This window comes from Homo sapiens, chromosome 6 (assembly GCF_000001405.40).
Source record: "Homo sapiens chromosome 6, GRCh38.p14 Primary Assembly".
In the NCBI taxonomy this organism is placed as follows: Eukaryota; Metazoa; Chordata; class Mammalia; order Primates; family Hominidae; genus Homo; species Homo sapiens.
Window position 1 is genome coordinate 92,578,756 of NC_000006.12, and position 288,358 is coordinate 92,867,113.

The 288,358-nt window shown below is 35.4% G+C and overlaps 1 protein-coding gene, 1 long non-coding RNA gene and 1 other non-coding gene across 4 annotated transcripts, besides 7 other annotated features; 1 reads left to right on the forward strand and 2 right to left on the reverse strand.

Annotated features, from left to right (window-relative positions):
* Positions 1–6,238: 6,238 nt before the first annotated feature.
* Positions 6,239–145,071, reverse strand: LINC02531 (long intergenic non-protein coding RNA 2531). Of its 2 annotated transcripts, NR_189297.1 has the most exons (3): positions 144,567–145,071; positions 54,751–54,843; positions 6,239–10,577 (listed from the first exon to the last, which is right to left on the reverse strand). It is a non-coding gene; the product is annotated as a long intergenic non-protein coding RNA 2531 (long non-coding RNA). The 2 variants fall into 2 exon arrangements; NR_189296.1 differs by lacking the exons at positions 54,751–54,843; positions 144,567–145,071 and adding an exon at positions 11,023–11,350.
* Positions 38,983–40,182: an enhancer, noted in NCBI's record as "BRD4-independent group 4 enhancer chr6:93327456-93328655 (GRCh37/hg19 assembly coordinates)". NCBI's record gives its function as "activates an origin of replication core promoter dependent on BRD2, P300/CBP, MED14 and CDK7 cofactors, and independent of BRD4, by STARR-seq in HCT116 cells {active_cell/tissue: HCT116}" and the evidence as "EXISTENCE:reporter gene assay evidence [ECO:0000049][PMID:35650434]".
* Positions 39,879–40,048: an enhancer, noted in NCBI's record as "experimental_97159 CRE fragment used in MPRA reporter constructs". NCBI's record gives its function as "activates a minimal promoter by MPRAs in K562 erythroleukemia cells, with activity observed for the introgressed 6:93328437 variant allele {active_cell/tissue: K562}" and the evidence as "EXISTENCE:reporter gene assay evidence [ECO:0000049][PMID:34662402]".
* Positions 65,503–66,419, reverse strand: LOC124901495 (putative protein PRAC2). Its single transcript, XM_047419663.1, has one exon. It carries the CDS (start codon positions 66,048–66,050, stop codon positions 65,718–65,720), a length of 333 nt encoding a protein of 110 aa, XP_047275619.1. The 5' UTR covers positions 66,051–66,419; the 3' UTR covers positions 65,503–65,717.
* Positions 123,014–123,562: an enhancer, noted in NCBI's record as "H3K4me1 hESC enhancer chr6:93411487-93412035 (GRCh37/hg19 assembly coordinates)". NCBI's record gives its function as "activates a minimal SCP1, AML or CMV promoter by ChIP-STARR-seq in naive H9 embryonic stem cells {active_cell/tissue: H9 hESC(naive)}" and the evidence as "EXISTENCE:reporter gene assay evidence [ECO:0000049][PMID:30033119]".
* Positions 175,816–176,376: an enhancer, noted in NCBI's record as "OCT4-NANOG-H3K27ac hESC enhancer chr6:93464289-93464849 (GRCh37/hg19 assembly coordinates)". NCBI's record gives its function as "activates a minimal SCP1, AML or CMV promoter by ChIP-STARR-seq in naive H9 embryonic stem cells {active_cell/tissue: H9 hESC(naive)}" and the evidence as "EXISTENCE:reporter gene assay evidence [ECO:0000049][PMID:30033119]".
* On the forward strand, positions 211,698–211,910 carry LOC124901507 (small nucleolar RNA U3). Its single transcript, XR_007059938.1, has one exon. It is a non-coding gene; the product is annotated as a small nucleolar RNA U3 (small nucleolar RNA).
* Positions 268,489–269,081: an enhancer, noted in NCBI's record as "OCT4-NANOG hESC enhancer chr6:93556962-93557554 (GRCh37/hg19 assembly coordinates)". NCBI's record gives its function as "activates a minimal SCP1, AML or CMV promoter by ChIP-STARR-seq in naive H9 embryonic stem cells {active_cell/tissue: H9 hESC(naive)}" and the evidence as "EXISTENCE:reporter gene assay evidence [ECO:0000049][PMID:30033119]".
* Positions 269,082–269,673: an enhancer, noted in NCBI's record as "OCT4-NANOG hESC enhancer chr6:93557555-93558146 (GRCh37/hg19 assembly coordinates)". NCBI's record gives its function as "activates a minimal SCP1, AML or CMV promoter by ChIP-STARR-seq in naive and primed H9 embryonic stem cells {active_cell/tissue: H9 hESC(naive and primed)}" and the evidence as "EXISTENCE:reporter gene assay evidence [ECO:0000049][PMID:30033119]".
* Positions 270,266–270,857: an enhancer, noted in NCBI's record as "OCT4-NANOG-H3K4me1 hESC enhancer chr6:93558739-93559330 (GRCh37/hg19 assembly coordinates)". NCBI's record gives its function as "activates a minimal SCP1, AML or CMV promoter by ChIP-STARR-seq in primed H9 embryonic stem cells {active_cell/tissue: H9 hESC(primed)}" and the evidence as "EXISTENCE:reporter gene assay evidence [ECO:0000049][PMID:30033119]".

A 288,358-nucleotide genomic window follows, 5' to 3' on the forward strand; every position in this document is an offset into this window, starting at 1 on the left:
TGAAACCAATTTGGAAAACATACTTCAGGATATCATCTAGAACTTTCCCAACCTAGCAAGACAGGCCAACATTTAAATTCAGGAAATGCAGAGAACCCCAGTGAACTCCATGAAAAGATCATCTCCCAAGACTGGTAATAATCAGATTCTCTAAGGTCAAAATGAAAGAAAAAAATTGAAGAGTAGTCAGAGAGAAAGTCCATGTCACCTTCAAAGGAAAGTTCATCAGATATAGTGGACCTCTCAGCAGAAACCCTACAAGCCAGAAGAGATTCGAGGTCAACATTCAGCATTCTTAAAGAAAAATATTTGCAACTGAGAATTTCATATCCAGCAAAACTAAGCTTTGTAAGCAAAAGAGAAATAGGACCCTTTTCAGACAAGGAAATGCTGAGGGAATTCATTACCATCAGACCTACCTTGCAAAGGCTCCTGAAGGAAGCATATTAAATATGGAAAGGAAAATCCATTACCAGCCACTACAAAAACACACTGAAGTACACAGATCAGTGACACTATGCAGCAACCACAAAAGCAATTCTGCAAACTAACCAGCTGGCATCATGATGACAGGACCAAAAAGACACATAACAATACTAACCTTAAATGTAAATGGGCTAAATGCCCCTGCCCCAATTAAAAGACACAGAATGGTAGCTGGATCAAGAACCAAGACCCACTGGAATACTGTCTTCAAGAGACCCATCTCATATGCAAAGACACACACAGGCTCAAAATGAAAAGATAGAGAAAAATTTACCAAGCAAATAGAAAGCAGAAAGAAGCAGAGGTTGAAATCCTAATTTCTGACAAAACAGACTTTAAGCCAACAAAGATGATAAAAGACAAAGAAGGGCATTATATAATGGTAAAGGGTTTAATTCAACAAGAAAAGCTAACTATCTTAAATATATGCAACTAATACAGGAATACCCAGATTCATACAGAAAGTTCTTAGAGACCTTCAAAGAGACTTAGATTCCCAAACAATAATAGTGGGAGACTTTAACACCCCACAGACAATGATAAATGGTTCATCAAGGCAGAAAATCAACAAAGATTTTCAGGACCTGAACTCAGCTCTGGATCAAATGGATCTGATAGATATCTACAGAACTCTCCACCCCAAAATAACAGTATATACATTCTTCTTGTCACCACATAATGCTTACTGTAAAATTGATAACATAATCATAACTAAAATACTCCTCATCAAATGCAAAAGAACTGAAATAATAAAAGCAATCTCTCAGAACACAGTGCAATCAAATTAGAACTCAATATTAAGGAATTTACTCAAAACTGTATAAATACATGGAAATTGAACAACGTGTTCCTGAATGACTTATGGGTAAATAATGAAATTAAGGCAGAAATCATGAAGTTATTTGAAACTAAGGAGAACAAAGATAGAATAAACCAGAATCTCTGGGACACAGCTAAAGCACTGTTAACAGGAAAATTTATAGCACTAAATGCCCACATCAAAAAGCTAGAAAGAGCTCAAGTTAACAACCTAACATCATAACTAAAAGAACTAGAGAAGCAAGAGCAACAAACCCCAAAACTAGCAGAAGACAAGAAATAAACAAGATAAGAGCTGAACTGAAGGAGATAGAGATATGAAAAACCCTTCAAACAATCAATTAATCCAGGAGAAGTTTTTTTGAAAAAAATAAAATAAAATAAAATAGATCGCTAGCTAGACTAATAAAGAAGAAAAGAGAGATTGGTTTTGAAATTTCCAAATTGGTTGTGTTCAAATAACCACAATCAGAAATGATAAGGGGGATATCACCACTGACTCCATAGAAATACAAACAACCATCAGAGAATACTATAAACACCCCTATGCACATATAAACCAGAAAATCTAGAAAAAATGGACAAATTCCTGGACACATACAGCCTCACAACACTGAACCAGAAAAAAAAGACTACCTACCAAAACTACCTACCAAAAAAGCCCGGGACCAGATGGATTCACAGCTGAATTCTACCAGAGGTGCAAACAAGAGCTGGTATCATTCCTACTGAAATTATTCCAAAAAATAAAAAAAAAGAGACTCTTGTTTAACTCATTTTATGAGATCAGCATCATTCTGATACCAAAGCCTGGCAGAAATACAACAACAAAAAGGAAAACTTCAAGCCAATATCCTTCATGAATATAAATGCAATATTGTGAAAATGACTATACTGCCCAAAGCAATTTATAGATTCAGTGCTATTAAACTACCACTGACATTCTTCACAGACTAGAAAAACTTATTTTAAAATTCATGTGGAATCAAAAAAGAGCCCAAATATCCAAGGCAATCCTAAGTAAAAAAACAAAGATGAGCAGGGTGTGGTGGCTCATGCCTGTAATCCCAGCACTTTGGGAGGCCAAGGTGGGTGGATCATGATGTCAGGAGATTGAGACCATCCTGGCTAACACAGTGAAACCCCGTCTCTACTAAAAATACAAAAAAAATTAGCTGGGTGTGGTGGCGGGTGCCTGTAGTCCCAGCTACTTGGGAGACTGAGGCAGGAGAATGGTGTGAACCCTGGAGGTGGAGGTTGCAGTGAGCTGAGATCCTCCCATTGCACTCCAGCCTGAGTGACAGAGCAAGACTCTGTCTCAAAAAAAAAAAAAAAAAAAAAAAAACTGTAGGAATCATGCTACCTGACTTCCAAGTATACTACAAGGCTACGGTAACCAAAACAGCATGGTACTGGTACAAAAACAAACACATACGCAGCATGGTGGATCATGCCTGTAATTCCAACACTTTGGGAGACTGAGGTGTGTAGATCACTTGAGGTCAGGAGTTTGGGACCAGCATGAGCAAGATGGTGAAACCCAGTCTCTAGTAAAAATACACAAATTAGCTGGGTGTTGTGGTGTGTGCCTCTAGTCTCAGATACTCTGGAGGCTAAGGCACAAGAATTGCTTGAACCTGAAAGGCAGAGGTTTCGGTGAGCCAAGATTGCACCACTGCACTCCATCACTCTGGGTGACACAGCGATACTCTGTCTCAAAAAGAACAGACACATAGATCATGGAAGAGAATAGAGAATCCAGAAAGAAATAAGACTGAACACCTACAACCATCTGATCTTTGACAAACCTGACAAAAACAAGCAATGGGGAGAAAATTCCCTATTTAATAAATGTTGTTGGGAAAACTGGCTAGTCATATGCAGAAAATTGAAACTGGACTCCTTCCTTACACCATAAACAAAAAAATAACTCAAGATGGATTAAAGACTTAAATGTAAAACCCAAAACTATAAAAATTCTGGACGCCAATCTCGGAAATACCATTCTAGACATAGGACCTGACATGGATTTCACGACAAAGAAGCCAAAAGCAATTGCAACAAAAGCAAAAATTGACAAATGGGATTTAATTAAACTAAAAAGCTTCTGCACAGCAAAAGAAACTATCAACAGAATAAACAGAAAATCTATAGAATGAAAGAAAATTTTTGTAATCTATCCATCTGACAAAGGTCTAATATTCAGCATTTATAAGGAACTTCAGCAAATTTACAAGAAAAGAACAAAAAAACCCATTAAAAAGTGGTCAAAGGACACGGACAGATGCTTTTCAAAAGAAAACATACATGTAGCTAACAAACATGAAAAAAAGCTCAACATCACTGATCATTAGATCATCACTGATCAAAACCACAATGAAATACCATCTCATACCAGTCAGAATGGCTATCACTAAACAGTAAAAAAAAAAAAAAAAAAAAAACTAAACAAAAAAACTACAGATGCTGGTGAGGCACTGGAACAAAAGGAATGCTTTTACACTGTTGATGGGAGTGTAAATTAGTTCAACCACTGTAGAAGACAGTGTGACACTTCCTCAAAGACCTAGAGGCAGAAATACTACCATTCAACCCAGCAATCTCATTACTGGGTATATACCCAAAGGAATATAAATTGTTTTATTATAAAAATACATGCACAAGTATGTTCACTATAGCACTCTTCACAATAGCAAATACATGGAATTAACCTAAATGCTCATCAATGGTAAACTGAATAAAGAAAATATGGTATATATAAACCATAGAATAACAGGCAGCTATACTTACATGTCCTTTGCAGGGACATGGATGGAGCTGGAGGCCACTATCCTTAGCAAACTAACACAGGAACAGGAAACCAAATACCACATGTTCTCATTTATAAGTGGGAGCTGAATGATGAGAACACATGGACACATAGTAAGTAACAACACAACACTGGGGCTTGTTACAGGTTTGGGGGTGGAAGGACAGAGAGCATCAGGCAGAATAGCTAATGGATGCTGGGCTTAATACCTAGGTGATGGGATGATCTGTGCAGCAAACCACCACGGCATGTGTTTATGTATGTAACAAACCTACATATCTTGCACATGTACCCCTGAACTTAAAAGTTGGAAATTTAAAAATAATAAAAATATATATAAAGTGTGTATGTGTAACAAACAGTATTTATCTCTTAGTAGTGAGAATGCCACAGATTTTTATTTTTATCCCTGTGAATTTCTGTATGGTCCAAGTTTTCCTAATGAGTATGTACTAATTTTGTAATAATTTATTAAAGAATATAATTTACTTTTCACAAAAGAATGGAGGACCGTACTCAGTACAATGAAAAAGGAGAAAAATATATGAAACTGGTCTCTGTAAAGAAAAATAGATCGGGAACGACTTGGGGGTGGAGGCAGGCAGGGGAATGCAGGGTAGGAAGAGAACTGGGTGGCAGGAGGGGGATGATGTGTAGAAGAATGGAGTTTTACTAGTAAAAATAATAAATCGGGAGAAAAGTAGAGAACGGGTGAAAGAATGAAAACTAACTTTTGGACCTGACAAGTTTGAGGTGATACTGAGACAACCATGTGCAGTTACATATTCATATAAGATCTAAAGCTTGGGAGTTTTTGGAATATTTGGTGGACATTTTGGTCCATTTTTGAAAATCCCAGTTTTTAGCAATTAATGAAAGTCAATATGTAAGTTGCAAAGTTGGATGTGATACTGTTATAAGAAACATGCTTTTTATTTCATAGTATATATATAAGGAAATAGATTATAGCATGAGTTTTAGGTAAGAAAATTGATAAGTAAGAATGTTTGCATTACAGTTGGGCAAACACACTCCTTCGATCTCGGCTCCTAATAAATAATGCAGAGACTACTTGGCTTTTCTAAGAACATTCATCAAGAGTTAATGCCTTCTCCATTACTAGTTTTTCTTACTTTTCCAGGGTCTCTACCGAGAGGGTAGATACTTTCTCTTCACAATTGAGCTGTGCTTTTTTCTCTTTAGGAACCTACCTACCAGAATTAGCATTCAATCCTGGGCTTTTCATTGTTCATGAATACACCTACTCCCAAAGATGGGAAAGCTTTAAGAGATTACAATGGTTTATTTCTCAAGCAAATAATAGTGAGTGGCTCCTTCCTTGGGAAATGTTGAAGTGGTTTACTTGAAAATTCTAGCTAAGCTTTCTTTTCCCCTGACAATAAAAAAATCATGTATGTATCCATAACTTATAATTCATATAAAGTTAAAACACACCTTAATTGTGTGCACATTGCTCAAGATTTTCAAGCATATTAGGACAAACAGAAGGTGGATAATAACTTTTTTCAGTGGGTACAAGAATGAATATTGAAAATAACTATTTTTCTTTCAATCAGTGCATTGTATTTTGTAGGACATAATAATAATATACAGTGGAGTCATGTTTCTCTGCTCGTCACTTCACATATAGAATCCCAACATAACACCACCCAGCAAGCAATGTTATGTTTGTTTAGGCAGCAATATAATATGTTTCTTGAAGTTTAAAAGGCAACATATTTTGCATTTGTACATTCAATTTTAAATCAAAAATAAAGTTTGAGTGGGAAAAGATTGAATATCAGATCTTGATTATTTTTTGTCACTGGGCCAAAGCTTGGAAATCATCTCAAGTGGGCCTTTATTTCTACCTGCAGCCTCCAAGTATAATTGAATTGCTTGTTTAGGAGCTCTCACACCATTCAGTAAGGGGACGAAGGCAACAACTGACATTATAACCTACCAGGTATGCACAACTTCTCAGTGAATGTAGTAAATTAATGTATAAATAACAGTCAAAATTCAGACATTAGGTCAGAGTTTTATGCATATAAATGTTATATGAAGAAAAAGCGATGTTTTTTATATTTTTTGATAAGTGAAACATATTGAATAACACTTTAGTTTTAGAAAAAAATCTTAAAATTAGCATCTTTATTAGACTATATTTGTAAGTACTATTTTCTTGATTCTTTGTTTAATTAAGAATAGTTATAAAACAAACTTTTATGGTTAATTTTTAAATGTATACAAAGATTTCAATAAAAATACATAAAAAGATTTTTATACAAATGTCTATGTATTTTTGCTTTAATACCCGGTAAAGAATACATATTGCTAATGAACACATTTTATAATGCTGTATATAATTCACAATAATCAGTAGTTGTTTATGATAATAAAGTGAGAATGTATTTTTCGAGGGAACGAGGAATAAACAAAATGTGAGATCAAATACACATTCTTAAATTTCATGGAACACCATTATCTGATTTCTATTGGTGTAGTGTAAAGTACACCTTCTCCTATCCATTTGCTCTCTTACCCACAGTATATATAGTTTACAAATGTTTCAAGACAAGATTGATTGACAATTCACAAATTTTAATAGGTCTACATCCAAATTGGTGCAATAAGAAAAGAACTATGTGCATGGCTCAGGATTCACATTGACAGCATTGTGTAGTTACATATCTTCAGACAAGTGAATAGCATTGTTGGTGACTCTGTGTGTGTGTGTGTGTGTGTGTGTGTGTGTGGTGTGTGGTAAAGCCCACTAGCGTGAAGCAGGACTTTCCTTTCATTGTGTCAGTTCTATTGGATTTTTATCTGTCATCTTAAAAGGCATAACGATCCTTATTTTAAGCCTGTCATTTGGCTTATTATAATTTCTGCAGTGGGTCTATCATTCCCATTGTTGGAAAAATATACAATTCTTTATTTGAAAACAATTTTACAAAGTTTTCACAGTTAAGTGTAAAACTATTATAAATTGAAAAGGCTCCTGGAACACGAATCAATGATACACAGATTAAACATCAGGACAGAGGTGGTTACAGAACATGAATGTTGCCCCAATTGTTTCAGTACTTATGGCAACAGACTTTTCATGTTCTGAGCTGTCAAACCTAATGTAGAGGCAGGTATGTCAGTAGGAATTCCAATGTCTGAAATCTATTCCTAAGCTATTTGGCTTTCTTAAAAAACATTCTAAAAAAAAACCTAGTAACTTTTGGAGAGCACATGGAACTAAGAATAATGCAGGTCTGGTCTCCGAATTAGTTGTTAGAGTTGACGAAGTGTTAACTATGTAGCCTTACGAATTGCTCCATGGTACGAGGTACAAGAAATATTTTTTTGTTTCAAGTTTTTCAAAATCAAATTAAATCTGTCTCTGAGTTTCCACTTGAGAGAGTTCGTGCGGAATCTGATATCAGTTCTGATTGCTCTCACTTTTCTTCCCCTGCCACCCCTGCGTGCCTCCAGACCACCTTGGCTATTCCCAGTGGTCTGTGTGCCTCCCATTCCTCCTTCTGCTAAACAGAGCAGCTGTCCCTGGTGTCATTCACCGTGTTCTGAGCACTGCTGCCTCAGAGAGCATTGCTGCTGCCTTTATTCCATCCTGAGCAATTTCCTCTGATGTCCTGCTTCCCCTGAAATGAGTCTGCTTGGGAGCGGGATTCTGTCCTCTGCCACTTGCAAATCCCTCAAATCCAGACAAATGTCTACTGTACAGAAGGCCAAAGATTTGACAACTCAAGGAAAAAAAAAAATTCCAACCGCCCTTCCTGTAAGGGCAGGAGTGGGAGGGGATTATGTTTTCATCATTATTTTTTGAGTCTACAGCAGAAAAAAAAAGACAATATACCAATTAATTCACCACTGATTCTTTTTGGCACAAAAATCACGTGACTCTTCTATTTTCATCTTGCTTTTTTTCTCACTTCCCCTATGGAGCTGCGACTTTAGTTAAGGAAGAATGCTTCTCTTTCCTTCTTTGGTTGCTGTACAGTTTCCACATTTCTTCTACATATTTTGATCCCTCTGGTCCCTTAAATCTCTGTGACTTGCAGACAGACACTGCTTCCACAGCTCATATAAGAAGGTTTGATTTAGATAAAAATCTGAAAAAAGAATAACTATGCCGAACCTAACATCAAACTGGCTTCTTACTCCTCTTCACTCTCAAGCCCTTAAAAGCAAGCATCCTATCAAACAGTTAAGTCCTGAATTCTTTACTATTTCTTATCACTACTTTGCCAAAGTTGAGGTTACAATATGGGAAAGAAAGAGCAATGATTGCTGCATAGAAAACCAATAGTCAAGATTATGTTGAATAATTAATAATAATAAGGGTCTAAGCGAAGGATTTCACTAGGGGCTGGAACTGTAAGAGACAATCTGATATAGAAAGTTTTTGTTCATTTTAAGCAAGATGAAACATTTTAAAAAATGTCTCTGTACTTCAATTGAAATAAAAAATGTTAAAATACATTTGAAGAGCAGTTTTATTTGTTAGTTATGGTGATGACAAGCTTAAGTCAACATGCAATTAATCTCAATATTGTTTACCTGCTATTGAGGAACAAAGTTAAGAATTATGTGGTTTAGTTTCTGTATTAAGGGCACACATTAAAATTTAGAGTTGAATATGTAGGTGGCAATGAATGAATAAAACATCTTGCCCAATGTGTTATTGGGTTTTGCTCCTAGTCACTTCTTTATAAATTCTAAACTTAGACACCAGCAGTAAAACAAACTTTTCCTTTATTTGTCTAAGCCTAATGCTGATTTACCTTCACTTTAACAAGATGATTCCCATTTTGGCATTAAATCAAAGAAACGAAATTCCACAGGACTTAGGTAGGACTTTATGAAATGCTATTGGATTGTTCTCAAGTGTTGCCTTAATATAAATAACAGTTGAATCACCTAACCTCAAATCCACATTTACCTATCTTAAATAAAAACAATCTTAGAATTTCAAGATTTATCTATAGTGATAGATAAAATAAAACACATCAATTTCTCCAATTCAGTGACTTGAATTTATTTCTGTTGGAAAAGCAAATTTTGCAATTATCTCTTATAGATATAACTACTTTGCCTCTGATAGAATTAGCAAAGTAGCATGCCAGGAGGTCTGAAACTATAGGAAAATGTGGCAAAGAATCAAGAAGTAGCATGGCATTTTTGAATTTAAGGATATTATTAATGATGTGTATATGGATGGAGTCACAAAGACTTCAAGTATTGGTAATAAATGAAAGCTTTGTAAGAAGGACTGAGTAAGGATTGATGATGCTTTAATGAATAAAGAAAATATTGCCTCTTTTTCTCCAGACTAAGGTTTGTTTAGTTTTGTCTCTGCATAATACCCCAGTTAAAAAAAATGTTTTCACTAAGACCCAGGTATGGGCTAAATTGATTTATGGCGAGAGCAGAAACCAAGATACTGGTGCCAAAATAGTGGTAAGATAATAAAACAGTAAGCTTGAACGGAATCCAGATTGCTCAAATATGATTTGAAAGGAAACTGTTGATAAGCTAAGATAGACCACAAAGGCTGGTCACAGGTTCCACTATTAGCAAGAATTATGGGACTCAGAGTCATTTTTAGGTTGATTTCACTCGTTTTCTATCTGCTCATTCAAATGGAATACCCCAAATTGAGAATATACAAATAGTCCCCATACCTTGTGTTCCTTGTTTGTTATGAAGAATGTTTTAAATTCAGTTGTCAATCCACAGCTTTGCAGAGCACAGAACCATTAGGCTTACTGCCACTTAGGCTAGTGAAGGCAGCGCCAGCATACAGTAACTGCCATACCTCATAAAGAAATCCTTGCCTCCATAACGCTACATATTTCTGAGTTCTAGTTCTACTGCTTCATTGGGCATACAAAATATCTGACTATGGATCCCCACAGCTGTTTCTCATAATAAAACAAGACTCAAATGTTTTCATATTTTGGAAATACTCTCCTCACAAGAAGAGTAGCTGGACTTCAGAGTGCCAATTCTCATCCCCCGAGGTTTGACTTATTTTGACACCTTTTAATGATCAATTTCATTTCACCATTGTTCGCTGCATTACAGCACAATCCAGACCCAAGCATAGATTGTGGCTTCTCCCTTTATGTCCCACTTTGCAGTTTAAGTCAAGCTGGAATATCTAAAACCTAGTGATATAGAAAGGGGAATAAATATGAAGAGAATATGCATCTTAACGAGGTGCTTTACAAAATGCAGGTTACTACTGTCACTTTGTCATTCATTCCAAGGGCACTGTCTCTTTAATCCCAGCCTGCTCCGTGTGACACTGGTCATCTTCCTCCGTTGCCAAAAATTCCCTTCAACGTAGGTAGACCACTCAAAGTCCAGACTTCAAAACAAAAGCCGAGATAAATTACAGGATTCATCTGACAAACCCCTTAGTTCCTCTGTGCTTTGATTGCCTCACCTGTAAAATGGCATGGAATTAAATAAACATACTCTTCAGAAAGAAATAAAACAAGCCATGACTAATTGAAGATTTTGGATGGTACAAGCAGATTCATCATTAAAAATAATGCTAAAAGTGTTTTAATGTAGTCAACTTCAAAACATTTGTTTAATATGAACATTCTATGCTTAATGTTAAATATTAAGCAAATATAAACTCAGAACTACATAACAGTCTTTTAAGTAGAGACTACCATCATCAGCTAGTATATTCACAGGCAGAGACAGCCACTGAGAACCAAAAGGGCAGTTGTCATGCCCGGAATCATGCGGAGCTAAACTTTAGGAAAAACACATAACCATTTTACATAGACAATAGAAGGTGAGATGACTGCAAGGTGGTCAGTCAATCTGCCACTGTGTATAAACTGCAAGAACTTGGATAGTCAGAATGTTGGACTTACCTTTCAATCTCTGGTCATAGATAAAGCCTTGCTTCTCTGGCTATGATATTCTATTTGGGGTAGAGCTGGGAGACAGGACCATTGGGTTTCTGACTTCTTCTGGGTCTGAGGCTTCCATCCTCTCAGGCATGTCCCTCTGACCCACTTACTTCAGCACTAAAATGACATATTCCTAGTCCCTGGAGTACTGATTGATTCCCTCTCCCTGGCACCACTCTCTTTCCTCAACCCAAATATTCTAGAAAAGTCAGCACCTGCTGCAAGGACCAACTTGTTAAGCAGCACTTTGTTCTAACATCTACCCTCTTGAACTTCTGGGATTCTACTCAGAAAGTGTTGGACTAAATGAGCACAGTCAGTAAGTTCTGAGCAAACATTACATGTGGGAATTCCATTCCCATTTTGTCACTTACTGGCTGTGATGCCTAGAGCATACTTTGACCTCTCTGACCTCAAACGTCATCATCACAAAACAGAAAATAACAGTAACTATCTAATAGTGTTATGGTGATGAAATAATGCCATGGAAATGATGCTAGACAAAATTCTTAGCCTTGTGTCTAACAGAGAGTAAATTCTCAATCAATGATAGCTAACATTTTCTAGCAGAATAAAAAGCCCTATCTCAGTGGTTCCTCTTTATTTAGCATCCCTCCTTCACCTCCTTTGGTCCAATGGTCCAGGTACTTATGTTTTTATGTTTTAAGCTACAGTGTGAGTTGGGAAATGATAACTAGAGTCATTATCTAACCTCACAATATCACACAGAGGTTTGCCTTAAAAATATTAACTTCTATAAATTTATTCCCAAAGCATAAACATGCCATTTTATTTTTTTGACTAAAAGGAAACATAAGCTAGTACCACAGCCTGTCTGGCATTTTTTAAATGCATAAACATGTGTTTACTATTGTGTAAAACAGCTGTAATTTGACTGTCATTGATTAATTCTAGTTATGTTTGGTTTATGTCCTTCATGCACAGTCACAAAGAATTTACTTATATGCTTTTGTATGATTTTTTCAATTGTCCTAAGAAAGCAATTATGTGTGGAAATTTTCTTCTTCCTTTTAACTTCATTATTGTTTAGAAAAGCAATTGAATCACTCAAAGTGGTTATTGATTCTATAATCTACCAAATTCATGAAGATGGTATTATATCTTTAAATGTGTCAAAATTTAGAAGGAGATTAACTGCTTCAAGTCATCATTTTATTGCTATTTTAGTGCATTTACAAAAGTCTACTGATGTTTCTGATGCTATAAATATAGGATGTGAGAAATATTACTATTCCAACTTTAAAAGAAAGGAAAATTAAAGAACTTGGTGAATCAAAATGAGTCACTGGGGACTGCTAAGAAAAGAGTATACGCAGACATCATTTTGGTACTTTTTTCCCCTTTCTAATGTCTTTTCTCTCATCTTTTTTCTTCCTGAATTCATTTATTGCTACACCTTCTTATATATTTCTTTCTTTTTTTAAATCATCATAGCTCAGTATTTTTCTAAAAATCAAATTGCCATTTTAATAGTGATTTAAGAAAAACTCCAAGGTATATGTATATAATACTATTTTAATGACTTTTCTGTTCATTTTCTGATAGAGAAACTCAATTTTTATAAAGACTGTAATTGTGTTGATCTGGCTACTGTTGAGCTCATAAAAGTAAGATTCTTGGGTAGCTTGCAAATTAATATGCCAGTCCAGATTTTTTTGGCATAATAAGAACATCTTTTATGTGTCAGAACAGGTTTTGATTATAACTAAATAAGTGAAAGAACAAGTATGTTGATAGGGTGACCTTTATCAAAAAGTTTGAGATTAATGATCCAAAGTACTTTTAGAGCAGGCAAAAGTTAAATAAGAATAAAATGTGTGAGTCATAGGACTACCTGTCTGTATAATTCAAATAAATAGCAATGTTTATGTTTGAACAAAAATAGCAATTTCAAAAACAAAATGAAAACAAAAGTCCATAAATATGAAATGTCCTCACTTAATGCTTTTTTTTCCCCTGCTAAGAATAATCAAGATTACTATTTGGCTAACTCAGGCCTTATAATCACAGATATTTTTGTGCCATAAGAAATTAGGGCATTTGGAAACACAGCATTTATAATGGCTTATAGCTAGCTCATAGAAAGCATTCTTTATTTTTTCATTTATTGTTAGTGATAGCAAACAGTATAATGTTCATTTTGCAAATGTAATATGAACAAGAAATTAAAACAGACTTATTTGTATGTTTTGGTCAAATTTTGGATAGTATATTCTGGTATCATAGTAGAATGTAACATTTTCAAGGGAGACTATGTCCAGGAGACATTGTACTTAAGCCCCTTTCCAAGGAAATAAAATACAATACAACTCTATTTAAAAATAAAATATTAGAAACTCCCTGTCTGCATATTATTGAATTTGGTTTTGTAAATGATGCAGGAAAGCAGTTTACCTCAACATCTTATAGATCTTTTTTGTGGAACTGTTTTTGTTAATTTTTTTTCATGTTATACTTTGTATCTGGTATGCTTTTCCCCCCCAACTATTTCCTCACCATTTCTCTCTCTTTCTCCATGCACTTTCATTTTTAAAGGCAAAATCCAGTGCCATATCTTTTATAAAAACTTATTTGAACTTCCTCCTGTCATATATATTTACTTATTTTAATTATTCATTGTAATTTATTCATATTCTCTCTTAGAGTGCTATTAGACTCATAAGAATCATCTCAGTGCCTTACGAGATTACAGTGTTTCATTGGAGTGCAATGTTTAGGAGGACGTAAGCCTTGGTACTTTGTTTATGGCAGGTAATCAGTACTTATTGAGTGCAGATGACATAGTGCAGATCATACCTCATGGTCTGGAGGCTTTGCCTGAATCTATCATTATCTTGTATGTAGTAATAAATGAATAACAAAAACTTATTACATGTATGCATGCATATACTTACACAATCACTTACAATACTGACAATTTGGTACTGATGACAGTGTTAGGTAGGTAGTTATTTAATTTGGTCACTGAAACTGATGAAATTACTTCTTGACTGTCATTATTTTAACATTTTATTCATAGTAATTTGAATTGGTTTCTTAAAGTTTATTTAACAAGTATTAAAATTCAGTACTAAAATACAGTCATGAGATTTTACTATATATCAGGACAATGCTTCAAAACAATCTATGACAAACTAAATGGTAATCAAGCATATACTATATTTGTTCTTATGTCCAGTATGGTATTTGGCCTAATTTCCATAGGTTTCACATAAATAGAAATGGAAAAAAATTATGAATGTAAAATATATGAATTATTTTTAATTAATACTAGTACACCACCACAATTACCGGAAGTTGTAAATATTGAATAAAATGTAATCTACTTTAAACTTTCATGAAACTATAGAAATGTCAACCTTGAGTCTTCAATAGTTATGCCTAAATAGAATATTGAAATTTCTACTTCGGACATAGTCTTCATTGCTATAGCAATAGTTTAATCATAAAGTCAGTCACAAGATAGAATTTTATAACTATGGACACATGGCTACTCCCTTAATTCATTCTCCGTTCCTTCCAAGTATGCAAGGACAGTGCCAGAACCATAATGAGAAAATGTTAATGAAAGAACATCATGCAAGAACACAGGCTATTATCTCCACAGGATTCTCAGAGTTATCTGAAGTCACAGAGTGGTATAAATTCTGTAACACAGAGAAGCTGAAGTACTGCTGAGAATGTTCCATATTACCAATAGAAAATAGGACAATGGAAACCAGAATCCATACTTTATCTATATCATCTGCACTCAATTAATACTGAGTCAAATTCTTGTTTTATTTTTTTCCTTATGACAAATAAACAATTAATTGGATGTTTCCATTTTGTGGAACTGGGAGTTTTATTCATATTGAAATTCACAATCATGGCTTTTCATATGGAAATTTCTACTTCTCAAGTATAGAAGGATAAAAATTTAGCTTTTACTATTTCAAACTTTGTAAAGAGAGAACAGATCTTACTATTACATAACGCATAATGCATCCTTTACAAAGATTTCAGATTGGAAGGAAAAATTATTTACCAAAACTATTGTGATGATTTCTTTGAAAACAAGGGCAATATTTTATAATTGAGTCATAATGGATCTAAATATCTATAAAAGATATCTTAAGTCATATGCTTAATATTATGTTGTATAATGTATTATTAATAGTATCAATATACCACTTACTAGTCCCCTAATTTATCTCCTGTCTCATAATCATGCTTTAGCTTAAGCTTCCTTTATCCTGGATAGTGCATTACCCACACTGTCTTAAAACTATTAGCTATGTCTTATTATATTACAGTAATGAAATAAAGAGTTATTAACTAATGAATACAGAAGAATGGCAAGCCTATGTTTTAAGTTGTTTTCTTAACTTTATATTTGCATATTGCACATTGAATAGTAGACACTTAAAATCATACCAGAATTGTTGGAATGAAAGGGCATGTAAAAGTCATTTAGCCAAGCAATTTATAACTTTACTCTACCAGCAGAAATTTTTTATTTAAATAAAATTGGATATAGAACCCCAAAATACAAAACAGATGGGAAGTGTAGCAGCTCTGGTCTAAGAAAGAAGCAAGCTTGGCCTCATCCCCTGCAGTAGAACTCTGTAGTGCCCCAGCTTGGTGACCGTTGATCTGGTTAATTTGCCCAATCTGTTCAAAGTCTTTTTAAAACCATTTGTTTGACAGATGATAATACTGCCTCTTCTACAATATTTCCAGAAACAAAGGACTTGGTAACTTATAACAGAGGCAATTTTGAGGGGTAAGGAATGTATCCATTATTATAAAAAGTGATGAAATATATTAAATAAATAATATAAAATAAGAATGTATCATATAGTAAACATCCAAATAACATTTTCCCTTTATCTTATTCTTGTTATCTTTGTTGGTTATTTTGTAAAATAATCCTTCAAATATTTGCTGACACTTAGCCCTATACCCTAGATCACTCTAGGCAGAAATAAACTTCAATAAGATTGTTAAAACTTTCCTTCTGGAGGAGTGAAGTATGTTCTGGTCCCTGCTTTGATATCCCTCGTTGATGCTGTGTTCAGGAGAAAGGGTAGCTCTGTCCTTTGGTTGTGGCCATGGAACAAAATGAAATCATATAGCAAAAGGTACATGAAGTTTGAGTTCTGATTAAAGCAGCTCCAGGGAAATATAAAGTGACTAATATTTTCAAGTCTTGGGGTCAGACAGAGATTGAAAACCAGACTCAAAGCAAGGGGGACTGAAAAGGGAAATAGATAAGACAAAGAAAAACACTTTGGGAAACAAAATATATAGAGATCAAAAGTTAAATCCCTGTAAAGAAGGGGAAAAACATGTTATGAAGGACTTCATCCCATGAAGAAGGAACATGCTAATTAAGTATGATAATATGTTTATATGTTCCATCCACTCTGAGAATCATCAGTGTAACAATAAGAGTCTTTCCAATCCATATAGTTATCAGTAGTCATACTTGCCACCCACTTGCTTTGGATAGTAACTCTGACATTGAAGTTGTCAGCCCAGTACTTTTCAATCTGCAGTAGTGCCATTTGTACAAATAAAATATTTCCCATCTATAACCCCAATCCTCCCTTGTCATGAATTCTCAACTGATTTACTGGCATCAAGTCCTGTTCTATCTACTTTCATTTATGCCACCATTGCTTTCTCAGGAAGTGAGGTTGGAGCTTACCTCATACGGAGAAAAATACCAAAAGTGGTTATATTTTCAATATTTAAGAATAAGCAAACAAAAATAACAACAGAAAATCCAGGAGCAATTTAAGTCTTGTGAGAGACACTGGGACACAGGAGAAAGACCAAAGCACAGATGAGGATGGGGAAGAGCATCATTTCATCAGTGTTAGCACTGGTACCTATGGAACATTAACTATCTATTAGGTCTCTTGCTTGACTCCGAGTTTTGGACATTAAAATACCTATTTTAATTATTAATACTCTATACATTTTATAAGTGAGTAAATAGAATTGAGTGCTGGAGAAGTCCAATATCACAGAGCTAGTAAGTGGTAAAAAGCCAAAATTATAAAACAGTCTGACTTCCGAAGCTCAAACTTTCAATTAAGACTTTTAACTTTGAAAAATGAGCTAATACCCAAAACAGAAGAAAATTGTACATAACTTACATTTTCTCGTCTGAAAAAGTAAAAATATTTGAAATCTAAAATAAGAGATAAAAATTGATAAAATAAAAAACTTAAAGAAAGTGGGACCTGGGGGAGAGGCAGGCTGGAAAAAAGGGAGGAGAAAATATAAGTATAGGCTATAAAGGCAAAAGCATAATTATGAATTGCCAGCTATATTAGGAATGCTTAAATCAGAACTGGTATGCATAAACTTAAGTATATGATAAGGAGAGCTGGGAAGATGTTCCAGGATGTAAGAAATGGGTAAAAGTTTTTTTAAAAAATGGGAGATTTAGTACTAAAAAGAAATGAGCTATCAAGCCAGGAAAAGCATGTGGTACTTTAAATGCATATTACTAAGTGAAAGAAGCCAATCTGAAAAGGCTACATACTGTATCATTCTAACTATATGGCATTCTGGAAAAGCAAAACTATAGAAACAGTGAAAACATTAGTGTTTGCTGGAGGATAATGGGGGCCAGGATGAACAGGCAGAGCACAGAGGATTTTTAGGCAATGAAAATACTCTATAGACTATAACGGGGAATGCATGCCATTATACATTTGTCCAAAGTCACAGAATGCAAGTACAACACCAAGAGTGAGCCCTAATGCAAACTATAGGCTTTGGATGATAATGATGTATCAATGTAGGTTCATTAATTGTTATACCTGCACTATACTGGTGGGGGATATAGGTAATAAGAAAGGTACAGGTAGAGGACAGAAGGTATAAGGGAAATCTCTGTATTTTTCTCTCAATTTTGCTATGAATTTAAGATTGCTCTAAAAAATAAAATCTTTAGTAAACGAATTTTAAAAATCAGAGATAAAGAAGACAGAAAACAGAGATAAATAATGTAAATTTAATTCTCACATTTGACAAGAACCAACAGAACAGAAATGATAATCAAGAACATTATAGGAGATAGGTCACCTGAAACAAAAAAAATTGAATAATACAGTATGAATTCTTCATCATATATCATAAAATTAAATTAAATAGGAATTTAGACACACCAGAGTAAATTATTTTACCTGAGTCACCCAAAATAGTACCCAAATCAGACTGACTTGACTTTATTTGAAAGAAAAAGTTTTGAGTTCCAAAGGTTATATAACAACCATTAATTGCCATTAATATAGAAAAGAAAAGATAACGATAGATGTAAAAAGGCTGAAAAAGTAAAATTTAACTGCACAGTTTTCTTGAATCAAAGGAACATTTTTAGTCATAGAGAATCAAAATAAGGACAGCAGAACCAGATGAATAATAATACGATAGGATCAATAATGAGAATTGAAATCATTCAATGTGAAGTTGAGCCTAATTTATTATTATAAATATGAATAAAACTATGCCATTGTCAAAAATAATTCTATTTATTGCATAAATATAGTAGCATGATGAGAATTAGTTTGGAGTATATTCTTCCATATGTTAGTTACAAATGTCTGGAATTCAGAAAATCTAGTAAACCCAAAGCATATTTATATTCTCACATTTGCTAGGAGGAAATCAATAGATGGTGTTTATATTTTGAAGTCTATATTAGAGAAGTACAGATGTGTATAATCCGTTGTTAAGGAAGTGACTAGTTGAAATAAATAAGTAAGGATACATATGTCCTTAATCACTAGAAAAAAAAGTGAAATAAGGAAAGAAGATTGAGAACTACTGACAACACAAAAAAGAAAAAGCACACTGAGGCATAAAAATCACAATATATAAATGAAAATAAAATTGTATAAGTAATATTCAAGTTTAAAAACAATCTTAGATCTGGTTCAAAAATATAAATTGGGAAGAAAAGCAAAAGATTAACAGTAGAAAGATGGCTATTAGGAAGCCAGGCAAATATTTTTTAATGTCAATTTTCATTATCGGCATAGGTATTACAAAATAAACACTGTCAAATAATTTTTGTGTGTCACCTAGTTTTTTTCTAGTCTATGCTGTGATAACAAGAAAATGCTAGTGGTTTACAAAATCTGTATTGCATGTGAAAAATGATTCTGCTATTCCACACTTGGCTTCATCATTCTAAGGTGCAGAATAAAGTAGCAGACCTTATCTGTAACACGTTCTTGTGCTAGAGGGAAAAAGTGTACGGGAGTAATACAACAGCTCTTAAAGCTTTTGCTCAGTTCTTAACGCTCAGTTTTCATTGCTGAAGCAAGTTACACGGTCAAGTCTTAAATACATAAGTTGGAAAAGGCACACAAAAGTGCCCACTGGAAGAGGCACTGCACATGAAAAAGCAAGAATCACTCAAAATCAACTACTCATTGGTAAACAACAAAATCATTTAATACCCACCCACCCACCCACACACACACACACACACACACTTTCAATAATGGAGATCATAACACACTGCACTGCACAACACATGGTAAAGAGAGTGAGTGAAGAATCCTCTTACCTAGGAGGCAGTAAATAATTTTGGACAGTAATAAAACTTCTCATAGTAGTAAGAACGTCAAAAAAAGGCAAATGTCATGAAAGGTCAGTTATCAATATGTATCAAAGTCTTTACAGTTCTTCAACCTCTTGAACTAGTAGTTATTTTCCTGGAATTTGATCCAAATGGAAACAATAATGGGATAGATATTCATAAATAATGATTTAGCATAATTTAGGAGTAAATTAAAATATTATTCATAGTAATAGATCCTTAGCTAGATAAATTATATTTTCATGTGACTGGTTAGCCTTTAAATTTATTTAATGATATACAATATCATATATATATATACACACACACACACACACACACAAATGTTCCCTGATATCTGTTAAGTGTGTGTGTGTGTGTCTGTGTGTGTGTGTGTTTTCATCATCAAAGAGATTTGTAAGTTTACCAATGAGTAGTTGAATTTGGATTGATTCTTGATTTCTCATTTTTTATCTTCCTAATACAAAATTATTTGTTTTGCAAGTTGGAATTAACAAATAAGGGGATCATGTTAGTTATTCAATAAATAATGAGTTTAAATCAACAAAGATAAAAAAGGCAAAGAAGGGCGTTACATAATGGAAAGGGGTTCAGTTCAACAGGAAGACCTTGTTGTTCTAAATATAACTGCACCCAACACAGGAGCACTCAGATTCATAAAGCAAGTTCTTACAGGCCTACCAAGAGATTTAGATAAACACACAATAGTGGGAGACTTTAATACCACACTCTCAGTATTAGACAGATCATCAAGGCAGAAAACTAAGATATTTGGGGCCCCAACTCAACACTTGACCAAATGGACCTAATAGACATCTAAAGAACTGTCCACTCCAAAATAACAGAATATACATTCTTCTCATCTGCACATGGCACATACTCTAAAATCGATCACCCAATCAGCCATAAGAAAATCCTCAGCAAATTAAAAAATAATAATAATACCAAAGACATTCTCAGACCACAAAGCAATAAATATAGAAATCAATACTAAGAATATCACTCAAAATCATGCAACTACATGGAAATTAAACAACATGCTCCTGAATGACTTTTGAGTAAACCATGAAATTAAGGCAAAAATCAAGAAATTTTATGAAAATAATGAGAAGAAAGATACAGCACACAGAATCTCTGGGGCACAGCTAAAGCAGTGTAAGAAGGAAAGATTATAGTGCTAAATACCCACATCAAAAAGTTAGAAAGATCTCAAACTAGCAACCTAACATCACACCTAGAAGAGCAAGAGAAACAAGAGCAAACCAACCCCAGAGCTAGCAGAAGATAAGAAACAACCAAAATCAGAGCTGAACTGAGGGGGATTGAGATGTGAAAAAGCATACAAAAGATTAATGAGCCCAGGAATCGATTTTTGATAGAATAAATATGATCGATAGACTACTAGCTAGACTAATGAAGAAAAAAAGAGAAAAGAACCAAAACCCCACAATCAGAAATGACAAAAGGGACATTACTGTTGACCTCACAGATACACAAAAAACCCTCAAAGGCAATTAGAATACTTCTATGCACACAAGCTAGAACACCTAAAATAAATCCATAAATTCCTGGAAATATACCACTTCCCAAGACTGAACCAGGAAGAAACTGAATCCCTGGACAGAACAATAATGAGTTCTAAAATGGAATCAGTAACAAAAAGCCTACCAACCAGAAAACCTGAGGACCAGACGTATTCACAGTCAAATTCTACCAGATGTATAAAGAAAAGCTGGTAACATTCTTACTGATACGATTCTAAAAACTTGAGAAGGGATTTCTCTCTAACTCATGATATGAGGCCAGCATCATTGTGATATCAAAACCTGGCAGAGACACAACAAAAAAGAAAGCTTTGGGCCAATATCCTCGATGAACTTCGATGCAAAAATTTTCAGCAAAACACTAGCAAACTGTATTCAGCAGCACATCAAAAAGCTAATTCACCATGACCAAGTAGGCTTTTTCCCTGGGATGCAAGGTTGTTCAACACACACAAATCAATAAATGTGATTCATCACACACACAGTACTAAAGGGAAAAACCACATGATCACTTCAATAGATGCAGAAAAGTCTTTCAATAAAATTCAACATGCTTTATATTAAAACCCCTCAACAAATCAGGCATTGAAGGAACATACTTCAAAATAGTAAGGGCCATCTATGACAAACCCACAGCTAACATCATACTCAATGAGCAAAAGCTGGAAGCATTACTCTTGAAAAATAGCACAAGAAAAGAATGTCCTCTCTTACCACTCTTATTCAACATAGTTCAGAAATTTCTAGCCAGAGCAATCAGGCAAGATAAAGAAAATAAAAGCTATCCAAAGAGAAATAGAGGAAGTCACACTGCCTCTATTTGCAAATGATATGATTCTATACCTAGAAAACCACATAGTTTCTGCCCAGAAGCTCCTTAAGCTGAAAAACAACTTTAGCAAAGTCTTAGAATACAAAATTAATGTACAAAAATTACTAGCATTCCTATATACCAACATCCAGGATCAGAGCCAAATCAAGAATGCAATCCCATTCACAACAGACACAAAAAGAATAAAATATGTAAGAATGCATATAACCATGTAGGTAAAAGATCTTTACAACAAGAATTACAAAAAAATTCTCAAAGAAATCAGAGATGACACAAACAGAAAAACATTCCATGTTCATGGATAGGAAGAATAAATATTAATATTCCTATCAAACTACCAATGACATTCCTCACAGAACTAGAAAAACCTATTTTAAAATTCATATGGAACCAAAAAAGAGCCTGAATAGCCAAGGCAAAACAGAGCAAAAAGAACAACGCAGGAGACAATATGCTACGTAATTTCTAATTATACTACAAGGCTGCAGTAACCAAAACAGCATGGTAATGGTATATATACCAAAAAAAAAAGTGCTTAGGCCAAAGGAACAGAATTGAAAGCCCAGAAATAAGGCTGTACACCTACAACCAACTGTTCTTTGACAAAGCTGACAAAAGCAATGGGAAAAGGACTCCTTATTCAATAAATGGTGTGAGATAACTGGCCAGCCATATGAGGAAGATTGAAACTGGACCCCTTCCTTACAACATATACAAAAAAAAAAAACTCAAGATGGATTAAAGACTTAAATGCAGAACCCCAAACTATAAAAACTGTGGAAGACAACCTAAGAAATACCATTCTTAACATAGGACCTGACAGATTTTTCAATAAAGAAGCCAAAAGCAATTGTAACAAAAACTGACAAATGGGATATAATTAAACTAAATAGCTTCTGCACAGAAAAAGAAACTATTAACAGAGTAAACAGACAACCTACAGAATGGAGGAAAATTTTTGCAAACTATTTGAGAAAGGTCCAATATCTTGAATCTATAAGGAACTTAAACAAATTAATAGGAAAAGAACAACTTCAATCAAAATTGGGCAAAAGACATGAATAGACACTTTTCAAAAGATGATAAGCACTTGGCCAACAAGCATATGATAAAAAGTACTCAACATCAATAATTATTAAATAAATGCAAATCAAAACCATGTTGAGATATCATTTCATACCTGCCAGAATGGCTACTATTAAAAAGCCAAAAATAACACACTGGTGAGGTTGCAGAGAAAAGTGAATGCCTGTACACTGGTGGTGGTAATGTGAACAGTTGTCATTGTGGAAAGCAGTGTGACAATTTCTCAAGGAACTTAAAACGGAAACACTATTTGATCCACAATCCCATTATTGAGTATATATACAAAGGAATATAAATTGTTCCACCATAAAGATACATATGTATGTTCATTGCAGCACTACTCACAATAGTACAGATAAGGAGTCAACCTAAATGTTCAACAATTGTCAACTGGATAAAAAAATGTGAGACATATACACCATGGAATACTATACAGCCATAAGAAATAACAAGATTGTGTCCTTTGCAGCAACAAAGATGACACTGGAGGACATTATCCTAAGCAAATTAACACAGGAACACACAATCAAATATTGCATATTCTCACTTACAATTGGGAGTTAACATTGTGTATACATGTACACAAGGAAGGGAACAATAGACACCAGGGCCTACTTGAGGGTGGAGAGTGGGAGGAGGGTGAAGATTGAAAAAACTACTTAAGGGGTACTATGCTTATTACTTGGGTGACAAAATAATCTGTACACCAAACCCATGTCACAGGCAACTTACACATACAGCAAACCTGCATATGTATGCTTAAGCCTAAAATAAATATCAAATAAATAAATAAATAGTTGGATAAATAAAGGCATAAATACATGAAGAAAAGGCATTGAAATTGTGTTTAAAAATAACCAGAGTTACATATGTAAAATGCACAAATTTCTTACCACAGAATATCATAAAACAAAATGTGATTTGATTGCCAACAGTCAAGGGACTACATTGACATACGCTAAGCTATATCTTCAGACAGCTTGAACAACAATACACAGTGATACTTATCAAGTGCTTTCCATTTCCCAGGCATTGTGTTAGTATCTTTACACACAATGACACATTAAAGCTTCTCAACTATCCCATATATTAGTTATTTCTATTACAATTCTCTTTCTAAAAAATTAGCAAACTGAGGAAGCTCAGAGAGATAATAACTGTTTTCAAGTGTTTGATATTTAGTGAGTAATACAGCAAGAATTCTAAATCAGGCAGTTGATTCCAGAGAGTTGCTGAAACATTGTCCTAAATTTACTCATGTTCTTTTCAGGGAAGGTCTCCAATCATTTAATCTTGATATTATTTAACACTTGGCAAAAATCGCTTCTGGGGTAGCTTCTTACAAGTGAATTATCTCATTAATTAAATATTTTTTCCCTAATTTTATACTTCAAAGTTATTTTTCAAATTTTAAAATTGTGGTTATCTTGGTGCCACACATGTGCATATTGCCTCCACATTCATTCATCGATTCTTAACTCTCACATTCTACTTGTAACTTCACTTTATAGACCTCTTCTAGCCTTCCCCATACCAAAAAAAAAAAAAAAAAAAAAAAAAACCTGATGGATTTCATCAATACCAGGCCCATCCTACAAGAAGTACTAATGGGAGTACATCAACCAGAAAGAAAAGGACATTAATGAGCAGTAATAATCACATGAAGGTACAAAACTTACTGGTAATAGAAACGACACAGAAAAACACAGAATACTATAGAACTGTAACTGTGGTGTGTAAACTACCCTTATTCTAGGGGACAGTCTAAAAAAATCAGAAATAATAATAACAATAACTTTTCAAGATATACTCAGTACAATAAGATATAAGTGAAAACAACAAAAAGTTAAAAAGCTTGGAAATAAAGTTAAGGCAAATTTTTATTCTTTTTCTTTTTGCTTGTTTGTTTATGGAAACACTGGTAAGTGGTGAGGTCAAAATTATTGTTTATAAGATAGTATTTACAAGACTCATGGTAACCTCAAACCGAAAAACATACAATAGATACACAAAAATTAAAATGAAGAAACTAAATCATATCACCAGAGAGTCATCTTCACTCAAGAAAGACAGGAATGAAAGAAAGAAGAAAGAAAAGAATACAAAACAACCAGAAAACAAATAACAAAATCGCAGGAGTAAGTCCTTAATATCCATAATAACATTGAATGTAAATAGACTAAATCCTCTAATCAAAAAACATCAACTGGCTGAATGGATGAAAAAAAATAAGACCCATTGATCTGTTGCCTACAAGAAAGACATTTCACCCATAAGGACACACATACACAAAATAAAGGGACGGAAAAAGATATTCCATGCCAATGGAAATCAAAAAAAGAGCGGGTGTCACTATACTTACATCAGACAAAATGATATCAAGACAAAAACTCTAAGAAGAGACAAAGAAGGTCACTATATAATGCCAATGGGGTCAATTCATCAAGAAGTTATAACAATTTTAAGTATACATACACCAAACACAGGGGCAACCAGATATTTAAAAGATATATTATTAGAGATAAAGAGAGGGATAGGCCCCAGTGTAGTAACAGATGAAGACTTTCAACAGCTCACTTTCAGCAATGGACAGATCTTCCAGATAGAAAATTAACAACAACAACAAAAAAATCAAACTTAATCTGAAATATTGAACAAATTGATCTAGTAGATATTTACAGAACATTTAATCCAATAACTGCAGAATACACATTCTTTTTCTCAGCACATGAATCATTCTTAAGGATAGATCATATGTTAAGTCATAAAACAAGTCTTAAAACAGTCAAAAAAAATGGAAATAATATCAAGTATCTTCTTCAACCAAAATATAATAAAACTGAAAAATAACAAGTAAAATTTAGAAATCTATACAAACACATGGAAATTTAACAATATGCTGCTAAATAACCAGTGGATCAGTGAAGATATTAAGAAGAAAATTGAAAAATTTTTGAAACAAATGATAATGAAAACACAATCTATCAAAACCTATTGGATACAGCAAAAACAGCAGAGAGAAGCTTATAGTTAAAAATGCCTACCTCAAAAAAGATAAATAACACCAAATAATCTAGAGATTCATCTTAAAGAACTTGAAAAGCAAGAACAAACCAAACCCAAAATTATCAGAAGAAAAGATAATATCAGAGCAGAAATAAATGAAATTGGAATAAAAAAATATATATATAAAAGGTCAAGGAAACAAAAAGTTGGTTTTTTGAAAAGTGAAACAGAATTGACAAACTTTTAGTCAGTGTAAGAAAAAAAGAGAATATCCAAATGTGCAAAATTAGAAATGAAAAAGGAAACACTGCAGACATTCAAAGGATTATTGGTGTTTACTTTGAGCAACTATATGTGAACAAACTGAAAAATCTAGAAGAAATGGACAAATTACTAGACCCATACAACCTACCAAGATTGAACAAGGAAGAGATGTAAAACTTGATGAGACCAATAACAACTAGCAAGATCAAAGCTATAATAAAAAATCATTCAGTAAAGAAAATTCTGGGACCTGATAGCTTCACTCCTTAATTCTAACAAACATTGAAAGAAGAACTAATACCAATTCTACTCAAAATATTTCAAAAAATAGAGGAGGAGGGAATACTTCCAAACTCATTCTACTAGGCCAGTATTACTTTGATACCAAAGCCAGACAAAGACACATCAAACAAAGAAAAGTACAGGCTAATATCTCTGATAAATATTGATGCAAAAATCCTCAACAAAATGATAGCAAGCCAATTTCAATAATACATTAGAAAGATTATCAATCAATGTGACACATCATATCCACAGATTGAAGAATGAAAACCATGAGATCATTTCAATCAGTGCTGAAAAGGCATCTGATAAAATTCAACATCTTTTCATAATTAAAACCTTCAAAAAACTAGGGATAGAAGGAATATATCTATGTTTTTTATTAAAAAGCCATATATGACAGACCCACAGCTATTATCGTAGTGAATGGGGAAAAACTGAAAGCCTTTTCTCTAAGATCTGGAACATGACAACGATGCCCAGTTGCCACTGTTGTTCAACATATTAATAATATTGGAATTTTTAGCTACAGCAATCAAACAAAAGAAAGCTATAAATGGCATCCACATCAGAAATCAAAGAGTTAAATTATCCTTGAGGATGATATGATCTTATATTTGGAATAACCTAAAGACTCCACAAGAAAACTGTTAGAATGGATAAACTCGAAGAAGTTATAGGATACAAAATCAACATACAAAAATCAACAGCATTTCTATATGCCAAAAGTGAACAATGTGAAAGACAAATAAAAAGTAATCCATTTACAATAGTCACACATAAAATTAAATACCTAGGAATTAACTTAACCAAATAAGTGAAAGGTCTCTATATTGAAAACTATAAAACACGGATGAAGGAAATTGAAAGGGAAACACACAAAAAAATAAAAAATATTCCATGTTCATGTATTGGAAGAATCAATATTGTTAAAATAGCCATACTCTCCAAAGCAATCTAGAGATTCAATGCAATCCCTCTCAAAATACCAATGACAGTCTACACAGAAATAGAAAAGAAACCATTCTAAAACATATAGGGAACCATAAAAGTCCCAGAGTAGCCAAAGGTATCCTAAGCAAGAAGAACAAAACTGGAGGAATCCCGGCAGGGCGTGGTGGCTCAGGCCTGTAATCCCAGCACTTTGGGAGGCCGAGGCGGGCGGATCACGAGGTCAGGAGATCGAGACCATCGTGGCTAACACAGTGAAACCCCATCTCTACTAAAAATACAAAAAATTAGCCGGGCATGGTGGTGGGCGCCTGTAGTCCCAGCTACTCAGGAGGCTGAGGCAGAAGAATGGCGTGAACCTGGGAGGCAGAGTTTGCAGTGAACCGAGATTCCGCCACTGCACTCCAGCTTGGGCAACAGAGTGAGATTCCATCTCAAAAAACAAAACAAAACAAAACAAAACAAACAAACAAAAAAACCGGAGGAATCCCATTACCTGAATTCATATTGTACAACAGAGCTATAGTTACCAAAACAGCATGGTAATGTCATAAAAACAGACACACAGACCAATGGAACAGAGTAGAGAACCCAGAAACAAATCCACACACCTACACTGAACTCATGTTTGACAAAGGTGCCAAGAACATACACTGGGGAAAAGATGGTCTCTTCAACAAATGATGCTGGGAAAACTGATTAGCCATATGCAAAAGAAAAAGTAGACCTCTACCTCTTGCAGTATACCAAAATCAAATCAAAATGACCACCAAGACTTAAATGTAAGACCTCAAACTATAAAAGTGCTACATTAAAGCATTAGGGAAAATCTCCAGGAGATTGATCTGGGCAAAGACTTCTTAAGCAATATTCTACAAGCACAGGCAAACAAAGCAAACATAGACAAATGGGATCACATCAAGTTTTAAATCTTATGCACATCAAAGAATACAATGGACAAAGTAAAAATACAACCCAGAGAATGAGAGAAAATATATGCAACCTGCTCATCTAACAAGGAATTGATAACCAGAATACATAAGGTGCTCAAACAACTCTACAGGAAAATATCTAATAATCCAATAAAAAATGGGCAAAAGATTTGAATAGACATTTCTCAAAGGAAGACATACAAATGACAAAAAGGCATATTAAAAGGTGCTCCACATCACTGATGAAGAAATGCAATCAAAACTACAATGAGGTATCATCTCACTCCAGTTAGAATCGCTTATATCCAAAAGACAGACAATAGCAAATACTGGCGAGGATGTGGAGAAAGGGGATCCCTAGTACACTCTTGGTGGGAAAGTAAATTAGTTCAACCACTATGAAGAACAGTTTGGAGGTTCCTCACAAAAATAAAAATTGAGCTACCATATGATCCAGCAATCTGACTGCTGGGTATATATCCAAAAGAAAGGAAATAAGTATATCAAAGAGATATCTGCACTCCTATGTTTATTGCAAAAATGTTTACAATAGCTAATATTTGGAAGCCACTTAAGTGTTCATCAACAGATGAATGGATAAATAAAGTGAGATACAAATACATAATAGAATACTATTCAGCCATAAAAAAGAATGAGATCCAGTCATTTACAATATCATGGATGGGTCTGGTGATAACTATGCTAAGTGAAATAAGCCAGGAACAGAAAGACAAATGTCACATGTTCTCACTTATTTGTGGAATCTAAAAATACAAACAATTGAACTCAAGGTCATGGAGAGTAGATGGATGGTTACCAGAGGTGGGGAAAGGTAGAAGGGATTTGCAGGGAAAGGCAGAGATGGTTATGGGTACAAAAAGTTAGAAAGAAAAACTACTATTTGATATTACAATAGGGTGACTATAGCTAATAATAAGTTAATTGTATATTTGAAAATAAAGAATGTAATTGAATTGTTTGTAACTCAAAGGACAAATGCTTGAGGGGATGGATACCCCATTCTTCATAATGTGTTTATTTCACCTTGCATGCCTGTATAAAAACATCTCATGTACCCCATAAATATATACACCTACTATGTACCCACAAAAAATGAAAAAATAATTTATTTTTTAAATGTCTCTTCAGCCATGCTTAGAAATAAATATATTAGTGGAAAGATCATAGAAACAAAACACAAATATTCTTCTATTTTTACCTTCAGTTTGTGTGTGTGTGTGTGTGTGTGTGTTTGTGTGTGCGTATTTTAGCTTCTGTGTCTACGGTTAATACACAATAGAAAAATTGGGAATGTTAACTGTCTCTGTCTTGAGGAAACTTAGTCATGGTTTATCAAAATTCATTACTTCTGGAGAGTTTGACTAGCTATAGGATCAAACCACTATGCCTTCTTTTCTAATTTAGTTATGGCAGGAGTTGTAAAAATACTTTCATTGTGGCAGCCAGTGATTTTTTTTTTCACAAGCTTTGTTTATACAGAGGAAATAAAACCAATGAATTGAGTCAACCAATTAGTCAGGGAGCTGGGCGTCATGAATATGAAACGACTAGCTCATTGACTATATCATTCATTGTCATACGATTGTTTTGGCATTGAAAAGTCACAGCCGTGGCTTTTCCAAAGTAACATATGCCAATGTATGTTATGAGTGAACGTTTGTCATTCAAATTAGAAACAACAGCAACAAAGACAAAACACATTTCTTTCTGGTCTACCCCATATGGGTAACTGATATTATCACAGCTAGAGTTGAGCAGCCTAGAATATGTAATTTCTTTTTGTAAAAAAATATTTTATCTTGGGGAAAAGCAGTATTTGGCAATGCATCAATTCCTCTACTTTTGTTCATCATTTGTTTGAACAAAGGTAATTATGTTCACAACAAATTAAGCATCAGAATTTTTCTTTTTGTTTCTGGTAGAGTCTCTTATAACCAACTACCAGTTATATCATTACATCTTTCTGTTTTTCATTACTGTCATCAGAAAAGCAGCATTCATTTTTAAAAATTTAGATATAACCTGCCTATAATTTTGCTTTATTAATGAAAACTAATAAGCATCATATCAAAAAATCTATACAAATGCATCAAAAATAATTACTAAATATTTATGAGTATTGATTTTGAGGTAAATTTTAAACGAGTAAATCTTGAATAAATATTTATTAAATTTTAATTGAATATATTAAATGTGTTAAGATTATTAGACACCATACTTTAGTATCAAACTGAACTTTACATATTTCAAATAATAGATACCATTATGGGAATCTTATAATCCCTGACAAATTCAATAAGCATTTCTCAGTTATGACTTGTAATCAAATTTTGTGATTCAAGATGTTGAGCTTTAATACTGATATTTTATTAATAAATTTCTACCAGTTTTTCACTGTAACTTTAATATGGATAGATTAAAACTACTAAATTTTATTTTGGGTAACAACTTCAAATTCAACTTTAAAAGGTCAATTACAACTTTTTTCTTAAATTTTTAACAAGTTTAAAAACAAATGTTTGATGTTAGTTTATCACTATTTGACTTATAAAGCCTCAGTTTAATTTGCCACAAAATTATAGGCATTTAAAAGAACAAGACAGGTAATTTTCCTAGGTTCAGTTTTTCTATAGGGCAGCTATATAAAGATAATATTAATACATCATGTATCTATTATGAAAACATATCATATGGTTTATTTACTATGTATCACTTTTTTGAAGTACTGATCATATTGGGGTATAATAATAGTACCTTCCTCATAGGGTTATTAAAAGCATTTTATGATGAACATATGTTAAGTCCTTAAGACAATACTTGGCACATAATAAGTAAGCGTTCAATAAATGTTAATGTTTCGCCTTCTCCTCCTTATGATCCTCTTTCCTTCCCCTCCTTCTTCCCGTCTTTCTTCTCCTCCTTATGATCCTCTTTCCTTCCCCTCCTTCTTCCCGTCTTTCTTCTCCTCCTCTTTGTCCTTCTTCTCCTCCTCCTCCTCTTTCTTCACCTTTTCCTCTTCCTTCTTCGTCAATTTATTTGGCTCACTTACTTTTCTGTAGGGAATTTTAGTAGTACCATATTTCTACTCTTATACAATAGTGTCCCCAAGGTATTAGTGGAGTTTATGAATTTTATCATATGCTGTTACTCCGTCTATGATATTTTCATATGATTTTACTTCTTTAGCGTGTGGATGTGATGGATTGCATTAACTGATTTTCAAATGTTCAAATAGCTTGGCATACCTGGAATAAATCCAACCTGGTTGTGGTATATACTTTTTTTTGTACATTGTTAGGTTAAATTTGATCATATTTTGTTTAGGGTTTTTTCATCAATGTACATGAGAGATACTGGTCTGTAGTTTTCTTGTACTGTCTTTGGGTATAATCCAGCATATAATTATATGGATTCATGGAATAAGTTAGGACAATACCCTCTGCTTCTATCTGCTAAAAGAAAGTTTGACTTGGTATGATTTCTCCCTAAGCTGTTCGATAAAATTTATCAGTGAACCTACTTGATCCCTTTGCTTTGTTTTGGAGAGTTACTAATTATTGATTAGATTTCTTTAATAGATGTAGACCTATTTAGATTGTCTATTTACTCTTGTGTGATAGCTATCAAAATGCATCTTTCAAGGAATCATTCCATATCATCTAGGTTATCAAATTTATGAACAAAAAGTTATTCATAGCATTTTATTATTCTTTTAATATTCATGGGATATTTACGGTGTTCCTACTTACATTTATGATCTTAGTTAATTATATGCTTTCTTTTATTTGTTTGCCTTGCTAGAGGCTTGTCAAAAAAAAGTGTTGGGTTTCATTGATTTTCTAAATTGATTTTCTTTTTAAAATTTTATTGATTTCTGCTCTAATTTTTATTATTTCTTTTTTTCTGCTCATTTTGGATTTAATTTGCTCTTCCTATTCTAGTTTCTTAAGGTTGGACTTTAGATTATGGATTTTATATTTTTCTTGTTTATCTAATATATGCATTGAATGCTATAAATTCATGTTGTCACAAATGAAAAGATTTCTTTTTTTTTTTTTGGCTGAATCATAGTCCATGCATGGATACAACACATTGTAAAAAAAAAATCTATTTAACATTTAATGAACATTTGGGTTTTCTTAATAGCTTGCTTGTTGTGAATAATGCTGCAGTGACTAGGGAGATGCAGATATCTCTTTGAGATCTTGGTTTCAATTTATGGGATATCTACACAGAAGTGGGATTGCTGGATTATATGGAAGTCCTTTTTTTAATTTTTTTTCCTTCAACTTTTAAGTTCCAGGGTACATGTGCAGGATGTGCAAGTTTGTTACATAGGCAAATGTGTGCTATGGCGGCTTGCTACACAGATCAACCCATCACCTTAGTATTAAGCCCAGTATCCATTGGTTGTTTTTCCTGATGCTCTACCTCCCCTCACCCCTCCCTTCGACTAACCCCAGTAAGTGTTGTTCCCACACCCGTGTGTCCTTATGTTCTCATCATTCAGCCCCCACTTGTAAGTGAGATCATGTGGTGTTTGGTTTTCTATTCCTGCATGAATTTGCTGAGGGTAACAGCTTCCAGCTCCATCCATGTCCCTGCAAAGGACATGATCTCATTCCTTTTTAAGGCTGCATAGTATTCCATGGTGAGTATGTACCACATTTTCTTTATATAGTCTATCACTGATGGACATTTGGATTGATTCTGTGTCTTTGCTATTGTAAATAGTGCTGCAATGAACATACAAGTGAATGTATCTTTATAATAGAATAATTTATATTCATTTGGGTATATACCCAGTAATGGGATTGCTAGGTCACATGCTATTTCTGCCTCTAGATCTTTGAGGAATTACCACAGTGTCTTCCACAATGGTTGAACTAATTTACACTCCCAACAACAGTGTAAAAGCATTTCTTTTTCTCTGCTACCTCGCCAGCATCTGTTGTTTCTGGACTTTTCAATAATTGCCATTCCGACTGGCATGAGATGGTTTCTCACTGTGGTTTTGATTTGCATTTCTCTAATGATTTGTGATGTTGAGCTTTTTTTAATATGCTTGTTGGTCTTGTGAGTGTCTTCTTTTAAGAAGTGTCTGTTCATGTTCTTTGCCCACTTTTTAGTGGGTTGTCTGCTTTTTTCTTGTAAATTTATTTAAGTTTCTTGTAGACTCTGGATACCAGACCTTTGTCAGATGGAGAGATTGCAACATTTTTCTCCCATTTTGTAGGTTTTCTGTTCACTCTGATGATAGTTTTTTAATTATTTTTATTTTTATAGGTTTTGGGGGAACAGGTGATGTTTGGTTGTATGAATAAGTTATTTAGTTGTGATTTCTGAGATTTTGGTGTACCCATGATCCAAGTAGTATACACTTTACCCAACTGGTAGAATTTTATTCCTCACCCCATCCCACCCTTTCCCCAAGTCCCCAAAGTCCACTGTATCCTTCTTATGTCTTTGCATCCTCATAGCTTAGCTCCCACTTATGAGTGAGAACATACAATGTTTGGTTTTCCATTCCTGAGTTACTTCACTTAAAATAATGGTCTCTAATTTCATCCAGGTTGCTGCGAATGCCATTATTTCATTCCTTTTTATGGCTGAGTAGTATTTCATGGTATTACATCACATTTTCTTTATCCACTCATTGATTGATGGGCATTTGGGCTGGTTCCATATTTTTGCAATTGTGAATAGTGCTGTTATAAACAACCATGTGCAAGTATCTTTTGCATATAATGACTTCTTTTTCTCTGGGTAGACACCTAGTAATGGAATTGCTGGGTCAAATGGTAGATATACTTTTAGTTCTTTAAGGAAACTTCACAATGTTTTCCATAGTGTTTGTACTAGTTTACATTCCCAGCCAGTGTTAAAAGTGTTCCCTTGTCACCACATCTATGCCAACATCTATTATTTTTTTCATTTTTTGATTATGGCCACTCTTGCAGAAGTGAGGTGGTATTGTGGTTTCAATTTGAATGTTCTAAATAATTAGTGATGTGATCATTTTTCCATATGCTGGTAGGCCATCTGTGTACCTTCTTTTGAGAATTGTCTATTCATGTACTTAGACCACTTTTTGATGGAATTGTTTGTTTTTTACTTGCTGATTTGTTTGAGTTCGTTGTAGATTCCAGATATTAGTGTTTTGTCGAATGTATAGATTGTCAAGATTTTCTTCCACTCTGTGGGTTGTCTGTTAACTCTGCTGATTATTTCTTTTGCTCTGCAGAATGTTTTTAGTTTAATTAAGTCCCATCTATTTAGTTTTCTTTTTGTTGCATTTGCTTTTGGGTTTTTGGTCAGGAAGTCTTTGCCTAAGCCAATGTCTAGAAGGGTTTTTCCAATGTTATCTTCTAGAATTTTTACGGTTTCAGGTCTTAGATTTAAGTCTTTGATCTATATTGAGTTGATTTTTGTAAAAGGTGAGAGAAGAGGATCCAGTTTCATTCTTCTACATGTGGCTTGTCAATTATCTCAACACCATTTGTTGAATAGGGTGTCCTTTCCCCACTCCATGTTTTTGTTGGCTCTGTGAAGATCTCTTGACTGTGGGTTTATTTCTGGGTTCTCTGTTCTGTTCCATTGGTCCTTATGCCTATTTTTATATCAGTACCATGCTGTTTTGGTGACTATGGCCTTATAGTATAGTTTGAAGTTGGGTGATGTGATGCCTTTGCGTTTGTTATTTTAGCTTAGTCTTTTGGCTATGTGGCTCTTTTTGGTTCCATATGAATTTTAGGATTGTTTTTTCTCTGTCTGTGAAGAATGATGGTGGTATTTTGATGGTCATTGCATTGAATTTGTAGATTGGTTTTAGCAGTATGATCATTTTCACATTATTGATTCTATCTATCCATGGGCATGGAATGTGTTTCCATTTGTTTGTATCATCTATGACTTCTTTCAGCAATGTTCTGTAGTTTTCCTTATAGAGGTCTTTCACCTCCTTGGTTAAGTATATTCCTGATTTTTTTTTTTTTTTTTTTTTTTTTGTCAGCTATAGTGGAAGAGGTTGCATTCTTGATCTGATTCTCAGCTTGCTCATGTTAGTGCATGGCAGGGCTACTGATTTGTGTACATTAATTTTGTATGCTGAACTTTGCTTAATTTCATTTACCAGTTCTGGGAGCTTTTTGAGTGAGTCTTTAGGGTTTTCTAGGTATAGATGTATATCATCAGCAAACAGCCACAGTTTGACTTCCTCTTTACTAATTTGGATACTCTTGATTTCTTTCTCTTATCCAATTGCTCTGGCTAGGACTTCCAGTACTATTTTGAAGAGGAGTGGTGAGAGTGGTCATCCTTGTCTTGTTCCAGTTCTCAGGGAGAATGCTTTCAACTTTTCCCCATTCAGTATAATGTTGGCTGTGGGTTTGTCATAGATGCCTGTTATTACCTTAAGATATGTCCCTTCTATGCCAATTTAGCTAAGGGTTTTAATCATAAACGGATGCTGAATTTTGTCAAATGCTTTTTCTGCATCTATTGAGATGATCATGTGATTTCTGTTTTTAATTCTGTTTATGTGTTGTATCACATTTCTTGACTTGCATATGTTAAGCCATTCCTGGATTCCTGGTATGAAACCCACTTGATCATGGTGGATTATTATTTTGATATGCTATTGGATTTTGTTAGCTAGTATTTTGTTGAGGATTTGTATATATATGTTCAACAGGGTTATTGGTCTGTAGTTTTCTTTTTTTGTTATGTTCTTCCCTGATTTTGGTATTAGGGTTATACTGGCTTCATATAATGATTTAGGGAGGATTTCCTCTTTATCCTGTGGAATAGTGCCAATAGGATTGGTATCAATTCTGCTTTGAATGTGTGATAGAATTCAGCTGTGAATTCGTCTGGTCCTGGATTTTCTTTGGTTGGCAATATTTTTTATACAATTTTAATCTTGTTGCTTGTTATCAGTCTGTTCAGAGTTTCTATATCTTCCTGGTTTAATCTAGGAGGGTTGTATATTTCTAGGAGTTTATCCATCTCTTCTAGGTTTTCTAGTTTATGCACATAAAGGTGTTCATAGTAGACTTTAATAATCTTTTGTATTTCTGTGGTATCATTAGTAATATTTCCTGTTTATTTCTAATTAAACTTATTTGTACTTTCTCTTTTTTCTTGGTTATTCTTGCTAATGGTCTATCAATTTTATTTATCTTTTCAAAGAACCAGCTTTTTGTTTCATTTATCTTTTGTATTTTTTGTTTGTTTCAATTTCATTCAGTTCTACTCTAATCTTTATTATTTATTTTCTTCTGCTGGGTTTGGGTTTGGATTGTTCTTGTTTATCCAGTTCCATGAGATGTGACCTTAGATTGTCTATTTGTGCTCTTTCAGGCATTTAATGCTATGAACTTTCATCTCAGCACCACTTTTGCTATATCCCAGAGGTTTTGATAGGTTGTGGCACTATTATTGTTCCATTCAAAGGAATTTTAAATTCCTTTCTTGATTATATTGTTGACCCAGTGATCATTCAAGAACAGGTTATTTAATTTCCAGGTATTTGCATGGTTTTCAGTGTTCCTTTTGGAGTTGAGTTCCAATTTTATTCCACTATGATCTGAGAGAGTACTTAATATAATTTCAATTTTCTTAAATTTACTGAGACTTGTTATGTGGCCTACCATATTTTGGAAAATGTTCCATGTGCTAATGAATAGAATGTATATTCTGTAGGTTTTGAGTAAAATGTTCTGTAAATATCTGTTAAATTTGTTGTAGAATATAGTTTTAGTCCATTGTTTCTTTATTGACTTTGTGTCTTGATGATCTCTCTAGTGGTGTCCGTGGAGTATTAAAGTCCCCCACTATTATTGTGGTGCTGTGTAATTCATTTCTTATGGCTAGTAGTAAATTGTTTTATAAATTTGGGAACTCCAGTGTTAGGTGCATATATATTTAGGATTGTAATATTTTCTTCTTGGACTAGTCCTTTTGTCATTATATATTGTCCCTCTTTGTCTTTTTAAACTGCTGTTGCTTTAAAGTTTGTTTTGTCTGATATAAGAATAGCTACTTCTGATCACTTTTGGTGTCCTTTTGCATGGAATATCTTTTTCCACCCCTTTATTTTAAGTTTATGTGAATCTTTAGGTGATGCTTTTGAAGATAGCAGAAATTTTGGTGAATTCTTATTCATTCTGCCAGTCTGTATCTTTTAAGTGGAGCACTTAGGCCACCTACATTCAACATCAGTATGAGATGTGAGATACTATTCTATTGATTATACTATTTGTTGCCTGAATACCTTGTTTGCTTTCTTTGTGTTATTGTTATATAGGTCCTGTGAGATTTATGCTTTAAGGACATTTTATTTTGGTGTATTTCAAGGATTTCTTTCAAGATTTACAGGTCTTTTTAGCATTTGTTGTAGTGCTAGCTTGGTAGTGGTGAATTCTCTCAGTATTTGTTTTTCTGGAAACGACTATTTTTTCTTCATTTATGAAGCTTTGTTTCTCTGGATAGAATATTATTGGCTGATAATAGTTTTGTTTAATAAAGGAGGCTAAAAATAGGACCACAAACCCTTGTAGCTTGTAGGATTTCTGCTGATAAATCTTCTGTTACTCTGATAGGTTTTCCTTTATAGGTTACCTGATGCTTTTGCCTCACAGCTCTTAAGATTCTTTCCTTCATCTTGACTTTAGATAACCTGATGACTATGTGCCTAGGTGATAATCTTTTTGTGATGAATTTCCCAGGTGTTCTTTGAACTTCTATTTGGATTTCTAGATCTCTAGCAAGCCTAGGGAAGTTTTTCTCGATTATTACCTCAGAGAGGTTTTCCATACTTTTAGACTTCTCTTCTTCCTCAAAAACTCCAATTATTCTTAGATTTTCATGTTTAACATAGTCCCAAACTCCTCGGAGGCTTTGTTGATTTTTTAAAATTCTTTTTTGTCTTTGAGGGATTGGGTTAATTCAAAAGCCTTGTCTTCGAGCTCTGAAGTTCTGTCTTCTGCTTGTTCAATTCTATTGTCAAGACTTTCAAGTGCATTTTGCATTTCTCTAAGTGTGTCCTTGATTTCCAGAAGTTGTGATTGTTTTGTATTGATGTTATTTCACTGAAGATTTTTCCTTTCATCTTCTGTATCATGTTTTTCATTTCTTTAAGCTGGACTTCACCTTTCTCTGGTGCCTCCTTGATTAGTTTAATAATCAACCTTCTGAATTTTTTTTCTTTTTGCAATTCAGAGATTTCATCTTGGTTTGGATCCATTGCTATTGAGCTGGGGTGATCTATTGGGTGTGTTAAAAAAAAAACTCATTTTGTCGTATTACCAGGATTGTTATTCTGGTTCCTTCTCATTTGGGTAGACTATGTCAGAGGGAAGATATGAGACTCAAGGGCTGCTGTTCAGATTCTTTTGTCCCACCGGTTGTTCCCTTGATGTGGTGATCTCCCCCTTCCCTTAGGGGTGGGGCTTCCTGAGAGCTAAACTGTAGTGATTGTTTTTGTTCTGGGTCTAACCACCCAGCAGAGCTACCAGGCTCTGGCTGGTGCTGGGGAGTCGATACAAAGAGTCCTGTGATGTGGTTCATCTTCAGATCTTTCAGCCACGGATACCAGCACCTGCTCTGGTGGAGGTAGTAGGGGAGTGAAGTGGATGCTGTGCAGGTCCTTGATTGTATTTTTGTCTAGTTTTCTGGTTTTGTGTTGGTTGGCCTCCAGCCAGGAGGTGGCACTTTCAAGAACACATCAGCTGCAGTACTGTAAGGAAAAAGCAAAGTTGCCCTAGGCTGGCCTGGTAAGTATTCAGGTTTCTCAGGCAGTGGGCAGGTCTGGAGAAGTGCTCTCAAGAGATTATGACTTTTGTCTTTGGCAACCACGGAAGGTAGAGAAAGACCACCAGGTGGGGGCACAGATAGGCCTATCTGAGCCGAGACTCTCCCTGGGCAGGACTTGCTCCGGTGGCTGTGGGGGATGGGGGTTGTGGTTTTCAGCCCAATGAAGTTATGTTCCCAGGGGAATTATGGCTGCCTCTGCTGAATTATACAGGTTTCCAGGGAAGTGGGGGAAAGCCGGCAGTCACAGGCCTCACCCCATTCCCACACAGCCTGCAGTCCTAAAGGCTGGTCTCACTCCCACTGACCCCACAACAGCACCAAATCTATTTCCAGGCAGCCAGTGACCAAGCCTTAGAACTTGCCCCAGACCACCAGCTTCCCTCAAGAGAAAACAAGCAGACTCACAATTTTTTGGCATCTCAAGGAGCCTGCTGCAGCGATCCAATTCCTTCAAAGGGTCTGTCTGTGGATTCTCTCAGCTTTCCTTGTATGTTCCTGTGATGGTTCTTAGAGTAAAAGTTCATGATGTTAAGTCTCCTCATGTTGCTCTTTCTGTCTGAGTAGGAGCTGCAAGCTAGTCCTGCCTCCTATCCGCCATCTATTTTTAATTATTTTCAGGAATCTCCATACTGTCTTTCATAATCACTGCATCATTCTACATTCCCAGCAACAGTCTATAAGGGTTCCAATTTCTCCACATCCTTGCCAACACTTTTTTTTATGATAGCCATCTTAACAAGTGTGAGGTGATATCTCATTGCATTATGCTAAGTGAAATAAGCCAGTGACAGACAAACACTGCATGATTCACTTACATAAGGTCTCTAATATCATCAAACTCATAGAAGTAGAGAATAGAATGGTGGTTACCAGGAACTAGAGAAAAGAAAAATGGGGAATTTTTTTCATTCTTTCTTAGAATGCTCATCTGTTTTTGCATGCTGCTGACTTTATCTATTTGAGCTCTTAGCATATTATATTAATATTAGTGTTCATATTAACATAAATTCCAACATCTCTGCCATATGTGAGTGTGGTTCTGATGCTTGCTCTATCTTTTCAAATTGTGCTTTTTGCTTGTGAGTGTGTCTTGTAATTTTTCTTGATACCCTGATATGACGTAGTTGGTAAAAGTAACCTGGCACACTGGTTTCTGCTAATGCCTTTTTGCCCTGTTAAGTTGTGAATCTCTGTATTTGTATGTATATCTTTTTATTTTGGGGAGCAGTGGTTTGCCTGGCAAACTCACTTCTCTAACAAATATAATAAGAGTTGTTGATTCCTTAGTTTTTTCAGCTTTTTAATTGTTAAGATGGAATGACAATTTCTAAGCTCCTCAAAACGCTGGACCAGAAAACAGAAGTTAAAATTTCCTTTAAAAAAGTTGAAGATAATCTTTTAAGATCTGTCTTTGCAAATGATATGTAAATAAGGTCCACACTGTGGACAACAGAGTAGAGGTTGATTTAAATCATCTAATGTCACCCTTATTAAATATCATTTTTAGTTTTGGTTCTATAGCTTAGTTACAATGCTAATAGTCAGACTCTCAAAATAATCACATTCCTACAATTTAAGAAAAAAATATATGTAACTAACCTGCACATTGTGCACATGTACCCTAAAACTTAAAGTATAATAATAATAAAATAAAAAATAATAATAATAAAAAATAAAATAAAATAAAATAAAATACATAGAAAAGTAAAAGCGTTACTTTCATTCCATTTTAAGGCATCTTCACACAAAGAAAAAATGTTTTAAAAATGTTCCTATATTCATAAAAATAAAGTAGTTAATAATAGCACTCAATCTACACATTAATAATGATAATCTTATATCCTTATATATAGTTACTTACTACTTCACATATTTCACAAGGGATTTGTGGGGATTAATTTTAAACATAATTTATATTAATATTTACATACTCTCGAAAAAAATAAAACACTACATAAATGTCAATTGCTGCAATTAAGGGTCCTCAATATTAAAATGCTATGTTAACACAAAATTTGAAAAGAAAGAAATCATTTCTTTAAGAAAAAGAGGAACCTAAAATTTGGTGAGAAAAAAAATATTAGAGACAAAAGAGTAATTAAATTATTGATACCAATAAACAATGTTATTTTAAGGACAAATGGACAAGTATGAGACCATTCATAAGTTTATGCAATTTCTGTTAGTAGAACTAATAGAAGACATCTATAAATGATAAAAAATAATTTAAAAGCACCTGTCATATACTTCAAATTATTTAAATAATTTGATAGTGAATGAATTATTCATTCATAAATAGTGCCAATTAAGGATCTAAATTTATTTGCTATTTTGTATTATCAACAGATGATTCCTATTTTCAAACATTCCATTGATATTATGATTCCATTAACAAGAAAAATCCCTAATACTGATACATAATGCTTATTACTTGCTCACAAAAATATCCATTAGAATTCTTCCTTAGGTTTTTCAGGTACCTACAATATTGGTAATATAACAAATAAAAACATGTTAATGCAATCATAAACTAATTATATACTTTAATGGAGTTGTTCATCATTTTTTAAAAAGGTAAACAGTTTGAAATTGTGAGGTGCCATAATGTTTTCTTTGAGTTGAACTGATCAGATCTAAATTTTCAGTATTTACTTGAGCCATGATTTTAGAAATGCATTTATGCCTTTTCTTTCTCCACCACTCTAATTAATGCAATTGTGGATGACTCAGTTTTAGAGATAAACATAATTACCTAAAGAGATTATTTGTCTAAAATATCATAATCATTTTATTGAGATAAGTTTAATTTATTAATAAGAGATTTCCTGGCTTATAACCTTCCATTCAACCCTAAGGCTGATTGGAAAAACCATATTATGAGAAACTTAAATGACCCTAGGAACTAGTGTACTCACTAAGATGATGGGTTGCAACTTTCAAAAACAATTCTTCAGAGAAAAGAAGAGAAAAAAGCCAGTGTGCATGTGTATATTTTTATATGTGTGTGAGTGTGTGTATGTATGTATAGTCATTTTTATACAAAGCGTTAAGTTATATACGTATAACTGTTTTGCTTCTTTATTTGTATTAAGATATTGTCTGCATACAGTTTCCCCTAAGCTGTATTTTGTGCTCTAAGAATAATGATGATGAATGTTAAAATACAATTGATAGTTAAGGAACTCACGCCAACCCCAGTAGCTCTTATCTGGATCAACCAGTTACTGGTAGTACTCAGAGTGTTATCTGGGTTCAAGATGTCTCACCTTAGTTCTGGCTGAAATAGTGAAGGGCAGTGACTAGAACTGGAAAACTGATTATTATAAGTAACATGCTGAAGAGCTGGTATTTTTTTTCCTGGAATATTGACTTCATGAAGAAGAAAATAAATCTGTCACAAAAGGGGATTTCAGAAGTTATGCTAGTATTAATATAAAAAGAGAGATGTAGCAAAAATATTAAAGATAGATATTGTCAAAAGCATAGGTATTTGTATATATGTCTGTGTGTGTGTGTATATATATGATAGACGCATAGATACATATGTAGAAATATTTTATGTCATTACACATACTAAGCATGTCATCTGATTATAATTTAAGTCATTTTTCCACTTCACTATATTGTTTGCCATTTAGATAAAAAGTATGAGACAGAAGAATTAGAAGGGAGAAGTTTCAAAATGAATAGTTGTATGAAAAAAGACTTTCTGGCATACAAACCAAAATATTTTTATTAAAAATCAGCCAGTATTTCAATGATGAGCAATGTTACCTATTTTAATCAATTCGAATAGCACATAAAATTCATTGTGGGATTAACAAGTACACCATTTACAATCCCGAGTGTGGGCATTTTCTATATACTTAATAGCTCTTCAGTAAGCAAACCCTGTGCAGGTAATTTTGAAAGATATATACTATGTACAACCTAATTTAAAAGTAATGAGGGCAGAGCAATCCATCACAAAACTAAATTCACTCCTCAGCAGGTGTGTTTCACGGCCTGGGTAGATACTTTTATTAGGGCAAGCATTATTAGATTATTTTTAAAAATTGGTAAGTAGAATTGTGTCCTATTTTTGTTCCAATTCAAAAAGATAAGCAGTTGTGTGGCACTGGAAGTACAATTGATCATCCTTGATCTTCTCAACATTATATCAATTTTAAGCCTTAAGTAAACAAAACAAATGTAAACACACTCATATTACATTTAAAAATTAAAATTAAGCATAAGCTACTGTAAATTCTAGAGTTTTTAAGACAAATGCAAAAACAGGTTTCACTAGTTCAGCTCAACAAGAGCAAAATATTTATGTACTCAATATCAAAATCAATGTAGGAAGAAAATATATAACGTGTTGAAAGTAGTTAATTATTACTGTGTCAACTAGTCGCACTTATTTTTGGTACCATTTATTACAGGGTAGCTTTTATCAGAATAACACTTTTGCAAGGAGATACATAACACTACAGAACATCCTATACAAGCCGGGCGCGGTGGCTCATGCCTGTAATCCCAGCACTTCGGGAGGCAGAGGCGGGCGGATCACAAGGTCACGAAATCAAGACCATCCTGGCTAACACAGTGAAACCCTGTCTCTACTAAAAATATATAAAAAAAAAAATAGCTGGGCGTGGTGGCGGGCACCTGTTATCCCAGCTACTCGGGAGGCTGAGGCAGGAGAATGGTGTGAACCCAGGAGACAGAGCTTGCAGTGAGCCGAGTTCGCGCCACTGCACTCCAGCCTGGGCGACAGGGTGAGACTCCATCTCAAAAAAAAAAAAAAAAAAGGAAAAAAGAACATCCTACACAGGAGGATCTAAAGAAGTTACACTTTTTAAAAATAAAACAAAAGCACATACTTTGAGCTCTGCAGTCCTTGCTTTACTTTAGGGTTCACTCTTGGTGGTGTATGTGCTACGGGTTTGGATAAATTCCAAATGACATGTATCCACTATTATGCTATAATACAGAGTAGTTTAACAGCCATTAAAATCCTCTGTGTTTGGCCTATTCATCCCTCCTACCCTTCAAAACCTCTCGCAATCACTGATCTTTTTCGTGTTTTCGTATTTTTTACCTTTTCCAGAATGCCATATACTTGAAATCACAAAGTATGTAGCCATTTATGATTGACTTTTTTCACTTAGTAAATATGCATTTTAGTTTCCTCTATGTTTTTAATGGCTTCATGGCTCATTTCTTTATAGCGCTGAATAACATTTCATGGTCTGGAAGTGGTAAGTTTATTTATTCAGGCACCTACTAAAAAGCATTTTGGTTGCTTCCAAGTTATAGCAGTTATGAATAAAGCTACTATGAACATCTGTGTGCAAGTTTTTGTTTGTTTGTTTGTTTGTTTAGAGACAGTGTCTCACTCTGTTGCCACTCTGTTGCCCAGGCTGAAATGCAGTGTCACTGTCATGGTTCACTGGGCTCAAGAAGCCATGCCGCAGCCTCTTGAGTAACTAGGACTACAGAAACACAGCCCCATGCCTCGCTAATTTTTCTACTTGTTTTGTAGAGACAGGGTATCACTGTTGCCCAGGCTGGTCTTGAACTCCTGAGCTCCAGTGATCTTCCCACCTCAGCCTCCCAAAGTGCTTACATTACAGGTGTGAGCCACTGCACCTGGCCTGTGTACAGGGTTTTTTCTGAACATAAGTTTTCAGTTTCTTTGGATAAATACCAAGAAACACAATTGCTGGATCACATGGTAAGAGTATGTTTAGTTTTGCAGGAGCCTACCAAACCGTTTTCCAAAATGGCTGTACCATTTTGCATTCTCTCTAGCAATGAATGAAAGTTCCTGTTGCACACATCCTTGCCAGCATTCTACGTTGTCAGTGTTTTGAATTGCGAATATTCTAATAAGATCGTATTGTTGTTTTAAGCTGCAATTCCCTAATGATATATGATATTGAACATACTTTCATATGCTTATTTGCCATCTATATATCTTCTTTGGTGAGCTATCTGTTTAGATCTTTTGTCCATTTTAATGGGTTGTTTTCTTGTTATTTTAAGAGTTCTTTGTATATTTTTAATACTGCCTTTTATCAGATATGTCTTTTGCAAATACTTCCTGCCAATTTGTATCTGAACTTTTATTTTTTTTCTTTTTTTTATTTAATATATATATATATTTTTATTATACTTTAAGTTCTAGGGTACCTGAGCAAAACGTGCAGGTTTGTTACATATGTATACATGTGCCATGCTGGTGTGCTGCATCCATTAACTCATCATTTACATTAGGTATATCTCCAAATGCTATGCCTTCCCCCTGCCCCGACCCCACAACAGGCCCCAGTGTGTGATGTTCCCCGTCCTGTGTCCAAGTATTCTCATTGTTCAATTCCCACTTACGAGTGACAACACGCGGTGTTTGGTTTTCTGTCCTTGTGACACTTTGCTGAGAATGATGGTTTCCAGCTTCATCCATGTCCCTACAAAGGACATGAACTCATCATTTTTTATGGCTGCATAGTATTCCATGGTGTATATGTGCCACATTTTCTTAATCCAGTCTATCATTGTTGAACATTTGGGTTGGTTCCAGGTCTTTGCTATTGTTAATAGTGTTGCAATAAACATATGTGTGCATGTGTCTTTATAGCAGCATGATTTATAATCCTTTGGGTATATACCCAGTAATGGGAAGGCTGGGTCAAATGGTATTTCTAGTTCTAGATCCTTGGGAATCACCACACTGTCTATGCAGAATGGTTGTACTAATTTACAGTCCCACCAACAGTGTAAAAGTGTTCCTATTTCGCCACATCCTCTCCACCACCTGTTGTTTCCTGACTTTTTAATGATCGCCATTCTAACTGGTGTGAGATGATATCTCACTGTGGTTTTGATTTCCATTTCTCCGATGGAGAGTGATGATGAGCATTTTTCCATGTGTCTGTTGGCTGCATAAATGTCTTCTTTTGAGAAGTGTCTGTTCATATCCTTTGCCCACTCTGTGATGGGGTTTTTTTTTCTTATAAATTTGTTGGAGTTCTTTGTAGATTCTGGATATTAGCCCTTTGTCAGATGAGTAGATTGCAAAAATTTTCTCCCATTCTGTAGGTTGCCTCTTCACTCTGATGGTAGTTTCTTTTGCTGTGCAGAAGCTCTTTAGTTTAATTAGATCCCATTTGTCAATTTTGGCTTTTGTTGCCATTGCTTTTGGTGTTTTAGACATGAAGTCCTTGCCCATGCCTATGTCCTGAGTGGTATTGCCTAGTTTTCTTCTAGGGTTTTTATGGTTTTAGGCCTAACATTTAAGTCTTTAACCCACCTTGAATTAACTTTTGTATAAGGTGTAAGGAAGGGATCCAGTTTCAGCTTTCTACATATGGCTAGTCAGTTTTCCCAGCACCGTTTGTTAAATAGGGAATCCTTTCCCCATTTCTTGCTTTTGTCAGATTTGTCAAAGATCAGATGGTTGTAGATGTGTGGTATTATTTCTGAGGGCTCTGTTCTGTTTCACTGGTCCACATCTCTGTTTTGGTACCAGCACCATGCTGTTTTGGTTACTGTAGCCTTGTAGTATAGTTTGAAGTCAGGTAGCATGATGTCTCCAGCTTTGTTCTTTTGGCTTAGGATTGACTTGGCAATGTGGGCTCTTTTTTGGTTCCATATGAACTTTAAAGTAGTTTTTTCCAATTCTGTGAAGAAAGTCGTTGGTAGCTTGATGGGGATGGCATTTAATCTATAAATTACCTGGGGCAGTATGGCCATTTTCACGATATTGATTCTTCTTATCCATGAGCATGGAATGTTCTTCCATTTGTTTTTTTTTTGTTTTGTTTTTTTTTTTTTTTTTGAGACGGAGTCTCGCTCTGTCGCCCAGGCCGGACTGCGGACTGCAGTGGCGCAATCTCGGCTCACTGCAAGCTCCGCTTCCCGGGTTCACGCCATTCTCCTGCCTCAGCCTCCTGAGTAGCTGGGACTACAGGCGCCCGCCACCGCGCCCGGCTAATTTTTTGTATTTTTAGTAGAGACAGGGTTTCACCTTGTTAGCCCGGATGGTCTCGATCTCCTGACCTCATGATCCACCCGCCTCGGCCTCCCAAAGTGCTGGGATTACAGGCGTGAGCCACCGCGCCCGGCCCTTCCATTTGTTTTGTCACCACCAGGTCTGCCCTACAAGAGCTCCTGAAGGAAGCACTAAACATGGAAAGGAACAACCAGTACCAGCCACTGCAAAAACATACCAAATTGTAAAGACCATAGATGGTAGGAAGAAACTGCATCAACTAACGAGCAAAATAACCAGCTAACATCATAATGACAGGATCAAATTCACACATAACAATATTAACCTTAAATGTAAATGGGATAAATGCTCCAATTAAAAGACACAGACTGGCAAATTGGATAAAGAGTCAAGACCCATCTGTGTGCTGTATTCAGGAGACCCATCTCACGTGCAGAGATACACATAGGCTCAAAATAAAGGGATGGAGGAAGATCTACCAAGCAAATGGAAAACAAAAAAAGGCAGGGGTTACAATCCTAGTCTCTCATAAAACAGACTTTAAACCAACAAAGATCAAAAGAGACAAAGAAGGTGATTACATAATGGTAAAGGGATCAATTCAACAAGAAAAGCTAACTATCCTAAATATATATGCACCCAATACAGGAGCACCCACATTCATAAAGCAAGTCCTTAGAGACCTACACAGAAACTTAGACTCCCACACAATAATAATGGGAGACTTTAATACCCCACTGTCAACATTTGACAGATCAATGAGACAGAAAGTTAACAAGGATATCCTGGAATTGAATTCAGCTCTGCACCAAGCGGACGTAATAGACATCTACAGAACCCTCCACCCCAAATAAACAGAATATACATTCTTCTCAGCACCACACCACACCTATTCCAAAATTTACCACATAGTTGAAAGTAAAGCACTCCTCAGCCAACGTAAAAGAACAGAAAGTATAACAAACTGTCTCTCAGACCACAGTGAAATCAAACTAGAACTCAAGATTAAGAAACTCACTCAAAACCGCTCAACTACATGGAAACTGAACAACCTGCTCCTGAATGACTACTGGGTACACAACAAAATGAAGGCAGAAATAAAGATGTTCTTTGAAACCAACAAGAACAAAGAAACAACATACCAGAATATCTGGGACACATTTAAAGCAGTGTGTAGAGGCAAGTTTATAACACTAAATGCCCACAAGAGAAAGCAGGAAAGATCTAAAATTGACACCCTAACATCACAATTAAAAGAACTAGAGAAGCAAGAGCAAACACATTCAAAAGCTAGCAGAAGGCAAGAAATAACTGAGATCAGAGCAGAACTGAAGGAGGTAGAGACACAAAAAACCCTTCAAAAAATCCATGAATTCAGGAGCTGGTTTTTTGAAAAGATCAACAAAATTGATAGACTGCTAGCAAGACTAATAAAGAAAAAAAGAGAGAAGAATCAAATAGATGCAACAAAAAATGATAAAGGGGATATCACCACCGATCCCACAGAAATACAAACTACCATCAGAGAATACTATAAACACCTCTATGCAAATAAACTAGAAAATCTACAAGAAATGGATAAATTCCTCAAAACATACACCCACCAAGACTAAATCAGGAAGAAGTTGAATCTCTGAATAGACCAATAACAGGCTCTGAAATTGAGGCAATAATTAATAGCTTACCAACCAAAAAAAGTCCAGGACCAGATGGATTCACAGCCGAATTCTACCAGAGGTACAAGGAGGAACTGGTACCATTCCTTCTGAAACTATTCCAATCAATAGAAAAAGGGGGACTCCTTCCTAACTCATTTTATGAGGCCAGCATCATTCTGATACCAACGCCTGGCAAAGACACAACTAAAAAAGAGAATTTTAGACCAATATCCCTGATGAACATCGATGCAAAAATCCTCAATAAAATACTGGCAAATCCAGCAGCACATCAAAAAGCTTATCCACTATGATCAACTGGGCTTCCTCCCTGGGATGCAAGGCTGGTTCAACATATGAAAAATCAATAAATGTAATCCAGCATATAAACAGAACCAAAGACAAAAACCACATGATTATCTCAATACATGCAGAAGAGGTCTCTGACAAAATTCAGCAGTGCATCATGCTAAAAACTCTCAATAAATTAGGTATTGGCGGGACGTATCTCAAAATAATAAGAGCTATCTATGACAAACCCACAGCCAATATCATACTGAATGGGCAAAAACTGGAAGCATTCCCTTTGAAAACTGGCACAAGATAGGGATGCCCTCTCTCACCACTCCTATTCAACATAGTGTTGGAAGTTCTGGCCAGGGCAATCAGGCAGGAGAAAGAAATAAAGGGTATTCAATTAGGAAAAGACGAAGTCAAATTGTCCCTGTTCGCAGATGACATGATTGTATATCTAGAAAACCCCATCATCTCAGCCCAAAATATCCTTAAGCTAATAAGCGACTTTGGCAAAGTCTCAGGATACAAAATCAATGTGCAAAAATCACAAGCATTCTTATACACCAATAACAGACAATCAGAGAGCCAAATCATGAGTGAACTCCCATTCACAATTGCTTCAAAGAGAATAAAATACCTAGGAATCCAACTTACAAGGGATGTGAAGGACCTCTTCAAGGAGAACTACAAACCACTGCTCAACGAAATAAAAGAGGACACAAACAAATGTATCTCAACTTTTAATTGTATTGACAATATATTTGACAGCAGAAATTCTTAATTTTTATGAAGTACACTTTAATGATTTTTTCTTATCGATTGTGCCTTTGATGTTGCATCTAAAATATCAGCACTAAACCCAAGATCATCTAGATTTTCTTCTATATTATCTTCTAGAAGTTTTATAGTTCATATTTTATTTTATTTATTTTTATACTTTTGAGACTGAGTTTTGTTCTGTCACCCAGGCTGTAGTGCAATGGCGTGATCTCAACTCACTACATCCTCTGCCTCCCCGTTTCAAGTGATTCTCCTGCCTCAGCCTCCCAAGTAGCTGGGATTACAGGTGTGTACCACCACACCCAGCTAATTTTTGTATTTTTAGTAGAGATGAGGTTTCACCATATTGCCCAGGCTGGTTTTGAGCTCCTGACCTCAGGTGAGTCACCCACCTCAGCCTCCCAAAATGCTGGGGTTACAGGCATAAGCCACCATGCCCAGCCTAATTTTGTATTTTACATTTAGGTCTGTGATCCATTTTGAGTTAGTTTTAGTGAAGAATGCAAGGTCTGTTCCTAGATTCTTTTTTTTTTAGGGGGGGGAGCATGTTGTTCCAATGCCATTTGTTAAAAAGAATACCTTTTCTTCACTGCATTGCCTTTGCTCTTTTGTCAAATATTAGTTGATTGTATTTATGTGGGTTTATTCCTGGTCTCTCTCTTTCGTTCCATTGCTTTATTTGTATGGTCTTTTGCCAACACTATACTGTGTAAATATAGTAAGGCACAAGGTCAGGTAGTTTTACTCTCTGACTTTATCATTATTGAGTTTGCTATTCTGGGCCTTTCGTTTGCTATCAAATAGGTTTATTGCTATCCACAAAATAAAATACTAGGATTTTGATTGCAGTTACATTGAATCTATAGATCAAGTTGAGAAGAACTGACATCTTGGCAATATTCAAATTCTGATGAACATGGCATACCTCTCCATTTATCTAATTTTTTTTATCACTTTCATCATAAATTTCTAGTTTTCTTCATTAAGCTCTTATATATATATATTTTGTTATATTTACACCAAATGTAAATGATAACGTGTTTGTAATTTAAAATTCCACTTGTTCATTGTTGCTATATAAGAAATTGACTTTTATACACCAACCTTGTATCTTGCAACCTTGTCATAATTGTTTTTTAGCATCAGGTTTTTGCGTTTGGGTCAATTAGTTCAGATTTTCTACAGAGATGTTCATATTATCTGCTAGCAAAGCCTTATTTCTTGTTTCTCAATCAGTATACATTTTTATTTCCTTTTCTTATTGCATAAGCTAGGATTTTCAGTAAAATGTTAAAAAGGAGTGGTGAGTGGGAACATTTTTTTCTCATACCTGATCTTAGTGAGAAATCTTGTAGGTTCTCACCATTAAGCATGATGTTAGCTGTTAGGTATTTTTGTAGATATTCCTTATTAAATTGAAAAAGTTCCCTTCTATTCCTAGCTTCCTGACAGTTTTAATCATAAAGGGTATTGAATTTTGTCAAATATTTTTTCTTCATGTGTTAATATGATAATGTGATTTTTCTTTAGCCTACTGATATGATATAAATTAAATATATTAATTGATTTTTAAAATGTTAAGCCAAACTTGCATACCTGGGATAGATAAATCCTACTTAATATGTTATTCTTTTAATATATAGTTGGATTTGATTTGATAATACTTTGTTGAGGATGTTTTATGTTAATAAAATAAATTAGTATGTAGTTTTCTGGTAATATCTTTGTCTGGTTTTGGTAGGAGGGTGACATTAGCCTCATAGAATGAGTTAGGAAGTATTCCCTCTGCTTCTATTTTCTGAAAGAGATTGTAGAGTATTGGTATAATTTCTTGCTTAAATATTGGTAGACTTCACCAGTAAACCCATTTAAATCTGGTGCTTTCTGTTCTTAAAGGTTATTTATTATTGATTTGTTTTCTTTTGTAGATATAGGCCTATTTAGATTGTCTATTCTTGTATGAGTTTTGCCAAACTGTGTCTTTCAAAGAATCTGGCCATTTCATCTAGGTTATTAAATTTACAAGCATAGTATTTTTCATAATGTTCCTTTATTAATTTATAACATTTATTAGACCTGTAATAATGTTCCCTCCTTCATTTCTGATATTAATAATTTGTATCCTCCCTCTTTTTTTCTTAGTCTAGCTAGAGGCTAGTTGATTTTATAGTTTTTTCAAGAATAAACTTTTGGTTTCATTGATTTTTCTGTATTAATTTTATTTGTTACTTCATTGATTTCTGCTGTAATACTTTTTATTTCAATACTTCATTTCTTCTCCTTTATAACTAATAAGAAAAAAATTGATAATAAAACAAGAAGAAATTGGCAAATCCACACTCATAGTGGAAGATTTCATACACTTCTCTCAAAAACCAACTAAACCAATGGAACTAACCCTAAAATAAGGATCTAGGAGAGTTGAACAACAAAACAACAGCAATATAGAATTATGCCTCCAAAAAAGGGAAAGCATATGTTATATCTACATAAGAGAAACCATATATTATATATACAAAATGCTTATCATCATTTTTTGCCCTAATGGACATATTAACAAATACCAAATGACAACAACAAAGAAAACAGGCCAAACACATTCAACATAATGGAAAACAATGGAAATCAACAACATAAATTGAGCTGAAATTCAAACCAAATCATACTTCCTGTACTCATTTCCCAGGGCTTCTATAACAAATTACCACAAACTAGGTGACTTCACAAAACAGAAATTTATTCTCTTACTATTCTAGAGCCTAGAAGTTTAAAATCAAGCTTTCTGCAATGCTGTGTTCCTTCTGAAGATGAGGGAAGAACTTTCTTCTTCTGTTTCTGGTAGCTCTAGGCATTCCATGGCTTGTGGTAGGATAACTCCAACCTCCGCTTCTGCTTTCACATAGCCTTTTCCTCTTCTCGCTTCATTTCTCCTCTCTGTGTCTCTTAAAAGGAATCTTGACATTGTATTTAGGGCTTATCCAGATAATACAGTATGATTTACCTTAAGATCTTTAATTTTATTTGCAAAGATCCTTTTTCAAAAAAATATCACATTCACAGTTTCTAAGAATTAGGACATGGACATATCTTTTTGGGTGCCACCACTGAAATCACCATGTTCTCATTACCAGCACCTTCCTTTTATTTTGTCTTTTAAAAGCCCCATCCACATTCATTTGGTGAATGCAAATGAGCAGAATAAGCTCCAGCATACAAAGATAAGCTTCAATAATATGTCACCTCTCACATCTAGCCAACTACCTTAACAGATTGTCAGTCTTGTTCATAGTCACTCAATGCATAGGCCTCAATTATTGTACAATCTGTGGCCCAAGTGATTCAGAAATATTGTCTGCCTCTCATTTCCACAAAAAAGTGGTAACTTTAGCCCATGAGCTATGAACAAAATGAAAGTTGCCATTTAGGCTAGCCATTAGAAAACACTGCATTATATCTTTTCACCAGATTACCCAGGTGGAATTTTCAAGGAAAACTTGGAAATTAGTTTAAGTCCAACTCTCATTTTCAGAAAAAAAAAAAAATCCAGTCATTTATTTCAGAATTGCCCATCACTCATGCAGAAATCAGAGAGGATTAGCTAAGCATTATTTTCTTCTCCTAAAATGCCCTTGAAAAAAATAATTATATCCTTTTTTTTTTTTTTTGCACAGTAACCTAGTTCCTGATTTCTTTCCTTTTGACAACCACTTCTCCCTTTCTTCACTTCTCCCTGGTTTAAACCATACTCTCCCATGGCAAGATTTGTTTTTGTAATACATAAAGTAATAGGGCAACCCCATTTGCTGCAAACCCTCAGCTTAACCACTGTTGGGTCCTCTACCTTGCACAGAAATGTGTTAGAAGATTTAAAGTTATACCAATAGCGTCTTTTGCTGAAACATCCCCTTCAGCCAGGACCTAAGAATTCAACCCAAACTCTGGTAGCACAGGATTTGGTAACACAAAAGAAACATTTTAAGAAATAAGAAAGTCAAAGAGTTGTGTTATAGCATTAATCCCACCCTCTGTTTCCCACCCTAAGAAACTTTCCAAGGAGACCCCCTCCCACTTTTTTCATTTTCACATATTTATCAGATTGTGCAAGCCAACACATTTCTCTTTCTCCATATTTTTGGCATTAAATATCTTAACTTCACATTTAAAGTTTCTATAAACCCACCACTCTGAGGTGATAAGCAATGTGATACTTACAAGCAATGTTGCCTCTTCTTAGACCATCCCTGAGTATTAGTCACTTGTGAAATGGGTGTCTTAATCCAAGTAAGTAAAAATGAATGCTCCAGAGTGAAATGCCACGTTTTTCCAATCTAATCCTTTAATAATATTTTATCTCCATCAATTTTCTATTTTTCTATTTCTCAATCTACTTATTTAAAATTTGAATTTTCCTTGTTGTAGCAGTAGAAACATCACATTGAAATAACATTGAAGACGGACTTATTTATTCTGGAAATATCTTTAATGTGCCTTTTCAGTTCTGTAGATATAAAACAATGTCAAAGATATTCTGAAAGAGAAAGCATATCAAGACATTCCTTGCCTTTGAAAAACCATGGGAAGGCCAGGCACAGTGACTCATACCTGGAATCCCAGCACTTTGGGAAGTCAAGGCAGGAGAATTGTTTCATCTCAGGAGTTCAAGAACAGCTTGGGCAACATAGGGAGATCTCAGCTCTACTTTAAAAAAAAAAAAGAAAGAAAGAAAAAGAAAAGGCATAGGATTACTTATGGTAGTGAAAAAAATGAGACAAATCCCTTTTCCTCTACATCTCTGTGTATATGCACCTTTATCTGGGATTACTTTCAAATGATATGGTTGAGGCCTGTTCCCTTTGAGGTTCAATGCTTTAGAACATTTCTAAGGGAAGATAGCGAAACAGGACAAAAGCTCTCTCCACTTCCCCAAAGAAACTTATTATAAGAAAGAAATAAATCTGTCTGGTCCTCTGGATGCAGTTCTAGGTTATGGTCTTCTATAGATGACAGCTTCTTACAAGGACTCTAGATCCCTTTGGAACTTATTACAACTAACTTATGCTGTATAACTATTAGGGTAAATGACTGTGTATTCATTGTGTATAGGGCAAAGGAGCCGAGTCTACCTTGTTGTGTGACATGACTGGGTTTCATTTTGTATGTATGTGTTTGTGTGCCATGAAGCTAAAGGATTGTACAACCCATGTTTTTGTGTTATAATCAATAAATGAGCAAAAGGAGAGAAGACTTGCCTGCAGACAGGAAGTGCTGAAAACTTGTTCAAGAGAAATTTGAATAGATTGAATGAAGACAAATTATGCAGAACCAAGGGAAGAGAAGAGAAAGTTTCAGATTGATGAGGCAGCAACTGAAGGCAGCAAAGTTTGTTAAAGTGTATAATACACCATTAAGGTGTGTTTAGGAAAGATTGTCTTTGGTGCGACACAAAGATTCTTGAGAAAAGAAGATAAATTACTTAATTTCTGTGCACCTTAACGTTCTTATCTGTAAAATATGGTGAGTAATAATAGCCACCACATTCATAAGGTTTTGGTGAGAAATAAGTGAATTAATATATTTAGATCACATAGTAAAGTGTTCAATAATGTTATCAGTACCACCCACAACCATCTGCACCATCCTAACCAAAACCATAATTTTTTGGCTTTCCAAAAAAGTACGTGGTAAAATAAAAGATGCCTAAAACAAAGAAATAGATGTTTATTTCTAACATCTATTTTTATGCTTTTTAACATGTTTTTGCTCCTTAAAATTTTTTTTTAACATGTTTATGCTCCTTAAAATTTTTCATAGGTGATGCTGCCAATTTTTATATCGTGGCTGGAGCAGGAGGTGTTAGACAGGACAGCATGGTGATGTGAGCTGCAATTTGTTTGAAACAGATGAATTTTCACATAGACCTATGTTCACATGTATGCATGGAAATACAGTCTGAAATTAAATTATATTTAATTACCTATCGTAAGGCATGTTATTCATACCTCTTTTCTCTGACAATGTCCTAGAGATTTATTTTTTTTCCTTTAAAATGTAAAGGTGTCTGAAAATACATCTAAGTCACTATTAATAGATCATTTTAATTCTTATTTCCTCCTATGATTTTGCATTCACATAACATATCACTTAACTGAGATACAAAAAAGTTGGGAATTAATCTTAAAATAAAAAATGAATGAACCTGGAGTTTTCATTGTGCTAAATCTAAATAATATTCAGATACTCAGATGGACATCTTGTGTGTGTGTGTGTGTTTGTATCTGTGTGTCTGTGTGTGTGTATACAATGCTCTTCTTTCCTTAAATTATAACACTAATGTTACTTTTCCATAAAATACTTCATATGTAAAGAAATACTTAAAATTATTCTATGTTATTTGTTTTTGTAGCAGAAGTTATGGAGATTTTCCTTTTTTTCTACATATTCATTTACTTACAGTAATAAAATGTCTCTCCCTCAATTTTATCCAAATTATTTATTTAAAAATTAATATATTTTGCTTTTGTAATTGGTTAGTGTAAATTAACAGAAATTCAAAAACATTAGTATATTTCCATATTCTTCATTATTATTAACCGCACAGCATAAATATAATGGAATAATGCATTTTTAGGAGCACAGAAATTAGCCCTACCAGCCAATACCATTCTTCAGTCAAGCTCAACAGACCTTATTACCTAGATTTGTCTCTGTACCTTGAGGCATATTATAAGCCACATGAGCAGATGATTGAATAGGAAAAAAAAATCTCCATTAAGAAAAAAATTGAGATTTTTGATTCGACTGCCTGTCCATTAGTGACATAAAGTGCTGACAAGCAGAACAAACAGTGAGCAATGTAATGTCAAGGCCTCCAGTGAAATGAAGTTTCATAACTTCACTAGAGTTGATGGATGGGTAATAATGACATTTTCAAGTGTAAGAATATACTCTATTAGGAACATCATATAATTTTTCTGCACAAAGTAGTTGTTACAGCTTGGTTGCTCAGGGAAGATGACTCTATAGAGCAAGAAAACAGTCATGCGCTTATAAATATTTAATCAGGTTAATATTCTGGTGTTCTTTACCATGCCAAAGAACGTCACTTATTTAAAGCATAATAGTTTAGAATAGAATTGTCTTAGACAGTGAAAAGATGATAGAGAATTCTACAATATCAAATACTCAAATATTTGACATTAACAACATTGTAAATCTGACATGAACAATTTAGCAATTTACAGGGAAACTTTGCAAAAATGCATTACTGAGGGTGTTATCTGAATAGTAAATAATGCTTTATGGCTTTGTAAAATGCAATCTACCTTACTCTTTATAGATTATATCAAATATATAAATACCATCTTTCAACCAGTCAGTTGAGAAGGAACTGTATATTGCTAATGTATGTCTTATCCAAAACAGAAGAACAAAGAAACAAACAGGTTATAGTAACACGAAGAAAAAATTGCATGATTTTACCAGCTATATGTTCGTGTTTACACCATTTAGGCTTCAAGGATAAATCAGGGAATCTTGTTCTTTTAGAAAGCAAGGAAGTCTTGCTGCATCGAAACTCACCTCAGGGTACACAGAATCACAATTTTTAAAAACTATTCCTAAAAAGCATAGAATATCTATGTTTGAATGTTACATGGCTATTCAGAACTTTCTGGAATTATAATTTTCAGTAAGCAGATAGATATTTCAATAATATCTGCATTAAAAAACCATTCAATTGGGAATTTTCATTACAGTTTTAATGACACTGTTCAGGGCAAGAATTTTATGAATAAGATCTGAAAACGAAAGCAAAAATAGACAAATGGGATGACATCAAACTAAAAAGCAGTGTGCAGAAAAAAAAAGAATCAACAGAGAGAAGAGACAACCTACAGAAAAGGAGCAAATATTCTCAAACTATGCATTTGACAAGAGGTTATATTAATGCAATAATATCCAGAATATATAAGCAACTTAACTCAATAGCAAAATAATAACACAAATAATAATCTAATTAAAATGGATTATCTAGGTGCATAAGATCTGAATAGATAGTTCTCAAAAGAAGATACACAAATGGCCAACAGGTACATGGAAAAATATTTGACATCACTAATCATCAGAGAAATGCAAAACAAAACCACAATTAAATATCACCTCACTCCAGATAAAGTGGCTACTACTAAAAAGACAAAAAATAACAAATACTGATGAGGATATGAAGAAAGGAAAACTCTTATACACTGTTGACTGGAATGTAAATTAATACAGCCATTATGGACAACAATATGGAGATTTGTCAATAAATTAAAAATAGAACTACCTTATGATCCAACAATTCCATTACTGGATACATATCCAAAATAAATGAAATCAGTAAGTCGAAGAGATATCTGCACTCCCACGTTTACTGCAGTACTATTCACAATAGCCAAGATGTGGAATCAACCTTTGTGTCCATCAATGGATAAATAGATTAAAAATGTACCATAAAAAAGAACAAAATATTTCCATTTGCAACAAGATGAATGAACCTAGAGCAGTGGTCTCCAACATTTTTGGCACCAAGTACCAGTTTTGTGAAAGACAATTTTTCCATGAGGTCGGGGAGCGGGGCGGACAGTTTCATGATGAAGCTGTTCTACCTCAGATTATCAGGCATTAGTTACATTCTCATAAGGAGTACACAACCTAGATCCCTCACATGTGCAGTTCACAATAGTGTTCCTGCTCCTATGAGAACCTAATGCCTCTGCTGATCTGACATGAGGCGGAGCTCAGGAGGTAATGTTCCCTTGCCCTCTGTTCATCTCCTGCTGTGTGGCCCCTAACAGACCACAACCAGTAGCAGTCTGCGTCCCAGCAGTTGGGGTACCCCTGACCTAGAGGACATTACGTTAAATGAAATAAGCTAAACACAGAAGGACAAAAAACAACATGTCTCCCTCATATGTAAAAAAGTTGATCTCATAGAAGTAAAGAGTAGAATAGTTGTTACCAGAGGCTAGGAAGAGTAGGGAGAAGAGAAGGATGTGGAGAGATTGGTACAAAGTTACAGTCAGATAGAACAGAAAACTCTGGTATTCTCTTGCACTGTAGGGTGACTATAGTCAATTATAATGTTCAGTATACTTTTAAAAAGCTAGAAGGGAGGATTTTGAATGTTTTCACCACAAAGAAATGACAAATGTTTAAGATGATAAATATGCTAATTATCCTGATTGGATCATTATGCAATGTATATATGTATCAAAACGTCACAGTGTACCTCATAAATATGTACAACTGTATGTCAATTAAAAACAAAATAAAACTTTTTAAAAAGTTAAGTGAAACTCTCAGAAAACATTAGGTAACATGCTATGTATTTTAGAAGCTATATAACTCAGTTAAGTCTTACTGCCGCAAAATAGCATTTTTATAATTTATAAACTTTTATCTTCTAAAAAATGTTTTATTTAACCTTAAAATTGAAAGAATATTTTTGTGGATGTTTTTCTAGAGTTGAGGTTGCTCAATCACTCCTTTAGTCTTAAGCTAAGGAAAAATAAAGGTCATTCAAAGATTTTAAATTACTTTTTCCTTCCTTCTTTCTTTCTTTCCTATTTCCCTATTCGCTTTCTTTATTTTTTCTTTCATCTTTGATTACTGCTTTCTATCATAGGTACAACATTCATTAAATAATGCCCTCATTACATTTGAAATGAGGGAGAAAAAGCTATCAATGATACCTTTGAGTTTTACATGCATTATTCTATTCTGTATTTACAAATGGTAGCTTCATATTAAGGTTTGGGATCTTCTGTAATTTAAATGTTCATTATATACTGATCCAATAATTTTGTATAACCCTTGTATCTATTTTTCTCTATTACAGAGCATGCCAACAATGAAGGATTTCTCAGCGTGAACAATATTCTCAGGAGGAATTCAGGGCTGGAATTGCCAGGAGTGTTGCAGGCAAAGCTTTCATTGAGAGGGAAATGAAGCCAAAGCTCCATTGCCTAAGTAAATTAATTGATTTAGGATATGAGAAAGAAAAGAAAGGGAAAATTCTGTTAATACCGACTATTTAACTCCATCTGGAAGAGATGGTTTGAGGCAGCAAGTGTTTGAGAGTTTCCATCATAGGTGTTCTTCTCGTTCTTATCTCTACCCAGAGTGATTAGTGTTAACTGCTCTGGGGTATGCAACTGGTTTCTCCCTGCTCAGGCCATCACGTATGTTTACAATTTTTGTTGCTGAAACATCAAACTCTGTTCCTTAGCAGGCCCCCTGGACTAACTTCTTAGTGATATCTGTAGCACTTCTGTAGAAATAGCAAATTGAATCTAGAGTTAATTTTTGAAATGATATGAAAATAAAAAGTTCACCTTGGAGAAATCTATCTTCTAAAAATCTACTGGTATTGACTACATGTCTGTTGATGTCTCTTTCACTATCAGCTGTTTTCCTATGTCAACTATAAAATACCTTTAAACGCTTTAAGAGCTATTCAGCAGTTGAAATTGCAGGACATTACATGACACTTGTGAAAAATCTCTATTTTGTGAAAAGTTAGGTGTAAAATATAATCTTCCAGAACTGTTTGATAGATATCTCTGTACATATATGCGCATAAGACTTTGAAATTCCTCATTCAAATATTCAGTTCATTATGAGAAAAAAAAGTTAATCATTTTTCTACATGAGAGCATGATGAGATGTATGTAGATACAATTCTGTATTTATCAAAACAAAATATCATATCGGTCTAAACTCTAAGTTGCATTTAAAGAGAGTAAATTCAAACCTTCTCAAAGGGAAAACGGAAAATAACAGCTCACATGATTCAAAAGTCCAGGGGTATGTATCTGGCTCAGCTCACTAAAGGTGCTCATTGGATATCTCTCTCTCATGCTTTCTTTTTGAAATGTCTTCCAGGACTTACAGAGTTTTCTTTGTTCGGTGTTTTATAGTAAGTTATAATTGTTTACTATACAGATGCTAAAGTTTTCATGTTTTCTTATATAAAAACATTCCTATGGCTTAAAAGTAAAAAAAATATGAAAAGTACTCAGAGAACTCTCACTTGCACCACTGTATTCTTCTACGAGTTCCAATCTATCGTCCCCTTTCATCACCATGTTGACTGGTATTATCCACTTCCTTCAGATTTTCAGATTAATTTGCATAAAATGGCATAAAGTAGACTTTTGGAATTTTTTTAGTTTCTGTATTTCAAATGTTATTATCTCCTTTTCTCATTGCTTGCTTTCGTTCCTCTTTTTTGACTAGTGTAAATAGTAAGTGTCTCACTGATTTTTTTCAAAGAGCCAGCCTTTGTATTTATGCATTTTTTCTGTTTCTATATTTTCAAATTCTTGACTCAGATTTTTAATTCTTATGTATGCCTACTTCGTTCACTTTGTCCTTTTTCTTTTTTTATTATACTTTAAGTTCTACGGTACATGTGCACAACATGCAGGTTTGTTATATATGGTACATGTGCCATGTTGGTGTGCTGCACCCATTAACTCCTCATTTACATTAGGTATATCTCCTAATGCTATCCCTCCCCACTCCCAATAAATGGTGCTGGGAAAACTGGCTAGCCATACGTAGAAAGCTGAAACTGGATCCCCTCCTTACATGTTATACAAAAATTAATTCAAGAAGGATTAAAGACTTAAGTGTTAGACCTAAAACCATAAAAACCCTAGAAGAAAACCTAGGCAATACCATTCAGGACATAAGCATGGAGAAGGACTTCATGTCTAAAACACCAAAAGCAATGGCAACAAAAGCCAAAAGAGACAAATGGGATCTAATTAAACTAAAGAGCTTCTGCACAGCAAAAGAAACTACCATCAGAATGAATAGGCAACCTACAGAATGGGAGAAAATTTTTACAACCTACCCATCTGACAAAGGGCAAATATCCAGAATCTACAAAGAACTCAAACAAATTTACAAGAAAAAATCAAACAACCCCATCAAAATGTGGGCAAAGGATATGAACGGACACTTCTCAAAAGAAGACATTTATGCAGCCAACAGACACATGAAAAAATGCTCATCATCACTGGCCATCAGAGAAATGCAAATCAAAACCACAATGAGATACCATCTCACACCAGTTAGAATGGCAATCATTAAAAAGTCAGGAAACAACAGGTGCTGGAGAGGATGTGGAGAAATAGGAACACTTTTACACTGTTGGTGGGACTGTAAACTACTTCAAGCATTGTGGAAGACAGTGTGATGATTCCTCAAGGATCTAGAACTAGAAATACCATTTGACCCAGCCATCCCATTACTGGGTATATACCCAAAGGATTATAAATCATGCTGCTATAGACACATGCACATGTTATGTTTATTGCAGCACTGTTCACAATAGCAAAGACTTGGAACCAACCCAAATGTCCATCAATGACAGACTGGATTAAGAAAATGTGGCACATACACACATGGAGTACTATGCAGCCATAAAAAGGATGAGTTCATGTCCTTTGTAGGGACATGGAGGACGCTTTGTCCTTTTTCTAACTTTTTGAATTGTATGTTTAATATGTCTATTTTGGGTCTTTTTCATCTTTATTAATATAATTACATAAACTTACTGATTTTTCTATGATCATTGCTCTAGATACTGCATAGATTTTGATATATAAGAAGGGCATGATAATTATGTTCTAGAAATTTTGTAAGCTAAGTTTGTACTTCTCCTTTGAACCAAAAATGTTTAATGGAAAACTGTTTTTTAACTAACAGATGTAAGTATCTTTTTTATCTTGTTATTAATTTCTAGTTTTATTACATTACAATTAGACGGTTTTTGTATAATTTCCATATTACAGACCTTATTGAAGTTCTCTTTATTTCGTGGGAGGCACATAGGAAATTAAATAGAATATATTTTTACAATATTTCGTGAGAACTTGAATGCAGTGTACCTATTATCTTTCTGTTGCGGAGCAATGTATGCATGTGTCTTCATAAAAAATCTGCCTTACTATGTTACTTAGGTCTTTTGAGTGCTCAATTACTTTTATATACCCGTTGTATCTTCTAAGATTGACAGTTATTTCAAAGTCCTATCTTATTTGTTTCTGTTTTTCCTAGCATCTCCATTGGTTTCAATGTTATCAAGATGGCCACTGTGTGAATATATTTATAAATCTTAATTTTTCATTGTGAAATGTAGCCCTTTGTGCATTATAAAGAATTCTTCACCTTATGTAACGTTCTTTATGTTGAATTCATTCTGACAGATACCAAGATCACAAGCCCTGGTTACATTTTGTCTCATTTTCAGGTGACCTTGGCTCATTTCTTCATTTTCAGCCTTTGAAATCACTTTTTAAATACATAATTGTATAAAGCATACAACTGAATTTGGATTTGACCCAATTTGAAGGCTTTTCTTTAGTAGGTTTGTTAGGCCAATTATATGTATTATATAATGCATCTGCTTGTCCTCAAGTTTTGTTATCTTTTGTTTTATCATGTGATATTTATTGTGGCTCTTTCACTTTTTTTTTGTAGTTTGTTTTTGCTTAATGTTTGTTTTAATTTTGCTGTAAATGCATTTAGTTTTGTTTTAATTTCTTCTGGTAATTATGAACGTTACTATTTTTATTTTAGTAGCTATTTTTATTCTAGTGTCCTTATAGAATGCTTTTTTCTTTACCTCTCTTCTTTACTTAGACCTCTATATGTTTTCTCAACTTTAAAGTACGTACTTTAATTTCCATCATCTTTTATCCCAAAGACAATAAAATATCTAATGCTTTTTTCACTTTTGTCTCTTTCTTCTTTTCCGATGTTTTTAGTTGCAATATTTCTATTTTGTTAGCCTCTATAACAAATAACATATTCTCCCACGTGTATATCCACATGTGTTTTAGTCTTAGGTTCTCAATTCAACATTATTTAATACTTATCACCAACTCTTTTGCTGCAGTTCCCTTAACTGTATCTTGGTTGGAGGAGGGTCATTTCTTATTGTGCTACTAGCTCTGCATATTTTGACATTTTGTTTGGGATATTTGTTGGATGAAAATCATATTATCTATTTGCTTTTATTTTTCTACTTCCCAGTAGCCCCTACTCTACCACTGGGTCTCAAATTTGTTTCTAGTATTGCCATCTAGGATTGAATCTTCCCTTGGGGGTAAATCCAAATTAATATTATTTACATTATATTATTACTCAGATTCTGCTGCAGTCTTCTTCTGGTCAGTCCCTAAGAAGAAATGTTATTTTAAAGATTGTCTTTTTATTCTGTAAAATTCAGTCTTCCTTAACCTATAACACTCCTAACCTTAATATGAAAGTATCTGTTACAAAGACTTCCTTTTACCATAAAGTTTACAAAGATTTTAATTAACACAAGAAGAAAATAGAAAGCATTAAAACTGCGATCATTTAAATTCAAAGTTGTGTAAATATGGTTATTTTACAATATAAAATTTGATACTTTTAACAATAATTCATTTCCAAAGTACTCTCAGTGTTTCTGGCACCACCTGTTTACCTCAGGGAAGAAAAATCCACATTTTCTTTGTGTTTAAGTGGATACTACAATGATTTAAAGTGTGTCACAGGAGCCAGGCATGGTGGTAACAGCCTATAATCCTAGCTACTTGGGAGGCTGAGGTGGGAGAATTACTTAAACCAGGAGTTTGAGAACAGCCTGTGCAATATAGTGAGACCCTGTCTCTAAAAAAATAAAATAAAATAAAATAAAATGTGTGTCACAAAGACAACATTTTAATATCCCAATTTGTATTTACAAATGCTTTATGACCAAGTGTCTATTAAATAAATGTGAAGGGGAAAAAGCCAAAACTCAATAAAAATAACTCTGATGGTAGTTTCTTTTGCTGTGCAGAAGCTCTTTAGTTTAATTAGATCCCATTTGTCAATTTTGGCTTTTGCTGCCATTGCTTTTGGTGTTTTAGACATGAAATCCTTGCCCATGCTTATGTCCTGAATGGTAATGTCTAGGTTTTCCTCTAGGGTTTTTATGGTTTTAGGTCTAACGTTTAAGTCTTTAATCCATCTTGAATTAATTTTTGTATAAGGTGTAAGGAAGGGATCCAGTTTCAGCTTTCTACATATGGCTAGCCAGTTTTCCCAGCACCACTAATTAAATAGGGAATCCTTTCCCCATTGCTTGTTTTTCTCAGGTTTGTCAAAGATCAGATAGTTGTAGATATGCGGCGTTATTTCTGAGGGCTCTGTTCTGTTCCATTCATCTATATCTCTGTTTTGGTACCAGTACCATGCTGTTTTGGTTACTGTAGCCTTGTAGTATAGTTTGAAGTCAGGTAGCGTGATGCCTCCAGCTTTGTTCTTTTGGCTTAGGATTGACTTGGTGATGCAGGAAAAAGGCCACAAGAGGGGCTGCCATGGCCACTAACGGAGATGGCCCTGGTAGAGACCTTTGGGGGTCTGGGACCTCTGGAGTCCCCATGCTCTAACTCCCACACTCTGCTATCAGAAACTGAAACTTGAGGGTTTTCTCTGTTTTTCACTCGCAATAAATTCAGAGCAAACAAAAGATGTGGAATCTGAGAGATTTATTCCACTAGTGTGCTAGGACCATTAAAAAGACAAGGGCGCCCCCTTCCGGCAGAGGCTGACCACTCCAGCAGAAACTGCGGACAGGCTTTCATCCCCGGCAGAGCTACAGGCTTCCAGCAGCCTGGGGCCTCGTGGGTACTGAGCTGCGTGTGGGGGTCCAGGACCCGACGTCGCCTGCCATTCGGCCAGGGCATCGGCAGATGTATTGGTCCAGCCCCCGAGAGACCCAGGAAGAAGGCAAGGAGGTTCGGTACGAGCGATCTCGAATGGAAGAAGAAGGCAGTCCGTCTGCGGGAGCCAGGCCGCAGCGCCATCCACCTTCTGTCCATGTCTTCTTTAGTAATACATTTATCTTCCTCGCCATAACAATTCGCGGTGTGGACGACCCCCTCCCCCTCCACTTTTTTTCGGATTTACTTGTATGGAACCTGTGCAAAAAATATTTAATTTCGTTTTGTATTAAACCCTTCATTGGGAATCCCTTCCCAATTTTAGTCTCCCACCTATCCCCGGACGACTACATTGAAATCTCTCTTATTTGTGTTTAAATCACAACAAAATCTACAAACCTATATTCGCCTGCAGCTATTTACTTTTAAATAAGGGCTATGTTAAGCTACAGGAGGAAATGTTTTGCTTACCATTCGGACAAATGTGTGAACACAACTACAAAATGGGAGAAAATTTTTGCAACCTACTCATCTGACAAAGGGCTAATATCCAGAATCTACAATGAACTCAAACAAATTTACAGGAAAAAAAGAAACAACCCCATCAAAAAGTGGGCAAAGGACATGAACAGACACTTCTCAAAAGAAGACATTTATGCAGCCAAAAAACACATGAAAAAATGCTCACCATCACTGGCCATCAGAGAAATGTAAATCAAAACCACAATGAGATACCATCTCACACCAGTTAGAATGGCAATCATTAAAAAGTCAGCAATCAACAGGTGCTGGACAGGACGTGGAGAAATAGGAACACTTTTACACTGTTGGTGGGACTGTAAACTACTTCAAGCATTGTGGAAGTCAGTGTGGCAATTCCTCAGGCATCTAGAACTAGAAATACCATTTGACCCAGCCATCCAGTTACTGGGCATATACCCAAAGGACTATAAAACATGCTGCTATAAAGACACATGCACACATATGTTTATTGCAGCACTATTCACAATAGCAAAGACTTGGAACCAACCCAAATGTCCAAAAATGATAGACTGGATTAAGAAAATGTGGCACATATATACCATGGAATACTATGCAAACATAAAAAAGGATGAGTTCATGTCCTTTGTAGGGACATGGGTGAAGCTGGAAATCATCATTCTCAGTAAACTATCACAAGGACAAAAAACCAAACACCACATGTTCTCACTCACAGGTGGGAACTGAACAATGAGAACACATGAACACAGGAAGGGGAACATCACACTATGGGGACTGTTGTGGGGTGGGGGGAGGGAGGAGGGATAGCATTAGGAGATATACCTAATGCTAAATGACGAGTTAATGGGTGCAGCACACCAGCATGGCACATGTATACATATGTAACTAACCTGCACATTGTGCACATGTACCCTAAAATTAAAAGTATAATAATAAAAGAAAAAAAAAAGGAATGACCTCAAAAGAAAACTCAATATAAATATGAATCAGAATAATTTCAGTTCCTTAAGTTTTCAAGTTTTTGCTCAGTTTTCCTTGACACTCATTGAAAGGGTTACGCTTTGTGTCTCCATCTAAATCTTGAATTGTAATCCCCAGATGTTTAGGAAGAGACCTGGTCGGAGTGACTGGATAATGGCGGCAGTTTCTCCCATGCTGTTCTCGTGATAGTGAGTGAGTTCTTGAAAGACATAGAGTTTTCTGTTTGGCAAGTTCCTCCTTTGCTCACTTTTTCTTCCTTGCACCATGTGAGAAAGTCCAAGCTTGCTTCCCCTTCACCTTCCGCCATGATTGTAAGTTTCCTCAGGCTTTGGGTCAATTACTCTTCCCTTTAATAAATTACCCAGTCTTGGGTATTTCTTTATAGCAGTGTGAAAACAAACTGAAACATTCATTATTATTTTTGAGTACTTAAAAATAATGTTTACTAGGAAATCTCTAGATAGCAATAATGTTTTTGTAATCAGTGACGTGATGGAATGCTTTGTGATTCCTTTGAAATTTAGAAAAAACTAAAACCCATTTTTGTTCAAGTAGGCAGCTGAAACCACTTCTTGTGTCTTATAATTCATATTTCATTCTCTAACATGGATATTAAGAATATAGACATGTGTTAAGGAATGTGTTTTCTCTTTGGAAGTGTGAAGTGGGGAGAAAACAATCTGCAACCCAGTGGTAGACATCAATTTGCCTCAGATTTCTTTGGAATCAGAAAAGGTAAATTGAATAAAAGCATGCATTATGTAAGTAAGTACAAAGTTGTCTATGTATATACGCACATAATAGCAAATAATATGAGACCTAGAAGTATTGCTGGAAATAATGATTTTAGAATAAATTCTTTTACATTATTTTTGAAAAGTAGTTTTATAAGCTAAATTTTCCTTCAACATTTTTCTTCCTAAAATTGTAGTTATTATTTTAAAAATATAGTCTTTGTACTTTGGGAGGCCAAGGCAGGTGGATCACGAGGTCAAGAGATGGAGATCATACTGGCTAACACGGTGAAACCCCGTCTCTACTAAAAATACAAAAAAATTAGCTGGGCATGGTGACGCACGCCTGTATTACCAGCTACTCAGGAGGCTGAGGCAGGAGAATTGCTTGAACCCACGAGGCGGAGGTTGCAGTGAGCCAAGATCGCATCACTGCACTCCAGCCTCGGTGACAGAGCCAGACTCCGTCTCAAAAAAAAAAAAAAAAAGAAAAAAAGAAAAAAATTACATACATAGTCTTTGTAATAGCTAACAGATATTAAGATAAATTAATTATACCAATGAACACAACAAGATTACTTCAGCAGCACAGAAGAATGATGACTTACTAGAAAAATGTCTGTTTCATTTCATATGCAGGGATTATTTTCCAGGGTCAGAAAACCATGTAAGCAAAATGTTTACAAAGGTCTTTTCAATATCATTGTCTCTTCTGTACTCTCTCCCCTTCAAACCTAACAAATGAAACATGCAACATAAATATAGTTCTAGGAAATATACATATGTCTAATTTTTGTTTTAACTTTGTAAAAGTAATGGCCAGAAGATCAAATCCTGATAACCAAGTTAATGATGTATCGTAGTACAGGTAATGTCGTTCTAAGAACATGCTGCATGCAGAAGTGTGACTCATGAACCAAGCACTTGACTTTGATCTTTAATCAACCTCTGCCATGCTGCAAGGCCGTAGGTCCACTGCCAACTCCTCCATATCTCAGTTACATCACCTCGTTTTTGTAATAATAAATTCCTTGGATATTTCTATATATCGTGGTAAATTTCAAGTGGAATGGCTGTTCTGAAAGCAATTTAAAAATTTAAGGCACTCCACAGATACTCAATCATGTTTGTAGAGTCCTTTGTTTTCTTATGCAGTAGGAACTAATAGATAATATTATTCAACCCCAGGGTGTCTTTATAGATTTTGTTCCCTCAGTTCTTAGATACAAAGAAATACTTGAAATAATGTTCACCTCAAATTAATAATAGTTATCCCTGGATAGTGGAATTGTAGATTTCTTTTTGTTCTTTCCTTCGTATTTACTGTACAGTTAGTATTTTTCATGAAGCATAAATTACTTTCACATATAATTACTTTTTTCTGACATTAAACTTGAGCACAATTAAAATACAAAGAAAAAAATACATATTGTAGTATCTATGAGAAATTTTAATCACTATAAAATACTTCTCTATATCAAAAAGTTGAATGTCCCAATGGACAATTCACGTGAAGGATATATGAATGATCATAATAAATATAAAATGTTGCTTTTCTATAATCAAATAAATGCAAACATGTAAAATTAGGTTTGTCATTGTAAAACTGTTGAAATCCAAAGTCAAAATGAAGATCTCAGGTTGGGGGCAGTGCACATTAACTGCAAATTAGTAACAACAGTAGGAGTGACAGCTGGCTTTTCAACATAAACAATGAAAGCCATAAATTAACAAGCTGATTCTAAAACTCACGGAAATGCAAAGAAGCAACAATTATAAAGGCAATTTTGAACATGGAGAAAAAAAACTGGAAGATTTATGCTCCCAGGTATTAAGACCAATTTTAAAGATCCATTAGTTAAGACAATGTGATACTCGTGCAAGGAGAGCAAAATAGGCTATTAAATAAAATTTATGGGATGCCATTGTTTTGGACTAAGCTCCTACACTAGGCTCCAGCAAAACAGATCTAATCAAAATGGAGTCACTTATTCTAAGGTTCCATGTCACCAAATTAAAACAAAGTTGTTTATCTGACCTTCTGAGAAATGGAAAGTGAAATGATATCCAAACACAGGAACAAGACAGTTTTATCTAGAGTGACGAGGAAGTCCCTTCTGCTTTAACCTTTACAAAGAAAGTAACCAGAAGTAGCCTGATGTTAACTAACCTATTTGTTTGTTTGTTTGTTTACACATTTTTCTGGTTCCCGCTCAAGCTACCTTATAAAAGCTAGCTCTTCTGCCGGATCTTTAATGGGATGATGCCTGATTCATGAATCACAATAAAAGCTAATTTAATCTTTAAACTCAATTTGTTATAATTTTATTTTTAAAAAAGTCTAATGAAAGAGATAAAACAGAAACAGATCCATGTTTACAATAACTTAAGTTTCTTATTTTATATTTAAAATGTGAGGCTGTAATGCAGTGGATAAAGGATGGAATACTCTATAAATTGCACTCGATCAATTTTATTCATTATAATATGTTGACTAAGACTCTCTCCTTTGACTAAAAAAAAGGACTCAGACTCCTTCAGCTTCTCTACTTGACTAGGACCATACTCAGTCTTGCCTCTCCAACCTTTTATAATTCATTTCGAGGAAGAATCCAGCTAAATCAGTTTAGTGAAAATCCACCCTTAGTATCTGACCACTCTATATATTATCACCTTGGCCTGCCTTAAGCAAGAATTCTGTTGAGTCAGTCTAGCAAGAATTACCCTTAAACCCGATGTTTCTTGTTAGTAAAATTTCCGTCACTTACCCCACCCTATTCCTTTGCTATACATCCCCACTTGTTCCTGCTGGAGTCAGAGTTGAGTCCAAACTCTCCCCTTCACCGACAGACCTAATTGCCTCACTGCTATGACCCTTACAGTTATCACCATACCACCCCAAACCCTTCAATAGAGTCCTACTTACTGCCTTTACCGAGTGTAATGAATAACTTTCCTATAACAATACTTTTATACTTCGAAAAACCTTTCTAGCCTACCCCACACAATACATAAAAATAAATCGCATATGGATTACATCTAATGTGAACAGTATAACAATAAAAAAAATAAAAATACCTTCACTAAAAGTAAGTAAAGATTTCTTAAGAAGGACATAATAGTACTAACAACAAAGAATAAAATAAGAATAGTTGTCTAAAGTTAAGGACTTTTTTCTATTTCTTAAATGACATCAGTAAGAAAATAAAGAGCAAGCAATAAACTAGAGCAGAGTATTTTCAATATATTTATCTAACATAGGATTCATGTCCAGGACATACACAACTTTCATATAAATCAATTTTTAAATGGCAGGCAATTCAGTACAGAAATGAGGAAAAAGACTTGGATAGATGCTTCATACAACAGAATATCCAAATAACCAATATACATATTAAAAAGAAGTTGAACTTTATTAGCTATAAGGACATCCACATTAAAACCATAATGAGATACCACTACATACTGACTGGGTTTGGGACATACTACCCCCATATCTGACATAGTAGAATCTGAGAAACCAGCAGAAGCAGGAAAGTCATTCTCACCTTCCATTGCCCTTCTTCCCTGCAACAGGTTAAAAAGCCTTCATTCCAGAGATACTCTCCCTATACCTGGAAAAAAAAAATCTTAAGCCTCAAAGGCACAAATGTATCAAAAACAATCTGAAGAAACAGCACTTTCTAAGTGTGCCCCAACCCCTGGTTTATCACTATTATTAGATCATATCCCCTTTGTGCAATCACACTTCCCCTCAATTATCCACTTTATCCAACTCAGCACAGAAGTACATAGACTTTGTCGTTTCTTAGAGTCTTCATTTCTGAAGGTTCCCCTGTCATGTAAAACTTATGTTAAGGAAATTTATACGCTTTTCTCTTGTTTATCTATCTTTCATTATAGGTACCTCAGCCAAGAACCTTGTGATGACTGAAGAAATATTTTCTTCCCACTATGATATCCACCAGAATGTCTACAATGAAAGCAACAGACAATACTAAGTGTTGGCAAGGATGTGGAACAAGTGAAATACTCATACACTATATGTAGAGCTTGGATAAACTGTTAGGCATTGTCTAGCTTACAGGAACATACATGTGCTCTATCACCCATCAATTTTACTGTGACATGTATACTAGCAGAATTATATACACATATTTACCAAGTGGCAAATATGGGAATATTCATAGTATCAAATTCGTAATAGCAAAATTTAGAAACAACATAAATATTCATTAATAGTAAAGTAGATAGATAAATTGTATTATTGGTATGCAGCACAATTCTTTTCTTACTTTTTTTTATTATTATACTTTAAGTTCTAGGGTACGTGTGCTCAATGTGCAGGTTTGTTACATATGTATACATGTGCCATGATGGTGTGCTGCACCCATTAACTCCTCATTTACATTAGATATATCTCCTAATGCTATCCCCCTCCCCCCACCCCACAACAGGCCCTGGTGTGTGATGTTCCCCATCCTGTGTCCATGTGTTCTCATTGTTCAATTCCCACCTATGAGTGAGAACGTGTGGTGTTTGGTTTTCTGTCCTTGCGATAGTTTGCTGAGAATGATGGTTTCCAGCTTCACCCATGTCCCTAAAAAGGGCATGAACTCATCCTTTTTAATGTTTGCATAGTATTCCATGGTGTATATGTGCCACATTTTCTTAATCCAGTCTATCATTGACGGACATTTGGGTTGGTTCCAGGTCTTTGCTATTATGAATAGTGCCACAATAAACATACGTGTGCATGTGTCTTTACAGCAGCATGATTTATAATCCTTGGGGTATATACCCAGTAATGGGATGGTTGGGTCAAATGGTATTTCTAGTTCTAGATCCTTGAGGAATCGCCACACTGTCTTCCACAATGGTTGAACTAGTTTACAGTCCCACCAACAGAGTAAAAGTGCTCCTGTTTCCCACATCCTCTCCACCACCTGTTGTTTCCTGACTTTTTAATGATCGCCATTCTAAATGGTATGAGATGGTATCTCATTGTGGTTTTGATTTGCATTTCTCTGATGGGCAGTAATGATGAGCATTTTTTCATGTGTCTGTTGGCTGCATAAATGTCTTCTTTTCAGAAGTGTCTGTTTATATCCTTCGCCCACTTTTTGATGGGGTTGTTTGATTTTTTCTTGTAAATTTGTTTAAGTTCTTTGTAGATTCTGGATATTAGCCCTTTGTCAGATGGGTAGATTGTAAAAATTTTCTCCCATTCTGTAGGTTGCCTCTTCACTCTGATGGTAGTTTCTTTTGCTGTGCAGCAGCTCTTTAGTTTAATTAGATCCCATTTGTCAATTTTGGCTTTTGTTGCCATTGCTTTTAGTGTTTTAGACATGAAGTCCTTGCCCATGCTTATGTCCTGAATGGTATTTCCTAGGTTTTCTTCTAGGGATTTTATGGATTTAGGTCTAACATTTAAGTCTTTAATCCATCTTGAATTAGTTTTGGTATAAGGTGTAAAGAAGGGATCCAGTTACAGCTTTCTACATATGGCTAGTCGGTTTTCCCAGCACCATTTGTTAAATAGGGAATCCTTTCCCCATTTCTTGCTTTTGTCAGGTTTGTCAAAGATCAGATGGTTGTAGATGTGTGGTATTATTTCTGAGGGCTCTGTTCTGTTCCGTTTGTCTATACCTCTGTTTTGGTACCAGTAACATGCTGTTTTGGTTACTGTAGCCTTGTAGTATAGTTGAAGTCAGGTAGCATGATGCCTCCCATTTTGTTCTTTTGGCTTAGGATTGACTTGGCAATGCGGGCTCTTTTTTGGTTCCATATGAACTTTAAAGTAGTTTTTTCCAATTCTGTGAAGAAAGTCATTGGTAGCTTGATGGGGATGGCATTGAATCTATAAATTACCTTGGGCAGTATGGCCATTTTCATAATATTGATTCTTCCTATCCATGAGCATGGAATGTTCTTCCATTTGTCTGTGTCTTTTATTTCATTGAGCAGTGGTTTGTAGTTCTCCTTGAAGAGGTCCTTCACATCCCTTGTAAGTTGGATTCCTAGGTATTCTATTCTCTTTGAAGCAATTGCAAAAGGGAGTTCACTCATGATTTGGCTCTCTGTTTGTCTGTTATTGGTGTATAGGAATGCTTGTGATTTTTGCACATTGATTTTGTATCCTCAGACTTTGCTAAAGTTGCTTATCAGCTTAAGGAGAATTTGGGCTGAGGTAGTGGGGTTTTCTAAATATACAATCATATCATCTGTAAACAGGGACAATTTGACTTCCTCTTTTCTTAATTGAATACCATTTATTTCTTTCTCCTGCCTGATTGCCCTGGCCAGAACTTCCATTATGTTGAATAGGAGTGGTGAGAGAGGGCATCCCTATCTTTTGCCAGTTTTCAAAGGGAATGCTTCCAGTTTTTGCCCATTCAGTATGATATTTGCTGTGGGTTTATCATAAATAGCGCTTATTATTTTGAGATATGTCCCATCAATACCAAATTTATTGAGAGTTTTTAGCATGAAGGGCTGTTGAATTTTGTTGAAGGACTTTTCTGCATCTATTGAAATAATCATGTGGTTTTTGTCTTTGGCTCTGTATATATGCTGGATTATATTTATAGATTTGGGTATGCTGAACCAGTCTTGCATCCCAGGGATGAAACCCACTTATCATGATGGATAAGCTTTTTGATGTGCTGCTGGATTTGGTTTGCCAGTATTTTATTGAGGATTTTTGCATCAATGTTCATCAGGGATATTGGTCTAAAATTCTCTTTTTTAGTTGTGTCTCTGCCAGGCTTTGGTATCAGGATGATGCTGGCCTCAGAAAACGAGTTAGGGAGGATTCTCTCTTTTTCTATTGATTGGAATATTTTCAGGAGGAATGGTACCAGCTCCTCTTTGTACCTCTGGTAGAATTTGGCTGTGAATCCGTCCGGTCCTGGACTTTTTTTAGTTGGTATGCTATTAATTATTACCTCAATTTCAAAGCCTGTTATTGGTCTATTCAGGGATTCAACTTCTTCCTGGTTTCATCTTGGGAGCATGTATGTGTCGAGGAATTTATCCATTTCTTCTAGATTTTCTAGTTTATTTGCATAGAGGTGTTTATAATATTCTCTGATGGTAGGTTGTATCTCTGTGGGATCAGTGGTGATATCCCCTTTATCTTTTTTTATTGTGTCTATTTGATTCTTCTATCTTTTCTTCTTTATTAGTCTTGCTAGCGGTCTATCAATTTTGTTGATCTTTTCAAAAAACCAGCTCCTGGATTCATTGATTTTTTGAAGGGTTTTTTGTGTCTCTATCTCCTGCAGTTCTGCTCTGATCTTAGTTATTTCCTGCCGTCTGCTAGCTTTTGAATGTGTTTGCTCTTGCTTCTCTAGTTCTTTTAATTGTGATGTTAGGGTGTCAATTTTAGATCTTTCCTACTTTCTCTTGCGGGCATTTAGTGCTATAAACTTGCCTCTACACACTGCTTTAAATGTGTCCCAGAGATTCTGGTATGTTGTGTCTTTGTTCTCATCGGTTTCAAAGAACATTTTTATTTCTGCCTTCATTTTGTTATGTACCCAAGTAATCATTCAGGAGCAGATTGTTCAGTTTCCATGTAGTTGGGCAGTTTTGAGTGAGTTTCCTAATCCTGAGTTCTAGTTTGATTGCATTGTGATCTGAGAGACAGTTGGCTATAATTTCTGTTCTTTTACAGTTGCTGAGAAGTGCTTTACTTCCAATTATGTGGACAATTTTGGAATAATGCGATGTGGTGCTGAGAAGAATGTATATTCTGTTGATTTTCTGTGAAGAGTTCTGTAAATGTCCATTAGGTCCACTTGGTGCAGAGCTGAGTTAAATTCCTGGATATCCTTGTTAACTTTCTGTCTCATTGATCTGTCAAATGTTGACAGTGGGGTGTTAAAGTCTCCCATTATTAGTGTGTGGGAGTCTAAGTCTCTTTGTAGGTCTCTAAGGACTTGCTTTATGAATGTGGGTGCTCCTGTATTGGGTGCATATATATTTAGGATAGTTAGCTCTTCTTGTTGAATTGATCCCTTTACTATTATGTAATGGCCTTCTTTGTATTTTCTGATCTTTGTTGGTTTAAAGTCTGTTTTATCAGAGACTAGGATTGCAACTCTTGCTTTTTTTTGTTTCCCATTTGCTTGGTAGATCTTCCTCCATCTCTTTATTTTGAGCCTATGTGTGTCTGTGCAGGTGAGATGGGTCTCCTGAATACAGCACACTGATGGGTCTTGACTCTTTATCCAATTTGCCAGTCTGTGCCTTTTAATTGGAGCATTTATCCCATTTACATTTAAGGTTAATATTGTTATGTGTGAATTTGATCCTGTCATTATGAAGTTAGCTGGTTATTTTGCTTGTTAGTTGATGCAGTTTCTTCCTAGCATTGATGGTCTTTACAATTTGGCATGTTTTGGCAGAGGCTGGTACTGGTTGTTCATTTCCATGTTTAGTTGCTTCCTTCAGGAGCTCTTGTAAGGCAGGCCTGGTGGTGACAAAATCTCTCAGCATTTGATTGTCTGTAAAGGATTTTATTTCTCTTTCACTTAGAAAGCTTAGGTTGGCTGGATATGAAATTCTGGGTTGAAAATTCTTTTCTTTAAGAATGTTGAATATTGGCCCCCACTCTCTTCTGGCTTGTAGAGTTTCTGCTGAGAGATTTGCTGTTAGTCTAATGGGCTTCCCTTTGTGGTTAACCTGACCTTTCTCTCTGGCCGCCCTTAACATTTTTTCCTTCATTTGAACTTTGGTGAATCTGACAATTATGTGTCTTAGAGTTGCTCTTCTTAAGGAGTATCTTTGTGGCATTCTCTGTATTTCCTGAATTTGAATGTTGGCCTGCCTTGCTAGGTTGGGGAAGTTCTCCTGGATAATATCCTGCAGAGTGTTTTCCAACTTGGTTCCATTCTCCCCGTCACTTTCAAGTACACCAATCAGATGTAGATTTGGTCTTTTCACATAGTCCCATATTTCTTGGAGTCTTTGTTCATTTCTTTTTACTCTTTTTTCTCTAAACTTCTCGCTTTGTTTCATTCATTTGATCTTCAATCACTGATACCTTTTCTTCCAGTTGATTGAATCGGCTTCTGAAGCTTGTGCATGTGTCACGTAGTTCCCGTGCCACGGTTTTCAGCTCCATCATGTCATTTAAGGTCTTCTCTATGCTGTCTATTCTAGCTAGTCATTAGTCTAACTTTTTTTCAAGGTTTTTAGCTTCTTTGCCAAGGGTTCGAACATCCTCCTTTAGCTCAGAGAAGTTTGTTATTACTGATCTTCTGAAGCCTTCTTCTCTCAACTTGTCAAAGTCATTCTCCATCTAGTTTTGTTCCACTGCTGGCGAGGAGCTGCATTCCTGCGGTGCAATTCTTTAGAGTACCCAGAATGAACACACTATTATTACATGTACGAAGGTGAATGAGTTTCATATGCATAATGTTGAATAAAAGAAGACAGACACAAAAGAGAACACAATATTTTATTCAATTTTATATGACTTCAGATTAAAAAATAATTAAAACCAACAGAATTTGGAGTCAGAATACCCATTAATCTTGGGAGAAGTGACTGAGTGGTGGCACAAGGACGCATCTTGGAAGCCAGTAATGGTCTATTTCTTGGCCTGGATGGTGTTTACATGGGTATATACCCATGTAAAATGAATATTCACTTTGTAAAACTCATGGAGCTATTAGCAAGTCATCTGGCATATTTCAATTTAAAAAAAAGGAAAAACATTCATGGAGTACAGTTTTCCATTTATCAGATTGATACTCTTTTTCATGACTATATGTGTAGTTATAAATGAAACAGGAAATTCTGTAAGTCAATGGAATGGAAATTGATATCTATTTTCTGGAAATTATTGGATGATATCCACAAAAGCTTAAGAAATAGATATTATTTTATCAACTTAATTTCCAAGACTTTTTCCTATAGAAAGAATCAAAGATATGAACTTAGCACTATGTGAAAGAATATTTTCTACAATATAATTCCTATATTTAGGCATGAGAAACAACCTAATTATTTAGGGATTAAATAAATATATCATGGCATAGTTTTTGATAAAGTGTTCAGAAGCCATTTAAATTCATTCATTCAGACAGCATTTTGTGAACTCCAATCCTACAATTAAAATATTAAATGGTGAGCTAGTTACAAAGCAGCATATAAAGTGACTCAAATTACACTTTGTATAAAAATATATTTATTATGGCAGTATTTTCTCTGAGTGAGAAATTTATTGGTGATTTTTATATTATTTTTTCTATTTTCTTAGAGTTTCCAGCTCTAAAATAAATATATGTTACCTTTATATGAATATACATCAGGCATTTTTCACCAGAAGGAATCTAATATCATTTTTAAAAATCAAACATTCATAAAAGTATACCACTTACATACATTATTTTTAGCATTACTTCTTTTATATTAACGTAGGCCTTCATACGTTCATTCCATACTGATGTGCCATACCTCACTAAGCTTTTTAAAAATATTATATCCAATACAAATTATTTCTAATCTATTTTGGAATTTTGTACATATTGCAGAGAATATATTCCAGATATAGTTTTTGCTGCTGTTAAATTAGTTCCTTACTAAAAATTCCCAGAATTAGAAATCCTAGCTCAAGAAGTATAAATGGAATAATCAGCAAAATTTAATTACTGAACAATATTTACTTAATACTTAAAAAGTGTTCAAGTATTTCCCAGGTGTTCAGAAAGTATGAAAATCTGAGTGTTGTAATAGTTCAGAGGAAAACAGTGAGGGATGAGATCAAATCTGTCCATGAGTAAGTCAAAAGTAGTTGGTGGAGGAGAATCCCATGGTGTTCAAAAGAAAGCGAAAAACAAACATTTAGTGTATGCCATCTAATTAAACCCCTCAGCACAGCCACTTTGCTCATTGCTAAATCAAGCCCTAAATAAACTATTATTCTACCTTTTTGTGTATTGTTCTACCTCTACACGTGTATTAGATATTTGTCTTTAACTGTTACCAGATTTCATTCAATTCAACGTCCCAAATCTTGTGTAAGGAAAGCTGTTATCTTTACATTTGGGAGATACGTGCCTACCTTTTGTAGTTCCAAACTGCACTGCCTTTATTGTCATCAGGTATCAAGTTTGTATCAAACGTGCGATCTGCCAATTTCACTGCCTCACCTATATCTCTCAGCTTTAGCCCCCAGTTGAGCTCTTTCCTTTAGATTTGTCTTTCCCAGGTGTATTACCTTGTTTTCCAGGATGTGTCTAATTTGGTTATGTTCTTTTATATCTCACACTAGCTGATCACTCAATAAGTATAATATAATTGTTTGAAATTTGCTGCTATACTTTGTTTTGGAATAGTTCCCTGAACTCTAAATACTTGAACGTGAAAATAATTAAGGTGAAGTATTGAATAACTTGATTTCTTGTACAAAATATTCAATATGGTCTATAGATTTAGGGCCACTAAAAAGGCTTCCTCTGGGTGACAGTGAAGACTATTTTGTTGCTATGCACATTCAGTAAATCGTACTGCTTATGCATTTATTTTCATTGACAAAAGCATATCATATATTTATTCTATTCATGTTATCTATAATTCTCTTAGGTTAGAATTATGTTAGAATTGTTGCTGGGCATGGTGGCTCACGCCTGCAATCCCAGTACTTTGGGAGGCCGAGGCAGGTGGATCATCTGAGGTCAGGAGTTCAAGACCAGCCTGGCCAGCATGGTGAAACCCCATATCTAGTAAAAATACAAAAATTAGGCAGGCATGGTGGCATGCACCTGTAATCCCAGCTACTTGGGAGGCTGAGGAAGGAGAATTGCTTGAACCCAGGAGGCAGAGGTTGCAGTGAGCCAAGAGCATGCCATTGCACTCCAGCCTGGGCAACAGGAGTGAAATTCTGTCAAAAAAAAAAAAAAAACAAGGATTTTGTTAGAAATGTCTCGCAAACTGAGTTTTCACAAACATGGTTATAAGGAATTGGAGAAAGAACAATGATATTGAAACTTTTTTATGTTACTGAAAAAGCAATCAGTGTTTTCAGGGTCCAGTCATGGAGCTCTGACAAGGAGACAATTTCAACTCAATCAATTTGATGGACTTATGATGTTGGGCCAATTTATTTATATTGCACAGGGATGAGCCAGTTGATTTTCAACAATGAAGAAGTTGATAACATCATTAAATTCTAAAACAATTGCATCACATTCCATATCAATCTATGATAAGTACAGATTAAGTCTGATGTTTCTTTGTTAATTTTCTGTCTGGAAGATCTGTCTAATGCAGAAAGTGGTGTTTGAAGTCTCCAGGTATTACTGTATTGAAGTCTATCAATAATAAGTACAAATGACATATTTCTTATAAAATTATATCCAGTATTAAGAAAGTATCTATTCCTTAGAGATATATCTTGATTTGAGCCCCATAAAACATCTCAATGGTGAAGATAAAATGGAACACTGCAATAATGATAATGAACATTGATGAGGACCCCCTCACTCCTTTTCTTCCAGAACCCTTCATGCCCTCTGTTTCCAGGATACACATACCCACTGCCACCTTACGTTTCCCCTACTCAAAGAAACGTATGACAAGAGAAAAGAAAAAGAAATTCTTGACTACATAGAGACCCAGTAGCTCAAGCTACTGATCTATATCTGCATAAGATATATAAAAGATCATTTGTAACTTCAAGTTACAAAGAAGACTGGAAAACTGAGCAACTCCTAGGTTTGCTTTTAGTTTTTCCTTCTTACAAACAGATTAGAGGTAAAATAAAATCGTTAAATCAAAATGTGTCTGTAGTCTTTATTTCATGACTATAGATTTTGTTACATGATAGCTATATTTCCATATAAAAAGGTGGACTTACAACCACTTAGAGTGTGGTTCTACAGTAAGGAATACTAGGAAAAAATATTTCAACACTCACTTTCAATGGAATGAACTTTGAAGTTTTGCTATAATTTGAAGTAAAAAATCAAATCATTATTAGAATCAATGTAAATTGTTTTTCTATTTAGAGTATATGATACTACAATAAATAGCTGGAGTAATTTAATTGTGAAGTTCTTTTGCGAAGGGAGATAATATATTCCCAGTTATTGACTCACTTTTCATACATGCATGAGAATAATTAGAATTTAAAATGGATAAAATTAATTTATATGAAATCATGTGATCTAAACAAAAAGTCATGTTTTACAGAATGAAATACACCACATTTTCTGCAGCTGCACATACTTGATTATCATTTTGGGGCATGGCTTTAAAATAATTAATAACTTTGAAGATAAAGTTGCTGCTAATTTATCATATTTTTGTTTTCTGAATTTTATGTGCTCAGTGATATCAATACACTTTTACTGGAATTGTGCTCACACGTACCTCCAGTGATTTCCCACTGACCCTGCTTGTGCACTTTTTGCACCTCTCCAGCATTGCATGGGCCATGGCATTATTGGTTGGTATACTAAGTGGGTGGCAGAGACAGCAGTGTCTAATACTTCTACCATCACCTGAGATCAGAGTTGACTCCCTTTAGCTGCCTGTGTTCAAGGACAATTCATTTTATCAGTAAACACCTTACAATGCTATCCTTCAAGGGACAAGTTAGATAAATTGTATCTGGAAAGTACTGAAGAAAGAGAGACAGGTTAATGCTGGTTGTGTTTCACATTTAATCATGTGTTAAAGTAAGCACTCTGCTCTCAGCACATGCATTGCACATACTAATAGAAGAGACCATGGCAGAAACTGAAAATGTAAAATACCACAGCAATTTTGACATACTTCTATAAAACTAATAATTTTTAAAATAAAATAATCTAGACAAATGCTACTAAGGAAGATAAATTCAGACAACAAAAAATAATAAGACTGTTGGGGAAGTGCAACATATGTTCACTCTATCCAATACTCACGAAGCTTCCAGCTACTTAAGTTACTTATCTTCCTCTAAAACATGCTATTAAGACATCCAATTGTATTTTGCCTCCCATCCTGATTTCCTAGTTACTCATTATCACTGGTCCCTAAACTCTCTCTCTTATATTTTATTTGGGTGTATGTCCCTGAAAGTGATTTAATATTCCATGCCGTGTCATTCTCCCAAACTATTACCCTGTGCTCTTTGAAATATGCAGTCAATCCTCAAACTCTTCTCTGTTATTTCACATTTTTTTGCCATGATGTAAACCTGGATGTAGCCCAGTAAGACTACTTCCCTCATGGCCTCTTGTAGTAATGACTATTTTACCCTATACCTCTCATGTAGAGAATCCCATGATCTGCAATTGGAGTTAGGTTCCCCTTCGCATGAAGGCTCTTTGAAACCATTTTTTAGTAGCTTCTCTTAAAATCTCCAAATTTTCAAAGACTGTGACAGCAAACTATACCACTTGCTTTTCTTTCTTGTTGTAACCATGCATGTACCTCATTCACCAATGCCTTGGTATTGAATGCCTGTCAAGGATCATTTGGCCCAGGCATCCCAAACCCCTTTGACTAAAAACGAAATGATAAAAATAATAGGATAAAAAATTTGAACTTTAATTTATTTAAACTTTAACTCTTATGAATAAGAGTATATGGTTTCAGACTTTAATTTCTTCAACTTTAATGTTTTAAAATTTTAACTCTGAAGAAAATTTAATTCTTGAACTTTATTTTTTTTCCTCGAATTCATTTGAAAATATTACATGTGAATTTGAAGCAATGTGCATCGTTGGCATTTTATTATTGGAGCTTTTATACATTTGGGGTATCAATGTTGTCATTTCATTTTGGTGTCTCCAATGGGCTTTATTTGATAACACAGCTGGATACAATTTGTATTGTATAATAACATAATAGCGAATGGATTTTCAGCTTTGGGTAATTTAATTAATACCATATTTTGGCCTACATCATAGACTCCTAGGGCCAAAATCTATGTTTCTTCAATATTGTTGAACAAGAAGTAGTTGTTGATACTAGGGAGGCACCTCACAAAGGTTGGAGAGGAGTCTCTTCAAACTTTGTTGATTTTCCCCTTTCCAAGGGGAGGAGGCACACCTGTCATTGTCCTCAGACTTAATGATAAAGCCCAAGTTGATAGCAGCATACAAAGCTAGAATATTCTTAAACACTATTCCTCTCTCCTAATGATTCCTTCCATGTACAGTGCTATCCGTTGTCACAATCCTAACACTTTCACTTACTTTGTTAACATTTAGTGAATGCTATGAGCCAGGACTCTTCTAAGTGCTTTTTAAAAATTAACCCATATAAGGTACATAGGATGTCAGCAATCTAGTGTGTCAACAGCATAGAATGTTATTACCTCCATACTATAATTAGAACAAGACACGGGACGTTAAATTACTTACCAAGACCACTAGTGATAGTTGTGTTGCCAAATCAAATCTCCAACTCTTTATCTCCAATACATTCAGCATCTTATGAGCTTTCAACAATGACCAAATAACTACTTTCCCCCCTCAGTTTCTCTAATCCCACCAACTTCTGGTTGCCTTATTTTCTCAGCAGCCAGTCCCTCTCAGTTTCCTTTGGTGGTTTTACTTTACAGTTTTATCTGTTAATATTGCAACTCACTGGAGCCCTGTCATGCCCCCTATTTTTGTTCCTATCTACCTTCCTTTTCTGAATAATCCAAATGTAGATGGCATAAATATTTATATTACCGGCTCTCATCTCCCCCTTGAAAGCCAAAGTGCATATCCAAATACTTTATTGCAATTTTAATGTAGGTTTTTAAATATATTAATACATTCAAATTACATCTATAAATTTTCTACCACACACTTCCATCCTGCATCCTGTTCATGTCAAAACAATTTAGAAGTCACCTATGATTCCTCCCTTTCCATCATATAAATGCATGTAACAGCATATAAAATATATACCAATCTAATAATACTAATATTATTGTAATAAATGTATTACCTTTAGGTTGTGTACATTGGTCGGGAGAGAAAAGTGTGTTGTGTATGTAAGAGAAAATGATAAAATGAGACTTTTACTTTTGTAATCAGTATGCCCCCTGATTAACAGAAAATTATTAAATAAAATGTATTCATATATCACTTTATAATTTAAAAGTATTTTAACAATCTCTAAATTGTTGATCAAATCAACAAGAAAGAAATAAGACTTTCAGCAGTTTTTAATTAATTCAATAAATACGTGCAATATACATACTTTCTGCCAGTCAATTCTCTGGTAGCCACAAATACAATACTGAACACAAAGTTCCTTTCCTCAAGAAACTCACATTCTGGTAGTAATTACTAAAATAAAATAAAATGTTTACATATATATGCACAAAGTAATTTCAACTGATGATAAAAACTGTAATGAAAAATTAAACAAGTGAAGGTGATGTCGGGTGTGTCTGTGTCTGTGTGTGTGTGTGTGTATGTAATTTAAGTGTTGTGGTCAGGGTAAGCATAAAAGGGAAAGATAAAATAAATAGAAGTTTTACCACAGAGATAAAAGAGGTAATTTGGGGAACAAAACCCATAAAAAAAGAATGAGATATTATATTTAAAAAAGAAATGGAGAACACAAAAGTGCTCGTTTGTTTGTTTTGTTTGTTTTTGAGACAGTCTCGCTCTGTTGCCCAGGCTGGAGTGCAGTGGTGTAATCTTAGCTCACTGCAACCTCTGCCTCCTGGGTTCAAGTGATTTTCCTGCCTCAGCCTCCTGAGTAGCTGGGACTACAGGCACGTGCCACCATGCCCAACTAATTTTTGGGATTTTTAATAGAGATGGGGTTTCACCATGTTAGCCAGGATGGTCTTGATCTCCTGACCTCGGGATCCGCCTGCTTCGGCCTCCCAAAGTGCTGGGATTACAGGCGTGAGCCACCGCGCCTGATCAAAGGTGCTCTTAAACATTAGAAATAATAGCTGAATAACAAGGTTAGAAGATAAGGTGAAGCAGCCTCACTTTGTGGCTCACTGTGGCTTTCAGGAAGAGTAGAACTCTTGTACTTGACATTCAAAGATAAATATTGCAGGTCCATTTTTTAGCCTTTCTTCTGACAGTTTACTACTCCAAGAAAGCTATTTTTTAACCTAAAACATGGCTTGTGCTTTTTTGCCTCCATAATTTTCCTCACGCTTTCCTTTTTTAAATTATTACTATCAAAACTGCATTCCCCACATAATACTCTGAATGTAAATGCCAACCATCTTTAAAAGTCCAAAGTTCCTCTCCATCTGAAGCTTTCATAGAATGTTTTCTTTGTGAGCTGCTTTAGAACTCATTTCAGTACAACTAATATATCATTTTTACATATTACACTGCTTTATAATTATTTGTGTATACATCGTAAGACTCCTATCTGATGTCATGTTTGGGGATGAAATAAATCATCATCAAAACACCCAGCGTAACACCAGTCATACTGAATGTCCTATAAATAAGTATTAAATGAATTAATGCAGTTTTCCTTAGACAAATCAAATAGGGCTTCCTTTCATTTTAAATGTTATCAAAACGTATATGATGAGACCATTGACATTTTGCAGTACAGATTTACCTTTAAAATATATTTTGTTGAAAAAATAGCAATAATATTGAAATGTACTTACATTTATAAATCTCAATCAATATGCATGATAACATAAAAGCACTGCTGTCCAAAGATGTTCCCTCAGAGAAATAAAAAACTAAACAAGCATCAGTCAACTATTTACAATAAAAAATTTAAACATTCAGCAATTACATAATTATGTATACCTTTCATTGCTCTGCAAGGTAACACAATTGCAGTCCCTTCAGTATTAAGTCAGATAAAGATTCTAAAGCACAATGCGGCATACTCTCTGGAATAATCATATGAGCTTAAACCTTTTGCCTTGAATTCTAACCCTGCAAAGAATGCTATTATGGCCCATAAAATTATATGGAACTACAATAGCCTTCATATATAAAGATAAGGTTCTTCATCTGTTGTCAGTAAAATATATGGTGGGTGTCATTTACATATACATTTTCTACTTGTGAATAATGATATTCACTAATGAAATCATTGTTTGCCTTCAGATGAAATGTTAGTCAAACAAATGTTTCTGGTAGAGACATCTGAGCACTAAGAAGTACTTACTGATGTTTAAATATATTTTCTCTTTACCAAGATGAAATAAAACTAAAACATTTAAAGATGAATATTCCCTAAAATGACTTGCCTGGCGCTTGATGACTGCTCTCCTCTCTATGGTGCTGTCTTTTCTCAATCACAATTCCTCCTAAGCCTTCATGAAAACTGCTGGTTGATACATTCTTATGACATGGAATTCCCATGCTACCAGAACATACTTATTGTTTCCTGATGAAAAAAGTCTCCTACAGGACGACCATTCCAGGAATATTTAAAAGGACTATTGAGAAGTAAATTTTTATGAAATAAATCATATTAAGGTTAAAAGCATTTTAGAACATTATAAGACATACTAGAAGACTATATGTGTGATATGTGAACCCCAAAATAGCACATAATTGAGAAGAAAACTTTACATAAATAGTAGAGAAAGGAAATGGCATTGGCTCCTAATTAAATCTAAAATGTGATATTTTCAAATTCTTAGACATTGCTGTAATGTTGCTGGCAATGTAGGGCTACAATGAACATTTTCTGACAAACGAGTTTATTGAAGATAGAGACGAGATTTTTTTCTATCGACCAAGCTGACCTTGTTTTTATGTCTCCCAGGCCACTCATACACTGATAATACATAAATAGTTTCAAAAGTGAAAACATCTTATGTTCTACTACATTTCAGAAAGCAACCAAAACATGGCTTAAAAATTTAGATCAGAATATAGTTCTAATGGAAGCATGCTGGTACAAGACATCTACTGCTTTCACATTAATATCAATTTTTCATATATAAGCTATGTACAGTCATAAACTCAGAACCCAAACCTTCAGAAAACTTCATCAAATATATGTAGCATGTATACATCATAGTTATTTAAAAGAATATTTCTCCTTTTCTTGTCCATATCTACTTTATTCGGGAATCAATTCTTAACTGAGTTCATAGGTTAGACTTGCATAATTTTAGACATGCTTAGATTCTGAAGATTTGATCAGGTTACAAAAGAGCAAGAAATAGCATGAGGTTAATTTGAGTGTTTTTTTTTCTTTTTTTGCCTAGAAAACTGTAAACACTGTATTGCACTGAGATTTTATAGGCATCTTTTTGTTTCATAGTGATATAACACAATGTGACTCAAGTAGTAGTTTACATGTTATAGAGAAGTGGATCAATTTTCTTGTGACATGGGCACATCAGTTGAGATAGGATGCCTAAGAAAACAGACCTTCTCCCTCTCTCCCATAGTACCTGTGGCATTCCAAAAGGGCACCAGGCCAGATAAAAGAAACAGGAGATGTTGTCACTTTAGGCAGAGTACACTATCATTCTCCAACATGTCCACTACCAACAAGAAAAGCTGCTATGTTCATCCTTTGTAAACTCAGTCAATCCTATCACTTTTAACTATTTGGAAAACTGAGCTACAGATTAGTCTGAATTTCTTCAAAGTTTCATATTATTTGACTAAGAGAACAATGAGATTTATATGTTTTCTCCTGATCAATGACAGTGTAAAAATACCATCATATATTGAATAATGTATATGAAAAATTGTTACCCAAGTAAATTTTCAAGAGCTAAAGATTATATAAAAATATACTTATAAAAGCCCTGACTTCCAGTTTATCTAACAATAACTTGTCTATCCACCTATCTTCTGTCCATCTTTTCATCTATCAGTTAGAGATTATAAAAAACTAGCATTATGGAGATCTATGTAACATTCAGAATTCCATTACTGACTCAGCCTGTGATCCAAAAAAAAAAAAAAAAAAAAAAAAAAACCATGTTCTAGAAGCAGTGAATTAAAAGTAATCATTAGAATTATGCTCAGATAGATTTTCTTTTTCCGCTGCAAGCTTTCTATCTATTTCTCCAATCCTTATTAATATTAATATAATAACCCTACCTGACCTAGAGCCCCAGGCATTCTAACCGAATCTGCATCTTCTGGGCACAGTGCTACAAATTTTAGGTATGTGAAATTAGCAGCAGTTGCAGTGAAAGGGAGATCTGCCATAATTCACTCATTCTCTGAGCTCCCCTCACTGAAGCAAGAAAAAGGGGTCAGGAGTGTGGGATAATCTTAGGTCCTGAGAGCCAAGGTGAGAAAATGTGGATATAAAAGGAAAGGAAAGAACCAAGGTAGTTCACAGCAGGTTAAGCTAAGACACCACGAGATCAAATCTAAGTTAAGCAAGTGGTCACATATAATAAGTACTGCACATTAACTTTTAATTTTTATTATGTCACTTGAAAATGAATATGGCTACCCACAAGGAATAAAAATATTCAGCGAGGAAATCATTGTTCATCAATCTGTCTATAACCTAGCGAGGGGGGAATTTCTATGAATCTTTGCTGATTTGTTTGTTGAGCTATTGTTCTGACTTACTGTACCTATATCTCTGGTTTTACCAAATATTGGCTCTCACATTTTTCCTCATCCCTCTAGGGTTCTCAATACAAAGAAAAAATATGTGCAAAGCACTAATATGTATCATATATTTCTTCTGTGAAACATTTCAAGAACAGCTACCCTTCTGCTGGTTAGCACAGCTGTCATAAACCTTACGGGAGAAACTTTCCCTTACTTTGTGAAAATGACCATCATGCTGGCTATAATAATAAATAAGGCTGTATGAAAAGTAAACATATTAAAGTCTAACTTACTCCCAAGAGGCTCAATAACTATTTTAAAATGAAGAAAATCACAGGAAAGGTACAAGTTTTCACATAAATATATAAAAGTTAAAAAGAAAAAAACATTTGTCATAAATGACTGAATATATGCCTTGGGCTATAAAGCAAACCTAAATACTGAACAAAATATTAAGATGTATACAAATATTCACATTTGGGTGATTGTTGAAAGGTGGATATTTTAGAAATAAATTCCTATTCCCAGTCCCCTAGATTTATAGGGATAAAAACGCCTAACGTGCTAAGAAATTTAAAGTGAAAGAAAGAATCTTTGTCCTCATAGCCAACATACTTTCCCCATCATGTCACATTGCGCTATTCTGGCTTTATCTGCCAACCATTCAGTAGTCTATCACAGACAAGATTGCTGCTCACTGCGTTCCATTCAGTCGAGCATTTGAACTGCTTATTATCTTGGCTACCAATGTGTAGGGTGCCTGTTTTTGTCTTGAACCAGATATACCCTATCCTGCACACTTGATTGCTGAAAACTTCCAGAGACCTCTATTTGCAACAGACTCACATTTGCATGTGTAATTCCTTACTGGTTTGTCAAACAAGGAACAGGATAAATATACTGATTGATAAAAATTATTCTAAAACAGAAAGCAAAGACTCCTGAGTGAGGAAAGTTTATTAAGTGAAAATTGCAACTGACATTCAATGATTTTAATAAAATGACTCTCTTCATTCCAAGTCTTCACATTTTGTGGTATTCTCTAATCTTCCAAAAATTTTTTTAATGACATTTCATGAAACCCATAAGAAAATTCTTCAGTTTTATGAACCTGGCATGGAGGTAGACTTTAGTGGAATTTCAACTATATTTCTTACATTTGGGGACTATTATATATTTTATTTGTATGCTTATTCTGTTACTTTCCCTTTGATGTACTAGGGAAGGCTAAAACATGTAAAGAAGGACCACCGTATTACTTACTATATAGTTCTTCAATTCTTAGCCCTGGCTACACATTTGAATCACTTGCAAGGTATGCCCCACCTTGAGAAATTCCATTTTAACTTGACTGAGATATTTTCAATACCTAGGATTGACTTGATATAGTTAAATCCTAAACCAATAAATATGAGACTTCATTGCAATCCAGAGTAACTAAATACCTCCAAAACTAAAATAAATTATTCCTACAGTGCTAATCTCTCACTGAGTATTAAATGTCTGTTGCCTCTATATTTATTAATATTCCACAAATGAGGATTTTCTATTTGGCTGTTGCAGTAGGAAGAAACATGGTCCCATCAAAGATGGCCATGTCCTAATCCTTGTAACCTGTGAATATGTTAGCTTACATAATAAAGGGTTAAGGTTGCAGATAGAATTAAAGTTGCTAATCAGCTCTTTTTAACTAGAAAGATTATCCAGGATTACCTGGGTGGATGAATATAATTGTGAGTCCCAAGAAGTGGAAAATTCAGGCAGAAGAAGAGGATCAGACACAGATGTTAAGACAGAAGCAGAATCAGAGAACCTCAATGTGACTGGCTTTGAAGATGGAGAAAGGGGACTGTATGTCAAAAATGTGGATGGCCTCTAAAAGGTAAGGAAACAGATTTAGTCCTATGGCCTCCAGAAAGGAAAACACCTCTGCTGGCACCTTGATTTCAACTCAGTAGTAACTGTGTAGATTTTTAACTTACTGAACTATGAAATAACACATTTATGTTGTTTGAAGCCACTAAATTTGAAGTAATTATTTATAGAAACCTTACAAAATTAATACAACTATTTTATCATAGACATTTAAATTTTGCTTGCTGACATTAAAATCACAGTGTAATATAATTATGGTAAAGAATTTAGAGCAACTACTCATGAATCAGAATTAATATAGTTGCCAGTTCATAATCTAGTCAGTAAATTCAATTTCATGTTTAAAAAAATAGAAATCTTCACGTATGTGAGTTATTTAATCAGTATAAATTTTTGGATATAAATGAATCAAATATTAATTGCTAATTTAATATTTTTTTAAAAAATAGAGATATAAAAAATAGATGCAGATGGCATGTATATCATAACCTGGAATGCAAGATGATACAGATTACAGCACTAGGCTTGCTGTTTAAGTGAAAAAGAGATATATACTTATACAATTGTTCTGCTAAAACTAAGAAGACCTATTATTTTCTACCTATATTGGAAGCATGTAAGTGCTCAACAGGGAGCAAAATGATTTATGATAGTGGAGGTAGCACAATGTTCTGGTAAAGAAATTAAGATAAAATTAGGCTGAATATCAGAAACTGCCTTGACAAAATGCAGTAATCTTCCAAATAAATTGGGGGATCTGTACCACCTAAGAACTTTATATAATAATCATTTTTAAAATTAAATACTCTTTGAAGTATTGTCGAAGACTTGAAAAAGACATTGCTTAGGCTCATGAAACCACATACATTCTATTTACAGTATAGAGGTGCCTCTTCATATTCAGACCAGAATCTGGAAGTAATACACACACACACACACACACACACACACACACACACACAGACACACACAACACATATACATTTTAACAGTTTTTTTTATCCTAAACTATTACCATTGCACCTTCTAGAAACCACAAATTAGGGCATAGGCCATCCCGCTAAGCCCTATGCACATGTCTCTGTAAATATATTTTGTCCTGCTTATATAAACTGTACTGCAAATAAAGAAAATTTACCTTTACATTGACTTTGCAAATTAATGTTCTCCACCAAAGAATAATATCCATGTTCCTGTGGAACAATGAATGTCATATAAATCTAAATATAACCACACCTGCTCTCAAATTTATACAGATCAAAAGGGCAAAGAATAGTGCTTACTTCCAGCAGACATAATTGGGTAGAATGCTCTGAAGGGTCTTGTCTCAGTCACGTGGAATATTTAGCCAAAAAAAGACATGTGCCTTGATTTAAATATGTCTCCAAAAAGCGTGTGTTAAAAACTCAATGGAACAGCATTGGGAGGTGGGGCTTAATGGAAGTTGTTTGTGCCAGGAGGGCTCTATTTTCATGAATGAATTTATGCCAGTTTTAAAAGAGCTTGCTGCTGTAAGTTAAATCTCTTGCTCTCTTTTACCCTCTCACCTTCTGCTATCAGATGACACAGCAAGAAGTGCCTCATAAGGTGCCAGCACCCAGATATTGGACTTCCCAGCCTCCCAAGCTGTAAGAAATAAGTTTATTTTCATTATAAAGTACAAGTTTCTGGTATTCTCTTACAGCAGCACAAAATGGACTAGGACAACATGGCTCTAGTCCTGACTTAAAAATTAAAAACAAGACCCTAAAATGATCAATGTTTCCAAGTAACTTGAATAAATTCCAGAAAGAAGCTTAAGGATATCCATGGAAATGCAAAAATATTCAGCACCTAACAAAGTACGGTTCACAATGTATGGCATCTAATCAGAATCATTAGGCACTCAAAGGAACAGGAATATATGATCTATAATGAGTAGAAAGAACAAATCAATTGAAACAAAAATAGAACTGGAACATGTTAAAATACCAGATAAAAACAATCAATTATTATCACTCTATGTCAAATGATGAGTAGAGACATGAAATATTTTATGAAGGCCTAAATCAAACTTTCAGAAATGAAAACTACAATGTACAAGCTGAAAATTAAACTGGATGGGAATAACAACAGAGCTGACATTGCCAAAGAAAAAAAAATAGTGAACTTGAAGCATAGCTATAGAAATTACTCAAAATAAACACTGAGAGATAATTTTACTTCTGCAATGATGAAGTAGACATGTATTTCCCTATTTTTACCTCTAAATTAAGCCCAAAACCCTAGGTATTATATAGGAAATGAATATTTAAAAAATTTGACTGAGACTCTCTCCTATTGAGAGAGATCTCAATATCCCACTGAGAGATCTCACAAAGTGAAGTTCAAGAAAGAGGAAGTGGTCAACTGTGATGAAAGTTGTTGAAAGGTTGAGTAAGATGGAGTCAGAAGAGTAAACATTAGATTTGGCAATGTGGGAATTGTTGGTAACCTGGACAAGCACAGTTTCAGTGTCATGGCAGGGCAGTTGCCAAGTGGAGCAGGTGGAGAGAACAGGGTGGAGACAAGCCTTTCAAGAGGTTTTGTTCATGAGAGCAGAAAAATAGGACTGTGGCTGGAGGGGCATGTGGGATTAGGAATAGCTGGAAAGGGTGGATGGAAAACGCTAAGGTATGCTTTTATGTTAATGGCAATGATGCACTAGAGACGGAGAAACTGATGATGTAAAGCAACAAACATATAGTTAGGGAACACAAGAAGGCATGGGATTCAAAGAAAAAGGCAAGGCTTGACTTAAGATGGAGCAAGGCCACCACAACCATTGTAATACAATATAGGGTAGAAACTACAGGTGCAGAAAAGGACGCCCTCTGCATTTGATGGTAAGAATTAGAGGAAGTCCTGGCTAACACGGTGAACCCTGTCTCTACTAAAAATACAAAAAATCAGCCAGGCGCAGTGGCGGGCGCCTGTAGTCCCAGCTATTCGGGAGGCTGAGGCAGGAGAATGGCATGAACCCCGGGGGCGGAGCTTTCAGTGAGCCGAGATAGCACCACTGCACTCCAGCCTGGGCTACAGAGCGAGACTCCGTCTCAAAAAACAAAAAAAAAAAGAATTAGAGGAAGTTCCCTTCCAATACCTTATTTTCTCACTGAAGCATGAAGCAAGGTCATCAGATGAGACTGAGGTGTTGTAGCTTTAAGGAGAGAGGACAAGTTATGAAACAGTCATTTTGGAGAGTGGAAGAATGAACTTACTATGGAAATGTCAGAGGACAGTCAGTTGTTCTTTGGAGAACTGTAGTCTGTTTAAGAGTAATAAGTTACAAACTTTTCTCTTGCCATGTATAACTGCTTTGGTTGCAGAAGAGGTGAAGAGTTGGGCTTTAACAAAAGTTACCAAGGGTATTAAAACAAACGTTATTAAAAAAAAAAAATTTGAAAACTAGAAAGAAAAAGGCAGCCTGGCTAAGGACCTCAGGACCAAAGGTAAATCCTGGCAGGAAAAGATCCTCCGCCCAACCACCATGGACAATGGAGTTGGCATAAAGAGCTGCTTACAGAAGTGGTAGGGGCAGCATGCCAGCCAAGGTAGAGCCTAGAGGGTTTGGTGTGGGAGTGTCTGTAGCAGAGCATGGCCAAGGACACACATCCCTCTAGGCTCCACTTGCCCCCATAGGAGACTTTAGCCTTAGGAGAGCTGTCGGATCTGAATTCTGCAGAGCAGTCTTGCCCATTAGATGGGGCCAGTCCAGCCTGAGCACCCTTTGGTTGGCTGGCCTTGAAGATCAGAATGAAAGATCAGCTCACGAAGATGAGAAAGAACCAGTGCAAGAACTGTGACAACTCAAAAAAACAGAGTGCCTTCTTTCCTCCAAACAATTGCACTACCTCTCCAGCAAGGGTTCTGAACTGGGCTGAGATGACTGAAATGACAGCAATAGAACTCACAATACAGATAGGAACAGAGATCACTGAGATGCAAGAGTGTGTTGAAACCCAATCCAAGGAAGCTATACACACACACACATACACACACACACACACACATATATATATACGTATATGATCCCTTAAAGAGACCAAATCTATGACTTATTGGTGTCCCTGAAAGAGATGAGGAGAATGGAACCAACTTGGAAAATATATTTCAGGATATCATCCACGAGAACTTCTCCAACCTAGCAAGAGAGGCCAACATTCAAATTCAGGAAACACAGAGAACTCCAGTAAGATACTTCACAAGAAGAACATCCCCCAGAACACATAATCATCAGATTCTCCAAGGCCATAGTGAAGAAAAAATGTTAAAGGGAGCTAGAGAGAAAAGTCAGGTCACCCTCAATGGGAAGCCCATCAGACTAACGGGTAACTCTCAGTAGAAACCCTAAGACAGAAGAGATTGGGTGCCAATACTCAACATCAAAAAAAAAAACAATAACTTTATATATAGCCAAGCTCAGGTTCACATGTGAAGGTTCACATGTCCCTTTCAGACAATCAAATGCTGAGGGAATTCATTACCAACAGACCTTCCTTACAAGACCTCCTGAATGAAGCACTAAATATGGAAAGAAAAGTCAGTTACCATCAGCCACTACAAAAATGCATGAAGTACACAGACTAGTGACACTATAAAGCAACCACACTAACAAGTCTGCATAATAACGAGCTAACATCATGATGACAGGACCAATCTACACATATCAGTACAAACCTTGAATGTAACTGGGCTAATTGCCCTAATTTGCGTGAGCTGGATAAAGAATTAAGACACAATGGTGTGCTGTCTTCAAAAACCCATCTCACATGCAATGACACCCATAGACTCAAAATAAAAGAATGAATAATCATCCACCAAGCAAATGGAAAACAGAAAATGGCAGCTGTTGCAATCCTAATTTCAGACAAAACAGACTTTAAACTGTCAAAGATTTAAAAAAAAAAATACAAAAAGGGCATTACACAGCGGGAAAGGGTTCAATTAAACAAGACCTAACTATCCTAAATATATATGTACCCAACACAGGAGCACCCAGGTTCAGATAGCAAGTTCTTAGAGACCTTCAAACAGACTTAGAGATCCATATAATAATAGTGGGAAACTTCAACACCCCACTGTCAATATTAGACAGGTCACTGAGGTGGAAAATTAACAACGGTATTCAGGACCTAAACTCAGCACTGGATCAAATGGATCTGATAAACATCTACAAAACTCTCCACCCAAAAAACAACAAAATATGCATTCTTCTGATTGCCACATGGCAATTACTTTAAAATTGACCTCACAACCAGACATAAAACAATCTTCAGCAAATGCAAAAAAAAAAAAAAAAAAAACCACACCCTGAAATTATAACAACCACTGTCTTGGACCACATCACAATAAATTTAGAAATCAAAGTTAAGAAAATCACTCAAATTCACATAATTACATGAAAATTAAATAACTTGCTCCTCAATGACTTTTGGGTAAATAATGAAATTAAGGCAGAAATCAAGAAGTTATTTGAAACTAAGGAGAGCAACATACAACATACCAGACTCACTGCTAAAGCACTGTTGAGAGAAATTCGTAGCACTAAATGCCAATATCATGAAGTTAGAAAGATCTCAAATTAGCATCAAGACATGAAAAACCACTTAGATCAATGAATCCAGGAGTTGGTTGTTTGAAAGAATTAATAAAATAGATGGACCACTAGCTAGACTAATAAAGAACAGAGAAGAGCCAAATAAACACAATTAGAAGTGACAAAGGGGATATTACCACAAACCCTGTAGAAATACAAGTAACCACAAGAGAATATTATGATCAACTCTATGCACACAAACTAGAAAACCTAAAAGAAATGGATACATTCCTGGACACATATGCCCTCCCACTACTGAACCAGGAAGAAATTGAATCCCTGAACAGACCAATAATGAGCTCCAAAATTAAATCAGTTATAAATAGCCTACCAACCAAAAAACATTCAGGACCAGAGAGATTCACAGCCAAATTCTATCAGATGTATAAAGAAAAGCTGGTACCATTCCTATTGAAACCATTTCAAAAAATTGAGGAGGAAGGACTCCTGCTGAACTTATTCTATGAGGCCAACATTATCCGGATACCAAAACCTGGCAGACACAGTAACAACAAAAAAAGAAAACTTTAGGCCAGTGTCCTTGCTGAACATTGATGCAAACATCCTCAACAAAATACTGGCAAACCAAATCCCACAGTGCATCAAAAAGGTTATCCATCACAATCAAGTAGGCTTTATCTATGGGATGCAAAGTTGGGTCAACATATGCAAATAAAAAAATGTGATTCATCACATAAGCAGAACTAAAGACAAAAGCCACATGACTATCTCAATAGATGCAGAAAAGGCTTTCAATAAAATTCAATACCCCTTCATGTTAAAATTTTTCAATAAACTAGAACAAGGTATTGAAGGAACATACCTCAAAATAATAATTGCCATCTATGATGAATAAATTGCCAACATATTGAATAGAAAAAAGCTGCAAGCATTTCCCTGGAAAACTGTCACAAGACAAACTTGCCTGCTCTCACCACTTCTATTTGACATAGTATTGGTAGTCCTGGCCAGAGCAATCGGACAAGAGAAAGAAATAAAGGGCATCTACATAGAAACAGATGAAGTCAAACTATCTCTGTTTGCAGATGATATAATTCTATATCTAGAAAGCCCCACAGTCTTGGTCCAAAAGATCCTTAAGTAGATAAACAACTTCAGCAAAGCCTGAGGATACAAAATTAACAAACAAAAATCACTAGCACTCCTATACACCAACAACAGTCAAGCTGAGATCCAAATCAGGAACCCAATCCCATTCATCATTTCCAGAAAAAGAATAAAATATCTAGGAATACAGCTAACCAGGGAGGTAAAAGACCTCTACAATGAGAACTACAAAACAGGAAGGGGAACATCACACACCGGGGATGCCGAAAGCAACTGCAACAAAACCAAAAATTAATACATGGCATCTGATTAAATTAAACAGCTTCTTCCACAGCAAAAGAAATTATCATCAGAGTGAACATACAACCTACCGAATGGGAAAAATGTTTGCAAACTATGCATCTGACAAAGGTCTAATATCCAGCGTCTATAAGAAACTTAAATTTACAAGAGAAAAACAACCCCATTAAAGAGTGAGCAAAGGAGAAGAATAGACACTTCTCAAAAGAAGACATACATGTGGCCAATAAGAATATGAAAAAATAGCTCAATATCACTGATCATTAGAGAAATGCAAATCAAAACCACAATGAGATACCATTTCGGGCTAGTCAGAATGGCTATAATTAAAAAGTCAAATAACAAATGTTGCAGAGGTTGTGGAGAAATAGGAATGGTTATACACTGTGGGAGTGTAAATTAGTTCAACTATTGTGGAAAGCACTGTGCCATTCCTCAGAGATCAAAACATAACTACCATTCAACCCAGCAATCCCATTACTGGATATATACCCAAAGGAATATAAATCGTTCTATCATAAAGACATATGCACTGTATGTTCATTGCAGCACTATTCACAATATCAAAGCCATGAAATAATCCTAAATGCCCATCAATAGGAGACTGGATAAAGAAAATGTGGTACATTTATACCATGCAATACTATGCAGCCATAAAAAAAGAATGAGATCATGTAATCTTTGCAGGAACATGGATGGAGCTGGAAGCCATTATCCTTAGCAAACTTATGCAGGCACAGAAAAGCAAACATGGCATATCCTCACTTATAAGTGGGAGGTTAATGATAAGAACACATGGACACATAGAGGGGAACAACACACTGGAGCCTATTGGAAGGTGGAGGTAGGAGGAGGGAAAGGATATGGAAAAATAACTAATGAGTACTGGGCTTAATACCTGGGTGATGAAATGATCTGTACAATAAACCCCAATGACATGAGTTTACCTGTATAATAAACCTACACATGTACCCCTAAACTTAAAAGTTAAAAAATAGCATCAATTTTACAATCTTTTCCAGAAAAGACAAAAGGAGGTAATACTTTTTATGATGTCAGTGTTGCCCTGCTACCAAAACCAGAAAGAGATAAAATAAAGAATACCGGTAATAGCAAATGCTGCTGAGGATGTGGAGAAACTGGATGTCTTACGCATTGTTTGTGGAGATGTGAAATGGTACAATGACTCTGGAAAGCAGTTTGGAAACTTCTTTGAAAAACAAAACATACACTTACCATGGGACCCAGCAATTGCACTCTTGGGCATTCATTGCAAAGAAATGACAATTAATGGTAGTTCATAGCAGCTTTGTTTGTAGTAGCCAAAAACTGGAATAAATTTAAATGACTCTCAAAGGGTGAATGGCTAAACAAAACACGGTACATTCATACCATAGCATACTACTACTCCACAATTAAAAGGGACAAACCATTAACATACAGAACTTAGATGGCTCTCAATGGCATCGTGCTGAGAACCAAAAAAAAAAAAAAAAAGGAGTCTCAAAGGATCATACAATGTCTAATTTAATTTACATTACATTCTTGGAATTACAAAATTATGGAGATAGAGAGACTGTGGTTGTAAGAGGTTAGCAATCATGGGTGGGAGGTGCTAAGAGTGTTAACTAAAATGAAATGGAACAAGAGAGATCTTTGTGATGATGGAATCACTCTGTATCTCAATTGTGATAATGTGACAGTAGTTATGCAGATCTACTCACGTGATAAAATAATATAGTATTACATACATAAACACAAACATATTTTACTACTGACATTTTCCTGAGTATATTATTGAACTACAATTATGAAAGATGTGACTATTGGAGAAAGCGTGTGAAGGGAATTCAGGACCCCTCTGTAGTATATTTAAAACTTCCTGTGACTCTATATGTATGACACATAGAAAGCTAAAAATATAAATAAGTAAATAACCTAAAAATATATAAATAGATGCATAGAGTGATAGAGTATTGATGACTTGTGGGACAACTTGAAGTGGTTTAATATATGCGCACTTAGAGTTCCTGAAGGAAAAGAGTCAGGACAGAAAAACATTGAAGAAGAATTACTGAAATACATTGAAATTTAATGAAAACTATAATCCCATAGATTCAAGAAGTTCAATGAATTATCATACACAAATGTCATAAAATCTACAAAAAAAAACTGGACATATTCAATAATATTTTAAGGTCTCAGGATACAAGATCAATATACAATAAGCCAAATGTGTTTCTGTTTACTGGAAAGGACAACTAGAACATGCCATTTTCTTAGCATTGAGAAATATGAAATATTTAGAATTTGTACAAATTTTGCTCACTGAAACCTACAAAACAGTCCTGAAAAAAATTACTGATGACCTATATAAATGGGGATATATATCCTGACCATGAGTCAGGTGACTGAATACTGTTAAAATGTCAATGCATCATAAGTTGATTTATAAATTTAACACAACGCCAATAAAAATTGAAAAAATTGTTTTTTATAGAAATTTGACTTTCTATAGAAATTGGAAAACCAGTTCTAAAAGCCATATGGAAATGCAAAAAACCTAGAATAGCCTAATAAGTGAAAAATAACAAAGTTGAAGGATTAACACTACCTGATATCAAGACATTATAAAGCTGCAGTAATTAAGTATATGTAGTATAGGAGACAAGCTTGACAAACAGATTAATAGAACAGAATAGAAAGTCCAAAAATAGGCTTCACATTTATGGATAACATATTTTCAAAGATGTAAAGGCAATCAAATGGAGAAATTATAGTATTTTCATGAAATAGTGTTAAAACAATGCAATCTCTATGTAAAAACAGTTAATTTCCATCCACATCACACTCATAAATTAACTCAAAATAGGTCATAAAGTTAAGTGTAAAACCTATGACTATAAAGTTACTAAAACAAAATGAAGGAGAAAAATTTTCTGAGTATGTGTTGGCAAATATTTCTCAGCTATAACATAAAAAATAAAACCAATAAAAATTGGTAAGTTTGACTTCCTCAAAATACACTATGAGAGCATGAAAGGACAGCCTGCTGACTGGGGAAAAATGCCAATCATATGTCCAATAAAATACTTGTATCCAGCATATAGAAAGAATTTTAAAACTCAACAATAAGAAAGCATACAACCAGTAAATAAAATGGGCAAAATAGTTGAATAAACACTTATCCAAGAGGACAGATGGATGGCAAGTAAACAAATAAAAAGATGCTCAACATCAAAAAGATGTAAATTAAAACCAAGATGTAACACACATCTATCAGAATATTTACAGATAAAACTGATCATAACATGTGTTAGTGGGATTTGGAAAAACCAAAGCATACACTGCTAATAAAATGGCACAACCACTTCGGAATAAAGTTTTGTAGTTTCTAAAAGTTAAGCATTTACGTACCATCTGATCCAGCCATTTCACTCCTAGGTATTTACCCAAGAGAAATGAAGACATATTTCCATACCAAGCCTCGTTCATGAATGTTGGTACTGGCTTTATTTGTGAAAGCTTAAAACTGGAAACAAGCCACATGCTCAGCAACTGTTGAATTGTTGAATGATTAAACAAAGAGTAGTGCATTCATGCAATGAAATACATCTCAGACGTAAAAAGGAATCATTTATTGCTGCACACTACAATACAGATAAATCACCAAATAATTATGCTGATTGAAAGAAACCATGCAAATAAAAAAAGAAAATACTATGTGCTGCTGTCTATGTAAAATTCTAAACGTTGTCAATTAGTGTATAGTGACAGAATGGAAATTAGTTGATTGCAAAGAAGCATAGAAGCATAAGGAAACTTTTGAAGGTGATAGATAGGTTCATGATTTTTATTGTGGTGATGTTTTCACAGGCATATATAAACATCAAAACTTATTTAACTGTACACTTTGAATATATGCAGATTATTGTGTGTCAATTATACTTTAATACAACTCTCAATAAAAAGGTAAATAAGCAGACTAAATATAATTGCGGAAAACTGTAGTAGAGGCCAGGCGCAGTGGCTCACGCCTGTAATCACAGCACTTCGGGAGGCCAAGATGGGTGGATCATTAGGTCACAAGTTCAAGACTAGTCTGGCCAAGATACTGAAACCCCATCTCTGCTAATAATACAAAAATTAGCAGCTCATGGTAGCATGCGCCTATAGTCCCAGCTACTCATGAGGCTGAGGCAGGAGGATCACTTAAACTCAGGAGACGGAGGTTGCAGTGAACCAAGATCGCTCCACTATACTCCAGCGTGGTGACAGAGTGAGACTCCATCTCAAAAAAAAAAAGAAAAGACAAAGAAAAACTACAGTAGATAAAGAAAATAGTTTAATTACTCCATATATGAATGGCTGTTTATAACAAGTCATGGGAAAATATATAATAATGACTTATAATTATCAATCAAAATAATATCAATATCAATTATAAACAATAATAATAATAGCCTGTATGTCTCCTAAGGTAGTTACATATGTGTAAATCAAACCTGAGTCTGATCAGTCCTTTAGGTCTAATTACCAATTTACAGAAAATACAGATGACATAAAAATATGCTAAGTGATGCTGAGGGGTAAGCAATCCCGTAATGTCTATGAGAATATCTACTCTGGACCTGACGGATGTAACTAAATAATGTGAGAGAGGCAAGTGATAAACACAAGCCTTTAGTTTAAAAGAGACAAACTAAAAATACGCATATCCTTTGACTCAATAATTACGTTTTACTTGTAACTTCCCTGAGGGGAGGGTGGAATTACTCAAGACTATAAAGGGAAACATACAAGTCTTTTACATAATTTCAGTAACTATCAAAATTTACTAATGTCTACAAACATGTAATGTCAACAATTACATTACATAATATCAAGTAATTGTACATTAGTTGAATAACAAACTAAATTTTATTGTAATTTCATGGAATATTATGTAACCATTAAAGGAAAGAGAGTAGTTTTTTTAATACTAACATGGATATAGATCCAAAATATATTATTGTTAATAAAAAAGAAAACATAACAATTACTGCACACAAACACATACATATGAATACATACATGTGTAAGGTCATAGAAAAATGTCAAGGAAAATATACAGTGAACTTATTACTGTAGTTATCTACCTCTCCCAGGAATGTGATGGCTTTTAAATAAATATACATATATCTATAAATAATGCAGAATATTATTTGTTGTTTTATATATTCATAAATGGTAACCAATTATACATGTTCTGCCACTTGCTTTAATGTTTTAAAGATCTGTATTTGTAGTGTATTCTGTTCCTTTTCTAAACAGTCATGCAAGTTCCATTTTATGACTAGACTGTATTTTATTTACACAGTGATGATAGTGGTTTAGGCTGTTCCCCATAATTTGGTACTGCAAACATCATCCCATTGAATATACTTTCACAAACTGCCTTGTGTATACATATGAGCATTTCTCTAGGCTATATACCAATAAGTGGAATTGTCATCAGTTGAGTAGTAAATGCAGATTTAACTTTATGAATCTTGCAAATTGTTCTCTAAAGGTACTGTTCCAATTTATACGTCCACCAAGACTGGAAGATTCTCTTCCCAAATAATCACCAAAAGTTAGTATTGTCATACTTTTTTTTACATTTTATAAGATGAATGAATAAAAACATTGCTTTTATTTAATTTATATTAGTTAACTATAACCTGTAAGGTTGACCAACTTTTCACATGGTGTCTCCTTTTGCACTAACCTGAACTTTTAAACACCATTTCACTGTGACCTAATTTGTTAACCATGGAAACAGGAATCTTGTACTGATTAATCTATCTGGATATTTTCCAGCTAATAAAATGATTAACAATGGAATATGTATTAACATGAACATTAGCCCTAAATTATATATTAGTCATAATGTAAGTATGTCTATATGCAATGACTTCTAATCCTTTAATTTAAAGTCACCTCTAAGAATACCTGGAAATTACATCAACTTATACTGTTGAAAAATTCTAATATGATGTTATATTTTCAGAAAAAAACATTAAAGTACTTTTCTTTTGATTTTAAATGAATATTTAAAACTAGTTTTCTTACATTTTAAGAAGAATGTCTCAAGCTAATAGTACATAGTTGGTAGATACCTGTCAAAAGCCAGTTACCATGGGACTTCTTGATGTAGGAGTTCTGATACCAACTGTTTACATTTCATCATCAATCTAACACTCAGTAATTTGTACCATAAATTCTTGAAAATACAAATATAATTCAAAGAGTAAAAATGTGCCATAAAAATGCCAATAAATGCCTTTTGTTTTTATGCAGTAGACTTTTATATTAGAAATACACTATTTGTGTCAGGTTGTTCATTTAACATTGCTTACTTTCATTTTACACTCTCTTGTGTGACTAATGAGAAGGGCAAGGAAATGAGCAGAGTAATTTTAAGGTAAGCTATCCTCCTTTCCAATTTTCTTTTCCACAGTTTTACAGGCCACTGATATTCAGCATGATTCATATACGTGTTAAAAAATCCCCAGAGCACAGCATTCCCTTGTTTATCTCTAGGAACCCTGATGATCCTTTTGATTAATTCCAAATTCAATTTACAGAGAGCTTTAACAATGCAAAGGTATGGTTTCGATTTCTCCAGATCTATTTATGGAAAACCTTGCATAATCTCTGCTAAAATATCAAGTCTTACCTTTGATAGGTAATTCATGACCAAGGTCAAAGAGAGAGCAGTGATCCCTGAGGGACCACCCACCTTGGGCTGACTAGAGTAATACATTGTGAAAAAATGATTTGAATTATGCATGCAGCAGTACAGGCATGACACTGTCATTTAGTTGGTGCTAAAAAAAGATCTGGTGCACAGTAAATACAACTGATTTTTATGTATCTTGGAAGATGACACTTTATTATGAAGTATGTCACAGTCATCCTCTCTGGCTGCTAAGACATCTAAAGTCATGTCTGTTTTGCAACCTTCCCTCCAGATTACAATTCTGAAGGGCAGTTAGTGACAAGTGAGCAGTGTTTTGTCAAGCTATTCAGTTTATACAGATGGAATGCTGTTTTGCTCACGAAATCCATTACAAGTGCAAATATGTGACTAAATGGACCGGTGTTTTAGATGGGAGTGCAGCCAGTAACCAGAATATTTTAAAGAGTAACTTTATTGAACACAACTCAACCATTCCTCATTTCTTTCTGGTGCTCACCTGTTCCTCCTACCCCATTCTAGCTTACATTATTTTGAGTGTAGCATTAAAAGAACTAGTTCCCATAGGAACTCTCTTACGGATACAAACCCATTCGGTTCCACATATGAAAGGCTAGAATGGGCCTAGCCTTTTAGTATAGGTATAGTATCATTTTTTTCTTCTGATGTTAAAGGGTACGTCAGAGATTTCCAAGCTCTAGTTTAAAAGTGATGATTTAAAAAAACAGTTCTTAAAAATCCTAGGGAATAAAATAATAAATATGATGCACAATAAAAAAAATAAAAATGATCTTGCTCCTTTCAAGGGAAAATATTGTGTTTTACTGGACATCAGTCATGAAGAAAGGATGGTAGTCAGATCAGTCATTTAAAACCTTGTTTCCATTATACTGCCAACTAAATCAAGAAGCAGAGAGTAATGCAAAAGGGAAAACAAATGGTTGTCCCTTAATACAGAAAATGCGTGGTAAGCACCATGCTGGCGGGTTCTAGTGTCATTAATCTTTTCCTACAGTGCAAATTGTCACCATCACAGCTCCAGTGTCACACATGCTCCCAAGTCTGCATTAAGGATGAAGAATAACTTTGTAATGTTTTGAAAGCTGTCTAGCTTCATGAGTAGATTGTCCTTTCTCTCCTAGATAAAAATCAAAACATATCCATGATAATGGATAATGGATTTGAATTTTAAAATATTTCTTCATTTTTTAAGTGATGTAGCCCATTTTCTTTCTGAGGAGCTAAGATTCCTCTGTCTTAAAGGAAACTTACATTAAAGTTTGGCAGGGCCTCAACTAATGGTATTCAAGAAAACTAAAAAATGATCTTGCAAGATGTTTTATCTTTAGACCATGTAGATGGAATGTACTCTATCTCCCAAATCCATGGCATGGATAATTTTTCTTAACAAAATGACAATGCCAAAGATTTCCCAAATTGCTGAAAGCATTTTCCAACCAAGACTTCATTTTAAAGATGTCTTTATTACTAAAATATTCTTAATTGAGTAATAATAATATGAAAGTGTCATAATCATAAGGCATTTTGTTCAGGGTTCTGTAATTTGTCCTTTTTTTCTAGTTATCTATTCCTTCCTCTGTTTCAACAGTCTATATCATCAGAGAACCATCAGGGTGATGAAGACCATACTGAGTCAGAGTGATGAATTACAGAAGCCTCAGAAAACCCTGCCAAAGTATACACTATATAGTCATAGCCAAAATGGCCACTCTTGCTTTAAAGCACAATTGCATAAATCCCCCCGATTTATTTGTCCAGGAAGTTAACTGTGGAAAAATAATGTGACAGTAAATTGGTGAGAAAGCAGAACACTTGTGGAAAGAAACTGAATTGAAAAATGATGAAGGTAACAGACATTTATGATAATATAACAATATGAAACTCATTGGGCTATTAGCCTCAGGAGAGGGTCTAAAACACAAGCCTGGATTTCTTCATAACAGCAAGTACAGAATTCACAGAACCTTGAGGTGTGTGTGTGTGTGAAGACAACTTAAATGTGTTCAATAAGAAAAAAAACTGGTTGTGTAATAAACAAGTATAGAAAACTCAGTTAATTCAATTAGATCAAATTCTCCAAAAGAAGTCTATGTATTTATGTATTTTTCAGTACAAACTGAGCATCAAACCCAAGATGAGTATTTCCTATTTTCCCCGTTATTAGGTAAGCTGGGATGAAACTTGCCTTAATTTGAATGCTTAGTCCATTTATCTGTACCAATTTTAAAAATATAGATTTTCAAAAGTATTAATCTCCAATAAAAGTAATAAAATAAAATAAAATAAAATAGAGGAGGGAAAAAGCAAAGAATGGTAGAGTAAAAGAAAAAATGCTACCTATACCTTATCTTAAGGTTGAGCTTAAATAGCTTTCGAGATGCTTTTACAATGCCTCACAGAATTATGTCAGATATAACACATGGAAAGAGTGAAAAAAATACGGCCTCTGGTGCAGTTCAGCTGGCTTCCAACCCTTAGAATTGTGAGTTCAAAATGAAAAAAAATGAAAGTATTCAGGAACAGAGGAAAGATATACCAATCATACTAGGGAAGACTCATTAAGAAAAAAATATTTTAACAGTCTCAGGGCAGAAAGGACTTCACAGTAATAAGAAAGGGCAAACAAACCACATTTACATAACTGAGCCTTAGTTATAAGACAAATCAGGTAGAGGATAAACGCAGCACATAGTCTGTTCATGTATATCAGCAACACGGAATATAAACAAGACCATTCTTCTGGACCTGAATTCATAAGTCTTCAAAGGAAGGGGAGAAAAATGTTATTTTTCCCAAATCCAAATGAATTACATGCTATTAATAAATGTGAGCAGGTGCCCTACAGCACCTGGCTTCACAAAAAAATTAAGTTTGTCTTAGGAAAACCAGACAAACAGCACTTGCAAATCTGTATATACCAAACACATGGTGTATCTATTTTTGACAAAACTGGTGCAACCATACTACCCAAGAACTAAGTGGTCTTCCACAAATACCCAGTCCTTCTTTATTCTCCCTTTTCCTGCCACAGTTTCCCCTTAAACTACTCTTCCTGAGACCCTCTACTTTAACAGTCTTTTTCAACCGGATGCAGAACCACAAGAAACATGGACTTTGCTGAGTTGTAAGAACATTCAAAATACAAAGAATTTTCTTCCTGAACCTCAAGTTCAGAACCCAGCAATCACAGCCAACCTAACTCTCAGATTCTTACCATACTTTGAAGTATGCTGACTTTTTTGTTCTCAATTATGTCCTAATAGCACCCACATTTTACCAATTTTAATATTAATATATGTCACTTTCTCATAAGGAATGTATAACCTAACATCTTTAGTCTTTTGGCTTTATACATTACTTTGGCAAGTGGTATTTTCAGCTTTCAAACAGTTTTGAGCAGTAATGCATTTATCTGTAGATTGGCAAAGGAGAATAAGAAAGATGAGATGTGTGGCATTAAATCAAATCCTCTAACTGAAGCTCAAATTTTTAGGAATCACTAACATAAACATTTCAGTTTCTCAAAATGTCCTGCCAAAGCAAATACAAAAAATAATTTTAAAAGAGTAGTGTACACATTAACATATATAATTTATAGAGACTTACTCTACTGGATCAGAAACATTATAAGTCTATAGTTAAATACAACCCAGTAGGTAGTGTTTTTTAAACTCTAATAAAGTCATATTAAACTACAGTAACTACCTGTAGAGGCATTTCACTTGTTTGCCCCTCAGTGCCAAGTTGTTTTCTAATTTCACCACCTTCCTGAGCATCTGCATCATAATTCCAGCCACCTGTGGATATTTCTAACTAGCTTTTTTGCCAGAATCTCAATTTCGACATAAAAAGGAAAAGCGGCCATCATTTTCTGAAAATAAACCTGCTCATCCTCCTGTAATCTGTGTCTTTATCACGGGCAGAGCCACTGTTCTTTTTATGTGACTATAAAAGAAAGTGTGATCTCTGCCTCTTCTTTTTCCGGGTATCAGTGCTGAAATTTTGGGGTATTATCTTGGTGGCTTCTCTGAAATCTTCTCCCTCATTTTAATTCCTGGCATCCTTTTCTAATAAGGAGTTCAGTTTTTCACTGAGAATATGTCTAAAATCTCTTTCCACTCTGTGTCATCATTGGTTACTAAATGTCCAATAAACATTCAAATATCTTCTGGACACTTGCTATGTAATGGTATTGGACAAATATTGAATTACACAGAGATGTTACTGTCTCTATGGAGCTCAATATCTAGTGAAAAGAACAGACAAGCAATGAATCTTTCACTTAGCTAATTAATCAATAGGCAAATGAATAAATACTGACAATGACAAGAAATGGTGACAAGTGTCATGAAAGTGGTCAGGAATAGTCTTTCTGAAAAGGCAGACACTAAGTTGAACAATAATAAGAATTAAACAAAAATAAGGAGACAGCCAAACAAAGAGCACTAAGTAAAGTATTACAAGGAAAGAAAGAAAATACGCCAAGGCCCTTAAATTTGAGGAAATGAAAGCGGGTCAGTGTGGCTAGAGGACAGAGAAAGGGGAGAGTTGCAGATAAGGAAGGAAAGCTTGTGAAGGGCTGAATCATGTAAGGTCTTACTGGGTAGAAACAGGAGTTGATATTTTATTGCAAGTAAATAGGTCTTTGGAGTGCTACAGGGAAAGAAATATAATTTCATTTATATGTACAATTATTCTGTCTGATATTAGAGTATATGGACAAGTCTAAAGTCAAAACACACGGCAGATAAATTAAGCCATCTGATATTTCAAATCACTCTGTGCTCTCCAATGTGCTTGCCTACAATGCTCAACATTCTGTGCCTGCTAATATCAAACTCATCATTCATATTACAGTCTATAGGAATCCCCTGAGCACTAAACTCTAATCAACATTTACATTATGTATCAATTATAGCATTGATTGCTTTCTTCCTAAATACTCCAGTTATGTATTAAACTTTGTATTGGAGATTCCCTCCCCACTTCCTCTCTTCTTGATTCCTTTCCTTCCTTCATCCATCACCCTCTCTTCATCCATCCTTCAATTTTTTACTGAGCATTACTATGCTAAAGGCATTATTCAAGTGCAGGGTCCTTATAAAATCTTATTTCTATATCACCTACACAGTGGTTTGCACATTTTAGTTGAAAGAAACTTTTAGTATTCTAGTGAAAATTATTGAACTGACTTGTTTATATGTGCCAGTTATAAAATTAAATTGTATTTTCCACTAGAAATATTAAAAGAAACTCAAGAAATGCCATCAATTTAGTATTTTGAAATCACTATTTTAATATAATTTTTTAAATTTATATTTAATTTTCTTCATGATAAGTGGAAAAAGTAGACAGAATAGAAATACTTCTTAAAATAACTTTTAATTCTGAAATCAGTCCAATTTTCCCAAAAAGTGATGTCTATGGTATATTTTGAATAAATATAAAAATTGACCCTCTAGTCTTAAAACTTGAGAAAGTTAGTTGTCTTATATGAGTTCCTTTCTCGGGAAACCAACCTCTGGCCTCCTAGATGGTGTCAAGGAACTGAAACTTACCAAATCATCACATCTGGACAATGACATGCCAGATGCCTCACCCATCATGACTGCCTAACTGACCACCTGCTTCCTGTTGACAAACTCCTTTTCCTTTCCCCTCCCTCATTTGCTTTCCCACACGTTTATGTTTTTTCCCTGCAATATACAACCTTAATTTTAGTCCATTATGGAGACAGATTTCAGACTGATCTTCAATCTCCTTGGCCACAGTACATGAATAAAGCCTTCTTCCCTGTCAATATTCATTGTCTCAGTGATTGGCTTTCTGTGCAGCCAGTAGCAGGACCAAGGCAGAACCCCTGACAATTTGGTAATAATTCTACAACAAGTAATTGTGTTTTTTCTATATTTTCTTATGGCTTTGCATATATATATATAAATGTGTATATAATATATGTATATATTAACAGATTTCTCACTATTGGGAATATACTAAGGATACAGTTGTATACCTTTTTCATTAACATTTTATCTTAAGAATTTTTCTAGAAATATATATAAAATTTTTCTCTAAAATGACTTACAATTATTTAATTTCTTTGTTTTCAGGGAGTTTTAGTTTATGTCCAGATTTCTTATTAGAAATAATTTTATAAGAAAATATTCTGATACATAAATCACGTCTTTGATTTTTCCCTAAAATGCAGAAGTATGATAAAGGTGAGGCACACATTTTTAAATTGCCTTGGCAACAGGGCCCATGTCTCCCCATTCCCCTCTCTAGCCCCCTGAGTTGTAGTGCCTTGAACAGACTGACCACTCCAACTGAATGAAAGAAAGAGGGATAAATACATGTTTATCTAAAAATATTGTTTTTTCCTTTAAATAAACTAGTGAATATTTCCACAGTGTCCTAACAGACTGGTATATAAAATTTAAACCCTCCTCCTAGTTTTCCTATTAATCCACTATTATCTGTGTTCTTTCTAGTTCAGCCTCTTCAATAGTACTTTTTCTTGGGAAGAAACACATTGCAGGTGCATGTTGGTTGCTCTAGTCCCTGGGAAGCAGCACAACATAATGACCTTGAAGTTAGCTGATGGATCTTTAAATCTAGGTTTTGTCACCTTTTAGCTGTGTCACCTTGCTTGAGGGACTGAATCTCCCTAAGTCACAGTTTTCTCTTCTTTGAAAAAAGATGACATCCACTTCACAGTGTTGCCTTTGAGGATATGTAGAAAAAGCTCTAGATGATATACCTGGCTCATCTGAAGAATTTTTTTTTTTTTTTGAGATAGAGTCTCGCTCTGTCTCTCAGGCTGGAGTACAATGGCGTGATCTCGGCTCACTGCTGTAACTTCCGCCTCCTGGGTTCAAGTGATTCTCCTGCCTCGGCCTCCCAAATACCTGGAATTACAAGTGCATGCCACCATGCCCAGCTAATTTTTTTGTATTTTAGTAGAGACAGGGTTTCCCCATGTTCAGGCTGGTCTCAAACTCCTAAGCTCACGCAATCCACCTGCCTTGGCTTCCCAAAATGCTAGGATTATAGGCATGAGCCACCACACCCAGCCCAGGAGATCTTAATAAAAATCTCCTAATATTATTATTATATTATCATTAATGGATAATAAAAGATATTCTAGGGGATGAAGGAAGGCATCGAACTATTTTCCTTGAATTGCATAAACTGTCAGAGGTAAAAGAATCATTGCATTTTTTAAAATAAAATATCTAATTTTACATAAATATTACTTGTAAAGATTAGTGCACATATATGAAAAATTTCCTTCATATATTTAAGTCTATGTTTTTGAGGAATCCTAATAAACAGTTTAAAGTAAGATAAGAAACGGCAAACTTATATCTCATTACAGATTTTATATACCAACATGGGCTAGTTCTCATGTAGATGAAAGAGCCTTAATATATAGATTTCAATTAAACCCATAAGTAGCAAAATACTATAAATTTAAACCAGTGGAAAAAAAACTGTTACAACTCAATTTTCATTATACAGAATTGAATATATACAAAAAACTGTGTTGGTGAATTGATAAAGTGAAAATCTTATCCTTCATTAGCCCACACTAATTTTTCCACTTTCTTGCCTCAAGGGGAGATACATTATTAACATGGTTCTCCATCCAATACCACAAAACTTTTAATTGTATAGGAAATGAAGTCTCCTCCCTGATATACATTCAAAAAGCTCAGGAGCACCTTTCCTTTTCCTTGGAAATAACGGAAGCCTAAGCCTTTTTCATTAAAACAAAAGAGAATTTTGACTTAAACAGTTAATTTCATAGATAATAATTTTTTCAACACATGAGCGCTCTTTTCTCTCTGCTTTGCAATACATCCACTGGTAATAAGGGAAAGGTGGATTAGGCTAAACTAATTGCAACATGAGTGATAAAGACAATTACAAAGGAAAGCAGTTAACATTTTTTGTACTCTAAAGTGGAATTGAAGGGTAGTACTTCCTACTCTTCAATTAAATTAATTTTGACAGAAGACAAACTATATTTAATTTTTCTGGGAAAAAAAAAACTCCCAGTGATTCCTCATGTTTTGGTAGAAAAACTTATCTTCCTGGGTGTGTGTCTGATGACTTATTTGCTTATAGTCACTACCAAGAACCACTCATATAAGATAAACAGTTCTGCTCTGCCTGCTTGCTCAGCTCTCCTCCTGCACCAGCCTTGCTGCCACTCCATTGGAGGAAAAATCTCAGAAGCTTTTAAACCAGAACTACTCTCTATCTTGTATAGAGGCTACTTAAAATAAACCTGAGACCCACTGGGCTGCATTCCCAGAGAGTTAGGCATTCTGATTCACAGGATGAGACAGAAGGTCTGCACAAGATACAGTTCATAAAGACCTTGCTGATAAAACAGGTTGCAGTAAATACGTTGGCTAAAACCCCCCAAAACCAAGAGGGTGATAAGAGTGACCTCTGGTCATCCTCACTGCTACACTCCCTTGAGTGCCATAACAGTGTACAACTGCCAGTGCAACATCGGGAAGTTACCCTATATGGTCTAAAAAGGTGAGGCATAAATAACCCACCCTTTGTTTAGCATATAATCAATAAATAACCATAAAAATCAGCAACCAGCAGCCCTTGGGGCTTCTCTGCCAATGGAGTAGCCATTCTTTATTCCTTTACTTTCTTAATAAGCTTGCTTTCGCTTTATGGACTTGCCTCTAATTCTTTCTTGCACAAGAACCAAGAACCCTCTCTTGGGGACTGGATCAGGACCCCTTTCCAGAAACAAAAATGAAACTAACAAACAAGCAAAATCCTGAGCAAAAAAATAGTTTTTGGGGACATGAAGGTGAAGAAGCATATGCCTGTTAGCCATGAAAATCAGGAATGACTCAGACAAACTTATCCCAAGGCAAGACATCTAACTGAGCTAGTATGTCTTCAGAGTAGCATCACTGTATCCAAAATATCTTCTGGCCCTCAGCTTGAATTATATGCATCCTTTAGTAAACTGCTAAATTTAAAAGCTTGAGGATTCAGTTGACTTAAGAAACCTCTCTGTTGATAATGAAAACTTGCCTAAGAGGGTTATAGATTCTTTTTCAGCCATTTACACACGTGTTTACGTTTGTTCAACAGGATGCATTCCTTCTCACACTAAGCTGGGACAGGTACACAGAAGAAATGGCAAAGATTTAATACACAGGAGCACAGCACATAAATTTGTACATTGAATTAAAGGAGCATAGTAGGGCAAAAATTTAGTTTCACAGAATATGACCAGGGCATACAGGGTGCTGAAAAGAGGCAAACAGAGAAAAGGTACAGAAAAACATACAGCACTAAACAAATGAGTTATATTCATCACACGTTCAAGTTCAGTCCTATATCCAGGAAAAAGGAAGTAGGCTTTCTTTCCTTATTACCTGACCACACAGCATTTATCTCTGCTGTTAGGAACCAGAACATGGGCTACTAATACAATTCTTTCAAGCTATAGATTGATTCATTCAAGCTATAGATCATCGTTGGGTTGACCAGGAACCCAATCAACTAATTATGTTCTTAATTGTAGGTTAAAAATGTGCCCAATGTTCCAGACTACTTAAGGATTATGTTCTTATTTTTTTAAAAAGTAATAATACAGTAAAAATATCTGTAATTGGATATTTTGTGATAATTTAACTAAAATATATATTTATTGTTATTATTTTTAATGTATTTATCAAGAACTTGTAAGAGAAAATGCAAATTAAAAGCATGAGGCTTAACTCTCCCTGTTGAAAGTAGCGAAGAAATTTTCCTCTTTTCCTTTTTCTTAGAGCACTCACACTGGAAAAGTTAAGCACTTTCTCCTCTCTTTTGAAAACTATATAGGCCTTTGTTGGCTTTATGATCCATGAATATCTTTCTCAAGGCTCTGAGAGCCATTTCCTTTGTTAAATTAAGTTTAGTTTTTGTTATCAGTTTAGCCTAAAGCTGCCTCCATACAAATTTTAAGTTTTGCCTGATTTATCCATACGTAATGAACTGTAACCTAACTGATGTAAATAGACTGTAACCTACTCTTGTGCCAATGACAGAGTTTCAGCCAATCAAAGGTGGCTAACTGTTCAACTTACATTAAAAAATGCAAACATACAACTGTAACCAATTTAACTATTCCTGTACCTCACTTCTGTGCCCTGTATGCCACTTCTTTTTTGGTCCATAAATCCTCTCTGATGATAGGCAGCACCAAAATCATTCTGAGTCTATTCTCGTTGGAAGTGGGGACTTCCCAGTTTGTGAACTGTTCTTTGCTTAATTAAACTCTGTTAAATTTAATTTGTCTGAAGTTTTCCTTTCAACACTTTGAAACACTTAACGTCAATGGAAATTGCACCCCATCTCCAAGTCTGTTTGGGAGGATAGGAGTCTAATTTCTGGGGGTTCCTTGCTCCAAGTTGCAAAACTACCTCCTGTCATAAACATATGAGAAGTTTTGTTGTTGTTGTTGTTGTTGTTGTTGTTTTCCTGAATAAAACCAATTAACTAACACAGATGGTCACCCAAATTACCAGGTAAAGTTAGAATGAATTATGTGTGACAAATGGTGCTGTCAAGTTATCTTACTTGAAGACTTGACGACTAGTTATTGTTTATATCGAAACTTGTATGTAATGGGTTGTAGCTGCTTGGCTATGTAAGGGGTTGAAGTGTCTTTATGTCTTTGCTGTCTCCTAGCAGGTGGACTGGGATGCATATCCCATTTTAGTTTAATGCTTAATCAATATTAAAGTGTTTTTCCCCTTCTCTCTCTACTACCTTTGTAAAGAACATTTCTGAGTTGAGAGAAGATTTAGATTTTAAGTATGATTCCCCAACAAACTCAAATTTGTGTCATTATATTGTGCCACTGTTTTAATTTACTAATATATGCTCTATTTCATGGAGTGTTTGAGGTTAATTATAAGTATGGATATTTTAAAATATTAATAGAATAATGTTTAAAAGGGATGCATTTATAATATATGAGAGAAATGTTTCTAATGCAGAAATGCATTTTATGGGGTCTAAAAAATAAAACGAGCTGTACTTCATTACAGACAAAGAATAAGGAAAACATAATCACTTATAAGATTCATGCTGCCCATGAGACAACAACAAACCAATTGCTCAACAAAAGTGAAAATTTTCCTGGCATAGAGTTCTTAGATGCATTTGTCTTGAATATTCATAAAAGGCAGAGTGATTTTGTGGAAAATTATCTCAGCACCCTTCCTATAATACAAGGAATAATTCCATGCAGTTGTTTATATAGTGTCAATCAATGCAATTCAAGAGCACGATCTCAAATCAAATGCAGTAAAAGCAAGAAAACATTGAAACAATGAGTATCAAATGTCTACTCTCTTGTGGTCTGTCTGTGGGTTACATTTTAAACTTTGAGAGCACTAGATTACTCTTCATGCATTCATCCTTGAATGTTGTTTCTTCCTGGCAGAGAAAAGCAATTCAAGGTTCTATTCCCTAGCAAGAACCTGGATGCAGACATTCTGTGCTGATGCTCAAAGTCAGATTCACATACTTTACAAGTAAATAAATAAATTAGAGGTTAGTTTCTTATGGAAATGGTGTGACCAAACCAGTACTTCTCTTATTCAAATGAATAGACTGATTAAATAATGGAATATCTTCTGGCCAAGATATTCCATTTGTGCCAATATATCAAAAAGATAACCTGTAAATCTTAGTGATGCATAAACAAAATAAAAATAAGGCAAAAATAAAACAAAAGCTTCAAAAAGCTGGGTAAAATGTAACAAATATTAAAAAAACTACATAGGCAAGCATTCATGAAGAAACGTTCCTGGGGTCCCAAATTAGAGCAAGCCCCAAAACAAAGAGCATTCAGCTAGTGCTGCAGCAGCCTCTAAGAGGTTTGCCTTTCTCAGGATCATCAGGGCTTTAGTTGAAATGATATGTGGGGAAAGGAGATGAGACCATGGACCCAAGGGAGGTGGAAAGCTGGTAGCAATATCATCATATAAATCAGAGACATTTAAAAGGCTTTCCCAATATTGATGGAATGGATTAGAAAAAGTTGTCTGATTTACAATTCTTCTCTTACTTTAAGCTGTATGCCCAACCACCCATACCCATCTTCTAAGGCAATTCACTATCCAAAAGCAACAGGAAAGTTTGAAAAAAAAAAAAAAAGAAATCATGTGTTACATGACGTTGAGGGCAACTACACCACTGATACACAGACTGTTATTTTCTGATCCCTTCTTCTTACAAACGTCTAGAGTTCCACATTTCTTTCATCAGTATCATAATTCTTCATCCCACTAAACTCAAAATTTAGGCACATCTATTCAACCTGCCCACATACACACCTAGATCATAAAGTGTTACTCTCTCTACATGTTTCTTTTCCTTGAACCTAAGGGAGCAGCCCGGTGTATGTATGTGTTTGTGTGTATGTATAAAACATTAAGTGTATATAATGTATATAAGTGAATTATATACATTAATGTCTATATTAAATATACACATTGTATGTGTATGTAAAACATTAAGTGTGTATATAAAACATTAAGTAACATTAAGTAACTTAACTTATTTTAAGTTTTTAATGTAAATGACTTAAAATAAGACATTAAATTATTTTATAATTTCCAATTTTTAAAGATTATTGAAATTTAAAAACCATTTCTATTTTAAGTGATAACAAAATACTAAAGTAAAATACTATTAAATAAGAAACACATGGAAGTGGGAGGGACACAAATTTACTTAGTTCGTTGAGCATACACTTCCCATGAATATATAATATAAGATCTTACCTGAGAAATTACATTCCTTTGCTATAAAGGAAATACAGTACAACCAATTTTAACTTGCATTGGCAAACGTCTAGGAATGAGCTAGCTTCACTGGAGTTTTCCATGGTTCTAGCCCTCAGCCATAGTGAAGAGTTGGAATTTTTTAAGAAGAAATTTGGAAACAAATAAAGAAGTCTGAAGTTTGTGAGCCTAAGCCTGTTATTATCATTAAAATTTAAGGAACTATTGATTTGCTTTTTTAATTAATTCAGAAAATTATCCATACTTTGTTTTTCAACTTTATGAAAGATGGTAATAAAATCGTAAGCTTTTTACGTATGCAATATATGATTTATTGATTATCTTTGAGAGTTCTTAATTTATAAAGAGGAAAAAGGACAAGTAACACATTGGACACAAAGTTAGTATTTGACCAAGATGCTGGTCTAAAGAATGTCTCATTGACTATGAGGCAAGAGAGAAGGAAACCAGATACTTACACCTTAACAGCAAGAAAAATAATAAAAGCAAGTTTAATGTGACTCTCTTATTTATATTCAGGGTTGTGGAAGGCCTTTCTAAAATACCGTATCACTGAAAATTCTACAAATCTAACTAAAAAACAATCTATAACATTTACTCTTATATTTTGAATAAAATTTCTCAAGTAAGACATGAAAAATATATTGGGTTAATATCATTAATTTTTATAAGCCTTACATCATGCACTGTAACAAAATCTTAATTACCACATGGGCAAACAATGAGCAAAGCTATAGATACACCAATTATACATGAGGAAATGAAAATAGCTAATGAACATGAAAAATAGTCAACACTCACCACTAGTCATCAGGAAAATGTTTTTTGTTGTTGTTTTTATTTTTATTGTTTTTGCCCTTCAAATTGAAGCAAAGAAGCAGAACAAAACAAACCATAATAAATAATTATTCTAAGCATTCAGTGGAATAATCTCTCACATATTATTGGTAGAAATAAAGGTAAGAATTTTTTGCAAAGTATTTTGGCATGTAGGCATACTCTGGTGCTAAACCTCATAATTTGAATTTGTAATTACATTTGTTTCTAAAGTATTTTTCTTAAAAAGGAAAAAGATAAACATAACTACCTTTATGAGTGGACAGATTAGATAGATAGATAGATAGATAGATAGATAGATAGATAGATAGATAGATGCAGATACACCCTTTTAGCATAATTTAATATATATTTATTTTCATGCTTTTAGTGGTGCCCCTTGCTCTGACCCAGTAAGAGTTAGCAAGACAGACATAACTATATGTTTTTGTCCAATGAACATTAGAATACCACAAACACTTTTGTCCACAATACTCTGCAATACTGTATCCTGAGCTGCATGTAATCTGAAATTTGTGATATCTGCTTCGTTATGGCCTTTCATTCTAATATTTACTTCCTTTTCTCCCATGTTGATTGATAAAACTGTAGAAATAGGTAGTGCAAAGAAACAAAGAACATGTATAAATCTGTAAACCTTCATACTAATTAAGCTAGATATACAGCAACTCTGACATATTCTGAGAAATAAAAAAGGAGAAGATACAAATTAGTAAGCAATTAGGATTGGTGAGAACTTTGACATTTTGAAGCATATCATATAGTACATTTTGAACGCAGCCTGGGAAAACTGACTGTTATATGAATGAAAATTGGGAGACAATGGTTTAAAGCAAGTAGAGTGGAAGATCAGTTGCCAACATAGGATACCAAAATATAATCTTTATGGGGTCTATACTATAAGGATCCATATAGCTCTTATTCAGATTAAGTCCCATATTCAAAACACATTTCCTGAGCTACATTGAAACATTCAGGTATATTTCAAAGTCCTTTAAAATATATTAATTTCAAAACAGCTGTATTCACTCAAAGAAAGCTACCCTAGGAAAATAATCAAGATCTATTTGCAAGAATGCCCATCAAAACATGATTCATAATAGCAATTAATTGTTTATAAAGCAGATAATTCCACAATATAGAGAGAATTGAATAAAATATGTACAAATGTTCAATTATTACAGTCTGTAATGTGATATTCAGGGAAAAATAACTTTATGAGGTAATATATACAGTGTATTATTGAGTAAAAGTCAAAGCAGGAAACATAAATTACAGTATTATTCCAATCTTATCAGTATCTTATATATTTGTAAAATTACACTTTTTATGTTAGAGTAAAAACACAAAAACGTCTAGTGTTAACTCCCAGCAGATGAAATTATTTTGAATATTATATATTAAATTTATTCTGAAATTGCATACATAGTATCATGATTATCTATTACCAATTTATTTAGAATAAAACAACAAAACCATTAGAAATATTTGATCATTCAAGTGGTGAATTTAACAAAGGTTTTCTTTTGGTTATTCTGAAGTTTGTTTACATCAAGTGTAATGATATTCTAGATTATGTGCATTATGATATATTTAAAGACGTGTCAAACAGTGGTTGCTCAGTATCCAGACTTCAGGTCTTTAATTTACTATATTTGGCTAAGAATTTAATTTTAAATGTATTTTTGTGCATACTCTATGTGCTGTACACTAAGCCACTACCACTGTTGGTGAATTTACTATATTTAATAATAACTGAAATGTAAAATTTACAGAATGATCACAAGCAAAACAAATATAATGTCAATCCTGATAGTACTATTTGCATTTTTAGAAAAATTTTAAGAGATTGTCTTAGAAAAAGATACACATTGAGAAATGCATATTTTTTAAGGAACTAAAAACTTTCAGCATTTCTTACTCCCAATTCAACAGAACTCCTACTACCATACACTTGCAAAGATTATTCAAAAACTTGAAGATAGTTTTGGACAAATACTTCATCCCTTTGTCTCTCAATTACATTTTGAAGATATTTGCCTATTTTACCTGAAAGTCTCTCCCTGATAGCTGAACTTATCATAAAAAGCAATGGCATTGTATTTATTTCTCCTTATCATCCTGTGAACTTAATATTTATTTCATCTTTTCATAAGATAGTAAATTTACCAGTGGTGGTTGATATAAATGTGATGTGGCGGTGGTGATGGCTCTATATTTATAATAATATTTAAAATTAAAATGTTTTAAAAGAGTCGGCCGGGTGCAGTGGCTCACGCCTGTAATCCCCAGCACTTTGGGAGGCCGAGGAAGGCGGATCACGAGGTCAGGAGATCGAGACCACCCTGGCTAACACGGTGAAACCCCGTCTCTACTAAAAATACAAAAAAAAATTAGCCGGGCTTGGTAGCGGGCGCCTGTAGTCCCAGCTACTCAGGAGGCTGAGGCAGGAAAATGGTGTGAACCTGGGAGGCGGAGCTTGTAGTGAGCCAAGATGGCACTACTGCACTCCGGCCTGGGCGACAGAGCAAGACTCCGTCCCCCAACCCCCCCAAAAAAAGAATAAAAAAATAAAAGTGTCAATGTTTTTAAATAGGGAATTGTTACTAGTAATTATTTTTCTAATTTCAAATGCAGGTACAAAACAGGTATTTTTTCCATCATACTTGACTAATGCTAAATAATCAATGCCTTATCTTTACCTTTTCACTCTTTCCCCAAATAAATAACTCTATCAACCAATTTCATTGTATTCTATAGGCAATCTCAACAGAGCTAAGTTTTCTGCCAATCAATTTGCTTCTTCTTACTTACTATTCAGTGACCCTTTTCCCCATCTTTTACTACCTCCCACTATTCACACTTCAGGATAGAAAATAATATCTGTACAATTTTATGTCATTTCACATGGCAGAGACTGTTCCTTAAATTGCTCTAAGCAACAATAGCAATAGCAACAATAAAAACCACTAAATAATTGCAAATTACATACAAACTGTAATAAGTGCAATTAAACCCAATTCACTATGATCATTAGGTCACTCTTCTTTCAGTAAGTAACATTAAGGCCAGAGGGATGACTGGAATTCATTTAACTTAATCAAGGAGGGCTAACATAGATCACTTTTAGAAAATTCGTTTACCAGAGTCTCAAATGGTGCTAGTAAAGCAAAGGCCTACCCCATGCCCTTATCCTGAATATTCACACAGAATATAAAGAACTCAAATTGCTTTCCCTAAGAGGTTGGCAAATACCAAGGCTCTTGCTGTATATTTTCCTCCATTATTCTGGAATAATTCATTAGCAAATATTATAAGTTGGTAGTATCACAGATATGCATTAGAATAAAATTATTCTTTTTCTCTTTGTTTCATAAATAAAACACATTTAATCAGTAACTCCTGCAAAAGAGAACTGCCACCTTTTAAAATAGTGCATTACTCACTAAGTTTAATGAGATTTAGTGTGAAGTATATTAACTGAATGCTTTCCAAAGCCAGGTATATAAGGATATATAATAACTTTTACCTGCAAATAACTAATGTTTATGATATTTGTTATGTATTGGGCATTATTTGAACTGTATTATATGCATTAATTTGTTTAATCTTCCCAAAAAGTAAGTAATATTATCTCTATTTTATACACCAAAAGTCTAAAACCAAGAAATTAAGGAATTCAAGGTCACAAAGTTACTAAATAGCACAGATGGGTTTCAAATCTAGATATCTGATAAAGGTATTTTATCTTTCCTATCAAGCATTATTAAGTGTATATGTGTGTTTGTGTGGAAATGTCACGGGATCCTTAGGGTGTTGCTACGCCAGCCAGAAACCTCTGTGGCCAGCAATACCTCTGTTTGAATTTTGTTCGTGCCCACTGGGCTCGTCCCGCCCACTTGGTCCAGCAGGCTGTGATCAGCTCACATTACTACCCTGGATCCCACACCTGCCAAGGGCAAGCCAGGCGTGGAACAGCGAGGGGTGTGTGAGCGACTGAGCACAGGGGTCCAGATACTGCATACAGCCAGGCACACTGGCTGCTGTGGTGAGACAGGTAGCTCCAGGCACTGGCACAGGTGTCAGCTTTGTGCAAGGCTGTGGCTGGAACAGATGTACGCAAGCAACTTCCACTTCGGACACCAGCCTTTAGATGAGGAGAATGTGTTGGTGCCCGAAATCTCAGAGACACCAGGAGCCACATAGCCCCAAAGAGGGTGTTACAGCATGTCACAGCCCTGGTTCAGGGAGCCCTGAGGTCTGGGCTCCCAGAGAGGCCACAGTTCTTCTCTCCTCATTGCCCATAGGGCAGCAAGTGGAGGGGTGTGTTTGAGGGCAGGGGGTGTTTCAGCCCATTTGAGTTACAGCTTTCTCAATCCCAACACCCAACTCTGGCTGGAAGCTCCTTGGCTGGTCCAGCCCTGCTGCTGCTTCCTATTGCATTGGGCAGCCACCCAACACTGCTGGCAGAGGGCAGGAGGGCTATAGTGTTATAGCAGCTCTGGCTGGAGGAATCCCGAGGTCTGGACCCCCAGGATCACCACTCTTCACTCCTAAAGTCTGGGAGCATGTCACTGGCCACAGCTTAGCAAGCAGGCCAGGAACGTGTTACAGCTTCTTTTGCTCCCACCATTCAGAAGGTCCTGAGTTCTGGTCCCACATCCAGGAAGAATGAGGTTATGCAGACAAGTGGAGGGTGAGGAAGGCGGAGAGGAGCTTTATTGAGTGACAGAACAGTTCTCACGAGACCCAAAGTGAGTAGTTTCTTTCCGCAGGTAGGCCGTCCCAACAAGTGTCTGAGTCTGGCTAACTCTAGGGTTTTTATATGCACAGAATGGAGAAAGTGTATGCTAACTGGTACACACGCAGCCATGGGCAGGCCTGCAGTGCCCAGGCTGTATGTGCTGAAGGGTGCGCCCACAGGCCTGTGCCAAGCTGTCCTCAGCCCCTCCGCCATCCCTCCTGCACTCATTGGCACCCAAAGTCCAGACGGGGGTGAGTCAGTGGGGATCTGGTGTGTCAGCACCACCCCAAGAGTGTGCATACCTGACCAGGTTGCGACAGTGTCCAGACTTGGCCACAACTTTGCTCCGCACTGGAGCAGGCACTGGAAGCAGGGAGAGGCCAGTGAACAGGAGCAGGCACTGCTGAGCCTTCAGGGGCAGGGGGGCTCCTGGGGCCCCAAGAGTGCAGGGATGTCTGGGTCTGCAGTCATGGTTGGGTGGCTGCAGCTGGGCCCATGACCATGGGCTCCAACCCTGCCAACTCAATAGGGCGTGGGGCTGTCGCTGGGGATCACCTGTTCCCAGCCCCTGCAGGCTCTGCAGAGCATGCAGCCCCAGCCATACCTCTCCCACTACAGCTGTTGTCATTTCAGCGGTTGCTCCAGATTGGCTGCCACCACCATCACAAGTGTGTATTTGGGAGAGGGACGGCATTGTCTACACTAATATATTCACAAGAGGAGTTTTATGGTAAAAAAAAAGAAAAAAAAATCAAACAAAAGGGAAACAAACAAAAAAATCCAAGATAGATTTTTTTCAATAACATACCTTTACATTGTAAATAAAATCACAGAAATTAGTAATAATGATGTTTTGAGGTAACTATAAATTATTTTTACCAAATAACAATAGCTAAAATACCAACATAGTATAATATTTACTATGTCCCAGACACTAAGTGCTTTATCTGATTATCTCATCTCACAAACACCCTATAATGTGAGAACTGTAATTACTCCTACAGAAAAGAAAATGAAGACTCAGGGATACACTAGATTTTCTACCTACCCCTACTATGTGACTTATGCCATGCAAACATTTATTTAAAAGAACATTTTTTAAAAATACGTAAAAGTAAACTGTGATAGAGCACATTTAGAAAGAAGAAATGATGGTGCCAAGAACTGGAGATGGAATCTAAATTCCATTTAACACTCCTTAACCCTCTTAGTTAGCTCAACCTGCCGTAACAAAATAACCATAGGCTGGATGGCTTATTGTAGAAAAGTCCTCATAGTTCTGGAGGATAGAGGCCCCACATCAAGGTGTCGGCCAGGATGGCTCCCGGTGAGGCCACTCTTGCTGGCTTATAACTAGCTGCCATCTAGCTATGCCCTCACATGGCCTTTCTTCTGTGTGCACTTGGAGAGACAGAGAGCTCCATGACTCTTTCTTGTCTCATAGAGAGCAGATCTGTGAGATTAGCAACCACTTATATGACCTCATTTAACTTAATTAACTCCCTAAAAACTCAGTTTTCAAATATAGTCACATTTTGGGTTACAGCTTCAACCTACAAATTTGGGGGAATGAAGGCACAATTCAGTCCATATCACTCTCCAAGTACCTAAGGTTTGTGAAAAATAGGAGGGGATGTGTTGAGCTTTTGACTTGTAAAGAAACCCTGTAAGCTCCTCTAAGGAAATAGACATTTATATAGGTGTTTTTAAAGTATATATAATGTAGAATTTCACTGAATAACACAATGGACTGTTCCTTTGTAGATTTGGTAAAAATACAGATATGTTCCTCACAGAGTAATTTCTTACTCTGTCCATCAGGAAGTTATAATTTTAGGAAGCTAAGCAATTTTGATTCAGGTATGGGAGGATCTATAACTTCCGTATCAAATCTTGAGAGTTATAAGAAATACATTTTTACTTGTACTACAAAATAGGATGTACAAAATGAAGTCAAATTTCATTAAGTACCATTACGGATAAATGATTATGTTATTTTGTGGCACTAGAGGAAAACTAAGAATAATAATTCAAAATATTAATGCTATGCCATTAGCTATGTTTTTAACAGTGTTTTAATTTTTTCTTCTTGAATCTCATATCATGCTTCTGAGAAAGCCAAAATCAGAATATTATAATTATCATATCATTTATCACTGAGAATCTGAAGAGCAGAAGTTAATATTATAACAGAAGTCATTATTTCCTGAAAGATTATTATTTTTTCTATATTAATTTACAAAACATAATACCTGTTGTGCATCAAACATTGTCTGACACAATATTTTGTCTAACTGATTTAGCAAATGTTAACCAACTATTAACCACCAGTCACGTACAGTCACATGTGTATTATCTCCTGTAATGTATTTGACTTTTGTTGAATAAAGTGATGGGGTTTTTCCTCTAATATTTGCATCATGGAGAAAAAATTAAAAACAATGGAAGAAACCACCAATATTTATTAAGCATATATTTTGAGCCAGATACAATAATTTTATATTTATAGCATCTCAATTCATCTTGGCTAAAAAAATTCTATAACATAGATTACATTATTATCCCCATTTTACAGATGCAAAATCATGCCTTAGAGAAATTGAATAACTTGCCTTGAAACCCCATTCGTAAGGATTTGAACAAGAGCATTTTTATTCAGGAATCCAAGTTCTTAACCATTATACATTACAATGCCTGAAGCTTTAAAAATTATATTAATGAGATTACTCATAGTCATAGTTACTTTTTTCTGAGTTACTTTTTTGACATTTGAAAAATGTCAAAAATTATTATGTGTTGAATTTTGATTCGTTTATAGACTGTTTTAATGGAGCCTGGGATAACCATTTTTTATGGAGCTTGGGATCACAAGGCTATATAATGGGTGGTCAACAACTACTTAATTTGCATACAAATTTTAAAGCACTACCACAATGCCTTCCTCACAATACATACTTCATCAATGTTCAATGGTGGCAGCGATGCTGATGATGATGATGATGATGATGATGTGACAAGTAGCTAGTGCTGGCCACATGGTCTGATGAACGTAGAAACATCTGCCAAGAACCTACCCTAAATCTATGTTTCCGATTGGAGGGTCTCAACTAGTCTCCTTAATTTTCTTCAAAACTTTCCATGAAAAGATATTTGTCTAATTTAAACAATACAACTAACAATTCTGCAAAGTTTAAGATCTACGGTTACATTTTTGATTCCCTAGAAGCCACTTTAAATATTCAAGTCACTCTCATCACTATAAATGAATGAGAAAAAAATACAACTCAAATGATAGAAGTAAGGAAGAAATCATCCTACTGACCAATCACTGTCACAAGGCAACAGTGTATCACTATATGTAGAATTTGTTTTGGATATAATTTGAAAGTTTCAAACTTTATTTTTGCTTTGTTGTCTTTATGGATTAAAGGCTATCATACTCAGATTTGTAGCTGCATTTAGAAAGAATGGAGACTAAAAAAGGATATGATCAATTTAACTAAAAATGGTACTATCCTTTGAGGTTTAATTGTGCAAGTCTTAGGAATTCATGCTTAATCTTTCCAGTGTTAGCTGGAAATCAAAATGAGCAATGTCAACTACAAAAACATGACTTAGTAATTCAGAATAAAGCCAGCTATATGTTCTTCATTGATACCAAGATGTCACCCTTGATGTTGGAGACACAGGAATGAAAAACATATAAAAGTTCTCTGCTGCTTGTATTCTAGTGAGGGAGATAGACATTAAACATAAGTAACCTCGAATAGTGATATATGCCATGAACAAAACAAACAGGTTACTATTGTAAAAACTGGTGAGGGAGAAGGTTCCATTGATTCAATAATCAGGTATCTCTTTAAAATGGATAGGTATCTCTTCAAAATGGATATTTCAGATAAGATCTAAATTAAAAGAAAAATGGGCACGTTATTATGAGTTGAGCATTTCAGGCAGGAGAAAATGCCTGAGAGTGAAGTGATCATAGCATGGTTGAGAAATAGATAAAATCTAAAGTGGCTGGAACAGAGACGAGAGAAGTGGTATGGGATGAGTTTAAAGACATAAACAATGGCCAGATCAACATGCAATGTGAAGACATGGTAGCATTTTATAAAAGATAGATGTAATTTAATCTATCACTGAGAAAAAAATGTTTTGACACCTGTGATGGAAACAATGGCCTGGTAGAGATTCCAGAGTACAAACAGTGAGCTTTAGGCCTGCTCTGTACAATATATATGAAGTCATTCAAATTTAAATTTAAGTACATTAAAATCAAATCAAATTTGAAATTCAAAATCTCAGGCACATTAATCACATTTCAAGTTCTCAATGACCATGTGTGGCTAGCGGAATAACGAAGATAAGTAATGTTTTCATCATTGTTGCCATTCTTTGTAGACAATACATAATAGTGTTGGCAGTGAAAATGGACAATGATTGATGAATTTGCAATACGATTTGAAGACAGAGTTCAAATATGTCTATGTACACACCCATTGCTAAAATTAAATGTAGATAGAAATTTTCTTACATGGTAATATTTGGTAATGTCCAAAAGTCAATCGTGAAGAAGAAAAATACAATTGTATACGTGACTCAAGAATAAACATCATTCAAGTTATCAGGAGTAGAAAGGTATCAATGTAAAATTACTAAAGATTTAAGGTCTAAAGATATTTGAAAGCCAATAGACTTTGAGTGATTTGCCCAAGCATTACATTATCAAGCACAGAAATTGAGAGTAGAAAAGGAGGCCCTCCTAGGCTTTGTTCAATTCTGTCTCCGTAATATACTTCCAGCTCTATTAGTTATGTAATCTGGTTTTCAATCGCCAGCCTACTCTCCTCAAAGATACAAATAACTGTGTCACCAGCACTATCACAATATTTAGCATCTGATTAATGCCCACAAAATAGTTTCATGAATATTTGGATTCCAATGATAGAAAAAAGAAAGAAGAATCAACTAAAAGGTTATTTTAAAAAACTATGTGTTTGCGTAAAGTTTATAATGGGTGGCAAGAGATGGGTGGTCAATAAAATTAAATCAGTTTACACATATAACATCTATTTTTGCTTCTTTCACTGAAAAATATGGAGTATATAACATGCATAAGTAAAATATATGACAATATCACAAGATCTGGAAAGAAATGAAAATATGCTATTGTTAATATCTGTTTTTAGAACAGTTTTATTAAGATATAATTTGCATCCCATGCAATTCACCCATTTAAAATGTACAATTCCATTGTTTTGAGGAAATTTATAGAGTTATGCAAACATCACCACAGTCAATTTTAGAGCATGTGTATCACCACAAAAAGAAGTCCCATATCCATGAATGGTCACTCTCTATTCCCCCTCTCCTTACTCCCTGGACAAACACTAATGTACTTTCTGTCTCTATATATTTGCCTTTTATAAATAGTTCATATAAATGGGATCATATAATGACTAATCTTTTGTTAAGTAATTTATTTCACTAAGCATAATGTTTTCAAGAGCCACCCATGTTGTACCAGGTATCAGTACTACATTGCTTTTATTGCTGAACAATACACTTTTCCTCTCTTATCCAAGATTTTGCTTCTTATGGTTTCAGTTGCCTAATGTCAACCTCAGTATGAAAATATTAAAATGAAAATTCCAAAAATAAAGAAATTCATAAGTTTTAAATTGTGTACACTTCTGAGTGGCATGAGGAAATATCACACCATCACACTCCATTCTGCCATGAACATGAATCATCCTTTCATCCAGCATATCCATGCCATAGACACTCCTTGCCCATTAGTCACTTAGCAGCTGTCTCACCAGGTCAACTGTCTGTCATGGTATTGCAGTGCTTGTGTTCAACTATCTCTTATTTTACTCAAGAATGACCCTAGAGTGCAAGAGTAGTGATGCAGATATATTGCTACAATTGTTCTACTTTATTACTAGTTACTGTTGTTACTGCTTACCTTGCCTAATTAATAAACTGTATTATAGGTAGATATGTATAGGAAAAATCGTATTACATATTGAGTTCAGTGCTATTTGGAGTTTCGGGTATCCAGTGGGAGTGTTAGAAGCTATCCCCCACAGACAAGGGGGCACTACTATAGTCCATTATATGGACATACTATATTTTATTTATCCATCCATCAGTTGACAGACATTTGAATTATTCTATTTTTTAACTTTTTTGAAAGATGCTGCTAAGAACATATGTGTATAAGTTTTTGTGGACATGTTTGCATATTTCTTTCGGGTATATACTTATAAGTGGAACTGCAGAATCAAATGGAAACTCTCTTTAACCTTCTGAAGAACTGCCAGACTGTTTCCCAAAGTGGCTGCCCATTTTGCATTTTCACCAGTGATGCATGCAGGTTTCCATTTCTGCACATTCTCATCTTGTTGATTATAGCCATCCTAGTGGATGTGGGAAGTTGTGTAACATTGTGCTTCTGATTGTGGATTTAATTTCTTAATGACTAATGATGCTGAGCACCTTTTCATGTATTGATTACCTAGTTTTCCTCCAACATTAATGAAAATCCATCCTCTTGGTTGCCATTTGATGTGACCACAACCAGCACTATCCTTTTATCAATTATATATTCTGTACCTATCTTAACTGTGAATAAAGTTTGAAAAGGTAACAGTGAAAGACAATGCACAGAATTATCCATTGTTAGCTTGTGTTCTGAGGCACGTGTACCAATAAAAATGTTCTCCACATGAAAGCTATCACTTTGGGTCTAAAACACAGAAGCAACTTCGTATCAAGATGCACACTAGCCTGGTCACGAGTACCAGAGATCTATACTCTGCAAATGCCAGTTATTCTGAAAAGATGTAACCCTAGGAAGACTTTTATTATAATTCATTGGAAAATACCTGGGCTTCATAGTATGGGTAGTATACAGAAAAGGAAATGCAACCATTGAGTGATTTTATGATGACTTGGTGCTGATATTCCAAAGAGGACTACATGCTTGAAACCTGACCCAAGTGCATACCCGAAAACCACTCAAATCAAAGCAAGTAGGGCACACAAAAGAAAATGAACTCATCACTAAATGGTGCAGCACAGAAACATACAGTAGCTGAGGAAAGTTAGGGTCAGGACAGTTAATGCAACAATAGCAGTCAAGCCTAGTGCTTTTCTGTGGTCAGTGCAGCAATGAGACAGAGAGAATGCAGAAAAAACCCAGGGATATAAAAGGTATTCAAAATATTCATGCAAGATATTTATATGAAAAAATGATTCATAAATTTCAAAATATTTTTGCACCAAAATAAACCCATATAAACTTATAAATTGTCTGAATAGGATCTAGTTTGAGGCCCTAAAAAGGGTAAGACATCACTTTGAAAAGAGCCACTATCAGAGCAACATGAATTCTGCTAAAATTGAAGGAAGAACAAACCTCAAATTTATGGTAAAGCCTGGATGGAGGAATAGTGAAATCACTGATGCTTTATGAAAAGTTTAAGGAGACAATGCCCCAAACAAATCAGCAGTTTACTAATGGATAAATCATTTTAAGAAGAGGCAAGATGCTGTTGAAGGTGAAATCCATGATGGCAGACCATTCACATCAATTTGTGAGAAAAAAAATAATCTTTTTCACGCCCTAAATGAAGAGGGCTAATAATTAACAGCAAAAATTATAGCCAACACCATAGACATCTCAACTGGTTCAGCTTACACAATTCTGACTGAAAAATTAAAGTTAAGCAAACATTCTATTCCATGCATGCCAAACCAGTGTGCTCAGATCAGCTGCAGACAAGAGAAGAGCTTTTAATGAAAATTGTAAACAAGTGGAATCAAGGTCCTGAAACATTTCTTGGAAGAATTGTAACAGGAGATGAAACATGGCTTTACCAGTATGATCCTGAAGAAAAAGCACAATCAAAGCAATGACTACCAAGAGTAGAAAGTGGTCCAGTTAAAGCAAAAGTGGACCAGTCAAGAATAAAGGTCATGACAACAGTTTTTCGTTGTATTCAAGGGATTTTGATCTGGGCACACTGGTTTGGCATTCCGGAGGACCAAAGAATTATAACATCTGTTTATTATGAGAATGTTTAGAGAAAGTTAGCGAAAGCTTTTGCAGAATAACACCTGGAAAACCTTCACCAAAATGTCTGTCTTCACCACAACAATGCTGCTGTTCATTCCTTGCATCAAGCAAGAACAATTTTTGGAGAGTTTCAATGGGAAATCATTAGGCATTCACCCTTTGGTCCTGATTTGGCTCCTTCTGACTTTTTGTTTCCTAATCTTTAAAAGTCTGTAAATGGTGCCATGTTTCTTCTTTTATATCATGTTAATAATATAAAAAAATGCATTTCATGATTAAATTCCCAGGATCCTCAGTTCTTTAGGGAAGAACTAAATGTCTGATATCATTACTTACAAAAATCTCTTGAACTTGATGAAGCTTATATGGAGAAATAAAATGAATATTATTTTATTTTTATCCTTTAATTTCATGTTTCCATGAACTTTCTGAAGTCCCCTTGTTTCAGTAGTAAATGAGCAAGGCTTGTTATATGTTTCAAGAACCAGATAACTTAGGCCTAACACACAGAAGAAGATACACAAATAAAAAACATCAGGAAGGAGGCTTTGTCACTAATTTCCTTGGTTAAAACATTTAATAATATGAAGCAACTCTGATGATTAAAGAGGATCATAACTATGATACACAAAATTTAATTATTTGTTAAACACATGTATTCGGCTCTCAGAGCTTTTTAATAATTTATAAATAGATTAAGATATTAAACACTGGTCATACCTAAACACTTCACAGTCTTGGGGCCTAGAATGCGACCAATCTTCAAAAAGATTTCTAGAAGTGAGTCATAGGGATATTTATATAACTAACCACTAAATTTGAATGCACCTTGAGCAGCAAGGTCCAAGAGTGCAGGATTGTATCCATTTTGCTAAACACGATTTTTCCTGTGATTAGCACAATACCTAGTTATCAAAAACTATAAATTAAATGACTGGAGCTGAGAAAATGGCAATCACATATTCTGATTAGATTAACTAGAACTCACACCTTCCCAAAACACACATGCATTTTGACCATAAATCCAAACTAATACAGCATAAATGTAAAGAGACATACAACTACAGACATTGCAAGAACATTGTCCAGTTATTCATATATACCTTCTGAACATACCAGACATGTCACCAGGTTTAGAATAATCTATAATATATCAAGATGTGATGGGTAATTTTAAATGGCATCTTACTGGTCCCTGGTACCCATTAGTTCTGTTAAACACCAAAAATGTTTGTTGCTTTTTCGAAAAAGTCTAGATGTGGCTGAGAAAATATTTTTTCAATGTGATTAATTTTTAAAATCAATGGACTTTGAGTAAAGCAGATTATTCTGCATAACATCAGTGAGTCGCATCCCATCAGTCGAAGGCCTTAGGACAAGGACCAAGGTTGCTCAAAGAAGGAATTCTCAAGACTGCAACATAGAAACTGTGCCTGAATTTTCAGCCTGCTGCCCTGCAAAATTCAGTCTCAAAACTGAATCATCAATCCATACTTGAATTTCCACCCTGCTAGCCTTCCCTTCAGATTTGAACTTGCCCACTCCCACAATTTTATAACCTGGTTTCTTAAAAGAAATCTCTCTCTTTCTGTCTCTCTTTATCTCTCTCTACCACTACCTGTACCACTACAATCTAGATCCAAGCTACCAGAGTCTCTATCTGGATTATTGCTATGTATCAATCTGTCTATCTGTCTGTCTATTTATCTATCCACATGCACACACGTGCATGTACGCATGCATGTGCGCACGTGTGTGTGTGTGTGTGTGTGTGCAGGTAGCCGTGAGGGATTGGCTCCAGAAACCCCGACTCCCAGTACAAGTTGCAGATGCTGAAGTCCCTCATATAAATGGCATAGTATTTGCACATAGCCTATGTACAAACACCCATGCATTTTAAATCACCACTAGATTACTTATAACACCTAATACAAATGTAAATGCTATTAAAATCATTGTTATACTGTATTATTTGAGGAACATTAATGAGAAAAAAGTCTGTTTTTTTAATATGGTCCTCCATATCCATAGGTTCTGCCTCTTCAGATTCAACCAATCATGGATTTCTTTTGCAAATACAAAGCATGACTGTACATATATACTATTGGTAATGTTTCTCTGGAAACTCTGACTAATACACATATTTTATATTCTCAGTTAATTATAATCACCAGAATGCCTCAGTTGCAGTCCTGGAGACCTGCTTATGTAAAGTTAGTCATTCTATTTCTGTACATAATATTAGTAATAATAGGTACTATGTTTCCCAATCAATGGAGATAATAAAAATAAGTTCCTAACATCAATGAATTATTGTAAAGATAAATGAGAAAACATTAGATATTTGTTCTGAAGTCTCCTGGGGAAAATGATTCTACATAAATAGAAAGTATTATCCCATTATTCAAATAATATAAATGATTTAATACTTCATACCAAATAAAAATCAAGTGTCTCCATAGTATTACTGTGAAACTGCATTGGTAGGAAAAGCAAGCTTTGAACTTGAATATCCTGAATTTTCTACTTGTAATATTTAGATGACTTTAAGGAATGTGACTTAGGATATTTATTATTTTTACTGTGAATCTTAATGAGATAAATATTCTAGGCATGGTTGCTCAAACATATTAATATAATCCCACATTTTGGGAGGCCAAAGCAGGAGGATTGCTTTAAGCCAAGAGCCTGGGCAACACAGCCAGACCCCATCTCTAAAAAAAAAAAATAGCTGGGAATAGTGGTGTGCATATGTAGTCCAAGCTACTTGGGAGGCTAAAGCAGGAAGATCACTTGAGCCCAAGAGATTGAGGCTACAGTAAGCTATGTTCACACCACTGCACTCTAGCTGAGATAACAGAATGATATCCTTTCTCTAAAATATTAAAAATGAAAAATAATAAATTTTTTGAAATATGTAAAATAGTGAAGGCAAAATGGTGGCTAAACATGTTAATTAAGGGAATTTAAAATTGGGATAAGTTACTAACTTAATAATGATGAGCAACTATTGTTCCCTATGTACTTAGAGGACAGAAATAAATTCTTTTTTTTTTCAGAAGTAGAATTTATTTATTTGTTATTTATTTGTTTCTTTTTTTTAATTTTATTATTATTATACTTTAAGTTTTAGGGTACATTCTACACTGTTGATTAACTCACATCAGTATCAGGACTATTTTTTTTTCCAGAAAATGAGTGTTAGTCATCCAATAAATCATGTTCTCATCCACATATACTTCTTTTATTGTAGATATTTAACAGAACCACTAAAAGTTACTTATGCTTATAAGCCAATAATAGGTTGCAAATAAAGTTACACATAAACATCAACTTAGTGAAAGGATATAAAAGAATTTACTTATGTAGAAACAATATAATATAATAAAAAATAACATGTTTCCATTCTCCTGACAGTTGTAGGATAAACAAAATAGAAAAGACACATTCAGCACATTTTTATTTTATTAGAAAGTTGAAATGGCAAATTTCTAATAGTATAATGTCTGCCAACAAAATGTTTTCATTATCTGGCCAGGGTAGAAAAAAGAAAATAAAAATTTAAAGTACATAGTTACATAAATGACTATAGTATCAAAGATGGCCTCAGTTATTTTTTTCTCAAAGCAAAAGGATACTGGAGAAATACTGCATCCCTACTATTAATAGAATGCACAAGGGGAATTATAATTGACAAATCAGGGGTGGATGTGACAGGTAATCTACAATTATTTTGGACTAAAATGTCAACGTGAAAAATAGATTATTCTGAAATGAAATTAATATTCAATATTTGGTACTAAAGAAATAAACATAAGTGACATTTCAATGATGAAATAAAGTGCCTTAAAAAAAAGGGATCATGAAGAGTACTGGGTAAAACCTTAGTTGCAAAAGAGCACAACTAGGGGGAATAGATGGTGATGTTGGAAATGGTCTGTCCCCTCTATGATAGAGTGATCTGACAGATGGGCCACGTGAAGCCAAGAGAATTAAAGAGGGAAATTACATTTATGCCAAACCCATCTTCAACGTTGTCAATATGGACACTAAAATCACCTAAGATTAATAGGCTGTGTGATTCCAGAGAGAGTTGAGAAAGAAAATCTATAAATTCATTAAGAAAACCTGTGGTTTTTCCAAGAGGTTTACAAATTAAATGTTGCTAAAGTTTTATGCTAAGAGCAGATAGATACCTAGAAAGATACAAAATTGAGATGTTTTGATTTTGTAGCAGAATACATTTTTTAAACATTCAGCTCTAACTTTCTCAGACTAAAACAAATTTTCACTATATAAGTTAGGGATATAACAAGATTTATAAGTCCCAAATAAGATTCTAATTTCATAGTAGCCTTATTATCCAAGTTAATTTAAGCATTTTTAGAAAGTTGAATTTACCACTGACTCTGCAGTGTTGGTGGTAATTATTCATCGTTACAGTATTTTATTATACTACATTATAAGGAACTCAATCAAAAATATACAAGTCAATATACAGAAATTCTTAGAATTTATGGATTTACACATTTGGGGATGTACTCTAACGTACAAATATATCAAAAAATATCAAATAAAGTAATTCTATGTGAGCCGAGATCACGCCACTGCACTCCAGCCTGGGCAACAGAGCGAGACTCCGTCTCGAAAAAAAAAAAAAAAAGTAATTCTGTATTTCAGGAAATGGCTTATCTCTTTTTTTCTGCTAATGCATTTAGAAATACCATTTCTGTATCCCTAATTTTCTTTAGCAACAATATTATTCTGATCAGAAGTAACACAGAAAATGGTTAATTCTAAACACATAATTACAGATTTTTAAAAACTGAGGTGCAACTACATAAAGTAAATTTACTCAAATTCTCACCGATTTTTAGTACATAACCTGTTCAGGATTAGATTCCAAATCATGGAATTTCATCACAGTTTCTTTAGTTTTAAAAATGCTGTCACTTCACAAATTTAGGAGAAATCTGCTTCACTTCAAATGTAGACCATGTGCTTAGTAGCTGTGTAACAATGAGTGAAGCACTTTACTTCTCTGACCCTGAAACTTTTATCTGTAAAATGAGAATGATTATAGTACATAATCCAGATGGTTATTGTAGAAAGCACTTCAGCAAAGCACTGAACAGCATGCCTGGTACATGCTAAGTGCTGATTTCTTATTAGGCATGGTCATCATCATTAATATCATCAACTTCTCCTGGCAAATGGTCACACAACCAATACTTGTTGATTGCTGGGTGATAATTAGGGAAGTCATTTTAGAGCATGCAAAAAGGGGAGGGGTTTTAAAAAAATCCACATATAATTGAATAAAATCCGCTAGCCTTTTGAAGAAAAATCCCCTAGCTAATTTACTTTCATAAAACATTATTTTCCTATTTTTAAATCTTTCCAGAAAAGCTTATTTTTATTTATTTAAATATGTGACTTTAACTGCAGTTTCTGATGGTTTATATTCATTTATTTCTTCGCTGAATTTTGTATCCAAAGTTTCAACCAAGTTAGTGAAGTAAAAAAAAAAATTAGCCATTCAGAAATTTACCTCAGAGGAAGACTCCCTGCACCCTCTCTATACATATTCCATGATGCAAGGTAATCTGTACTAACATCAGCACTGTTACATCTTACCCCAAAATAGGGCAAAGACTTTTTGCATTAGTTATTTTAAAGAAACATAGTCACGTATTTCTGTATTTATTTTCAGAATTACCCTTACTCATTTTATTTTCCTCCATGACAAAACAGAATATAAAGCTATAGAATACAGACATTCCAGCTTAAAGGGAGAGTTAAGTTTACAATTAAAATATTTAAAAATACACAAAAGATGTATTCTTCTCTTTATTCTATTTATCTTTCTCTTCCTACTTCTTTATCTACTTTTTTTTCATTTTATTAACGTCTTTCTCATTCTTTTGATAGAGCTAATGTAAACTGTGGAAACTTCCCATGGTAACTGTCTTGAGTTTGTAATCTAAAAACGTGTTTTCTATTCTCTTTCAGTCGTTTGAGGCTTTAAAAGCTCTGGTTCAAAATACATAGACGACCAACTACCATCATCTCTTTCTAAGCATTGACCAAGATGACTTGTAATTTCAATTATTTCAAGTTGTTGGTTCTTCCTACACAAGGAAATTGTGTGTGTGTGTGTGTATATATATATATATATATACACACACACAGAGCATTTCCATATATATATATATATATATATATATGAAACAGAAATTTCTGTGTAACTAGTCTCAATAATTTTTTAATCTAGAAAGAGTATATATGAAGGAGTAGGGCCATATTTGTACCCTTCCTCCAACAATTAAACAATTAAAATATAAGGAATTTCATGGAATTCTAAAAATAAACCCTAGTATTGTTGCCCAATGCTACAAATCCATATAAAATACTTTTGAGATTGTCTGTAGAGTTAATACATTTACTTTTCTAAATTTTGAAAGAATTGTAGTTCCTCTGAGAAAATATAAATAATGCCAACAAAAATTGTTCAAAAATCAGCTTTCAGAAAGTTCTGGTTTTAGATATACCTCAAAAAATAAACTAATCAAAAGGCATGTGAATTTTTTTCTTTCAAAAATTGCTATTATTTCAAACTTGCTTCCTTTCTTCCATGTTGCAGTCTACCAGAGCTCAGCTGGAGACTAAGTTAGAGTATTCAGAGATTTTGTCTCTTCTGGCAGTGTCCCAAGCAGTTATTTACAGAGAGCATGCCTTGGGCAGTAGTAGATGGAGACTCTTTCACAAACTCTCATTCCAGATTACAGTACTTCCTAGTAATTCTGAATTCCTTGTAAAATGCAAATAACTCCTGAATGGGTCACTTATTTTGTGTTTTTACCCATACATCCTGGTGTGAAAATGGACTTGCTTGTTTTTATATTCTTTTACAAATACAGGTTCAAGGTGGAGATAAGGAGATTGTCTCCATGGCAAGTAAAAGAGGAAGCAGAGGCAAGGCCCGTGTCGTGCATATACATACACACACAAAGAGGCCAATTTTGTTACATTAATTTCAACTCAGCCAATATTAGTCAATTGATTTTGTAGGAATAGCCACACCACCATTCCCAGACAAGTTAAAAAGAGTGTGAATTTAGTCACAAAGAGAATCAAATGTAGACTCCCAGGAAAACTCATGAAGTCTACTGGAGTACCAATATCAAGGAAGTATGTGAGGTCAATAACTCTATATTTGGAAAAACACATTTTTAATATAAAAAACTAGCATAAAATTGAAGACCCTGGAAACAGGTTTCCCTTACAGAGGAACTCGGTTTCAGGAGGAGAAACACTGTGCAGAAAAAGACTCCTTGTTAAGATACTGGAGTTCCAGTCCTGGCTCTGTCCCAGGTCTGTCACTCACCAGCCACGTAATGTGGGGCCAGCAAATTATCATCTCCAGACTTGGCTGCCTCATCTGCAAATTAGGGGATGAAGCTGACGCTCTGCGACATCTAATAGCCTATGGGATATTTATGGAAAGAGAAAACCAGGAACTCTGAGTTGGTAGTTATATCTGCAAGCTTCTGAATATGATAAAAGAGACCACAAGAATAACTCTTTGAATATAATGTTCTAATAATAATATTAATATTAAATAATATATAAACATGAATGAATAATAAAGATAAACATAAACATTGCCACATTTGAAATAGAAAATGTGGATAGTCCATTTAAAAAAACCATGGACACAGATTTAAACTCTAAAATAATTTTAAGAACAAAGAGATCTTACTTTTCTGAATCTGGGTCTTACTATACTGTTCCAAGGAGTTGGTGGCACTGAAAGAAGCAACCAATGACTTAATACACACTAAATATGTTTTCTTAAATATGCTATGAACTTTTATACATGTGTTTTAGGAAAACACCTTTCTGGGGTCTTGCTTCTAATTGTCATTGAAGTAAATAAATATACCACAAGACCAACTATTCTTACCTCATGTAAGATCAGTATGGCAAAGTGCAAAGAAATTTCTCACCGTTTAGTCTAGATTCATAATTTAACGAAAGCTTTAAAATTTTTTAAAGTTCACAGAAGACTTTAAAAATTCTTAAACATCATAAATTAAACAAAAACCACTGAATTCCAATCTATGTGGGAGATATTGCTAAACTTCAGTTCTAACCCTGAGTAATTTCACTGAGGTATCACCTTTTTCTTTGCATAGAAACGCTACTCAGGTAGCATAGAGTCGTAACATTTTAGCCACTTTACAAAAAGTACCTGTACATTATAAAAATTGTGTTTGGTCATACAAGTCACAAAGTTCACAAACTTTCTAAGACAACTGGAAAACCAATAAATATTACCATACAAATTCATCATGGCATTGATTAAACATTCATTTCTCTCTTTATTAAAATCAAGGTTTCTCAAAACCAAACTATGAAAAATAAATACATATTTATTTCATTTATTTATTTTTTTTTTGGAAATGATCTCACTCTGTTGCCCAGGCTGGAGTGCGAGATCATGGCTCACTGCAGCCTCCACATCTGCAGGCTCATGTGATCCTCCCACATCTGTCTCCTGAGTAGCTGGGACTACAGGTGTGCACCACCACACCTGGCTAATTTTTTTCAATTTTTTTATTCATAGAGACAGGGTTTCACCATTTTGACCAGGCTGGTCTTGAACTCCAGGGCTCAAGTGATCTACTCGCCTTGGACCCTCAAAGTGCTGGGATTGTAAGAGTGAGCCACACACCTGGCCAAAATTCCTATTTTTAAAAAATAAAATGCTACAATTTATGTTTGCGCTTGAAAACCCATACTATACTATAGTCATGCTATTTCAATAGCACCTTTGCTTGAGCATAAATTATCAACATGCAATAACAGACGCATATTTCAAAACTTGAAAAGAACTTTGCCTTCATCTCCTTTGTAGTTTACAGTCATTGCCATTGGCATTTTAAAATAATGAATGCTTATAATCACGGTTTTAACACAGAATACAATTTTTGGAAGATATCAGATGTTCGAACAGCAGCATACTAGTTGTGGGCTTATAGCTTTTAAGAATAAATTATGCTGCATGTGTTTTGAGAATGTAAAGGTTCATTAAAAAAAACAGTCACAGTTGGCCGGGCGCGGTGGCTCACGCCTGTAATCCCAGCACTTTGGGAGGCCGAGGTAGGCAGATCACGAGGTCAGGAGATCGAGACCATCCTGGCTAACACGGTGTGAAAGCCTGTCTCTACTAAAAAAATACAAAAAATTAGCCAGGCGTGGTGGCAGGCGCCTGTAGTCCCAGATACCCAGGAGGCTGAGGCAGGAGAATGGCATGAACCTGGGAGGCGGAGCTTGCAGTGAGCCGAGATTGCGCCACTGCACTCCAGCCTGGGAGACAAGAGCTAGACTCTGTCTCAAAAAAAAAAAAAAACTCAGAGTTTGTGCAGCTGACCTCAGGCCCAACTAACTTATAAGAAAGCAATAACATTTATTTTAGCTAAACAATTAGGTACTTGCCTAGTAAAACCTTTTAAAGTAATTACAAAATACATACTATCTTTTAGTTCCACCATCACCAAAGCATCAATACTATTAATGTAACATGGAAATGGTATGCATACAAACTAAAAATGAGAGAGTAAGAAAACAAAGCTGGAACATTGGAACTTTGAGAGAACAAGCATATAAGGAAAGTGTAAACAAACTTTAGGAAATAATATCACAAATTATGGGAAGGGGGGTGTTTAAAGTCAGTATGTTCTATCAATTCTTAATTTTATTTAGTTAATATAGACATAAAACAAACATTTGGTTTTTGGAATTCCCTAATTATGTTTTAAATTATATATTTTAAGAACTTTTAAACATTGAATCCCTTAGAGCAATAGTAAATATTTTTAAACCCCAAGAAAATATCTCAGACCTCAGCATCTGGTAAGATGCAATAATATACATTTGTTTATTATTCATTTAAAATGAAATTTGCTGGTTTCATTTGATTTTCTTCTGGAAAGATTAAACTACTACATATATTTAGACAGATATCTTGAATCCCACATTTAGTAATAAGCTGTGTTTTTTTCTCTGCAAAACATCAAAGGCATAAATGAATAATCTGTGATTCTTCTAATAGCATCTCCATTATTAAAATAAGTTGCCAAAAATTGTTATTGAATTCAGTTTAACATTTACTTTAAAAAGTAAAGTTGAGCCTGACAGACATGAGGATTTTAGGAATATTTTGCCATCTAATTTGAAAAACAAACAAAAATTTTCTCCAATAGTTTGAAAACAGAAAGATCTTACACATTAACAATTGAGGCTAGTTTCTCAATACCATCTAGACTTAGAGAAACATCAGCAGAACTGATACTATTAGGGAAAATAACCCAATTTGGAGAATGCTGAGTAATAACACTCTACAATCTGCTTGATAGATATGAATTGGATGAGAGTAAAATATGAAATAGTGTGTCATCCAGTGCCCTCAACTTCTCTCGTCCACTTCTGATAATCAGTTAATCAGAGTTCATCCCACTTGTCAAAATACCTCAGCATTAAGATGACAAATGATGGAAGTAGAAACAGAGACAATGATAGGAGACGATGAATGCACTGAGAGCAGCTGAGAGGGCGCTAATATCTCATAAGAGAGAGAACAAGAAGGGCTAAACAGAGAGAACTGACAGAACTCCAAGCAGTAATTTCCTTGTTGTTGATTTTTGTTTTGTTTTGTTTTTAAACATAGCAGATAAATTGCAATGAAAGGGAGTGGCAGGCTGCTGCCCTGTTAGGGAACCAGTGAATGCAACAAATGTTAGATTTACACAGATTTCTTAAGAGGGGCCCAAGTGAGGTCGTGACATACAACAGGAGAGCTTGTTAAAGCTCACACCTATACAGTGTGCAAAGTCATGAATAGGATAAGTTTTAATTTTTTGAAGTGTATTATCCAATTATCTTCTCCAAAGCATTCCCCTCAGTTTTCATCTCCTTAAGAAGGCACTGCCTTTAAAACACATTACAAGAAAAATATCCAGAATCTGCAAGGAACTTAAACAAATTTACAAGAAAAAATCAAACAACCCCATCAAAAAGTGGGCAAAGGATATGAACAGACACTTCTCAAAGGAAGATATTTATGTGGCCAAAAACATATGAAAAAAAGCTCATTATGACCGGTCATTAGAGAAATGCAAATCAAAACCACAATGAGATACCATCTCACACCAGTTAGAATGGCGATCATTAAAAAGTCAGGAAACAACAGATGCTGGAGAGGATGTAGAGAAATAGGAATGCTTTTACACTGTTGGTGGGAGTGTAAATTAGTTCAACCATTGTGGAAAACAGTGTGACGATTCCTCAAGAATCTAGAACCAGAGACACCATTTGACACAGCAATCCCATTACTGGGTATATACCCAAAGGATTATATCATTCTACTATAAAGACACATGCACACATATGTTTACTGCAGCACTACTCACAATAGCAAAGACTCAGAACCAACCCAAATGCCCATCAGTGACAGACTGGATAAAGAAAACATGGCACATATACACCATGGAATACTATGCAGCCATAAAAAAGGATGAGTTCGTGTCCTTTTCAGGGACATGTATGAAGCTGGAAACCATCATTCTCAGAAAACTAACAAAGGAACAGAAAACCAAACACTGCATGTTCTCACTCATTAATGGGAAGTGAACAATGATAACACATGGACAAAGGGAGGGGAACACCACATATCAGGGCCTGTTGGGGAGTGAGGCTAGGGGAGGGATAGCATTAGGAAAGATACCTAATGTAGATGACGGGTTGTTGGGTGCAGCAAACTACCATGGCATGTGTATACCTATGTAACAAACCTGCACGTTCTGCACATGTATCCCAGAATTTAAAGTATAACTTTTTAAAAAGTATCTTTCATTCAGAAAAGATTTTGTTTTGTTTTGTTTCCAGGGTAGCAATTCTAATTTATTTTCTTGTCCATAAAGGAAAACCCAAAAAGAACTGGACTTGAGAGAATTTTCCTTCATAATTTCAAACTATTTGCATGAACTTTCGGTTCATCCCCCTTCCTTCATTTCTCTTTGACTATCAATAGTGTCTAGTATTATGATTATTCTTAAATTAATATTTCGTCTTTTTGATTAACACAATAAAACAGTAAGGCTTTCTGACTTGGAACTCTTCACAAAAGAATACCACCAGAAGAAAGAAAATGTAATTGGCTAAATGGAAAGTACTCACTTGAAAGCCAGTGAAAGCACACTGTAGCCATATCTTCAGGTGTACTTTTATTCATTTTCTTTATATTTACCTATCAATCATGTTATATTTTCTTTCCTCCATTTCAAAAGACTTTCTGAAATCCACTATGGATACCACTGCTTCCATGTTAGGTACTGATGCAGATGGCAGTTCAAGAGTAGTTGGCTTAATTTTTGATTATGTACTTTTAAATTTATACTCAGATTCAAATTCAGATGAAGCCAATAGTCATAAAAATCTGACGGAAGGAAGCCTGGAAAGTACCTAGTTATCAGGGATTTTAACATGATATACTGTATATGAAAGCTCTTGATAGTCTTATATTTTTCCTTTTCATGCACAATAATAATACCTGACAAAATTTAGACTGGCACAAGTATATTGTCTGTCAAAGATGCTTCAGGATTTATTTGGCTCTTAGTCAACTCACATTACTACAAGCTCTTTGATACACAGAGCACAAAACAGCTTAACATTGTTGCTATTAGTGCTCAAACCACACTGAAAACACTTCATTAAACAGCCTACTGCAGTGTAATTGTTTAATAATATTTTGATTAGGTTGTTTAGCAGACAATCTATGCTGTAAAACATTTTCTTGCTGTCAAGTGAATCACTGGTAAAAAGGCTACTGCAAAATACTTAAGAGAATCTCTTAAGAAAGAAATCATAGTGGGGAAAAAAGAAACACCTAAGTCATTCTATTCTTATTACCTACTGTATTAGTTTCCTATAGCTGCTGTAACAAATTACTTCAAATTTAGTGGCTTAAAACTACACATATTATCTTACAGTTCTGGAAATCAGAAGTCTGACATGGGTCTCACTGAGCTAAACTTAGGGTTTGCAGTGCTGCATTCCTTTCTGAAGAAGAATCCATTTCCTTGTACTTCCTTGCTTCCAAAGGCTTCGCCCATTTCTTGACTCAGGGTTCACTTCCTCCATCTTTCAACCCAGTAATGGACAGTGGGATGTTTCTCACATTGCAAAACTGACACTTGACTCTCTTGCCTCCCTCCTCCATTTGTAAGAACCCTTTAGCCCACCCAAATAAGCAACAATAATCTTATTTTAAGGTCATCAGATTGCTAACCTTGATTTCCCCTTGTCATGTAACACATGTATTTACAGATTCCAGGTATTGAAACAATTATATCTTTGGGGAGGCCTTTGTTCTGCCTGCCACAACCACCATATGGCTTCATGAAAGTTAACTCAATTTTCACACAGAAACACGTTGCTTTGGGAGAGTGAAGTGGTTAGTTTAAGGGGAGTGTTGTACCTTGTACATCTGTTCCTTGGTCACCCCCATTTTAGCACAGAATCTGATTTCCAGGGTTAATGTCAAGGCTGTAGTCGTTCTGAACCTTTCGATTAAAAAATGCTTATTAGATTCTTAACATGTGAAAGATAGTAGTCTGTTAGCTATCATTATAATGGTGACTACTCACAAGAAGAAAAAAGGGGATCTCATTCCCCTTTGATATTCTCTCTACTAAATACAAATACAATGTGGCTCTGAAGAATACAGACATAGACTTACACGGTTTTCAACAGCTCTGCTTTCGTAACAATTATAATTTTCAAACTTTTTCACTTACTCTTGAGAGGTGACAACGTGCTGGCGGCCCTCGCTCCTTCTCAGCGCCTCCTCGGCCTCGGCGTCCGCTCTGGTCAGGCTTGAGGAGCCCTTCAGCCCGCCGCTGCACTGTGGGACGCCCCTCTCTGGGCTGGCCAAGGTTGGAGCTGGCCCCCTCTGCTTACGTGGAGGTGTGGAGGCAGAGACGCAGGCGGGAACTGGGGCTGCGCGCAGCGTTCGCGGGCCAGCGTGAGTTCCGGGTGGGCGTGGGGCTCCGCGCCCCGCACTCACTCGGAGCCGCCCTCCGTCGCCGCCAGCCCCGGGCAGTGAGGGGCTTAGCACCCAGGCCAGCAGCTGCGGAGGGGGCGCCCGGTCCCCCAGCACTGCCGTCCCTCGTGCGCAGTGCTCGAATTCTCGCTGGGCCTCAGCCGCCTCCCCATGGGGTAGGGCTGGGACCTGCAGCCCGCCATGCTCCAGCTCCCCCAAGATGGGCTCCTGCGCGCCTCCCTGAAGGGCACCGCCCCTGTGCCGCAGCAACCGGTCCCATCCGCCTAAGGGCTGAGGAGTGCATGCGCATGGCGCGGGACTGGCAGGCAGCTCCACCCCTGGGCGCGGCATCCACTAGGCGAAGCCAGCTGGGCTCCTGAGTCCAGGTGGGGACTTGGGGAACTTTTATGTCTAGCTGAAGGATTGTAAATGCACCAATCAGCACTCTGTGTCTAGCTTGGGGTTTGTAAATGCACCAATCAGTGCTCTGTGTCTAGCTAATCCGGTGGGGACTTAGAGAACTTTTATGTCTAGCTAGAGGATTGTAAATGCACCCATCAGCACCCTGTGTCTAGCTCAAGGTTTGTAAATATACCAATCAGTGCTCTGTGTCTAGCTAATCTAGTGGGGACTTGGAGAACATTTACGTCTAGCTAAGGGATTATAAATACACCAATCAGCACTCTGTGTCTAGCTCAAGGTTTGTAAATGCACCAATCAGCACCCTGTGTCTAGCTCAATGTTTGTAAATGCACCAATCAGTGCTCTGTGTCTAGTTAATCTAGTAGGGACTTGGAGAACTTTTACTTCTAGCTAAAGGATTGTAAATACACCAATCAGTGCTCTGTGTCTAGCTCAGGGATTGTAAACGCACCAATCAGCACCCTGTCAAAACAGACCAATCAGCTCTCTGTGAAATGGACCAATCAGCTCTCTGTAAAGTGGGCCAATCAGCAGGATGTGGATGGGGTCAGATAAGGGAATAAAGGCGGGCTGCCCAAGCCAGCACTGGCAACCTGCCGCGTCGCCTTCCACAGCGTGGAAGCTTTGTTCTTTTGCTCTTTGCAATAAATCTTGCTGCTGCTCACCCTTTGGGTTTGCACTGCTTTTATGAGCTGTAACACTCACCGCAAAGGTCTGCAGCTTCACTCCTGAGGCCAGCGAGACCATGAACCCACAGGGAGGAATGAACAACTCTGGAGGGGAGAAACAAACAACTCCACACGTGCTGCCTTAGGAGCTGTAACACTCACCGCAAAGGTCTGCAGCTTCACTCCTGAAGCCAGCGAGACCACAAACCCACCAGAAGGAAGCAACTCCGAACATCAGAAGGAACAAAGTCCGGACACAACATCTTTAAGAACTGTAACACTCACCACGAGGGTCCGCAGCTTCATTCTTGAAGTCAGTGAGACCAACAACCCACCAATTCCAGACACACTCTGAGTGCTGGCTTCAAAGAGGAGAAAGCTTTAGTGCCATACAAAAGGGTGAGTAGTTTTCATGATGTCAATGCATGTTAACTGAAAATGTCTGCATGACACTTTGCTCAGTAAACAATGGAAATGTTTCCTACTTTTTTGGGATGGTAGGCAAATATATGCCAATTTTTGGAACCCAATAAAATATTTTTGTTTATAGAATCACCAATTTCAGAATAATAAGGTACTTTAAATATCATGTATAAAAATTTCTTAATCTCACCAATTTGTGATCAAACTGGTTTTGAACATTCTCAAGGTAGAGGAAATTGATATTTCTGAAAACTTGTTCCATCTTCCTTGTATCTTCATATTAAAGCCAATTCTTTTTCCTTATAATTTATTTTATTCTGCTTAGTAAAGTTTGACTCTGTAATGAGTATATGGAACAATTCTAATATCTGTTCTGATGACACCCCTAATATATATGTGTGTGTATATATATACATATAAATTTTTTTTTTTGAGTTGGAGTCTTGCTCTGTCACCCAGGCTGGAGTGCAGTGGCGCGATCTCGGCTCACTGCAAGCTCCACCCCTCCGGCTCACTGCAAGCTCCGGCTCACTGCAAGCCCCAGCTCACTGCAAGCTCCACCCCTCCAGTTCACGCCATTCTCCTGCCTCAGCCTCCCAAGTAGCTGGGACTCCAGGCTCCTGCCACCATGCCCAGATAATTTTTTGTATTTTTAGTAGAGACGGGATTTCACCATGTTAGCCAGGATAGTCTCAATCTCCTGACCTCGTGATCCTCCCGCCTCGGCCTCAAAGTGCTGGGATTGCAGGCATGAGCCACTGTGCCCGGTCATAAAAATATTTTTAAAAAGTTAAAATCTATACCCTGGGATAGAATAAACATTCCCAATCCCTATTAAAGCTTGGAGTCTAATTACTTCATCAGCCTGGTCACATATATTTGAATACGGTTCAGTTTATGTCAGTATTTCCCTTAAAGTCTTATTTGTGGAAGGAAACACTGTTCTAAATGTGGTCTAAGCAGATTTTCCCACCCCTGTTCTTAGATACTGCATTTTCATTTGACATTGACAAAAATCCTGTTAGTGGTATAAACCACCACCATTCACTTTTTATTTTATGATGTATTTTTCAGTAATTTTGCTAGTGTTTTATTTTGCTTTTTACATCATTTTATTTACTTGTGCTGTTGTTCTTTTTTATCCTCTATTAGTATTATTAGATTTTGTCTCTCATTAATTTACTTTATTTTCTTTTATTTTCAATCTGAAACACAAAACTTTACATTTGACTTCATTTAACTTCATTTTATTGGATGTACTCCAAGCTAGATGAGAGCTTTTGAGATATTGATTGTCTAACGCAAAACTATGCAGTTACCTTTTTATAGTCAAGTTAGCCACACAGTTGATTAAATGCCCTGGATATCATCACAGAAACAATAGATAAAAAGTTGAATGAGATTAGTCCAAAAAATATAAACAAGGCTGCTCTCCAAGTTCATGAAGCAGCATACTTCCTGCAAAGGCTTTCTTACTCACCCAACTGAAATATTGGCTCTTGCAATAATTTTTAAACACCAATTCATTTTTAATTTAGGTTCCTCACCACTTTTCACATAAAACTGCATGTAAAATTCTGGTGAGAAATACTGGCCACTTAACTGTTTCTTGATGTCAAATGTCATGCTGAGATGTGAAACTATGACATTATCAGTATGTATTATGCAAAATTTCTACTCCTTAGTCTAATTCAAAATTACAATCATAGAACCTGGAATACATTTGAATGTAGCCAGTTCTTCCTGTTGCCTTACGAATTATTATGAATGTTAGTCTCCAAACTGTCAGGCAATTATAAATTTCAAAATGAATTTGATGAAAGGTTGTAAGAATTTGTGACTTTTATAACTGATACTGTATTATCCGTATATAAATTGTATTTTGATGTAAGATGTAAATTATATTTTGATGTAAAATGTAAAAGGTAAGGGCATTAGAAGGGAGGATCTGCTATCGCTTATGTGAAAATCTGCTAGTCTCTTGGGAGCTACCAAGATTTTACCTGTCATTGAGCTATGCCATGAGCAGAATATTTTTAAAAGATTTAAACTACAAAACCTCTTACTGACTTTCATATAATGTCATTCATTTACATATCCATGCATATATTAATATGTGTCTTAATGTGATAGAGACAAAAGACCATTTAAAGGCACAGTTCAGTTAATAATAAACACATTTAAACCAACACTCTTTTTTACCTATTGAACAAAAATTATTAGAATTTTTAAGTGTACCTGTTGAAATAGATAACTATCCATTACTAAAATGAAAAAGAAATGTTTTATCTATTAATATATTACCATCAGTGGTGGGCAATAATATTTAAAGACTTTTTTCGTATTTGTTAATTGATATATCATAGCTGTACATATTTAGGAGTGTATGTGATATTTTGATACACATATGCAATGTGTAATGATCAAATCATGGTAACTGGAATATCTATTACCTAAAGCACTTATCTTTTCTTTTTGTTGGGAACATTACATTCTTTCTATCCTTTAAGTCTTCTACCTTGCTTTAAAATGTTGGACTCTATTATCTAAAGATAATCTAGAAAAAGGAATCTGAATTGGGGTTTTTAGTTTACCAATATATTTAGTATGTTAAATGCATTCAACATAAGAGGAAAGGTGTGTGCTTCAAATGAGAAAAGCCTTGTTCTTGTTAGGAAGAGCTTTATATGTGGAATTTAGAAAGTTTGTAGAGTCTGCTTTGGTTATGAGAAAGATTTAGAAAGATAAGCTTTCCCAGAAATTTGGATAACAGGCTGAGATACAAGCAACATTACAACACTAAAAGTCATCATGATTTATCTCCTTCTCACTACAGTTTTATTATTTATATCCTAATGTATTTAGGAATAGTTTAATGTTGGACATGTTTTTGTAAAAGGGATCTGCTAGTTACATAATATTTATGGAATCTTAAATGGTTAAATTTGATTTCATACACACACATATATACCCAACATACAGTTCTCAGAGCTTTACAATATCTGTTTTATTTGATTAAATTGTTTAATTCATTTATTTTGTACATGATTATTACCAAATAGCATGTACTATAAGTAAACAAGAGCCAGTGTAACTGTACATTTATCATGAATAAATATATTGCATATAAAATATGAAGAATTAAGCTGATTACCCAAGTCATTGGCTGACATTAAAAGAAAACACATGTGATGAATTGTATAGAATGATTATTAAGCTGACAAAATTCTAGAAAAACAAATTAACCCACGATGTGCAGTCATCCCTACATCCTCATGAATTGAACATTAACTATAACTGCTCCCAAATGGAAGTCTTTAAATGATTGTGGCTCCAGCTTGAAATAAAAGTAAAGTGATAACACATTTTTTGTTGTTTCAGAATCTTAAACTAGTACGGTAAAATATGCTGCAGTATTTCATTCGGTTTTTAATTCGCTAGCCGGTGAGCAGTTAATCATGTTTAAAAATCATTATTTAACTTTTACCTAATGGTCTCAAGTCTTAGAGTGCTTCACAAAATACATTCGGTCAAAATCTAAATCTAATTACAGTAGTTCATTTAACTAAAACATAACAGGGGAAATGTCACTGATTTAATATCACTCTTTCCAGTAGTAAATACATGCATGACTAATGAATAGTTTAATTAACGACCATGAACATTATTTAACAAATATAACAAATCAAACATAACTCTTCAGATGGGACAAGATTAATCCAGCCTTGAAAAGTTATCAGATCAGTACTGTGGGGAACTTGTCATATTCTCATTTGAGAAAAAAATGATTTTAATTTTTTAATTACATAATTGGACAGCCATTTTTTTCATAATTCATTTAAATTTGGATTTTTTTATTATACTTTAAGTTCTAGGGTACATATGCACAACGTGCAGGTTTGTTACATAGGTATACATGTGCCATGTTGTTTTGCTGCACCCATTAACTCGTCATTTGCATTAGGTATTTCTCCCAATGCTATCCCTTCCCCAGCCCCCAACCCCATGACAGGCCCTGGTGTGTGATGTTCCCCGCCCTATATCCAAGTGTTCTTATTATTCAATTCCCACCTATGAGTGAGAGCATGCGGTGTTTGGTTTTCTCTTCTTGTGTGACTTTGCTGAGAATGATGGTTTTTAGTTTCATCCATGTCCCTGCAAAGGACAAGAACTCATCATTTTTTATGGCTGCATAGTATTCCATGGTTATGTGCACCACATTTTGTTAATACAGTCTGTCACTGATGGACATTTGGGTTGGTTCCAAGTCTTTGCTATTGTGAATAGTGCTGCAATAAATATGTGTACATGTGTCTTAATAGCAGCATGATTTATAATCCTTTGGGTATATACCCAGTAATGGGATCGCTGGGTCAAATGGTATTTCTAGTTCTAGATCCTTGAGGAATCTCCACACTCTTTTCCACAATGGTTGAACTAATTCACACTCCCACCAACAGTGTAAAAGCATTCCTATTTCTCCACATCCTCTCTAGCATCTGTTGTTTCCTGACTTTTTAATGATCATCATTCTAACTGGTGTGAGATGGTGTCTCATCGTGGTTTTGATTTGCATTTCTCTGATGACCACTGATGAGCATTTTTTCATGTGTCTGTTGGCTGCATAAATGCCTTCTTTTGAGAAGTGTCTGTTGATATCCTTTGCCCACTTTTTGATGGGAATGTTTGTTTTTTCTTGCAAATTTGTTTAAGTTCTTTGCAGATTTCAGATATTAGCCCATTGTCAGATGGGTAGATTGCAAAACTTTTCTCCCATTCTGTAGGTTGTCTCTTCACCCTGGTAGTTTCTTTTGTTTAATTTAATTTAATTTAATTTAATTAGATTCCATTCATCTATTTTGGCTTTTGTTGCCACTGCTTTTGGTGTTTTAGTCATGAAGCCCTTGCCCATGCCTATGTCCTGAATGGTGTTGCCTAGGTTTTCTTCTAGAGTTTTTATGGTTTTAGGTCTAACATTTAAGTCTTTAATCCATCTTGAATTAATTTTTGTATAAGGTATAAGGAAGGGATCCAGTTTCAGCTTCCTACATATGGCTAGCCAGTTTTCTCATCGCTATTTATTAAATAGGGAATCCTTTCCTCATTTCTTGTTTTTGTCAGGTTTGTCAAAGATCGGATGGTTGTAGATGTGTGGTGTTATTTCTGAGGCCTCTGTTCTGTTTCGTTGGTCTATATCTCTGTTTTTGTACCAGTAGCATGCTGTTTTGGTTACTGCAGCCTCATAGTGTAGTTGGAAGTCAGGTAGTGTGATGCCTCCAGCTTTGTTTTTTTTGCTTAGGATTGTCTTGGCAATGCTGGCTCTTTTTGGTTCCATATGAACTTTAAAGTAGTTTTTTTCAATTCTGTGAAGAAAGTCCTCAGTAGCTTGATGGGGATGGCATTGAATCTATAAATTATCTTGGGCAGTATGGCCATTTTCACAATATTGAGTCTTCCTATCCATGAGCATGGAATGTTCTTCCATTTGTTTGTGTCCTCTTTTATTTTGTTGAGCTGTGGTTTGTAGTTCTCCTTGAAGAGGTCTTTCACATCCTTTGTAAGTTGTATTCCTAGGTATTTTGCTCTCTTTTTAGCAATTGTGAATGGAAATTCACTCATGATTTGGATCTCTGATTGTCTGTTATTTGTGTATAGGAATGCTGGTGATTTGTTCACATTGATTTTGTATCTTGAGACTTTGCTGAAGTTGCTTATCAGCTTAAGGAGATTTTGGGCTGAGACGATGGGGTTTTCTAAATATACAATCATGTCATCTGCCAACAGGGACAATTTGACTTCCTCTTTTCCTAACTGAATACCCTTTATTTCTTTCTCTTGCCTGATTTCCCTGGACAGAACTTCCAACACTATGTGGAATAGGAGTGGTGAGAGAGGGCATCCCTGTCTTATGCCAGTTTTCAAAGGGAATGCTTCCAGTTTTTGCCCATTCAGTATGATATTGGCTGTGGGTTTGTCATAAATAGCTTTTATTATTCTGAGAAATGTTCCATCAATGTCTATTTATTGAGAGCTTTTAGCATGAAGGGCTGTTGAATTTGGTCAAAGGCCTTTTTTGCATCTATTGAGATAATCATGTGGTTTTTGTCATTGGTTCTGTTTATGTGATGGATTACATTTATTGATTTGCGTATGTTGAACCAGCCTTGCATCCCAGGGATGAAGCCAACTTGATCTTGGTGGATAAGCTTTTCGATGTGCTGCTGGATTCGGTTTGCCAGTATTTTACTGAGGATTTTCGCATTGATGTTCATCAGGTATATTGGTCAAAAATTCTCTTTTTTTGTTGTGTCTCTGCCAGACTTTGGTATCAGGATGATGTTGGCCTAATAAAATGAGTTAGGGAGGATTCCCTCTTTTTCTATTGATTGGAATAGTTTCAGAAGGAATGGTACCAGCTCATCTTTGTACTTCTCTTAAAATTCAGCTGTGGGCCGGGCGCGGTGGCTCACGCCTGTAATCCCAGCACTTTGGGAGGCCGAGGCGGGCGGATCACGAGGTCAGGAGATCGAGACCATCCCGGCTAAAACGGTGAAACCCCGTCTCTACTAAAAATACAAAAAATTAGCCGGGCGTAGTGGCGGGCGCCTGTAGTCCCAGTTACTTGGGAGGCTGAGGCAGGAGAATGGCGTGAACCCGGGAGGCGGAGCTTGCAGTGAGCCGAGATCCCGCCACTGCACTCCAGCCTGGGCGACAGAGCGAGACTCCGTCTCAAAAAAAAAAAAAAAAAAAAAAAAAAATTCAGCTGTGAATCAGTCTGTTACTGGACTTTTTTTGGTTGGTAGGCTATTAATTATTGCCTCAATTTCAGAGCCTGTTATTGGTCTATTCAGGGATTGAACTTCTTCCTGGTTTAGTCTTGGGGGGGTTTATGTATCCAGGCATTTATCCATTTCTTCTAGATTTTCTAGTTTATTTGCATAGAGGTGTTTATAGTATTCTCTGATAATAGTTTGTATTTCTGTAGGATCAGTGGTGATATCCCCTTTATCATTTTTTTATTGCATCTATTTGATTCTTCTCTCTTTTCTTCTTTATTAGTCTTGCTAGTGGTCTATCAATTTTGTTGATCTTTTCAAAAAACCAGGTCCTGGATTCATTGTTTTTTTGAAGGGTTTTTTATGTGTGTGTGTGTGTGTCTCTATCTCCTTCAGTTCTGCTCTGATCTTAGTTATTTCTTTCCTTCTGCTAGCTTTTGAATTTGTTTGCTCTTGCTTCTCTAGTTCTTTTAATTGGATAAAAAGTCAAGACCCATCAGTGTGCTGTATTCAGGAGACCCATCTCACATGCAGAGACAAACATAGGCTCAGAATAAAGGGATGGAGGAAGATCTACCAAGAAAATGGAAAGCAAAAAAAAGCAGGAGTTGCAATCCTAGTCTCTGATAAAACGGACTTTAAACCAACAAAGATCAAAAGAGACAAAGAAGGCCATTACATAATGGTAAAGGGATCAATTCAACAAGAAGAGCTAACTATCCTAAATATATATGCACCCAATACAGGAGCACCCAGATTCATAAAGCAAGTTCTTAGAGACCTACAAAGAGACTTAGACTCCCACACACTAATAATGGGAGACTTTAACACCCCACTGTCAATATTAGACAGAACAATGAGACAGAAGGTTAACAGGGATATCCAGGACTTGAACTCAGCTCTGCACCAAGTGGACCTAATAGACATCTACAGAACTCTCCACCCCAAATCAACAGAATATACATTCTCAGCACCACATCGCGCTTATTCCAAAATTGACCACATAGTTGAAAGTAAACCACTCCTCAGCAAATGTAAAAGAACAGAAATCATGATAAACTGTCTCTCTGACCACTGTGCAATCCAATTAGAACTCAGGATTAAGAAACTCACTCAAAACCGCACAACTACATGGAAACAACAACCTGCTCCTGAATGACTACTGGGTAAATAACGAAATGAAGGCAGAAATAAAAATGATCTTTGAAACCAATGAGAATAAAGACGCAATGTACCGGAATCTCTGGGACACATTCAAAGTAGTGTGTAGAGGGAAATTTATAGCACTAAATGCCCACAAGAGAAAGCAGGAAAGATCTAAAATCGACACCTTAAATTTGGATTTTTTCTAAAATTCCTATAATGAAAAACCGAAGCAAATTTGATAAGTCATGCATTTATCATTACTTTGCTTTCCGAAACTTTTATTTTAAAAACACTTAAGGAACAAACCACATAATTAACATTATCTAAAATGACAATAAGACTGGAACTTAAATATTGGACTAATGTGTATTCGGAAATTTGAAATATTTTCCAGGAAAAATATTTTAAAGTTTTAATCACTGAGTAGCTTTTTGGCTATGATAAAGATGCAAGTTCTTTAATTCAACCTAAGTAAATCCACAGGACAATGTGGTACAATCCCTTTCTTATTCCAACTTTATATTATCACTGTGCCAAATATTGCTGGAGGGTGGAGGTAAAGGATTAAACATTAGCAACTTACATGACAATGGTTCTTTCCCATGACACGTCTTTCATTTATTTTACAACATCTGATTCCAAATTAAGCTTTTTTCCCTAAAACATGTACTCCATATTCTTCTGTGTCTTTTCCCAATGATACAGGACAATATTAAGCAAATATATATCTTCTGGGGCTTATTATAAATTCAGCGTATTGAAAGTGAAATTTAATCTTGAGTTATCTGCAAGGCTAAGGCAGAAAAAGAGTAAAAAAAAGTTGAGCACTCAAAGAGCAGATCTTTCAATATGCCAATACTGCTCTCGGTAATAAAAGTTCTTGTCGATTAGATGCATATGAAAATACAGAGCAAACGTGGTTCCAGATTAAATGCTTTTAAAGGATGAATAATTTTTTCATGTAAAAAATGAAGGACCCCAGGAAATGTTGCTAAGGGAGAATTGCTACCGCTTCCCCAATATCCCCAAAGAAAGAGAATGTGCTTTCAAATAATTCTTGATGCCACAGCGGCCCCTCTTTCACTGCCCAGCTCTTAATTCAATTTACTTGTTTTTTAGTTGGGTCAAGTCGGAAAAAGACAGACAGATAGATGCGTCTTCAGTTTCAATGTAATACATTTACCTGATCTAAGAAAAAATTTCAAAATTGATTTTCCCCATGCTTTTGAGGTCAGATAAATTTTCTACATTCTAGAATTCACGAAGAGGTCAAGTCATTGATTCCTGTGAAAATTAAACAGGTAAGTAGCCTGTTTAAGCAATTAGAACAAATAAAGTATCTTTTTTCTAACCTTGACACAATTGCATTTCTTTTGTTTCTGGTTTATTTGTTTGAAAATATTTTAAAATTATTTTATAATTGTTAAATTAATTATCTCCATCATCTATGATTCATCAAATGCCTAAAAGATAGGAGAAAAATCAAGATTACTTTGTAAGTACCAGCAACTTTGTCCATATGCTATATTAATTCACTAAGTCCAATGCATCTTTTTTTTCAAAGAGATACCTGAAAATGAATACTCCAAGTTTGTATATTATCTTTTTAACACAAGACTTTACATTTGCCCTACATTAACTTACTTTAGGGAGTATAATTAGCTTATGTAGACACCTGGCAAACTATTGACATTGTGTTGAAATGACTATATTGTAAGACCAAGATTCTCTAGTTTCATTTTCTTAAATTGCCATGAGGCTTCTAATTGTCAGGAGCAATTTCTGCATGAAAGATAAAAATTATGGAGCAAAGAAAATGAGATTCTAAGATAATTATTTTAAAGATGCAAATATAAACTTCTTTCTTTTAAAAATTATTTACTGAATGCTAAGTTGATACAAAGTATTTAAGTGTGTTTGTGTGTGTGTGTCTGTAGATAATATGACAAAATTTCACAAAAAGCCATCAACCCATCACCCAGTTTAAGAAAAAAAAAATTACCATTACCTTTTATATGGCTTCTGTGCCCCTCTCCATACTGATACTCTTATCTTAATCCTCTAAGTATGCATATTTCTGAATTTTGTGAGAAACATTCTTGTGCTTTTCCCTAGGGTTATATCATCCATCTGTGTATTCATTAATATACACTATTTACTTGTGCATAGTTTTTTTACTTCATATAAATGTAATCACACTTCTTACAGTATTCAGTGACAGCCCTTTTGTGCTCAACATTATAAACAAAGTTTCACCCTGTTGTTTCTTGTAGTTGAGATTTATATAGATACGGATATAGATATAGATACAGATATAGATATACAGAGATGGAGCCTCACTTTGTTGCCCAGGGTGGAGTGAAGTGGCATGATCTTGGCTCACTGAAGCCTCCGCCACGTGGGTTCAAGCAATTCTCCTGCCTCAGCTTCCTGAGTAGCTGGGATTAAAGGTGCCCACCATCACGCCCAGCTACTTTTCGTAATTTTAATAGAGACAGGGTTTCTCCACATTCGTCAGGCTGCTCTTGAACTCCTGACCTCAGGTGATCCACCCGACTCGGCCTCCCAAAGTGTTGGGATTACAGGCGTGAGCCACCGCGCCTGCCCAATTAATATATTTTTTATATTGAATACTGACCTATTGTGTGAATATGCCATAGTTATTTCTCCATTTTACTGATGACCACTTGTATTTTTAGTTTTGTTTTGCTATTAAAAGTTTTGCTATGAACACTTTATTCTTGTCTTCTTGTTCTTGTGTGAAAGTTTTCTTAGGTATATATTTAGGAATGGAACTGCTGGGTTTAGGGTTTTCCCATCTTCACATTTATTAGGTAATATTCTATTACTTTTCCAAAGTGTTTGTACTACTTTACATCCTATGAGTATCATGTAAGAGTTTGTTATTGCTCTACTTTTTTCCAACATTTGATATATTCAAGTGTAATATTTTTGCAAATCTAGTGGTAGTGAAATTATATCTAATTGCAGGCTTATTTTGCATATTCCTAATTCTTAATTATTAAATTGCATATATTTTTGTAGGCTTATATATCATTTGTGTTTCATCTTGAGTGAAAAGACTAAAGGTTTTTTTCTCCCAGGTTGTTTAACTTTTATTGATTTGTAAGGACTCTACCTGCTAATATATACATATTTTTTTGACACCCAGGATGGAATGCAGTAGCACCATCTAGGCTTGCTGCAACCCCTGCCTCCTGGGTTCAAATGATTCCCCTGCCTCAGCCTCCCAAGTGCTGGGATTACAGTCACCGACCACCTCGTTTGGCTACTTTTTGTATTTTTTATAGAGATGAAGGTTTACCATGGTGGCCAGGCTGATCTTGAACTTCTGATCTCAAGTGATCCACCCACCTTGGCCTCACAAAGTCCTGGGATTACAGCCATGAGTCACCATGTCTGGTCTCTACTTGCTAATACTTTGTCAGTTATATAGGTTGCAAGCATCTTGTCAGTTTATTTTTTATATTTAGCTGTATGGTTTCTTCAGATGAAAAAAATTTCTTAAGGCTAATGAAGTACATTTTATCAATTTTTTTTCAATGGTGTTTTGTGTCTTGCAAATATATTCTTACTTAGAGACATAAATTTTACATTATATTCTAAGAGTTTTATAAGTTTTTCCTCTTGTATAAATTTTAATCTGCTTGTTTATATATTTTTATGTATGGTATGAGGTAATAATCTCTTTTGCATTCCCATGTAATTAATCATTTCTCCAAGGATGAACATTGACCAAGAAGGTCAGAAAAACCTGAATTTTTCCACCCTTCTTTTCCATGCTTGCTTTATTTATTTGTGATATGGTTGGCTATGTCCCTCTCAAATCTCATCTTGAAATATAGTTCCTATAATCCCCACATGTCATGGGAGAGACCAAGTGGGAGGTAATTGAATCATAGGGGCAGTTACCTCCATGCTGTTCTCATGATAATGAGTAAGTTCTCATGAGATCCAATGGTTTTATTAGAAGCCTTCTCCCACTTTTGCTGATACTTCTTGCTGCTGCCGTGTGAACAAGGATATATTTGCTTCCCCTTCCACCATGATTGTAAGTTTTCTGAGGCCTTTCCAGCCTTGTGGAACTGCGAATTAATTAAACCTCTTTCTTTTATAAATTACCCAGTCTTGGGTATGTCCTTATAGCAGCAGTGTGAGAACAGGCTAATACAGTAAATTTGTACTGGGTAATGGTACACTGCTACAAAGATACCTGAAAATGTGGAAGCAACTTTGGAACTGGGTCACAAGCAAAGATTGAAACAGTTTGGAGGGCTTAGAAGAAGACAGGAAGATGTGGGAAAGGTTGGAACTTCCTAGAGACTTCTTGAATGGTTTTGACCAAAATGCTGATAGTGATATGGACAATGAAGTACAGGTGGAGGTGGTCTCAGATGGAGATGAGGAACTTTTTGGGACCTGGAATAAAGGTCACTATTACTATGCAAAGAGACTGGTGGCACTTTGCCCCTGCCCTAGACATCTGTGGAACTTTGAACTTGAGAGAGATTATATAGGGTATCTGGGGGAAGAAATTTTTAAGCAGCAAAACATTCAACAGAAAGCAGAGCATAAAAGTTTTGAAAATTTGCAGCCTTATGATGTGATAGAACAGAAAACCCCATTTTCTGGGGAGAAATTCAAGCCAGCTACAGAAATGTACATAAGTAATGAGAAGCTAAATGTTAATCACCAAGACAATGGGGAAAATGTCTCCAGATCATGTCAGAGAACAGCAGCTCCTCTCATCACAGGCCTGGAGGCCTAGGAGGGAAATATGATTGTGTATGCCAGGGCCAGGTCATCCCTGCTCTATGCACCCTCAGGACATAGTGCCCTGTGTCCCAGCTGCTTCAGCTCCAGCTGTGACTAAAATGGGTAAACGTACAACTCAAGCTCAGGCCATTGCTACAGAGGGTGCAAGCCCCATGCCTTGGCAGTTTCCATGTGGTATTGGGCCTGCAGGTGCACAGAAGTCAAGAATTGCAGTTCAGGAAATTCCATCTAGATTTCAGAGGATGTATGGGAATACCTGGATGTCCAGGCAGAAGTTTGCTGCAAGGATGAGGCCCTCATGGAGAACCTCTGCTAGGGCAGTGTGGAAGGGAAATGTGAGGTGGGAGCTCCCACACAGAGTCCCCACTGGGGCACTGCCTAGCGTAGCTGTGAGAAGAGGGTCACTGTCCTCCAGAACCCAGAATGGTAGATCTACACACAGCTTGCACCGTGCGCCTGGAAAAGCCACAGACACTCAATGCCAGCCTGTGAAAGCAGCTGGAATAGGGGCTGTACCCTACAAAGCCACAGGGGAGGAGCTGCCAAAGGCCATGGGAGCCCACCTCTTGCATCAGCATGACCTGGATGTGAGACATGGAGTCAAAGGAGATCATTTGGAGCTTTAAAGTTTGACTTCTCTGCTGGATTTCAGACTTGCATAGTGCCTGTAGCCCCTTCATTTTTGCCAATTTCTCCTATTTGGAATGGGTGGGGTGTATTTATCCAATGCCTGTACCCTCATTGTATCTGGGAAGCCACTAACTTGCTTTTGATTTTACAGGTTCATAGGCAGAAGGGGCTTGACTTATCTCAGACGAGACTTTGGACTTGGACTTTTGAGTTAATACTGGAATGAGTTAAGACTTTGAGCTCTGTTGGAAGGGCGATGATTGTGTTTTGAAATGTGAGGACATGAGACTTGAGAGGGGCCACGGATGGAATGATATGATTTGTCTGTGTCCCCACCTAAAGCTTATCCTGAATTATAGTTCTCATAATTCCCACATGTTGTGGAAAGGACCCAGTGGGAAGTAATTGAATCATGAGGGCAGTTACCTCCATGCTATTCTCATGATAGTGAGTTCTCATGAGATCTAATGGTTTTACAAGGTGTTATCCCCCCGTTTTGCTCAGAACTTCTCCTTGTTTCTACCACAGAAAGAAGGATGTGTTTGCTTCCCTTTTGATCGTGATTGTAAGTTTCCTGAGGCTCCCCTATCTCTGTGGAACTGTGAGTTAATTAAACCTCTTTTCTTTATAAATTTCCCAATCTCAGATATGTCTTTAAAGCAGCATGAGAACAGACTAATACAATTTGCAATATTAATATTATGATAAATCAAATTTTCACATAAGTATGACTTTTATTTTGAACTCTCTCCTATTGCACTGCACTATTTGTGCATACCTGCAATAACATCATACTCTCTTAATTGCTATAACAGGTCTGATAATCTGGCATGGTCAGTTCTCTTTCTTTGTATTTAGTTTTCAAGAGTGTCTTGACAGCGTTTGGAATGTCATGTAAATTTTAAAACCAGCTTTTCAAATTCCACTAAAAACATGCTTGCTGTGATTTTGATCAGAATTTCATTACTATATATCAGTGTTGAGAGTTGTCACCTTCATGTTTATATGTGAACATGCTCTCATTAGTCCATTTTTATACTGTTATAAATAACTGCCCAAGACTGGGTAATTTATAAAGAAAAGAGGTTTAATTGATTGACAGTTCCTCATAGCTTGAGAGGTCTCAGGAAACTTACAATCATGGCAGAAAGTGAAGGGGAATCAAGGTACCTTCTTCACAAGGTGGCAAGATGAGAAGTGCCAAGCAAAGGGGGGAGAGTCCCTTATAAAACCATCAGATCTCATGAGAACTCACTCATTATCATGAGACTAGCATGGGGGAAACTTCCCCGATAATTCAATTACCTCCCCCTTTTCTCTCCCTGGACACATGGGAATTAATGGGATTATGACGATTACAATTTAAGATGAGATTTGGGTAAGGACCCAAAGCCTAACTATAACATGATGTGAATTTCCATTGATTTATATATTTTTCTATATTTTTAACAATGTTTTAAATTATCTACAAAATATTTTATAAAATGTTTTATTTAAAATTTTCATTGTTAGAAATAAATGTTATTGTCACAGTTGTCAAAATTTATATTATTGTTACCATATACATTTTTAATTTATAAATTATTAAAGTATTTATTTTAAAAGCCAAACAATATTCCCAGAAGAAAATCAGTATGTAGGGTAAGTTATAGATATATAGACAGGAAAAAGTTAAAATATAATTTTTAAATGACATCAACAATATAATTAATCTAGTATCTGTGCCTGGGTTCTCCCAAAATAGAGCCTGAAACATAGACTTATTCTGAAGTAGCTCATTTGGAATACCAAGAATAAAGATTGAGGGGAAGCAAAAAAGGAAGAAAGAAAGATCCATTACTGAGTTGATCACTATAGGGGTGACTTTGCTGTCAACTGCATGACAAGCCTTACACAATATGCCTCAGAGCCATCTACTTGGAAGAATAAAGAACACAATTAGCCATCAGCTCCTATCCTCATTGGTCAAGAGTTGCTCCGCTGGAATTAAATGCCCTCTTTGTACATCCATGTTGCATATGCAGGGTGGCCAATGGGTTCCTGCGGGCAATCCAATCACTTGGTATCATGTAACATCTTGTGGAAAAAGTAAACAGTTTTTTTTTCAAACTGACAATACAATTAATAAAAAACCATCACATAGCACAATCTTTATATTTATCGTCATTTATATTCAGTTTGAATGACACAGGCATCACATAGCCCAATGGTTCACTATCCACTTGCCCCTTGACCCAATCTACCACAGGTAAGAATTTTAATAATGGTGATGCCACTGCTTGCAAAGAGTAACTATTAGCCCACTTATTAGCTTGGGTCCTTATTGCCATTTAATTTTTAAATAATCCAGTTCTGATCTTATCTTGAGGGTCTTTTTTTAGGATTATTTCTGATGTACACTATCTCAGTCTTGATTTCCCCAAAAGCAGAGCCTCAGATTAAGTTATATATATGAGTAGTTTATATGGAAATGTGATTCAAGAGAGGAGGATTGACAGAGCAAGTGAAGCAGGATAAAAAAAGATGAATTGTCAATTTGGCTATAGCAACAGGCCATAAAACAGGCGTTGTGAAGTGCACCTCAGGATCATCCGGCAGGAAAAGGAAGAGGAAATCATTTGCCCATTGGCTTCTATTTTCTATTGATGACTAGAATATAAATTCCAAGATAGCACAGAAAGATTTATATCCATTTTATTCACTAGTACATACCCAGTATGATAGTAGACACTGAGTAAATATTTATGGGAAAAATTCATGAATTTCTTCATAATTATAGCCCATTATTTGCTCAGATATCATATCTGACCCATTTTCCCTCTCCTGTGATCCTAGTATTCTAATTATATATAAGCTAGACCTTTCAATCTATCTTTTGTAACTTTTAATAATTCTTTCATATTTATCATACTGTCCCTACTACATTCAGAAAAATTTCTTCAGATCTTTTCATTCAATAATGCAATGTATAGTTCTGAATTAATTAAATGTTTTTATTTCAATGATTGTATATTATTAGTCGAATTCTGAAGCTAAGGCAGGAGAATTACTTGAGGCCAGGAGTTCAAGATCAGCCTGGGCAACCTAGTGAGACCTTGTCTCTACAATTTAAAAAAAAAAAAAGGTTAAAAAATAGAAATTAAAAATAAATAAAATGAAATAATTCTGGGTCATTTTTCTTCAAACCTACTTCATTATTTTACAACATTTTGTGTTTTTACTCATACTTTCAGTGTATTTCCTTAAACCAACTAATTCAAGATATTAAAATATCCAAGATATTCTGTATCTGCTCATTCTAATATTAAGTGTTACTTCTAAGTAATCTCTCTGCTTTATTCTACTGGCTGGAGTTCATGGAACCTTCTTTCCTTGTGTATTTTGTGATTTCTTTTTTTTACTATGAGTTTATAATTCTCATAACACCATTAGTTAAATTAACTTGAATATTTTTGAAGGCAGACTTCAGCATGGAAAATTTGCGTTTGCTTCTGCAAGTACACTGGCAGCATAAGTCAGTAGAAACAACTAGCTTTAAACTAAATTAATAGATTTGGGCCAACCACGGTGGCTCATGCCTGTAATCCCAGCACTTTGAGAGGCCGAGGAAGATGGCTCACCTTAAGTCAGGAGTTCGAGATCAGCCTGGCCAACATTTGAAACCCCATCTCAACTAAAAATACAAAAATTAACCAGGCATTGTGGTGGGTGCCTACTTGAGAGGTTGAAGCAGGAGAATCACTTGAACGTGGTGGGGGGAGGTTGCAGTGAGCCGAGATGGTACCACTGCACTCCATCCTGGGTGACAGAGTGAAAGTGCATATCAAAAAAAAAAAAATGAACAAATTTGAAATCTGGCATTGTATGAATAGAGGCTTGAAGGTAATATTAAGGCAATTTGAGCTATGGTATTCATGAAGAAAATCTATTCTTGTTTCAGCTCTTTGCTAAGGTTTTTAATAGGCAGTTTTCTTTCAGATGTTTTCGGGGCATAAGTTTGGTTTGAATTCATTCTTATGTTGAGGATCATGCTATTTTGGCTCTGTCTTATACAAGAAAATTTTCAGTTAGACTCCATAACTTTGACCAGCTCTGGACTTCATATTCTATACCCCATTTTCTATATATGACCAGAAAAATAAAAGCTCAGGTTCATCTGTTCTACTCCTAACCCCCCGCAAAAAAACAAAAACAAAACAAAACAAAACAAAAAAACAAATTAAAAAAAACAGATTTTGAGTCAGCTTACAACTTCAGGATTCTAAATTCATTTACATTTTTGCTTCTCAATATTCTTTGATTTCTAGTCAGCTTGTTGATGCATCTAAAGATATTATAACTTTGGTCAGTATTTTTAGATTTTTCAAGGACAGGTTTTAGTGACAGCCTCTAGTTTGGCTCATTCCTGAAAATAAAAGACAAATGTGTAATTATTTATAAATTAATTTTAAAATGAAAATGGTAATAATAAAATTACAATGAATTATTTATTGAATACACTCTACATACTTGGCCTATTGTAGGTCCTTTATATATGCTGTTGTTTTAATTAGTGTCATTATTATCATTAGAAAAGAGGTATTTATGAGGATTCTCAGCTCAGAAAAGTGTGTAATGAAATGCTCAATATCATACAAGTAAAATGGTAAAATCTGCATTTATAGAAGCTTGATGATAAAAATGTAACAGTAACTGAAGATTTATTCTTTTAGAAATAATTTATTATTTAAGAATACATTTAAACATTTTCTAGGGAATGCAAATGTATTTAAAGGCCAACAAGAAAGAGCATAGGCCAGTTTTAGATGAACATGAGCACATATTACTTTGCTATTGCTGCCCAATTGGCATCCTAATCACTACTAAGCAATTTATGACCCCGGAAATTCAATCACATATCATTTTGCATCAATCAACATGACAAGTCTATTATACCCTGACAACTACCTCCTTGACCCTTACTTCCAAAACCAAGTTGAAGTAAACATTCATTTTTCAGTGGATACCAAATTATTGTTTAATTTAAGGAAAAGTACTGAATGATGTCCAAAATCATCACAAATGATGTTTCAATGAAAAAAAGTAACAACAAAGTAATAACAAATTAAAAAATGAAATTCATAATCAGGTTTTACTATTTTATCCAAATATTAAAATAAAATTGTATAGTAAGTTATCCTTCATAGAGATAAATTCTCTGACATTATAGAATTGGCACACATTACCTTTCTAGCATGTAATGTCAATAGAACCAGAAACTCTACAGAAACAACAGCCCTTGATATAGTTTGGCTCTGTGTCCCCACCCAAATCCCACTTCAAACTGTAATCTCCATGTGTTGGAGCAGGGGCTGGGTGGGAGGTTATTGGATCATAAGGGTAGCCTTCCCCCCTTGCTGTTCTTGTGTTCTCAAGAGATCTGATGGTTTAAAAGTGTGGCACTTCTCGCTTCTCTCTCTCTCTCTCTCTCTCTCTCTCTCTCCCCCCCTTCTGCTGCCACATAAAACATGCCTTGCTTCCCCTCGAACTTCCACCATGATTTTAAGTTTCCTGAAGCCTCACTAGCCATGCAGAACTCTGACTCAATTAAACCTTTTCTTTATTAATTACTCAGTCTCAGGTAGTTCTTTATAGCAGTGTGAAAACAGACTAATACAGCCCTTTCTTAAAAAAGCATTTGAGGTGCAAAAATCTGTCATAACATTTCATAACAGGACCATGTGCCTTGTATTCAGAAATTAACTACTTTTATTTAAAACATTATTCTAAGTTTTTTCTCTAACTTCTTATCCTGTATTTAACTAAAACTTGAAAATATCCCATAAAAGAGTCATTAAAAGCGTAAAATAATGGCAGATTTTTGGAAGAAAACAAGCAGATAATGTTTTAAAAAGCAGATACACAAAGCAGTATATTTTAGGAAAAGAACAAAATAACTTAACATTCTCTGAATGTACCAGTAAACTTTTACCATCTCGTCTTACATCACTAAGAATATTTGTAAATGAGAATTTATAAATAAGTTCCATTGAAGTGAAAAATTCACAAAGAATGTTCTGATTGATAAATTAAAACAATACTTTGGTATTCATGGCATTGCTGGTCTTCTTTAATTATAGTAGAAGTGTATGTGAGATAAATATTTCTATTAAAGCTGTCATTTTATCAGTTGCCTTAGAACTACTCTCTAGTTTCATCTACTTAGCATCTGCCTGCCTTTTTTAGAAGCAGCATCTCCTTTATGGAAGCACTGCTTCTTTTTTCCACTCCAAACTTCAGCACTGTTACATGGCTTTGACCCACAAAACACTGATTGCTTTGGAGGGGTCATCTGATCTTATGAGTCAATAACATTCTTCCTTGGATTTTTGAACTTTGGTCCAAAAAGAATAATAGATGCATCTTTTTTCCAGATGATAGTCATAAGATATAAAATGTTGGCACTTTCAGTTGTCATGTTTTCTACTATGTGCAGGAAGCCAATTGTTGGTAAGAGAGGAGTATTTAGTAGAAGAAGGTAAGTCAATCCCTGATAAATTATAAATTTTCTCCTTTTTGTGCTTCTTTTAAATCTTGCAATTTCATTGTTCTGTTTTAATAGAGTTCTAACGAGATTTTGCGTATAGCTTTTTAAAATCTTATCCTGAAAAGAATAATGTCTTATAAAACAAAATAGTCATGTCTCTTCATAATTGCTGGACGCAATACTGGCAAGAAGCAAAAAGTGGTAAAATCAATATCATGAGAATTGCTATTAAGCATGTTGAATTGTCCACATGCTGTTAATGCCTTTCTTCTCTAAGCCTCACTAAAAGGAATATTAAAAATATTAAAGGCATAAATACCTGAAAACAAAGAGAAAAAAAGAGAAGATACCAGCAGACAATAGATTTTAATTATCTTTGAAAAATAGTGATGGTGAAGTGATTAATCAGCAGAGACCATTTTCTATAACTCAAAGGCACATAAGTTTCCAGATTGAAAATGTCCATCAAATGCTGAGTATAATGAATGAAACACACACACACACATACACATATGCAAATATACACCCTTAAAGCACATTATCTTGTTTCAAACATTATAATTAAGAGAATATCTAAAACTATCAAAGTTAAATTCAAAGGAATGTGAATAACTTCTCAATAGCAAAATTGAATATTATAGGTTGATAGTGACACATAATTGAAAATCCAAAATAATATTATTTTTAAACATAAAATTCTACGCTAATCCAACAATCAATAACCTCGGACCACTTCTCTTTATTTCTCCCAATCCATTACTATTCTCTCTTATTCACTCTACTGTAATTTCTTCCTAATTCCTCTTCCTACATCTTTTATGGTCATGTCCATTTTGTTCTTCACAAAGAAGCCAGAATTATTTTTCTTTTAGTATGATATTTTTAAAACACAAATCCAAACATGTCCACTCCCTGCTGAATATCTTTGATGGCTTTGCATTGTCCTTAAGAGAAAAATCCATGCATGTCCTTCATACTCTGTAATGGTTTTCCCCCAACCTATCTCTCAGATTGACCCTAAGATTTAATCTCAATCTTTTTTTTCCTCCTTCTCTGCCACACATTTGCTGCCCTCAAACTCTTATATTTACCATTTTCCTTCTTTCTGTAAGAATTTTACACTCCAGGAAACAAACTCGTCAGTTCCTTCTTCCAATAGTAAATATGTACTTACTTTTTATTATTGGCTTGGTAGTCATTTCATCAAAGAAGAAGTCCTCGATCTCACCTACTAAGCAAACTTCCTCCAGTATACAATCTAATGGTATTACGTACCTCATATGTAAAGCTCTTATCACATCTGTAATTTTGTAATCTCGTATAACAAATAGGACCAAATATGTTTTGGACACAATATAATAAGTTGTGTGAGAAGAGAAGCCTTGTCTATTCTCATATTCCAGACTGCCTAAATCTTAGTAAGCCTGCAATTTTTTATTTGATAGGGAGATATATTGATGAATAGGGAGATAAAATGAGTGGATTCTGAGTCTTCACATACAGTAATGTTGTATATCTGTGTATATGTTTAACTCTCTTAAGTTTCTTAGCTAAATTTTGTCATTTTTCTATATAGAGATCCTAGATATTTCACATTTAATCTAGGATATTTTAATTTTTTTTTTTTTTTTGCTGTAGTGAGGATTTCCCCATTATCATTTGCACTTGGTTATTATCTTTGAACCAAATTAGCAAACTGGCTAAATCCAGCTCTCCACTTATTTTTATAAATAAGGTTTTATTGGAACACAGCCATGCTCATTTATTTACATATAGCCTATGGCTTCTTTAGTGCTACAATAGCAATTTTGAGTAGTTGCAACAAAGACTGTATGGTTCATGATGTCTAAAATATTTACTAGCTGTACTTTTACAGAGAAAGATTGCAAAATGTAAAGGATAAAGATACCATTTAGAATTATAATGATGATTGCACTCATCATTACAATTCATGTGTTTGATTTTAATTGGAAAATCCCTAGAATTTCATGTCTGAATCAGATATTCTTTAGATGTAGATTTCTAGGTTATCTTACATGAACTCCAGAATTTTGAATACATCTCTCCAGTCTTCTACTGGCTTATGTTGCTGATGACAAGGCTTTTATACATCTAATTTCCATTTGCTTCAAGCAGTTTGTTTTTCTTTTCTAGTAGTTTTCATTTTTTATATCTTTTTCACCAATAAATGAATTTATTCTTACTCTCCCCTGGGACACAGTAGGTCTACTTCAATGTAAGTTCAGTCTCTTATATTCTAGAAACATTCATAGCAACTAGCTTTTGATCATCCAGCTCCTTCATGTTTTTTTCTTTTTCTTTTTTCAAAACTCCAGAGCATTTTTCCTTCTATTCTCTATGATTTTTAACTTCTGCTCTATTTCATCTCTTATCTCTCTATGTTGCATTCTCATAGATTTTCTTATAATTATTTCACAATTTATTAAGTGACTGAATCAATAGTAGTATTTTCTGTGTCTATTAGATTTTTTATTTCATTGACTATTTTTAGTTTCTAAATTTAGAGCTGGTTTATTTTTATATCTGCCTATTACTGTTTATATTGTCTTTATTTTGTTTCTTGAATGCTAATTTTTCTTGATTTCTTGAAAAATTCAGAATGCATTCTTTTATTTTTAAAATTGTATTTGTATTGTTCTGGAGTCTTTATTTTCTTGTGTCTGACAATGCCTGTTTACTGAGTCTTCTGAGTGCTTTTTAAATGCTGCTAACAGATATTAAAGTTTCTTTGTGTGTTTTATAATTTGTCCTTAAGAATTTTTTTTTGGTGGGTGTTTTCTTATTTGTGTACTCCTCTTTCTGACACCATTGCACCACTAAAAGACTGCTTACTTCCACACCCTCCCACCCCTGCAAGCAGCTTGCCTCTGAAATAGGCTTGCTATTAGTGGATGTGCTTGAGTTTCTGCTGGGCTCTTAAGTCTCAGCTGGTAGATTTGGGCAAGATGAGGTTTTTTCCTACCTACAATAGCAGGCAAAGAGAATAAGCTATTTCATCCATCATCTACAGAGGAATTATTTTTTTCCAAATATTAGCTTTTCTGCAGAGGGCTCTTGCTCTTATTCCACTCCAGAAACCGAGCTCTATCTTCTCTGTCATTGGATCCTATTTATAGCATTTCACTGGTCATGTGACTTTAGCCCCAGATTACTAATGATGGTGCTCCTTTCTTTAGTGTACTTCATTCTCTATTTATTTTTGACAGCTGTACATTTTTAAATACCTTCTATATATTTTATCTATAGTTTCCAAGTATTTTCAATAACAGAGAAAGTGTTCTTAAAGGAATTCAGAGGAACTGAAATCCTTGCTCTTGAACTAGAATTCCATTAGTCACAGACCACAATTCCAACATGCCTAGGCATCATACTAAGACAACACAATAATGAAATAAATTATTTGTCCCTGGGAAGAATGCAATGTCATGAATTATTTAGTTACAGAAAGTCAGTTGGCTTCATTTGCTAATACACCTACGAATTAGAGATATGGCCATAGATAAAATTTTCCAATTCTATATGTTTTAGCAAAAGTCATATTTGATAATTTCTTATTAATATTTCTATCTATTCAAGCTAGAGAGGACCTATTTTTCTATTTTGCTGTTTAAGGGATCACATTTAGAAAGCTGGAAATAAAGTTCTGAGTTTTCCCAATGGTCTTTTAGCATCCACATTGAGTGATTACTTAACAGCTGAGGTTTTCAAGTATTATAGAAAGGAAGTATCTATTCAGCTCATTTGCCCATTTTTTAAATCAGATTATTTAGGATTTTTATTGTTGATTCATTTGAGTTCCTTGTATTTTCTGGCTATTAACCCCTTGTCAGATACACAATTTGCAAATATTTTCTCCCATTATGCATGTTGTCTTTTCACTCTGTTGATTGTTTTATTTGCTGTGCAGAAACTTTATAGTTTGATATAATTCCATTTGTCTACTTTTGCTTTTGTTGGCTGTGCTTTTGAGGTCTTAGTGATTAAATTTTTGTCCAGACCCATGTCCTGAAGCATTTCTCCTACATACTCTCCTAAGTAGTTTTATAGTTTCAGGTCTTACATTTAAGTCTTTAAGCCACTTTGAGTTAATTTTTGTATATAGTGAGAGAGAGTAATCTAGTTTCTTCTTTCTGTATATGAATATTCAATTTTTCCGGTACCATTTATTAAGAAGACTGTTCTTTCTCCAATAAATGTTCTTGGTGACTCTGTCGAAAATCAGTTAGCTATAAATACATGAATTTATTTCTGGGCTCTCAATCTAATGGTATTATGTGCCTCATATGTAAAGCAATTCCACTGTCTGTGTGTCTCTTTTGATGGAATACTATGCTGTTTTGGTTGCTAGAGCTTTATAGTATGTTTTGAAATCCAGTAGTGTGACTCCTCCAGCTTTGTTGCTTTTAGTCAGAATTCCTTTAACTACTCAGGGTCTTTTGTAGTTTTACACAAATTTTAGACATTTTTTATGTGAAGAATGTCATTTGTATTTTGATAGGGCTTGCATTTATATCTGTAGATTGCATTTGCTAGTATAGTCATTTTTAAAATAGTAATTTTAAAATTCGTAAAAATGGAATACCTTTCCATTTTCCTGTAACCTCTTAAAATTATTTTTTCAGTGTTTTACAGTTTTCCTTTTACAGATATTTCAGCTTCTTTATTTAATTTATTTCTAGGTACTTTTTGTAGCTATTATAAATGAAATTACTTTCTTGATTTCTTTTTCTTCTGGTTTTCTATCAATGTATAGAAACACTACTGATTTTTATATATTGATTTTGTTTCCTAAAATTTCACTAAATTGGCTTATCAATTCTAAGTGTTTATTGCTGAAGTTTTTAGGACTTTTCGTATATAAGGTCATGTCATCTGAAAACAGAGACAATTTGACTCCTTTCTTTCCAAGTTGATTGTCCTTTATTTCTTTGTCTTACCTAACTTCTCTGGTTAGGACTTCTAATACTATGCTGAATAGAAATGGTGAACATGGCATCCTTGTTTTGTGCAAATCTTAGGGAAAATCTTTCAACTTTTTCTTATTCAGTGTAATATTGGCTGTGGGTTTTATTTATTTTTTCATATGTGGCCACTTTTTTTTGAGGTGCATTTCTTCTATACCTAACTTGCTGAAAGTTTTCATCATAAAGATATGTTGAATATACCAAATGCTTTTTCTGCATCTATTGACATGATTATATAGATTCCATGCTTCATTCTCTTGATGCAATGTATTGTCTTTACTGATTTATGTCTGGTTAGCCATTCTTGCATCCCTTGAAAAATCCCCCATGATCATGTTAAATGATATTTTTACTGTGCTGCTAGATTTGTTTTGATAGTATTTTGTTGAGGATTTTTGCATTCATATTCATTAAGGATATTGGCTGTTGGTGACTTTTATTGTTGTTGTGTGCTTGTCTGATTTCAGTATCAGGGTAATGTTGACCTCAGAATGAGTTTGGAAGATTTCCATTTCCTTCAATTTTCTGGAAGAGTTTGAGAAGAACTGGTTTTTTTAATGTCTGGTAGAATTCAGCAGTGAAGCCAGTGGGTCCTGAGTTTTTCTCTGATGGAAGACTTTTTATTATACATTCAATCTCATCCTTAGTAGTTGGTCTGTTTAGGTTTTCTGTTTATTCTTGGTTCCATTTTATTATGTTTTATTTGTTCAGTAATTTATACATGTTTCACTAGGTTTTCTAATTTGTTGGCTTATAGTTGTTTGAAATAGTCTCTAATGAACCTTTTTATTTATGTAGTATCAGTTGTAATGTCTCCTTTTTTGTTTCTAATTTTATTTATTTGCGTCTTTTTAATTCTTAATTTGTCTAGCTAATTGTGAGTAAATTTTATCTTTTCAAAAACTAATTTTTTGTTTTGTTGATCTTTTAAATTATTTTTAGTCTCAATCTTTTTTTTCTGCTCCAATTTTTATTATTTATTTTCTTCTATTAATTTTGGGTTTGTTATATCTTTGCTTTTCTAGTCTCTTGTGGTAGATCATTAGCTTGTTTATTTGGAATCTTTCTACTTTTTGTTCTAAGTGTTTGTTGCTATTTAATATAAACTTCTAACATTAAACTGCTCTTTCTGTATCCCACAGTTTTTGATATGTTGTGTTTCTATTTTCATTTGTTTGAAGAAATATTTTAGTTTTGTTCTTAATTTTTTTTGATGCTTTGGTCATCCAGAAGCATATTGTTTAATTTCCATGTATTTGTACAGTTTTCAAGGTTTTTTCTGCTATTGATTTATAGTTTTATTTCATTGTGGTCACAAATCATACCTGATATGATTTTTTTAAGTTTGTTGAGACTTTTTTTGTGGCTAACACATGGTCTGTTCTAAAGAATGCTTTAGGTGTTGATGAAAAGAGTTTGAGATAATATGCTGTAAATGTCTGTTTGGTCTATTTGGTTTAAAACCCAGTTTAAATATAATTTTTTTTGTTGAATGATTTGTCCAGTGAAGAAAATAGAGTGTCGATGTCCCCAACTATATTTGTATTGAAGATTATCTCTTCCTTTAAATCTACTAATATTTACTTTATGTATCTGAGTGCTCCAGTATTGGGTGAATATATATTTACAATTATTATATATTCTTACATAATTAATTTTTCACTATATAATGCCCTTCTTTTTCTCTTATTACAGTTCTTAAAGTCTGTTTTATCTGATATACACATAGATACTCCTGCTTGTTTTGTTTTCTGTTTGCATGGAATATCTTTCATCATCCCTTCACTTTCAATCTATACGTGTCTTTACAGATGAAATAAGTTTTCTGTAGGCAGCATATACATATAGTTGAGTTAATGTTTTCACTCATTCCACTAGCCTATACCTTTTAAGTGGGGAATTTAATATATTTATTTACATTCAAGATTATTATTTATATATGAGGACTTACTACTATCATTTTTTAATTGTTTTCTGGTTCTTTTATGTAACATTTGTTCCTATTTTCCTCTATTATTGTTTATCATTGAGTAACTGAGTGGTGTTTTGTAGTGATAAGGTTTAATTATTTTTTCTTTCTTTTTTGTGTATCTGCTCTACTTTTAAGTTTTCTGTTTTGCAAGTGTTCATGATAATAATTACTGCCTTTTCACCTTCAGACAGAGGAATCCCTTGAATATTTTCTGTAAGTCTGAGTTAGTGGTGAATTCCCTCTGTTTTTATTGTCTGGGTAAGATTTAATTTCTCTCTTAGTTCTGAAGGGTATTTCTGATGGACATAGTATTCTGGGTTTTTCTTTTTTTCTTTTGACAATCTAAATGTAGACATTTTCTGCTGGCTTATAGGTTTCTGCATAAATATCTGGTGTTAGTCTAATAGGGATGCCCTTATATGTGACTTCACACTTTTGCTGCTTTCAGGATTCTCTCTTTGTCTTTGTCTTTTCACAATTTGACTATAATATGCCTTAGGGAGGACATTTGGAGTTGATTCTATTTGAGAACCTTTGCAGTTTGTGGATCTAGATGTCTATAACCTTCCTCAGACTTGAGAAATTTTCAGCTTTTATTTCATTAAATAGGTTTTCTATGTATTCTCTTCTCCTTCTAAAATTTGCATAATGTGAATATTTATTTGCTTAACGGTATCCCTGAAGTCTTGTAGGCTTTCTTCACTCTTTTTCATTCTCATGCCCATTTTTTCTCTAATTTCCAACAACCCATCTTCAAGGTCAAGATTCTTTTTTCTGCTTGATCAAGTCTGCTGTTGAGGGTCTCTATTTTGTTTTTATGTCATTCATTGAGTTTCTCAGCAGCAGGATTTCTGGGTTCTTTATTATTTCTCTTTGATGAATTTCTCATTCATATCATTGTTGTCCTGTTTTGTTATATTACCTATCTGTATTTTCTTGTATCACATTTAGTTTCCTCAAGATCATTATTTTGAATTATTTTTCTGACACTTCATTGATTTCTTTTTCATTGGGGTCTGTTACTAGAGAGCTATTATGTTCCTTTAATGTTGTCACATTTCCTTGTTCTTTCATCTTGCTTGTGTCTCTGTGTTGCTGTCTGTGTATCTGGTGAAACAATCACCACTTCCAAGCTTTCTATAGTAGCTTTTGCATGAAACAACTTTCACCTGCAGTTGGGTTTTACGTGGTGGTTGGGAAAGGTGCAATGACTCTTCTGGATAGATGCAGTGGTACAGTCTCTGTATAGCTTCTTCAGCTGTGTTTATCTGTCAGTAATCATTTTAGGTGCTTCATTGGCTTAGGCTGTTGAAGTTTGTGGCAGTTGCAGTGGCAACATAAGCTGTTAATGTCCTAGGTATCAAGGGCTTTTAGGGGCCTACTATTCTCATTTTCTCCACAATTAGAAGACTTATCCAAGTGGTCCTTCTTAGTGTCAGGTCTGACACAATCTGTAAGCAGCTACAGCAGTGCTGAATTCCAGGTGCAGGTTCTGACAGCAGCTGTGGGGCCAAGCTTCTAGGCTTAAACTCTCACGAGCCTATTATGGCGCCTGGGTCTTGGGGTACAGGTTAATTCTCTGTGCGCAGGGTGCAATGTAGATTGCCCGAAAACTAAGATCTGTGACTCTGAGGGATCCTCTAGCAACCAGGGAGTAGGTTGTAGCTCTGAACGTACTCTTGAGGGCAAAAGAACAGCACTGGCCTGACTTCAAGGAAGAAAGGGTACTCTGGAAGTTTGGGCCTGGGGACCTAGATATGGCTGCAATTCCTGAACCTGATCCAATAGGGTTCACTGGCAATTCAGGTTCTAGGGGCTGAAGCACTGTGTTTCAGTGACTCTAGATCCTGATATGGTGGGGCTCAGCAGTATTTCATCCTCTGTAAAGCCAAATTCAATGGCAGCAAGTAATCCAGGTTGGCAGAGAACAACTGTTGTTTGCACCCTGGAAGATCAGAGAACAGCTCACTGTGACTCCACTACCTGGGGAGTGGGGTCTCTTAGCAGCTCAGACTCTAAGAGGCTGGTCCACCTCCAATAAAGCAAACAATAGAGGTGTTTGGCCTGTAGCATGACATATCTCAGCTCAACCAATGCTCTGTTTCCCAGGGATGCAGGGCATTATGTCAGCACATAATGGAGTAGCCAGCTGCTCAGTTTGGCCTGGTCACCTGTTCCCTAAGGGTCAATGAGCCACTTTTACTCAAGCCTGTGGGGCATGACTTTTCTGTGAAGTACAGGCATCATTTTCCTGGAATGTTTGGCAACAGTTCCGCTTATTCTGGGTGTGCAATCATTCGGAGTAGGCAAGGCACTGTTTTTTGGAATGCAGGGTGCTGCTTCAACTTTTGCGCTAGGGTAGTATGACTGCTTTGAGTGGCCAAAGTATTATTTTCCCATGGGGCAAGGTACTACTTCAGCCGTGGCCTAAGTGGGGAAAGGCAAGGGGTAGGTGAAGGGGCTCCACCTCTAATTGGCCCCATGGAGAAGGCTGTAACAGCTGATCACAGCTCAGCTTGGGGATGTCAGGCCACAAGTCTGTTGAGGTTCAGTGGCAGCTTAGCACTTGGATGAAGGAAAGTCATGGCTACACACTCCGACCATAGTGTCACTTCCAAGATGGCATAGTGCAATAGGACATGGGCCACAGGGGTAGGACACAGTGTTGGCTCCTTCTTGGAGGGAGCACAGCCATGTGGACCCCAGGTAACTCCCTCAGCTGGACTTAATGCCAGCGAAGACTGCAAGCGGCCCCAGTGGTGAGGTTTGTAGGTGTCCAAGGGGTTGATGGAGGTTGCTGGGGTACTCTTGCTTACCTGGAGAAGTTCCTCCTGGTTCCCAGTTGATCCCAGCTGGGAGCTGGGATGATAAAAGCCTCACATTTCCGTCCATTGTGTATATGATCATCCCAAGTTTCTGTGCTCATCAGGGTTTCTGGTATTCCTCTGATTCACTCCAGCACTCTCTCAGTTGTTGTCATTGAAATGTAGTTTATTTGTTCTGGTTGTCTTTGTGATGGGGACAGTGCCAAGGGCTTCAAGTTGGCTATCTTGCTGACATTCTGTGTGTTTTTACGAAGGGGCTTTTTGTGGCTTCATATAGTACACTCTAATTAAAATACACTGACAACAAGCAGTCTCTTAGCGTATCAGAGCAGCTTATTGATAGGAATGCAGTAATTTTTCAATAACAGACAGCTATTCTGTTTAAATATTTTATCCATTCAAAGAGATACCATTTATCTTTCCTGCAAATTTAAACAATCAAATTATACTTCTGGAATCTTCATAGAGGGAAAAATAAATTAATAAATATATATATTTAATATATATACACACAATCAAATTAGAGAAAAAGATCAACAGATTTGGAATATGTCCACTTCCCCTAGGCTATATAGAAGATATCCAAGGCTAAAGTGAATCCTTTTGAAAACTACTTGAATCGAGATTTTTAATTGTGTTAAATAGTATTATTTATATTTTAAAAATAATTTAAAAGGCACTATCTTGCATACAGATACATATTAAATTACATCAAGCAACCGATGACCATTATTTTTAAATGTAAATGAATCAAAAATAAAATTATTTTGCCCAACAATGATTTTTAGGGCATTTTTGGATACTATTTAATGCCTAGTTGCTATTTTTGGCTAAAGTTAATATGCCCAAGGCATTCTTATACCTTGTATATAAACCAAGCAAAAGGGAGAGTTAATCTTTTATACAGAAATTTTTCTTTACAGGTTTCATGCATATACAATGAGATTACAGCATAAGTTTCCAAAAGACCTAAAATATTCAGGTATTTGCCTCAACTTGCATGTTCCTTTGTCTAGGTAACTGTATAGACTCACTAAAATGTCTAACTCTGAAGAATTTTAGCAATACTCACAGAATAATTTATGAAGTTATCATTCCTTATGGCCCTGTTATATAACCAGTAAAATCATCTTCCTAGTCCTTTTTCCTTCAAGCTGTTTCCTAAGGTGGCAGAATGGCTCTATTATTGTTTTACTGTGGCTATTAAAAAAAAAAATCTAGGCCCTCAGGATCTCATTCAAACTTTTGTTCTCAAGTACTTCAGATGGAATCAAATATCATGCAATATTTACAAATCGTACTCAAGCTATGAAAGAACACTTTGGGAGAGGAATAGGGAAATAAAGACTGAAGATAAGAGGACATGGAATGGTAACTGCCATTCTAAAAAATTTAGTCTTCACTAGGTGGAAATTATCTGCATAGCTTAGATACTGACATTTGGCAGTTTCTGTTTAATGTCCCCATTTTTTGCAGGACCTGATTGCCAATGGCTGAGTGGAGGATTCCCGGTGCCAGTAGGCATTTCTGTTGTTGTTTCTGCTGGAGGAAAATATGGGGAAAGAGAGTGGATGGCAAACACAGCGAAGCCTCTAGATTTGGAGTAATACACATCATGTTTTGTGACTTCTTATGGAAATGCTGATGTTGAAATAATCTTTATGAAGGAGAAAAAAATAGTTTGTTTATACTGTCTTCATGAAATAAGAATTTAGTGAGCTCACTACTGCATTTTATAATAGAGTTTAAATTTAAATTATTGCAACCAAAATAATTGAAAAAGGCATTTAGATATATTTAAGCAAGACATATACATTTTTTAATTATGAGGAGTCAAAGGTCATGTCTACATGCATCAGAAGATTTGGACACATAATGAATGTGTGTTGAAAAGAGCCCGGCAAAGGTATATGTAAACTGAACCTACTCCCATTTTAGTTACTAATTTTATTCTAACATCCCTGAATGTTCATTATTTTATGGATGATCAAACTAAGTTCCATCCAGTTTCAAAACTAAGATTCTGTGAAAGTTTTATTTCACTTCATTATAAAGCAGGATAACCCAAAAGAAATACAATGTAAGCCACATCTTTAATTTTAAGCTTTTTTGTAGCTATATTAAAGAAAGTGAAAAGAAACAAGTAAAAATAATTTTTATAATATATTTTCTTTAACCCAACGGATTGCAAATATTATCATTTCAACATATCATTAATATATTAAAGTAGTAAGGCGATATTTTATATTCCTTTCTTAACACTAAGTCTTTCTTTAAAACTCTGTGTGTATTTTACACTAAGAATGCATCACAACTGAGGATAGACACATTCCAAACACTCAATAATCATATGTGGTTATTTGTTGTCTTACTAGGCAACACAGCGACACATCATCTTGAATCATACAGTTTCGAAAGAAGTAAAAAGTAGTTTATTTCATTATTTCTCAACCATATGGATGAATCAGGAAAATCAGATCTGGTGCTTTTATTCACACAGAGTGCAATATTCTCATAATTTCATTATTAATATTTTAATGTATTTCAAGAATGCACATTATATTTTATAATCAGCTATTCTTTGTTCTTTTGTTGTGAATATTTCCTGTAATACCTGAGGTGTTATAGGCTTGCATGACTATCTCCAAATGGTCTTATTTCTTCCCTTAGAAATACCAACACTTGCAACCTGGAGGCTTTGATGGATTGAACATTTTGACTAGATAGTTTGTCTCTCAAGATATCGTACTGATAGAAAAATAATGTAGAACATGATCTAATGGAACTAATATTTAAAACTATCTGCCTAAAAGAAAACATTAGGTATTATTTCTCATCTGAGCTGATCTTTTACAAGAAGAAGAAGGGGAAGGGGAAGAGAAGGAGGAGGAAGAGGAAGGAGGGGGAAGAGGAAGGAGAAAAAGAAGCAGGGGTGGAAAGAGCTGCAGCAGCAGGAGCAGGAGCAGGAGCAGCAGCGCCACTGCCACAACCACCACCACCAAAACAACAAAGGGGAAGCAAAAGAAGGTGGAAGAGGAGGTGAAGAGAAGCACAAGCAGAAAAAGAAGGAGAAAGAAATCCATCAAATTGAAATCCTTTTGCTTACAGGAAGTTATTCCTGAGGGCACTCTCTTTTTTTATTCAACCAGCATTCATTGAACATCTAACATCTTGAAGAAGACATGGTTCTTGCTGAGAGCTACTGCAAACAAAAAAACAGGTAGCATAGAGCTGAAAAAGTGTTTGCAATCTGTACACACTGAGAAATTCCCTGAGCTGCATCCTGACAAATGTCATCCACTTAAATACTTCTAATAAACAAGAATTGACTACCTCTGAGGCGGTACGTTTTATTTTTACACCATTGCATCACTCAGAATTCCCACATGAGGCTGCAGTAGATCACTCATGTGCTCACAATACACTAGTCTGGCCTCTGTAGACAACATAAATCTGTCTATCTACTCTGCAAAAGAATCCTTAAAATATCTGAGAACGTTTTTCTTTTTATCAGCATCTTTCTCTTTATTTTTTTCCTTCTCGTAAAATATAATTTTAACCCTTTTGCCATCCTGATCTTAATACCTTAATACCTTAAATGCATATTTGGTGAATTCTATGTTAAAATGTTTTATTCAAAGCTAAATTTTTTATTAAATATTAAAGTGGCCTAAGAATGTACTTAGTATTTTATTAGCCACCTCATAAATCCTGATTCATTCATTACAAGAATCCACTGAGAACCTATCATGTAATGGGTGGACTAAGTAATGTGGTTACAAAAATAAATAAAACACAGTCTTTTCCTCAAGTGGCTTATGGTCTAATGGACCAGGGAGTGGCTCCTAAGGACACACACCGAGGATGCTGTAGGCATGGAAGAGAAAGGTGCAGCCCAGTCTGGAATGATATTCATCACATATTGATTGATCAACTAAAATCATTAGATTGTTTTTCACCTGTAATGCCAGAAAGTGGGATTACTCCTAATTTATAACTTGTAAAAGCTGTTTACTAAATTTTCAGTGAGAAAATTTATAATTATTCTAGCTAAAATTCAATGTTTTTTTTTTTAATTTATTTCCAAGGTAGTTTGGAATGTGAATTTTGTCAGAGATCTTTTCGAACTTTTTTTTTTATCTGTAAATTTGGTACTGTGTGTTTCACTCAACTTATTGATACAACTCTTGACAAGTACTGGGAGATGGCACAATACTGCAGGTAGCACTTATATTCAGGCAGAAACTGGGCCACTTATCATCACTTAATAAACCTGGCTGTTCACACTTCTGTGAATCCACATCACAGATCTCTTATTCAGGCCACACTTTGCCATCTTATGCACAAGGATAGAATAGAATGCTGAATCAAATTTTTCTTGAAACAACATAATACTTACATCATTCCTTTGTGGCACCAAGCATCTACATGTATGAAGGACTTGGATGTGGTTTGATGTGATTGTGTTTCATGAATCTTTGTTGCATTCTTATCAATGACTGGAAGAAATAATGGCTGTCTATGAAGCTTTGAAGGTTAACTTAGATGGAATAGTCTGTGGCCACACAGCAGGAGGTCAGCAGCAGGCAAGTGAGCAAAGTTTCATCTGTATTTTTAGCCGCTCCCCGTAGCTCTCATTACTGCCTGAGCCCCACCTCCTTTCAGATCCGTGGCAGCACTAGATTCTCATAGAAGTGTGAACTGTACTGTGAACTGTGCATGGGAGGGATCTAGGTTGTGCACTCCTTATGAGAATCTAATGCCTGATCATCTGCAACTGTCTCCCATCACTCCCAGATAGGACTATCTAGTTGCAGGAAAACAAGCACAGGGCTCCCACTGATTCTACATTATGGTGAGTTGTATAATTATTTCATTATATGTTACAATTTAAAAATAATACAAATGAAGTGCACAATAAATCCAATGCACTTAACTCATTTCAAAACCATCTCCCCAACCCCAGTCCGTGGAAAAAAGTGGCTTCCACAAAACCATTCCCTGGTGCCGAAAAGGTTGGGGGCAACTGCAATACATAATACTTGATAATGACAAAAAATTAATATGTTACTGGTTTATGTATTTACTATACTATACTTGTTATTAAACAAAAAGAAAGTTACCTGTAAAATAACCACAGGCAAGTTCTTCAGGAAGAATTCCAGAAGAAGGCATTGTTATCGTAGAAGATAACAGCTCCGTGCGTGCTTGCCCCTGAAGACCTTCCAGCAGGACAAGATGTTGAGGTAGAAGACAGGGATATGGATGATACTGATGAACCTGACCCTGTGGAGGCCTAGGCTAATGTGTGTGTTTGTGTCTTAGTTTTTAACAAAAAAGTTTAAAAAGTGAAAAATGTTAAAAATAGAAAAAAGCATATAGAATGAGGTACAAGGAAAGAAAATATTTTTGTACATCTATACAATGCAGTAGTGTTTTAATCTCGTATTTATTACAAAAGAGTCAAAACGTGAAAAAAAACTTAAAACTTTAAGTACAAAAGCTACAGTAGGCTAAGGTCAATTAATTATTAAAGAAAAAAGAACTTTTAATAAATTTAGTGAAGCCTAAGTGTATGGTGTTTATAAAGTCCGCAGTAGTACAAAGTAATATTTTAGGCCTTTATATTCACTCGTCTCACACTGAATGACTCATCCAGAGCAACTCCTGTCCTGCCAGCTCCATTCATGGTGAGGGACAGATACAGGTGTACCATTTTTTGTCTTTTATACCATACTTTTATGGCATCTTTTCTGTTTAGATACACAAATATGTACCATGTGTCACAATTGCCTACAATATTCAGTATAGTAACATGCTGTACAGGTTTGTAGCTTAGGAGCAATAGGCTGTACCATATAGCCTAGGTGTGTAGTAGGCTGCACCATCTAGGTTGGTGGAAGCACACTCTATGATGTTCACACAACTAAAAAATCACCTAATGATGCAGTTATAAAAAAACCCTGTCATGAAGCAATGTATGACTATATAAATACACAGACTTAAAAAATATAATATTAGATAACATTTCTAATATAATGTATAAAATATATAGGATATATAGGACATGATTATAATATAATAATTCACCTCAGCCTCCAGTGATTTCCAACCATAGGAACCACAGCCACAGACAAAAGACAGGAAAAAAAGAATATGTTTTCATGTCTAAAACAGGGAATTGAGAAGTATTTCCCTATCAAAAATTGGCATACAGTGGTCAGATATATTCAGAATGGTTCGGCTAACACAATATTTTTAAAACATAATAAGTTAAAAGACCCTTCAGAGCTGATCAGGGAGTTTCACCACAATTCATAGCACTATTTCAAAGAGAAAATGAGTTCTAAAATCCCAATAATAGATTTTCCAAAATAACTCTTTCATACACAATTCAATTACAGGTTTAAATTGCCTGAAGTGTAGTCTCAGTTTCACAAAAATCCAAATATATATGTAGGTGTGTATTTTGAATACCTGTCTGTTTTATATAAATTTCTGTAAAATATAGGTGTGAGTGAACTTTTTACATTTATGAATGTATATAAATGTTGGCAAACATAAGCAGTTACAATTCAAAGACATTAAGATTAATATTTTAACTAAGATTACATATTTTGATTGTATTTTCAATCTTATCTGTAATATGAAATCAAATTAGATTTTTAAAAATTATATCATTCATGAAGATAAAAGATAATTTATCACTTTACATCAGGATATCATAACCATTGTTTTCAAAATATAGAATTTATAAAAATAATTTTGTATATGCCACACATTTTAAAGGTTCCCTAAAAAGTAAAATAAAGATAAATTCTAGGGCTACAAGTAGGTACAAACTTCTAAAAGTCCATTCAAATTCACACTAATTTGTCTTTAGATGAGAGTAAGAAATATGTTATGTCTCTATCATGTACAAAATACGACTGAATAAGTTCTGATATCTTAATTAACAAAATATACTGAGTATAAGTAGCTTAAATATATTAGTTTTTCATTCCATTGAGGAAATCTTCAAATGTAACATTTAAAAAATAGTTTTGCTTCTCCTATAATTATTAATAACATTTTTTATTGAATGTTTCTGTGTGCCTGACCTTATATAATGCTGAACATACTTTTTTCTTAATTATGACAAAACTAGAAGTAACCATCATCATTCTCATTTTATAGATGAGAAATTGTGGCTCAGAGAGATAAAAAAAATATTTTCCATCTGGAAGAATTCGGGTGTGGATTTAATCCTGGCTCTCTTGTTCCAAACATTTTGTGCTTAACCACCATATTTTTACCTTTCAAAAATCATGGTTGGTCAGAGAGAAAACATTTCACTCTCGTGATTATGAAAATTATTTGATTGTTACCATGACATGGAGCTATATTATTAGAAACAGTGTTTGCCAATTTAGCACAAAGCACTAAGGAGGTAATAGGGCCAAGAGTCATTTTACAGATACAAGTTACAGTCACTTAATGATTAAATCCATAGAGGATAATTGTCTTTGTCAATTTTCTTAGCCAATGACAGTTGTTCTTTTGCTTATTTCTATTTTTCTAACCCCTCTGACAGGCGCTTGCCCATCACTAAGTCTTATTAGGTGCACTAGTGGCATTTCAGTTTTTCAAGACTTTTCAAGTCTCCTGGATTCTATGCATGACATATGGTTTCAGTAGGGAACTACTGATTGCATGGTGAAGCCTCTTATTTCTTCCACCTTTCACTGCTCCATTCACAGCTTGCTGGCAGCTGAGCTGCGAATAGGATTTTAAGGTTCAGCATGAGATCCAGGAGCCCTGAAACAACAACAATAATAAAAGTAGGCTCTGGTTTGTGCTGGAGGCAAGTTCTGCTTTCTGTATTCAGAACTTTTTGAAAGGGAGCACTGCAAGTCAAAGAGACAGGAAATGAAAATGCTACCCAGACCCCTGGTTTCCAAAAGGAAAACTCTTGCTCCTTTGAAATTGAATTTTTTTTTTCTAGGTACTGATGTAAGCAAACTACAATACAGCCTTATTTCCTTTTCTGTGATGTGAAATGCCACAATCCCAGCCAAAGTTTTAAGAAATGCCATGACACACATAAAAACAGTCAATTATGTTGCTGAAGTAATCCAGGCACATTTTTCTCTCCAAAAACACTCTGTTATATTTTACATGAAGAATTACTACAAATACATGTGTCAAAAATTCCTCCCCAGTGTGAACCCTGGGTCTTATGACATCGGTAGATTAACACTTGTAAGCTTCAGTTCTAATTGGAATAAAATCAAATGTCTGCCTTTAAAAAATATATTTCAAGGAAATCAGTGTACTTTTAACAACAAAGGCAGAATTCTTTATTGTTACACAGACATGAGATGGTTTATTTAGGTCTCTGTTTAGGTTGGCTACATGAGGCGATCTTACTCATTTGTTTAAGAAACAACACTGACACTTAGAAATGACTCAAAACAATCAAAAGCAGTAAGTTCTTGATGATTGAGTCTTCAGCTAAATTAGAAACAATTTCTGACTCAGAAATGTGTATTATATAATTTTGAGAAGGAGACTAGGGCCAGGCAACAAGCAATTTATTAGCAATGAGTAGTAGAGATGGAAGAAGCAGCATGAATAAGTGAAAAGGCCCAGAGAGTTACAGCACATGAGGTCACATTATGGCATTGCTACTTAGAAGCTGTTTGATATGAGACATGATTCTTAAATTTTCCAAAACATGGTTTCCTCATCCATAAAATAGGGCTTAAGTTTCCCTATCTCATCTTGGGAGATAATTCTCCACAGGTCTCTCATATTTCTGCGCATCTTTTGAGCAAAAGCACTGGCAGCTTTCGTTCTGGATTATCTTTTTAAGAATGTTTGTATAGCAAACAGCATTGGAAGTTAAAAAATACTGTCTTTCTCTGGGGCAGAAGGAAGATTTGTTTGCTGCTCAGGATAATAAAGATGTCTCCCTCTGGGGCAAAGGTTGGACAGGTTTACCAGAAGCTTCCTTATAAAAGTTTGTTGTTTCTTAAACTTGAGGTTCTTCTGTAATAAAACCCACTGAGTGTGCAGATGTCACCTAGCCCTTGTTGCACTGCCCTTTGGGAACGGGGGCTCAAGGAGCTGGCACAAATGATGTTACTCTGGCAACTGCAATTGCTTTGACTAATGCACTGTCTTTTGTCTCTGAGCCAAAAGTCTCATGTTTACGGCCAGTATGCATGAAACTGTAAAAGTCTAACTTATTAGCTTGCAAGTGGAGCAAGATCTCAGACTCTTCACAGTTCTTGACGTTCATAGAGTTTATGTTAAAATTAAAAATTAAATTGTATGTAAAGATTTAATGAAGTCTTTTACAACATACAAATTGGTCAATTGTTTTGGTGTATATTATCACTATCAATATGGTGATAATAGTGATGTCTACTTTAAATAGCTTCTTCTTATGGGAAACAAATGAAATAACATACATGAACAATTGATCACATCAGAAATGTTATAGAAAAACAGATTGAGTTGTATATTTAAATCAATAACTATTTATTAAACATTTCTGATATAAGTTACCATATAAAGGCAATGTAAGAAATACAAAAAGTATTTTAAAGTTTCCTGCTCTTACAGATTCCATATTCTAGTTTGAGAGATGAGACCCAAATCTATAGAAAATGAAGCAAGAATTTAAAATTAGACCTACAATCAAGAGGAGAGTTGATGTCAAAAAACAAATTTGTAATTCACCAAATTTGTTATACATAATAAATATTTTGGACTTTAGACAAAAGAGAAATTGTATTCTTGCCACTTACAAAATGCTTTTTCATGGCAGATTTTTGTATACATTAGGAATTTTACTTACTGCCATAATCATTACCTTGGTCATGGATTTTGAAAAAGCTATGGTACTTGACTCCAGAGTCTTACAAAGCCTAGGGAAGTGCCTAAAATTACTGTCTTCTTGATGCTGATTTATGAAGCAAATCAAATCTTTTCTCTCAGGAAGTTTTATTGTGATATATGCAGAGTCCATTGATAAAAGACGTACAAGATAGAAAAGATGCATAAAGAGAGAAATAAACAAATACAGTGAGTCAGAAGATCCAAGAATTACGTGAACGACATTGAGAAAAAAAGTCAAAAAGGGAAGAAGCAAAGGCAGGACACTGGTGGGCACTAACATGAAGACACCCACTTCTCAGGAGACAAACCAACAGAGCCAGGGCTTTGTTATCTGAGCTTCTCCCAGGCTGGGAGTTGCTGCTGTTGCATTCTGAAAATCTCAGTTATCAATGAATTCTGGTTCTGAATCTGCAGGGATTTCTTTCTGGCTTCTTCACTTGTTTCATAAAGCCCTTATAGAGCCATCATTAATTAAAATAGTCTGAATTACCAGTTTGTAGCAATCTAAAGTCTAACACATTAAGTACCAGGAATAGCAAAGTTCTCAAAAAGACTTCCTGGGCAGGACATTTACATAAGCCCTGCATGTAAGCCATAGGTATATGTTATGCAGGGCTTATGTACACAGAAGGCAATGAGGAGACCCACTCATCTGGAGCAGAGCTTTGGGGTTGAGTAAGAGAGACAATTCTGTGCCAAATAATGAAGAACCTAAAGAGCAAGCCTTGAAATTCTGAATACTATTCAATCTGTAATGAGGACTGAGAGATATATTCTGTTTGTTTGTTATGCAGGAAAATAAATGACAAGATCAAAGACTGTTTTGTCAGTAAAAATGATGGGCCAGGTATGGTGGCTCACACCTGTGATTCAACAATTTGGGAGGCTGAAGTGAGCAGATGGCTAGAGCCTAGGAGTTCGAGACCAGCCCAGGCAACATGGCAAAATCCCATCTCTACAAGAGATACAAAAATTAGCTGGGCATGGTGATGCATGTCTCTGGTCCCAGCTACTTGAGAGGCTGAGGCATGAGAATTGCTTGAACCTGGGAGGCGGAGGTTACAGTGTGCTGAGATCGTGCCACTGCACTCTAGCCTAAGCAGCAGAGTGAGAATGTGTCTCAAAATTAAAATAACATAAACAAAATAAAAATAATTTGTAAAAAAGAATGATAGGAGTACTAACTCTATGCAGGTTTACGAGCAAAAGTGTTGATGCTAACAAGCTATCCTGAATCCTGAAAGGCAGGCATGCAGCCCAGATCCACTACTAAAAATGTTGTCTTAGAAGGTTTCTTTCATTTCTGCTTTCTCTTCTCCTAAGTTTTAGATCTATCTGTGTTTCCCCTCCTCTGCATACTCACCCTTTCATACACACTCCTCATCTCCTCCCACCCTTAAATGTATACATTAAGGGCACTTTCAACTTGGTTTCCTAGTGTTCCTTTATATAATGTTGAAAAAATTGTATTTCCTTCTTTTAGACACAGTTAGATTGAGTTGCTTTTGCTTTTTAATTTTATGTGTCCTTTGATCCAAGCTTCTGCTGTAAAATGTCACTGGCTCCCCCAGGTTTACCAAGGCATTCTTTAATTTCCAAAGAGAACCTACATGCTTCTATCATTACTTTGCTTTACTAATAACTTTCCCATCTGTCTTGCCTGCTAATCTATAAACTGTTTTAAGTTAAAATTGTTTTTTAATCACCTATATGTTTCCAGAGGCTGGCACAGTGCCTGTCACATTATAGGCACTAAATAATTTTGGTATAAATGACTTAAATCTTTCACCTCTAGTTTAGCATAAAATTTAAGATATTCACATGTAATAGTCTATAAAATGCTAACACATTTGCCAGAATCAATAATCATCGTCATTTTTGTTTCTCTTATATTAAATGAAATTGCACTGGCTAGTATTGTTTCTTCTTGATTTATATCTTCCCACATGTCATTGTCTCACAGCAGCTGGAGCAGCACAAGAGATTTATGTCTTTTCCAAAGGCATAAAATTAATCTGATTTTTAATTATTTTTCCCAATAGCATATAAGCTTCAATTTAGTTTCCACTTAGAATCAATATTGACTTAAGTTACCTTAGTAGTTTCACCATTTTAAAAAGAAGCCATGTCACAGCCAGCCTCATAAAATTATGGCCTAGTTCTCATTAATATTAATCAAAAGCATTAAACTTAATTTTTCTCTTTAAGTTTAGGAAGGTATAAAAATAGGCAGGGAAAAAAAAAATACTTCTTCCCTGAATGAAATTAGGATCACTAACTGGTGGTTAGCATGTTCTACATGTCAATTGGAATGCACTTTCTATTCTACTACTAATAAACCGTTTCCATGGGTACTCAATCTTATCATTAATCCTCAAGTGTAGTTGTATGCCTTATGTAAACTTCGGGGAGGGTTAGAGTGGCTTCAGCACAGAAATAAGGACACCTTGCCATCTTTTTATATGAAAAACCAGCCTGACCTTCACTGTTCAACTAGGTATTTAGAAGATATAGAAGCATAAGATCTACCATAAGGTGAATAAGCCAATTACTGGGGACACACATAGCAAACCTGAAGCATTCATGCTCCCATTTCTTTGTTCTGCATCTATGAGCAACAAACTCCTCTTTCCTGGATTCAGCACAGAACCCTACACAAACAATAACTCCAGGCACTATGACTAGTCACCACAATTAGATCAGGTGTATAAACATCTTTGCATATTTGCCCTACAACATCACATGTGCAAAACCTCACCCAACAAAGATTAAATCTCTCCCACTTTAAATCAAGGCTCTAGGACACTCTACCATTGGACTTGAATATGTCTCTCATTTCCTCATACGGTGGTGTATTATGTAAATCACTATATTGCCTTGATTTTAAAACACATGTTCAGATTTTGACATTTCTGAAATTAAGATATATGCATATAATGTGATAGTACCTTTTGTTTAACATTATTTTGTATTCTGAATTTGTTTTGTTTAATGTGATATGATTTCACCTAAAAATTTCTTATTAAAATGATGATTGTTTACATAATAGAACAATATGATAACATTTATAATTTTTATCTTTTTTGGGAATAGATAATGTGCTATAATATTTTTTCGGAAGTATATTTTAAATTACATAGTACCTGACATTAACTTAAAAGAAAATAAACTTTATTATAATCAACCATTCAGATTTCAGTAGCCCTGTTAGGGTTTATAATTTTGGGTGCCTCTAACAGACATTATAGCTTAGCTAGTAAGCTATTGTAGAAATTCATATGGCATAGCTCTGACAACAGAGATCAAAAGCAAAGATATGTAGATTACAGTTTAACTTAAAATATTATCTATATCACTGAAAATAATATAAAAATAAGAGTGTATGTGTCAAAAATGAAACATATAAAATAGGTTTAGAAAATGACAAAGGTAGGCAACTTTGGAAGAATATAACTTGTCTCATTATTATGTGTGCCTAAGACCCTGCCAGAGGGAGATGTAATCATGTTTAGTGAATATATTGACCTTTTCTTCCTTTATCAATAGTTATGAAGAAATATACCTATATGTATCACTCTCCTGAATAAAATATGTGTATTCTTGATAGTGTTCAAAATAAACTACATCTCTTCTTTGAGTAATTTTGTTTTATTTGTAGAGATAGAAAAGTTTTTTTATTGTTTCCCTCAAAAAAGCTTATAATAAAATTAAACTGGATAATTTATAGAAAGGGAGAAAGCCATGTAGCCATAGTGTATCCTCTAGTTACAAAGAATAATTTCAATAATGCATTCAAAACATATAAGAAATTATTTAGTCTAGATTATTCTTTGAAACCTTCCTACAACAAAACACCTAGAAATTCTAAGTAAAGCATTGAAATATACTGTTGCAAATGTGTACTTATGCTCACAAAACAGGAAGAACACTACCCAGGAACCAAAAATATAAATCACAACAGCAGAGTGATAAGGAAATTCCAATTCACAGTGACCGTGGGTGCTTGCAGAGACGTAGGTGTCATAACTTCTCGGGGTAGGAGGAGAACCCTTGGTGATGGTAACTTGGGGAGTTGTGACAGAGAGTTGTGCATAAAACCAGGTTCCTTAAAGAATATACCTTTAGGAAAAGAGAATATTGGATACAATATCACTGCTGTGGTTTTAATGTGTTCCCCAAAAAGCATGTGTTGGAAACTTAATCCTCAATGCAACAGTGTGGGGAAGTGGGACCTAATGAGAGGTGATTAGGTAATACGGGCAGAGTGAAGAGATTAATGCTGCTATCATGTGAGGGGATTAATTATTGTGGGAGTAGGTTTGTTATAAAAGAGGGAATTTGGGCTTTTTACTCTCTCTTTCTCACCCTGTCTTACCGTCTGCTTTCCACCATGGGATGACAAAGCAAGAAGGTCCTTATCAGAGGCTGGCAACTTGATCTTGGACTTCCCAGCCTATAAAACCATGAAGAAATAAATTTCTGTTCTTTATAAATTATCCAATTTCACATATTCTGTTACAGCAATGAAAACTGGACTAAGACAGAAAATTGATGTCAGAGAAACAGAACGTTGCTATAACAAATACCTGAAAATGTGGAAACAGCTTTGGAACTAAGTAATGGACAGAGGCTGGAAGAGTTCAGAGGAGCAGGATAGAAAAAACCCTGTATTGCCATGAATGGAGCATTAAGGGCAATTCTGGTGAGGGCTCAGAAGAAAAGAAAAACTGTAAAAAAATATGAAATTCTTAGCAATTACTAATGGATTCATGATAAGAATTTGTGAAGAAATATGAATTATAAAGACAATTTTGTTGAGGTCTCAGACAGAAATGAGGAATATCGTGTTGGGGACTGGAGTAAAGGCCATCCTTTTTATAAAGAGGCAAAGAACAGGCTAAATTTCAGTCATACCCTAGGGATTTATGGAAGGCAGAATTTAAATGTGATGGACTAGTATATCTAGCAGAAGAAATTTCCAAACAAAATATAGAAGGATCTGCATGGCTTCTTTTAACTGCATACAGTAAAATGAGAAAGGAGAGAAAAGGGTTAAAGATAGAATTTATAATTAAAAATGTAGCAGAACATAAAAATTTAGAACATTCTCAGCCTGGCCATTAAATAATTAAAAAGTATGTTAGGGAGAAAATATCAAGAGTGTGGCCAAGGGACTGTTTGGTAAGATTAGTATGGCTAGAAGGAGGCCCGGTGATATTCATCAAGACAATAAGATAATGAACTTAAAGGCATTTCAGAGATCTTTCAGGCTGCCCCTACCATTACTCCGAATATTAGGACTTTGAGAGCAGAATAACCTTGCTGCCCAGGGCCACCTAGAGTCTCTGCTCCCCAAGTTCCAGTGCAGTGCCCGTCAGCCACCCCTGCCATGAATCGAGCAGGCCCGGATGAGGCTCAGACCACCACTCTGGAGGGTGCAAGTGGTAAGCCTTCGTAGCATCCACATAGTGCTAATTCTGCAGGCATGCAAAGTGCATGGGCTGTGCAGCCATTGTTGTCTCTATCTAGATTTTAAAGGCTGTGTCAGACAAACTAGGGGCCCAGGCAGAAAACTGCCACAGGGGAAGAGTCACTCCAGAGTTCCCACTGTGGCAGTAACCAGTGGTGCCACAGAAATGGGGCTGCCACCAAGACCCCAGAACTATAGAAACACCAGTGTGCAGCCCCAGTCTGGGAGAACTGCAGGTAGTGGATTTCAACATGTGATAGCTACTCCTGAGCAATTACTTAAGGCTGAGCCCAGAAAAGCCATAAGGGCAGGGCTACCTGAGGCACTGGGGCCCAATCTCTACCACAGAGTGTCTGGGAGGCAACACATAGAGTGAAAGATTATTCTGGATTTAATAATTTTAATGTTGTCATCCCTATTAAGTTTTGGACTTACTTGGGGCTTGTTCCTCCTTTCTTCTTGCCTATTTCTCCTTTTTGGAATAAGAATATTTATCCTATGCCTGCCTCACCATTGTACTTTGGAAGCACATAATGTATTTTGATTTCACAGGCTCACAGCTGGAGGGGAATTTGCCTAAGGATAAATCGTGCCTTAAGTCTTGCCCATATCTGATTTAGATAAGACCCTAGACTTTGAACTTTTTAATTCGTGCTGGAATCAGTTAAGACTTTGAGGCTACTGCGATGAAATAAATGTATTTTACATGGGTGAAGAGCATGAATTTGGGGGGCCAGAGGTAGAATGTTGTGGTTTGAACATGTCCCCGAAAAAGCATGTGTTGGAAACTTAATCGTCTGTGCAACACTGTTGGGAGGTTGGGCCTAATGAAAAGTCATTAGGCAATGAATGTAGAGTGAATGGATTAAGGCCATTATCACAAGTATGAGTTTATTATCTCAGTTGTGGGTTGATTATAAAAGGGGGAGTTCACCTTGTTTTACTTTCTCTCTCTCTCTCACGCTCTCTTTTCCTTCTACCTTCCACCATGAGCTGGCACAGCAAGAAGGTCGTCATTAGATGCTGGCACCTTGATCTTGAACTACCCAGCCTCCAGAACTGTGAGAAATAAATTTGTTCTTTATAACTAACCCAGTCTCATGTATTCTGCTATAGCAGCACAAAATAGACTAAGACAACTAATCATGAGCAAAGGGAGGTTTTCTTTTGGAGGGGGGGTTGTTTTTGTTGTTGTTGTTGTTGTTTTGTTTAATCTGAGAAAACTTCCTATAAAAATTTATTACCCTAGGCTTGCTTTCACACAGATGCTAGCTTCTTATATATTCTACCTAAATGTTCATCTTAGCTAGCTTAAGAGGAATTAAGTTTAATTAAATTGACCCTAGATTGCTGGAATTTTTGTGTACCTGGCAGAAAGAAACTAAAATTATTGGAAAGATACTTCCTCAAATCGAGTTTTAGTATTCCCAAAGATAAACTCAGCCAAACCTGAGTTCACATTCCAAAACTTAAAAATATTTAAGAAAAGAAGAGCTAGAAAAAACAGTTGAATAAAAGAAGAATTCCACTCCCCATGAATGCAAATAACACAATTACTGGATCTTGAACAGAAAATCATATGTTTAATATGTTCAATTAAAAATATATATATATATTAAAGAGCAAGTGTATTAGCCCATTCTCACACTGCTATAAAGAACTGCCCAAGACTGGGTAATTTATAAAGAAAGAGGATTAATTGACTCACAGTTCTGCATGGCTGGAGAGGTCTCGGGAAACTTATAATCATGGCAGAAGGGGAAGCAAACAAATCCTTCTTTACATGGTGGTAGGAAGGAGAAGTGCATAGCAAAGCTGGGGAAGCCCCTTATAAAAACATCAGATCTCGTGAGAACTCACTATCATGAGAACAGCATGGACATAACTGCCCCCCGTGATTCAATAATTTTATGGTTTCTCAGTGCATATGAAAGTTGTTTTATGCTATACTGAAGTCTATTCAATGTGCAATAGCATTATGCCTAAAAAACAATGTACCTCCCTTAATTACAGAGTACTCTTGGCTAAAAAAAAAATTAACAATTATCTGTGCCTTCAGCACAGTAGAAGGTCTATAGAAGGTCTTGCCTCCTTGTTAATCGCTGCTGACTGATAAGGGTGGTTGTTGCTCAAGGTTGGACAAGCTGTAGCAACTTATTTTTCTTTTAATTTTCAGCTTTTATTTTAGTTATGGGGGTATATGCAATTTCTCAAAATGAGACAACACTGAAGTTTGCCCTATCAATTGACTCTTCCTTTTATAGAGATTTCTCTGTAGCATGCAATACTGTTTGATAGATTTTACCCACAATAGAATGTCTTTAAAAATTGGAGTCAATTCTCTCAAACCCTGCCTCTGTTTTATGAACCAAATTAATAATATTCTAAATCCTTTGATATTTCAACAATGTTCACAGTGTCTTCACCAGGAGTAGATTTCATCTCAAGAAGCCACTTTCTTTGCTCATCCATAAGAAGTAACTCCCCATATATTCAGGTTTTACCATCAGATTACAGCAATTTAGTTATATCTTTGGGTTCCACTTCTAATTGTAGTTAATTTTCTATTTCCATCACATCTTTTTATTTAAAATGAGAGGTGTGTAACTTGTCCTTTCATTTGAACCTTTAGAGGCCATTGTAAGGTAATTATCTGGCCTAATTTCAATATTTTTGTGTCTCAGGGAATAAAGAGGCCCAAAGAGAGTGAGAAAGATGGGCAACAGTCAGTCGTGAAGCAGTCAGCACACATACAACCTTTATCAATTAAGTTTGTTGTCTCACACAGGCACAGTTCATGGTCCTCCAAACCAATTACAATAGTAACATCAGAGGTCACTGACCACATCTCATCATAGCAGATACAATAATACTGAAAAAATTTGAAATACTGCAAAAATTTCCAAAATGTGATACAGACATGAAGTGAGCCTGTAGTGTTAGAAAAGTGTTGGCAAAAGACTTGCTTGATGCAGAGTTGCCAGAAAACTTCAATCTATAAAAACATGCTGTATGTATGCAGCACAATAAAGCAAAGCACATTAAAAAAAGATATGCCTCTAAATAACTAAAATAAAATTTTTTAAGTTACATAATGAGACCAGTCATACTATAGAAAACAGTCAAAGACAAAGAGTCCAAAGTTTCCAAAAAGAAATAAATAAAGATTCCTTCAAAGACAATGAAAACTGTTTTCAATGTATTGAGAGAAAATAACCATCAACTATCTTTCATCATCATTAAAAGTTCAGTGCTAAATACCTAGAATTTCAAACAAAACATTGAGATTTTTATCATCAACATATCATTCATTAGAGATGTATTCAGGGTTTTTTGTTTGTTTATGAGTTTTGTTTTAGTTTTTAAGGGTTTTTGTTGTTGTTTTTGTTGTTGTTGTTGTTCGAGACAAGCTCTCACTGTGTCACCCAGGCTGGGGTGCAGTGGTGCATTCACAGCTCACTATAACCTCCGTCTCTTGGGCTCAATCAATCCTCCCACCTCAGCCTCTCACGTAGCTGGGACTACAGTCATGCAACCCCACACTCAGCTTATTTTTGCATTTTTCTTTTTTCTGTAGAGACAGGGTTTCACCATTGTTGCCCAGGCTGCTTTTAAACTCCTGAACTCAAGCAATCCACCTGCCTTCGCCCCGCAAAATGCTAGGATTATAGTCATGAGCCACTGCGCCCAGTCAATGAAAGATGTATTTTAAGATGGAAAATAATTGTGGAAGGAATGTCTTAGAGTAAAAAGTTATGTTAAGCAAATAAATTAGACTATCAAAACAAGCATTGACAATATCTAAATGATAATATTTAATTTTGCAATGTTAAAACACAGACAAAACTACTATATTAGACAACCATATAAAATGAAGACAATACTTAATCAGAGAGAAGATCTTTTATGTCTTTGGATTGTTCAGAAGGAAGGTCCAATTATTGTTTTACCTTAGGCATGATTAAATTAAAATGTGTATATTAATGTTTTAGGGTAATTAACTTAGGAAAGTGGTGTGTATAATTTCTACATTGGTACATAAAAAATAGAATTAAAAAATCAATCCATAAAGAAGAAGAACAGGAGAAATACAAAAGAAGCATAGAAAAATAAGGACAAGTAGAAAGTATAAAATACTATAGTAGAAGTGAATTCACACATATGAGTAAAAGCAATAAATATAAGTTTTTAAAAGAGAGACATCTAAGAAAAAATGAATATATTATGTTTGAAAGTAAATCTTGAAAATAGATCTAAAAAGGAACCCCCAAAGTATGCTTAATTCTTTTAGAAAGCATTTAAAGTAATTATTAATTTCAAAGATTAATACGTAATGATAAAATCTGAATCCATAGATAAATAAACATCATAATATGGATGTATTAATAACATAACTGAAAAATGTATAAGTAAAAAATTGGCATAATTACAAGAGGAAATAGGAAAATCACAACATAGAATATTTTAAAATTCAAATCCACCAGGTAATTGATAGGCTAAGCAAAACATAAATGTATAAGGCTATAGAAGATTTGAATCACACTGTTAGCAAACTTGATCTAGTGAATATATATGCAATCCTAAATCCAACAATTATACCATTTGTAAACATACATGGAGTATTTTTAAAACAAACATAGACCCTAGGTCTATGTTTTTCTGTATAATAGCTACTAGCCACATGTAGCTATTTAAATTTTGAATTAATTAAAGTTAAATAAAAGTAAAAATTCAGTACTTCAGTCATAGTCACATTTGAAGTACTCAATAACAACATGTGGCTACTATATTGGACAGTACAGAATATGACATCATTGAATACAGTTCTACTGTGTAACAGTGCACTAGGAAAAATTATAAAGATGTTTCTGCAATGTTACTCATACAGGTAATTATTACAAATTCAAAGAAATGATTTTCAACTTTGAAAGAGAAAATGTCCCTTTTTTTCTAACCCAATCTTTTTAAAAAAGGTATATCTGGTCTTAAAGTTATTTCAGGGGTTTGGCATACTGGAAAAAAAATAAATCAATGAGTAAACTAGAAATGAGGATTGCATTATACACGAAATCTAATAAAAAATGATCAAATGATTTTAAGTAAATTACAAAAGATTAGAAAGAAATGGTGAAGAGTCATACCTATTAACTAGTGCCCCTTAGAGAAGAAAAAGTATGATTGACAAGTTTATTGCAGCACTATTCACAACAGCCAAGATATGGAATCAACCTAAGTGTTCATCAATGCATGAGTGGACCAAGAAAATGTGATACATAGAGGCATAGTATTCAGCCATAAAAAAGAATTAACCTGTGCCATTTGCAATAACGTAGATGGAACTAGAGGCCATTTTGTTAAGTGAAACTTAACATCAAGTACAAGTACTCAGCATCTTGTACTTTTTCTGCACATTAAAAAAGTAAAACAAAACATTTGCAACATGCATTAAAAACACTGTTTTTAGAGTATTTATGAATACCACTTACAATATTCAAATATTCCTCATGTCCAGAGTTTCCCTAAATGCTGTGACCTGCTTCTGTATCTTCACGTTTTTTTTTTTGTTGTTGTTTGTTTGTTTTTGTTTGAGACGGAGTCTCACTCTGTCGCCTAGGCTGGAGTGCAGTGTCGTGATCTTGGCTCACTGCAACCTCCGCCTCCTGGGTTGATGCCCTTCTCCTGCCTCAGCCTCCCAAGTAGCTAGAACTACAGGCACCCGCCACCATGCCCAACTAATTTTTTGTATTTTTAGTAGAGACGGGATTTCATCATGTTAGCCAGGATGATCTCGATCTCCTGACCTCGTGATCTGCCCTCCTTGGCCTCCCAAAGTGCTGGGATTACAGGCATGAGCCACCGCGCCGGGCCGTATCTTCACTTTTTATAGCCATTAATTGCTCCAGAATTACCTTTGTATTTTTAGCCAGTTCCCTGAAATCTATTCATCTAGCATTGATATCATGAGCCTTAGCCTTCAACGCTGTGCTTGATTCTATAAAATTCCTGTTTCAAATTTCCATAAAGCTCTTAGAAAAAGAGATGGTGTTGCATAACTGCTGCAACTGGGTTCATATCAAGTATCGTTGAGTATAAATAATAAACTAAGTATAGAATTTTATTTTTTTTTTAGATGGAATCTAACCCTGTCCCCCAGGCTGAACTGTAGTGGCACAATCTCAGCTCACTGCAACCTCCGCCTCCCAGGTTCAAGCGATTCTCCTGCCTCAGCCTCCTGAGTAGCTGGGATTACAGGTGACTGCCACCACACTTGGGTAAGTTTTGTATTTTTAGTAGAGAAGGGGCTTCATTATGTTGGTCAGGCTGGTCTTGAACTCCTGACCTCAAGTGATCTGCCTGCCTTGGCCTCCCAAAGTCCTGGGATTACAGACTTGAGCCACCATGCCCGGCTGGCAGATAATTGTTTTTTAAATAATATACTTAGCCAGGTGTGGTTGCTCCCACCTGTAATCTAAGCACTTTGTGAGGCTAAGGTGGGAGGATTGCTTGAGCCCAGGAGATCCCGACCAGCCTGGGTGACACAGCGAGACTACCTCTACAAAAAAATTTAAAAATCAGCCAGGCTTGGGCCTATATTGCCAGCTACTCAAGAGGCTGAGGCAGGAGGATCCCTTGAGCCCAGGAGGTAGAGGCTGCAGTGAGCCATGACCACACCACTGCACTCCAGTCTGGGTGAAAGAGGGAGGCCCTGTTTCAAACAATAATAAACTTAATAATTAAAGTATGGTTGAGCCAGAGCAATACTGAGAACAATCTGTAGAATGCTCTTACATCACTAATCTAGGACGCAAACAGAATCTGATCTGTCTGAAAGATATTTTTCTCTCTAATAATGAAGCAACATTCAGTAAATGCTTGCTTATTCACTCAATATGTTTTGTGTGAATACAGTACATCAACATTTAAAGAACATTCCTTTCCAGAATTAGTGTGCAAAGGAATTCTTGCATTATAGAAGCATAACCTTAGTGACCTGGGGATATTTATTCACTTAGAAAATGAATTTACTACAGCAATAAATAGGTTCCAAATTATTCAATAAAAAGGAAACTATCTTCTCTAAATTTTTTATCAATATATACCCTTTGCTGATTCCTCATTATAATGCTGTCAATATTCAGAGGGAAAAGATCACAGAAAACAATTGCAGAACCTACAGCTTCAGGAGGATATTTACCATTTGAAAACACTGCATTGCTCATAGTAGATTGGTATGTTTCCCTCTAGTGGTTAAAAGGCACTTAACTGCATCAACTAAGTCACCTTTTGAGAAACAAAGCAGGAATTGAGAACGAGGCAGCATTTAGTGAGGCAAAAATTAACATGGTCTTAAATTAAATGATTTGCAAGTAGAATCAAGTGTGGTTATTATGGAGAAACTAATTCATAGTTTAAATACCTGATCAGTTTCCATGGGATGAACAAGGACAGAGAATATTTTAAACTCTGGCTGATGAGAGATGCTGATGATGAGTAAGGAAATGAAAATCAGAAGGGGAAACAATTAAAATACTTAGTAAAACCAATTCATTTTAATGTGGCACAAGATTAGTAATGAAGCAAGATTAGCCATTTTTAATACCATGTTGCATTACTTATTTTAAAATCCCTTATTATAATAATTTCATTTTTGAAAAATCCAAATTCATGTGCTGGCTTTATTTCAATGAAGACTGACTGCATTTCTCTTGTGACTCTGCAGTCTCAGGGCGGACAATGTTCTACTTCATAAGGAGGAAAGCAGTGACACTCTAATCACAGTAATCGTTTGTCAAAATACATCATCAGGCCTAAGACATTCCACTAAACTACTCAAGGTAGTTTATCCTAGACATTGGTTGCATTTAACTATTTAAAATGCCAGACAATTACATAAAAGACTCTATGTGCCTTCTAAAAACTATGTGCATGTTAGGATATTGACCATCAATTCCACAGCAAAATGCCACACCAGCTCCAAATAGGCACACTGGGGTTCCTTGAGCAATCAAACTTACTGAAATTAAGGGTCAAAAGATCAGCACTGTAACTTTAGGCAACCCAGGGGAAGACAACAATCTTCCACCTTTGTTGTATTCTGTGAACTGGCCATGATCACAGAATGTGAAAACCGGCTATCAGATCACAGGATCATTTCTCCGCCAGAAAGCACCTGCAGTTATTATGTACAAAAGAAACTCACAATGCCAGGCTTTCAGAAGCACATAAAGCTAGCTGTCCTCTCAATTTCTCATAGGGAAATATGTGCATTCTAGAGCAAAGAAAACATCTATGATAGAGACATGCACATATAAACCTTTCCCAACTCAACTGCTCAGAGTTTGGTTTACGCAATGAATTATTGAAGGAGTGTGAAAAAAAAAAAAAAGGTAAAAACAGAAGCTTGAAATTATCAGCTTATCACCCATAAAAAGGATATAGACCCTCAATGAGGAAGGCTGAATAAAAAGAAACAATTATTCTACAACTCCTCTTTGTGTTGAACAGGTAATAAACAATGTGGCCAATAAATTTATCTTACCCTTCTAAGGCAAACAAAAACAGATGGAAATAGAACTGCATGCAATTATTGATAATTTACTTCATATATTTATTCATTGTCCACAATGAGCTATAGAGAAAATATAAGGGAAATGGCTCCAGCCTTCTAGAAAATGAAATCAAAAGGAGAAATATATAAATTTGCTATTTTAATTTTTATTTTATTTATATTTAGTAGCAACTAAGCAAAGCTACAGAGATTGAGCAGAGGTTTCATGGTTTTTCAGAAAACTTGGAGATTACAAATTGTGAAACCCAAAATATGAAAATTCACAATATACATCTTCCATATTGTGGTCAACCAAAATATATTACACAGAAAATATGTTAATTACTGAGTCATGTCAGGACAAAGAAAGGATATACAGAACATGTTAATTAAGGCTCATGCAAAATATCATGTGTAAAAGCCTTCAACCAATAATAGAACACTTTAACAATCTGGGATTATTTTAGTCTTATTTTGATTTTTTTCTGACTTTCTGTTGAATTTAGAAAACAATTTATAAAGTCTGAAACATTCCTCAATCTCTTTGGCACAGATGAAGTTGCTAGGACAGGGATAATTTTTTGTCATGTGTTCTAATAATATCTATTGAACAAACTATTTTAGTGACCCAAAATATCATTTGGCCTTTCTTGTTGACATGATATCAAAATTGAAGCCTGTGTTTTAGCACACAGGATACCTAATTTAGTCATTGCAATTGCACATAATTTGATAGGTATATATAAACAGAAGCTATCACTGTGCATGTCACAATCAACCTAAGCGAAATCCTACACTAGGTTTGAAAAATAGAGCTTTTAATCTAGGAGGTCTGTCTTGATTGTACTATTGAGCCAAGCCAGGTCTAGAGCTTAAATTTTTTGACAAAGCCTTGTTAAAATGAAAAAAAAAAAAAAAAAAAAAAAAAGAAAGATCTTGGTAAAATGCTATCTCACTGGAAGGCAGAAGATGGGTGATGAGAAAGAAGGAATTTTTGGCTAAGGGAGTATGTAGATGAAAGAAATGAAAGACTAGCAAATGAAAAATGGAAAATGGGTGGCAGACCCAAAACACTTCATGAAAAGAAAAGACCAATTGTCAAGAACACATATTAGAGCTGTATCATATTTTTTTCTCCCACAGTATACTAATTTCATTTTCTGATTGATGTGGAAAGAACTTTTTCTCTCTTCACCTCCTATAAATTATTCTTTACTGAGTGCTGCCTTAAGAACAAACAAAGGCACACAAAGAAGCTGAAGCATTAGTATTTCCCAGGACGTACACAAGATCCTTAATAGAGGTAATGAATGCCCTGGCCAGGAGCCAGGATGACAAGCTCCAGCTACAGAGCAGTGAGTCAAGTTCAAAACAGCCACACAAATGCAGAGGCCAAACAATCATTTTTGCTAAACAGAAATTTTTATGCCTCCATAATCAATTAGCTGATTTTTCCCCCTGCTAAGTAACTATTTCCTGGACAACTCTCTGAGTGTTGGCATTGAAATGCTGTCTATCATACAGTGGAAAAGTGAGATTAAAGGTTTTGAGTGCCTGGGCATGACGCTGGAAAGAGAAAACAGAAGAGCCATCCTTCCTAATTGTAACAAGGTGCTGCTTTTTTCCTCTGCCTTTTTATGTTGAAATTGGAAGAACTGTTAAGAGTCAAAAAGATTTTCCAGCATGTCATATGAACCTCTTGTTTTTCCTCAACAATGATGAGACTGATTCTTGATAAGTGCCAGTAAATAGCATAATGACTATGAAAGTGAGAAAGCATTTACTGAATTGCCTTTATGACTTCTAGTGGAACTAAGTTTGTGGAGACTTGTACTGCTTAGTAGGATATCTACTTTAAAATACTACAAAATCTTCCCATCAATGTACTTTTCCTTGCATAACTTCTAAAGTGCTCCCTCTCCTTCTTCCTCCTTCTCCTTCTCCCTTCTTCTCCTTCTCCCTCTTCCTCTCCCTCTCTTATAAGGCAACACATGCAGAGAAGCAAAGTGTCACACAGACTAAATAGATGACCCACCAATGAACTGAACATCAGTGATGACAAGTCAGCACACTCATGCCTCATTTAGACTTTCACCACCAAAATGGAAGAATTCAAAAAAATTGGAAAAATTCTTTTGAAAATTTACAAAACTATATTTCTCACTTTTTACAGGATTTGCTTAAAATATTTACATTAGTTACCCTGTTTAATGATGTCATCCATCTCATGGACAATGCACACCTCAACTATTCTAAATGACCATTTAGAAAAATCCTTTTATATAGAGTTTTACTGATAGACCCTGAAACCTTCCCATGAATTTCTTCTAACATAAGTTTTGAAAGCCCTGTGTGTTTTACCTACAAATCCCATCCAGATGGTCCCTGACTTACAATTGTTTCACTTAAATTTTTTTTTACTTCAAGGTGATGTGAAGGCAATACACATTCAGTAGAAACCATATTTTAGTACAAATACAACCATTTTGTTTTTCACTTTCAGTACAGTATTAATAAATTACATAAGATATTCAGTACTTTATCATAAAATAGACTTCATGTGAGATGATTTTGCCCAAGTGTAGGCTAAGTGTAACCTAAGTGTAGTGCTGTTCCGAGCACGTTTAAGGTTAGGCTAGGCTATGACATTTGGTAGGTTAGATGTGTTAAGTGCATTTTAACCTTACAAAATTTTCAATGTAGGATGAGTTTGTTGGGATATAATCTCACTGTAAGTTGAGAAGCACCTGTACAAAGGTTTAATATTTTGCTACAAGTCTAAGAGAGCAGCACTGGGAGATGAAGAACTGTTACTAGAGGATCTAATCTAAGAGAGCAAACTTTAGAATGAATAAAAACAAAATGGCTATTTTCAATGAAAGGGATTAGTTTTACATTTTACCTGCCCCTACCCCTGTCTTCTTTCTGAATCACTGCCGAAGTATGGAAATTCCTAGTGATTTCCCATGCTTGGGTATAAAGCACGATGGACAGCCTACAGTTAGAGTTGAGTGGGTTTTCCAAACTGAGACGAGATCACAGGCTGATGTTAACTGGGAGGCAGAACAAGCATTAGCTTAGTTTGTGAAGAAAGGTGGCATTTTCATTAAAGAAAAGCTAACAGGAAAATTCCAGCTTCTTCTAACATTCTTCTAACATTCTACATAGGTAGTAACATTCCACAAAAGTCAAGAACACTGAACCCTAAAGTACTCTCTATCCATGCAGGAAAAGGAACAAAGCAGTAAGTGCCCTAAGAGAAGTGAATAGGTGTTGCTGCTATGGTTCCTGTAGATTTCTGAGTAACTATTTGCAATCTATATACTTAATATTGGCTTGCACATGTTATATATTTTCTGTGAATTAAGCCTCTTAGCATAACTTTCCAGCAAAACTGTATGTCCTGTAATTCACATATTTCCAAAGGTGCTGCAAAGTAGCAAGAGCTGAATATGCCACCCAGCAATATTCCAGGAAACTAATTAACTGAGGGAATTCATGAAGGATTGCATAGATTACTGTGCCTCAACAATAAAGTAATGAGACTGGCCCACAAGGCATACATAAAAATCACATCTATCTGGTGTGGATTGATTTATGCACACATTTTAGAAGATCTATGTAAATCCTACCTGGCTCAATTCTTTCCTTTCTGCAAAGCATACCCTACCAATACAACTGAACATCATATTTTTCTTCTCTTCACTTTTTTTACATGCCACTCACTTAAAACCTAGTTATCTTGTTATGTTTTTATGTATTAACCATTCAAAACTGCCTTTTTCATTAATATGAAAACCGTATTGGTTATTTATTGCTGCATAACAAATCACCCCAACATTTTGTAGCTTAAAACAACATTTATTATCTCATATAGTTTTTGAGGGTCAGGAGTGGCTTAGCTGGGTTGTTCTGACTCATGTGTTTCATGAGGTTTAAGTCAAAGTCTTGGTCACTTAAAGCCTTTACCTGGGCTGGATAATATAACTTTATTCTTTGTAGTGGGTTGAATGGCAACCTCCAAAAAGATATGTCTATGTACTAATCTTTGGAACCTGTAAATGTGACCTTATTTAGGAAACAGATCTTTGCAGATGTAATAACTACATTAAATATATTGTAGCACACTAAGCACACTCTTGTGACCCTTGTTAAGTCTTAGTTCCTCACTAGTTGTGGGCTGCAGTCCTCAATTTTTCACCATGTTAAGGCAGAGATGCTTCTCAGAACAAGGCAGCTGGCTTCACCCAGAGAAAGATGCCGAGAGAGAGGAGGGTGAGAGAGGGATAGAAAGAGAGAGAGAGGCCAAGATGGAAGCCATGGTGTCTTCAATAATCTAATCTTAGAAATCACAGTAGCATCACTTTAACCATAGTCTATTGGCCACACAGGCCATATGGGAAGGGATCGTACAACCATATGAACACAGAAGGCAGGGATCAGTGCAGTATATCTCATTGGCAGAGCATTTGACTACGGAAGACAGGGATCGTGGGAAACCCTCATAGGGATCAGCTACCACAAAAAGTGCACTTTATTTCTTTTCACCACAACCTCTTTCAGGTATTCTAACACGATGCCTTGCTTGAAATAAGGAATCAATAAGTATTTGTTAAATTGTCTATCATCCTCCATGTCCACCAGATATGCTGTTTATTCTTTTATTCTTCATCAACTATCACTGCTTTTAAGCACATTGATAGTATCAAAGTTACTCTTAGCCTATTAACATTTAGGGAAATAAACTAAAAATAAAATAATATGGATGCATTTTACCATAAAATATACATGTGGCTTTTAGTTAAATTATTCAATTATACTTTGTCTTTATTTCTGAATATTTATTCATACAAAAAAATGTTTATTACCGCTCACTGGTTTCCAGGGATACAAAACTAGTGAGTTTTGTAGAGAATCATGTGGAATCATAAACCTTGGAATACTTTTTTCTCTGTGACATTTAGCACAATTTAAAGATATAAAATTAATGATAGAAAATAGGTTTATAAACATAAATAGTATAAATATACTAATATTTCAAGGAAAAGTATGTTTCTAAAAACTTACTATAGTGTGATTTATACCAAAAAATCATGACAATTGGATGTAGAATTTGATATTATAGTATAACATTTAGATATGAGTTCTCATATGTATGATTGTAAGAGAAGGGAACAAAATGAGCATACAGTATCATGTACAACCTGGGTTAGGAGATACTGTTAGTAATTTACATACCCTCTAACTATTCACCTCATATTTCTTAAGAGGTCCCAAGCCTGTTCAGATTTCTATCTCTCCCCACGCAATTCAGAGCCACAATAATTATACTGATAAAATCTTTTTTGAGTGATTAGTTCAAAACATCATTTTTTAATATTCAACCTGAAAATTTCATGAACACAGTGACAAGGTCAGCCTTAAGAACAAACTGGAATGAAGTTAAATGTCCATTAACTTTATTCTTTTTAGTGGGTTGAATGGCAACCTCCTAAAAGATATGTCCATGTACTAATCTTTGGAACCTGTAAATGTGACCTTATTTAGGAAACAGATCTTTGCAGATGTAATAACTACATTAAATATATTGAGTTGAGTCCATCCTGAATTATTTGGTGGGTCCAAAACTCAATGATAAGTGTCTTTATAAGAGACACAGTGAGACACACAGAAAGAAAAAGAGAAGGCTGTATGAAGATGAAGGCAGAGATTGAGGTTATGAAGCCATGGAAACGAAGGAACTCCTGGAGCCACCAAGAAGCTAGAAAAGGCAAGGAGGAATGCTCCCCTAGAGTCTTCAGAAGAGAATACAGCTCTGTCAGAAAACAGAATGAAACCCTGTCACTGAATGGTGAGAGAACAAATTTCTACTGTTTTAAGCCACCTAGTTTGTGGTGATTTGTTACAGCAGCACCCCCCAGCCCCAGCCTAAATAGTCTCCCAACTCTAATTTACATGTTCTTTTTTGCAGCAGACTCAGCCTTTCCAAAGCCAGCACTAGCACCTGCACTAACGCTTCCCAGTGTGAACACCTGCACTAACTACCTTTCTAATGCCAATACATGCACTACTCAAATTCTCTCCTCACATCGGGGTAAGCCTGTTTAGTGAACTAATTCAAACAAGCAGTAAATGGATATAAATGCATGGACTGGTTCATTACCATGTGCTACGATTTGAATTTGTCCAGCAAAAGTTTATGTATTGAAAACTTGATACCCAATGCAACAGTGTTGGGATGTGGAGCTAATAAAGGGCTATTGAGTAATGAGGGCTCATGAAGGCTGATTGAGGTCATTATTGTGGAAAAGGATTAGTTATCATGAGAGTATGTTGTTATGAACCTAGTCCAGACCTTGGTGCCTCTATCTTACATGCAGTCTCTTGTCCTTCTGCCTTCCCTTATGGGAGGATACAACACAGAGGCCCTCACCAGATACCAGTTCCATGCTCTCGGACTTGTCAGCCTCCAGCGTGTGAGAAATAACTTTTTTCTTTATCAATTACCCAGTCTGCTATAGTAATAAAAAAACAGACTAAGATACCATGTTATCCTTTACAGAAAACATAAGTAGGACCTTTCCAAAGACTTTGTTTCATGGTGTTTATAGTCAGACTATTGAAGCAGGTCAGTGTTTAATAGAAATCCACTCTGACCACTTAATAATCTCCCCTTCCATGCATAGACTCCATTAGTAAACTGCAGAAGATGAATAAAAGCAAATATTTCAATAACAAAAAAATTGTCTGTGAAGACATCATGACAAGAGTAGAGAATGAGAAAAACAAGGTAGATACTGACTGGAAGCTTGCAGAATTGTGTTTTCCAGGCTGTAATTCAAAGAAAAATTGTTTCAGGAAATGCTCTCCAGGGAAAGCATTATCTGGTAAAATAAACTATTATGTAAAACTCTATTTTGGAGATAAACATGTATATAAACATGTGTTGTTTAAAAATAAAAGGAAAGACAGAGAGAAAAAGGAGGGGGAGAGAAGGGAAGGGGAAAAAAGAAGTGAGGGGAGAAAAGAATGAGAGAGAGAAAAAAGAGAATCTTAGTGATCATTCCAGTATACATACTACTCGTTGCTAATTTAGTTGGGGTTGTCACATCAAGGTAGAACTTTGGAGTAATACTGACAAACCTGTTTCAATCCACCTTCTTACTAGCCAAGTAATCTTCAGCAAATTACTTAGCAGTTTTAGCTTCTTGGTATGAAAGAATGGGGATACCTATTATGTTATCTTGTGTTTATTTGCTGTAATTCATGTAGAACATATGTACTTCTTACAAGCAATCTTTCCTGTAGTTATAGTTCTCAATAGTTTGAGATTATTATGGTTATTATGATCACCTGTAGCAGAGGCTCTAGTAGCCAACATCTCTGTTGCCATCAGTCTCAGCCATTGAAATGCAATTATCAGGAGACTTAAGATTTGAAGTCAAACCATAATTGATCCCAGTGGAGGTGACAAAATAGAGCTGTTAATTTAACAAAGGGAGACTCTACAAAACCTGAAATAATTTATCAGCATATCTAGAGGATACATTAAAACCTCAGATTTCAAGCACTGCGTTGAAAGCTTAGGAAAAGGAGAAGCATAAAGATCAGCTCAGCACTGATGTCTAGGAGGAAGAACCATAACCAAGATTCTCAAGTATTCTGGTGCCTGAGCAAAGACAAGAAGATTGTTGACATGACTATGGAATCATTGTCACACAACTTAATATGGTCCTTTTGACACAATAGTCCTGAGTGATAAATGTTTGAATTAAACTACCAAACTATCTTATCCTGGTACCATTAAACACTGAATTTATTTATTTAATTCCCTGTAATGAGTTGAATAGTGCTCCAACAAAATTCACATCTGCTTGGAACCTGCGATTGTGATCTTATGAGGAAATATGGTCTTTGTGTGGTCTTTGTAAATGTAAGCAAGTTAAGATGAAGTTATACTGAATTAGGGTGGGCCCTAACTCAGATGTGACTTGTGTCCCTATAAGAGGGAGTTTTGGACACAGAACCACATGGAGAGAACACCATGTAATGATGCAGGCAGAGATTAGAGTGATGCATCTACAAGCCATGGAATGTTAAGGATTGCCAGACATCAGAAGCCAAGAAGAGGCAAGAAAGAATCCCCTCTAGAGCCTTCAGAGAGAGCATGGCTTGACTACATCTTGATTTCAAACTTCTAGATTCTATAACTGTGAGAGAATAAATTTCACTTGTTTTATGCTATCAGATTTTTGGTAAGCTATTACGGCATTCCTGGGAAACTGGGCATGCCCCTTTCTTATGATATGTGTTTACCAAGCAATTTTCTGGATAAGAATTAGTTGTCCAAGTAAGCAGATATATATGTAGGTAATAATACTTATACATACATGAGTTTTAGAATTTCCATCTCTATGACAATTTTATATTTGCAAATCAGCATTACAGCTTTTATCCATCAACCTTATGAACTTAAGTAGAGTCTATCACTGAAAGGTAAATCTTCTTTTATAAGACATGGACAATATGAGGTTTTAAAATGCCCTCTTCTGTGGCAACAGATAATAAATGAAGCTCTGCTTTAGGTCTGCTAAGCCTTGTGATCTTTCTCTTTTTTATCCCAGTGCCCTGCTTCATACTATCATTTCCTCTATGATATTTTTGTTGACAGAGCAACAAATAATTTGTCTTCATCAGAAGACTGGACAAGATAAGGAAAGAATAATGAGTTTGAAGTTATGTCCGTAGCAACTCCTCAAACTGAAATGCAGTGAAAAAAAGAAAAAGAATATTCAAGAACAGTGGGACCATTATAAAAGATGTGGCATAAGTATACTAGAATACTAGAAAGAGAGTTATTAAGTATTAACTCATATGATCACGAGGTCCCACAATAGGCCATCTGCAGTCTGAGGAGCAAGGAGAGACAGTCTGAATTCCAAAACTGAAGAACTTGGAGTCCGATGTTTGAGGGCAGGAAGCATCAAGCATGGGAGAAAGATGTAGGCTGGGAGGCTAGACCAGTCTCTCTTTTCACATTTTTCTGCCTGCTTATATTCTAGCCGCAGTGGCAGCTGACTAGATTCTGCCCACCCAGATTAAGGGTAGGTCTGCCTTTCCCAGCCCGCTGACTCAAATGTTAATCTCCTTTGGCAACACCCTCACTGACACACCCAGGAGCAGTACTTTGTATCCTTCAATCCAATCAAGTTGACATTCAGTATTAACCATCACAGTCTTCCAGTTGAGAAAGTTGTATATGTATACTAGAATTGAACAATTATGTAAATGATAGGGATGCTGGGAGCCAGACTTCTCTCTGTTCAAGTAGAAGTTTACAGATAAGCAAGAAAACAAGTCTAGAATGATCTGGTAATTGAGTAGAGTCAAAGACATCAGGATGAACTCATATTTAGCTTGAAATAGATACATATATTTCTTCTACTTGCTCCTATCCAAAGTCCGTTCATTTTTCAAGGCCCAATTCTCCATCTGCTTAATCCGCAATTATTTGCCTAAATGCTCAAATATTCATTAAATTTCTGCTGCACTTATATCCTGAAGCAAACATCCTGGAAATTGCTATGCATTATTAGGTATTATATAGCAATATTTTAATTTTTAGAAATAGTATTACTTTTTTTCTTTTGCTAATTTTTATATTCCCAGAAGATTAGAACCAAGTACTTCTTTGGTCCAGCTTCTATTATATAATAAAGTGACAAACACATTACTGGGCAATAAAAGAAGGAATACTCTCTGATTTATGAATAGTGTTACCCAATCTGCTTATTGAAGAAATAATTTATAAGCAACATTTTTATACAGTGGCTTTATATTAAAACCATTGTAGAAAATGTTTCTGCTAAGTTCCTTAATGGAATATTTTCTTAATTATTTTAGTAAAAGTAATATTTATATTAATATTGTTGTATTTATATTAATGTTTATATTTGAACATTTTCTCACCATCAAAACTTTGTCATATAAATGAGATGTTGCATGTAAAAAAGAACATGCTTATTTTTGATGAACAAGTTAAATATTCACAAAAATTAATTACGTATTAAACCATAAATAAAACCTTAATAAACTTAAAAAATTCAACCGTATGTAGGTTATGTTCCCTGGTCATGATGCAATAAAATTAGAAATGAATAGTAAAAGGATGGCTGCAGTAAACATATTCATATTTCTGATTGCCAGTCTCCAGTAAGGGTTGTTTTTTTTTTAACAACTCCTTAACTGAAAACAAGTGTAAACAATGTTAGAAAGAATAATCCTCCCAAAGACAGCATGAATATGATGAAATATTAAAAAATGTTCAGCCCACAATCTGAAAGAGAATAAAAACAAGAGAGACAATAAAAGATCTAACCCACTTAGCCACTGGTGACTATAAACACCTGCAACCCTCATAGTGTTACTGAGCTTAATTTACCCCATGAAGATTGTCAACAGTTTATCTCCATTCTTAAATTTAGCTTAAAGTGATCCTGGGTTGTTCATATCAATGAGCACTTGGAAGAAATGAATGTATTTCCTCTGTGGAGGATATCACCTCTATTTGGGCCCTCCACAAATGCTCACAAGTAATTTTTATGGAAATCAATTAAATGGTAAAATATCATCATGCGCAATAGAAAACAAGGCAATATGTGTGAGATCCAGCAGGAACAACAGAAAGTAGAAACAGACCAAAATATGCTTGAGAAATTCAGATTATCAGACATAAATTGTTTGCTTTATCAAGAAAACAAAAACAAGCTCAGCTGGGAGCGGTGGCCCATGCCTATAATCCCACCATTTTGGGAGGCCAAGGTGGGCAGATTACTTAAAGTCAGGAGTTCGAGACCAGCGTGGCCAACATGGTGAAACCCCATCTCTAATAAAAATACAAAAATTAGCTGGGTGTGGTGGCATGCGCCGGTAATTCCAGCTACTTGGGAGGCTGAGGCAGAATAATCACCTAAACCCAGGAGGCGGAGGTTGCAGTGAGCTGAGATGATGCCACTGCACTCCAGCCTGGATGAGGGAGTGAGATTCTATCTCAAAAAATAAAAATCAAAAACAAAAACAAAAAAACAAGCCTATTCTATTGGGGCCGAGGGGGAGGAAAAAACAGCTTAAAGTTATCAGAATATAACAGAAAATTATTTTTTCAATGTACACCATATTTAAAGAAAAGTAAAATTGTAGAAGTAAAAGATGTAGTAACTAGAATTTTAAAAATCAGTGAATGAATGTGGCAGCAGATTAGTCATAAAATAAGAGAGAATTAGTAAATTAGAAGCTGAGCCAGAAGAATTCGGAAAATAGCACAGAGAGAAAAAAATAGATGGAAAATATAAGAAAGAGGCTAAGAGATATAAATGAAAGTTAGATTATTTAAAATACATTTAACTTCAGCTTGGAAACAGAAAAGGCCAAAAAATATTTAAAGAGAAAACAAGAACATACAACAGGTCCAAAGAAAACATCCATCAAATTCCAAGTACGTTAAAGAAAGATAAATCCAAACGTTGAAATATTTTAGTGAAATTACAGAAAATAAAGGACAAAGAGAAAACAATGCCAAGAATAGCTAGAGAAAGACAATAGTGAGTATGAGATTGATATAGAATTATAAAGACCAAGTAAAGATATATCATGCAAATATTAATCTCAAAAAAGTTGATATCAGATAAATGTTTTGGAAGAAGTAAATAGAGTCTTGTAACAATATAAAGTTTTTAACTCATCAGAATAGTACGAGCTGAATTCATATATTTTGAAATACACAGCCTTAAGATGAATAAAGAAAGAATATACAAAGACTCCTTTCAGGAATCATTTCTTTAGTTCCTACTAGAGAGGCTTCTCTTAACATGTGGAGCGCTGGAAACCACAAAGAGGAGGTGCAGCATTCAGTTCTAAGTGTGAAGTGGATTCTTGGTGTTGCTGTGCTGCAACTGCCATTTGCTAATGATGACCTTGCTTTTCTTACTTAGAGTAAGACAGAGAGACAGCAGTCAGCCTAAGCGGTTTCCATTTATGAAAGCAAAAAACAAAAACAAAACCACTCTAAATTTGCAAACCAAAATAGACTGTAATCAGAGTGGAAAATTTTAACATACCTCTCAGTAATTAACAAAACAACCAGACAAAAACAACAGTGAGTTTATAGTAGGCATGAACATACAAACACAACCACAATAATAGAATAATAAACTTTATTTTTTAGCACACCTGGACCACTTACAAAAATTGATTTTGTACTTGACTATAAAATCTCAACAATTATTGGAAGACTGATACAGTATAATAGTCTCTCATCACAAAACAATTAAGCTAGAAATAATGAAATAACTTTAAAACATTTCCTGTAGTTAGAAATTTAAAATTGTATTTGAAAGTACTCATGAAAAAACACTTTTTAAAAAAACAGAAATTAGAAAATACTTTCATCTAAACTTTTCTCTTTTTTTCTTTTTTTTTATTATGCTTTAAGTTCTAGGGTACACGTGCACAACGTGCAGGTTTGTTACATACGTATACATGTGCCGTGTTGGTTTGCTGCACCCATTAACTCGTCATTTACATTAGATATATCTCCTAATGCTATCCCTCCCCCCTCCCCACACCCCATGACAGGCCCCGGTGTGTGATGTTCCCATCTTTTCTAATCCTTGTAAATGCAGCTAAAACCATATTTAGGGGAAAATTTAAAATCTTAAACAATACATTATAGAGAAAGAAGCCTGAAAACTAATGAGGTAAGGATCCATCTCAAGAAGTTAGAAAAATTATAACAAATAAACCCAAGAAAATAGAATGAAGAAAAACTTTATTAAGAGCAGAAAGTGATGAAACAAACAAATACTATGGAAAGGATCAATAGAACACAAATTTTATTTTTGGATATTGTTAATAAAATTGTCTAACTTGACAGAAACTAAATTAGAAAAAAAAAGAGATGAGTAAGCAATATCAGCAATGAAATAGAGCACACAACTGCAAATGCTACAGACATTTAAAGAACAGATTTTATATATTAAAAAAAAAGAAAAAACTTTGGCCAGCACAATGGCTCACACCTGAAATCCCAGCACTTTGGGAGGCTGAGGCGGGTGGATCACCTGAAGTCAGGAGTACAATAACAGCCTGGCCAACATTGTGAAACCCCATCTCTACAAAAATACAAAACTTAGCTGGACATGGTGGCAGGTGCCTGTAATCCCAGCTATTTGGGAGGCTGAGGCAGGAGAATTGCTTGAACCCGGGAGGTGGAGGTTTCAGTGAGCCTAGATGGTGCCATTGCACTCCAGCCTGGGTGACAAGAGTAAAACTCCATTTCAATAAATAAATAAATAAATAAATAAATAAATAAATAAATAAATAAATATTTTAAAAAAGAAAAAATTTTATACCAATCAATATGAATATTTCAGATACTCATAAAATATACCAAAGTGTCTGTCTAAAAAGGAAACTGAAACACTGTATAGTCCAGAAGATTGAATCAATAATTTTTTTTCAAAGAAAACTCTAATTCAAGATGTATCTATCAGTAAGTTCCAGAAAAGCTTCAAGGAAGAAATATTTTCTATCTTACGTAAACTCTTCCACGAGGGGCAGGGGTGCTGAGAGAAAGAGAGAAAGAAGAATGGCCCAATTAATTCCACTGGGCCAAAAGTTCTTCAAACTGGATATCACAAGACTGCACTTTCAAGATCTCTCAATCTTTCTTTCCAGCTTGTATTATGTTTAATACTGACTATGACATATTCTGAAAATTATTTTTTCTTATTGATATTTAAAAAGTTATATTCTTATTGATGACATAATTTCTTCTGCAGTATCTTAAGTATAGTCACAGAAAAAGGAAAAAATAAAAGTAGTCACTTTAAAAAATATTTGGTGCTGGCAGCTCCAAATATGGCAGTGGTTAACATTTGAAACCTCCAAACTCATTAAACTCTTTAAAAATTATATGTCACAGTAGTCTCTATAAAAGGGTAAAAAATGATTTGTTTTACAATATTGCTGTATATATCATAGCTCTTCCCAGCCTTTTTTAAGATACCTTCGATAGTTTGCAAAAATGTATTTAACTGTTTCCATAAAATGAGGTAACAGAAAAAAAGTATTTATGTATCCTTAAAGACAAAATTTTTAGATTAAAATATTTCTACATGAATCTATGATTATTTAAACAGTCCAAATTAAGTAATTTGATGTAATCTCAGAGGATTTTAAATGAAAATATCAATTTTTCTACTATCTACCGAGTTCTTCATGTTTGGTTTACGCAATTTAAAAAGTAGGATCTGAACATCAGCAAAAAGTAGGAGAAGTATTAATAAAGCCTGGGAGACCTTAGAAGATCAACATGTGACACCCTCTCATTCCAGTTATTCAGTAAAGTTTATGAAATGTTTGGTATAAGGAGATATCTTGTGAAAACACCTAAGGGGATTAATATGGGTGGATGCATTGTGATAATACATAGACCACACACAGGTTAGGAGGTGAAGACAAAAGGAGTAAAGAGAAACCCACGCTTACTCACAAAAGTGCCTGAACACTGGAATCTTCAGAGTTCTTGAATCTTGTAAGGCTGTAGGCCTTGCATAAGCCATAAAATTGGGATTGGAGAATTGTTTAAGGTGATTTTTGCCCAAGTTTTTTATTGTGATGAGAAACACATAAGAAAATTGAGCATCTTGACATTTGTAAGTGATAGTTCAATAATACTAAATACATTCATAACGCTGTGCAACCATCACCACCACCTACCTTCAGAACTCTTTCCATCTTGTAAAACTGAAATTCTATAACCATTAAACAGTAACTCCCCATTCCTCCAAACTCCAGCCCCTGTCAACCACACTATATTTTCTACTGCTTATTATAATTTGGGACCTTACATTTAGGTCCTTGATCCATTTTGATTTTTTATTTTAATTTTTGTATATGGTGTTAAGTAAGGGTCTGACTTCACTTTATATATATATATGTGTATATATATAAAATATTAGACAAATATATATGTGGATATATAATTAGTCATATATATATATATGTGGATATCTAGTTTTCCAAGCACTGATTGTTCAAAAGACTTGCCATTTACCTCACTGAATGGCATTGGCCCCCTTGTCAAAAACCATTTGACCATATATATCATGGTTTATTTCTGGGTTTTCTATTATTTTCCATTGCTCTATCTCTCTGTCTTTATGCCAGCACTATCCTTTTTTTGATTACGATAGCTTTGTAGAAAGTTTTGAAATCAAAGTTTGAGTCCTCCATCTTTGCTCTTTTCCAGGTCATTTTGATTATTCAGAGTCCCTGAGATTTCCTATGAATTTTTAGATGAGTTTTTCTATTTTTGTAAAAATGCCATTGGGATTTTGATAGGGATTGCATTAAGTCTGTAGATTGCTTTGGGCAGTATTGAAATCTCAACGGGATTAAGTCTTCCAATCCATGAGCATGGGGTGTGCTTACATTTATTTGTGAATTCTTTATTTCTTTTAGCACGTTTTGTAATTTTTATTATACAAGTGCTACGATCTGAATGTGTGACCCCAAAATTTATGTGTTGAAACCTAATTCCCCATGTGATGATATTAGAAAGTGAGGCCTTCAGGAGGTGATTAGATAATGAGGACGGAGTACTCATCGATGAGATCAGTGCCCTTATGAGGGGCTGAAGAGACAAGTGTTTTCTCATTTAGCCATGTGAGGATTCAGCAAGAGGACTTTCACAAACGGAAAAGCAGGTCCTAACCAAACAGAATCTGCTAGTGCCTCTGTCTTGGATTCCCAGCCTCCAAAGCTGGGAAAAATAAATGTCTGTTGTTTACAAGCTACTTACTTTATGGCATTTTGTTATAACAGCCCAAACAGACTAAGACAACAAGTCTTTTGCCAACTTGGTTAATTCTTAAGTATTTTGTTGTTTTTGATGACATTGTAAATTCAATTTTTTTTAAACTTTCTTTTCAGATTGTTCATTTTTAGTGTATAGAAATGTGACTGATTTTTGTATGTGGACTATATATCCTCTTGCTTTGCTGAATTGATTTATTAGTTCAAACTTTAGGAATTTTTTTATAAAGTTCTACATATGAGATCATATAATCTGCAAATAGAGATGTTTATTTCTACCTTTCCAATGTAGGTGCCTTTTATTTCTTTTTCTTTCCCAATTGCTCTGGCTAAAACTTCCAGTACTGTAACAAATCTGTAACAAATAGAATTGGTAAAAGCAGGCATCCTTGCCTTGTCATGTTTTTAGAGGAAAAGCTTTTACTCTTTCACCACTGAGTATACTGTTACCTGCAGGATTTTCATATATGACTTTTATTATATTGAGGTAGTTTTCTTCTATTCCTAATTTGTTTAGTTTTTATATCATGAAAAGGTGTTGAATTTTGTCAAATGGTTTTTCTGCATCAACTGAGATGATCATATGTGTTTTTTCTTCATTCTCTTAATGTAATGCATTATACTGATCAATTTTTATATGTGGAGACCATTCCAGGAATAAATCCCACTTGGTCATGGGATGTAATCTTCGTAATTTACTGCTGAATTCAATATGCTGGTATTTTATTGAAGACTTTTTACATTAATGTTTATTAAAGATATCTATAGTTTTCTTTTTGTGTAGTGTCTTTTTCTGGCTTGGGTATCTGGAAAATACTGGCCTCATAGAATGAGTTAGAAAGTGTTCCCTCCTCTTCAATACTTTGACAAATTTTGAAAAGGATTGGTATTAGTGCTTCTTTAAATATTTGGTAGCGTTCACCAGTGAAACCGTCAAGTCAAGGGCTCTCTTTATTAGGACTTTTTTTTATTATTACTTCAATCTTCTCACTAGTTATAGGTCTATTCATATTTTCATTTATTTGTGATTTAACCTTGGTAGGTCTTATGTTTCTAGAAATTGATTCATTTCCTTTAGGTTATCAAATTTTTTGGCATACAATTGTTCATAATACACTCTTAAAATCATTTTTATTTCCATAGAATACATAGTAATATTCCACTTTTATTTCAGATTTTAGCAATTTGAGTCCTACTCTTTGTTCTTATTAGCTAGCTAAAAGGTTTCTCAATTTTGTTGATCACTTCAAAGAACTAGCTTTGGTGCTTTGATTTCATTGGTTTTGGGTTTCATCATATTCTCTATTGCTTTTCTGTTCTCTATTTTGTTCACCTCTGCTCTAATCTGTCTTATTTCCTTTCTTCCGCTAGCACTGGGTGTATCTTGCTTTTCTTTTGCTAGTTCCTTAAATTGTAAAGCTTGGTTGTTGATTTGAGATTTTTCTTGATTTTTAACATAGGCATTTATAGCCGTAATTTTACCCTTTGCACTCACTGTATTCCAAAAGTTTTGGTATCTTGTGATTATGTTTTCATTCATCTCTTAGTTTTTCTTTAATTTTTCATGTGATTTTTTTCTTTGATCCATTGTGTTTAAGAATGTATTAATTGATTTCCACAAATTTGTGAATTTTCCTCTTTCCTTTCTCTTATTGATTTCAAACTTCATCTTATTCTGGTCAGTGAAGATACTTTGCATGAAGTATATCTTTTAAAATCTATTAAGACTTCTTTTCTGGTCTAACATATGGTCTATCTTGGAAAATGTCGCATGTGCACTTGAGAAGAATGTGTCTGTTATTGTTTTTGGGTAGAGTGGGCTGTATACGTCTGTTAGATCTTGTTGGCATACTGTGTTGTACAAGTCATCTATTTCCTTACTTCTCCCTGGTTGTTCTATACATTGAGAATTTGATTTTAAGTCTCCAACTATTATTGTAGAACAATTTCTCCCTTCAATTCTGTCAGTTTTTTAAATATATTTTGGTGGTCTGTCATTAGGTATGTACATGTTTATGACTGTGATATCTTCTTGTTGTATTAAAACTTTTATAACACAAAATGTCCTTCTTTGTCTTTTCCAATTTTTTTAAAATTTAAAACATATTTTGTCTAGTATTATTATAATCACCTTGCTCTCTTTTGGTTACTACCTGCATGAAATATCTGTTCCCCTCCTTTACTTTTTAATCTATTTGTGTCTTTGGATGTAAATTTAATTCAAATATAGGAAGCAGGCAGTTGGATTATGGTTTTTTAATCTATTCTACAAATCTCTGTCTTTTCATTGGATATTTTAAATTATTTTCATTTAAAGTAATTGCTAAGGCTGGGCACAGTTGTTCACACCTGTAATGCCAGTACTTTGGAAGGCTGAGGCAGGAGAATCACTTGAGGCCAGGAGTTCAAGAGCAGCCTGGCCAAAATGGTGAAACGCCGTCTCTACCAAAGATACAAAAATGAGCCAGGTGTGGTGGTGCGTGCCTGTAATCCCAGCTTCTTGGGAGGCTGAGATAGGAGAATCACTTGAATCCGAAAGGCGGAGGTTGCAGTGAGCCAAGATTGCACTACTGGACTCCAGCCTGGGCAACAAAGAGACTTCGCCCCCAACCCCCCATAAATAAATAAATATTAAAATAAAATAAAGTAATTGCTGATAAGTAAACTTACATCTGTCACCTTGCTATTTGTTTTCTAGATGCCTTACAGCTTTTCTGTCCCTCACTTTCTGCATTACTCATCTCCTTTGTGTTTAGTTGATTTTTTTTAAGTAAAACATTTGAAGTTCTTTTTTATTTTCTTTTGTTTGTATTCTATGGCTATTTTCTTTGTGGTTATCATGGCAATTACATTTATCATCATACAGTTATAACACTGCAATTTAAATTTATATTAGCTTAACTTCAATAACATGCACAAGCATTGCTCCTTTATCAGCTTTATCACCACCTTTTGTTGATGTTACAATATTACATGTTTATATATTGTGTGCTCCAAACATCATGAAATAAAATTCATTATTTCTTGATGATTGTAGAAAACAAAACCTGGATTTACAAACCAAGATTACAATAGTATTAGCTTTTAGACTAAATTTTTTTAATGTAATAATATATTAGACCATGTAGAAAATAAAAATTGTCATTACAGATGATTGTTATAATAATATTAGCTTTTCTTATTGTCCATGCGTTACTTTTATTGAGATATTTATTTCTTCATATGGCTTCAAGTTAATGCCTACTGTCCTTTTATTTCACCCAGCAGGACTCCCTTAAACATGACAAAACAAACAAACAAACAAACAAAAACCTCCCTAGCTTTTGCTTACTTGTAAATTTCTTAATTCCTCCCTCATTTATGGACAATTTTGCTAGATACAAGACTCCTGATTGACAGTATTTTTCCAACTACAACTTTGAAATATTTGCCCACTGCCTTCTGTCCTCCAATGTTTCTAATGAGAAATCTCATAATTTTATTGAGGTACTCTTGTATATGACAAGTTACTTCCCTCTTGCTGCTTTCAAGATTCTCTGTCTTTGGCTTGTAAAAATTTGATTATAATGTTTCTCCATGTAGATGTCCTTGAGTTCATTTTACCTACAGTTTGTTGAGCTCTTTGGATGTTTATATTCATATCTTTCATCAAATTTAGAAAGTGTTTAGCTATTATTTTTTAAAATATTCTCTCTGGAACTTTGTCTCTTCTCCTTTGGGACTCCTGCAATTTTATGTTGATTTCTGCTTAATGGTGTCCCACAGATTTCTTAGGTTTAGTTCACTTTTCCTCAAACTTTTTTCTTTCTGTTTCTCAGACTTGATAATTTCCATTGTCCTACCTTCAAGGTCACTGATTCCTTCTTCTCCCTACTCAAATCTGCCTTTGAATCCTTCTAGTATTTTTTTTTTCATTTTAACTATTGTACTTTCCAGTTCTATAATTTTTTTGGTTCATTTCTAGGTTTTCTAACTCTTTATTGATATTTTCATTTTGTTCATATATTGTTTTCTTAGCTTTCTCCCCATCTTTAATTATTTGAGCATATTTAAGACAGTTCTTCGAAATCTTTATCTAGTAGATATACTTTCTGTTCTTTTCAGGAACAATTTCCATAGTTTATTTTTTCTTTGAGTGGGCCATACTTTTCTGTTTCTTTGTGTGTCTTGTGATTTTTTTTTTTTTTTTGGCAAGAACTGGACATTTGAATCTAATAATGTGGCAATTCAGGAAATCATATTCTTTCCCTTCCCCAGAGTTTGCTATTTGTTGTTTTTATTTATTCTTTTTAAATTGTTGTAGGTTGTCCCTGTGCTAAGGATCAGCCTGTGATGTAAACTTAAGGTTTTCTCGGGTGTTTCCTGAGTCTGTGCCTTTCCCTGGCAAGTATGGTCACTTTCTAATTTTCCTGTATATGCTGTTATTTGTGAATGTCCTAGTCATAAATATCTGGCTCCCAAAAAAGGGAAAAGAGAAAAAATGAAAGAGTGGAGGAATGGGTGCCAACCCTTTAAATCCCCTGGAAGTCACTTTAGCTATAGGGTGGACAGCTTGCAACAATGAGGGAGGTATAAGAACAATGGCTACCCACCTCCTTTTCTGCACCTCAGTAATCAGAAGCAGCAATCAGCAATCAGAGCACAGCTCCCTAATATTTGGAGAACAGGGTCCTTTTTGCCCACCCTAGCTCCCACTAACTGTATGCAAGCTGCTCCTGGAATGCATGCACACCTGCTTACCCTACATGAGGGATAAGTGGTTGCTACTATGCTGAGAACTAAAATTGACCTATCAAGCCTTCCCCTGGGGGTTGCAAGCCTTCAATAGACTCCAGATTTCCAAAACAGTTACAAGAGTCAGAGACGGCCAGTGCAATTACTATTGAGGTAGAAAGACTGATTGCTGGTGCTTCCTACTCCACCATCTTCCCAGAATTCTCCTTGGATATTGTTCAAGGTAATTTTGCCTATCATATGAGGCAGAGATACCCGAGCCTTTCATAAAGCTTAGGCAGGGAATAACTCTCTCTTCATGCTTAGGACTGAGAGCCACTCATGCAAATTAATGCCACCAAATATCTGTGAGGATATTAGCCATGTAGGATTCAGGGTTGGAGTCCTAGAGATAGTTTTTACTTTATTCTAAAAGATGCACATAGTACAATTTTAATATAGTGCAAATTTTGTCTTGAGCACTCCCTAATCCTTGATTTACCAACCTCCTTCTTCATGCCAACAACCAAAGAGAGGCATAATTCTCTCATATTAAGCTTAAATGTCCTGGGACTTCACTTTTTCTAATGTGCCTCCATGCTTATTTTCTTTCACTCTTTCAAAGGTGTAACTAAACATAAAGTTTCACTTAAGATATTAAATACTCAATTTTTAAGGGTATCTTATATTTTCTGTACATAAGATTTTATCCACAAATAGTGCAAGGAGTAATATTATATAATACATGACAATTTTATCTGAGGCATGCCAGGGTCGTAACTTGAAGGCAATGATAAGTGATTAAAGTATTCCATTCCTTTTTAGGCCAGTAAGGAAGGAGGGTTCTAGGTGTGTGTGTGTGTGTGTGTGTGTGTGTGAATGCACGCACATACACACGCATGCAAATATGTTTGAGAACACTGTGGCCCTCAAAACAAAACACAAATGTTACTCTTCTTGATCAAAGGAATTCCAGGAATTTATGACACAGGATGATATAAGAATGAACATGTCAATTCTTACTATACATTCAAATGGAGAAGGAACAAAAATAGTGCAGTGCCCTACCCACAATATCATGTTAGTGTCCTTTCCTTTCCTACTGCAAAACTTCCTCAAACCCCATCAGATGAATATGGGCACCCCCTCCCTCCACATACATGTAGGATTGTGACTTGGCCAGTTCCGTCCAATGGCGCCATCAAAGTTTGCCTCTCTCCTTCTTGAAGCTCCCCCAACATCCTTGGATTGCTGTATATAGCATTCAGTTACCCTTGTAAACAGGCAGACCTAGTCTCATCCCTGATTATCTTTGTCATTACAGCAAGGAATTTTGAGGTGTAAGAGTAAAGAGGAACTGAGGACATGAAGGGAGAGAGTAGCTCTGAGTCAGTAAGCAAGGCTTTGAATTCACTGCAGTTGCAAGCAGCATGGCAGTATCTTATAATTCAAAAACAAAACTTTAATGTTTTCAGCTCATTCTAAACTTTTTACGGGGCAGCAAGGTCATTATTACTGACATTCTCAGTTTTGGGATCTTCTATTTCAGAAGCCACCATCACATTGCTTTCTGACTAAAACCACAAGGTTTGTTTGACTGAATCAGACTTGATTTGCTTAGTGTCAGTCTTTTTTTTTAGGACGCCATTTTAATCCATATCATCTGCTGTCCATTACAAGAATAATATCTCTTAAGTTTTCCCTCAGTAGGGAGAGTGACTTGTTTTCTTTCCCTTCATATAAGGGTTCTTTTAGCCAAAGGAACTCTAGCCTTGCAATGTTTGTTTTGTGTGATTTCTGTTATTTTTATTGTACAATTTTAACACCCTACTCTACCCTCTACTCCAGACTAGCAAGGCTTGCAGAATTAATTTATCAACGTCCCTTTGAGTCCGTTTCTTATTTTCTCATGAGTTAACTGCATTCACATTTTAAACCAAATCTTGGCAGTAAGAGCCCTAGTGCTAGCTGTTGCCTCATCTATGATTTTCCATGAAAAAATCATCTCTCTCATGAAATTCTTCCTGAGAGTACCAAAGCTCTCTTATAGCAGCCAAGACTCACTGCAAAATCCCTGAGACAAAGTGAATTTAAGATTGGCAGCAAAGACTGTAGGCGGTGCTGAGCTGTAAGATAGCTCAGCTGTTGCATTTCTTCTTAACGAGCATTATATGTATGCCTGGCCCCTCATTTCTCAAGCACCAATGAAATTTCTAATGATTTCTTGGGTTTCTACCACAGTGTTGATGACTGTCTCTTGTTTCACCCATGTGGGTGCACGTCTCTATAAATATTTTCCAAAGAGAGTCAGAAACATCTTCCCTCCCACAAGCAAATCTTAGTATGAGTTGTTACAGTGGGGCAAACCAGGGACTGGATGCCGAATTGGTAGAAGTCCTCCCCACACCCTCCAGCCTGCAAGGCGGTTAGCAGCACCTAGGCAGTGTTTGGGTATCTTGTCTTAGAACCTGCTTTCAGGCTCTCATCTTGCAATTTGTCTCTCCAATTTCTCCTCATCAATAGAAAATAAAGTAGAGGACCATTTATTGCCTGGTTGAACATACAATTGTGTCAACATTTCATTACTGGTCTCCATGAGCTTTACTCAGAGTTCGATAATGAGTCCCCAAGGGATACTCTTTCAGAAAGCCATCTCTCTATAAGAATGTCACCTAAGTTGCCAAGACCTGTCAAAAACTCTTAAAGGTTGGAGATAGCCTGTCAAGTTTCATGGATGCTGTTAGATGACACGAGACTCCTGGGGCAGAGGTAAAGGATGGTTTATTGTAATAGCAGAACCAAAGGATCAGTATTTGTACTATTTCCCCAAGCCCTGATTCTTTCAGGGCAACATGAAGTGGTCTACGTGGTACCCACATTGTATTATAGGAGGGAAAACCTGAGTTTAGGGGACCTGAATATTTTATATTGTATAATAAGTATGCCTACCCTTTCATCCCAAGGGAGACAGTCATCTCTGTCTTCCATGAGTATAAGCAAACCTGTTACTTCAGAGGGAGTGTTAACTTTATGATCCATGACTATTCTTTATACAAATATCCTTTAAAAGATACTCTGGAACAAAGAGCAGTCAAGTGTGCCTGTTTGCAAGATGTACAGAAACAAAAGACCCGTGAAGAACTGTCTTCCAACATTTCACCAGTAAATGAAGAGAATTTCAGGAATAAATTGGTTTGCCTAGTTGATTTTTGCCACCAGAATTTTTGCCAAATAGAATTATTTGGTGGTATGCTAAATCACATGCATGCAAATGAAAAGATAACAAGCAATGTACAAATCCACTTTTCATATTTATTACAAAAACAAGCTAGAATAAGCAACTTTTGGAGCTACGGTTCTTCAGAGTTGGAAAAATAGTATATATTATCTAAATCAAATAATAGAAAAGAAAAAATGAAGTACAATAATGGTATAATAAATAACTGCAAACAAAAATGTGTAATGATAGAGACAAAAATGGTGGCCAAAAATGAACACCAGGTTAGATCAGCACAATGGAGTAAGAATCTGTAATAAAATGAAGCAAGAATATGTTTTGGCTTTGCAGCTAAAATCAATTTTGGCAGAATGAGATTTACTACTTAAAATTGTGTCTGCCTTTTGAAAATAAATATTGAAGATGATTCTATGACATTGAATGATAGCAGGTAAAAACAAATTTTGAAAAAGTAGAGGTAGTTCAATTTTAAGTTTTGAAGTTTAGGAGGTAAGAGAGATAGTATTAAATAGCACAAGAAAAATAAAGGAACGCATAAATATTGCAAGGCTAGACTTTGGGGAAAAGAAATAGTTAAATTAAAAGAAAGATGGAAAAAATCTCTCTCCTACCAGTTGAAAATTTTCAGACTAAATAACCCATTTTATGTGACTCGAGTGAGCCTTCCCAAGACACTCATACACTTAAAATTTGCATAAGCTTAGATTAATCTAGCAACTTCAGATTCAGGAAATTATGAGGACCTTCACTCTGTTAGCAGTCTCATTTTGACATCCTAGTTGTGAGTAATGTGAAGAGAAAGGGAGAAAGGAGCAGGTACGAAAGAAGAGGAAGAGAAGGGAATAAAGGAAGGGAAAAAGAAAAAAAAAGGAAGAAGAGAAGGAGGAGAAAGAAGGGAAGGAGAAAGGGAGATAAAAAGAAGACAGACTAATGGGATAAAAGGACGAAAAGAAAAGAGAAAGAGAAAAATCCTCATTCAGTTCCCAGAAGTATAAGTAACTTATAATTGTTCCAGTAAGTACAGATGGACAAAACAATTTGCTTATTGGTGCATTTTGTAAGCTCTAAAAACAGATATATATGATTTGTTTGGTTTCTTTTATTATTAAAAGATAAAAACAGGCTGCAATGGCATATGAGTGACACAAATATGGAGGCAGGTTAGAAGCCAACTTTTACTGTAGTAAATGGCCAAACTTACTCACTGCTACTCTTTTCCATCCAAAGTCAACACGTTCTCAGGCTTTAGCACGGCGGGGAAAAGGGTTGTCAATATTTGTACTGAATCTTATTGTTAGATTTCTTAAAAGGTAAATGATTAAAAGGCTGGAATGTAATGAATTACTGAATTTATATATATATATATATATATATATATTTTTTTTTTTTTTTTTTTTTTTTTTTTTTTTTTTGAGACGAGTCTCGCTCTGTCCCCCAGGCTGGAGTGCAGTGACGCGATCTCGGCTCACTGCAGGCTCCGCCTCCTGGGTTCAGGCCATTCTCCTGCCTCAGCCTCCCGAGTACCTGGTACTACAGGCGCCAGCCACCATGCCCACTAATTTTTTGCATTTTTAGTAGAGACGGGGTTTCACTGTGTTAGCCAGGATGGTCTTGATTTCCTGACCTCGTGATCTGCCCGTCTTGGCCTCCCAAAGTGCTGGGATTACAGGCGTGAGCCACCGCGCCCGGCCTGAATTATATTTCAAGAGTTTCCAAATCACGTTCAATATTCTCTAGAATATTAGTAAATTTAAATGCATTCACTCGTTTTTAAAGGACATTTGGTTCAATAATTTTAAATTAAATTGTTTTATTATGGTACTCTCTTTTGGGGAGGGAGATGATAAAAGGTGTACTGAGTATCAGTCTTTTCCTCACTGTTATTAGAACATTAAAAGATTTATTCATAAAGCTGAAGTTTATTTCAATATCTCTCATGCATTTGTCTATTTTATAAAAGGATACAATGTACTCTAAGAATGTCTGGGTTAATATTAATATCAGAAACATAGACTGAACGTTAGATTGTATTACATTTTATATTCCTTAACACATGGCACCTTTGAATTTTGTAATGCTATCCAAATGTATACATATGAACTATTTGATATAAAATTCCTTTAATAACTTCAGAGTCTGTCAGAATTCAGACATTTTGTGTATTGCTTGCTATTCAAAGGAAAATTATTTGCACCATTTTGGTGTATTGATTTGTCTGTTTTGTTTCCTGGAGAGAGTCTATTATGGAACTGAAAAAAATATTCAACAGTCATTTTGCTCTAACTCTCAGTAAGAAGGAATTGTTTTAATATGATTATAAATTAAAGACTAAAGTAAAATCTTCCCTATTTATTTTGGTCAGTTCAGCTATGTTTCTCAACTGAAATTATCTTCTAAGAAGTTACAAACAAAATGTTAAATACATGGGAACTTCAACGTTGCAGGGGCCTTCAATTACCATTTTAAAATGAAATTTTTTAAAGATAAACTTGACATATACCCAAGTATTTCATGGCTCTTTATAAGATTTTGTTTTGCATCATTCAGTATTATGCAAATAAGGCTGAAAAGGTTGGTGAATTTGAACACATTTGTTAGATTCCATGTACTCCTATACAGGGATCCTGAAAATACTTTGTATTAAGTTCTTGTTCAATTAGACCAAATTTCCTCCACTTGGCTAAGCTTCATGGAAACATCACACTTTATTTTCTACCTACCAAAAGCAGGGTATTTCAAGATATCTACAGTAGCCTAAATGTGATAGTTTTAAGATTGCAACTTTTGTATCCTACTAATGTTTTTAACATTTATCTTCACTAATATTTAAACAGTTGAACATTTTTTAAAAATAAGAAATAGAAACGTCCTTTCAAGGGTCATGAAGGTCTTATCATCCTTGAGATAGATTGGTGGAATGTAGGCTACTCTGTCCCTTCATCTTTCCATCAATCTACTGAACAGCGTGGCTGCAGTCATTTACACACCAGGAAGAAATAGAGTCCCTGAGCCACTGCTTGTTCAGTGTGTTATTTCACTCTCCCAATGTCAGTTGAAAGTGTTTTCATCCTTCAGTGTTTTCTCAGCCTGGCAGAAAAATGGATAATGGATGATGATGTGGATGACAAAGTGCATGGACTCTGAAGCTGATGAAGAGGAGAAAGAATTTGATAAGAAAAGCCACAGCATTATGAAAAATCTCAAACACACACAAGTGGAGCCCTTATGTTGCTTCTCTGTTACAGAATGCTTTTCTCTCTCGAGCTCATGCCATCTCATCTATTTGCTTAGATACGGTGCTAAAAAATGCAGACACGTAAAATGTGTTAGTAAGAAGGATTATTATCATTTTTCCAGTAAGTGTTTAAGGTAGATTTATGAATCCTTACATTTTCAATTTCCATTTTTTTCTCCTCTTTTAGATCACTATGGCAAACTTTCACTATTAACAACAATTCCTATTCTCTAACCTAAAAATAAAAGTTAGATAAGAGTAACCTAAACTTACATAAACTAAAATTTTGGTATGTTATCATGAAAGGTTGTACTGTACATTTACCTATGAATGAGAAGAGCATGCCCCTTTCTGATGGTGAATTGCAGAATATGAAGAGCCATGGTTATCAGAAGAAATAGAAAAAGGTGAGGTATGGTATCAGGAGTCCCAAGAGAACAAAATATGTTTGGTTGATGAAACAAAAAATATTTTGTTCATCTGTCATTGTTTTTTCTTCTTTCTCTGTATTTCTTTCCCATCACCACTCTTGCCTATACATTTTTACTTCCTAGTATTTTCATCAATGGTGTCTTTGCAGTTTCCCCCCAAATACCTGATCTGTGGTTGGTGTTTGTTTCTAGAATGAATGATTTGTTTCCTTGCCTCTAATATTTATTTTTCTTTAAGTCTTTGTTGGCTCGCCTATGATGTAACAAGCCCTGTGCTAACAGAACAATACAATAAGGCACAATCATCTGTGAACATCAGAACACAGCATGTGCTGTACTATGTGCACAACTAGGAATCACATAGTTCACATCCTCTTTTGGTTTTCACTCAAATACGTCCAATTCTCCTTCTCCAGTTTGCCTGATTAAAGTTTATTAGTGCTTCAAGTCTCAGCTAAAACATTATTTTCTCCAAGAGTATGTCCTCAAACCTCTAGAGCAGGTTAGATGTATTTGCTATTTGCTCCCACACAACCTTGTGTGTAACTGGTTTGTGGTATTAAGAGCTAAATTTCCAGTAACTAATACTATTGCCAGGTAACTGGTGCTTAATATAAATTTTTATTTTAATGGAATTCAAGGAGTATAAGCTAAAAAATAATAAAAGATATATTGTTTATCATAGTTTTATTATGTTTCAAAGAAAGTATCACATATGTTTTAGAACGAAGAACAAGCACATACCTAAAAATTTAGTTTATACATATGCATATAAACTAAAAAATAATACAGGTTATATTGTTTGTCATAGTTTTATTATGTTTCAAAGAAAGCATCACATATGTTTTAGAACTAAGAAGAGCAAGCATATACATAAAAAGGAGGTCAAGATCCTATAAAATATATTAAATCTTCCCTCTCTTCTCCTCAATTTTTGGTTCATTAGATAAGTAAACAAATTGCAGAAATTGTTAAGAAAAGAAAATATATTGAAATTCATTATGATAGATTTCCCTACTTTTTGTTTGAATGTGTAAATGAAAAGTATCCCAATAGCTGAGGCTTAAAAGTATGTGTAACGAAGGTGAGCAAAGTATGTATTGATTTTACTTAACAAGTTGGACAATTAGCATGTTTCTAAAATTTTAATTACTTGACTCTACCTAGCATTCTCCAGCCTGATGTTTTTGCAATTACTCTGAAAGTTCCCTAAACCTAACTTGCACGGAGCTCTGTGTTTAAACCCACGTACCCATCCCAGTCTTTCCTGGCCATTCAACACGTAACGGATTCAAATCTTTGCTAATTCATTCACAAGAATCAAAGGCCAGGCTGGAGAGCAGTGCCTTGAGCAGGAGACATGGCTTCTGTGTTAAGTGTTTATAATATTTATATTCTATTCAAGTCAAAATTTTGTGCTATTGAAAATATTATCTCAAGCTACTTCTAATTATTCTCCAACAACAGTGATGAGTGTTTACTATTTCGAATAGATTTTTTGTCTGTCCCTCCTACCATCAAATAATTCTTAAACTCTCTCTATAGGAATGTTTTTCTCTTTAGACCATGTTTCTAGTCAGAGTGAAGCAAAAAGTCCTTGTCATGTGTCCAACATGATTGCTAGCTATGAGAGGTAAATAGAATAAAATGCTAATCAAACTTTTAAAATCTTCTTCTGTTTCCTTGGGACAATTATTTAAAAAATAAACAATTAATATTTTAACAATATAGTTATTAATAATAACAATAACACAATGTGAGATTAAATCATTTTAATTTTTCTGCAGGTTAGATGAAAGATACATGGTGCTCATGTACAGCAACATCAGATATTATTTTTGGAGTCACAATGTTTTTAAAAAATGACAACTTTACTTTTAAACTTAAACATACCCCGATAGATAGATAGATAGACATGATAAGCAGTCTGAGAGTAAGAAAACAATTTCTAAATTTGAATGGATATTATACATATTATATTTATTTCCCAGAAATATAAACAAATATATGCTTATATGGATATTACTATAATTATATATATATATATAACTGTATGGATATAACCATAACATGTATTTCTATAACTATATGGATATAACCTATATAACTATATGGATATAACCATAATTATATGGATATAACTATAAAGAAAAAAGATTTGTTTTTCTTATGTGAATCATTAAAAAAATTAAATTGTTCTGTAATTACAATTTATCTATGCTTCAGTGCTCACAGTTTTTAAATTAAATATCGAATACTTAAGACAATTTGTACATAGGTTTCATGGTTTTCAACCACGTCTAATGAAAGTTTCAGTCTAAACAAAATAAAAACATTTGGGAGGGGATGAATGCTCATCTGCTATTAAAGTTTCCAGTACTTTGTCCTGGAGCTTCTTAAATTTTTACATTCGCCAAAAGGAGATTTTAGTAGTCAATCATCACTTGCAAATTAAATATTTTTTAAGTATTGTATTCCACTATTAGTATAAAGTGTTGTTAGTAAGCAAAACTATTCTTTTGATTTGTCAGAATCTTATTTAGACTTTTTCTAAAAAAGCCTTCTACTGAATATAGAATATTAAAGATTTGAAATAAAATGTTGACCCTGGCCGGGCGTGGTGGCTCATTCCTGTAATCCCAGCACTTTGGGAGGCCGAGGCGGGCGGGTCACCTGATATCAGGAGTTTGAGACCAGCCTGGCCAACATGGTGAAACCCTGTCTCTACTAAAAGTGCAAAAAATTAGCTGGGCATCGTGGCTGGCACCTGTAGTCCCAGCTATTTGGGAGGCTGAGGCAGGAGAATCACTTGAACCTGGGAGGCAGAGGTTGCAGTGAGCCAAGATCACGCCACTGCACTCTAGCCTGGGTGACAGAGCGAGGGTTCATCTAAAATAAATAAATAAATAAACAATTTTTTAAAAGTTGACCCTTGAAAATAAAATCAACATACAATTCAATGTTTTTCATTATTTCATGAGCTTATTCATTTTCTGATCTTTAAGATTCCTGATAGTAAAGACAATGTTTACTTCACACACGTATATATATATGTTTTAAACAGCAGTACACATTGTAACTCTTGTCATAAGTTGCTTCAAGTAAATGAAAGCCAATAAATAGAAAGTTGCAGATTAAAGAAAATAAAATACTGACAGTGTTGGCATGCTTATGATGTTCTGCTGAGATTTTTAAATAGAAAAGTATGTGAGAGGTCATTTACCTTATCGTACAAAATCAGGAACAAGCTAGTTGTAGCAGCAGTTCGAAACTTTTAAGGAAATGCTACTTGTGCATATCAGGTGTACAGCTGACATTATTTCTATTATCAGAGACTAAGCAAAACTCTGTGATTGCTGTTAATACTAAAATGTTAAAAAAAAAAAAAAGGTGAGGTCTTTGTTTCATAGTTGCTAGTGTTGGCAAAAATGAAATGTTACTTCCACAGCATAAAACTGACAGTTTCTTCACCTTCTAAAAGTGCAGACTATTATTAGCATTTTGTATATAAAACAAGTAAAATTTGAGAGTCTTTCGAAAAATGTATGTCTATAGATGGATAAGTATGTACATAATTGCAAATTGTATAAATTGCATAATAGGGAATACAGATTTTTTTCTAATTATTTCTAAATAAATCTTTAATTAATTTATTTATTTCTAAATAAATCTTTCTCATTTATTTCTATGTGACTGCCTTAAAAGTGAGTGAAAGATTTATACATATTTCCTTTATCCAACTTTTCCATTCCTCTTCCATGTTCTCATCTGAGATTATAATTCTTCCCTACCCTGAATGGCAGGTACCATATTGCGGAACAAAACATTTCAGGTGATTCTGGCCACTGTTCTAATGGAAAAGTAGAATAAATTCTTATTAATCCTACAATCAAATTATAAGTTTGAGTGCAACTTTGAGATGTTTGTAGGAATTGATTTGAACCAAGTCTTCAGAATCTTTCTAGTTTTATGCAAAGCTTACCTAAATTCTTCTGAGTCGTGAGAACTTTGGTATTACCCCTTACATACATCCTTTGTGACTAAGGTATTCATCCAGGAAAAAAAGTCCTTTCAAGTCCTAGTCATAGGAGGACAGTCGTTTTCTGAGGATTAAAATGGAAATGGAAACTTAAAAGGTTGGTATTTTCTTAGTGGATACCACATTTAAAAATATGTTTAACATAATAGTCCAATTTAAAGGAAAATGCTATCATTATAGACATAAGATAGTAGTCTTTTATTCTTAACTATATACTAATCTCCATGAATACAAAGCAAGGTATGTTCAACTACTAAACCTGAATATTGCAATATTTCCATATTAAGCTTTATTTTCTTTAGCTTTCTCATATACTAAAAGGACCCCATAAGGAGTTGAGAAATTTTTAGGATTATAACACACCCTCAGAAACAGTCTGAATACATATACTTTAGTAAATATATAGAATCACAAAATGCAACTACCTCTCAAAATTTATTTTAAATCTATAAATAAATCACCATTTCTATTACAGCCCACTGAAAAGACAAAGAAAAAAAGTTTAGTTTCTCTGCTGAATTTCCTTTCTCATTACAAGGTCAACAGATGTAGGTGGGAAGCTATTTTGGCTTTTCAGTTTCCTGATTGCTCTAGATAGATCAACTATTCACCTTCATGTTAGTGACTTCATTACATTCTGATATAGAAACTAATTTGAAAAAGGCTGACCTTTAAAATACTGAAGGTGACAAGAGGGTAAACGAAGGAGGTGAAGAAGATACAACTGAGCAGATCTCAAATCATATTTGTTTTAAAAGCTACCTTATGAGCTATTCACCTCTCACAATTTAGCTTTTTAATCCAAATTTTAACTTCAAAGTAGCCCCTGCTGACTCAAAAGTGTTATACCACGCAGTGGCCAGGTGGGGGAGAAGTGCAGCCTTATTCCTTTGAAGCTTGGCTGCCCAAGATCAATAGGAGTTCACAGGTGGCCATACTTCAAAGGGGAAGCACTATGTCTCTGTTTCGGTCCAGCCCCTGTAACAGTTATTTTCGCCCCCTCCAGTGGCTTGGAATTGGCTTTCATGTTATATTTTCACTTAAGAAAGTAAATGAAGAGCATTAGAGGCAGATCTTGATTAAAAGAATTTTAAAAGAAGCCAACATCTTGAGAGGACCAGCTACCTTTTAAAAGCACCTATTAATGCAATTGCTGGGTAGAAGGAAAGGTAAGCCTGCAGGGGAGATTTTTAAAAGCAACCCACTTACAGGGTTGCATCTGACATTTTAGCAACTAAGCTAAATCTCTTCAACAAGCTACAATGGTTGTAGGTAAATTTTATTCAACATTTTGTAGCTGGATATCTATTCTACAGTGTAGTTAGAATGAAAAACATGCCCACAGCTGCCAAGTTCAGGTGAAAAGAACTCACTTATATTACTTGAAAAATAGCAATGATTAAGTTACTCGTTAAACATATTTCTACACAATCAATGCACAAGAATGTAATTCCTGAGTACATTTCCATGTAATGTTTGCCGAAATATATTTTTATTAATTTTTATTTTATTTTATATACTATGTAATATATATTTTACATACTTTTTATAAACAAGAATATGAAATAATGGATAGTGTTTCTGTTATCACAGATAAATAAATCATACAAATCACAATCATTTTTGTAAATAAAAACCAGAGGAATTCCTATAATCAAGAAAAATGGTTCTGCATGTTAGCCACATATTGAAATCACCTGGCATATTTTTAAAACACTACCAGGACCCCATCTGGAGATTTTAATTTAATTGGTTTAGAATGGGCCTGGGCATAGGAATTTGAAAAGTTCCTCAGGTGATTTTCATGTGCACCAAGAGTCAGAAATGCTGACCAAGAGCACAGCTTCTCAAACTCTAATGTGTATATAACCACCTGGGGACCTTGTTAAACTGCAGTTCTAGTTCAGTAGGTCCAGGGTAAGGCCTGAGATTCTGCATTTCTAACAGGCTCCCAGGTGATGCTGAGCTGCTGGTCCCCAGAGCACTCATTGTGGAACAAGAATTTATGATTCTTAGCTCAGGAAAAGGACAGACATTGGGATCATTAAGGCGTTTGAGTTGAAACTACCTATAGTCTCCTAACCCCAATCTAAACAGATACCCAGTGCCCCAACTCCGAGTGCCAGTATATTTCACCTTTCAGAGGAAACTTGTTGCTGAAGGTCATTAAATCTGGTTTCTGGCACAATCACTAGAAGGCTGCAATGAGCCTTTAAAATATACAGTCACTAATATAAGTTGCAGACTGGTATATTTCATAGGAAGAACCTGCTTACAACAGGCATTTTTTAAAAAAAAAAGCAGCTCTGCATTGTTAAGCTTCTACCGTATGTATTGAGCTTGATGCCAGCAAGAATGCTAAGTGGGGCCTTTACTCTGATTGGACATATTCATGACATTTGTCCAAAGAAAAGATAAGCTGAGTGAAAGAACCAAAGGAAACACCTGGTTATCCACATTGGCGGAGATAGGCAGTTCTGCATGCACAGGAGGGATATTTTACCCTGAATTGGAGTGTACACATCCTGAGTGACCTCTGTGGGACCCAGGCTGCTAGCTGTGCAGGATGGTCTACCTTGCTATGAAAGTTTTAAGTTCCTGACACTGGGCTTCAAACACACCTTTGAATATATCTCCCTTTAGCAATAGATCTTTTAAATAAACCAAAGTATGTGTCAAGTACAAGCAAAAATTCTATACATTATCCTTCAAACCTTCTTGTGTTCTATGACAATGTGATGTTTTTAGAAAACTCTTGGATTTTTGAATATGAAAGACACAAAATTGAATGTGGGCTCTGATATAATTTAAGTATTTGGGCATAAACTTTCTAAGCCTCCTGGTTATCTCTTTATTGAAGATCTTTCTTACCTCTAGTATCTTGGCTACCTGGGAGCCTCAGTCTTGGGTTTTGAAATTGTAGCATTCCTAATTAATGAAGCCACTGTTTTTCAAAGCTCAAACAATGCACTGGGTTAACTGAGTCTAGGAAAGCTTTCAACACCCACCACAAATCATGACATCAACACGTAGACCCGTCCGTTGAATAAGTCAGTAGACTTATTTCCTTTGATTTAGGTACCTCTTCTTCCCTGCCATGTAGCCTTGCTTTGGGCAACTCTAATCCTCCCTGACCAGTCATCCTTACTCTGAGTCCTGGAGAAAAGATTTGGATTTTATTCCCTTCCGAGAAACCTGAAGAAATAGTATGCAAATTGACCCAACTGCTACCTAGATCTGAATGAGAAAAATTAAGAGAGCGACAGCTAACAAACACCAAGAAATATGTTTTATTGTATCTTGCCCCTTGGCAGCATCTTACTTATGGTTCCTTCATCACTTAACTACTTGCTCACCTGCGAAGTGCCAGACAACCTTCCAGAAACTGAGAATTTAGAAGTTAAAAAAAATAGACAATGCCCTTGTTCTTGAACTGCATATTCCCTAGATTAGGGTGAAAAATAACATAAGAATGACAACTATATTTTACTTTTATTTTCAGATAAGTTTACTTTTATTTTCAGAGATGCTCATAGCTATGGAGGGGTTATAAGAAGTAGCATGATCTAATTTGTCTTTAAAAAGATTATGTTTTTGGTTGCAACATGGAAAATAGACTACAATAAGGCCAGTCAGGAGACTATTGGAGGAATCTGAATGAAAGATGATGGCACATGGATATGTCAGAGGCATCATGGAAGACCTGCTCAAACAAAGTACATAATGAATGCTAACAGTTACTATCATAGTCCAAGGAAGAACTCTGTGGTCCCTCTGTGATGCTCTCGTCAGGCTGTGTTGGAGACCATGGCCACCACTGCTCCCTTGTGTCTGACTAGCTTGTTGAGGTTCTTACTTTCCCAAATAACAGGAAGCATTTTCCCAACTAAAACCAGATTTTTAGAATTAAAATATTATTTCTGGAAATGTGTTTTAGGCAATACATTACTCAATCTCATTATTTGATACTAACGGCAACTTTTTAAAGATTCTGATATTAACATAAATTAGGAAGTTTAAATACATAAAATCTTCATTTTCCCATTATTTGTCCTTAGATATAAAGTTAATGATATTTGTGAATAAAAGGGGTAATAGACAAATTACACTATCTCCTCAATTCTAAGATAATTTATTTTTTATTTTATTTTATTTCATTTTATTTTTGAGACAAGGCCTCAGTCTTTTCTCCCAGGCTGGAGTGCAGTGGCATGATCTTAGCTTACTATAGCCTCTGTCTCCCAGGTCAAGAAAGTCTCTCGCCTCAGCCTCCCAAGTAGCGGAAACTACAGGCACGTGCCACCATGCCTGACTAATTTTTTGTAGTTTTTGTAGAAACGGGTTTCTGCCATGTTGGTCAGGCTGGTCTCGAACTCCTGGACTCAAGTGATCCACCCACCTTGGCCTCCCAGGGGTCTGGGATTGCAGGCATGAGCCACCACACCCAGTCATAAAATCACATCTTAAAGTATTTGGAATTGGAAACCCTCTTAGAATTGATGTGCACAATTAATGGGATAGGGTTCTTTTTTTCTGAAAAATTATTATTAAATAAGCAGTGTACCCTTCGATTAATGCTTTTTTAGGATCGTGCAATAAAAATGTTTTAAAATAATACATAAATAAGAAAAAATCACTTATAATATCAAAACATAAATGACTAAACCCCGTCTCTACTAAAAATACAAAAAAAATTAGCCGGGCGTGATGGTGGGCGCCTGTAGTCCCAGCTACTCGGGAGGCTGAGGCAGGAGAATGGCGTGAACCCTGGAGGCGGAGCTTGCAGTGAGCCGAGATTGCGCCACTGCACTCCCGCCTGGGCCACAGAGCGAGACTCCGTCTCAAAAAAAAAAAAAAAAAAAAAAACATAAATGACTAGAAAATGAGACAGCTTTTTCAACAACAGTAAGGCATTATTGAAAATAATTTTTCATTTTGCAACATACAATGAATGTAGAACATAAAAGTTATGTATTATAGAAATTCACAATTTCAAAACATATTGCTATAATGAAAGTTCTCTAATACGGTGAAAAGGCTTATTTCTCATATAATATAGGGAGAAAAAATTCTGGTATTCAATTTAAACTATGACCCCAATAAAGGAATCACTAAGAGAGAATGTTGTCCCAATTTAGTAAGACAATAAAGAGAATGAGTGCCACAAAATATTGAAATAGTATGATTAATCTCTAAGAAAGAGATTTAGAGGTACTATACCCTCTCATTGCTCAGATTTCTTTTGTCCTATAACTCATGAATACATACTTTATCTAAACTGTTAGCATATTCTTTAAGGTAATCTTTAAGAGCTAAGAGGTAATCCTTAAGAGTTAACAGAATCAAGCAAATTAAAAAGTTTTTATTCTATAAAAAAAATAGTGTGGTATAATTAAGTTATAGAAGAAACATGAGTTATGGAAACCATGGTAGGGTTTCCAACAATGTCTAAATGGAAGAAGACTGCCAACACACAAATGATTATCATAACAATACTAAATACTTTTCGTAAAATTGTAAAGCATTATGTATTGCTCATTAAATATGTTTCTAAAGGTTTACTTGTGAAACATTGTTTTACCAACTCAAGATGGATTAAAGATTTAAATGTAAAACCCAAAACTATAAAAAAAACAAAAAAACCCTGAAAGACAACTTAGGCAATATCATCCTGGACATAGGAACAAGCAAATATTTCATGACAAGGACACCAAAAGCAATTGCAACAAAAGCAAAAATTGACAAATGGGATCTAATTAAACTTAACAGCTTCTGCACACCAAAAGAAGCTATCAAGAGAGTAAAGAGATAACCTACAGATGGGAGAAAATATTTGCAAACTCCCTCTGGTAAAGATCCAATATCCACCATCCATAAGAAACTTAAATTTACAAGAGAAAAACAACCTTAATAAAAAATGGTCAAAGGACATGAAGAGACACTTTTCAAAAGATAGACATATGGCCAACAAGAATATTGAAGAAAGCTCAACATCACTGATCATTAGAGAAATGCAAATTAAAACCATAAAGAGATACCATCTTACACCAGTTAGAATTACAGTTATTAAAAAGTCTAAAAATAACAAATTCTGGTGAGGTTGTGGAGAAAAGGGAATATTTATACACTGTTGGTGGGAGTGTAAATCAGTTCAACCATTGTGGAAAGCAGTGTGCAGATTCCTCAAAGAGCTAACAGCAGAATTACCATTTAACCTAGCAATCCAATTACTGGGTATTTACCCAGAGAAATATAAATCATTCTACCATAAAGACACATGTACGCAAATGTTCACTGCAGCACTATTCACAATAGCAAAGGCAAGGAATCAATTTAAATGCCTATCAATGACAGATTGGAAAGATAAAGAGAATGTGGTACATATACACCATGGAATACTATGCAGGCATAAAAAAGAAAAAGATGATGCCTTTGTAGGAACATGGATGTAGCTGGGGGCTATTATCCTTAGCAAACTAATGCAAGAACAGAAAACCAAATACCACATATTCTCACTTATAAGTGGGAGCTAAATGATGAGAACACATGGACACATAGAGGGGACCAACACAAACTGGGTTCTAGTTGAGTGGGGAGGGTGGGAGGACAGAGAGGAGCAGAAAAGATAGTTATTGGGTACTGGGCTTAATACCTGTGTGATGAAATAATATGTGCAACAAACCCCTGTGTTTACCTTTGTAACAAACCTTTATATGTACCCCAAAACTTAAAATAAAAGTTAAAAAAATTATACAACCAAAAAGTAGTAATTGCCTCCTTGACTTCCATTATAATATCAGATATATCGTTTTTTATATCACTTAATTATATTTGGTCACTTCTGTCACTTACTTTCTTTGCTCTCTAGTCTCAATCTTTTAAACAAGTATGTAAATACATAGAATACTTATCACCAATTCTTTTTAAGGCAAATAGGTACCGCTAGTTAAATTTATTGAGTAACTTCTAATATTTAAAAACACTTAAATTAGCTAGCAATATATATGATATCTGGAGGCAGAGAGCGCCTTCTAACAAAATGACTTAAATTGTATGTGGTAATAAAGAGCAGTTCTTGCTCCTCACATTCAATGTTTCAGCCATGCACAGGAATAATGAAAATTATTCCACTAGCTTCAGTGGTTGAAAAATAATGATACCTCTTTCTATCTATATGAAGCACTGAATAATATTCAGAAAGTTTGCTTCTATACTCATTCTTTCCACCTGAGAGACTTTGCACATTGTTGCTCTTCATTTCCCTTCTCAATCCTGCAGTATAATGTAAACAATCAATTCATTACATATATTTTGTATTGAGATTTTCATTCTTTACGTCCATAGTGTGTTTTGTAATCCACTGTAGGAAGCAAAAGTAAATGACCTTTCCTGCCATTATTTTTATTCCAGGTTTGAGTTATTTATTTGAGTTTTCCTAGAGATAACTAAGATAGATTCAAGAGGTGTAGACTAGAATGCTGATTCCTAAGATAATGGCCTTCCGGTTTTAACTCAGCCAGTAAAGCCTGTTTTCCCCTCCAAAACAGTGGGCTTCCTTAGAGAAAATAATTGGGCTCATTCCCTATACAGAACTAGGTAAGCACACAATGGAGAACCTTTTGGCATAGTGTATCCCTGTTAGTAGAGATGCCAACAGAAGCATTAAGGGGTCGAGTACAGAAAGAAAAAGATAATAAGTGAATAAATGAAGTGAGCAAAGTTACAAGCTATAGTGGAAACTGTAGGGGGGAAAAAGCCATTTATAGATAGAATAGAAAATTATATAGCTAAACACAGAATCTTTCTTAGAGTCTTCTTGATCTCACTCCACTCATCCAAGAATTAGAAAGGTATTCATCTTCAGATCATATCCCAAATGCAATTCTTTCCATTTCCTCCAAACCACCTGTGCATAAATCATTATTATCTCCTGTTGTCTAGCGGCCGTTCTTCCACCCTGACTTCCTGGAGAAGCCCCATCCAACACCATCCCCCAACAAATGATCTACACAGGAGCCAGTTGTCTTAAACTAACTGGATCTTCTCACTCTCCCTGCATTAAGCCTTTTCACAACTACCAGTGTTAGTTAGAATAAAATCTACCTTTTTTCCCAGTTTTGCAATCTCAGTGTTTATCTGTTCCCATATTCCTCTGTCTTCATCTCACACCCGTCTTCCCTCATTTCTTAAATTCCAGCAATAATGACCTTTCTTCTATTCCTAGAATATGAAAAGCTTGTTCCTGTCCCTAAGTCTTTTTCACTCTTCCTTCTCGAGATACTCTTCCCGTCATCATTTTTGCATTGGCCTGAAAGGCTTTTCCCTCAGCTTCTTCTTATCATTAGAGATCAGCTTAATCCTCACCTGAAAACTATACTGATCCCTTGACTTTAACTAGCCCTCTCTTTCAATCCAGCACATCACCCTATTCTGTTTTTTTGTGTAACAATCATCATGAAAATATATTTTCTTCTTTGCTTCCTGTATTTTGATTAACTTCAGCCTGCCTCCCTTGTTCCACTAACTAGATAGAAAGCTCCATGAGAGCAGGAACCTTGTCTGCCTTCTGCACCCTTTCTACGTCCAGTCCTAGAATAGTGTCTAACATATAAAAAATGCTCAATGACTATTTATTGAATAAATGAATAGTGTACTCCTACCTTATCTTTATCGCATTAAATTAGGTTTATTTGTGATTTGCCAGAATTTTCTTTAGCTATCTCCTTTGCAACTTCGTCTTTCTCCTCATTTCTGGATGGAAATGCTGGGTGGGCTCATAACATATTAATAATTTCTAATTTAACCATTTTTATTTATTTTAATGTATTGCAATTTTCACTTACTAGATATAGAAATATTAAATATATTATATGAACAAAAAAATCTTAAACTAATATATAACAAAAGTAATTTTTTTTTTGAGATGGAGTCTTGCTCCATTGCCCAGGCTGGAGTGCAATGGCACAATCTTGGCTCACTGCAACCTCCACCTCCCAGGTTCAAGTAATTCTCCTACTTCTGCCTCCCGAGTAGCTGGGATTACAGGCACGTGCCACCACACACAGCAAATTTTTGTATTTTTAGTAGAGGCAGGGTTTCACCATGTTGGCCAGGCTGGTCTCGAACTTCTGACCTCAGGTGATCCACCCACCTCAGCCTCCCAAAGTGCTGGGATTACAGGCATGAGCCACAGCTCCTGGCCATAACAAAAGTAATTCTAACCAAATTATATAAATATTTAGCCCATGTGCTTGGCAATTATGCTGATGTTTGCCAAATATCTTATCTTCTTTTTTCTTTGTTTTACCAATATAGCTTGTCATTGTCTTATACATCTTGGTATATATAATATCTATTGCATGAAACCTGAAACACTGAGTATTTTACTTGTTTGCATACTTACTGTTATAACTATACATTATCAAAAAAACTGTTTCCTTTTATTTGCTTTTCTTGGTAGACGTAGCAGAGAAATCCATTTTGAAATTCTTCCTATATGTTTTAAACACGATTTTGTAATTCTGGCAAGCTACAATTTCATCTCTTTTAGAGGACATAATTAGAGATGGACTGACATAAGTTTACTTGGTGTTCATTACCCAAATTCAGGAATGGCTCAGTTGCTTGGCTTATAGTATATACTCAATAAATATTTGTTGAGTTACTGTTGAAGATGTATTTTGTCCTTATTCTATGTTGAAATGTATCGATGTCCCTCCAAATGCCCATCAAATATTTATGTGCTACTCTCCATAGTTTTACTAAACATAGCTACAAACAATTCTTTAAAAGGGGGATTTTATATAATTTGAAAAAACCTGACACCTGAAAATTTCAAAAACACACAATATAAATAAGCGTGTCATTATACAGTGAATAGTTCTGAACAGAACTATAGAATTTTTGCTTGGAAAGTTACCTTAAAAATCATCTCATTTAACTATCTCATTACATATTTTGGCAACCAGAATCCCGAAAAGAAAAAGTAGATTGAAATAGATTTGGAAAATAGTAATAGAATAGTACCTAAAAACTAGGTTTCTTGGTGTTCATTCCCTAAATTCAGGAACTATTTGGTTGCTTGAAATATAGTGTATATTCAATAAATATTTGTTGAGTTACAGTTGAAGAGGTATTTTGTCTTTATTCTATGATAAAACAAATCACAAGCACATATATATGTAAAGAAATCCTTGAGTGTTTATAGCATTACATGGTTAACATATGCTTTCAAAAAATATTTCTGAGTGAAGCATGCCTAGATTCTAATCTTGATCTGCCAGTGTCACATCTTGAACATGCCAAGAATGTAATTTTGGATTGGGTTCCCAATAGTAACAGTTAACAAATTTTTTTTTTGATCATACATGTGTTTGAGGCTTGACTCAACTGACCAATGGTCCATTCCATGTAGCACAAGGGGAAGTATTATCCTTGGCTTTAGAGCTATAGTTACTCTCTGCACAACCTGGCACAGTTTGCATCTCTGCCTTTTTGAATCATGGTCAATGCTTTTGCTCATAAAGAACCACTCCATTTCCGGTTGCTCAATGCCAGATTGTTCCCGCTGCTATTGTCTCCCAGCAGGCCAAAGCTATGTAGCATCATTTAACACAGAGGGGTTTGTCGACATTGTCAGTCCTCCATATTTATGAAGCATTGCATTCGTGGAGATGAAATATAGCCAAATTCATGTCGTTTCCAGGCTGCCTTTTCCATAACTGTCATTTATTTGGCTTGAAATGGGTAATGCTTGCTTTCCAGGGAGCAAATCTAGCCTTCTTTCAGAATGACGTTTGGAAAGGGATTTACATTCTCACACTAAGCAGACTTCTTGTTCTAAGAGTAGCAAAAATCAGCAAGAATTACAAGAAAGAAAAAGAGGGGAAAAGATACTGAAAAATTCAGAAACGTTTTTGTATCTTTCAAAACTCAGTGGGATTGAAACCTTTAAACACTAGCAAATATGTATGACATTTTCTGTATTCAAGATCAATTTAAAAAATAATAATACCTGCTTTAGTGCATAAATATATTACCAATTCAGTTCTGCAAAATGTTATGACACTCAGATGCACATATGGTTTATACAACGTGGAATTCAAGAACAACCTGCATGTGATAGAGGGACTGTACAAAATTATAAGAAATACAATAAAAAGATGTAAATTGAGCAGCCTAAAAGAGGAGCATTAAAGGTATTAAAAATCTTTACCAATTAGTAATTCCTGACAGTACATTCTAAGTAAGTTAACTGTCACAGAGAAAATCTGTATCTTCAGATAAGATTCTAAGAATGTTAAATCATAATAAAACCCATGAACAGTTGTAGGGACAAAACACACAGTTGACAGCTTTCTGTTTTGGGCTGATCAGGAGTAAAAGTAACAAAAAGCTCACAACCATGACTTTATGAATCAAACCCGATTAACCATTGTTTCAAAATATTCCTTTTTAAATTTTTAATAAAAAAATGCCAGTAAGAAGGTGTCTTTGGGCTGGGCACGGTGGCTCACACCTGTAATCCCAGCACTTTGGGAGGCGAAGGCAGGTGGATCAAGAGGTCAAGAGATCGAGGCCACCCTGGACCACATGGTGAAACCCCATATACTAAAAACACAACAATTAGCTGGGCATGGTGGTGCATGCCTGTAGTCCTAGCTACTCGGGAGGTTGAGGCAGTAGAATCGCTTGAACCCGGGAGGCAGAGGTTGCAATGAGCTGAGATCACGCCACTGCACTCCAGCCTGGAGACAGAGCGAGACTCCATCTCAAAAAGAAGAAGATGTCATTGGCTATTAAGGATATGGTATTATTAATACTTAATGGACTTTTTCATTGACTTCATAAGAAAACATAGTATTGCAGTTTGTGTTTGAAGTACGCCATATCATTTAGGGAAAGAAAATAAAAAGTTGGTTTATGTCATTTTATAAAGAAAATTCCACCATTTCAAACAGCCTTTTAATCTAAATTAAGCTAGAATTAAACTATTTGAGGAGTGATTTGCTTGTTCCATAGATAATACTTGGGTACTATTTTATTGTTCTAGTGTAATTTTTCTTTGAGATATTCTACTTTTTATTCTACAACATCGAGGTTGCTTTGGTCAGGGGAAAAAGGCTAAAAACATACAGATGACGTACGATAATAAGAATGCAAACATTATAGGAACATTAATCATGTAAATAGTTCAGCAAATATCTGTACCCTCACAGCTCATTTGTTCTTTTTGCTGTGTTTTATATCACTGTATTATGATAAACTATGGTTTCACATCAATCATCTGCAATTGGATTATAGCTGTACTGCAATTTGCTTAATTGGTATCAAAGCAAAAATTATGCTGTACTGGACAGGTTGTTAACAAAATGTAACAAAGGGAGAAAAATGTCGTCTCTAGCAAATCTGAACATCACATTATAATGCTATTCCTATGAAGGCAAGTGGATTGGTTTTAAATGTCATGATGAATAATTAGGAACTGTGAGCATGATCTGTGATCATTCAGAAAGTATTCTGTAAAAATGCTATACACTTCTGGCTAGAAACCTTGAATTTTTAAATCACTTATTAAGAAAAAATACTAAAGAAAAGAGATAATATTGTACATCAAAAGTAGAAGTTAAGTTTTCCTGCCTTGGAAGCAAAAGGGCATTTTTTTTAAAAACTTAATCATTTAAAATGAATGTACTTACCCCAAGATGAACAAAAGCCACATTTTTCATAATCAAAATTCAAATTTCTATCCACTTTGAAATGTAATTTAAAAAGCTAGCAGCTGATTTGAACATGGCCATATTCTAGTTGGATTCTTGACCCCTTTTTACATCAAACAATTTCAAGAAGAATTATTAAAATGTGCTAATTGGGTGAGGATACAGACTTTCAAAGGTATATATTACACACACACACACACACACACAAATATACATATATTTATGCCTACATCTCTCTACTCATGTTCATTTAAACATAAAGCATAAAACCAGCTTTCTAAAATTTACTTGAAAATGGAATATCAGATCTGAAAATAAAATAATAGATGTCTCATATGTAAATATAATTATTTATAATAAGTGCTATCTAAGTATATTTTCAAAGCCTAATTTTAAAATAAAATATGCTCCTTCATCAGTGAGTAGTAGAGAAAGGAGATGTAGAAATCAGCTTAGGGACACCTGAAATCAACTTGTATTTTAAAATGGAAAAGGTAATTCATAAAATTGTATGTCTTACATAAAGCTAATATTATTGTGAGGTGCGTTATATACCTTATGACGTATTCTCAGAGGCATTTGAACCAGAGTGCGTCCATCTTGAATAGGAGCTGAGTAAAATAAGGCTAGACCTACTGAGCGGCATTCCCAGAGGGTTAGACATTCTAAGTCACAGGATGAGATAGGAGGCTGGCACAAGATGCAGGTCATAAAGTCCTTGCTAATAAAACAGATTGCAATAAAGAATCCAGCTAAAACCCACCAAAACCAATATGCCAAATAGAGTGACCTCGGATTGTTCTCACTTCTACACTCCCCGCAGCAATGTCAGGAAGTTACCCTGTATGACTTAAAAAGGGGAGGCATAAATAATGCACCCCTCGTTTAGCATATAAGCAAGAAATTACCCCCCCAAAATCGGCTACCAGCAGCCCTTGGGGCTGCTCTGCCTATGAAGTAGCCGTTCTTCTATTCCTTTGCTTTATTTTTTTAATTTTTAAATTTTATTTATTTATTTTTAGACAGAGTTTCGCTCTTTTACCCAGACTGGAGTGAAGTGGCACGATCTCTGCTCACTGCAACCTCTGCCTGCTGGGTTCAAGCAATTCTCTTGCCTTAGCCTCCCAAGTAACTGGGATTACAGGTGCCCACCACCTCGCCCAGGTAATTTTTGTATTTTTAGTAGAGATGGGGGGGGTCTCACCATGTTGGCAAGGCTGGTCTCGAACTCCTGACCTCAGGTGACCCACCCACCTCGGCCTCCCAAAGTGCTAGGATTACAGGCATGAGCCACTGCACTTTCTTAATAAACTTGCTTTGTACTGTAGACTCACCCTGAATTCTTTCTTGTGCGAGATCCAAGAACCCTCTCTTGGGGCCTGGAACTGGACTCCTGTCTGGTAACAATATGATTTTACATAAACATTCTGTTTAGCATATGCCTGCATTCAAGTAGACAAATACAAGTCTGTGGAAACAAATGTAAGCACCCCTGTTTCTTTGATGAGTAATAGCTGAGCTTACAGGGCTTTGTGCTATTTCATTTGACAAATTTAAAAAGAGCATCACTGATTCATTAAATATTATGGCCAAAAGAGAATTTTGAGATCTTTTACCTCAACCTTAACATGCTGTTCAAAATGTCAATCAAAATGTATTTAAATACATTATAGATGAAGTTTTTATCAAGCTGAAGCTTGTTAAAAGCTCCAAATTAAGCAGGTCTTATGATGATGTACATACACATCCAGGTACGTATTAGTCATTCTCAATCTCAGCTTCATATTAGAATCATCTGAGTTTTTTAAAATGCCCGTTCCTGAGCTCCTTACCCCCAGAGAGTTGATTTAATTTGCTCAGCTGAAGTCTCATCATCAGTATATTCTAAAACTTACCATCAGTGTATTTCTAAAGCATACACTAATTGTCAGACAGGGTTGAGGACCACTGACCCATATGGATCATATAAGTAGTCATTGTTAGAAGGAGATATCAAAATGCAAATGCAAAATGTCAAAAATGAGCAAAGTCTATTTCCAAGTTAAAATAAACTGTTAATACTGCAAACCTGATTCACACATGTAAATTTGTATAAACAGTTCTTTGCATGTTTATTAAATGAATCATTATACATACATAGTTTTAAATTTTAAATTAAGGCTATTTTACATTTCTATGACATTGAGGTTGTTAAAAACTACTTTACAAACATTAATTGTGCTTCACAATATTCTTATAAGCTACATATTATTATTTTTGTTTTACAAATGGGAAAACACAGGCATGAAGAGGCTAACCTAATTGCCCACAGTAATCCAACTAATAAATGTTAGAGGTGAGGAAACAAGGAAAGGTTTCTAGTTCTTAATTTTCTTATCTACTAAAGTTTTCCATAGAGGTGGAGAAGGGACAAACCCTGCAAAAATATTTTAAATTTTGTGCTTTATTTTTAGAAAGACACTCTGTCATAATCCATACACATTTATCATGTGGCTTCTATGCATAGAATACTGTGAAAGGAAAATAAATCTTTGGGTCCCCAAAATCACTAACCTAAAGGGAAAAGTCAGGCTGGGAACTGCTTGGGGCAAACCTGCCTCACATTCTATTCAAAGTCACCCCTCTGCTCACTGAAATAAATGCATATCTGGTTGCCTCATTTGGAGAGGCTAGTCAGAAACTCAAAAGAATGCGACCATTTGTCTCTTACCTACCTATGACCTGGAAGGCCCCTCCTCTCTTGGAGTTGTCCCACCTTCACCTCGGGTTGTCCCACCTTTCCAGTCTGAACCAATGTGCATCTTACACATATTGATTGATGTCTCATGTCTTCCTAAAATGTATAAAACCAAGCTGTGCCTCTAGCCACCTTGGGCACATGTCGACAGGACCTCCTGGGGCTGTGTCACAGGTGCGCAACCTCAAATTTAACAAAATAAACTTTCTAAATTAACTGAGACCTGTCTCAGATTTTCAGAGTTCACATTTTGGTAACCATGGAGGGTTTCTGAGTGAAGATGCCCTGACCCTTGATAAATCTCTTGTTGGTGCTTGGTACCAGCATGAGCTAACTTTATGGCCCAAACCAATAGGACACCTGGCTGAGGTCTGGGAGCACCCCCTCGAGAGAATCCCTGGTTTCCCAAAATTTGGTCAAGACCTGAAGTTTATTTTGCTTTATAATTCCTTTTTTTTCTTTTGGAGTTTTAGTTGCTTCCAACAAGGAAGGCAAAATTTCCTGTTTCCGTGATGATCAAAGGCAGGTAACCCCTTTATGGAGTTTGAGTTCACTCACAGCAAGAAAGATGAGTTTGTTTTTTTGTTTTGTTTCTGGTTGTTTTTTCCCTGCTTCTAGGATGGTAGAAAGCAGTCTTCAGCCTAAGACCCATTCCTAGGTAAGTAGCCTAATTGGGGTAGTATTAATTTATTCTTTTCATTAGGGTGCTCAGTGATCATATTATTGGGGTTTTGTTGTTGTTGCTGCTGCTGTTGTTTGTTCTAGTCTTTCCCCCATCAGATTTGACCAACTTTATCTGACTTGGTCAAATTGGAATGAGAATTCCAAATTATGGGTATCAAAGCCGCTCTAATTTGGCCAAAATTCCTTGCAGCTGCAAAAGAGGAAACAAAAACAAAAACATGCTGTTGGTTTCTGTCTTTGCTTTCTGTCTTAAAAACAAAACAAAACAAAAGTTCTTTCATTTACTTTTCTTCCACCCTATACCTTCTTCCCCCTTTGCCATCTGTAGTACCAAAAAATCTAGAGAAGGCTTCTAGTGATTTGAACCCCTTTAAAGAGTTCAGAACAAAGATGCTACTCACCACTTTTGGGGTGTTCTGTTTACTGTGTGGATTTTCAAGAGTCATAGGCAGGTTCTTCTTAGGTCTAAAGTTCGGTTTTCCTGTATTGCATGACCTGAACTCTTTGATTTTGAGACTACCAGAGATTACATTGTTCTGTGAGAGGATTTGACCTTGGCACGTGTAATGGTGCATGACAGCTGCAAAGTAGGAGTGGCAGAGCACAGTTTACAGGAAGTGGTCTTGGCTGTTGTTATTGTTGTTGTTTTTCTCCTACGCAATTGTTGTTTAAGGATCCGAATTCTAGTTCGGAGATGCATTCTAAGGGGTTTTCTCCCCTTACTTTTTCTCCCCAAATTAATCTCCATTCAGCTTGTCTGTGCACATTTGCATGAGGAACTGAACTGTTGCTTTCATAGGTAAATGAAAGACTGAGTTTTTTCAGCTCTGAAGACAAAAGGCATTTGCTTCTCCCAGATGAAAGGTGACCTCCAGTGACATGCAGCAGCCCTACAAGGAAATCCCCAACAAAAATTAGTTTTAAACAAAGAGTCATTCAGGAAACACATATATGGGCTAATCACCTGGCATGTTGAGCCCTCTCAGAATTCATTGACGTCTGGAAAGAGAAACTGAGTCAAGTAAGAGGGTGTAAATGACTCAACGGCAGCACACTGTGGAGTCCTGCACACAAGCAGCACAGGTCAATCTACTACACAAAATTCCTAGGCCACAGCTCAGTTCCTCATTTTAAGAAAAAAAAAGTGGAAAACAAATAATCTAAGAATAAGGAGAAAACAAGGAAAATTACCCCCATTCAAGCACTGCATAGGTTTTATGGCACTTCTACTTGCCAGGGTTTATGTAAAATGGAAGTAATATGGTCTTTGTGCATATTTACATTAAGGAAAAAGCCCTAAGGTCAACCTGCAAACTGTAGAGTTCCTAAGTCCTCTTTTTCTCTATTTTTTTTCTTTTCTACCTGCTTTAACTCTGCTATTTTTCTATTAAAATAAAAACCACTTTTTAAACCCAACAGGTTCTTTTTGCAACCTGGCAAATTTGTATTTATCTCATGGCTAAGGTTCTGAAGTAAAAGCTATAGGATCTTATAGGATCCTATAGGATCTTACAGGATTTTATAGGTGTATGTATACACTTAAAAGGCCTTTATAAGTTACATAATTTTATGTTCTAGCACACGAGGCTTTTTCTCTCCATATCTTATAATGTATCTACAAAATGTACTTCTACCAGTATACCTAATATGTCTACGTGTTTATATGTTATGGATACAATGTTTCACTACTGAAAATTCATAAAAGAGCTCTAATTAATTGGCTTAAGAACATAAAAGTGCTTAAATCAAATACTTTATCAGAAAAAAAAGAACTAGTCAAATACTTTTTCAAGTTTATGTAACAAGTAAAATCTTTAATAAATAAATTAGCTTTAAAATTATTGGTAAAGTATATTAGAAATCTCGTAAGAACTGTCAGCATACTTTTTTGTTTGCATTTGTTTATGTATTTATTTGTATTCATTTATTTTTTTATTTTTTGAGAGAGTGTCTCACTCTGTCACCCAGGCTGGAGTGCAGTGGCTCAATCTCGGATCACTGCAAGCTCCACCTCTCGGGTTCACGCCATTCTCCTGCCTCAGCCTCCTGAGTAGCTGGGACGACAGGCACCTGCCACCACACTGGCTATTTTTTTTATTTTTTTATTTTTAGTAGAGACAGGGTTTCACCATATTAGCTAGGATGGTCTCGATCTCCTGACCTTGTGATCCGCCTGCCTCGGCCTCCCAAAGTGTTGAGATTACAGGCATGAGGCACCATGCCCGGCCTTGTTTGCATTTATCAATCAAGCAATTTTACACTTATCCCTGCCAAATACTATATGACGTCAAAATTTGGCATAGGGGTTACAAAACTATAAACCTGGCCCCAAACAGAATGATCTTTGTCTGTATAATTTTTAATAAAGAAAACATTGACATTGGTTTAATAAAAATACCTATGTCTTGAATTTAGTAAGACTATCATAACTTCTAATCTTGTGGATTTAGGTGGTCTAGTCCACAGGAAGTAAGGTTTGTTTTAGAAAGGGACTGTTACTGACTGTGTTTCAGAGCTAAACTGTAAACTAAGTTCCTCCCAAAGTTAGTTCAGCCTACACTCAGGAATGAACAAAGACAGCTTGGAGGTTAGAAGCAAGATGGAGTCAGTTAGGACAGATCATTTTCACTGTCTCAGTTATACTTTTGCAATGGTGGCTCCATAACTTAAAATGATGACTATTGCAGTTTTCATAAAAAATCTAAATGATTAAAATAAAATACTTAGGTAAATGTAATGGGATAAATACATGTAGACAAACTCATCATAATTTAGAATCTACAGTTATAATGAATTAAATAATAAATACTTTATTATTTGGATATTTCCAATAAAAATATATTTGTAGGAAAACATTCGAAAACATTCTTTACAAAAAAAAGTGTTCCTTTTAAAAAGGCAAATAATTTTTGTCTGATTCAAAATTTATTTAAAGGTTATTTACGAAACAAGGTCAAAGGAACCAGGAAATAAGAGAGATGTAAAGAAAGATTTTTTTTGTAAGAAAGCCTAAAGAGATATAATTTTATATGAGAAAGAATCTAGGATGGTAGTTTTAGTCCTAGAATAAATGACTGGGGATGGGCACAGTAGCTCACATCTATAATCCCAGCATTTTGGGAGGCCAAGGCAGGCAGATCATGAGGTCGAGAGATCAAGACAATCCTGGCCAACATGGTGAAACCCCGTCTTTACTAAAAATACAAAAATTCACTGGGCTTGGTGGTATGCGCCTGTAGTCCCAGCTACTCGGGAGGCTGAGGCAGGAGAATCACTTGAGCCTGGGAGGTGAAGGTTGAAGTGAGCAGAGATCACACCACTGCACTCCAGCCTGGCAACAGAGCGAGACTCCATCTAAAAAAATAAATAAATAAATAAATAAATAAATAAATAAATAAATAGATAAATAAATAAATAAATAAATAATAAAATAACATAAATGACTGGTTGTTTAAGAAAGAAGGATGCCCTCTGTTAATTCATTTTCAGTTCAGGTGAGTTTTTTCCTCGAGTTCTGTTTGTTGTGGCCTAATGCTAACAATGTGTTTTCTTGAAGGTCTAAGGGAAATGTTTTCTTCCAGCATAATTCTGTGCAGTGCAGAAGATCTTTTCTTTTGTCTTTTGGTAACTGACCTAACATATTTTACATTTTATCAAAACAATGCCTATACTATTATTGTTAAATTTTGGATTGCTTAGGAAAAAATTGAGATAAAATAATTATAAATTAAGGTTGTTATACCAACGTATCTTTCTGTAGGTGCTTTTAAAGTACTTGTTACATTATGTTACAGGGCTTTGACTCCTGGGTCTATAAAGGACACCAAGTCCTGCTAAATCTTAAACACTGACAGCAATTAAAGCCTCATATTCAGGCCCAGTAGAAGATGCCAATCAAAATAAACTGTATTTCTGAGACACAGAGCCAGAAGTTAAAGCTATTCAACTCCTCAAACCCAGGACTATTGCAGAAGAGGTAGGTGTGTGAGATTGTAAGAGCCAATTTTGAGAGATAAGTAAGTAAAATTTCTCTAAAAATTAATCATTAATGTCAAGGGCACACTGATAAAAGACCAGCACATGGGCCCCTATGTCAGGTTAACAAAGTTTTGTCAAAACATTAGCCAAGTCCTTAATAAAGATGATTAAGGTTATAAAAGGCTTATGGAAGTCATATCTCATGGTCAAGATTAAAATTTTATGGATTGTTTATATAATTTTGAAAAACTAATTGAATTGAATTAATGTTGTTTTTATAAGGCATTATTGTTTGGAAAATTATGTCTCCTTGCCCAAAGAATGAAGGTTTTCACCTTTTTGTGAAATCCCTGAGTTATCACTTTGGTCAAATGAATAACACATTTTAGAATGACCTATAATATCAAGTGTTTCAAACCTTTAATATTTAACAAACTTTCCAAAATCAAATTATAAGTTATGTCTTTTTCTAACCTAATGAATCCTTTAAGATATTAGGTTCCCTAAATTCCAAAAATGACATAATTTGGCTTATTTGATATAAAAATTATACAGGAAACATTGTCAAATATGAAATGGGGTTTAGGTTTTTTTGGCTGTATTTGTATAAATGTTATTTATATGTGTCCCAAAATTTTGGGAAACTCCTATAATTCTAATATAACTTAGTGTATATTATCATTAATAATTATAATTTTTTTTGATACAGAGTCTCACTCTGTCACCTAGGCTGGAGTGCAGTGGCGTGATCTGGCTCACTGCAACCTCCACCTCCCGGGTTCAAGTGATTCTCCTGCCTCAGCCTCCCGAGTAGCTAGGATTACAGGCGCTCACCACCATGACCAGATAATTTTGTATTTTTAGTAGAGATAGGGTTTCACCATCTTAGCCAGGCTGGTCTCAAACTCCCAACCTCAGGTGATCTGCTTGTCTCAGCCTCCAAAGTGCTGGGATTACAGGCATGAGCCACCATGTCTGGCCAATAATAATAATTTTATGTTAAATTATTGTGTGCCACAGAGGTAACAAATTTCCTTGTCAATTGTGTCCTTGACTATGGCTGCCCTGAAACTTTTTGTCATCCATGGACAATTGTTGTCTTGTTTTGGTCCTCTTTAGAAGATGGTTTTGTAATCAGCTTTTCAACTCTAACAGGTTCTCCTGAATACAAGTTTCTGATAACTTTGGAGATTGTGACATCAGACTAGAATAAAAACTTTTAGGACTCATGGAGAACTGAAATGTTCATGAATGTCAAACAGAACAGGAATAAACTACATGGACTATACCAATAGAAGACTGAAGCAATCTTTTTACTTTTTGCTTAAAATGTTGCTAATCCTTTGTTTTGTTTTTTTCAGAGTCAAGGAAACTTTTCTTTTGAGCTATCGATAGCTTTCAACAATTTAGTATACTCCTATGAATGAAATTTAGAACATACTTGTTTCTCTCTATCTGATTTCTCCAGAATTTGGAAACTATTTGTGAGTATTCGTAACTTATGGCAGTACAGTTATTTGCATAAGTGCAATAAGAATCTGTTTTCATTTATAACAGGACACAATTGGAGTAACTGGTTATTTTACCAAGGCTTTGACTGGAATGTTGTGCTTTCCTTTAAAGAATCAAACTTGGCTTATGGAGCCAATAAAAGCCCCTCGGGAAAACTGGCCTCATACCTTGTCTACACAGTCCCTGTACAGGGTTCCTGATCTGTAGTAAGTAAAGAATGTCACTTTCTAACAGGCCCAGTAAGCTCCAGTTTATCTTGGAGCCTCAAGAGGAGAGGAAATGCACCCAACTCATAGGTATTTGATGGTACAAATCCATGGCTGGGCTCAGCTTTAAAAAAGTCTTATCTGAGATTCCTTGTATGGAACAAAGTTCCATCAAAGCCAATTTAAAAGCCTATTTAAAGAAAAAAATAATTATTATTGCTGCACTGTATACAAATAATCAAGCTAAGTATAATAAAGCAAATCAGCCCTACCATGATTTGTCTTTAGTAAAAATGAGAAACTGGAGAGAGATAAAATTATGTTTCAAAAATTATAGTGCACCTGTTGATAGAGTCTAGTCTTGCCTATTGTTTTTCAATTTTTATTGTTTTCTACAGTTTGGACTGAATTATAATTTTTCTTGGCTACAAGTCTTCAAAACAATGTTTTCAGTTTTTTTCCTTCCTTTTTCCCCCATTTTTGCTAACTTGGAGTCACCAAACACTAAGCTGTGCTTCCATAAAGCCCTGGGAGCTGAAGCTAGACAACTTAAACTTCAGAAGAAAGTAACAGCAACCTATTTACATACATAAGCCACTTTCATACCTGCCTACTAATGTATGGACTTCAGAATAATGTGGCCTATATCAATTTTCCAGGATTATTCTTCTGTTTGTTGTTGTTTCTCTCCCTTCTTCCCCCTATTTTCTCTTCATAGGACATGAGACTTCACAACCTGGTAAAAATGAACTTTCCTAATAACTCAGGACCTACCCGCCTGGGAATTGATCATCCTAGCCATGAGAGATCAGACAAAACCTGAGACCAGAGACTCATTTTCACCTAAAACACTTGCTCCAAAAGATTTTTTTAAGTGGGGAAATGTGGAAGGAGAATATAACTTTGGGGCCCCAAAATTACTAAGTCAAAGGGAAAAGTCAAGCCGGGAACTTCTTAGGTAAAACCTGCCTCCCATTGTATTCAAAGTCACCCCTCTGCTCACTGAGATAAATACATTTATCTGATTCCCTCATTTGGAGAGGCTAATCAGAAACTCAAAAAAATGCAGCCATTTGTCTCTTATCTACCTACAACCTGGAAGCCCCCTCATTGCTTAGAGTTGCCCCACCTTTGCCTCAAACTGTCTCACCTTTTCAGAATGAACAAATGTACATCTTACACATATTGATTGATGTCTTATGTCTCCCTGACATTTATAAAACCAAGCTGTGCCCCTACCACCTTGGACACTTGTCCTCAGGACCTCCTGAGGCTGTGGCATGGGCATGCATCCTCACCTTGGCAAAATAAACTTTCTAAACCAACTGAGACCTATCTCAGATTTTAGGGGATCACAATACCAAGCCAGGCACATATTACATGGAACAATCCAGGACCAAGAACCTTCGTTCTAAATATAGAGCTAAGAAATTTTGTCTGAGGTGAGCACATTCAAAGCATAGAACCATACAAATATCACATGTGCTAAAAGCTGAATGTGTGATAAAGAAAGAAAAGAATGAGAATTCAGAGGTGATTTTTGGAAAAGTTTAAAATCAAATTGGTGTAAAGACAAAAAAATTGAGGCAGAAATATGTATAATATGTTTGGAAACAATTGTTTTATTCCTTTCTATCTCAGTATCCATGGAGGAGAGTGTGGATGATGAAGTTTGGAAATGTGGTAAAGATGAAAAGACTGAGTAGCAGTCTTAGAACTTCGGATAGCACTCCGTGGGAAAAAGGGAAAACCACTGATAAATTTTAAGTAAAGTGGTTTCAAAGGCAAAGTACTACACAGAAATATTAATCTAAAACATAATTTGCAGGATAGATTCAAATGGGAAAAGCAAGAGGCAAGGAGACCAATTAGGACATGAATTGTTCAGTGAGATGGAGAAGAACACAGTCAATTACAGCAAATGTGGGAATAGAAAGAAACATGGGAATTAGCAAGACCTCTGAAAGAAACATTAAAAGACTTCATAAATAACTGAATGAAGAAGGCTTTGGAAAATAACTTAAAGGTGACATACACCTGTCAGCATAAGAATGCTCTTTATATCTAGCTAAGTCTTGAATGAATTTTGTGATGTAAACCTCCCTGTAACATGTGGTAATAGCCTCAATAGCAGCCCCTTTCCTATTACAATGGCCCTAATTACTAGAAAGCTTATTCTGTTAGGCAAAAATTTCACCCTAATGTAACTTTTATCCATTGGTTCTAGGGTTGTTCTTATATCACTCTAACTCATAGACTGGCAATATTTTTCCCCAATAGAGCCAGATAGTAAATATTGTAGGTTATGCCGGTCATATGGTCACTGTCACAATTACTCAACTCTGCTGGTATTGCATAAAAGCAGCCATACACCATATAGAAGATGAATGGATGTGACTGTATTCCAATAAAACTTTGTTTACAAAATCAGATGGCAGGCTAGTTTTGGCCCAAGGGCTACAGTTTGCTGACCCCTACTCTAGTTAATTATGATGTTTAATATATTTTAATTGAAGACACACTTACCCCTCAAACTTCCTATGAAATATTCTCTACTCCAGCCTATATATGGCCAAGTCCTTCGACTATTCCTGGTGATATAATTTTGAATCATACCTTCATACTTTTCAGCAATGTGTTTATATATTTTTATACGGTGGCACTCACTTTAATAAACCTCTTTTGGAATGGTCAGATAAGCAGAATACGGTTGTTGGCCCCATTTTTGTGAACACTATAGTCTACTAACACATTTCAAGACTCAGTTAATAGCCACACTACCCTTTTGACTCATGCATCTGACTAAGATCCCTCTCTGCACTTTGAGGAGGTGGGCTGCTATGAAAGGTGCCACCTCTGCTCTCTGGGACTCTCATTTTTGCAAATTTTGCTCTGTGGGAACAAGGTGAGTAAAGGTTACCATGTGCTTGGAGCTCTAATAAAGCAGATGAACTGCTCAGTGCCTAATGGATTGGCTCTTTACCCCCAAAAGCCCAGTTCTTATTCTGTTTCAGATCCTTGATGTTTCCTAGTTCTGCTAATTTCCTCATTGTCCTGTGAGCTGGAAAGGTGCTATGAAGAAGCAGTCAGTGCAACCAGAGCTCAGATTAATCCACATTGGGCTGTGTTTAAACTGGTCTAAGGTAAAGGAGAAATTTTTTGAGACAGGAGGAGTGCCATTCCCATCCCCTGGAAATGATGAACTCCCTGGAGATTTAGCTCAACGATGTCTGCTATTGTATATTCAGTCTTTGGTTAAAGAGTGGGACTGATAACTACCAATGATCCTTTGTTATATATGCTTTTTTTTAACTTTGTGCCTTAGTAAAGACCCTCTGAAGAATTGGTGCTGCTACTAAAATCAGCCACTCTTTACCAAATCACCCTTCATAATTGTATCCATTGCATTTATCACCAGGTGAACTACCTTATTTGTTCGTTTATTAAGGTACATTCTTTCTCTCTCTGCAATGTTCCTGAAACTGTGTTTGAAGCTAGAAGATCAGTGGTAAATAAAACCTAGACTTTGCCCTCCAGGATCTAACCTTTTACTGGAGAAGCAAGAGAAACATGAATACAATTATAATATATAATTATTACTAAGGCTCTTGGTATTAATGTAATGTCCCTGTGCTTTTTGGCATGAACTACTATATAATAACTCCTCTATATTTACTAATAAATTGAACTATGTCTATCCCAATTGTCAGTTGCTAGGTTACAAGCATCCTAAAACTTGACTTAAAAACCTCTTTATTTTGCTCCTGAACCTGTAATTTGGGTGAGGCTCTGCCTCTGCTCCTTTTGGTAGCAACTGTGAGAGCTGGAAGGCTGGAATCAAATGAAGGTCTATTCACTCGCATCTAGGGATTGATGCTGACTATTGACAGGGATCTTGGCTGGAGCTGTTGGCAGGAATGCCTAAATGTGGCTTCTCCATGTGATCTCATCCTACCTCACGACTAATTTCAAAGCAGAATATCCCAAGACAGATCTTGGCAGAAACAGTGGGGCCTTTTTTTAACCTAACCCTATGGTCATGCAGTGAACTGTGCTACCTTCTATTCATTAGGAGAAAGTCACTAAGGTCAGTTCATATTCCAGGGGAGAGGAAATACTTTGTCATTTTTATAGGAAGAGTGTGCACATGATTAAAATCACCATAGTACTTCCTCTATGTACCTCAAATTACTTGCATTACTTACATTACTTCAACATAAAGAATATCGTGTCCCCTCAAAAGGCCTCTCAAAAGTCTTTAGAGCATGGGACTCAAGCTTGAGGAACAAGATTTTATCGCCTGTATCGGGTCCAGGTTTGGATGAGATTCCTTGGATGCAGTTACTTGAATACAGTACCTCAAGTAGTTTCTCTTAATCTGAAAACTTATGAACTACATACAAAAGTTATCCAACCCCCTCATATACCCAACATACAATGGTAGGACAGGCATAGGATAACCACTATAGACATGCCCACTCAAAGAAATAAAAGAGCAGAAGGCATACAGTAGTCACTGGTCCATAGCAATACTGAATTCCAGCAAGACACATTGCCATTTCTAATTTCTGGGGACAGTTATCAAAAATTCTTCATACTGCTCTCTAGGCTCTGGGCTCCATCCCTTGAGTCATGCTTCCTTTTATGTAAAATACGGCCAGTGCTTCCACCTGAGTACTTTTCTTAGTCCTTTTATTGCCCATAATATTTCAAGAGTTCAAGGGACTCATTTTACTTTTTAACATCTCTGTCCCTTTTAGTTCAAGCTGATGCACTTTTCTTTTTTTTGAGACAGAGTCTCACTCTGTCACCAGGCTGGATTGCAGTGGCGTGATCTCGGCTCACTGCAACCTCCGCCTCCCAGGTTCAAGCAATTCCCCTGCCTCAGCCTCGCAATTAGCTGGGACTACAGTTATGCACCACCACGCCCAGCTAATTTTTTTTCTATTTTAGTAGAGACGGGGTTTCATCATGTTGACCAGGATGGTCTCAATCTCCTGACATCGTGATCCACCCGCCTCAGCCTCCCAAAGTGCTGAGATGACAGGCATAAGCCACCACGCCCAGCTGCCGATACAATTTTTTAAATAAAAATTATTAGACAAAAGCTACCTCTTCGAAAAATCTCAAGATAAGTCTTGTTTCACTTAGGTTTCCTGCAGTAGTGCTGTGGGGACAATGCTCTCCAGATTCTTGGAAGACCTTTTGTCTGTTTGAAAGGGTCTACAAGGCACCCCCTTAAATCTTTCAGGGGTCCTAACAAGGAGTTTTACAGTTAGATCCTTGGTTTTATATCTAGACAAGGGGTCCCCAATCCCAGGGCCTCAGACCAGTAGTGATCCATGGCCTGTTATAAAGGGGGCTGCACAGCAGGAGGTGAGCGGTGAGTGAGAGAGCATTACAGCATGAGCTCTGCCTCCCATCAGATCAGCAGCTGCATTAGATTCTCATAGCAGCGCAAACCCTATTGTGAACTGTCTTCACATGCAAGGTTGTGCGCTCCTTATGAGATGAAGCAGTTTCATCCCGACACCATCCTCTCCCACTTTGCCCCCGTCCATGGTGCCAAAAAGATTGGGGATCACTGATCTAGATCATGTTTTTCTGAGAGTTCCCTCGATTTTATCTTTGCCTGGAAGCAGTTTCTTACTTATGGTATCTTTGCAATTTATAGAGTCTAGAAATAAGAAACCACTTTATTTTTTAGCCCAACAAGCTCAGGCCCCTTTTTACTTAACAGCTCTTTCTTTAGCTTCTTTCTCTCCTCTCACATTTTACTATTAAGCAACTAGAAGAAACTGGTCAGCACTTTACACACTCTGCCTGGAAGTCTCAGTTAGATCATCCAATTCCTTAGGTACATTTTCTGTTTTTCACCTTTTGATGGGAGGAGTTACAAAGAAGTTGAAGACATCCACTAAAACAGCCACAGTATCCAAGTGCAAAGATAAACATGGTCTCACTGAGCCAGCAATCTCAAAACACATTCTATCTCCAACTGTATCATTAAGTAGCAATATCACCATATGTAGGTTAAAATTTAAAAAAATGTTTTTTAATAATTGAAGGCATATGTGATTATTTTCATTAAAATCCAGCCCAAACTATCAGGCAAATAATTTTAATAAATAAAAAAAGAGAATGAGTATTAGTCTCACATATTCGTTCATATTGAAGCAATGATGATGTCTGTTAATGTTTCTATTTTACTAAATATTCCCAAACATCCGGTAATCTCCTTTTCTGAGTATGCCAGAAATTAACACAAAACTCTCCTTTTTAAAATAATTCTGAGCAATTGCCCATTTATAGCTTCTCAATAACCTTTCAGGGTTCCAGTATCTCTCAGAGGGTAGAGATTACAGCTTGATATACTTAGTATAAGCTTCTCAGCATCTAAGATGGAACATTTTACTTATAGTCAGACTAAAGTTATAAAAAATAGCTAAAACTTCAATTACTGTCTCCTTATCAATCCTGATCTTCAATTATATTCCAGGGAAATGAAATTATATTATTTTAGCGTTAGAAAGAACTACTGTGGTCATCTAGCCCAGGAATATACCGATATCAAAGACACATGAGGTAGAAAGTGGGCTATGATAAAATTAGGAAGATCTATGAAAGTGAAGAAGGGATTTAGACATTATTCTTTAGGCAATGGAAAATCAATGGAGCATAGAATTATAAGAATGGCAAAATATTGTATTTATGAAATATTTAAAAGGGTTCAGTAAAATTTGAAAGTCAGCTTTGTTTATATAATTTAAGATATTGTCAAGGACAAGCCTATGGTAAAAGCACCAGCATAATTAGTTAATAAACAGTGTAAGAAATTGTATTTTTGGTGAAACTCCTTAGGGATTCTTTATGCCATGTATTGTGCATAATACACATTTCTTACTAGGAGAAAAGTCCCCAACTATACCAAAGAGATGAAATACTTTGAAACATGTTTTCAGAATCTGCCAAAAGATAGGGAATTTTGCTAGAATACATATTAAATTTAATCTAATAATCATTCTTGATTGGGAACACTGACCCAGTGACACTGAAGCTGTTAGATTAGTGAAACCAAGCTATGAGATGCACAAGGAGACCAAACAACAGAAGATCCTCCTATGGAGTGCAGGGTCTTTGAAAGGAAATGAAATTCATCTTGAATTTATGGTAACACTCTAGAGTTTTAGAATATGATCTGTTGCTTGACATTGTTAGCGAAGGCTCACAAGAAAAGAGATGTAACTGATTATTTTACTTTAAAAATAATTAAAATTTATTGAGTTTTTTCTAAATTGAGACAAAATATGTGTAAAATAGACAACAAAAGTGGCAATCCAAAAATATACAGAATTTAGGACCAGAAAATAAAAACATTTGTGTGACTGTGAGAAAAAAGATTCACATACAAGTAAGTCCACAATTAATTTTCATAGGACTATTTTGTAGTCATTACTGATAGTGTAATTTGACTGAAGAGATATTTGAACTCAATGAGGCATTATATCAACCCAATAAGCCACTAATTTTTGTTTTCTTTGTAACATTCAAGCATTAGAACACTGAAAAAAGAAGAGATTAAGAAATAATATATGGAACTAGATACTATATTAAGAAGTGGTAAATATCTTGCTATACTTGACAACCATGTATATTTTATAATATGTTCTGTATTATGATATGTAAAATTCATGATTTCATATCTTAATTCCAGTTGCTACAACATCAGCTGATAGAAAGCTAGTATAGTTTGATGTCACTAATAATAAAATATAAATTATATTTAAAATGATGACACATAATTATCACTGTTGTCAAAAATAATTTTAACTGAATAAATATATATTAATTTATTAAGTACATATATCTTTGTTACACTATTAATTAAAAAGTTGTTAGGCCTTCAAAAGAGTACCCAAAAATGTGCAATAATAATGAAATTCAGTGACTTGAGTTATTTTTCCAACTTTCAGTCACCTTTGATATCTCTGATAACTTTTACTAATGTAAAAACTATGGCTTTATATATATAACTTTATAACATAACTTTTATATTTTGTCATTATGAAGGCATATTTGTCAAGGTAGTAGGGGAGAACGTATTCTATTTAGCAGTGTCTTAGTTTAACTTATGCACACAGTATGCAAACCTCCATCATCCCCTTTGGCTCTGCAAATTTTCTAGGCAGAACGCTTTCATCTCTCCAGTCTGGACTCATCTTTGCAACTCCAGACCCTAGCTTCCTACTTGACATCTGTACTTAAAAGTCTCACATATACCTCAAACTTAACATATCTGAAAGAACTCTTTGTTTTCTCCCCAATTTGTTGCTACTCACTTCATTTACAGTCATGCGATGTATAAGAATGTTTCAGTCAACCATGGGCCACGTGTAAGACAGTGATCCGTAAGATAATAATATAGCTGAAAAATTTCCTATTGCCTAGTGACATCATAACCATGGTAATGTAGTGCAATGCATGACTCACATGTTTGTGGTGATCCTGGTGTAAACAAATCAACTGTGATGCCAGTTGAATAAAAGTATGGCACATACTGTACAATTATGTACAATACATATTTGATAATGATAACAAATGACAATGTTACTGCTTTATGTATCCACTATAGTATACTTTTGATGCTTATTTTAGGGTGTACTCCTTCCAAAGTTAACTGTAAAATAGCCTCTGGCAGTTCTTTCAGAAGGCATTTCAGAAGAAGGCATTGTTATCACAGGAAATGACAGCTCAATGCATGTTATTGCCCCTGAAGGCCTTAAAGTTAGACAAGATGTGGAGGCGGAAGACAAGGATGTTGATGATCTTGACCATGTATAGGCCTAGGTTAATATATGTGTTTGTGTCTTAGTTTTTAACAAAAACAAAAGTTTAAAAAGTAATATATATATATTTATATAAAGCTTATAGAATAAGGATATAAAGACAAAATATTTTTGTACAGCTGTACGATGTTTGTGTTTTAAGCTGTATGATTAAAAAAGAGTCAAACAGTGGCCGGGCGTGGTGGCTCACCCCTGTAATCCCAGCAACTTGGGAGGCTGAGGTGGGTGGCTCACGAGGTCAGGAGAGCGAGACCATCCTGGCCAACATGGTGAAATCCCATCTCTATTAATATATATATATATATTCACCAGACGTGGTGGCGCACTTCTGTAGTCCCAGCTTCTCAGGAGGCTGAGACAGGAGAATCACTTGAACCCAGGAGGCGGAGGTTGCAGTGAGCTGAGATTGCGCCACTGCACTCCAGCCTGGGTGACAGAGCAAGAGTCTGTCTCAAAAAAAAAAAAAAAAGAGTCAAAATATTTAGAAACATTCAAAAGCATAAATTTAAAAAGTTACAGTAAGCTAAGGTTAACTTATTGAAGAAAAATTATTTTTTATAAATTTAGGATAGCCTAGGTGTACAGCCTTTATAAAGTCTACAGTAGTGGACAGTAATGTCTTAGGCCTTCACATTCACTCACTACACACACACTCACTTAGAGCAAATTCCAGTCCTGTAAGCCCTATTCATGGTGTGTGCCCTATGCAGGTGCACCATTTTTAAATCTTTTATACCATATTTTTTCAGTACCTTTTCTATGCTTAGAAACACAAATACTTAGCATTGTATTACAATTACCTGGAGCATTCAGTACTGTAACATGATGTACAGGTTCATTGCGTAGGAGGAATAACCTATACCAGATAGCCTAGGTATATAGTGGGCTATACCATCTAGATTTGTATTATATAAAGTATACTCTATAACGTTTGCACAACAAAATCACCCACCGATGCATTTCTCAGAATGTATCCCTGTCATTAATCAAGTCATGACAGTGTATCTCAGTATAAAGCACCTCTACTTTCTTGGTTATGAATGCCATCTGGAGGTCAGCCTCAACAACCTAGTCCATTATTCACAAGGATTCTATATTAAAGATATATTTTTAAATGCTTCATTTCTGTTACTATTACCTTAATCCAAGCAATGATTATATTTTTCACAAAATTGCTTCCTAAATGGGCTTTCTGTCTGCACTCATAACCCTTCAATCTATTTTCCCCCAAACAGTCAAAGAAGTCTTTTTAACTGTCAAGTCAGTGTCTTGAATAAAACCTTTCAGTGTCTTCCCATTGCTGTTAAAATCCTCAAGGGCCTGTGATTATTGAGCCTTGTCCACATTCCCAGGCTCAACTTGAAATGTTCTGGCTGCCTCAGTCATGGTGAGCCAGCCACACTGTTCCTCAGGCCTGCCAAGCTCCTTCCCCTTCAAAGCTTCTGCACATTATACTTCCTCTACCCGGTACTTTCTGTAGCTAGCTCCTAATGATTCTTCAAGTTCAGTGCCTCCTCCTTAGAGGGGTTTTCCTTGATCTCCATCTAAATTAGATCTCCTTCTTCCACATTTTCCCTATTCCATATGAACATTAAAACTTCATTCATAAAATAAACATTAACATTACATTGCCGCAGAAGCCAGAATCACTCTGATCACTTACTACAATCTGTCTTTGGATAGTAATTTGTGTGGTTATTTATTTAATTACTGACTTTTCTACCAAAATAACAGTTCTATTGATAACTGTTATTTTGGCCTGGGGGTCCCCAAGGCCCTTTTAGGGGATACTTAAAGCATTTTGTAAGTCTGATTGCCTTTGCAAGGACCTCAAAGCACAGAATGTGCTTCGGGCTCCCTGTGTATCATGTCTAGAAGAAAAGATATACCAGTTAGACAAGTTGACATATCAACCATCATTTTGAGATATAGTCATAAATGAAATAAAATGTTCTTCCTCCAGTTTGCAATGGAAGTGCAATTGTAGTTACTGATATCACAGCCCCAGAAATATCAATGAGGAACAGAACACAGTATAAGACATGAATACCACCAAACGAGTATGTGCAAGGCTAGGAAGGGAGCAATCTGGGTGAGAAGTTTCAAGTGGTGCAGTGCTATTCACTCTCCCCAATAAACCTGTACATTTAAACATTTGCTTTTCCCTATGATATTCTTTATCTGAGTTTCTCTCTCTGTCTCTCTCTCTCTCTTTTTAAAACTCTGATTTTGAACTACTTGCTCTTATATTTGTATTTGACTTTGCTGCTGTCTTAATTCTCTTTAAGGTCAGTCCTGCCTGACCATTCAGAACACATGTGCCTATCCCTCTCTAATAGTTCCTATTTGCCTACTTAGAATTAGAAATGGTCCTTCTAGAATCAGAGAAGAAAGAGAAAAGATTTAAAAATGAAGTGTAAAATCCATGGTATAAGTTTAATAAGCACGCTGGATGTAAAATAAATAGTGGTTGTAAAAAAATGGCTTTGTGGACATCATTTTAGTGTGAAAAGGACTGCAATTTATAGTCTGGACAACTTGCATACCTGCTCCATTACAACAATTTAACTGATGAGACATAGTGGGCTGAATGATGACCCCAAAAAGATATGTCCATGATTTAATCCCTGGAGGCTGTGAATATTGTGGCAAAAGATATGATTAAATTAAGAGAGGAGGAGTTTATCCTGGATTATCCATGTGAGCTCTAAATGTAATCACATGCCTTTTCATAAGAGAGAGTTTTGAGACACACGCCAAGAGAGAAGAGAGGAGGGGAAAAGGCAAAGTAGCTGCAGTGGCAGGGCTCAGGGTGATGTGGTCACAAGCAAAGGAATACCTATAGCCAGAAGCAGCTGAAAAGGCAAGAATGGATTCTTTTGCAGAGTATCTAGAGGCAGCATGGCCTTGACAATATGTTGATTTCAGACTTCTGAACTCCAGAATTGCGAGAGAATAAACGTCGGTTGTGTTGTCACCCAATTTGTGGTAATTTGTTATGACAGCCCCAGAAAACTAATAAACAAGATAAACATTAAAGCCACATTATCACATTACTTTTGTTTTCTTGAGGTTCAATTTGTGTGTGTGTGTGCATGTGTGTGTGCGTGTAATTCAATTGAAGAAATGTGAAGCCCAAATTACATGACACATATGAGTAAAGTCTGAGCAGAGAAAATGTGTTATATCTCTTTCCTATAGACACACACATTTATAGTATGTAAGATGCTTCAATTAGCAAAAAGTGTTTTTAATGTTGAGAGACCTGTTGATTACACCCATGTAGGCATTAAAACTCCTTTCACAAAATAAATATCCCTTTGAGGCAGAAGGAACCAGCACTCTATGAATGCATAAATTGAACGTGATCATGATCATTGTGCTGTAAACATCTGTTTACATTTCCTAGGATCTTGCCATGATTTCCACATTTTGTCTAATTTGTCATGACACCATCTGTTTGAAGATAGATTGATCACTGGTGGTTGGATTATTGGGTAAGTAGTGCTTATGTTTATTATGATGTACCTAACAATACCTTAAAATTATATTTAATGTGAATTAATTTTTAGGTGACAGTGGTTATCCCAGAGGTCCCATTTGCTTACAGCAGTGGGAACCACAGTAAAACAAAGATACAATTTTATAATCAGTTGAATACAACACATCCCAGAAATAAGATTTCAAAATTCAAGCCTAAACCTCTTTGGATGAAAAAAAGGCTCCATTTTGTACCTTTGATAGGATACACTCCAGAAGTCTTGTGACCTTGATACTTGCCAATGACAGAGTTAAGTTGCTGGTTGAGTAAGTATCCATCTGAGCTGTGGCAGAGCCCTGGGCAGCCCCAAGGCTAAGGCTTCTCAAGTCCTGAGTTTGCTGAGGTGCATTTGTTAACAGAGACCAGTCTTAGATCTATAGGCCACGGTGAGTTTTATCTCAATTTGATATGTTTGAGGGGGTCTTTTAATCTTTGGAAGTATATTTCTGAAATGTAAAATTTTAAAATACTCTGTTATCAATCAAAGAGTTGCTTTCGATTCTTATGCTAAAATTTTAGGTTATTTTAATTCAAATATTAAATTTTTATTTCCTGACCAAATTGATTCTAATAAGACTAAAACTTCTATGCTATTGTAAAACTTGCTATTATAATCTGCTTAAATTTTTAAGGATTTTTATCCATCCTTTGATCCTACAGTCTTAAGGCTATATGTCTTCATGGACATAATTAAAAATTTACCAAAAATAAATTAATTTTGAATAATATCTGTTCAATATGACAACACTTGAAGCTAAGATTCAATGTTACTGTACCATATTCTTTATAGAGATATAGAATTCAAACTGACACATATTAAGCTGGAATTAAAAGTTTACACACACACACACTCACACACTTGAACATTATACCAAATGATTATACTTAGCTATTTATTCACCTCAGGTTATAATATCTTCATGCTAACCAGCATTAAATTCCCCACCCCTAAATAGTCCACTGAATTTTAAGTGACAGAAATACTTTACAGGCATAATTACAAAGTAAAAAGAGATGGTTATGAGCAAACATAGAACTCATTTTTTCAAAACACTGTTGAACTATGCAATTGTAGGTGTTTTTTAACTAGTCAAAATAATTCACCACCATGCCTTAATTCCTACTCTACACTCTCTTTGCCATTGCTGCTGTAACCCAGGGTCCTGGGGTTTTGGGGTGTACACTCTGAAAAAGTACCCACTTGTAACTCTTACTCCTTGAGTTCTTGTTTTTTCAAAAAAGTTCCAGGAAGAAGCTCAGTCCATAGATGCCTGAGTTGGAGATAACCTTTGGCAAGTTCCCCTCATTACCATCACCATACTAAAATCCCCGCCCAGGGAGGTGATTTTTCACCATTTTTTATACATGCAATGTATGTAGAAGCATGATTGGCAACAGTGCCTGAGCTGCCTTTACTCTACCTCTACAATGACTCAACTCAGCAGCCCAATAAAAGCTCTGTTTTCACAGATGTTCTGGGAGATACCACTTTGGAAACTATCCCTGGTGTCCTCCTTACTTGTTGAAAGTAATAAAATCCCCTTGTTAAATCCTCCTTGGTTGTGGTCACTGGATTGCCACACACCAAGTGATTAAACCCACCCATAGTGTAGATAACACTACCAATAGTAAAATGATAATCTCCCTGCAAACATTATTACCAAATCTATGGTTTGGAGTGCTCCTCCCCTCATGAATTCAGTGAGGATTTGTTCTAACAGCCAGCATTCCACGTATTCCCATAACCTCCCAGAGCTATGGATGGATATGACCTATCCATCCAATCCTTCCTCCTCTATTTAGCCCAGCCAAGGACACCTGTCTCCTTTTAGTTCACAAAGAGTTTTCCATTTGGGGTTGTAAGGTTGAGCTAATCACAATAAAAGAAGATTCTTGTGAAAAAATGAGATTAGGCCTCCCTGAAATAGCAAGGGAAAAGCCATGTATTTTGTCCCCCGTGTGACACCTGCTGACATAGACTTGTCTTCCTATGGATACTCGGTAAGGAAGAATCTTCATGACTCTTTTTTTCTCACTAGAGATTAAGATGTGAAGAGGAAAAGGATCACATGTTTGGGATCAAGTTGCTGTTCCCAGACTATGTAAATTGTTCTCAGCCATTCAGTAATAAGGACCAGCCATTCATCTCATTTTAGAGAAAGAATTAGTGAAGTCTAAAGGGAGAGAAAAGCAGGTGTTTCAAGATTTATGTGTGGATGATGCTAGCTTAAAAGGAAGATCTATTAGGTGCATCACAGCATGGAGATATCAATATGGTAGAGAGGAAGCTGGGATTAAGATAATTTTTTTGTTGTTTTTTAATCCAAAGTTCACAAACTGAGCCACCTTGTGAAAGGAGAAACTGGTAGGTAATGTAGAGTGCAACAGAAGTGTTTATTGAGTATGGTCCTTGGATTCTCTGGGAAGAAAACAAATCCTAAAGAATTAATTTTCCAGGGAGGCCTTGACATAGCTGCTTCAGGAAAGTCATTGCAACATCAGGTTATATGAGTAGGAAAGAAGTTCAGGAGCAAGGTATTGTTAATGTTAAGAACATGGATTCAGGAAGCAGGATGTCCAAATTTTCATCCAAGCTTCTACAGTAATTTGCTGAATGTTCACAGGTAAGCTATTTTACCACTGATGGCTTCAGTATCCTCAGCAGTAAAACTGGGGCTGGGGAAGGGGCTGTGTGTGGCAGTATTAGAATTTAGGTGTGTGTGGCAGTGTTATAATTTATCTTCTATGTGTTGTAAAGATTTATGAATATTTTATGTGTCAGATATTTAGCACAGTACCGAAATATAGGTAGCTCTCAGTAGTTGTTAAAAATTATTTTTATTTGTATTATTATTTTAGGCTAAAAAGGGGAGTTGGGAGTTACTACTGGTTCAATGGTTTGACTAACACTCCTCATGTTGTCACACGGTAAGGGAGGAGACCACCCCTCATATTGTCTTATGCCCAATTTCTGCCTCCAAAGAAAGAAGAAGTAAAAACTAAAAGGCAGAAATGAAATCCACAAGCAGACAGTCTGGCGCCACACCCTGGGCCTGGTAGTTAAAGATGGACACCTGACCTAATCGGTTATTTGCATAAGAAAAGCACTGTAAAGATCCCTGTCCTGTTCTGTTCCGTTCTAATTACCGGTGCATGCAGCCCCCAGTCACGTACCCCCTGCTTGCTCAATCGATCACGACCCTCTCACACGGACCCCCTTAGAGTTGTGAGCCCTTAAAAGGGACAGGAATTGCTCACTCAGGGACCTCGGTTGTTGGAGATGTGAGTCTTGCTGAAGCTCCCAGCCAAATAAAGCCCCTCCTTCTCTAACTCGGTGTCTGAGGGGTTTTGTCTGCAGCTTGTCCTGCTACAATGGAATTATTATTTTGTTGTAGGGTGGAGAGGGTTTTAATTCTATTATATCCTCCATGATTTAGCATGAGCTTAGAGGTTAGACAATGCTTTACATCTGTCCTTGTTCATCTGGGTTCATTACTGAACCAATCTGAGAGTCAGTTACCTCATCAGTTAAATAAGATAAGTATATAAACTGCCCAACACTTAGTAGGGATTCAGTATTGTTTATTTTCATGCATCCTTCCTCTCAACTTTGTACTTATACTAAGAAAAAGTAACAGCAAGTGACAGAAGCCACAACAATAGAATCTTAGAAATAGAAAAATGTTTGTGCTTGGACCAATCTACATGCTAAATAGCTACAACTTCTTAGGCTCTCAGTAAATTGTGGTTCCTTGGGGAGCAGCCTAGGCTACTTAAGGTTAATCACTGGTGCTTAGAGTTAATTGTTATCAATCTGTTTTTCAAAGGCTGCTCTGCTGGAGTTTCCATACATAGCAATCAGTTCCAACAGCAGCTCCAGGCCTAAATGAGTTCTTCTAATACTTTTCCCATAATCAATTTTCAAAAATATATCAAACACAGTAAAAAATAGACCTCAACATTAAACTTGTCATCTAGTATGTAGTGTTTCAAACATGAGAGTGCATCAGCATCGCCTAGAGGGCTTGTTAAAACACGTTGCTGGACCTCAACCTCAAAATTTCTGATTCAGCATGTCTGAAGTGGGAGCAAACCCAACTGCTACTGATGCTGCTGCTCCTGGAAAAGGAAAAAAGTTTTTAGGGTTTGTAGAATTTGTAAAGAAGCAAGGGCGATAAGCGTATCTCTTTTGAGGGTTCTAACTTGACTAAAATTGACCAGCTTCTTTGTCATTACCAAGCATTCACTGCCACCCATGCACTGCTACTCACACAGCCCATCTCTTCTACAGCCTTTTCAACTCTTTCTACATGACCTATCAGGTTGCTTCTTTGCTCATGGAAGAATATGAGTCGAAATCATTTCTAAAGCAGAGGTACGTGCCCAGAAGCTCTCTTCTTCTCTGGACTGTCCAATCTCAGAGCTTCATGATCCCCTTGGCCATCTGCACCTTAAACTTTGGGGTTCATCCCCTCTGATCCTGTAGTCTTAAACAGAGATGCATTTTTTTCAGAGAGTGGAGGCATAACCAAGATTGCCTTACTGTTACCCTCCACTTAACTAATTTTTCCCTTTTCTTAGAGCATTTAAAATGGAAAATTTTTCTCTGACTCTTTGAGATGTAAATCTATAAGCCAGAAAGGTCTTTCTCAAGGAACTAGGAGCCATCCCTTTGAAATGCAGTCATTAAGAAAAACAGTGCCCCTATCTCCCTATCTGGGAGAGTAGGAGCCTAACTTTGACAAGCACCAATTAGCAAGCAAAATGGCCATATCACATTAGCCAACCTCCCTCCTAAGGTCTTCCAGGTACTTTTTCCTTTAGCTCACCCCAGCATTCAAAAGTTCTCTTGCCTTTTGTTTTAGCAGAGTTGAGCTCACTTTCTTTCACAGATTGCAACAGACTTGACCCCTATTACAATAGTCTTGAATAAAATCTTCCTTGCCTCTTAACTCTGTCCAGTGCAATTTTCCTTTGACAGGAGACTCTCCCTTTCTGACTTGGATGAATTTGTCCCTTCTCTGATTTATTGAACAAGCCTGTTTCTTGCTCTCAACTCTCACCTACATTTCTGTTTAGTTGTTCCTGAATTTGAGCTTGAGATGCTCAAGACTTCATCCCAGCTACTAAATAAGGAGACAGATTCCATGGCACATTTTAGCATTTGGGGCCACAGCACCAGTCTCCTGATGGCATAATGAGATCACGGCATATCCCATAAATATTGCATGCTTTTCTGGCCGTCAGTGCCAGGCCCTGGTGACACAAAGACAAATAATGTGGCCCCTTCTTCTGGTTGTAAAATATATTTCCCTGGAGTGGTGGAGAATAATACTATACCCAAACGCTATGTCCAGGTAGACTAGCTGTTTGTAAGAGGAAGGTGACTACATACTCTGACTTCCCTGATAAACAGAAGGCAAAGAACAACTTGAGAAACTGGCTCAACCACTTATCTGGATGGGAAGAGTGACTAAAGACTGAGAAAGTATCTACCTTCACTGGCAGCCAGTCATTGATTCTGTACGAGGCTTTCTGATTATTCCCTAATACTAAGGTGATCTTATAATTTATCAGCCTATTGTGACACTTTTGAGAAGAATGGCATGCTACTAAACACACTGGGACAACACATATAAACAGAACTATCATGAACAAAATGGGATTTAGGATAATCTTATCTGATACCAACCATGAAGACATTTGTAATAAGTAGTGATGAGGGAGGTGGTTCGTTTCTATCCTCACCAGTGCTCATACACTCACAGATAAACACAGAGCCATGAATAATGTAAACTCAGGTCTCATTTCAGGATAATGTAAACATTAGGAGGACACCCCTTATATATACCCCTGAGGAACCCACAGCTTCAATCCCTGTGTGGCAAAGGTCCTACTGGGCTTTCTTTCTCATGCCTCCATATGTACGTACCTCCTTTAATCTCTTTTGAACACTGAAAGCCCCACCTCCTCTTCAATCGCAGCCCCTCTGACCTATACTTTATTACAGATGGTGAGGAAAGGTAGTCTGGGCCCAGGAAAAATATCTAAAGAAGAATGAAAAGAAAATGGTGGAAGATTGGCCATTTCACATTGTCAGTTTAATTTCCTGCCTGTTTATCTTTGAGCATTACTTAAATGGAGTCTCTTTTTCTAAATCTGAGTCACATTATAAATCTCTCTCTTCTATTAGCTCAGCCTGGAAAAATCCTAACCTGGAGGAGGGAAAGGGGTTATCACCACCACCTACCCTCCCCACCTTAGTCTGAAATTTCCCTTGACTCTCAGAAGAGGTCAAAGCAGCACTGATACAAGCTCTGTGTTCCTCCCAGGGTATGTGCAAATACGAACTTATTAATTCTGTCCTCATTTTTGTTGAGCTGTAAAAACTACTTAATATATGGCTTTGTTTTCTTATTCAATGATTCAATTATCTTGCCTAGTGTAGATCACTAGAAGTGGATGTCATTTCATCCATTTTCCCAGCACGGAGTAATGGGCAGAGGGTCCTGAGTATCAGGACCTCTGAATAAATGGCTGATGTTCTTTCCTAAAAAGCTATTGAGACTGGCTCAGACAGTCAGACTTTCACAAATCTGAGACTGGGAGAAAGTGCTTGCTTTGCAGAAGCCAGTAGAAGCATGGGACTATATAGTGATCTCAGCAAAGGTGCCAACATCAGTAAGCCAGGACAAGAAGCTGTGTAGAGAGGAGGGCTGGGTAAAGCTCTCAGTACCCAGAGTACCGTGGCAGTTAATCTGAAGGCCACAGAAGTATAATCATGGGTTTAGTGGGCAAGTGAGCCAATAGTTCAGAGCAAATGCCAGAGGCTCGGATTTTCTTATAGTTGGTTACCTAGGGGCTTCTGCCCAAGCCATGAAGATAAGCTCCCACTTTCAAATGACGAGAGATACAGCAACATTATTGTCTGTTAAAATCATCAAAACTCTTCCCATTTTCAGGATTAAGCCAGCAAACACCATAGCTCAGCACTCAGTTACATCATGTCCTAACCAAATTTTCTAGACTCTTGGTCCTTTCCCGTGCATTCACTCAGTACTCCAAGAATGTTGGTCTACTCAAGTTTTTTTAAATACGCTACTTTTTTTTAATTGCCCTATGACTTTGTCTATGCAAAGCCTTAATTAACTTCCACGAATCTGAAAGCTTGCAATAGCTATTGCACTATTTTATTATGAAAATGTGTTGGCGTCTATAAGGTGCTTGATAAGATGAATTCACTAAATCCATGAATGCTGCTGTTGCTTCCTGCACTGTGTATATTCTGAGTCCTGAATGGTCAAATCCATGTATGTTTCATCTTTGATCAGGATTTCTGTTGCAGTTCTATCCCATGACACCATAATTACTATTTGTAGAGCTACTTTTACTCCTGGACTGGGAGATTTTGGGTGGAAGAGACAATGATTATTCTGTGTGATGGTTGATTTTGTGTGTCAACTTGACTAGGCCAAATAACTGGTTAAATATTTGTAGGTGTCAAGAGAAAACTTCATCTTCAACTTTTGAAGATTCACTAAAAAATCAACACACAAAAGGCAGATTAATCAGAGAAAAGGCATACAAATTATTTAATGTGTACATGGGGAGAATCACAAAGTGATAATTCTCCCACCCCCAACAGAGGTCAGAAGCTTATATGTCATCCTGGCACCACAGGTTTTGGGGGGAGGAAGGAGAAAAGGAATTCTGTTGAGGGGCTTCCTAGGGAGAATGAATGGATCAGGTAACAGAGATGATATCTGGTGAAAGTGTCTCTTCAGGCATAGTTACAATCTTGGTCTTACAGGGAGGGGAACAAAAAACAATTATTCTCCTTGGTTGGTCTGGATCTTAGGCAGATAAAGAAACTTCAGTTTCACAGATGGCAGGAGATGAGGAAGTCAGAGAACACTTGAGGTTTTCTCCAGTATGTCAAAGCACCATATTTTGGGGTATCAGCCTATGAGCCCCAACCAATGATTTATGGGTGTGTCTGTGAGAGTGTTTCCAAAAAGATTAGTGTTTGGACTGGTGAACAGAATAAAGCAGATGACCCTCCTCCATGTAGGTGGGCATCATCCATTCCATTGAGGGCCTGATTAGAACAAAAAGATGGTGCAAAATTAAATTCACTCTCCTCATGACTGATGGAGCTGAAACATTGGTCTTCTCCTGCCCTTGGCACTGCTGGTTCTCAGGCCTTCAGAATGGGACTGAAATCTATAACACCAGCTCTCCAAATCTTAGACCTTTTAACCACACTACGGCTATCCTGGGTGTCCAGCTTATAGAAGGCAGATAGTGGGACTTCTCGGCCTCCATAATCATGTGAGTGCATTCCTTATAATAAATATTATGTTATGCATAATATTAATATGAATAATATTTATACCTTACTGGAAGTGTGTGTGTGTGTGTGTGTGTGTGTGTGTGTGTGTGTGTGTGTGTGTGAGATTCTGTTTCTCTGGAGAACCCTGACTGATATACTCTGTAACCCAGGCACCTAGCACGTTACTGTTGCAAGGAAGGTGTTTTATAAATATTAAATATTCACACCCAAAGCTGATGTGGGTCCATGCTGCCTAAAAGAACTTAAATATAAAGCAAAAATACATTATAATATAAATTAGAATATATAAATATATAAAAAGTTAAAAATATAATCTAAAATAAATATTTAAATATAACATACATTTATTTTTAAATTATTTAAGGAAGTTATAAGTTATAAAAGTATTAATTATTTTCAGATGAGTACCTACTGAAAAAGAAGAGTCCTCTTGGAAAACCACTTCGAGAAATGTAATGGGTTCTAAGGCTAGTTAAAGAAATAAAGAACAATACCTATAAAATCAAGGCAAAGGTGAGCAGCAATTTAACAGATGAAATTCCTGGAAGAAAATCTCCTGTATTGAGAATAGTTGTTAGAATTGGGTAGTAGTAGCAGGTTCAAGTTCTGTCACCTGCATGCATTAGCTGTACTTATGAACAATTTGCTTGAATTTTCTGAGCTTCAATATCTTTGACTGTGGAATGACGTTAACACTATCTGTACTGATAGGTTGTTTTGAGAACTAAATAAGATAAGGACTCTACAAGGTACATAAATGAATGTCCAATAAATTTTAGATTTCATTCTCATATTTGATATTAAAATTAAGATATATATGAAGATTAGGATATCTTTAATGAAAAAAATCAAACAGTAAAATGTAATCAATAGATAAAATTGATGTTAGCTAGCAGAGGCAGAAAATTACCATGCATTTCTTAAACGAACAGTTTTTATCCCCAAACTCAATGCCAAATAGTTGATTTCTATTCTATTTTTAAAATAAAGCGGATAACCTCTTTCTCATTAATTTATCTCTTGGAAAATCATACTAATCAATATCTATAAGTAAACACTATTCCTAAGTTTTAAATTTACCAAAACATTATAAATTATAATTTAAAAGGCTTTAGTTTTTATTTTTACACACTCAAAAAGATGTAATATGAGACTTCGTTAGGAAAAGCAGATCAGGAGTCCTAAGCATTTGGATATCTCACTTTGGTAATTTGGAACCAGCTCCTTCGAAGATGTGCTCTCTCCTCCCCCACTCCACTCCCAAGAGACTTACATTGAATGTAACTCCACCTCTTTTTCCCTTACCTTTGTGCTGTGCATACCCACCCTAAAGAAGTGAACATCAGATGCAACATCGCATCAAGAAAAGGCTGAAAATGTATCATCAATAATTATCTATCTATTAGAGAGATAAATTCTGATGCTTCTTTGAAGTCACATGTAAATGACATTTGAGGTTTTATAAATAGAAGCAATGCTTCTGAAACAATGCAAAAATAAAGCATAATAAGAAGCTGGTGTTGAGAAAACAGAAGGGAATTATTGTTGTGATTATTTAGTGAACTAAATTTAGACTAGGAGTGACACTCAAGATACATCCATTACCATATTTTCCATTAGCCACATGTCATCCTAAGCAATATCGCACTGCTATTCCATTGCTAATTTTAGCTTGAATAATATAAATTATTTCTTATGTTCAATTTACTTATTTGATATGACAATTTAAAAGAAAAGTATTCCTCTGAATTTAGTGTAAAAAATGGCATGCAATGTGCCTATTACTGGCAAAAGCAAGGGTCTGTTTCAATTCTCCCTGTCACCTCTGAGGTAGTTGTAACAGTTATTGCTTTCCCAGGTTTTGCATTTTGCTTCTTGTTTAAACCAGCACTGCTTTTTTTCTTTAAACTTGTTCAATTTACTCTGCACATATTTGAAAATCAGTGCAAATTAAGGTTTCTGTTAAGAAAAAAAATAATTTGAAAAATGCTGACAGTATAAAACATATAAAATACCAGCTGTAATTATCTTTTGGTAGCTTAATTCCAGTACTTTGCTGAATACTTTTATTTTTAGGTGAAATAAAAAGAAGAAATGTTCACTTTTTAGATAGGTATTGAGTTCAGAAAAAAAGTATTGGGATTTTAATTTAAATGCTCTATAAGAATAATTTGGGTAATGATTGTATTTATTAGAAATATAATTTTGGAGAAAAGACTTCACAATTTTGAATTTACAAAGTGGAGAATAGTTCAACAACCCTGAATATAACCAACTTTCTTTGTTAATAAGCAGTGCATTATGAAAGGGGAAAACCTGTAGGACCAAATGCATTTCTACTCTGAGGCTAAAAATATTGTCTTAATAATGTTGCTATTTTATTTAAAGATCTAAATTTCCAAAATATTTTATGAAAATAATATCTTTTCACATAAGTTAACATTTAGGTTCAGCTCTAAAATAGCATGCCTTCAATTAAATTTCATTTAGGGGAGAAATATTTATTACTTCTTTTCTTTATAAAAGCAAACCAATTACAGAGGTAGCATATTCCTTTAACATCAGCTCAAAATCAAAACTATTTATTTGGGGAAAAGTTCATAAAATCATAGCAGTTCACATTGTAAGCCACAGTCAGTTATAGTGGATTTTATAGATACTGTAAAATTGCTGTTTGAAAAAATATTATTGAACTTCAGGTTTCTAAAAGTCTCAATATGTTAAACTGCACCTCATATTTTATAACATTTAATAATGGTTCACTTTTTTCAAGCCTCAGAGGTTTAAAGGCCATTTAGATGTGTTCAAAAGGAAAGCATCAAATACTGTAGATTCCCTGAAACATAAACAAAGGTCTTTAAAACTAGTACATAAGAGCAAGTGGTTCAGTGAAAAATTTCCTTCATAATTGAAAGTCCATATACAACTACAAGAAATAAAATTAGAAATTAATTTATTTAAAGCTTTTAATTAAAAGAAAATTTGTTTTAACATTCTCACAGTATACAAGACAAATAAACATTATTCTCTGGGTTTATTAAAAAATTGATGTTTAAAATATTAATAACTATTATGTTCATAGCTGAATTAGGAGAATATTAACTAGAATAGATACATTTCAAAGATTTGTCTCATATTTTCTTTAGCTATTTTTTTCCATTATCAGAATCCTAATACCCACTTCACAGTAGCACACATTGTCCATAGGGCTAACACTACATACTGTCCATAGACCAAGGCTAGGTTCTGAGTATGTTGTCCTGGGGAGCTCATGCTAGATTTTGATACTTTTTAAAATTATAAATATTATAAGTGGTGTCTACTATTGAGTCTCCAAAGAGAATACCAGAATGACACATTGATGAAGAAAGCGTATTTGTTTACCTACTGCATGGGGCAGAACACCATCTTGACTGAGGCTTAGTAGTGTCTTAGAAGGGGAGCTTAAGCCTGATACTGTTGTGGTTCAGGGATCTCCTTGCAAGTGGTTTAAGGCAATCTTTCAATGTAGGATTTAATTAAGGCTAAGCAAAATTCTTAATAGTTTATTATTGTAAAACAGATGAATTCAAGGAATGACTCTTGGTAAGTAGTTGTTTGATAGGCAAGTATGTTTGACTAGTTGAGTGAACTATTGTCCTGAGAAGGGGCTTGGTCAATGTATTAGTTCATTTTCATGCTGCTTATAGAGACATACCCAAGACTGGGAAGATAAAGAGGTTTAATGGACTTACAGTTCCACATGACTGGGGAGGCCTCAAAATCATGACAAAAGGTGAAAGGCACATCTCATATGGTGGCAGACAAGAAAAGAGAGCTTGTGCAGGGAAACTCCCCCTTATAGAACCATCAGATCTCGTGATACTTATTCACTATCATGAGAACAGCACAAGAGAGGCCTGCCCCAATGATTCAGTTACCTCCCACTGGGTCCCTCCCACAACATGTGGGAATTCAAGATGAAATTTGGGTGGGGACAAAGCCAAACCATATCATTCCAACCCTGGCCCCTCCCAAATCTCATGTCCTTATATTTCAAAACAAATCATGCCATCCCAACAGTCTCCCAAAGTCTTAACTCATTTCATCCTTAACTCAATAGCCCACAGTCCAAAGTCTCCTTCAAGACAAGGCAAGTCCCTTCCGTGTATAAGCCAGTAAAATCAAAAGCAAGTTAGTTACTTCCTAGATACAATGGGGTACAGGCATTGGGTAAACACAGCCATTTCAAATGGGAGAAATTGGCCAAAATAAAAGGGCTACAGGACCCATGGAAGTTTGAAATTCAGTGGGGCAGTCAAATTTTAACGCTCCAAAATGACCTCCTTTGACTCCATTACATCCAGGTCACACTGATGCAATAGGTGGGCTCCTATGGCCTTGAAAGCTCTGCCCCTGTGGCTTTGCATAGTATATCCCACCTCCTGACTGCTTTCTTGGGTTGGCATTGAGCGTCTACAGCTTTTCCAGGTGCACGGCACAAGCTGTCAGTGGATCTACTATCCTGGGGTCTGGAGGATGGTGGCCTTCTTCTCACAGCTCCACTAGGTGGTGCCCCAGTAGGGACTCTGTGTGGGGGCTCCAGCCCCATGTTTCCCTTCTCCACTGCCCTAGCAGAAGTTCTCCATGAGGGCCCTGCCCCTGTAGCAAACTTCTGCCTGGGCATACAGGCATTTCCATACACCCTCTGAAATCTAGGCAGAGGTTCCAAAACCTCAATTCTTGACTTCTGTGCACCCACAGGCTCAATACTACATGGAAGCTGCCAAGGCTTGGGGCTTCCACATTCTGAAGCGGCAGCCCAAACTGTATCTTGGCCCCTTTTAGTCATAGCTGGAGTTGCTGGGATGCAGAGCACCAAGTCCCTGGACTGCACACAGCAGAAGGACCCTGAGCCTGGCCCACGAAACCATTTTTTCTCCTAAACCTCAGGGCCTGTGATGGGAGGGACTGCTGCAAAGTTCTCTGACGTGCCCTGGAGACATTTTTCCCCATTGTCTTGGGGGTTAACATTTGGCTCCTTGTTACTTGGTCAAATTTCTGCAGCCAGCTTGAATTTCTCCTCAGAAAATGAGATTTTCTTTTCTATCACATTGTCAGGGTGCAAATTTCCCAAACTTTTATGCTCTGTTTTCCTTTTAAAACTCAATGCCTTTAACAGCCTCCAAGTCACTTCTTGAATGCTTTGCTGCTTAGAAATTTCTTCCACCAGACACCCTAAATCACCTGTCTCAAGTTCAAAGTTACAGAAATCTCTAGGCCTAGGGCAAAATGCTGCTAGTCTCTTCACTAAAACATAACAAGAGTCACCTTTACTCCAGTTCCCAACAAGTTCCTCATCTCCATTTGAGACCACCTCATCCAGGATTTCATTGTCCATATCATTGTCAGCATTTTGGTCAAAGCCATTCAAAAAGTCTCTAGGGAGTTACAAACTTTCCCACATTTTCCTGTCTTCTTCTGAGTCTTCCAAACTGTTCCAACCTCTGCCTGTTATCCAGTTCCAAAGTTGCTTCCACATTTTCAGATATCTTTTCAGCAGCACCTCATTCCTGTTACCAATTTACTGTGTTAGTCAGTTTTCATGCTGCTGATAAAGACACACCCGAGACTGGGAAGATAAAAAGGTTTAATGGACTTACAGTTCCAAATGGCTGGGGAGGCCTCACAACCATAGTGGAAGGTGAAAGGCATGTCTCACATGGCAGCAGACAAGAGAAGAGTTGTTCAGGGGAACTCCCCCTTATAGAACCATCAGATCTTGTGAGACTTATTCACTCTCATGAGAACAGCATGGGAAAGACTTGCCCCCATGATTCAATTACCTCCCATAGGGTCCCTCCTACAACATGTGGGAATTCAAGATGAGATTTGGGTGGAGACACACCAAACCATATCAGTCTAGAACTCCATTGGTTGGACAAATGGGTTTGTCTGGAGTTTCAGAAGCAAACAATAAAGTTAGACATTACAGCTTTATTTTCCTGGGTAGAAATTCCCTGGAACAAAATTTAAAGTCGTTTAATATAGGCTTAGTCCTCACAGTTAAACTCTGGGACCCCAGGGATATCAATTCTTAGTATTTGGAAATGATAACAATCATCACTAACTCTCCACACCAGAAGCAGAACAGAGAGGGAGACAGAGAGAGAGAGAGAGAGAGAGAGAAAGAGATTCTCTCATATAAATGTAAAAATAGTCATATATGTGTATGCTATAAAAAATATAAAGACAGTTGCTAGGTAAGCACATTCACACACAATTGCAAAAGGATTCTACCTAGTAAAATGTATGAGCCACTTGAATAATCTCTGTCAAATATATACTTCACTTTTTTCTTTCTGAATTTTTGAAGAGAGGCATTTTAATGATGAACAATGGCATTTATATCAGGTATTATATCACTGGTTCTCACTTTGTTAAACTGTATATTAGATTAAACTTAAATATATACCTATGAACCCTAAGATATTTCCAAGTATTCAAAAGTGTTTGAATGGAAGATCTGAGCATTAGTGCAACTGAAAGGCCACATGGGGTCTGCATCAAAGAATCAGCTGGGTGTTAAAATAAGTAGCCATGGGGTTGGTGTATTTTTGGAATCCATTGTCTGTTCATACGAAATACAGATTTATGAAATAAAATGCCACTTGGCTTCCCTAGCAATGTATTTGCAATTATTTTCTTCATAATACTTCCTATATTGAAGAAAGGTATTGGCTGCATAAATACTTTCTCTTCTTCATTTTGTTTTTGCTTAATCTTTGGCTTCCTTCTCTTCCTCACTTCTCTTTATCTCTTAATTTTCTTTTCTTTCTATCCTACAAATAGATATGTCCCAAATTTGCACTAGCCACTGTAGAAAGACTATAGAGAAGGATAGGAAGATGAATCAGAACTATGTACATAAACATTTTACTGTCTTTTATAATACACTTAGATATGTTAAATAGTATTTTATATATAGTAATGAAAGAAATACCTGTCATGGACAGATATTACTTTTCAGGTTTTTGTGACATCTCTCCAATGAGACCACATGCATTTACTTCTGATGAAAAATACAGTTTGTTCTATGATTTCTTCAATTTCAAGAGATTTTTGGGATTAGTTCAAGCCTATGTATCTATCTATGTAAACTGTCTATGCTTCTTGCCATTACAGGTTTCCTTTTGATAAGGAATAGCATTTAAATAATAAGTTAAATCCTCATCAGAACTTTCAGAAATCAGGCCAATCTAATATGTAAATATGTACTTTACATCTGTTGAATAAAATGGTAGCAGTTAATTCAATGATTTTCATATGGGCTTTATTTTATTTATGAGTAGTGATAAAAATTCAATAAAAAATGAAAAAGCATATAAAAAGGAAAAGGTAAAATGAATAAATGATTTCAGATAAGTTTATTTCAGTGTGACTTCATATGTAACCTACAAATCACATGAAGTATCTTAATCATTCGCCTTCCTGTTTTGTTTATTCTACAGCTATTATCATCACTATTATCAAATTAGACGTTAGTTCTTGCCACCTAAACTGGTGTTTGGTAGTTACGTGGCCAGGGGTGAAACTATAATAGTTCAGTAGATGTTAAATGCAAAAACATTATAAATTAGTGTTCTCTGAAAACACTGAAGTTTTGATGAATACCCATTGTTTTCCTCTCATCTTTTATAATAATTCATAAGGGACAATTATTTACATATTATTTTCTTCCAGAAATGAAAACAATAAAGGCAGATATTAAATTCTGGTGTTCCTATTATTTGCTCATATCTTCCACATGCTGGTTCTTGGATGAAGTGATTGGTTCACCACAATCCTAGGACAGTGCTTTGAACATCAGTGTCATAGCCTACTACATGGGACACATCAACAGCATAGCATCTAATACAACCAAATGGTACTGGTACATGAAGTTGTTTAGAAGAGCAGTTTCAAATGAAAAAATGCGAGACACATCGGAGTCTCACAGGTATAGCCATGTCAGCAGGGACAAATCATAATCAATTTTGAGTAAAAATAAAGTTAATGGCATATTGCCTTTCTTTCCACTTCACAAATGTCAGGAAATATAAAATAAGTGCCTGAGAAAAAGACACTAAAAAAAACACAAGCTATCATTATGTTTTAAAATGATTAAAATCATATTTTCAAAAATATAGTAAATTCTATATATAACTATAAAGTATGTTCAAATTTCCAACATCTGTGATCTACCTACATAATCAAGGAAAGTAATCAGGAAAATGAATATTCCTAGAGTCTCAAGCAAATCACTCCAAAATATGCTACAGATAACAGTATAAAATGAAATACAGGTCAAGATTCAGGAACCATGGGGAGGCTTACATTTCTTTCTGGTTATCATGAGCATTACAGAAAGATAATATCATTGAAATAAGTAGGAATTACTAACATTGGACGGAATTCCCATTTCACATTCTTAAATTTTATACCATTCATCTGTGTTTTAAAAAGAAAACTAGGATCACCTTTTTGTCTCTAAGAAAATAAAATTAAATATAATAATGGGAAAATCATGTTTGAAAATTCTAATCAATTTTAGCAGTTTACTAAAAGTATTCAATTTTGGAAATAGAAAAATCATAATGGGATTTGAAAATGATTTGCATGAGAAACTAAGGTAGTAAATTAACAGGCAGTTCTAGTTCTTAAATGGCATATCCTTGTGTGTGTGTGTGTGTGTGTGTGTGTGTGCGCGTGTGTTTGATAAAGTTTTAGAAGATTCAACCTTTTAAAGATAGGATAGTAGGCTTATAAAAACAGTAATATCAGCCGAGCACGGTGGCTCACGCCTGTAATCCCAGCACTTTGGGAGGCTGAGGCAGGCAGATCACGAAGGCCAGGAGATCGAGACCATCCTGGCTAATGCGGTGAAACCCCGTCTCTACTAAAAATACAAAAAATTAGCCGGGCGTGGTGGCGGGCACCTGTAGTCCCAGCTATTCGGGAGGCTGAGGCAAGAGAATGGGTGAACCCGGGAGGCAGAGCTTGCAGTGAGCCAAGATGGTGCCACTGCACTCCAGCCTGGGCAACAGAGCAAGACTCCGTCTCAAGAAAAAAAAAAAAAAAAGAAAGAAAGAAAAGTAATATCAACTCGGGCAAATTATAATCAATTTAGTGCAATGAGCACATTTATTTCTCATTGAATTAATGAGTAGTTAATGCAGAAAGATGGTAAGACCAGAGTCTGAAGCCACATCATGTAAAAAGGAAACACATTTTTATCTTCTTTTTCTATTTTTCCAATAAATATTCAACCTTAAAAATTATAGACCCTTTAATTTGGCCCATATCAGTTAAATTCAAAAAAGGGAAGTCTGAAGTCTGTTCCAAACAAAGTCAGTTTGGTAAAAATGTGACTTCAGAATAAGAGAACCTAACTAAAATCAATTTGAGAGAAATATTATGAAAATTTTCTTCTAAGACACATTAGTCTTAGAGGCATTGATATTAGACACTAATACAATGCCTGAATTAGAATTAATAGCATGTATTAAATTTCCATAGCAGAAATTCACAGTACTAAATATACCAGGGAGAATTGGATCATTAACCATTTAATTTTAAGTCCTTTTAAAAAAAAACATGGTCCTCAGACAATGGTCTACACCTTCCTTCAATATATGCTTTCTTTATAAGTTGTTTGGGCACTTTAATATTGGGCAGAGAATTCTTATACAAAAATTGATATGCATTTCAAAAACTATATAAGTATACCTTGACTTGCTCTAACAGAGTTACCCACTATTTAATTAATTTTAAGACCTGTGGTTTACAACTGGGAGATACCTTTTATTCTATTCATCCCTGAAGGCCGTAGACTAATATATCTCATATTAATGAAGTTAAAGTTTTCCAGAAAGCTTAGGAGTATTCTTATATTATGTTATGGGAAGCCAAAGCATCAGCAAAATTAGTTTTCACAGCACATATATTTTCCTGTGACATAATATGGAAAATTGTGTAAATGCATACATTAATTGCATGAAAAACATGAAATGATCTTTCAAACAAATGGGCATATCTTTATATATCCTATTTCTGGGTTTTTAGGCACTGCATAATAATAACTGACAGTAACCGCATGCTAGACACTATTCTAAATGCTTTATACATAGCATCTCATGTAACCTCGCCTGCAGCTCTACGTGAGAGAGGTACCTTTACTGTCCTCATTTTACAAATGAGGAGCTAAGGCACATGAAAACTCGGAAAACTGGCAAAAGTTACAGAGACATAATTGCCAGAACCAGGATTTAAAGTGAGTCAATGCAACTGTAGGACCTGTGCTTTTAACCACAGCTGTTTTTCTTGCCTTGTAAAATATTAAAGGTTCCTTGGCCCACACCGGAGTGCTTGAATTCTCTAAAGAAGTTTTCAAAAAAGCTATCCATCTCATCTGCGTAAACAGTGTGTGATGTATTTGGATTTTGCTATTGAGTATGCAGAGGCTAGGTTTGCTCTTTAGCCTTGAAGGACCTTAGGCAGAGGACTGATGAGAGTCTGTAAAGCCTGAGAGGTGGCCATATCTCTCCTCCTTGTTTAGCTGCACTCTTTTCTTTCCAGGTATTCAGGCATTCTCCTAAAACCCTAGCTCTGTTCATGTCAGTGTTCCCTTACTTAGTCCATTACCAACTAATGCTTCTAGATAAAACTTCAAAAAAAAAAAAAATAACATATTCTGTCCTATTTATTTAATTTTCAATATAATTAAATTGTTCAAAAAATCAACCATTTATGAAGCAATCACGTTCTTAAAAAAGCAGTTATCACTAATCTTGTTTAAGCCAAAAAATTAGATTAGAAAGCAAAATAAAATGAATTTTATATGATTCCATTCTCCGCCTGATCTACAGGGAATATAGTTCCCTGGGGGAGGGGTAGAAATATCACACTTTTCAAAATTAGATATTAATAACCCCAGGCTACAGTGATGGTCTGTGTGTGAGGGAATGTGAGTCCTAAAAGCCACAGATAAATACAATATACCTTCCAGATGCATGAATTGTAATACATAGTAATAATTTAAAACATATTTTATTTTAAAAAGATAGTGTGAAATCAGATGCAGCATTTACATGATTATTAAGGATAAAACAGAGACTTAAGATAAATTTTATGTTTTTACCTGTTAAAACCTACATATCTAAATCCCTCCCTCCTTTTCCCAAGGCAAAGTATTTAGGACTCCAGGGTGAGAATGACTTAATCAGGAATACATGGAAATTGAGAAATACAGATATTCTAAACTCTGATTTAATGAAATATATTTTGATACTGACAGCCTGACATGTGCCAGTTTCTAGTATCTAAACTTAGTTAATATTGTATTGAATTAGGTAGAAAAGGAGAAAACTATCTTACATCATCAACATTGGCCTTTGCAAGAATGATCCCTTTTGTTAAGAGCTGTGATGTTTTAGAGTTAAAAGAAAAACTAACAATCAGTTAGTCAACCTTTTCATTTTTCAAAGGAGGGTAAAGGTGAGGTGAAATGATATGATTCAAATTGTGGTGCACAATATGGATAGCGATGAAGTTAGTACTGGAAACCAGGTCTTCTGGTTCCCCTTTCAATCTCTTTCCATTGTAATATTACGAACTGAATTCTTATAATCGTAAATTGAAAGGCTTATGCACCCAAAGTTGCATGCTTCATTTTTTCTTTTGAAATCATTAGCTTCCAACTAAGAAAGGAAGTAGCCAGGAAAAGCAACTAGATGAAATTGTTGGAGGGAGGCTACACTAGAATAATCAGAGGAAAGCTTGCACCTCTATCGACTCTTGATGGCCAGACATGATTTACTAGATAAAAGAAACTGCTGGAAATAAGCCTTCAGTAATGTGATGGCGACATGTGCAAGGAGGAGAATGGAAGCATTTGCTTGTCCTATGATTGGGTTTCTCTCAGCCTTTTAGGGAGTCTATGGCTCTGGACTGTGAACTTTACAAGTGTTTCTAAGTGTTTATCTACCCTGCCTTAGGTGAGACAGGATGGCTGGAGTAAGCTAGGGTTGGGCATTTTCCTTCTCTCTGATAGGTTAATCTCTGATAAAAGCCCCAGCAGGTTAAGCTCTGGTTAAGTAGTTTCTCCTGAGGCCAAACCTCATTAATAATAAAATCTGGTATATTTTGAAATGGTTCTTCTTCCTCTCCCCCTGGCGGAAGCACTAGGAGAATTTTCTTTGTTATTTACTGTAAAAACCTAGGTGAGCTCCTGGAAGTAGAACTCACACACACACAAAGCCTGGGTGCCCCCATATGACTGGGTCCCATGGGAGTTTTTAACTCTCATCCTTTTCCACACTGAGCCTCCAGCATTTCATCAATTACAGCTCAGGTTTCCCCATGGTGACACTGGTTCTGTGGGTTTCTGCTCTGGTATGTTGTGATGCTCTGTATCTGCCTCTCTGTCTCTCTAATTCTGCAGCAGTGGTTTGCCCTGCGACCTCACTTCTTTTACAGATCTAAGAAGAGTTTTCAATGTTTCAGTTTGTTCAGCTTTTTATTTGTTGTTTGGACAGAGTGGTGACTTCCAAGCTGCTTACACACAGAACTAGGAACAGGAAGTCCACACCTCTGTCAACTCTTGATCTAGTTTGTCGAGTTTGGCCTCTGTCTGTGCAGACTTAAAGCAGTAACTTAATCTCTACGTATTTTCATTTCACCATTTGTAAAATAAAGCAGCTGAACTTGATATCACACTAGAACTTGATCAAAAGCCCAAGAAGCAACAATGTTTTGCCAATCCCTATGTTATCTTCCCTTTTTAAAATTCTGTAATGCTGTGATTACAAATAGCTTCCTAGTTCCTAAAAATTTGATGTTTTAAGCGTCTTACTATTTAAGGGTTTAAGAAAGGACATTTGCACAATAATATACGATATCCAAATTTAAATATAAAATATGCCCAAGAAAAGCAGATAAGGTCTGCAGTACCTCAGTGTCCATATAATGGCATTGAACAAATGGAAACAGATGGTCTGAGAGAATTAGACATATTCTTGTCTATTAACCACTCCTAAGAGATCATCCCTCAAATAAGAGTTTGTCTAATAACAGTTTTAGGTCTATGCATTATAGATGAAGACATTTGAAGACCAAAAGCATTCACATCTGTAGTTTTTAAATTTTAGGCATACTGAGAGTTGTCAGGAAAAATATTTCTGCTAGGGCCCTTTCACACCATATAGGTGATAACCTTATCTGCTTACATCCATGTGATGGTTTGGCCAAAGGCCACAGGTCCTTTTACAAAGCAGGGCCTACTTTTATTGTAACCAGCAAGAGCAGACAAAATATAATTTTCTGATTGGCAACTGTTCTTCTTTGGTTGGAAAAAGACCAGCATGTTCCAGAGGCATCAACTCTATCTTCAATGATCAGGTTAGCTAACATTTCTTTTTGGGATATTCTAGTTGTATCAGATGCAGCCAGAAAGACCAGTCTTTCTATGATTTATATTCCTTCACCCAATTGCCTCCTTTTAACCAGTTTTCATGATATAAATTAAGGATATGCCAGACAATAAATTACTAATTTGATCAATTAATCCATACCAGATAATTTGATTAGCCAAACGAATACTTGTTGAGTTCCTGCAATATCCTAGGTTCTGTGCATGCTAAACACCAGCATAAAAAGACTGTATGACACAATCCTTGTCTGACTCTTGCTCCAAGATTCATAAACACTGTTAGACCAGATAGATCTGTCTTCCCTATAGATCTGTCTTCCCTGTTACACCAGCTGGATTTGGACAACATGAGTTGCTGTGAGACCTAGACTTAGAGTAGAGGCCTAAGGAAGAATCTCTTCTGTTCTTCACTTGCTCCTCTGGTCCTCACCATTCTTCTTACATGGATAAAAGGAAAGAGACATTATTCCTTAAAACTTAAAGCAAAGGTGACCTATGCCATCCCCTATCTTTACATTGTTTTATTCTTCCAATGGAGGGGCACCTCTATGCAGGAAGTAGCTCTAGTTCCATTATACTACTTCATTGTCATGAGACAGAAACAAGTAGAGAAGAAGCAGCTGAGTATAAGAAGGAATATCATTTTTACATTTTATATTTTACTTAATTTTCTTTCTTCCACCAAACTTTGACTGCTATTATTAATGTCTTTAGTTTGTTCCTGGTACATGTCAGGTGTCAGTGGAAGAGGAGAGAGGAGAATAAAATATGAAATAAGGAGAAAGAGCAGAAGGAACTGTGGCCACTCAGAGGCACCTGGAACCTTCCTCCAGCTAAGACTAGTCTTTGTAGACCACAGTGTAGCATGCTCTGGAGGCAGCCTGAAAAAATCATGTAGCCAGCTTAAGGAAAAATGCC

Excerpts from the sequence above, each read along its gene's own strand:
- LOC124901495 (XM_047419663.1), bottom strand. The coding sequence starts at position 66,050 with ATGGACAGAAGGTGGATGGCGCTGCGGCCTGGCTCCCGCAGACGGACT.